This window comes from Strix uralensis, chromosome 1 (assembly GCF_047716275.1).
Source record: "Strix uralensis isolate ZFMK-TIS-50842 chromosome 1, bStrUra1, whole genome shotgun sequence".
Taxonomy (NCBI): Eukaryota; Metazoa; Chordata; class Aves; order Strigiformes; family Strigidae; genus Strix; species Strix uralensis.
Window position 1 is genome coordinate 74,865,968 of NC_133972.1, and position 288,358 is coordinate 75,154,325.

The window sequence follows — 288,358 nt, forward strand, 5'->3', positions numbered from 1 at the left end:
ATCTCCTCAAACCTTCATGTGCACCAGGAGCTTGGTTTTGCTACTGAGCTCGTGGATGGGCAAATTTCCTAGCACCTACTGCCATGCAGGCAACTTTCCAGTAGCTGAAATGCTGATTTTTAAATATTTGACTCATGCTGTTTTAAAATCTACAAAAACTCCCATCGTTGCCCATTCTTCTCCTATCTCCTTTGGTATATGACTAGAAATCACTTGATGTTTGGGTTTATAAGCAAAATAAACCCTGTGCCTTTATTCTACCTAGTTTGCTGTATGCCACCTCCTGCGCCCTCTGCTTTACCTACCTACTGAAAGCAAATGTAGACTTTCTGTGAATGATGCAGCTGTGTTTTCCTTTTGCTGTAAAACTTGGTGCTTAGCATTGTACAACGCTGCATCAAAGAAACCAGTACATTCTGTGTTAATTTATTTGATGCAGGTGCCTAAATTGAGAAGCCATAAATAACTGTATATAACCATGTATTAAAAATTCTGTGTTCTTCAGCATGTAAGGGAAAATGCAGCAGTAAACCTGAAATCTTTCTTTTGTCACACATGAGAATTTCAGAGATAATGGAAAACAGAGATTCACCAACATGCTGATTACAAACTAAAAAGCCTTTGACATTTTTACTTGCTCTTTCTTCTTCCTTTGTGCATATATGCACATTTCCCCTATAGCTACTGTAGATATCTGTTGCCTTCAGGATGATACCTTAATGCCATCTGCTTTTCAAAGGCCCAGGGGATGTGTACTGCTCCTATCCATCTGCAAATCTATTGCAATTTAGTCACAGATTTCAACAGAACAAAAACTTGGGTTCTGAGGGAGGGATGGCAAAGGGTAGGAGGCACCTATATAACTAGGTAGGTGATGCTTTTGGGGTCTGACTGGATATGCTCAAAGCGGGGATAGCTAGGTGTGTGCTTACCCTTGGAAAAAAGCGCTGGCCATTTCATCTAGAATGTAACATGGCAACTGTGTCTAGTCACTTCAGTGATAATTACAGTTGCCTTTATTTAAAAAAAAAAAAAAGAACCTAAGCTAAACTTTGCATAACCACCTGCACCTTATGCTTTAACAATCTGGCTTAAAACGAAACATCTATAATGGACAGTATTCCCCTAATGTCATCTCTTCAGCCCCTACTATAGATTGGTATGTCTGAGCATGCACACACTGCAATTCCTATTTGGTTTATTTTTAAGCACTGATGTCAGGTTGCTGTCTTTGCATATAAATATACCAGGGTACATTTACAGTGTTTAGGAATAAAGGAGGCAGGGCAGTTTCAGAGATGTGTGTTGAAATTGTGTTCTGTAACATACATAATTTTTGTTTTGCTTGTGAACAAAATAATCTTAGATAATATAATCCATTTTTCAGATTGATGAATAAAAAAAGAAACAAAAAAAAAGGTAAAATTTACTTAATTTTGGCCATTGTCCGTTTGACCATCTGTCCATTCCCTCCAGCCACATTGCTGTGCACATCAGTTTGATGTTTATATTTTCACAAAGCGTGGACGTAACACCACCATAGCGTTTTTTTTTAAAACGCGTGGACAGATTTCAGGTGAAGAGGGAAGCTCTTGTAATGTTCAGCCCCCAAACCACCTAGATTTTATAGACCAGGGGCCATCAAAATGATGGCCTTGAATACAGGAGACCTTTCCTTTCTGGAAGGGTTGACAGAGGTAAAAAAGCAGCTTTGTCCCTGGGACCATGGGTTATGGTGCTGTTGCACCCTGCACGGGAGCAAATTGCCTTCATTTCTTTCTCTTCAACGTTTGGGGTTTTTTTCTGACTCTTCTCAGAGGCCAATCCTTATAATTTACTTGTCACCTGTGAGTCACAGCTTGTCTCCACAGGAGTATAGTATAACTACAGCAAAAATATACGGATTTTGCAAATGAGTTCTAAACCTCACACTTCATCTGGACATCTCCGAAGTGACAGATTGTTCAGAAAGCAGCAAGTGCCTGAGGCCTAGCCCCTGTGTAGACAGTTTAAATTTGCTGATAATAGGATTTTCTCCCCTCATTATCTTCAGTTCCCCTGTAAGTAAACCAGAAACCTCTATATAGAGTCCACTGTCCTACTCTAGAATAGAGTCTGGTGGGAAATGACTCATAGGAGATTGTCTTTTTTAACCTTCTTGTCAGGCCTGTCATGCAATTTCTTGATCAGCCCTGTCCAGCCTCAGCCCCAGCAATTGCTGTTTGAGTTGCCAGCTCATCTGATGCAGCAGGCTCTCTCGGTTTGTCCAGCTGTGTCCAAAAGTGCTTCCATCTGAACAGAGGATCTTCCAAGTGGAATGTATAACCCCCAGCAACAGAGGGGCTTTCTCCCGACCTTGCCTACTTGTTTTCATTTGATGTGAAGGCTGCAGAGCCAGCACAAAGGCACAGACGAGGCTCTGGGAACAAAGTAGAGATTACCATCTGAAATAGGTATGTACAGCATTTGAAACTGCTGAAATAATTCAAAATTTGTCATGTCACATATGCAGTCACTGACTGTAAAGAGGAACAGGCCAGGGAGACCTGAAATAAGGTACTGGTCTGCTTTGCCACGCAAGGCCCAGCCATCACTGGGCAGAAGGTTGGCTCAGCCCCACTAGAGATGAGCTGAGAACATGTACTGTCTACTTGATTTCTCTTCAGCAAACCCTTTATGCTACTGAATGCAATGGGGAGTTATTATCATTACCTGCATATAAAAATTCCAAATGTGCAAAACATGTAAATCTTTAACCCTGAAATACATTAAACTGAAGACCCACCCAGCATTTTTCGCTTTGCCATGTAGTGCTGTGGGTCATACATCCGACCAGGGGGAAGGTATACTTGCCAGTTCTGTGTTTCTCCATCGAAGCGGGCATTGACCATGCCTCCATTCCACATTACATTTTCAACTCCATTATCTCAACTAAATATGCTGATAATAACATGTTTATATTTGATACTGTTACATAAACATACAGGCTTTCTCTAGAGTGCTTCCTTAGTATAACCTGTCTGATTCTCCTCAACAGCTTCAAAGCTAACTAATACTGGAGAGGTTCTCAGTGAGCAGATGATGTGTTGCACTTATGCCTTTTTTTCACCACTGCTTTCCAAGAGATTTACAGATATTTTTGAACTTGGCACTCCAGCCTCTGTTTGAGGCAAACATGATATAAATGTCTTCGCCCTGCAGCTGCAGACAGGAGAGCTGAGAATCAAGGGAAGCCTTTGGCAGACCTGAGACTAGATCTCAGACTTCCCATTACAAGGTTGGTGCCTTAATAAACCAGGGAGAGTCTGTGTTTAATTATCCTCTTCTCGGGGAGTTGCCTTCCTGATTTTGGAAGAAGTTTTGACATTTTACTGATGATCTTCTTGTTACTAATTCCTTTGGTGTTTCCTACAAATCATGGAAGTGAATACTTTTCTAAACCACAATGTATGCCTAGATAATTGCTTCCAGTGTGCTCCACAAAGGTGTGTGGTTTCAGAGTTCTGAAATGCTCTGTAAGGAGGTGTACTGCTGTGAAGCCCCATTGCAGTGATCAAGTTACTTATTTCATATCGAGGATAGAAAGGAGGAGAGGAGATCGGCTCTGAAAAGAAGTGAAAATTAATGAAAGGTGTCTGTGGCTTAAGTAGAGGGTGAACTCCACCAAGTCAGAGCACAGAGCACACCCATCATTTCACTAAAGGGAATGCATTCTTAAGAGGTGAGGCATTTCAGCCGGGAAAATGGACAAGACAGTAAGGGCTGTTGTCTTTTGATTAGTATTGACCTCTGGCAGGGGAAGAACCTACATTTGAACAGATTTCCCAGCCACAGTTAGGCACTTTTCAGAGGGTAATCCTTAGGAGAACTATCTGTTCCTTTCAGCTCTGTATTTGTAGCAAAAATCTGTAGGAAATGAAAGTTTTGGAGCAAACTAAGCATTTTAGGGAAGCATGCTCCCCATAATTGAATAAACACATATCTAAAGATCCCTCTTAATGGAGGCAATTTTTGTCTTTAGTCACTGGTGAGAACTATATAGGCAGTGAGTTGAGGTAAGAACAAATTCTGCTTTCATGGAATATACTATTTTTTAAATCAGGAAAATATTGCTAGTCAGGAGATTCTGTAAACCATTTTAAATACTCTAAATATAGTTTATTGTCATGAATAAAGAGTAGGGAATTTTTGGCAGGATGTAGGAGTAGAGAGATAAAATTATATCTGGGAAAATAAAAGAATTTATTTGTAAAAACTGTGAAGATGTTAAAAAAAAATAAAGATAAGATGTCCTTTATCAAAGCTTGCTTTTAAAACTTCTAATACAAAGGAGATGATCTTGAAGGAACTACGACACCTACATAATCACAGGAGATAACTCCTTTACTGTTTTTTGTTCCAAATATAAATCGATAAAAGATAAAACCCATATGAAAGCATTAATGTTCGCCTAGCATGATTTCCTGAATAATACGGATTGTGGAATTTAACCAGTATTTACCACTATCTAGTAACTGCTGACCTGTATTGAAAGTAAGAAACAAAGAACCATTGTGTCTTTTACTATCACAGACTAAGGAGCTAACGTGAGAAGAAATATAATGTCATTAAAGATATGCTTTATAAGAAAGCTATCAGAAAGAGCCAGACAGATTAAGTATTAAAAATTTATAATCATCTTCATATGAAAAGGAAGTGCCTGGCTCCCTTATTTGTCATTGTCCTTAATTAGGTAGGAAATAGGGCTCTTCAGTGAGTTCTGCACCAACTTCCATTCAACTTACTTACTGCATGATATTATGGAGCCAGAAGTATTTTGAATATGTGTATTAGTCTTTTTCTATGCTTATTATTCCTTAAAGTGACTTGTTTGAGTTGAGGCTTGCTCTGTCATGAACAGTTTATCTGTGCAGTCATGAGTACTGCAAATGGAATTGTCCACTTAAATAAATGCCACAGGACTGAGCTTGAAGTCAGGGAGATTCAGGCTAGAGCAGAGGTTTGCCCCGGAGAAGTCTTTGCAGCAGACTTATTATGACAATTTCTGGGAATGCTGCTTTGGTTTTTTTTGTGTGCTGAAAGCCCTGTGCATGTTTAGAATATATTATAATTATTTATGACTTTCAACATCAGAAGTCTTTTGTGAAACAAATTTAACGTAATCATTTAGATTTTCTTATTTATTCCTTCATAACATACTGAACCCTTGCCTGGTTCCTCAGAGTCCATCAGACTAAGTGGATCAGTACCATACCTCCCTTTTGGGACGTGCGGTTGCTCAGTAACCAGCAATCTGGGGCAAGACTCACTCTGGACTGGTGTCAGTGGAGACTTGATACCTGAACTGCTCTTGCAGAGCCTGAAGAGGAGGTTATTGGTCTTAGCCAACAGGTTAGGAAAGTTACGGTGTTTTCACTGTGGTAGATATGACACAGACACCGTAGGTCCTAGATCCTGAGAAGACTATGTGAAAAGATTTCTAAGGTTGCAGAGTAGTTAGTCACTTTTTGTTTCATTTCAGATAGAGGAATGCTGGCTTTTAAAGACCAGGTAAAAAGTGCATTGTTTTTTCCCTAGTATGGCAAAGTGAAATTGAAGTTGCCCCAGGCCCAGTATTAGAGCTACAGGTCTATTTATCATTTATTTTGTGATGTTCTTAAAGCTGTTCACTATTTGGATGGTGTTATCATTAAAATGCAGCTGATATTGTTCTTCTTATATTTCCACTGTGTCAGTGTTACTGAGATGCCACTTAGGAAAAAAGTGTACCTTGAAGGCAGAAGTAAATCTTGCTTTCTTGTATCTCTTTTACTGGAGAAATAAAAGCCATGCAACTGAATTATTTTCAAACATCTGTATCAAGTGATGGACTTTCACCCTGTTGCTTGTGTTGAATATGAATCTCAAGTCTTTTTTCTTGATGATAAGCCTAAATTTTTGATTTCTGAAATTCAACCATGTCGTTCCAATTTGTGCCTTTTACACAGCCCTCACCCATTCTTCCCAGTTGGTTGGTTCGTCCTTTGAAGTGTCTTCCAGAACTATATTCCCATTGTTTAGTCACAATGTGTGGTGTGTATGTGTGTTGACTCCACTTTCGTTTCAGAAGAAGTATTAATTCCCCCAGAGGTTCTGTCCATGTTTTGGTTTTGCAGTGTTTCTATTCTAAAACAGCCTTTCATCTTTACTGTCGGATTAAAGGGAGGAAACCTCAGATCACAATATGAATGGTGGGAAAGGACTTAAGTCATTCAGGGAATGCATTTGGGAGACAGGCATGCAAGCTTTATTACAGGAGAGAAAAGGGTGAAGGACTGTACAATTTAAACTGTGTGTGGACTAACAGTTCAAGGAACCCTTCTACCCCGGCTCCCCCTGTGCGGCTCCATTTGTAATAGTGACTGTAGGAAAAACTAAACCAGAAGTCATTAACTTTCAAGTTACTGCCTTTTTTTTGTGGTTCCCTGCAATAGCAGCAGTGATCCAGAGGTCCTCCTGTACTGGGTTTTGTGGATGACTCCTATAACTGGTCTGAGTTTCCCTGTCAAATGCTGGTGTAGACAAACTACAAGAAGCTTGGAAGCCTGCATAGACCGTCTGTTCCTCTAATTTTAACCTGTAAAGAGCAAGTCTTTTTGCCATGAATCAGGATGAAATTTGAAGAGACATGACAACAAAGTACACCCTGTGGTTGCCCTGTTTGACAGTCTTCAATCTAAAAATGAGAATATGATCTGTTGCTGATAATTTTTTTGTTGTCGATTATGAGATGATTATAGTTGGTATGTTTTCTTCAAGCTGGGGAAAACGGATTGGGTGTTTTGTTTTCTAAATAAAACATCAAGAGTCTTGTTATGCAACTTAATGAGCACCTTCAGCACTTGTTTCCACCTTCTACAGGAACTGATGAAACCTGTTGAACTTAATGTGAATCTTCCTGTTGACTTCAATAAATAGCAGAACGATCCAAGATCTGTGCTGATCCAAGATCTGACTTCCGTATGTTTTAACAAATGCAATTCCACCTCCTCTCTCATGGCTTTGCCTTCCTCAGCTTCCTTACATGCTGACCTCCTGGTGCATACTGTTCTCCCTTCTAATCTGTTTCAAGCAAGAGCTTCTTTCCTTTGCCACACTTCAGAAAGATAACACACATTTGGCTAGAGCCCATATTTGCAGGCATCACTAAAAAAGTAATTGCGTAAGGATAAATTTTGGCTTGGCCAGCACAGTTGCTAGCTCAGCTTACTTAATAAGCAAGCTTGGTGGATGCACTCCTCCCTCCCCACCCTCCTCCTCCTCCTTCTCCCAGAGGCAGAGCCCAGGTTCCAAGTCTCATGCAAGATAGCCAGCAAAGTTCAGCTTGTCTCTGAAAGCAGAAAGTAAACCAACAAGGGGACTGTGAAGGAGTGCAGAAGGGTTAACAGGAATGCTGCACTTCTGTTCCAAGAGGCTGCTGCTGCCGCTATCAGACTGTTTATAGAATCATAGAATCATTCAGGTTGGAAAAGACCCTTGGGATCATCGAGTCCAACCATCAGCCCTACTCTACGAAGTTCTCCCCTACACCGTATCCCCCAACATCTCGTCTAAACGACCCTTAAACACATCCAGGGATGGTGACTCCACCACCTCCCTGGGTAGCCTATTCCACTGTCTGACCACTCTTTCTGTGAAAAATTTTTTCTTAATGTTCCGTCTAAACCTCCTCTGTTGCAGTTTAAAGCCATTCCCTCTTGTTCTGTCACTAATCACCTGTTAGAAAAGACCAGCACCAACCTCTCTACGATGTCCTTTCAGTAGCTGTAGAGAGTGATGAGGTCTCCCCTCAGCCTTCTCTTCTTCAAACTAAACAGTCCCAGCTCCCTCAATCTCTCCTCACAGGATCTGTTCTCCAGGCCCTTCACCAGCTTCATTGCCCTCTGCACTCGCTCCAGCACCTCGATATCTCTCTCGTATTGAGGTGCCCAAAACTGGACACAATACTCCAGGTGTGGCCTCACCAGTGCAGAGTACAGGGGGACTATCACCTCCCTATTTCTGCTGGTCACACTATTCCTAATACAAGTCAGGATGCCGTTGGCTTTCTTGGCCACCTGGGCACACTGCTGGCTCATGTTCAGCTGTTTGTCAATTAGAACCCCCAGATCCTTCTCTTCCTGACAGCTCTCCAGCCACACCTCCCCAAGCCTGTAGCGATGCATGGGGTTGTTGTGGCCCAAGTGCAGGACCTGGCACTTGGCCTTGTTGAAGCTCATCCTGTTAACATTGGCCCACTGATCCAATCTATCCAAGTCTCTCTGTAGAGCCTCCCTATCTTCATGCAGATCGACACTCCTGCTTAACTTGGTGTCATCTGCAAATTTACTGATGATACACTCCATGTCCTTATCAAGATCATCAATAAAGATGTTGAACAGAAATGGTCCCAACACCGAGCCCTGTGGATCACCACTTGTGAGCGGCCGCCAGCTGGATTTAGCTCCATTGACCACCACCCTCTGGGACCGTCCATCCAGCCAGTGCTTGACCCAGCAGACCGTTCGCTCACCCAGGCCATGGGCAGCCAGTTTTTCTATGAGAATCCTATGGGGAACTGTGTCGAATGCTTTTTGAAAATCCAGGTAGATAATATCCACAGCCTTTCCCTCGTCCAATAGTCGGGTCATTTTGTCATAGAGGAGATCAGGTTTGTCAGGCAGGACCTGCCTTTCATAAACCCATGCTGACTAGGCCTGATCCCCTGGTTGTCCATTATATGACTTTTAATGGCACTCGAGATGACCTGCTCCATGACCTTCCCTGGCACCGAGGTCAGTCTGACAGGTCTATAGTTTCCTGGATCCTCCTTTCTGCCTCTCTTGTAGATGGGTGTCACATGTGCTACCCTCCAGTCCTCATCCAATGGGACCTCCCCAGTTACCCATGATTTCAGGTAAATCATGGAAAGCAGCTTGGCGAGCACATCTGCCAATTCTTTCAGCACCCTTGGGTGTAACCCATCCGGTCCCACAGACTTGTGTGCATCCAAGTGGTGTAGCAGGTCTCTGACCACCTCCTCTTCAACTGTGCTGACCTCATTCTGCTTCCCCTCCCCATCTCCCAGCTCATGAAGCTGGGTGTCCAGGGAACAGCCAGTTCCACTGCTAAAGACTGAGGCAAAGTAGGCGTTGAGCACCTCAGCCTTTTCCTCATCCTTTGTTACCGTGTTTCCCTCTGCATCCAATAAAGGAGGGAGATTTTCCCTAATCCTCCTTTTGTTGTTAATGAATTTATAGAAACATTTTTTATTATCCTTAACAGCTGTAGCCAGGTTGATCTCTAGCTGCGCTTTGGCTCTCCTAATGTTCTCCCTGCATAACTTCACTACAACTTTATAGTCTTCATGAGAGACCTGTCCCCTCTTCCACAGGTCATAGATTCTCCTTTTGTTCTTGAGATCCAGCCAAAGGTCCCTGTTTAGCCAGGCTGGTCTCCTTCCCCATCTGCTTGTTTTTCGGCACGTGGGAACAGCCTGCTCCTGTGCCTTTAAGACTTCTCTCTTGAAGTATGTCCAGCCTTCCTGGACTCCCATATCTTTCAAGGCAGCCTCCCAAGGGATTTTGTTACTCAGTCTTTTGAACATGTCAAAGTCTGCCCTGCAGAAGTCTAAGGTGGCAGTTTTACTAACCCCTCTCTTTGTGTCTCCAAGGATTGAAAACTCAATCATCTCATGATCACTGCACCCTAGACAGCCTTCAACCTTTACTTCTCCCACAAGCTCTTCCCTGTTCACAAGAAGCAGGTCCAGGAGGGCACCTTCCCTGGTCAGCTCACTCACCAGCTGTGTGAGGAAGTTATCCTCCACACATTCCAGGAACCTCCTGGATTGTTCCCTCTCTGCTGTGTTGTGATCCCAGCAGGTACCCGGGAAGTTAAAGTCCCCCACAAGAACAGTGGCAAGTGACCACAAGATTTCTCCCAACTGTTTACAGAAAGCTTCATCCACCTCACTGCTTTGGTTGGGAGGTCTATAGCAGACTGCAATATCCGCTTTATTGGCCCTTAACCTAATCCAAACACTCTCAACCCCGTTATCACTATACTTGATTTCTGAGCTGTCATAGCATTCTCTTACATACAGGGCCACTCCACCACCTCTGCTTCCCTGTCTATGCCTCCTGAAGAGCTTGTAGCCATGGATTGCAGCACTCCAGTCGTGTGAGGCATCCCACCACGTTTCTGTTATAGCTACTATGTCATAGTTCTTGTGCTGCATCATGGCTTCAAGCTCCCCCTGTTTGTTGCTCATACTGCGTGCATTGGTATAGATGCAGTTGAGATGAGCTAATGAATCCAACACCTTTTTGTGAGTGTGGGCCCCATTCCCTACCAGACCCTTCTCAGGTGCTTCCACGGTTTCTAAACATCTATCCTTTCTTCTCTCAAATGAAGTGGCAGAGGGAGAGCCCTCACCAGTCCACCATCCTTCAAGCTTTGGCGTGCTTCCCTTGAGTTTATTCCTAACAGGCCCAGTTATCACCTCCTCCCCCCTCATATCTAGTTTAAAGCCCTGTCAATAAGCCCTGCTAACTCCTGCCCAGAACCCTTTTCCCCCTCTGGGACAGCTGCATCCCACCTGTCTCATTTGTCACCAGCAGACCAGGTGCCTTATATTTACAGCTTTCCCATTCATCCCTACTGAGCAAAGAGCATGCCTCTGAAAGCAGAGCCAGAGCATTGCTGGATGTTAGACTGACTGTGTGTAGTATCTGATTGTGAACTGAAGAGACTTGGAGACTGCAGACTCACTTTTTCTACCTGTGGTAAGGCACACACCTGCACTTACCAAACACAAAACAATCAGTGATGTGCCAGACAGTGTTTGTGAGCCAACTCCCTGCTCACGAGTGCCTTTAGTCTCGATTTGGGACTCCTAGTCACAAGAGAACTGCAGGGATGTGCTGGAGTGATGCTTGCATACCAGACATTCCTTATCATAAAGATGAAGATGGGCGAGAGCTTTCTGGGTAGGGGGAATAATGGGAGGGTTGTCAGTTTGCTGGAGCCTGCCTGCTGATTTAAATGGTAAATAATGTTACAAACCAGCTGTGGCAGTTTGTTGTTTCTTAGGAGAAGCATTTGATTTCTACTAATATATAGTAGAAAAGGGGGAAATAAAGTAAAAATTATAAATCTCTACTTATTTAACATCAATCCCCTTTCATAACTTAATAGTTTTATTAGCCACAGGTAGGTGATGTGAGTTCCTTTGGGACCCTGTGATCTTATTTTTTTAACAGTACAAAGCTGTTTTCTTTTCCTTCCCTTTCCACTACCATAAACTATTATCGTCACCATGATGTTTAAAGACTGTATAGTGGCATGTGTCTGGCAGGGTCAGCAGGACAGGTTCCCTGCTATCCTGGCATCTAGTACAATCAAGCTCACTCTAAAAATTAGCTAAGTTTAGCCCTCTGGTCTTCTGTGTAAGAGGCCATTCATTCCTCTGGGGGTAGAAGTGAATTCATTTCCAGCCTGAGTGTGTTCCAAGACAGAATCACTGACTCACAGAAGGGCTGAGGTTGGCAGGGGCCTCTGGAGTTCATCTGGTCCAACTCCCTGCTCAAGCAGGGCCACCTACAGCCAGCTGCCCTGGGCCATGTCCATGTGGCTTTTGAATGTCTCGAAGGAGGGAGCCTCAACCATCTCTCTGGGCAACCTGTGCCAGTGCTCAGTCACCCTCACAGTGAAAAAGTGATGTTCAGAGGGAACCTCCTGTGTGTCAGTCTGTGCCTGTTGCCTCTGATCCTGTCACTGGGCATCACTGAAAAGAGCCTGGCTCTGTCCTCTCTGCACCCTCCCTTCAGGGACTTCTACACATTGACAAGATCCCCCTGAGCCTTCTCTCCTCCAGGATGAACAGTCCCCCAGCTCTCTCAGCCTTTCCTCATAGGAGAGATGATCCAGTGCCATTATTATCTTCGTGGTCCTGCACTGGTCTCACTCCAGTAAGCCCATGTCTTTCTTCTACTGGGGAGCCCAGCACTGGACACAGCACTCCAGGTGGGGCCTCACCAGTGCTGAGCAGCGGGGAAGGATCACCTCCTGTGACCTGCTGGCAGCTCTCCTCCTAAGGCAGCCCAGAACAAAAGGGCTGCATGAAAGACAGTTTACACCCATTTGTTCTTGTGCTAGTGTTTTCCTTGAACTTGAGTAGCATCATGCTTTTAACTGGCCTGAAAAGAAGCATAAACAGCCATATCCCCTCTCTGTCTTCATTTTTCTAGACTAAACAAACGGAACTTTTCTAGTCTGCTCTTGTTTGCTAATATTCACCACTCCCCAGTCCTCCCAGTAACCCTTTTGTGGGTCTGTTCCAGTTTGAACTCCTCTTCCCTAAATGCTGTACTGAGTTTTCCAGGCGGAGTCTCAGCAATGCTTTTTACATTGTCATCTGTATGTCCTCTTTCACTGTAGGAAATAACTGAAGTGGTAACAGCCCCAACTATGTATGTTTTTGTTATGGTATCAGTTGTGAATCCAGGGTGAAGACCCACAGCCCTGCTCTCCCCACTATAAACAAATTTAGGAAGGTATTTGAGTCGGGGGTGGAGTGTTTCCTGAGGTGAAAAAGGGATGGCAGACACCTAAATAACATCAATAGCAACAAAAAATGTAAATAAACCATCAGTGTATTTCTTTTCCTAACAGCTAAGGAATGTGAGCTACATAGCACACAACTAGCTGTTGGAGGAGGACAGAACTATTGCCCATATCTGAGGTTAGGATTGCAGGGATGTTAAATTCCCTGCCAGAAACCAAATCCTGTCTGAGATGACAGAAGGGTTCACTTTGGATTCAGTAAAAACTTCAGTGAAACTTCCAGAGCATAGGGAAATGTGTCTGAGCAATATAAAGAATTAGTCTTGCTACTTTTTTCCCCTTTTTTTGCTTCCCATCAGTTTCTTGGCTATAGCTGCATTAGTCTGCTTCTAAGGTTATTTATTTCTATTAATATGACTTTTCATTGGTAGGTAGCAATGACCATTAAGAGTTCCCACAGTAATTTGAAACTATTTCTTCCTGCTAAGTGATAGGAGATGGGGAACAGAGCTCACTGGCCTGTTCTTCAGTGAGTGGAGCAAAGGGATTATCTGCAGAATGGTCATGGAGTTAAATGTAGCTAAAATCAAGCAGCTCCTCTCACAGATGGCTTAGTCTTATCCACTGTCCTGAATATTGGGCTGAGGTTTCTAAAAGACTATTGCAAAATTGTATCAGAGGCAGGGAGAAAATGTTGGATCTGATCAGTAACATTGCATTCCATATTTTTTTCTCCCCCCAGCAAGGAACGTTTCAGCTTGATGGGGACTGCACCTGCCTCAGGGACATTTGCTGTAATCGTTCACCCTGATCTGGGAGTGCGATCTACTCTCAGGCACCCCGAGTGGGTGTGGAGGCAGAGGTAGGGTCCTGGCAGAGGGTAGGACCCCATCCAGGTAAAGCCAAACAGGTCACTCAAAACATACATAAATTCACCTGTGAGAACAGATTTAGTCTATTCACCACTGAAAGAGCCTGTAAGCCAGCTCTGTTCAGGGAGGTTTAAACTGCAGTGCCTGTTAATATACTACCCAGAAATCTAAGTACATAGTTGTCAGCCACCTCGTGCATCTTTGAGCACCATCTCTCAGGCAGGGCAATGTTGAGGTGCATATATTCTGCTTTTATTCCTAACACTGGCAATTAAAACTACTTCTTTTATTTCTGCATGTCAGAGGAGCATTTGTCATCACAGCCCCTTCCTGGACCCAGAGTGTTGCCATAAATATGCTGGACACAGAGGACAATTTTCATGCCCTCAGCATGGCTTTAGAGACGGTCAAAACAGATCTCTGATAAGAGAGAGGTGACAAACATCCAGCCTGACTAAGGTCCAGCTTGAATTTGGAGCAAAAAGGAAATGGAAAAGCAGCCTGAAAAGTGCCCTCAGCAATGTCACCGGGTAAAATCTGCTCTCATGTGCTCTGTTGTAGGTTCAACATACCTGTCCAGTGGCATTACTCACCACACCTAGAGATGCGTGTGAGACAGAAATTTGGTTCCCAGCGTACAGTTGTGGGCAGGCACTTGCTCCCCTAGGTGCTCTCTAAAGGCATTTTATTCAACAAAAAATACAATTTTGTGTGAATAATAGGACACTCATTTGTGTCCTGTCACAAATATAAAATCATATTTTATCCCACCCCTCCAGTATGAAATATTTTTCCCTTCTGGAATGTCCAGGCCTCCTTCTTATATGCTAAATGCTATTTAAAAAACCTGCAAATTACCATCCATTCTTCTTTTTCACAAACATCAGTGGAAGATTTATCAATTATTTTGTTAGAGCTACGATTTCTTCTTATGCTTTTTTCTAATGTAAGTGTAATATATTGGATTATTAAACTTAAAAATATCCATTGGTTTCATTATACAGAATTTGTTCATTTTACCTCCTTCTCTCAGACTGGATGATGTCGTAATGTGTTTGGGTTGAAAATAAAATTTTGTTTTCTCTGTTAATGCTAACTTTAAAAAATGCTCAGTAAAAAATTGGAAACCCAAAGAAAACCTTAATTTTGGTCAATCTTATAAAATAGGTGCCTTGGGTTAAATTTAGTAGTAAAAACCTTCATTGTAAGCATCTTTTGGACTTCAGGTGCTGCAAAATGAGACACTTTTTCTTTCTTTTGACACTTTCAACACCAAAAGAAAAACACTGTTTTGCTTCCCATGCTCTCACTTGCCAGCTCCTCCTGTTCTCCTCCAGCTCCTGTGACACAAGATGAAATTAGATGTGCTGGTGACAGCGTGCCCCAGTCAGGCACAGCAAGATATGCACTGGGGACGCTGCTGACAAGATGGATATTCTTGGCAGGCTCCGTGACATTTCTCCCTGCCCTTCACCAAAGAAAGTAAGTCAGTGGAACACTCTGCCCTACCAGCGGGGCTTCAGGCATCAGCTCTGGGTGCACAGTGTTGCTCCCCCATTTCCGTGTCCTGAAGTAGAGCAATTGATCTTCCTGCTCAGAATATACGGGAAGACAGGGGCATGCCTTCATGTCAAGTCACATTATCTTCACATTATGCCTTGGGACGGTAAGTTGGAACTTCCCACCAGAGTAAGGAGTGATACTCTCTTTACGCTCTTCGCTGAACTGCGGATCGATGGACAAATGTATGGAAATGCTGAAAGGGAAGAAACAAAAATGAAACAGATGGAAAGCAAGAGACAGACAAAAATTCAATCCTGGCCCTAGTAAGCTACAAAATTCCTATTGACTGCAGTGGTGCAGAACCAGAACAAAACAGGGGGTGGAGGAAAGCACGGACAGGAAAAAGAAATCAGGGAAAGATGGCTTCAGATTATTTTGTCCCTGTGTTTCCATCCCTGTTCCCCTCACCCACCATCAGTCTCCACTTTCTCCAGCTCTCATCTTTTCTCAAGCAGTACGCTGTCATTTCTCATCTGGTATCTCCCATCCATCCATCAGCATGTCTGGGATAGCTGTCAGCTAATTCTGATGGGTGAACAACCCATCACATCCCTCGCCAGTTCCCACGGGGCACATAAACTGATCAAGTTAACAGATGCTGACAGGTGAGAAACATTCATCCACAGTTGCTACCTGTAGGAAAGACAGAGATGTAAAGGGTTCCATATGGTAGCTGTGTTCAGTGGGGAGATACAATGCCAGAAGAGGAGCGTTGGCCTGAATTGCACTTACTTCCCACAGTGCTTCACAGATTGCTCTTTGGGCTACCTAACGATCACATGGGGCCCTTATAACTTACCTCTCTTCCTATCCTGCTGTAATGCCAAAGGTTTAGGGGAGACCAGAAATATATTCTGCTACATGCATGCTGCCTAATAGATGTTGTCAGGTCATGGTACAGATGTTGCCAAAAGCCCTTCCTCAAGAGGGCAGAAAAACTTGGTGGAAGCAGCATCTCATTCTTGGCAGTTGTTTTTCAGGGCACGTTGATGTGAATGAAAGAGCAAAAATCCTTTTCCCAATTACCTAACGATAAAAAAACCCAAGATTTCACAAGAAGAGAACAGCTATAGTCGGTACTAGAACAACCGAGGTCACATCTCCCTTTTCAGACACTTTTGCATGGCTGGCTTTCTGTACCTGCAAATGGTGGATTCAAAATTCAAAAGCCTATTCCAGACATTAGTGAAAATTTCTTCCTAAGACTCTTCCCACAGCCAAAATCATAGTCAATCTCATAAAGACTCCCTTTAGTTTCTCCTCAGCTAATATCATTGTTTTTATTTAATCTTGCAGTGATGTAGTTTTTCCACTAAGAGGTGGAAAATTGAGACGGAAGGGAATATTTTCCCTTCTGTCTGTTGGCTGTCTTCTCTTTCCCAATAGTGTCCAAGTTTCACTGAACAACTCCCTTTCTGCACAGCCATTTCAGACTTCACGCCTTATCATGAGCCAGCGCTTACTTTGATCTGGGTTCTTACAGTCCACAGTCATAAGTAGGATGCCTCATTTCAACATCGTTCCTTTCCTTTACTCGTTGAGCCACATGCTTACAATGCATTTCATAACGAACTTCATTCCTTATGCCTACTTCCACAGGCAAAAAATTCATGCGTGCTAGCTTCTGCTGCTGACGTTCTCCAGATGCCCGGCTCTATTTGGTAACGTTTCTCTTTCTCCACACTAAACGCGTCTCTCATTTCCTTTCAGCATTCCTGCACGCCGTGGCCGTGGCCGTTCGGGGCAGCCGCGCCTCCTCCAGAGATGTTCCTCTCGGTCGCTTTGCAGGGCTCTTCTGGCTGGTGTGCTGGCAGCCAAGGGGGTCAATCTTCTCAACACCATCCGTTGTTTTCACCTCTGTTTGAAAGGTCTGCTCTTTCTCAGTGCAGCTATCTATTCATCATTTGTTGTTTAGCCCATTCTCCCTACAGTGGTTTAGTCCCAGAGCAGACAGAATAATCCCATTTGGGTTTGAGCCTGTCTTTTCAGTAAAGAAAATGTTACAGACATCACTATTTTGTGCTGGGATTCCTGCCAGTTAGCTGCATCGACGATAAGGACTGATTCTTTGGAAGATATTTTCCTGAAGCTAAGGAAACATTGTGAGGAGAAAACAAAGTTTTAACAGGCTGCTTCAAAAAGAATGTGATCATAAGCCTACTGCAGTTTTAAGTAAAAATCCTTCTTGGCTTGTCCACTGGAAGCTCAGCCATCCTTGGAGCTTGTGGTTGCAGAGGTGATGCACTGCTGTTTGTAATGCTTTTCCCTGACGCTGAACTCGCTGCTAGTAGGTGGACACCACTCTGCCCTGTGGGGTTTGGGCAGGTGCTTGTCAACGGTGGCCTGTTGCTGCCTGGAAAAACAGGACAACACGAGCAGCCTCAGCGCTTTGCAGGCAGCCCTTTCCCAAGGAGGCGAAGCGCAGGCTGGGCCAGGCAGGGTCCGTCGCTCCATCACCTCGAGGCGCAGCACCGCTTCCAGGCCTCTGTAACGCACAACACACACGTTTCACCCCGGTCATCCGTGCTAGCGCCTGGACTGCACCAGGCAGGTCGTTATTTTCTAGTTGAGCACTGCTCATCTTTTGTCCAAAAAAATCCCCTAGCGCCATGACATTTCCTTTGGGGCAATTTGGGGGCTTTTCTTTGTGGCCTTTCCTTGGCAGAAGGAAACCCGCTGTCCAGTCGGACAAGCCGGTGGCTTTCACATCTGCGCAACCCGTGGCGATGGCTGTGGGGAAGGGCCTGCGGGCACAGCCCCCCGCGGGCCCGGACAGCCGCCGGCGCTAGGGCCGGGCAGGCAGCGCGAGGGCAACGCGCGACGCCCGGCTTCGCCCGCCCGCTTTGCGCATGCGCGGCGGAGCGCCCCAGCGCCACCTCCCCGCCGTTTTCGCCACTGCAAGGAGCGGCCCGTCGCGCATGCTCACTCGGAGGAAGAGCCGAGCCCCCCCCCCCCCCCCCCCCCCCCCCCCCCCCCCCCCCCCCCCCCCTCCGAAGGCGTTCGGGCGGTTCCGTTCCTTTCTGGCGGCGCGGCCCTTCCCCGCCCCCTCGCCGCTTGCCTGGGCGCCGCAATCCCGGCGGCGCGGCGGGAGGAGGCGGAAGATGGCGGTTGGGATTGGCGGGGAGGCGGCGGCAGGCGCGGCGGCGGCAGCAGCAGCGGTTATGCAAACGAGGCCCTCGGCAGCCAGCGCCAGAGCCGGTGTGGACCGCGGCTGAGCAGGGAGGCGGCTGGGGCTGCGCCACCACCGCCCTCCCTGGCGCCGGACCCTCCTCCTCGCCCTCCCTCCCTCCTTCCCTCCCTCCCTCCCTCGCCGCCTCTCGCCTGCCCCGGACCCCCGCCCTCGCCCCGGCCCGGCATGGACGTTGGCGCTCCGCCGTGTCGCTGTGCGCGGCGCTGCGAGGCCGCGAGCCGCCGCTGCCGCTGAGCAGGGCCGCCCGCCGATCCCGGGAAGGGGGGGAAGATGTCGGACACCAAGGTGAAAGTTGCCGTCAGGGTCCGGCCGATGAACAGGAGAGGTAACTGGCGGGCGGCGCTGGGGAAGGGGGCGGCGGGGTCTGGGGGCGCGGAAGCGGCGGGGGTGTGGGGAGGGGGCGGCACCGGGGCGCGCCTAAGAAGCTCGGCTTCTGCCCCGGGCCGGCGGGGGGATAAACCCCCTCACACCCCCCCAGCCCCCCGGCCGCCGCCTGCCCCTCGCCCCCTGGCAGGGGCCCGCCTGCGAGCCTGCCCCCGCCGCGGGGGAGCCAGCGGGGGGCGAGTGGCCCTGGCGCGCAAGGAGAAGGGGGGTGCTCTCGCCCCGGGTACAGCCCCCCGCCGTGTCGCCTTGCAGAGCTGGACCTGAATACCAAGTGCATCGTGGAGATGGAAGGGAACCAGACTGTGCTTCACCCTCCGCCCTCCAACACCAAGCAGGGAGAAAGGTAAAAACGCCAAGTCGCCGTGCCCCAAATAAAAACCCAGCCCCGGTTCCCTTGCCCCCCGGCAGACGCTTCGCCCGGCTTTGTTAGGGGGGCGGCCGGGTCCTGAGGCTCTTGCTCGGTGCCTTTAGGGGGCTGCGGTGACGGGGAGCGGGCAGGGGGTAGCGGGCGAGGGCGAGCGGCAGCCGGGGATCGCGGTGTTGGGCTCGCATCCCTGGGAAGGACGGACCAGACCTTCCTCTCCCGGCTCCCTGAGTGGAGTCGGGGGTACCCACGGTGGGATGTGGAGAGAGGAGATCCCTATTGGCCTCTCAGGTTTAAAAGCTGATTCTTGATTAACTGCTCAAAAAATAAGCTGTCGATTAGGTAAGGACTTAAACTGACTGTGCCTGCTGTTTTCAGAGATTTCCCTTGAGTGCAGGCTGCTAATGACTTGTAACCTGTGGGGGAATGAGAAGCAGAATCTGAACTTTAAGCTAGCGATGGTATTTTATTTAAGTTTGTTTACTAGGTTTTAACGTATTTGCATTTGAAAAGGCTGTAATTGCCAGATCCTTTATTATTTCAGTGTTGTTCTGTGAAGTAGCCTATGAGAATATGCTAAAATAATTTTGAAATCTGGCATTTAGTTGTGATGCCCCAGTAAAGAATACCCTTGGAAATAATCCAAAATACCAATGCACTAGACTGTAAAAATAGATCAGAACAGGAAAAGATTTCTTTCCTTTGAGGGATTGTGGGGAAAGACAGGGAGGTGCAAGGGGAATAGTTATGTTGCATGCTTATCTGTTCAGTTACCTGTTCTCTCTCAACCCAAGCTGATCTGTTAAACGTATTTAATGCCGAGGAGTGTGAAATCATTTGCGTGGTTATAGAGATTTTAATCTGAACATGTTACTACTACTCAAGGTTTTATTAAGAATATTTTTGATCGAGTTTATAGTAGTTACAACGAAACTGTAGTGTGAGAATATGGGGTTTTTTCAAAGGCGGCGTGTCACACTTTTGTAGTTTTCCAGAAGGAAGGGTTGAGAGACCTTTTCTGGCTCTGCATGTCCAAGATGTGAAGGTGCTTCTCTCATTAATCCACATACTGGAATATAGCTGTAATCACGCCAGTTTAATTTAAATCCAGCTTGCATTGTTTTCACAACTATTGTTGTGGCTAATGTGCTGGCCTGGGTCTCGAAAGATCTGTGCTTGTTTCCTGCCACTTTCACAGATCTTTGTGTGATCTTCTACAAGTCATGCTGCCTCTGTGGGTCTTAGCATCCTATCTGTAAAATGGAAATCTTGTTTTTCTTGAGACTATTCTCTTTTAGAAAGTATGGGGTTTTTTCCTCCTATTTATTGAGGCATATATATGGCCTCCTTCAGAATACTGCTATGATAAGAATAACATTAACTCTTTAAAGTGAGTGGATTTGACAGGTATAAAACATGAAATACAAATAGAGTTTATAAAGCAAGAACAGAATTAAGATTTAAAAACCATTATTTCAATACACTAAAGAGCCCAAGGGCCAGATGGCTTAATAAAGAGCCTCTAACGTGAATTTTGCTTGTTCTGCACATTGGCCCGCAGGTATTCAATGAGTCTGTGCAGTGACTCTGTCTTTTGAGAGCTTGTGTGGCTTGTGTTTATCTGGCTTTTATACCTGTAATATGTATAAATTCTCTTACTTGGTTGGAATTGGCTTCTGGTTCTGTGCCAAGAGCCTCACGGGTGAGCTGTGATGCTTGTGTGCGACCTCACCGTCAACAGCTGTGTTGGCAAGGGATAGCTGTGCTGCTTGTAGCCCCATGTGAGGCTGGAATTTGGCTGGCTGTTACATGTGTAACTTGTGTGTTTGAAACAACTGCCTGATGTGTTACTGGAAGTAACAGTCAGAAATACTGATCAGAAGTAACTCACACTAGTGCAAACATATAGTTTGGGTACTTTCTTAATGGCAGATGTTGTACGTAACCTGTTGAGATGACTGATGGACTTTCTAGTTCCTTGTGAAGATCCTTACATTTTTTTCAGTGCTAAACTGTTGATTTCTATTTTTTACTCAAGATAAATGGCATAATTTCTCATGATGAAAACTGAATTCTGTTCTTCTCTGCGTACCCACCATAAAATGCCTGTATAAACTGGCTCTCAATTGCTGAGTAGTTGGTGCTTGTACTTGGATTCATGCCTTGGCAGGGTTAGAGATGTCAAATGGATTTTTGGTTTTCTTTGTGTAGCTTGTTTTTATATAGCTCAACTGGATTTTTCTTTCAGAGCAACCATGTCAACGCAAAAATGATTTCACTTGTTAGGGTGATTAATTGGTCTTTCTCTACTATATGCATCATTTTAATATTCTGTTTCGTCTTACCTTTCCCTTTTTATATTTTATCTTTTTATATGGAAATTTCCCTTTTCTAGCTGAATGGAAGTACAAGTTTGTACTGCACTGTAGAATAAGAATAAGTAGCCTTCTGAAGCAAATTTGGTTTCCAGGGCTGCTTGTCTTAATTCAGCTGAAGCCAAGAGACTATAGGGTGTGGGGAGTAGAATTCAGGACCATGGTCTTTATTTGCTGTGTTCTCTCAGTTATAATTTTAAAGGTACTGACTATTTTCCTAAAATAAAATAACTCTTTAATAATGATAACATTATAAAATTTGCTCTTGGGAGAATATCCAAGGTTAGAAAAATTTGACTAGCTTTACCAATGCTGTAAGGAGTTCTTGAATTAAATCTAAGTTCAGATGCATGCTGTTCATCAGTCTCTAGTTTTTTCTAAGGATAGTTCTGAAGGATTTTAGATGGGCAAGTAATGCTAGTTTTACAAGTGGTGAAAAAAGCCTAAAATCCCAGACAGTGCTGTCATATCTCCAACTTTCACTGTTGTATTCAATGTAAAGCAATAAGTTATAACCATAAATTAAAACAGGGTTCTGACTGCATCTTCTAACTGCTAGACCACACAGCATCCACACCTTACAAACACAGCTACAAAATAGTAATGGTTATTAAACACAAGTGTTCAGTCTTTTTATAAGCAGCAGGCCTGCCGTTCCCCACAGACACATGACTTCTAGCATTCTAAACTTATGAAGGAGGAAAGCCAGAACATAGTAAAACTGAACAATCTGAGTCTGAAAGGCACATGAAAATCTTTACCGACTGAAATAATAGGAGACAGAGTTCAGAAAGGAATGGTTTTCATTAGCTGGTATCAGGTATAATCTCCAGTGCCGGCAAAGTTTTTGTAAGTTGGCTGTAGGACTTCATACTTTTAACCCTTGTTTTACTGTTAGTAGTAGCAGTAGTTTCCTTTATATCTGCCTAAGTGTGCTTGTGTCGTGTTTTAGTTACCTGTCTCCCATCCATTTCCTCCCCCAAACCAATACAGATTTCCCTTTCTTCCCCAGAAGAACATCTTGTCTTTCTGGGAATCCTCTAATTTTCTTCTGTCTTCAGCTGGGAATCTGAATTTCTTTCTCAAAGTACACTCTTCCTAAAAAAAATTGTTCTTACAGTCTTTTAGAAATGGGCATTATGTTACAATATCAATTGTATGCATTCTGCTGTCTTGCTGTAAATGTTTGTATTTGGTGGTTGGCAGTAAGGTACAGTGTTAAAATGTAACTGAGATAATTAGAGTATGAAGTTACAGAGAGTCTTTCAAAGTATTTGAGTAATTTTTTACAGTTGAAATTTCACACCTCTATGTCTATGAAAGATTTGACTTTACGTTAGGGGTGTTATTTTTTTAGTAGGACAAATTAGGTTTTGCCAGGTTCCTCCTCTGATTTTGATTTGTTAAAATATGCCTTCCTCCAGCCTTTCCTTTCAGCTACACTTTTTAATGCATAGGATCTGAAAAGAAAAGTTTTATTTTAGTTCCCTGACAACAGTTCTTCATGACATGATTTTTCCTTTAGTAAGCAAAATATTTGTCTTGACAGAAATAAACAAGGAACTATGGAGACAGTAGAAGTGAAATACTATTTCAACAGTAATTTTCACTGAAACAAAAATTCATCTGTTGGGCAATTTATTCCGTTAGAGCACAGTAGCCTTGTGCAAACTTTGCCTTATTAAAAATCTCGGGGCAGAAAATAAGAAAGAAATCATCAGAGTGTAGAGCTGAACTTAAAATTGCCACTTTTCTCTAAAAGTACCTTTTCTTGCCTGGCTTAACTCTTTTTTTTAAAGAAACATTTTACACTTGCTTGCTCTTCTTCCATTCTCATTTTGATAACAGACAAATAGCATCAAGGCCCAGTTCTGCTTAGGTAAAACTCTTCTTATAGCTCTAAATTACTAAAAATTCCAGAATATATGGGGGCTTTTTTGAGTAAGTTTAAGCTCTGTAATAAAATAATAGCTAGGAACAGGTGTGTGTCTATCTAGTTTTTGTAGGTCATGATACTTTCAAAGATGAATGTCCGAAGCACAGATTTCATCCCTAGGCAGCTTGTCCTAAAATTCTTGTTTCCAGAAAACATCTGTTGCTCCCCCTGCCATGCAGAAGATGTGATTTTGGATGGTCTTTAGCACATAGTCCTTCATGTGGTGGTTGTGGCACTTTATCTTTTTTGATACGTTGCTTTGAATAGTATCAGAGATGGGAGAAGAGTGCTGTTGTTGTAGGGAGAAGATCTGCGTTTCTGGTAATGATCACTTTTTCAAACTGAAACTTGTGGAAGCTGGAATAGGACAGCTGCTAATTATTTTCGTATCTGAAGGAATGATCAACGAGATCATGTCTTTGATGCATTATACTTCAAATTATCACCTGTCTGAGGTAGATCATAAAATAACAGCAGGCAGCAACTTTTGTCTGCAGGAAATTGTAAAAGTAATCTGACTTTGACCTCTTCTGTTAACTTTCCTGTTAGACATCAGTGTTCAGGATGTGAACTTTTGCAGAAGAGGTGTATTTGAGTTATGAAATCTGTGGTTGGAAAAATGGCATTTCAGGAGCTAGTTTTTCATTGCTTTAATTCCTTCAACCCTCAGATGGGACACTAGATGCAGTTCCTTGAAATCGCCGTTCTTAAATTCCAGGTAATTTGAAACAAAATGAGACACAAATTTGTAATCCAGAATACTGTGTGGCATGGTTCTTGGTTCTTCGTAAGGTGGCCTGAACTGTTAGTAAATGCAATGTCGATTATTTTACCATGTTTATAAGATCCAGACAGCTGTTAGGACCTCGTGCTTTGGTCTTTAAATGGCATTGCTAGAGGAAACTACCATTGGAGGCTGTTGGGATTATGGGTGAGCAGCTAGTAGTACTTAGCTGGCAGTATTTCAGAACAAAAATAAAGTGTTTGAAGAGAAGGAAGACTGCTTGGTATGACCATGTTTAGGCAATCATTGCTTTGTAACCATTCTTTGCTTTTGGACTACTGCTATGTTCAAGTATTTCTGAGCAGAACACAGTGAAACAAGGTTCAGCTTTGAACCTGTCCAGTTTTTCTGTTTTATGATGTTACAAGTGCCTGCATTGTGGAACATGAAAAGATTTGTTGAACAGATTAGTAGGCCTTCAAACACTCTTAGCTTCTGTGTTTAGAAGGAGCAGGTATGCATGCACTTGCTTATTACTGCAGCCAGAGGTGTTGTAAGAGATCTGGATTACTAGTCAGTACACCTTGAATATGTTGTTTATTGAAATTAATTATAAATTTTAAAAATGTGCTGCTCCTTTATAAAATGGATATTTTTTTTTTTGGTCCTTTTCTTGCGGGAGATCAGGATTCAAGGAAGATTTCTATTTTCACCTCCTTTGCCCCCTTGGTATAAATAGTAGAGACAGCTTTCCTGTTTTAAAAGCAAGATTATCTTTGCTCTGTTGTGCATCTAGTAGTTTTATTAAATGTGTGTATGGTAAGGTTTCAGACTTCTTATAAGTTTAATTGTAATTTACTGGTTTAAAAATTTAAAGTTAAATTGATAGTTGTAAACACACTGTAGTGACCCAGGTGCAGGCTAGATTCAGAATACTTCAGGAAGTGCTTAAGAAGCCCCTGTTCTCCAGAACCTGAGCTCAGGGAGGAGCAGCACACACCAGCTGCCCTTCCATACTTGTCTGTGTACCACACAGTGCTGGGGTATGAATCTTGGTACAAAGTTTTGGGGACAAAGTGAATCCTTTTTTGGTCTCAGGCCTACAGTGCAGCATGCAGAGACAGGCATCTGTTGTTCAGGGACTTAACATGGTGGTACTTCTAGTAACAAGGTTAGAGCTAAATCTTCAAATCAGCCAACGTACTTGTTGCTGTTGTGTTTGAGACGTTATCAGATTTGAACTCCTTCATTCCTCTACAGTTAGGCGTAGATTGGGTAACAGAAGTGGTAGGTGCCTCTGGCTGTCTTGTGGGTGTCTCTTGCATGGACAGACTGTCCTTAATGGTGGGAAAGTAGTACAGTGTCTTTGCTTGTTTGGCCCGCCCTGGTCATGGTTTGAATCTATTAATGGAAAGAGTTACTGCCTACTATAGCGAAATGCCAGCTGCTGCAGCAGTACTGTGCAGATGCTGTTGCTTAACTGAATAACTTAGATTGCTCTGTTCCTTGTATTTTGTGAGGATGTCTGTTACTGAGGGCAGTGTGGGGAAGGCTCTTTAAGGAAGCGTGAAAGTATTGGCTGGAGACAGTGAATTTTATGTCTTCAGTACGTGCAGCCTACAAAGAAAAGGCCTTTGCTCTGCAATGATGTGTACCACAGGACTCAACTATCATGTTAACTTGTGACCCAAAGCACCAAGTTAACTAAAACAGTCATGCTGTTGCCTGGAAGTAATATGGCTGTGTGTCTTTTTACAAGGGACAGTAGAAGGCATATAAGCTTGTCCAGTCAGTATCTGAGTTCTTATGTTGAAATAAAATTGGTCATCAGAATCTGAGGTCTACTGGAGCTTGAGTTGATTGTGTGTGTCTTTATGATCCTTCTGTGACATGCAATGGGTGTTCACTGGGGGCTGAGGGAGGAGCTTGGTAAGTTAACAACAAGCAGATTGAAAATTTGCTGTATGAAGATCAATAAGAAAAATGCATTGCTGACGGGAGTTGAAAATCAATGACATGAGCTCAAGATACCCTTGTTGGTGAAGAGCAGGAGTTAGACAAGGTGTTTTCCATGCCATGGGAGGGTGTCCCTTTATGTAATTTCTTGTTTGGGGGAGAATAGGGAATCAATGGCTTCCTGGTGCTGTTGTGCTTGGTTAGTGTTAATTAACCTCTGCAGTTCTGGCCTTTATTTTTGATAGTTGCCTTTTAATCTAAAAATAGTCATTAAAAAGACCCTCACTCATCAAAGCATCTAATGAAATCATAACCTTATCCTGAACTAATATGTTCCTTAGTCATCAGCCACAATCTTTACTTGGCATTTTGTTACATCCTAAATAGAGATATCCTTAAGCATATACATGCTTACCAAATACACCTACATCTTCCTTGGATAATGTGAAGTTAGTGGCTTGTAAGATGTAACTTTTTCACTAGGAGGTAATCTGAATGTTCTGTCTCATTTCACATAGATCACCATAGGGAAATCTATATGATGAGAGCCCCCAGTGAAGTCCCTGTTGTCCTATAGTAACTTATTTGCTATTTAAATGTTATAACTCTGGACAAAGATTTATACCACAATTACTCTTTTGACAGATTAAGCCATGAATATATTTTGGTGCTTATTAATAGTACAGTACTTATTTTGAGGTACATCAATCAGCACAGCGGTAGAAAGGTGTGTCTGGAACATTGCGGTGTGCTTGTGTTAGTGCATGATAACTAGCGTGGTTATGGTTAATGAAGGTGCTGAAGATAGGGGCAAAGAGGCTCACTGTGCACTAGCAACAGGTTATGTACTTACGGTCTGTTTTCTAGATGCTAGCCCCACCAAGCCTGTGCTGCTGCCTCTTCATGTTTAGTAACAGCATAGGTAGTAGGCTAATGCTGGCTTGCTTTAAGATTTGTGGTGTCGTTGCATCTTCTTTTTGCAGTGTATGTATATTCCAAGAATTGTAAGCATTTCGTAAGCATGAATCAAAGCAGCTGCTGTGACTGGAATGGCATGCTTATCTCTGCATGTGTTTATGAAGATACTGTTCAATATGTATAAAAAAATAGCAGTATGCATTGTGAACTGTAAACTTCCTATAAAGTAATTTGATGATTTGTTTTAAAAACACATTGCTGAAAGCATCAGCACTTAAATATATTTTCCTGAAGATTTTTTGTATTAGAGAATATTATAGACTTGCAAATAAAATTAAAAAAATGTACGTGACATCCTATTTGTTGAGCTTACATTTTCTTAGTTCATTCCACAGTCTCTTTCCAAACATAAATGTCAATTCCAACTATGTAGTATAAAAGCCTCCAGGTGAGATTAAATTTTCTTCTAGTGTAAGGCTTCAAAATTCCAAATCTGTCTGTTGAGCTACTGGAATAATTTTTCTTGTATTAAATACAAGTATGTGGAGCTGTCTATTTTGCTTAATATTTCTTATATGACGACAAGGAACAGCAGGTCTTAGATACGAAATGGCAGTACTTGATACTTCTTCCCACGTGGCTTCCACTTTTTGTCTGACTGATTAAAGTCACGTGCAGTGTAGCTGAGAAGGCCTTTCACAAATCTGATTCCTTCAGACTTGAAGGAAAAAGGTTTGGGTGAGGTGGAAGGGAAAGTTTATCTCCAGCACGAATGGGTTTGTGCAGTGACTGGCACTGCCTGCAGTGTAATTCTTAATACTTCAGAGTTCTCATTTTTGTTGAAGATTTACTTCAAATTCAATTTTACTTTGTGATTCAAAAGTCAAGGCTTATTTTACAGTAGATGAGCTTTTGCTAAAGATAAGTCAACAGGGCATTCCAGTGGAGGCACAGAGCTGGCGGAAGTTTTCTACTGGCAAAGCTGCTTTATGGCCCTGAATGAGCAGCATCGTGGTCTGCTTTGGAAAGTTTCTTTGTCAGCATCTGTCAATGTGAGGTTTTTTTATGTATGCAATGTGATGTAACTCTGCAGTGCTCCAGTCTTCTTTTGGTTCAGTAGTGCCACCTCCCTGAATGATGCAAGTCCTAAGCATTTTGATGTTTTCTGATATTTTTTCCTTGCTGTCATACCATATTGTCATTCCCTATTTTGAGATATTTCTAAATTTCCTTTAGACTTCAAATATGTTTTCAGATAATTTTATCTAACTAAATAGGTAATTGAAATAGAAATCGGCCATTTGGTAAAATGAAATGCTCCTATATTCACTGTATGCAGCTGAAGACATTAATACATTACTTATGTATGCTTCCAATGCTCAGCAAGAATTAGTTGAGTTTGAGTATGTTTTTTAAAGAGAACTTTGCAGTTATGTAAGGAAGTAAGAGCAGAAGCCATTTGCAGTCTTCCTGTACTTTGCTGTTGTACTGTATTGGGATAAAAAGGTGGCTCTGAAGGCTTTGTTAGAAGTGCATCATGGAACATCATCCCACCACTCAGGTTTTGCTGTTTTGGAGCTTCTTACTGTGTCCACAGCAGATAAGCTATTGTGAAACAACTCTGTAGAAAACAATCTGGTATTTTCCATAGTGCCCATTACATTTAAAAAGAGGAAAGTTTTGAATAGTTTCCATTCTTCTGGTGTAAATCTAGTCCTTGCACCTGCATTCTTGATTGGAGTGCCCTTGAGAAATGCTGCTTAGGTGTCTACAGAGAAACTGACACATCAGGAAACACAAAAGATGGCTTGTTAATGGATTTGCTGCTGACGTGGTAGAATATAGAGGAAGGACACTTGGGGACCAGGACTGGAAGGATAATGAAAGGCAAAAGGGAGGTACAGAGACAGATGCCCAGCAACATGATGAAACTCCTCAAAGTCCATGTTGGAGGAAAACCAACCAACCAACAAAACCCAACATCATCCAGTAAGCTTTTTTCCATCCTCCTGAAAATGTGTATGAGAAACTGGCATTCTCTGGGGTGGTACTACAGTCTTCATGTGTGTTCTGGTTGAGATCCAAGTTGAAAACAAAAAGGAAAATCAGTTCTTGCAAACAGACCATTGAATGACAGCTTGCCATGTAGTTTCCTTGTCAAGAGCTTCCAAGTCCTTAGTATGTTTATTGTCTGAGGTGTTTATAACATTGTAGCTAAGTTCACATCATGTTCCTAATTTTCATTCCATAGCTGTAACTCATATTTTAACACTGAATTTTCACTGTTTATTACATTTAATGTCATGATTGAGAATCTGTGTAAATTCGCTTGAAATAATCTAATTGAAAACACTTGTGTGTCCATCAAAAGGATGATGAAAGTGTGTTTGACAATGCAGCATTTCAGTGTTTTCCTAAGGTCTCTTTCAATGGAACAGTATCTTGAGTTTCTTAATAGTCAGTAGATGTTCTGTCCTTCTCAGCATCCCAGTTCCATGGTTGGATTCCCCCTTACTGTCAGGAGTGCTGTGTACTGAAGGAGGGGGGGAGTCTGACTTCCCCATGGTGAAAGTTAGAAGTTAGCTCTTGCCAGTTCTGTTTTCAAGCGCTCAGCAGGGCATAGCAGATGAGTACGGAACCTAGATAGACATCAGTCTAATTTCTCCTCTCGTTTAATTATTCTTTGGGGCAGACTGCATCCTCTCAAGTAGTTTTGAAGTTTCAGTTTTGCAGATGTGAATGTGGCAATTGGAAACTTTTCTTCAAAAACACTAATAGTGTGCAAGCTTTGTGCCCTTAGTGTGATCTGTCCTTACTACCATCTAAACTCACAGATAGAAGCTTTGCATATGCTTCAAGGAATGTGGTGTTCCTTTATTTGAAATTTCAGAATGGCATCTTGCAACTTTGTGCTAGTTTAAACCCAGAAATGCAGATCCATGGTGTTGGGCTGGCTGAATGCCCTTGGTGTCTTGCAATGCTCATGTGTTTTCTGAGTTATGGTTCTTCTGGTTCATGGCCTGACCCATATTATTGGCTGCTATTTGAGAATTTCTTACCTGAACAAGGAAGAAATTCATGGCTTATGTGGAAGATAGAGCAAATAGACTTTGAAAATGATCTTGCACTCACATGACCAAGGTGTAAAATGAGTTTTATAAAAATCTCTCCAAGCCAACTTGATCTTAATCTGTCATCCTTTGTCAAGAAGGGTGTTGCAGGATGACTTATGGAGGATCTTGCAGTTTAAATGCGTATGTTTTTCTCAGGATATCTGCATCTTCATCATGGTTCAGAAAAGACGAAGGCAACTGAGTCACTCATGTAAGTGACCTCTTGCCTGCTTGCCTTTTGTTTTGATTAAAAAGGAAAGTAAATGCCAAGTCTTTGTGGACTTTGAAATGAGGTATTATAAAAGGGAATTGCAGAACTGAATTTTGAGGGAGGAGTTTTTCATTAGCAGTGTATATAAATGAGAGAAAATTGAAATATTAATGATGACATGCAGTTGTTATGTAGGAAAAGAAAAACTAAATTAGTTCCCTTTCTTATTTTTGAGAAACATTTAGGAGTGATAGGAGTCTGACAGTCTGTTGACTGGTAGCTGTAATGAGCAATGTCGGAGTTCAGCAAGCTCAAGGTGTTTGATTAGACTAGGAAACTTGCACGTTTTTTCCAAATAATGGTGGGAAAGCTTTGTACTTGAAATACTTTTATAATCATCATTCTATTTTGCATCCAAAATAGAAGGCAAGTTATAGGTTCCCTACAGAACTTTTGATCTAAATGGAAGGAGCAAAGGGTGCTATGTGGGGTTTTTTTGTTGTTGTTCTCTTAAAGATCTAGACTGGGTAATTCATGATTCTTTTAAAAATCATGTTACTTCCTCCCCCCCCCCGCCCCCCCTTGTTCTCTCCCTATAGCTGTTTCTGCATATGAGGCAGGTCACTTCTTTGCCCCAGTACTGTTAATCTAAGAGTGCTTGAAATGGGATGCTTGCCTTAGCTGCAGCTTCTCTTGTAGCAGATCTTTCTACTCATACTCTTTCACATTCATGTCTCAGTTTGCAGATATAGTAGATGAAAAGAAATTGAACTGGTTTGGAGTTACTAATCAAACAACGTGACTTCTAGCCATTTTTGGAGCAGAATGGCTATTTAAGCAAAAAGGAAAGAGCTGACTCCTTATTACATTGAAAATTGTTGAGAATTGAGTTCTGCTGCTGACTTTTATTTAAAATATTAGTGATGATGGTCAATGTGGGAAAACTACACTGAAAAATTAATGTCGTAAACTTTTTGAATAATTTTGAACTTAAATCTGTATTTGTCAAATCTAAATTCTGTTTGCAGTATTGCTGCTCACCTACTTTGCTCCTTCACATTCTTATCCTAATATCGCTAACCAAAACCTGCTGACCTCAGTAGTATTTGCCTTCTCTGATGACTAATTAATGTAATGCTCATCAGAGCTTGGAATCTGTGTACCCTTTCATATGACTTCTCATGGTGTTTCAGACTGATCTTCTTGTTCTGAGTCTTCTTTAATATATGACTTCTTATTCTCTTCTAAGGATTTTTGTCAACTTTTGTAGAGACCACATATAATTTGACTTTATTTCTTCTGGCTTGTTTTGTGTAACTCTATTCGCAATGCAGGCAGATCTCTAGATAGATCATTTAGGCTGTGGGTTATTTATGGCAGAGATAATTAGCTGAGTTGCAGCTCCTGAAACCGAAGAATTGCAGCTCGGTGTTGTGGAAGTTCAGCTGATAAGCTTTGCGGGGCTTCACCTCCTCCCGTGCAGAGTCAGATCAGAAAACTCAATGCTGGACTCCCACCGCCTGCTTGCGCAGTGCAAATACTGGATGTTTAGCAAGGCTTCGTTAGTCAGTGCTGTCCATGCTGTACCTGGTGTTTGTGGCTGTCCTTGTGAACTTGGAAATGGGAAGAGGTGGTAGTGATGATGAGCAATGTCAAGGATAGGAAAGGGCAAAAAGTAGGTGGGTGAGGGCTTCCGCTACTGTTTTGCTAGTTCAGATGCAGTGCAGGGTGAGTACGTGTTCAGGTAATGAGGCAAAGCTGATGGGGGTCTCCTAAAATTCAAGAGTGTGGGGACTGGCTTTACAGAGAGAACTAATTGACTCCACAGTGTTGTTTTGGTGTCTGGGAATGTCTGCAGCATGCTCCCAAGCATACGCTCTGTTATATGGGATTTTCTGTTGTCAAGAGTGTTTCAGCCTACGCTTATCGTGAGTAGTAGAGCTGCCTGCAGATCACAACACAGATGGAACTATAAAGCCGAGTATGAACATTATAAGTAGACTTTAAAGTACTTTATTAAATACTTGAAACAAAGTAATTGAAATACTTTTCTGAAAAATGGGGTAAACTCCCAGTTTGATTTAAATACACCTATTGACCTTACTGATTGAGCTGAATGTTAAATTTAAAGCATGGGTATTTGCAGGACCAGGAAAAGCATTCATCGGGAGAGAACAGATTTTTTTCACTGTTGTCTCTATGAAAGAGACATTCCATTGTGTAACTGCAGTACAGGATCACTTGTGCACACTTCATATCCCAGGACAGAAACTTAGCTCTCCCTTCTTAACTGCCTCTGAATAGATGCCAGCATGGGCCGCAGGCTGTACTGCAGTTTATGGGTTAGCATGCAGATGGCTGGGTCCAGTAGCCAAGGCTGACTTACCAGCATGCAGGCTCTTTAAACGTACACAGCTAATCTTTATACTAAACCTCTTCGTTTCTATGCAAGCATATCCATAGGTAAAATGTGTACGTTTCTCTGTTCTCCAGTTCAACTGTCTTTGTCCTCTACCTTTTATCCTCCTGACCTTCTACCTGCATTCTCCCATGCTCTTTAAGGATACTGTTTAAAGTGTTATCTCCAAAAAATGATGGTGTTTCAGAATAAAGAGTTTGAGTGTTGTTAGCAACTCCTGGCAGCTCTCTGCTGCTCATTCTAAATTGGAAGCTTTGATTACATTTGATCGTTTGCAGTTGGTGTGGTAGCATGTGTGTGTTGCTTGTGTCTCAGCTGCTTTGCTTTCTGTGCCTCGCTCCTCGGAGTAACTTACCTTGTAGTACTCTCTGACAGTGGTTGGGGTTTTTCTCCTATTATCAGCTGCTTTGTATTTATGTTTCTGTGTGCTAATTGCTAAATATCTCTCTCCTCTTCTGAAACTTGCCTGGGCTGGCAGCTTGATTTCATTGTAAGATGACCATGTTTTCTAATTTAGAGTTTGGTTGGATTTTTTTTTTCTGCTGCGTTAAGACAAATCTTTTAAGAGAATGATTTTTCTTTTTTCACGATCCAACTGTGCTTAGCATGCTGCTGCTGAATGGGAACTAAACCTCTGGCTAGACCCTAGTGAATTTCTGCAGGGTGATACAGACTCTCACGTTGTCAAACTTCCTTCCCTTGACTTGAAGTGCTCCTTTGCTCACTGTATCCAGGCTTGTATCCTTTGGTACCAAGTCAGGTGCTCTCCACCATGTGAAAGTGTCCGTGTACCTTCTGTATTTTTAGACATTGGCTTGTCTCTTTGCCACTCTTTTGCTTTGTTTTGTGCCTGAGCTAATAAAAGCCTGGCTGGACTCAGTGTCTCCTTTTTGTCTGCACAATAAACCTGCAACATGGATAAAATTCTCACAGGTAATGGCAGTGGAGAGATATTTCAAACAACTTTTACCTTTCAGTGTAATAATACAGTAGTGTTCCGCTCTCTGTAAACAAACATTCATAAAGTGAATTGTGTGTATAAACCTGGCTCTGCAGTCTGAGATCACAGCTCAAAAAACATTTTGAGGGGACAATACTGTTGGCTGCAAGGAATATCTTACACACTGGAATATCTTTCATATAACCTTGAAATATGAAACATAATTTTAAAGGGCTTAAAATAATTTGTTGAAATGACTATGAAATAACAATCCTTCATAATGCTACTCCTTTGAATGTGTTGCAAGCATACAAGGGAGAACATATTCCATCTATTTAATTCTTCTCCAGGAACCTGCAAAGATAAAATACTGTATTCTCTCAAGAATAAATGCAGTTTGCAAATTGCTTCAGGAGACTTGTCTGGTAGGCATGCATCAGCTATCCAATAAAGTTTTTTTTTCCTGACTTTCTTCTTACTGCAACATGTTAATAGTAATAAGTATAACATAACACCATTTTTGGGAATAGATAACAGTTAATTTTAATTATAAGGCTGTAGCTTTTTAATGTAACATGACTAAAAGGAAGCCTGGGCCTCCAAGACAAAAGTAGCAATTTCATGTGAGTAATGTGAGCTGTCTTAAGTGTCCATGGGCCAGGGAAACTTTATTACCTCGCAATTGCTGTTTTCAGCTACTGTGGTTCCGCTGATTCTTGGTAACCTCATTATGCCTGAGTTTATTCAAAGTATTGAGATACAGAGAATTAATGGCTGTTTACAACCATTAGCAGACAACATACAATAAATTATGCAGAGATAACATCTGTGAAGGACATATTCTTTGAAGGCAGTTAATGCACTGAGCACTAGGTTTGCATAGTGTTAAATCTTTTAAATTTGTCTAAAAGGGGGCCTTCCTCCTCACCCATTTCTATTGACTAGTTTTGGAGCTTCTTGTTTTAGTACGATGATCATGAGTGCTCCCCAGATCATGGTACAGTGATTTGATATTAGTCTCTATTGTATTGGAGTTCTCCATCGCTAAAATCCCAGCTTTGATCTTCTATTGACTGATCGCATTTTTGTTGATGTTTTATAAAAATCTGTTGTAGCTGACATAGTGACTTTAGATCAAAGTTTCTCTCTTTCTTTCTTGGAATGCTCAGGTTTCTTTATATCACTTTTGGGAGTGTGGTCATTTAAATTGAGCATTGAGAAATCTGTGAATGAAAGCTGGAAAGCTTGATTAGTCCTTGAGTGGTGTTGCCTTCCGTCAGTTTCCAGACCTACAAAATCAGGTACACTACTGGTTTTCGGACTGCAGTGCACCTGTGTTGGTAAGGCATGTAGAAAGAGCTATCAATCACGTATGTTTTAACTGACATTTGTTTGTAGTGTTAGTAGCAATATTTTGGAGGGGGCAGGGAAGATTCATTTTTAGAAGGCGTTGCAAAGGATCTCCATGTGAGAGGTCAGTCCTTAATTTCAGTGCAGATTTATCAGACAGCTTGATGCAGTAGGTTAGAAGTAAATGTTTGAGATAATTGGAAGGTATAAAATAAGATGAGGTGGCTCTTTAGTATATTTAGTAGATTCTTAAACCTGGCCACAAAAATACCCTGTATTTAACTGTACTGTCTTATAATTGTTAGTGTATTAAATGGTAAAACCATTCTGATTTCATAATAGGAAAAGTAAAACCTCTGAAAAAATGAAAATAGCGAAGAATGAACATTAGTTTAATTTTCATTTAATAAAAAGCACATGATCTGACCCTTGCTTGCAGTTCATGGCATATTTTCAAAGGTTGAAAGATCCTTACTGCTGGCAAACACATGATTAGTGTCTTTACCACTTTAGGAAAGTTTTCACTTTCCTAATATGTATTCCAGTTGCTCCTGTGCGGTGTTAACCTTACAGACTGGTTGTGAAGGGGAGCAAAATGTTGGCAAATTTATTGTGATGCATGAAATATGGGTTACTGAATAGAAATAAATGAAGAAAACTGAAAGACAACATTCATTTATTAGGAAAAGCTTTATCTGTTCCTTTGGAATTGTACCTTTTTCCACATAGTCAGTCCATGTGAGGTGCAGTGCTGACGAATTCCTGAGTTGATGAGAGGTCAGATTACTTTGGCGTAGTAGCTAAATGTCTCCCATGCACCTTCTTCTAGCTTCCTAAAATGAAATTCTGTGTAACTTCATGAGGACTGGAGGTTTCAGGCTTTTGCTGCAGAAAAGTGACCAAAACTGTAGACAACTACCATAGACTGGATTAACAGCTGACCTTGAACTCAAGAGTGTGATCAGGTAGTGCTCTGCACATCAGCTGAGGTGATGTCAGAATTTACTACCCTTCAGCTGTTTAATGCTGCGCTCCAAGAGTTAATTTAAGCGTTAAGTAGTTTGCTTGCAGGGGTGCTTTGTAGCATGTCAATTCTTTTTTTTTTTTTTAACTGTGATACTTATAAAATGTTGTAATTAAATAATATTTTAAAAAATAGGTATTTTAGTTTTGTTAGAGGTAAATGAATAACTTCACAGATATATCGGGAACAGAAGGTTTCTTATTGTACCAAAGACTAATAGCTAAAAGCTCAAGTCCAGTGAAGGGGGGGGGGCAGAAGTGCACAGTTACTTAATTATTGGCAGAAACTGCTCAAGGAAAGAAAGAATGTAGCTGCTAACTTGAGGAAACAAGATAGGTATTTTCTTTTGCCTTTGTCTGTCTTGTACTTCTCTTTCTGGACTGTATGGTGGGTGACACAAGTCAGCCTCCTTTCTGAAATATATAAGGCTTTGACCTCCTGCTGCCTCGGACAAAGCTGGGATGGTGGTTGCCATCTTCTGGGTTTCTGGTGTCGTGGAAAATGTCTTTTGTCTTCAAAGTCTGCTCTAAGAACTACACTTTCTTTAATACTGTGTCTCAGGGTGCTGGTGGGGTGGGTATTGGCAAATCAGGAGGAGTATAGCATGAAAATAAAAAAATGACCCGTTTTGTCTGAGTCACGGTATGGGGATTTCATAGGTTTCAGAGGAAGTATGTGATAACACATTTTAGTAACCATCAAATATAAGATGGTTAATTGACATTTTTCATTGTCCATGTCTATCAGCTAGGACCACCTTCTTTTAACAATAGCTTTTTGTTTGGTATATGTCTGCCCTGTGTATTTGGGCTCAATAGTTTACTGAAAGATAAGAATCAGAAATGACTTGGAAATACGAAAAACTGAAGCCTGGAGGTGTTTTAAGAGTAGGGTCAACATAGCGCTTAGGGATATGGTGTAGTTGGGAACTGTCAGTGCTAGGTTAACGGCTAGACTAGATGATCGTCAAGGTCCTTTCCAACCTAGATGATTCTGTGATTCTTGTGCAGGCAGAAGGTTGACTACTCTGCAACAAATACTGCTTTGGACAGAAGCTGCAGAAGGGCAAAAGTAGAAGAGCAATATGGATTTTGAGCTGTGTCAAGAGGGTTTCTTACAAAATGTATAGATGAGGAAGGAGAGTTGTTTAGTTTTGGGGGAGCGTGATGGTCAAGAACTGGTGAGAGTTCACAAGAGAATTTCTACTGCATGTGTGCATTTAATAAAGAAAATACCAAAATGTTGCACATACTCAAACTGCGCAAGCTGTGTTTCCTTGGGTTTAGTGTGTACTGATGCCTACAGTAACACTGTGACTTCAGGGAGAAGGGAGGATGGAAAGCCCACTAAAACTGTGGTTAAATTTCATTTTTAGTATCTCCCAGATCATAGTCCCAGAATTCTGCAATTGGCAAGCAGGGGAACATAAAATTCTCCAGTGTGTATTTAAGATGACAGATTGCTTGAGTGTTCTCCAAGAGACAAGCTAGTCTCTTGTCTGTTTAAAATATAGAAGGACATGTAAAATCTCAATCAGTATTCAATTAAGTATTGTTTGAGAGAGAGAAAAACTGTTTCCTGAACACTTGCTTGAGAGGTGCTTATTCTGCAACTGCCTCTTGAAGCATTAGGGATGTCTCTGATTTTTAGAAATTTATTTCAGTTTGTATAACAGGAAGCAGCATAGTGCCTTGATGTAGCAGCTTTTCATTTTTTTCAAGTAATTTTAGCCCAGTTGATAGATATGTCTGAAAAAAAGTAAATGTAATGCTTTTTGAGATTGTTAAAAACAGGTGCCAGGAGTTGTCTTTTTTAAATGGTGAAAAGGTTCATGGAGATGCTTAGTTGCTTGTCTAAGATAAGCAGAAACTTTGCTATGCAAGGCTGCTGTTAATGAGCTTGACTTTTATTATTGCCAGCTGAATAAGCAGCACAAAGCAGCTAACGGAATTTTATATTAGTCTTATACCAGCTGGAGTCAGCACAGATGGCAGTAATAGTTTCCATTACTGGGCAAAGATAAATGGCTGCCCTGTTGTGAACATGAAGGAGTGTTAAATAGAGATCACAAGTAAGTATTTGCTAGTATTTATTAAGATGCATTGAGTATCTATAAGACCAAGTCCTGAAGCAAAGTGTTAAATTTCCGTGGACTTCATTATTATAGACAACCTTGATGTTAAGAAAAGAAGCTTTTTAATAAATAATAAACTTACTTCAAGAAAACAGAGAAGTGTTTGTCAAAAGACGAGGTGTAATGGATAAGATGGTGTGTATGTGCAGTTACAGTATTTAGAATCATCCATGTCTTGGATTTGGAGGAAAAAATGGAGACTGAATTGTTTTCTTTTTGCTCAGTTTGTGGCAGAGGTGGTGAATAGAGGCTTCCATCTCACATAGGGACTACAGGAGGTTGCAAATAGAATGGTCAGTGTTTAGCACTGGAAGAAAAAAATCCTCTGATACAAACTGAAGCTTAGATGAGGTGATTTAGTTGGAATTGGGTCAGAAAGCAGTGGTTCCTATTGCGAAGGGAAAACTGCTGTAAATCCCTTATCACAATTTTCTGAGATTATGGAAGTAATTTGCAGTAATTTTGCTTCTAAAAGCTCTTCAGGAATTGGTTTAAAAAAAAAAATGTTAATGAAAGTAACTTGTCTGGTTTGGCTTTCCCTGAATGCAAAAACATTTGAAATGTGTTCTTTGAAGAAATGCATCTGCTTGTGTGTTGTTTTTTTTGAAGTTTATTCTGTTTCTTCCCCCCCCCCCAAGACAGGAGAAAGTAGGTCTTTTTAGTCATGCTTTATGCTCTTACTAAGTTTTGGGGTATTGTATTCTATATTTTGTATCTTTGTCCTATTTGTCACCTTAGTATTTTGTTCAACATTGGTTTAGATCCACAGATAATACCATCAATTCAAACAATTTTCTGTGCTTGGTGGCAAAGACAGCTGTGCACAAAAGACTGTTTTCTGTTATCTTTGAAAAGTGAGTAATGAAGTGAATGATAAAGATATACAAAATTAGCTAGCATAGGAACAGTAGTAACTCATTAAAAAGAACCCTCCAGATTTGCTATTTTTTGGTTATGGTGTGGAGGAGAAGAAATCAGTGGAGGTCTTTACAGGATGTAGGTAAAGAAAACAATTGAGCAAGACTTGGAGAACAAAGATGGACTTTTTCACTGTTCCCTGCCAAAGAGTCACTGAGCCTTCCCTTGCTGTAGAGCAGCATTCAAAAGCTCTAGCACCTCAAGCAGCCCTACAGGTAAAATAGAGTGAGCATATATATTTGGTATGGCTTTGAATTCCAGTTATTCATATAAGGTGTTAATGATTCAGATGACAGCTTGGAAGAATATTTCTAAGGTTGAGGTGGTTGAGAATTCTTAGCAATTCCTCTGTTAATCTAGTGTTGCTGTTGGCAATGAAAGAAGAGCGAAGGAGGCTGGGTGCAGGTGTGTCTGCTGCTGTTGGGTGACAGGGGCACTCAAGGCTCTGCCTAATGTTGCTGTGTTGTGCCTCCCTTCTGGAGGACAGTTAGTGTGAAGGGATTAAGTTCTAACTTTGGTTTTATGTTCCAGGCTGTGCCAGGTTTTGGTACCAAGGTGAGGTGTGTGAGAAAAGTAATCTTTCAGGGAAATCTGGGGTGTGTTTCACTGTGCCTTCCTGGGCGACAACTTGAATTTGACTGTGGAAGTAAAATGGGGACTCGCAGATTGCTAACGGATAGTCAGTGTAGAGAGTACACTTTTCTTTTTCTTCTCCCCTTTTTTTCATGTATGATATGTGTTTCTGGAAGAGAGTTGCTACTGGGTGATGAGGACACCTCTAAGAAAAACTGTTTGAGACAGCTCTTCAAATGGGCCATATAATTAGTTTTTTTGAAAATAAGCTTAGAGAGATTTTACATTTGTAAAAAAATCTACTTCTAAGCTGTTCAGTTAGTTCACCCATATCTTCCTGTATTCTTTTTCCCTGCTACTGCCTCCCCAAATTAAAACATATGTTTCCAAAAATTGCTCTTGCAGTTGTTTGTTTTTATGCCCCTCTGAAGGCTTAACTAGGAGGTAGCTACTTATATTGTAGTAACTATAGGTTTACTTCAGATACTCTAAACTACTCTCTAGGACTGGCATTGGATGTATTTTATTCATTCTTTAGAAAATTAGTGACCAAGATACCAAGTTCACCAAGACTGCTGTCATTTGCCTGTTGTAGTTAGTTATCCCAAAACATGAAATTGATAAAATGTGACTTTAAATTAAAATTCATACCGGTTTGGGACCTGATAGTTTATCCCTCTTTCCAGTCCTATGGTTTTGTAGATAGGGGTCTGTCTACATTGGAAGACTGCAGAATAGTGTCCAAGTACCATCAGAAGCAGAAATAATGCTGTTGTGTCCACTCTCATGGTACTATTCAGAACTTTTCTGAAGTTAGCTGTTGTTTGTTTCTCTACCTTTTAAACAGAGAAATGAACAATCTCTTTTTTTCTGTCTTTGATTAGCATAGTAAATAAACTTGAGTTCCATCACTTGTTTATACAGGTCTTAATCAGGACTTTTTTTCACAGCTTTGCTCCATTTCCACAGAGCTTCCCTTTTACTGTAATTCAGTGTTGTGTTTGACCTGAAGTATAAAGCTCTCATGGGAACAAAAGGTCTGGAGAATTGTTCAAGGACTGGTTTGCTTTTGAAGCAGGATTCCTGGTTAGCTTTCATGCCAATAATTAGACTATGCCAATAAGGAAACAATTGCTTTTGCTGATAATGGTTCCTTCAAATGCTTGTTTGGGGATATTCCTTCAGGAGAAGGGTACATGCTTTGATGGAGGTTATTACAGTATCTATCACTGTTTGAGGAAAATATTTTGGAAAAATATTAATAATCTGCAAGGTATTACTACAGTATAAGAAAGAAAAGCTCCTCTCCTGTGCTTCACATACTTAAACAGTGCTGACTGTGCAGTTTTTGTGTTGTTTGTGCTGTGGGTTAATCATTAATATGTAGCATATATATGTAACATGCCCCAGGACACAGACACATGAGTTGGTTAACCCATGGCATTTCAAGTTCTCTGTTTTGAAAGATTGCAGGCACCTTGTGAAACCCCTAAAGGTGATTTGTCTATAGATAATGGGACTAAGTATATCTCTGGCTGAATTCAGGCTGCATTTGTCATGGTTAAGTTCCTGCCTTTGAAGGCACAGTCCTCTCTTTCTCATATTTCTGACAGTGTCTCATTTGTATGTACACCTGACTTGATCTAGGGTTATCAGTTAGACCTTACCCTTTCTGCTCTGAATTCATAATGCATTACGTCGTTAAGTTCTTGGGAAATCTGGTAGCCAAATACTGAAGGACGATGAGTCTAGCCAGCCATTGGATTATCATTCATGTTATTGCAACTGTAAGTGCTGTCTTACAGTAGCTTTACCTGCTTTGTTTTTACACATTATGTATTTTTCCTGCAGAACAGACCAGATGATTTATACATCCTTTTCAGATATTTTGGGAAAAAACACTCTCTCACCTTGTATATCTTCAATGCTGACCTAAAGTCTGATCCCATTATATGAAATTTCCTATCCTTGCATGTAGAAGAGGTCAGATCTAGTTGCTTCTTTGGCCTAAAAAGATTTATGCTGAATTTCCCATCGACATCACCGGTGGGTTAGAGAGCTCTCCTGCGCACACCCTTATCTTCTGTTCATCACATCTGACTGGACTGTTGCTCTGGAAACTGTTGTAATGTCACAACTGACTTCATTATGATTAAATGAGGGGAAAAAAAAATAGAACAAAAGACCACATTCCTGTTTCAACATGCAACTTGGAAACTGAAACTGTCTCACATACATTCTCTGTGTTTCAGAGCACTTTTTGGTAACAGGACACAGATCTGTTCTGCTAGTCAGGAATAAATATCTGTAATTTGAAATTGCTGTTATATATTTCCTTTAAATAAAATCTGTAATCAACTGATGTACTTACAGGGATAGCTGTTTTAGACTTTATTAAAAGCTATGCATGCATCTGTCAAAAAAGAAACAATTAGTATTTACATTTATATCTTTGTCCCTCAGAGTCTTAATTAGTTGTTTTAAACACTGAGAATGCTTTAGTTTCCAATTATATCTGGGATTATTTTATATTTATTTCTAGTATTTATATAATAATGGAGTTTCTGAAGCAGATCTGTAACTGCAACTAAACAGAAGATTATAAAAATGCACCTGGATACTGCAGAATTATTTGGCACTGGCTCAGCATTGTTAACTGATCTAAACGGATTTCTGTCTTCCGTGTTTGCTTATATATTTTTTTCTCAGTTCACACTTAATAACTTATATGTAAGTTTAAATCTTTAATGCTGTATGGTAAATAAATCTTATTAATGATGAAAAAAGTAGAATATAGAGTTATGGTTTCCTAGACCTGCCACCTGTCTTTTTTTTCCCCTTAACCATCTAGGAGCTGCTTGCTGAAGTCTCTAGTTTTCTGAACATCAGGTTCTTCGACCTTTACATCTTGCATTCAGAAATACGTAATGGTTGGGAGTCAGTCAGATCAGTGATTCTTGATTGGAGGTCAGTAGCTCTGCAGACTCCCTGGCACAATGGTGTACGTGCAGTGCTGGTTGGATGTCCAGCTAATTAACCCTGACCATCCCACTGGTCCTTGGCTGCAGGTCTGGGTTACTCACTGGTTTCTGTAGTAGCACAGTGTGCTGCTGGGTATGTGTTGGTGCTTTGCTGGGAATCTCTCCAGAACCAGTTCCTGAGCTATGGCAGCTTGTACTTGTTCTGGGCCTTACAATAAAGGGGGCTGCTCGCTGAGGGATGCACATTCATCTGCGTCATCATTCAGAGCACTCTTTGATACTCCCGCTTCTGTGCGGAGGTGAAATCAGTAAGATGTCTGCAGAAGTTTAAAAAGGCTAGGCATACACATTTCCATTAAGACTTTAAAGCTAATGACAAAGCTGAGGGATATGCATACAAGGAGAACTGATTTCAGCCATGTTGCTCCCAGATGCAGCTTGATAGGTGCCGCTACAAGTTAAGATAATGAGTTTGGGACACATGTTTAAATCCATCTTTTTTTTTCTCCATTCAACTTCCTTTTTTATTGTTACTGGTTTGTTACAGTGAATGAAGTAGTTGACTTGTGAGACGATGAGACAGAAGTGGCTGAAGTATAGAAAGTAAGTGGGGTGAGGTATGCTGTAGAGACACAAGAGTAGTTTTTTCTTTGGCTATATCCATATGAATTGCTAAAATTGACATTTGCAGCCATTTATAAACTTTAAAGTCATTAATACTTTCAAGTAAATTGTTGTTTTCTTCCCTAACATGTCTAACGCCTTCCTTTTTTGGCAAAGCAAAATGAGTAAGCCTATCTTGAGTAATACATGAATTATCTTTTCCATTATCTCTCAGGAAGTTCTGATTGTTTCTGAAACCTTGCGTAGTCCTGATCTGCTACCTGCGGAATGTGTCCACTCCCTCTATTGTATAAATATGTGGTGTAACCATTAATATGAATCTGTTGTTCAGTTGTTCTTTCTGGAAAAATAATTATTGGTATCAAACCAGTGTATTTTCTTGTACAAAGCCATCATTTTGTCTGAAAGTATGTTTTTATAATCTGTGTAGGTAGATGTAGATGAGCATCTTCTCTCCAAGAATCTTTGCATCATATGATGTGTCCTTTTGCTTTTGCTGGAATCCTGATTTAATTTCTGAATCAAATTTTGATGACAATATGAAGATAGCCACTTAGTCATGCTATTTCTGAAGAAGCTCTGAAGTAGGACTTCATTATCAAGGAAAAAATTGCAAATACGCATATTCCTGGATAAATCAAATACCAGTAACACTCACGTGCAAAGTGTATGTTTGTTCAATTGGAAGTCCATCACAGTAGTCCTGTGAATTATCATCAGTTTAATAAATGAGACGGGGTGTGTGAATAGCTATTTAATTCACAAAATTCAGACAGACCTATTTTCATTGCATGTTGTTACTGAACATATTTAAGTTGATATTTTTAGCAGATACACATTGTACTGAGGCACTGTAGTTGAGAGGCCAGTTCTTTCTGAACTGCTATTTATAGGCTGGCCTGGAATGCTCACATGATTATATTGTTTGTAATCTTGGGTATTTATATTGCCAGTGATGCTATGGCAAAGAGCTTCTCAGTATTTCCATTATACAATTGTATTTCCAAGCCGTATACCTAGTGCCTAACATAAAGCTTGGCTTGGATATTGAGGATGTACCTCCTCTGCAAGTGGAATAAATGCTGTCTTCATATTTTTGAAAGAGCTATGTGATTGTAATGACTTGTATATTTCATTATCATGTTGCTACAACAAATATTAAAACACATGGAAGTTAAAACAGGATCTGAAAAGTATCCATGGAAAAATAGTCAAAGAATACACAGAAAACCGAAACTTAAGCGATGCAGTTTGTATGTGTACAGTGGATTTCAGTCCAGAATGTCCAAGACATGGTTTCTTGCTGGGTTAGTGAGACCCTGTTTAAAATACAGGCCAAAATTAGTGTTGGCAATATGTCAGCATTTTGTTTCAAAGTGTTCTTTAGTTTTATTAGCTTAGGTTCACTCCAGTTCTTTAGGACAGTGATTTTAAAAAAACCCCAAACCACCACCAACTTCATTTGAGGAGAGTAGAAAAGGAGGAGCAGAAAATAATCAAGCTGGCAGGAAAAGAGTGCTACTTATGTGTAGTTGTAATAAAATATGTCAAGGCAAAAAGGTGAAAACCAAATTTTGTTTTGTCAGCTGCGTAATGGAATTTTTCTGTCTCTCTTCTACCTATGCTGTTGGTTTTTTTTTTTTGCCCTCCTTTCTAAAATGGTTTGAATTGCTTACTTTTCATTTAAGGATATTGATCTTTAGTTGGTTAAGTGAGGTAAGGCTTCCCTGTGTTTGTCTTGTAAAGTATTTAGGGCTGAATTCTGTATCTTCTGTATTTGCTAACCATCAGTTTTATTCTCCAATACCATTTCACCGGCTTAATTTACAACTCAGCGATGGGTGAAGAAGCAGCTATGTACAGCAAAGGGTACTCTTGTGTACTGGGCTTTACAAGCAAATGAACCTGGTTCTTCTTTAGTTTAAATTCTGAGGAATCTTACCAGCTAGCTTTTGCATCTTGAACACTTTGTTTCTGTTTTAAAGAATTTGTCTTTATTGCCAAGTTAATCTCAGTAACAAACAATGGGGGGAAGGAGTTGAACGTTCTTGTGGAATCTCCTGTAGTAATGGAGATGGAAGGCTGTGTCTGTATTTGAAGGAAGCTTTTGTGTTACATTTATCTTGATCCTCAGTATTTAGAAAGTGAGGGACAGAAAAAGCAAAGATTCCTGTAAAATTTTTCATTGCAACCTACTGAGAAGACAACTGTGAATAAAGCAAATCTTTTTAGTCCATTAGATTATAAAACAAAACTGCTGTCTATAGCTTTGTTTTTTTCCTGGAATTTTATTTCTTGGGTGCAGTTTTGAATTGGAAGATGCCACAAATATGTTTTTAATGTATTTAATTAAAAAAAAAAGTACTGAATATTGCTTCATGTCCCAAATATTAGATTTGATTGTGCAGACAGGTCCTAAGGTGAAAGGATATTTTTCCTGTATTTCACAACTCAGTACTGTCATTTTGGTTTTGGACTTTTGTATTGCCTTTTTTCAAATGGCTGCATTTTTTTAATCTGCAACTTTTCCTTCTGAAACAATGGTAAATGGTGTATTAGTAATGGTATCATCATTTCAGGTAACTAGAGAAAGCTGATCAAGGGGTTCTGCAGTTAACTAATCAACATTGTTAATTTAGTTTAAAAAATTAGTGTCTAGCAAAAGCATTTTTAAGAGTCAGACTTAATTATTTTCTACAATGCTTTTCAGCAATTCTCATGTGAATGGTATTGGGTGGATAGCTTAGCTAAAGTCTTGCACATGATTTTGTTCCCTTTGGAAGGGACATATTCTTTCTGCAAGTTTCCTTAGCTTCTTTGTAAAAAGACGTCTGGAAGATTCAAGACTCGACAGTTTTACAGATTCCAGTGAGTTATTTTAAGATAACAAGGCACTGGTATTTGTGCTTCAAGAGTTTTGGAGGAAAAGAAGCCAGTCACAACCCACAGACTGTGATTTTTGATTTCTCTTGATTAATAAAAATCACAGACTCAGTAGGGATGAGCTATGTGTCCAGTTAAAATCTTCTCCCTCACCTCTGCACATCTCATGTGGGATCCTGAAGAGGTCTCTGTTTGATCTGCTGTTTCTTCTTTTATAAATGAACTGGAAGAGGAGTGAATACTGGTATGAAAGAATATATTGGCAGCACTATGCTGCTGCCACTGCTGTTAGAGCATGGCAGCCACAGGAAGTTGTGGGAAGACCTTCAGGTGGGTTGTGGCTGGCTGATAAAAGGGTACATGAAATTTGCTGTGAAACCCAAAGGTCTTCTGACCTTATGTACCCAGCTGTGGTTTCTGGACTCCCTGTTCTCAGGTGAATCATCTTGGAGTTATGCTTATTCAAGGGAAACATCAGCTTAGCGCTCAGCAAATGGATGAAAAATGGCAAGGGACTGTTATGACCTACTGGGGTAGCATGTTGGGAAAGAGCAGGGAACAAGAGAGGAAGCTTTGTGTCTCTGTACAGCTGCAAAGTGATCTTGACTGCTGTGTTTTATTCTGGCCCTTCTGTCTCAAAAAAGTGTGCTGGAGCTAGGAAGAAGTAGAGGATGGCAGTAAGGGTGGTGAGCTTACAGACCACTTTTGTATGAGGAACCAATAAAGAAGTGAGAAGTCTTTGGTCTAGAAGACGACAGCTGGAGGGGGGAAAGGGATATGGTTAGAGATCTGTACAACCATAAACAGTGGGAGGAATGATATACTGCCTGTTATCTTGCAGGAACTGTGGGACTTTACCTGAAATTATCAGGAGGTGGGTTCAGAACAAAGATACACTCATAATTAAACTGCGGACTTTGTCAGAGGATGGTGTCACTTTTAAAAGTCCAAGTGATTAAAAAATGGTTAGGTAAATTAGTATGGATGAAAAACCATCGAAGGCCATTAAGCTCAAACATACCCATTAATTGTCTGAAGTTTCTCATTGCCCGTGGCTGGTGAGAGCACCTGTGTTCTGCAGCTGCACTAGGCTGCTGCTGCGTTTTCTGCTGTGTTTGCCAGGTGGCTTGATTAAAGGCTCTGATGACTGTCAGAGGCAGGATCTGCCCCTTTTGTGATATGCCGGTGGCCTAGCAGTCAGTACAGCTTCACCTCTCTCCCCCCGGGTTCATGTTCCCAGTTGCACATTGACGTTTATTGTGCTCATTCCCTGCATTGGTACAGCTGGTTTCTGGTTCTGTAAACTAAATCAGTGAAGATATTTTTTAAAATAAAGAATGGCAAAGCAAACTAATGCTCCCCCTGACACTCCAAACACCCCTTGCCCTGCATTTATCTGGCAGAGGCACAGCTTAATGTGACGGCCTGTGGCATGGAGCTGGAAACATGAAGCTGGAGAAGATCAGAAACTTCTTAAACTGGCTTTGCCTCTTGAACAATTACAATGAGGTATTTGTAGGGCAACTGTTGCCAATGTCTGTTAGTCTGAAGGTTATTCATTCTGCCTCAGACCTGAAAGAGTGTACACACTTGAAACCCTACCTGTTTTTCCTCCTCCCCCATTCCCTGCAGAGATAAAACTATTTCACAGGCAGCCTAATTAAAGATACAATCTCTGCTTTCAAAGTTTTCCTTTCTCTGTTTCTGAGATGTTCTCAGAAAGAATTTGCTAGCTATGGTAGTTCTTCAGCTTTCAAAAATTAAGCAATTTCTATGGTTCTTGTCTCCTTTCTTTCTGATCTCTAATGCAAACCGAAATTTGTCATAATTTATCTCTTTGCACCCATAAAAGACCTAGGCAATGGTTCTTTAAGAGTACTGTAGGAATATAGCAATGGCTAATTGTGCTTTCTATACAAAAATATTTTTGTTTCCACAGATGTACGTATTTTCCAAACTGTTTAAATGTGAATGTTATTTCATAAGCAATGCAATATGAATGCAACATAGGAACTATACCATTCTCAAAGACACTTGGTAGAGCCTCTTTTGGAATATTCTCTACATTTCAGATTCACTATGATTAAGAAATACGAATTCAAACTGATTTGAAGTTAAGATGGCTAGAGGACTGCAGAACCTGTGTAAAAGTACTTCAAGCTAGGAGGGAAGTGTAACACAAGAGCATGTGTAGAAAGCTGAGTTGGATTAAAGTGTTAAATTACAGGACAATGTTGGTACAAGAACAAATAAATGAGATTTAAATATCTTCAGTATAAGAAATTGGGAAAGCTTTCTGGACAGCAGGAGAATGAATAGCCTTCCATGAGGCAGAACAACATAACTGACTTTGAATTGTTTGGATTCCATCTCAAAAAACTTTATGGCATTGTTGCCTGTGACAGCTGTGGACTATATGACCTGGAGATCCTTGCTCTATGTTTTATTGCTTTATTCAGCCAGTTAATGTATATTGGCAGATGAGACCTCACTTTTTAGCTGGAAGAGTATACATAACTAATTTTTTGTTTGTCTTTTCACGAAATACTGAAAATCAATTTCAGTTCTTGGGTAATCCTTTGATCACATTAATGGCTTGTGCACCCATAATATTGTGACCTCTTTCTAGACTTTCTTAAAAGCCATCAATGTCTATGAAGTCTGAGCTGACTTATGTTTCTCTTACACTGTCTTGTAATGCTCACTAAAACTGCATTCTGGCTATGCTTGTGATTCTGTTATTCATGTGTTCACATTTACTCTTTGAAATCAACATTTCTTATATTGAGAAATGTTTGTAGTACTTTATCTGGAATTTTACTTTCAACCTACACTGTAGCTTTGCTGTTTGTTTTCAAACAAATTGCAGGTTTTTATGGGACGGAGGCCAACTGTTTTGTGTGTATTGTAAAAATGAAGTCTATTGTAACAAAACAAATAATTATAAATTATGCCCCTCTTAAGTTTGAATGATACACTACAACTGCTTGCATTTAGCTGTGGACTCATTCTCCACCGAGGCACTTTAAAGCTCTGTCTTCCCTTAACTTCATAGACAGAGTCTGTAAAGTCAGCAGTAAATTGCCTTTGTTTTAGCTATTTATTATGTTTCTGACTTGCATATGCAAATCTTTTTTTTTTTTAAAGAATTACTCGAATTTATACCTTATCTTTTCTGGCTCTTACTGAGTTTTCTTTCAGGGTTTGTCTTTAAGCATTTCATTTGCACTGGAGCTGGACAGAGCCATCACTTAGTAATGACTGTGACCATCTGCTTAGAACCAAAGAAAATAGATTAAATTAAACCCCCTTCATCTGCCAGAGCAAACTAAAAATTGCTGTTGTGATGTTAAAGTAGTACTGTCCAAGCTCATTCACTGAAAATTAATAGGTGAAATCTAGATGCCAGTCCTTGCCAGATAACAGCACTTGATGGGCACAATGAATAACTCTTCACAGCAGACTGACTGTCTTTTTGGAGACATGAAGAAATTTCAGGCATAAAAACCAGGTGTGAAACCCCACTGAAGCCTGCTGGGCTGCCACAAATTTTATATTTCATATTCAAAATTTCTTTCTGTGAAACTGATATATATGGGTTTGTGTGGGGATCACATCATGTAAGGATTTTTAGAGGTGTTTTTAATGCACTTTTTTTAATTGACACAAGTCTGGGATGATAGTTGATTACAAATTCCTGAATCACAAACCTTGTAGATCATCTTTTACACTAATGTTCATGCTACAACTCTGTGCCACAATATCTTTTAAAAATTGATTTTAGCATTTTTCACAGAAGGGCTGAGGTTGCCAGGGGCCTCTGGTGTTCATTTGGTCCAACCCCCTGCTCAAGCAGGGCCACCTGGAGCTAGTTGCCCTGGGCCATGTCCATGTGGCTTTTGAATGTCTCAGAGAAGAGAGCCTCCACAACCTCCCTGGCAATCTGTGCCAGTGCTCAGTCACCCTCACAGTGAAAAAGTGTTTCCTGATGTTGGGAGGGAACCTCTCCTGTATTTCAGTTTGTGCCCACTGCCTCTGGTCCTGTCATTGGGCACCCCTAAGGAGAGCCTGGCTCTGTCCTCTTTGTGCTCTCCCTTCAGGTATTTATATACATTGATGTGACCCCCTGGCCCAAGCCTTCTCCAGGCTGAACAGCCCCAGCTCTCTTAGCCTCTCCTCATAGGAAAAATGTTCCAGTTCCTAATTTTTAACTTAATTTTTAAACTTTTTTTCCTGATTCTATTATTCTTCAACATATAAAGCCAGGCTTCCTTAAGAACATGAATTCAACCATTTAGGATTCAATTAGATCTAGAAAAAGAATTTGCTCAATACTGGATTCGAATATCATTTGGGTCTTTAAATCTGTGATCTGATGAGGTCATATATTCCAGATATAAGATGATCCTTATTTTTTTTAGCCCTGCAAAGGTGCTACTCTTACTGTTGCTACAGGTCTAAATATGTCCTATTTCTTTGTATGTAAGCAGTATGTACTTCATTTTTCAGTCCAGGAAAATTTTGGGATTGTGTTTATTTTTCCACAGTGCTAGTTGTAGTGGTTGCATTGAAGTCTTGAGTGTTGCTTCTCTCATTTATCTCTTACCTTATGGCACATGGTGAGGAGGTGGTTGTCATTACTACCAAGTGCATGTTATTACGTATATAACATAATGCCTGCTAGAGACGTCTTGCCTGCAAGCTTTGCTGTAAAAAAAGGAAATGTTTGTGGCTTAAAGTAACATAATGTTGATTCAAATTGTCACAAATTCATGTCTCACTTGGGAAGGGGGAGCCTGTTAAATTTTGTTGGTCCCACCTCCCCTGTTGTATAGGATGTGTTCTCTGACAAGGTGTTCAGCCCAGTAACTCGTTTACCTCTGGTGTCTACCAGAAAGGGATCTAACCTCTGGCTGAAGCCCTCAGATGGAAAATCTGTGAGTGCCATTGCAGTTGCCACTCTGCTGGAAGTTACCTATTCTCAGATCCTAGAAACGAGTTCAGGTTTTGTCTTTCCCTGCTAGGTTCAGTAACTTAGTGCTTGATGTCCTCTCTTTGTGAAGATTGTTAGCTGCCTTGGCAGTTGTTCTTTTTGTTAACTGATAAACTTGGAGCACATACTGTGAAGACGCTTTCCAGCCTTCAGATAACTTTTGTGGTTCATTTCATGGCACACTAGGTTATTAGAGCTCACTAGGTTACTGCCTAAGCTTTATAGAGATCAGTGAAGAGAGTTCTCTAGAGATCTCACTTGTATGAGTGCCACACAAGAATAAAGTCTCCTCAGTACTCTTAGGTGTTGATCCTGCAACAACTCAGGAGACCTTATTCACTCTATTTATGTAGAGTTGATTTGAGTTTACATTCTTGATATATTGTTCCATGCAATAAACTTTTTTTATCCCATGAATCATCATCTTTCTCTGCATAGTGTCCGCTTTCTGGCAAATGGTAGCAGTTGTTAATGCCATCTGTTAAAGCAAATAATGTAATCTCAAAGTCACCAAAACAGCTGGTGTTGTAGCCAGCTGAGATAGACTTTCTTCTGCAGAATCTTTTTAGTGTAGTGATGGAAATTGCTATGCTAATGTGTGTTGTCATCAAACCTGGGGAGAGTTTTAATAAACAGTATTTTCTTTCTGATAAGTTCATTTAATATTAAATTAAATTAAAAACACATGCTAGGATGAAATGAAAATAACCATTTATGAATTTTGCTGAGTCTCAGACAACTTTTTCATACTACAGTACATTTAAAAAATGCTAACATACATCTGCAGAGCTGTGTGAAAGGATCAAGAGTCAAGCCCAGTTAGCACCTCTCTTGAAATCTTATTAGTAACATAAAGAAGATGAAATTTGAATGGTAATTTTCCCTGTTGTAGTAAAGGAATGTGACAGTGAGACTTCAGGGTTCTTATCTGTTGTCCAGCCTGAACACATGGTCAGGAACTGTTGCACACATATCTTCAGAAACTTCTCAATTACATCCTTGTCCTGATTGAATAAGAAAGAATATGCTTACCTCCCAGGAAAAAGAGTGATTTTTTTAATTTTTTTTTTTTCCATTTACTAAGGAAAGTAAGGTGTTAAAACCAAGGTTCAGATCCAGTTACTCAGTTAACACCTGTGGTTTAGTTCTTTCCAGTACATAATCTTTCCACTGACTAGAGATCTGTCTTGATCCTCATCAATGAAGCTGCTAATCACTGTTTATATCTTTGTAGCAAATTGTGATGCATGAGTTCTGAACAGGCAAACTAACAAAGTCAAACTTAATTTATGAAATGCAATGTTGCTTATCAAATTTCCTTCACGTTTCTGAAGGTGATCTGTTTTGCAATAAATACCATATGTAGTGATAAAATAGCAGTATATTTTTTCAAATAGCTTTGAGCAGTACCTGCACAGGGGATGTATCGTCATGGCAGTGTAGTGTTTTGATGGTTCTTACAGGCAGCATTTCTGAAGGAATTTCTAAGGAGCAGGGGTGTTGAAAGGGAACACTTTCCATTGATGTTGGAGACGTATGAGGTAGTTAATAGCTGGGAGTAGCTAACCCAAGTGGCTGGTTGGTTGGGTGTGAGAGTCTCAGTAGAGTTTGTGCACAGAGTTGAAATGCCAGTTAATGCTTGGGGTATTTTTCTCCTCAAGAGAACTAGGAATAAATGCAACAGAATAAGAATAATGGGTGCCTAATAAATACCACAGTAATTTTATTAACACATCTAGAATGTGTTTCCATGTACCTTTCAGAAATATAGTATGTTTGCCCTGACAGCAGTTTCATTGCATTCAGGCTAAGAATCACTCATTTGAGACTAGTCTTAAGAGCCAATACATCTTGGGTTCTGAGACAGGATTCTTTTTCCCCTCCCTCTTTTCCTCATCCTGATTAGTTAGTTAAAACCTGATTAGTTAGTAAAAATCTCCTCGTTTAGATTCTTCTGCATTCAGTTTTATTGAAAAGGAGGGAAAAAGAATCAGTTTTAAAAGGATCAGGACTACTTGGTAGCGTAACTACTGTTAGTAGGAATCATTAGGTGGACTTGCATTCCTTTGCCTTTTTGTTATGAGGCTAGCTGGATGTTAATATAAGAACAAGCTTAATATACTTGTGATTGTGGTTATGCTGTAATTCTCATAGGTCTAGCAGGTTTTCATTACAATAACTAGAGTCTTGGATAAGTATGCATAAAAACTGTGGGAAAATAGATTATTTAATGTGGTGGGTTCTGGACAGGGTCTCCGTGGTCAGTATTGAGTTAGAGCTTTTTTATCACAGACCAGAATGACAATTTTAGTGAGTTTTTGTCTTTTCAGTAAAACTGAGCAAATTAATGAAAATGGGATTTTTTTTTTTTTTTTTTTTTTTTTGCAAAAAGCATTCTATGTGGGAAGCTAGACAGAATTTTTTTTTTAGTGAACTTGCTAGCAAAGTGATAGGTGACTCTTCCTGCTTATGGGTGGTGACTGTTCTCCTAAGCTGATCACTGTTTGCAGAGTGGCGTGCTGTTGCATGTAGGACAGGTATCAGCCCTTTTTTAGGCTGTCAGTAGAAGTTTTCACATGAACACCAAGGCTTCTGTTTAAAGATTAAAACCACTTGAACTCACATCACCAGATTGCTGGTATTGGAATAATAATGCCTTGGGCATTAAAAATAGTCATAATTTGGGAGTGAAGGTAAGTTAGGGACTAATGATGTTCCAGGGCAGTTGTCACTTTATTTTCCATCCTGTACATGTCAGAATATAATGCCTTTCACATATTTTAATGAGGTTAATAAGTTCTTGGAGTGCAACCCTGTTATGGTGAAATATCCAGGCATTTTCTAGGTTTCTTTTGTGTCACGGAAGTCACTCTACATCTGTAATGTCTGTTTTGTTTAACTTGCACTGCAGTATTTGTCATTCTGATTTCAGTGTCTGACTTTTCATTCTTTGCATGTAGTAAGTTTGCAGTAACACAGCTTCTTGATACCTATAAAGGGTGAGAGCAATGTATTTTTAGAGTATGCATCTGTTTCTGGTAGTGTTTCTGATTATGATCAGCTTTATAACTTATTATGCAGGCACTTGCTCAAATAGCTTTACTTGTTAAAATGTTTTTCTTTTGCTGTTCTTCAAAGGATTATTTTGTCTTTTTTGACTTTTGCTGGGTAGGAGGATTAAACTGATACAGAACATGTGCTGCCCACTTTATGCAGGAATATAAAATAACTAATTATATTTGATTATGTATATGTGTTCATACATTATATGTAAAGTAACTCTTCCAGGAATCCTAGTATCGAATTGTGATGCCAACTTCATTAGTCAGCTCTACAGGAGGTGCTCCAGCCAAGTACAAAGGTGGGACGATGTTCCCTTTAAGGGCACTGCCCCTGCCATTTCCTTTGATCTTCTGCATTTAGAAAACAGAAGTGGAAAATGGGCAAATAAATGTCCTTTTTCTGTGTTCTTTGTAGAGAAAATGGTGTACTGCCAGTAGCTTGCAGTACATGATCATCTGAAACTGTTACTGTGGCAGATTGCGATCTTTTTCTAGATAGGTGCTTCTGTTTAGTACAGTATCCATTAATAATATATAGGCATGCTTTTTAAGATGCTTGGTATCAAGCCTGCAAGTAACAGCTTACAGTGATAAACCATGAGACAACGAAGGATCCTAGAGCTGCGTGATCTTACTGTGAAAGATAGGAGAAACATCATCTCTTTGCTTCTACATAATTTACGTTCTTTGCAGTTAAGAGTGCTGAATGTCTGCTATCTCTGCTGCAGCCACTCTGAAAGCCTTATATACATGGATAAACAAACAATGCAGTTACTTGGATCCAGTAAAGCAAGGTGCACTCATTACGATGTTCCTACCACTAGTTTGTTCACTTGCACTCTGCCTTTGACTGAGGCAAACACACACTGCTGGTCATATTCTCAGCCTGAGTTGTAAGGCAGCCTGATTTAAAAAACAAAGCAAAATTAAAAAACACTCAAAAATACTGTAATACTTGTTTTGAACAGCTGTTTTTTAAATTCCAGAGATTACTGGAGCAGTGGAATGTAAAAAAACCTATTTTTATCTGTCAGGATGATCTTTTGAGGTTGTGCATCTTTATGCTTACAGAGGAAGGAAGACTGTTTTTTCAACTCATCATATAAAAACCTGAAGACTTCTCTCCCTTTTATACCTATTAGTAGTTGCTTGTAATAATTCTTTTGACCAGTGATCCTGAGGAGTACATCAATGACTATGTAGACAGAACATGTAAACACTTAACTATGTATTTGGGAAAACAGTGAGTACCATGAATTTGCTGTGGTTGCACGTGTGATGAGAGCAAAAAGATATTTCAGACTCAGTGTCTTAGATGACGATTTCTGGTGTAGTCAGCTTAGAAGAGCAAGCTGCAAAACCCTGTGGTTCATTCATCATCTGCTATAGATACTATGTGTGGTTACTTAATGTAGCTGGTTATGATTGCTTTGTATTTATTAACTAATTGTGAGAAGGGAAAAGAATCCACGGAATGCTTTCCAAAATTTGAAACAATTATAGTAAATTGTGACCTACGTGGCTTCTTAGCACAGCTGAATTGGAGATGAATTGGGCTGTGTGGATGATGTTCCAAAGAATCTAAGACCTGTTTTTCAAAGATGTCTTGTTCCTCTGTCTACTTTGATGGGGAGTACCTGGTTTTACACCTACATTCTTGTTTTTAAACATACCTTGTCCCTACTGAAAGTGACATTCTTGACTGGGGATGGGTGGGCTGACGAACCCCCATTATATGGAATGGGGAGAAACCCCCATTCTTTCAAGTTTTTTGATATATAAAATGTTTTTGCTTCTGGTAGAAGTGACATTTGGTTGGGAATGCTGACAACACTTGGTAAGGGACAGAAAACCCCAGGTATAGTTCTAAAAATTATGAAGTATTTAAGATGTTGGTGTCATGGTGGTATTGTGTACTTCTGGATGCTTATAGTGCAAGAGAGTCTTCTGTTGCTTCGTATTGCAATGGACTAGTTTTCTGGTCAGAATATGCAATACCAGGTTATATCAGCTTGTTACATGAAAAAGGGAGACTCCTGTGAAATGTAGGTAGTTAAAAAAAGAAGAAACAACCTTTGCTGTTGTTAAAGCAAAGGTCACTCCTCTCATTGTGTGCTGTCACAGGCAGTGGTTAGATGGTAGAGAGAAAATGTGGATGCAGTCAGGAAGATGACTTATTTGGCATAGAATGTGAGAACTGACATTTTGTGAATCAATTCTCTTAGCAAATGTGAGAAGCATTATGAGTTTAGTTCTAGCAAGAGACAAGGGGGGGAAAAAAAAGTTTGCATTGGCACAAAGCTTTCTAGAATTGGTTTTCTCCATTCGGATAAAAATTTGAGGTAGCTATGCACTCTGGGATCTTGATGTGTGTTAGCCAAGCAGGACAGGAGAGGCTTAGTACTGTTGTGAAAGATTAAAGTCTGAGTAGTTACCCTCAGCAGACATACGGGCTTAAGGCAGGAGGAAGTTCAGAAGCTCAGTGGGCTTTGTGGTTATTGAAATTCATACTTTTCCTCTGACCTGTGAGAATATTTTTCTCACAGCTATTAGTAGTATTTACTTCGGTTTTGAGTTCTAGGCATGTGAGAAGAGTCAGTCTTCTGTCTGAGTGTGCAGGTGGAAGATGCCCTTCGTCAGGTTACACCAAAATCTTCTGTTGTGCAGATGCATTAGAGGGTTAGGTAACTGATAATATCCTGAAGCATACTAGCTGTCCGCTTTAGAGGAGGTTTTGTTGTCATTCAGTAGGTATACCTGCACACTGTCATTGGCACCATGAATGATTAGACATGGAATTAAAAATTATGGGAAATAAAAATGCTAATTGTTGTATCTCTGTGATTTGTTGTCCATCCCTTCCCCCCAGTCCCAGCTGTGACGCTGAGTCACCACATTTGCATGGTCAGTGTTTGGTAAAAATTGAGACAAATTCAATTACTTATGAAGCTGAAAGCTGTTGGTTTCTGGGAAAAGAAAGAAACCATCAAGCACATTTTAAAAAAAAAAGTCTAAAAAACTTACGTGAAAAATTGATAGAGGGTAATGGAGGTTTTATAGCACATCTTTAAGCTGCTATAGATGTGATTTCTGGTAAACTGTAAGCAGTTCTTTATTAGCCCCAGTCCTTTGATTGAAGAAAGTATTTCAGAGTGTCTCCATCTGAATCACTGCCAGGATAATGGTTACAGTGAGTTGGTTATTTGGAAATTCCAGCTAGCTTAAAAAAATCTAACCTGTGAGCCAATATAGCTGACTTATTCGAGAGGCCCTTGATCATATTGCTGTTGATGATGCTAGCAGGTGACTTGTGGAGTTGCTAGTTTGGTCTTAATAGCCAAAGAGTTTGGAGCAGTAGGATGTGACATATGGTATGAAGCTGCAGCTCCTTGTGCTTTGAAATCCAGGGAATGAGTGATGAACATCTTGCTTCCAACTGGGAAGCTCTGCTGTCCACCAGTGGTTTAAAAAGTCACTACTATGTTTTTCTTAAAATGGGCATTGGAGGAAAATAAGAGGAAACTTCCTAAAAGGTAGTAGCTGATATTGCTTGAGTAAGTATCTTAAGAAATGTGTCAAACCATTTGTTTACTTTAGTGATGTTATGTACCTTTTCCAATTGAGGTTTATAAGAATGATCTCAGAAAAAAACAAGTTTATAAACTTTCTATTGTTTTTTACTTCAATTAAACTGTTTAGGGTTGCTGCTGAACCTGCATAGCACTCTATCAGGAATTTCCTAGTAAAGCTAATGTATTCTGGAATTATTTTTCAAGATATGAGTGTATTTAAAAGCTTTCCAAAAAACCTTGCATGACTTTCTTCAGTAGGAACTTCTCTTCCAAGTAGGAATTGGAAGTTTAGAGCTGGTGTTGGAACTCTGGCTAGACAAGCTGATAACGTTGGACTTTGATCACATCTCAAAATTGATTAAAGTGAAAAATATTCAGCTACAAGATATTTTTCAGTTAGATAAGAGGGCATTCTGCACAAGTTCTGAGCCACCTGGACATGAGCTAGCTATGAACTGAACCTGTGTGGCCACCGTTAATGAAAGGGTAAAGCTGTGCAATGACTGGTTTGGCTCAGAGGCAATGTGTTTGCATTATACCAGTACTGTGTACCAGCTATGTAATTTCTGGTTTAGGCAGGCATGTCATCTAAGGTACGAGCTGAGAGTAGGCAGGAAAGATTGTGTAAGATGTGTTTGTGGATTTGTGCCTCTTCAGCTTTTTTTGCTGAGCCGTTGTATTGTGGGTTGCTAAGAGAACTGCTCAGTGTTATCCTCTGCCCCCCACCTTGCAACTTGGTGGAGTTAGCATGTGTAGTCCAGTGGATGAAAGCATGGCTTGGTCCCGCGTGTTTCTGCACTGAGACTGCAGCCTCTTGATATCTTTGAATTTTGTGTAGTGTGTCTGTTGCTGGAGAGACCTTTCATCCATATCCGTGTTTTATAAACCTTACTACGTTCTATGCTTGTGCTGTTTTGTATCTAGACTATTCTGGTTGTGTTTTTCCTCTTCATCCACATTTTTGTATGCTGCTTTTCCTGATATGAAGAGCAAGTGGAAATTTCTTCTGTATATCACTTCAGGCTTATTTCAGTACATAATTTAAACATATGCCTAAGGCTGTAGTTTTCATGAATGTCCTAAGTCAGTCTAGTTCTGCACCATATTTTCACCTCCTCTCTTGCATTTGCATTAGTGAGCACAGGGCTGCACAGTGAGACAGGGCAGAGATCTCACTTGGAACCAATCCCACCAAAAAACTCCAAACTGATTTAATTTACTATGTGGCCATATGGCTGCCAGCATAAGCATAAGAGCATTTAAGGACAAGTTGAAGTACTCTGAGCTGGTGTCTTTAGTTTGGGGGTTTGTCATCTCTGTTCTATTTCTGACAGCACTGGTTGGAGTTGTGTGTGAAAGGTAATGGTGTTTTTGTGTTGGCTTCCTATGCTCTGTGTAGGCTTTCAGTACCTAGGAGAAACACAGGTTTGTTTTTCTTCACACTTCTGTAATGTCTCCAAGAAACATTTGTTTGAGTCTTACCTTGGTCTTGCATGTGTAGCACTGCTGAAGTCAGTAGGGCTTCATCCTGGCACCTTGGTCTGCCAGTTTGCAGGCTCAGTCTGTTTGCCACAAAAGACGGGCTGTGTTTTGACTTCCATGACAAAATGGATGCTTCTCTTCCTTCTGGAACTCAGTGCTGTTAGATTTTTATACCTATAAAGAATCTGACATTTTCCTTTCTTTTTAATATGGGGCTGTATTAGCAATTAAGTAATTACTGGTTAAAAATCTGTGGTGTATCATATAAATATCTTCTGATCTTATTATTCTTAAGTACATTGTGGATTACAAAAAAAATTCAGGTTATAGTAATGATGTACACTGACTTTGTTTCTTTTCTTTTTCTTTGCTCCCTTCCCTGTATGTGAATGGTGTATTCGTACTGCTCATCATCGTTGCTGATTTTTTTTTTTTTTGCCAATCATCTAGAAAACCACCTAAGGTAAGTCTTTTGTCTCTCTTTGCATTTGTACCCGCTTGAAAATGTTGAGCAATGCAGAAGTGTTGGGCATGTTGCTGTAGTATGTGATCAATACAGCTTTGATAAAGGAAAACACATTTGTAGAAAAATCTATTCCTCATACTTATAAGTTAAAGACTTCATAATTCCAAAAGAATATATTTCAATCCAACTGACATGCAGGCAAGGCACATGACTTCTTAAAGCTGTGACCAGGACAAGCCATAATTTTAATGCATTCATAAAAACATTTGAAAGAATAAATAAGTATTGTGTATAAAACATTTAATTGCACATAATTCTGCATAAAAGTTAAAGTACTGTTTTTAAAAGGTGGCAAAATACATTTACTGAGGAAAAAAACCTGTTCTTGTTTGTAAGTTATGGTATTCAGGAATTAATAATTTGGGTATAATTGGCCAAAGTGCACTGGACTTTGCCTAGAAAAGATTCTCTGTGGTGTTTGTAATGCACAGGAAAGGAGGGAGAATAGTGTTATGTACTTACTGGGATAGAGAAGGAGCCTTACTGGGATAACATATACAGTATTGGTACAGGGCTGGAAGCAACAATAGGGTAAAAGGACTGTGTGAACTACATCTTGTCAGCACATGAAAAACACTATTGGTATTTTGCTTCAGCAATTTAATGATAATTCTTTCTGTTGGATGGTACTTTTTACAGCAGAAAGCTGTAGTTAGCTCTGAATGAGGTTCTATTTTACATTCTCTTCAATATGCAGATCTTCAAGAAACACTATGCAAGTCTGATGTGACTTCTGCAGGTGTAGCAGAGCATTCTGTAGGCCTTCTGGGAATAGAAGTTGGAATGGATATTGATCTGTATCTGTTTTATATGGATATCAGTGCACTTTATGGTTCAGACATCTATATTATAAGTGTGTGCATATATATAAAACTTAAACATCTATTGTTTTGATTAATATAAGTGTCAGAAGAAAACAACTTCTCAGTATTATTCCCAATAGGCAGGAAAGAATTGAACAAACTATTTTAACATGAATTTAAATAATCGTATTTGAAAAAACAAACAAAAATATGTAATTTAATGTCACAGCAGGTGAAAATGAATAACACAGATACTAGTTTAAAATGGTATGCTATACTGATTTATTTTTCCCCCCGAATGATAGAATTTCTTAAAATGGACCCAATTTTTTGAAAACATTTAATAAAGTTGTTATTTGAATCCCATTTAATATATCTAATACAAAAGAGTTTGATCATTGTTAAAAAATTTTTAAAAAGCCAAAAGCTGCCTCCTTTCTGTTGGTGAAATTTCACAAAAGCTTTTTTAGAAGAGCCTTCATTTTCTGTAGTACATAATTCATATTCCATTACAGGCAGATAAAGTTATTCTTAACATTATGCAAGAACTTAGTTATGGCCTTGCATTTCTTTGACAAAAACATAACAGCTGCACGCTTGTGCATATATGCCACATTATTGTTAGGTATAGTTAGATGGTCATTAATATCCTTAAATTATAGTGCCAAAACTTATGATGTTGTGTGAAATGTTTATCAGTTTGAGTCAGAAGGGTTTTACAACGCCTGTTTCCACTGATGGTGAGTTTGTAAAGATGTGATATGAAATTTGGATCTTTCGTGATCTGTACAGTTTTTCGGGTGCTGCATGTAGTTGATCTTTAAATGAGGATTTTTTTTTAAGTTAAATTTCATAAATATTGGAAGCTTCTTGATGTTTAATGAGCTAGTTTATTGTCAGCCGTGGATGAACTGTGATCCCAGTTCAACTTGGTAGCTCAGAAGCTGTGGTAGGAAAAGTTATATAAGGATATTAGGGTGTTTTCCTATTTCTACAAACATCTACTACATTAAGCATATTACTAATCTTGGGCTTCTGGTGTAATTTTGTGACAAAGGTAAAACAGCTGTTCTGAGCTGAGATTTGTGAGCTGTGCCCTAGCCCACCTTCAGATTTTCTGTCTCTACTTATTTAGGCCTGTAGTAGGTCTTGTGTTTGTCATACAGTGACCAACTTCTTTTTGTTGTCAGTTCTTTAATGGCTGCCATTTACATTAAACTTACTGGTGTAGGCTTTGTTTGCCATTTTCTAATGTATCTCCTTTATCACTTATCTGCATCAGCAGTTGTAATAGGATGTAGGAACAGCTGCCTTGTGAATGAAAATTTCCCTTCCTCAGTTCTCCCTTGCTTTTCTTTTTAGCAACCAGGCAGCCCTGTAAGTTACCCTACGTATGTCAGACTGACTGCTTCATTGAGATTGATGTGAGTGATATCTGCACCTGTCCAGCGTAGCTTTTTTCTGTAAAAACAAAACGATTAATTTCCCATCTATTGGTCAGATGGAAATGGCTATTAAATGTTAGCTATGCGTTTACTATATTCTATAGCTACATAGACAGTATGTTAGTGATTATGGTCACTTTGGATAATGCATTGCTAAATGCTGGAAGCCCCAGACTCTGTCTAGTCTATACCAAGGATTAGGCTTCAAAACAGCTAATAATGAATGTGAAATTAGACTCCTTTCTAAACTAATTATGTCATTTGGCATAATCTGGCAAGCAGTTAATATTGGATATGGTACTTATTACCTGTAAGTAGTTCACATAAGTATACTCATATGCATAAACCCTTAAAATTATTAATTCTTCAAGCCATTGATTAGGGGCTTTAATAAAAACGAGTTCTGCAGAATACTGTTTTGGTTATTTAAAATATGAATACCCCTTGGCTGTCTTTTCTGATTCTGTGAGAAGTTACTGCTGTGTAGCAGTCAGGCACAATGGCTCTTCTATTTTAAAATCTGCAATCTCATTTTAAACCACGGGTACAGGTGAAATTCAGACAAAACTCCAGATTTTTCACTGATGTGGTGGATGCATGGACCTGCTGTGGAAGCCATAACTTCTAGTTGCCTCCTTAGCAAAACAATAATCAACAGCTGTCTTAAACTGCTGTAGGTGTTTGCTGAAGAAAACTGAATCAAAGCCCCATATGTTTTCTTTACTTAAACTTTGTGGTTACCAGAACAAGTCTTTTGTTTAATTTCTAATAGTTATTAACACTCCGAGTATCATTCTCTCTAACCTAGAAATGGCCTATGTAGCTATTACCTAGGGTAACATGCACACTTATGATGACTCTGGATACAGTAGAACCAGGATCTAGTGCTTCCTGGCTAATTCCTTCTGATAACTTTCCATTTTTATGTTTGTGCTGTAATGTTTGTGAGTTAAAATTCTTACAATTAATAAACAAAGAATACGTACTCAAGCTCATATACTTATTTTTACTATGGACTTCTGATTGTGCAAGATCTGTCCTGGTGAGTCATGTTCCATTACTTGTAGTTCTGTCTGTTACTTGACTGTTTCTAGATGTCCAAAATGTGATGTCCGAGCTTTTTTACAACTGTCATACCACTCAGGCTGAAAATACTGTGCAGTGTCAAACACTGGAATAATAGAGCTGGGAAAAAGCCACCCTTTTGGTCCCTTATTTCCACTCAAAGTGTTTGGTTTAGAAGCTACTACCCTAGTGTGGCAGGTTCTTGGCAGCTTCCTTTTATCTAGCTATCTCTTTTCGATCCTAGGATGAAGTATGACGTATAGAATCTTGCAAAAATAAGAAAATTTTGAGGCTTGTTTGTTAATTTAAAAGCCTGGAGTAATTCTGGTCTGGTTGTGAGAACTGGCCAACACCTGTATGAACTTACGGTCTGCTTGTGGTTGTATGCCAGCATGTGCAGACACTTGAAGTAGGTGTATACCTGTCTTTCATGGTTTTCCCATTTTGCTTACCTTCTGAAAATACGTTAAGCTTCCTGTTACAGTGGCTATGGAATTGACATCAGAGCAGTAGAAAAGCAGAAATACTTGTCCAAATGCTTAGAAGAATAACTGAAAGTTAAGGAAATCCTTAGTGGAGATACAGGTAGCAATTTTAAACTTTGAGTTTCAAAAGAAAAAAAGGCAAATATTTTCTGTTTAATGTTAAAACACCTAAATGGAATAGATTTTTCCAAAAATGTAGTTAAAAACTAATTCACAGAGGGTGCTTGAAGTTTAAAAAGTTCTGTTTGTGTCACAGATACCTCTGTTCAAATGTTTCAATAGTAGTTTTGATACAGTTGGTTGATAGAGTTTTGTTATAAGTTGGTAAAGATTTTTCTTTTCTTCAGAAAGCTAAAAACTCATTTTCAGTGTCCAGTAATGCCCAGTTTGAGTACTGGCTATTGAGTTGGAGAGTTTAGCATTAACAGAACTTTCTGATAGCTTTGATAGTCATATTGACAGGGGCTTTAATACCTTCTTCAGGGAAATGGATCTTGGGGAGAAAAAATGAAAGTTATTATTCTGCATACTTCTATCAAAAGAAAAACTGATACCCACCGTTTTTGTTTTCAAGTAATAATCAGTGAAGATGGGAGAAGGAAGGGAGCACCTTAGATGAGACTTCTAAGGGGTTTTTTCTTCATCATAGCATAGGTTCTGTATCTTGACCCCAAGTATGCTTGCATACTGCTCTTGGACTGCATGTCCCGCTGTTCCTGCACTGGAGGTCAGGAAAATATAAAACTAGCAAATCATCTTCATACAGAAAAGATGATCAAAAGGATCACTCTTCAGATGGGATGCTGTCCTACAGGCATTTCCCATATAATGCCTTCATTATGTATGTGCAAAAGAGCCTCGCTGATTGGGACCAAGTTTCTTGCTCTTGTACGCCTCGTTTCTTATGTTGTTAATTCTTGCATTTGGAATCTGTTTTCCCAAAGGTCTGAGTTGTCCTGAAAATTGCTTTGGGTGCTTCCTTAAATTATTGTTGCTGGGAATGTTCAAGGTTGCTGTTTTGTCATCACCAGTCAAAGTAATTAATTTTTAAATGTTTGCCTGCCTGTTTTAATGAAGAAGGGTGTTTTATGCAGCTGCTCTACATGTTTTGCAGATAGTGCAGGCCCCAGCAATTTCCACTTTTTTGTCTGACACTTTTTTGAGTAATCTTGTTAGTTCTGTTAGAAGAATCTGGCAATTTTCCAGAACAGATTTTATAAGTAGACTTAAGTCAATGTCCTGGCTTTTTATGTTTAGTATGAAAACATACTAAATTGCTATATTTATATTTGTTTTATCTTGAGACAGAATTTTTCTCTTCCTATTGCGTAATAATTTTTTAACTTTTAAAAATCAGTCTGACCAATTTTTACTTTAAAAAAAAAATCCAAATAAAAACTGCTTTTCTACTAGAAACACTTGACTGCAGGTACATGTTCCAGTTTTTAAAGTCTCTTTGCAAGATCAGTGTTTAAATTAGGAGTCACTGAATAATCTTGTCACAATTTTCCATGTTAACCAAGGGGAAAATGTGTAGGACAATAGATTAAATTGGCCTGTGGTACTGCTGTATGGACATTTGAGTCATTACATGTGAGCGTGTGTAGCTGGGTAACCTTTCTCCTGGGCTATGTGATCCACTGCAGATAACAATTTCAAGGGGGAAGAATGGGCGTCTGGTAGATTTGGATCCTTACAATCGTTTGTTTTTTTTTTTTTGTAATTGAACTGTTTACCTAATCTCTTGATGATCAAACAGCATTGTTATCAAGTCCCATGAGGACAATTTCTGTAGAAGTGGAATATGAGAAGAGAAACAGTAGTTCTTGTACTGTAAAAATTAGGAGAAGGGTTAGAGCATTCTTAATGATGACAGAGAGTTCTTTATGCTTAGATTTGAAGACAATAAACAAATGCACAAAAATAATTTTAAATGCCCCTTACTTATGTGGAGGTCTGAAGATAAGGTGGAGTAACTGCTGCGTTTTGCTTGCAATTCAGTGGCAAAACTACATCTTTGACTCAGTCACATCAGAGAACGTCCTGACTCATGAAGTTGTCTCTTTCTATTTGTGCTGCAGTAAGTGACTCAGACCTCCCTGTTATATTATTATTATTATGGGGTTTATTTGTTTGCTTTCTCTTCAGAAGGGAATTCCAGTCTTCTCTCAGGCCATTTGATGTGTTTGCATAAAGTTGGAGGAAAGGGAAGGCAGTGAGGTTACTGTGCTACCTGGTTTTATCCTTCTGAAATATTTGCAGCACCAGACATTTTGGGAAGAGTTAGGTTACAATGTATTGGTAGATTGGCTTGCATGCTAATTCTGCAATAGCAGGGGATCCAAGATGTTCTACATCCCCAAAAGCCAAACCAAAATGTTCCGTCATCTTCCTCACTTCAGGGTTTGTCTCATAGGGAGTTCAGCATTTCTGCTAATAGAGCCTGTGGATCTTGCTCTACATTGACCTGCATGGTTTGTCTCACTAAGGAGATCAGGTGTTGGAAGACTAGGCAAAGAAAATCTTGGCCGAGGCAAAGGTTTAATAAAGAAGGTTGTTTGGCTTTTTCCCCCCACCTCTTGGGACCCCAAAAGAAAAAAATAAATAGAATCTATGTAATTAACTCATCCATGGTCAGTTTACCATGGTAAAATGTTGACAACTTTATATTACCACAAACAGACCTTAACCTGCAGTCTCTCTTGCACAGTGTTAAATGTCTATACCATGATGTTCTCAGATGTGCAGAAAAAGTAACTTGACTCAAATCCCAGTGTGTTAAGTGCTTTTGCAGAACGCTGTTCCAGGTCTACAAGCCCACTGAGCACAATATTGAATCTCATTCAATTTCTACCCAGTTGGAACTCTTGACTGAGGTGATAATTATTAAGTCTTTTTATTAGAGCAGGCTCTGATAGCTTGTTTGTCTAGTAGAGCTACATTTTCTGTTTGTAGTTTTTGAGCTTCCTCTACAGAGATCCAGTTCTGTACTCTTAGTTTAGGCAGGTAATCTGATACTACTTACTTGCTCCTTAAGGCTTGTAAGTAGTAATGCTCTTCTTTGAGCATTAGAAGTCCAACCCATGGTAAAACTTTTGTGCGTCTTGTATTGATGTCTGCTAAATAATCATCTTGCCAAGTTCGGTATGTTGAGTCCCTTTGGTGCTATTTCATTACTGTTGGCAGAAACTTTTGTCAGCATTAGTGCCTGGAGAAGAGTGGAGCTAATTACTAGGTTTTGTCTGTGTTTTGAAGTCTGTGTTAAGGGATACAGTAAGCAGTATTTTGTATTGTGTATAATACAGATAGAAAAGTATTGCAGTTCTGTAACTCTCAAGATTTCCCAAAAGTGTTCCTGCTGATGAAGCCTTTTTACAGTTCTGATTTAGGATCCATAGAAACAGGGGAGCCTAACTGCAATTGAAGTCATGGATTTGTACTGCTTTAAGAGTAGCCAGAGTTCCTAATTTGTCTTTTTATGTGCTTCTACAGGTGTTTGCCTTTGATCACTGCTTCTGGTCCATGGATGAATCAAACACCACAAAATATGCAGGTAAACTATTTTCTATGCATTTAACAGTGTAAATAATTTGAGAACACATGAAAGCTTGGGCTTTTTTGGAGGTGGTTTTTGCATTTTGTACTGTGATGCTCGAGTGACTTCACAGAAGCAGACCTCATTTTTACCGGGATTGAGTCATGTGAGTGCTAGCGCATCAGTTTAGAAAGAATGCAAACTTTAGGGTGCCCGGTACACTGTTCAGGAGGGGTGCTTTTACACTGAAGCTGTAGTGGTCTTCTTTTAACCCCTGGAAGAACCTTTTGTGAGGATTGTTTCTGTCATGTAAAATAAACTTTCAGTTTTGCATCAGAAATTATTTCTGACTAATGCTGGTGATGATTACGTGCATTTTCAATGCTTTGTGTTCCTGTGCACAGTAGAAGAATAAAGCATGTTCTCCTCAGATAGTGTGATTATTTCAAATCTTTCAAGTAATTCCTAGTCTGATTGTTCAGATCCTTAATGTTTCTGAGCAATCAGCTTTCTGACTCTTTCCTCCCAAAAACTAGATAATCCAGGCAAGATTGGAAACCCAGCTGGATTTGTGTATTAGCATATTTGTACTTTACAAAAGGACTTGTTTTGATAGACTTCTGAACACTGGAATTTCAAGGCTGTGATCCATGGAAAGGAGAAAAAAAAAAAATTCAGTTTTAGATACTCATATTATGAAGTTTTGTGGCCCATAAGAAATCTTTAAGGTTGATAAGGTTAGTTAGCTCAAAGTTTGAGATCAGTGGTCTAATAAATGAACTATCATATACTTGTGTTACTTGCTACTGCCATAGCCCCTAGTATCAAATCCCAGATCTTAGGGGTTGCACTTGATCATAGATTCTGCTGTATTTTTTACTTGCCTGAGCAAAGATAGGTTTCTTCAGGAAAAAAGTTCTGTGTGCGTTCATCTTTAGTAACTGTTTGCACTGACCAGGTACACTGCACAGTATTCATAGTTCAGGCTGGTAGAGCCATTGGAGCATGCAGCACCTCTTTTTGTGCCTGAATGCCTCCTTTTTCTTTTAAATGAAGGAGGTGATGGTGCACACCCAGATCTTGGCCCCATGTGCCTCCAGTGTGCAGGTGGGAGCTGCATCTATTGGGTGCACCATGGTACTAACTTACGTGTAGAGAAGACATGGTCTGCTGGATCAAGCACTGGCTGGGTGGACGGTCCCAGAGATTGGTGGTCAATGGAGCTAAATCCAGCTGGCGGCCGCTCACAAGTGGTGATCCTCAGGGCTCCGTGTTGGGACCATTTCTGTTCAACATCTTTATTGATGATCTTGATAAGGACATGGAGTGTATCATCAGTAAATTTGCAGATGACACCAAGTTAAGCGGGAGTGTCGATCTGCATGAAGATAGGGAGGCTCTACAGAGAGACTTGGATAGATTGGATCAGTGGGCCAATGTTAACAGGATGAGCTTCAACAAGGCCAAGTGCCAGGTCCTGCACTTGGGCCACAACAACCCCATGCATCGCTACAGGCTTGGGGAGGTGTGGCTGGAGAGCTGTCAGGAAGAGAAGGATCTGGGGGTTCTAATTGACAAACAGCTGAACATGAGCCAGCAGTGTGCCCAGGTGGCCAAGAAAGCCAACGGCATCCTGGCTTGTATTAGGAATAGTGTGACCAGCAGAAGTAGGGAGGTGATAGTCCCCCTGTACTCTGCACTGGTGAGGCCACACCTGGAGTATTGTGTCCAGTTTTGGGCACCTCAATACGAGAGAGATATCGAGGTGCTGGAGCGAGTGCAGAGGAGGGCAACAAAGCTGGTGAAGGGCCTGGAGAACAGATCCTATGAGGCGTGATTGAAGGAGCTGGGACTGTTTAGTTTGAAGAAGAGAAGGCTGAGGGGAGATCTCATCACTCTCTACAGCTACTGAAAGGACATCGTAGAGAGGTCTCTTCTCACAGGTAATTAGCGATGGAACAAGAGGGAATGGTTTTAAACTCCAACAGGGGAGGTTCAGACCGGACATTAGGAAAAAATTTTTCACAGAAAGAGTGGTCAGACAGTGGAACAGGCTGCCCAGGGAGGTGGTGGAGTCACCATCCCTGGATGTGTTTAAGGGTCGTTTAGACGAGGTGTTGGGGGATATGGTGTAGGGGAGAACTTCGTAGAGTAGGGCTGATGGTTGGACTCGATGATCCCAAGGGTCTTTTCCAACCTGAATGATTCTATGATTCTAAGAGATAGACCAAAGAAACACCCCTAACCAGTTAAACTTGTTTCTGTCTCGGTTTAAGCCATCTCCAGGTGAATTTGGTTGGGTTCTAGATCTATTTATTTCTAATTTGGGTCAAAACTAGATTTTTACAGCTTATTTCAACAGCTACTCTATCAGTCGTTGCTCTCTGCATTACGTTGAATAGATCTATTGTGTATATCATATTATATTAAAGATTTTGTCAACTGATATTGGAAAACCCACAGAATGGTGTGTACCGCAGACAACATCCGTCTGAACTCTGCGTTGACTTATGTGGATAAGTCTTCCCTGTTAGTTTTCGTGTTTTTTAATGTCAACATAATTTGTCTTATCTGAGAACTGAAGTTTTATTACCTGTATGCAGGTGAACTTCTTGTTGGGCTGGACTCTAGAAAGCTGTTACCTGCATCTCTTGAGTTTTCTTACTGGCTGGAAACCTATAAGGTGGTTTTTTTCCCCATTCCAGATAATGTTCCTGCTGGGGAAAAAGAAAATCCCAAAACTGTTTTCCTTGGGTTTTGGTGTTTTGTGTTTTTGTTGGGGTTTGGTTTTTTTTTTTTTTCCAGAAATATGATAAGAATGTGACTTGCATATAAATCAAGACTTGCATATAAAAAAACATTGCTTTCACTGTTTGGTTTTTTTTTTTTTTTTGTATGGTCTTGAAGTTAACTTGTGACTTACAGCCTTCATGTCCTAGGACATAATGAATTTGGCAGAATATCAAAAGAAAAGTTTAAAAAAAAAAGAAGAGAAACAAAACTGTTTCAGGGGAAAATTACTGGGTTATTGGCTTGTTCACTTGCCTGTGCGTGAACTGATCCTGTCCTATACTACAGTAGCATTTCTTGTTTTAGAGCCAACAAACCCAATGCCGAAATGGCAAGATTTCAGTTTTTATATATTTGTAGTATTAAGGTGCCCTAAATATTTTTCACAGCTTGGCCTAAATTACTGTACTAAACAAAAATTACGATAACTGGTTTGAGTTGGGGTTTTTCATAATTCCTTCGCGTTGTGGAACCCCCATTGTCCTAGATGCCTTGCAGATACACATGTTGTCTATGTCCAGAGATCATACCAGAGACTGTTACAGAATTAACAAGCTTAAAGAGTCTGAACAAAGCACCTGACAGCCTGTTTCTGAGCTAAACTGTAATTTCTTGGTGGGATGCTGGGCTACAGAATGGGTGCTGATCCGGAAGCTAGACAGATTCATTAAATACTCCCTGCCCAAAGTAGCTCCATGTGGATGTGCAAGTTTAATGTCATTGGCAAGAACAATGATTAGTTGCACAATTAAAAGGAAACATATATAAAGCTCGAAAGCTAAGTTCAGCATGCTTGTAAATGTAATATATATATATGAGCTTCAAGCCTAAGTAAAATTCTTGAAAGAAAAAAGTTATGTGAGACAGATTTAATTGCTTGAAAACCCTCTTTGTCTGCATCACAGAAATATAGTGGAAGACGTGACAATGCAAGGTTTAACAAGAAATTCTCAAGTACTAGGCTACTCTATCAGTCGTTGCTCTCTGCAAAACCAGAACATGCTTATCTTGCATTACGTTGAATAGATCTATTGTGTATATCATATTATATTAAAGATTTTGTCAACTGATGGCTGGGACACTGGAAAACCCACAGAATGGTGTGCACTACAGACAACATCCGTCTGAACTCTGCGTTGACTTATGTGGATAAGTCTTCCCTGTTAGTCTTTGTGTTTTTTAATGTCAACAAAACCAAAGTTTGTGCTGTCCTTGAAATACTTATTTGTTACAGGATTCTTAAAGCTATCATGCATGGGCTGGTTTTGTTTTTCACTTTGCTAATTGATCTACACCACTACTGGCACTTATTAATATTGTTTGCACAAGAGTGAGATTCTTGTTTGGATAAACTTAATCACATGGGTAACTAGTAACAATTCTCAGCCTGTGGGAGAGCGGGGCTGACCCTGAAATGGGATTAGCTATCTCTTTCTCTTACACTAAACATACTCAGTGAGATATCTTCAGCTTTTTTGGCTGAACATAAGGCTTATTTTCTACATACTAATTTTCTTTCTGAACAACTATTCAGGTAGTATAAGGGATCATACTCCAGTTTGAAAGTTACATTCTCTTTCCAGAAAACACTGGGATTGTTGCTGTTGGTAGCAGAATTGCTTTTTTAGCATTTTTTTTCTCACTGAAGTGCAAATTGGGCTGTAAAATTCTAGAATGATCCAGGACTATCACTAACAGAAATAGTTAAGGTAACCTTCATGTGATGAAAAACATCTAGAGGGCACCTTTGCAGGTGTCCTTTCAGGACTGTATCTCTCATAAAGACAGCAGGGAGTCTGGAGCACAGAAGAGAAGTAAGCTCCTTACAAGACCTTTGTGAAAGTGGTGCTTTGGTTTCAGATACTGCAAGAGGTGGAGGCTCTTTAACAACTTGATATCCCATCTTAGAGAATGCAAGATGCAGAACCCCCTCTGAATTGCTCTTAAGACTGAAAATGAAGTGTTTCTAATCTATGTTAAAAGTGAGTGGATTTTTTGGTTGGTGTTTTTTGGGGGGTTGGTTTTGGGGGTTTTTTTGTAAATCCAACCAGTTAGCAGGTAGAGGGAGGATTACTCTGAATATTGATGCTGTGTGTTTCCAAACATTTTTGGCTGTGTCGTTCCAAGCAAGGAACTGGTTACAAATCTCTGGGTTTCTGCTGATCATCACACGCTATCTCCTGCACCTTTTTTCTGATGATTTAATTCTGAAACACATAGTTGGGTATTTGGTGAGAATATGAACCTCTAGTCGGAAAGAAAAAAAAACCCAAACAATAAAATGAAACCCAAAGATAGGTCAATGAAATAGATTTTTTTTTTTTTTTTTTTTTGAGGAGGGAGAGGAATTTGGTTATAGGACAGAATGACTGTGCCTTGATCTGGAAAAGGGATGAGCTTTGCCTTACAGGCTATGGGAGAGGTGTTTTGAGAGTAAGCAGAATAGCTTATTACCATTTGTTTCTCGATTTGAATGGGTCAAGAGTCAGTTCATGTATAAGGACATACCTGCTTGCCCTGAACAGCTCACAGAGACAAATAACAGCTTGGAATTTTGGTGAAGAGGAGGACATTGAGAAATTCTCAGAGACGAGAACAAAGAATTCTTTTTACAAGCCTAGACAACAGTAAGAGCCTATTGAGGTCTGCCATGAAGTGGATTTTTAAAAGGAAGGAAAGAAACCCTTCAGTTTGGGAAGGATTGAAGAGATGGTATAAATAATTACCTTAGCACTTAGGCAGGTCCATTCTAAGGACCCCATGCTGTATCGACTTGTCTGTGATTTTTTTTGTTTTTCTTAAACACCCTAAGCTGCATCTCATTTGGCCTGAAATCTCAGCTCTGTGTTTCTGCAGGCTGCACTGTCCTGAAAGCCTAACCACCTGACTTTGGGCTAAGCTTTAATTTTATAGGATGTATGCTTGACTACTCATCTTTCACTGACTTTTAAAAGGAAACAAACCAGGCAATTGGCTTAAAGAACTGTATGCTTCTACCCTCATGAGAGATCATAAGTTGTGGATTTTGATCAGACACGAGTGTCTGTTTGTAGTTCTGACTAACATTTAAGCTGTTACATGGGAGAAACCTATTCCTTTCTTACTGTTCCCTTGATGACTTCATTTTTTTTAGAGGAGATTCTAATAGAATGTAGGACTTAATTTTGTGTCACACAGCTGACACCTGACATGCACATTTTGGGGGAAACTTAGTTGTTCAGTATGGTTTTAGCACTTTATGGGTCAGGCACTTAAAATGTAGATGTTGCAGCACCTAATTTGAAGCACTGGAGATGTTTTAGTGAATTAAGGCTTTGAACATTAAAGACTGCAGTACTTTGTCACTATGTAGTGTTAGGCTGCACTAGTTAGATGATGCTAGCTCTTGTGCTTTTAGGTTCTTGTTAAGGTGAACCATAGGCATCTCTCTTCCCATTTTTGAGATATTCTTTTAAAACTATAGGAGAACATTTAATAATTCTGATCTCCACAGAACAAGTTTTATTTTAACTATTAGATCATGGAACCAACTGCAATTTATTGTTGTCAAGATTTGCTTATTAAAAAGTTCTGTGTTAGAGATTAAGCCATAAAGAGACTTGATTTTTCAGTGTTGCACATAGCTAGAACCAAGTAATAACTTGTTATTTTTGCTGTGTAAGGTAGGGGGTTTTAGGAATGGCCCCAATGTGTCATAATGTTGGAGTCGTGACCTGGCTGAATGAATCTGTGCTAATACGAGACAGTTATCCCTGTTTAAGACCGACAAGTTGTGAGCTAGAAATACTAGACACCTAAAAACTAGACACTGAAATTAATTTTTGTTACAGTACATCTTGAATGTGTTTTGTCACTAAATGAGCAGATCTTAGGAAAGGCAGTAACTGTTAACTACCTTTTTAAAAGGGAGTCTTGTAAAGGGGGTGGCCCTTTTTCCTTCCCTCCCTTTTCTTCCCTCTCTTCTCTTTTGTCAGCTGTCACCAGTCTAGCAAGCTTGTGAATGTTTAAACTTTATTTGTAAATAGTTTCATTTTGCAGATTGTGAGAACAGATCCCAGGGTTCCTCTGGAACCCTAGGAACACTGTCAAATCAGTTCTCCCAATTGGAGCTTCAGAAACTGTAAGGGGCTGGTTTGGAGGAAGAGAAGGGGAAAGAACATAGAGATAAAAATATCTCATTCTGAAAATGTGTGTTGTATTCTTGCATGTCAGGGTATGTATTTATCTTCAGATTTTCAGGGACTTTTTATTATCTTACATATTTTCCAAATTTAAATGTTCTATTAATTTAGGTTGGCTCAGAGATCCCAACTTAGATTTTCACATGCAGCTCTGTGGGTAGATAATGTGCAGGTTTTATTTTAGAATTATTAATAATTTAATAGCCACTATTAACATGTACACTGCCATACTTTGCTACCTTTACTTTGTTTTTTATCTTTGCCATTGAAATACATAGCCATTTCAGTGGGTAGAGAACATGTGAAAAAACATTTTAGCTTCAAAGTGCCATACTAAATGCCCTTGATGCGTGGTAATAACACAAGTGTGGCATTTGAAAGTTCCAGGAATATATGTAGGTTAAAAATGTAAACCTGAGAGGAGGATGCGTTTCCTTTTAGCTTTCATGTATGTCACAGGTACCATTTCAGATGCCGAAATCTTCAATATCTTTAGTGAGTTATTGCTAAAACACAAATGTTTATTATCTTGGTTTATGTTTATGGAAGAATGTCAAGAGCATGTCAGAGTGATGGAAAGATTATAGGGTCAGTTTCCTGCTCAAAGTGGCTTTCTGAGAGATTGAGAGTGTTTCATTTGATCTTAGATTATTTTTTTTCCCTCCCTACTGTTGGCATCAAGCTTGTGGTTGCACTTGTCAAAATGCACAGATAGTGTCTGGAAGATATGAAGAGTTACAGATGTCCAGTGAAAGTGGAAAAGGTTTCCATATTGTCTTGAGGTTGCTTTCCAGTATGTCATCAGAACTGGGTGGGCATCCACCAGTGTTTCTCAGGTTTCGATTAACAGAGCATCCCCAACAGTGTGTTAGTAGAGTTTCACACCTTGCAGCGTTAGGGGCACTGCCACATGGGATGTAACTAGAGTTATAGAGCATACCGCAACATTGTCTGATAATCTTTTTCACTGCATGATACCAGGTTAACAGTCTTGTTCCTTGAAGTAAAGGAAACAAGGTTATTTAGACTGTGGTCTGCAAGAAAAATTCACCAGACTTTGCTCCCGTTTCCTCGAAGGGGTAAGCAGACAGGAGATCCTGGCCTGTGAGAACTGGCAGCTTGTATGCTTACCCTGGGCTCCCTGATGGCCTTGGGTATCCTTTCCCCAGCTTGACTGACTGCATATGTGTCAGTCACCTAAGGCTTTCCCATGTTCTGAGCAGAAGATGAGAGAGGGGCTGGGTGTTTCAGTGGCCAGGCTTTAGTTGCCTCTGTAAGAGACTCTGTGGTCTTAGCCAGCTGGAAGATTTGGAATCCCTGTCTTAAAGACAATAAAGGCTGGTGTAGGGGAAGTATTTCTGTTAACTAAATAAATTTAATAATTTTTTTCTGTATTTCTCTCTTTTCTGTAAATGAAGTTAGAATCAAGTTAAAACCCCTCCTTACCTCTTTAAACACTAGGTATCTGTGGAGGAAAAGTCCTATAAATAGTCAAAAGTATTAATTGCAGGAGGTATAGGTTTTAGCAAGCCAAAAATGCAGTAGTGTAGACAATGGAACTGCATTATTTCTTTTGACCGTAAGTGCATGTAGACATAATTCTGTATAATACAGATTTTTGTAATCCATTTGTGAAGACACTAACAAAATTCATGGGGGAAACACTGAGGTTTTGTAATGAAAAATATCAAAATATCATGGATGATATGCTGTTACCTTCAACAGTGCACTGCATCAGCACATAAAGAAAATATCCATAATTAAGGTTTAAGGTCTTGTGTTCTTTTCTCTGAGTGTTCTTAAAAACAAATCTCATTTTATCCCATGATAATTTGACTGGTTACTGTAAACATCACTCTTTAATGACCCATTTGTCTATGTTGGTATTGCTGAGCTCTTAAAAACTGTAATAAAAATACCAGTTTAGAACTAAGCATTAGTGTCTGATTGACTTTCAGTTTATGTTGCATGTTTGAAAATTAAATTTCTTCTGAAAAAAACCCCAAACAGCTTTGCCTCTGAGATTCAGACTGGGTTCTTTCCCTGGTATTTAGCAGTAAGGGATCCTGTAGGTCATCCTATGGTTATCATGACCGTGCACAGTTTTATAACATTTTGGTATCTGCTTTGTTTTATTTCTTGGGAGACATGGAGAAGGTTACTGAGTTATTGCTGGTTAGTACTGGGTAATAAAAGTTTTTTCCTCTTCTGACAAATGGTTTTATTCTTCATTCACAATCATTGCAGAATATATGTGCTTTCCCCCCCCTTAATTATACTCAGATTCAATCTTTGCTTGATTTTGTGTTCTTCCTCATAGTAAGTGGCTCCCTGCCTCTTTGATATTTAGTAACTTCAAAATGGGCCCTCAGGATTTGGTTGGAAAGCAAATTTTTGTGTACTGTACATTCTTATTAAAATCTTCCACTAATACATTTTCTTCATGCATTCTTCAGTAGTTCAGCATTCTCTATAGCTATTTCCAGGTTGTTGAAAAGTGCTCTTTTGACATAGATATTACAAAATGATGAAATGATCCTAAGTTGAATGAGAAGTGAATGAATGTACATGGGGAAGGAGATGGAGTTTTTCCAGAGTACAGCAGATTCTTCTCTGGTTCCAATTCCTGTATTCAGCATATCTGAACTGTGTTAATCCAAGGACCAGTGACACTTTGGAATTTTAGAAATTCCAACTGGAAGGATACACAAAGACCATTTGATAGGGCATCACCGCACTAGTTTTTCCTTTACAGAAGAGAAATTAGGTTAAAGTTAAAAGAAAATAAAAGTAATGTGGTGGTACTTAGTCCTATTTACATACCTGTAAATCATTCCACAATCATTCCGCAGGTTCTTCTGCAGGAATTTTGTGGGCTACCGGTTACTCAAGGACCATGGAGTGTAAATATTCTCATGCAATGTATAAATATATAGCTAGATTTTTTTTATGCCAGTATGTTCCATTTTGAGAACTATGGAAGTCACTATTGCATCCACTGTACAAAATAATTTCTTGTAACTGATAACTTCTGACACTAACTTACCAAAATGATGCAGCTGATCACAGCTGTTCAGAAAGCCAGCAGGTAGTGAATGTAAATTTTAAACTAAACACCATAAGGTGTATAAATACTGTCCTTAGCTTGGCTCTGCTTGTTTTGAGTCTATACACAGCTGGTGTAATTATCTACTCAGAACTCAGCAGAGAGCCCACTGATCCTCTTTGTAGTGTACAAATTCTGGGCTTTCCTATCAAAAAAACCCAAACCCCAACCACTATTCCTGTTTTCATCTTCTACGTGTAAAACATTGAAGCACATCTAAAAATCTGCCTAGCACAGGGAGACACTTTTCAGACTATGAAATTCCACAGCTGATGTTTCAAACTATGGATTTGGCAGAATATATCCTCAAACAGCTCTGTGGAAGTCTTGCAGCCTCCTTATATGCATTTCCTCCTTGAATGTCATCGGAATGCTTTTATCTTGGTTCCAGCATCACCTTGCCACAGGGTGAATCATAATAGCTTATGGTGAAACTTGAGGCCAGTTCCCAAGAGAACTACTACTAACTAATTCTAGCATGGTATTTGTTGTACCTCTAATATCCTAGTTCACTGGTGGGTTTCATTGCAATTCTGTTACAGAACTCTTTTGGGTATAGTTTGTGATTAAAGAATGTATATTAATTGCAAAATTTACGCTTCAATAATACAAAATGTAGACTTCTGCGTTATTTTTTAGCCATTCAACTTATATGACACTGTTAGAAGAACTGCTCCCTTCACAGGAAAATCAGCACTATATTTAAACACAGAGGTAGCTCTTACACTAGTTTCAGGCAGCAGTTTTGAACTTGTCACTCAGTTGTATGTGAAATCTTTTGTTTGTTCACCAGTGTGCTCAATAGTAAAAAATCAATTTGAGAACTTTTTTTTTCTTGTTCTCAGTAAATTTTGCTCTGCTATTCAACTTACAAGAAACTTAAAAATAATTATTTTCTAGGTCAAGAAGTGGTGTTCAAGTGCCTTGGAGAAGGAATTCTTGAAAAGGCCTTTCAGGGATATAATGCTTGTATTTTTGCCTATGGACAGACAGGTGAGTCTCCTGTGCTAAAGGGGAAGAACAAAACATAAATATTAAGCTAGATAATATTTTAAAATTGTAATTTGAAATATCATAATGTTAAATGTCAAACATTTAGCACAGCCACTAACAATGTAAAGTTCTTAAAAGCAGATCTGTAAATATGTTCTTAGTTACTACCTGTTGGGGCCACTTTCAAAGCATGAAAGGAGTAGTTCATACGGGAGGCTCATTCAGTCTTTCGTGTTTGAGTGTGTTCAGAGGGTTCCCAAGTAATGGCCCTGCTGAAGGAAGCCTATAAGATCATTTCTTTTTTTGTTTACCTGTACCTTGTAGTCCAAAGAGCAAGCTATTTGTCTGGAATAGCATGTCATATTGTTCTGATATATGCTTCTGGGGGAGTAAAAAGAGAATTAAAACATGTGCTTCATGAACAAATGACTAGCTCAGAAACTACATTCTAAAGCATTTTCTTCTCCTTTTTTCCTTTAGGTTCAGGAAAATCGTTTTCAATGATGGGCAATGCAGAGCAGCTGGGTCTGATCCCACGGCTCTGTTGTGCTTTATTTCAGAGAATCTCTGTGGAAGAAAATGAATCTCATACTTTTAAAGTGGAAGTGTCCTATATGGAAATCTACAATGAGAAAGTCAGAGATCTGCTTGACCCGAAAGGGTGAGTAGCTTGACTCTCCCCTACAGCCTTCCTTATTTTTGTCTGAAACTGTAAAAGTAGATATCACTTTTGGAAGTCTCTGAGAAGGTTTTTTCAGAATGTGTGTTTATATGACTTCTTTAGAAAGGATTAGGTACCAAACACCAGAAAGAAGAGAATATCCACGTAAAGCTCGTATGTAAAGTAGTAACTGGTGTGGATCAATTTAAATATTAGGATACTGTCATAACAATGCAAACAAACACTGTATGAAGTAGTTTAGCACCAGAAAGTAAGACTATGCACAAATAAGTTCTGGGGTATTTTTGCCATATGATCCAGACTGTATTCAGGTAACAATTTATGTCAGATAGGAGTTTGAAGCATATTTACAACTTGGTTCTTGAACTTTTTGAATGTGGAAGAGTAACACCTCAGAATATAGTCATGGCACTCTTCTGTTTTGTCTACATGAAAATACTTGTTAGGCTCTCTGGCTTGGAGATGTCTAGACAAGGTAGTTTGATAGGGTTTTTTCCACCCAGCATTGATATGTGGTATTTATTTTGATTCTTGAACGTAATTGGACTGTATGAACAAGTATGCAAGTTAAAAAGGTAGATTTGAGACTTACTTGACACATGACAATAAGGTGTGGAAAATGCAAGAATTGAAGCTTTAACAAACTGCTGGGGGGAAGGGGGAGAACTTTTGTCTTCCTTTTTTGTCAGCATTCTTCCTGCCAAATAAGGCATTTCAGGTTTTGTTCCAGCTGCAAATACTGGGGTGGGAGGATGCATTAAAATAATTCATGTATATAGATTAAAACCAGTTAGATTAATTTGAATCTTTATTATTAATTTTAGTTAAAAACAATTCTGGAAGACTTTTTTCCTCCTGTTACAATTGAAAGACATAAATTGACTATATAGAAGTTTCTTATTTCATACTATAATTTTTGATTTCCAATAAAGTTCACACTAGTGGGTTGTGCATAAAGTCTGCTTTATTCCGTAGGAGTCGACAGTCCCTTAAGGTTCGAGAGCACAAAGTGTTGGGACCATATGTAGATGGCCTGTCTCAGCTGGCTGTTACAAACTTTGAGGTAAATGTAAACCATAACAAGTTTATAAATATCACCGATGTACATAAGCAGTAGGAATCTTCTATGAGATAAACTAATCCAGACATTTTGGTTTGTGAATGTTTATGATATCTGGCAATCGCAAAGATCTTCTCTATTGCTCCAGGAGTATTTATGTCATGTAAAAGCATTGGATTTGCCTTTATGTTGGTTAAAAATATAATGGTGGTATCTATTTTGCAGTTTTCAATGCATATAGTATACACCAAGAACACAGTGTTTCCTTGACATGGGAAATAATGAGGCTTCCAAAATAAGAATATTAGTCTTCCAGCATGAATTCCTTTGATTTTGTTGTTGAATATGACCTCTTATTTTATACAGGTGTATTGCATGACGAGCTACAATGTGGCTTATATAATTCATAATTTAAATCATGACAGCATCTGAGCCTACTTGAGTTACCAAAACACATCGAAATAAATCCGTATTGTAGAAGCTAATGAACTACTTATAGCTACAATGGAAATAATTAAACCGGTGCAGTTGTATGAATTGCGTAGGCCTTTCTTTTTATGAGGAAGCTGATTTGGAAATGTTTTTTTAAAAAATGTTCGTTCTTTTTGTAGTATTGTGTGGGAACCATTTTGCTTTTTTATGGGGATTTTTGTATTTCCAAAGCATCTGTACATATTATAGAGTTAGAAAAACTGCTTTTGCGGCTTTTGCAGTGAATTGTGTACTTTGAAAACATACCTTTGTTCAAATTCTAGGAAATTTTGTTCATGCTTAGTTTTTGGCTGATGGCTTTCATTAAACTGTCTTGGAAGACTCAGCAACCACATATATTGGACTTGACATAGTTGTCTTTGTTTTTACATATGTGGGAAGGTACAGGCTCCAAGTGAGGTAACCCTTTGAGCCAATTAAATGAAGACAGTACCTAGTCCAGTTCAGTAAAGAGTTGCATTGTGTTCACTTATGTAAGTAGATCTCTGTTGGCCTGATTGCTGGCATTAAACAGTATGATTTGTAATGTGGACGTTGCCAACATGTTTCACCAGCAAATAAGGAGGAAGCGCATTGACTAGTTGCTGGGCTTCTAAGCGCACCACTTAAAACAGAGATGTGATTTGACGTTGTCCTGCGGAATTACCCTCTGTACCAATACATCTCACAATGTGTAAAGAATTTTTTTCAGTACTTCTACCTTTCCTTCTTCCTCTCTCCCACACGTACACACCCTTCCATCTAGATGGGGATTTTGTTCAGCAAGCACAATGCTTGCTTTTATCCTAGCATCACTTCTTACTCTTTTTGCTCTAGGATATTGAGTCACTCATGTCGGAGGGGAACAAATCACGAACAGTTGCTGCAACGAACATGAATGAAGAAAGCAGCCGCTCTCATGCTGTATTCAATATTATAGTGACTCAGACACTTTATGACCTGCATTCTGGTGTATGTATTTCTGTTGATTAATTTATGAAGTTATGGTGAATTCTTCTTCCTTCCTCTTCCACATACATTACCTGTTTAGCTGTGCTTCTACCTTTAATGCCATGGGGTCCAGTAATCAAAGTAATATTGGCAAGACCATAAGATTGAGAGAACCGTGGAAAAGTGAGGAAGCACACCAGATAAAGCAAACATTTGGATCACTTTTTAAGATATATTGCCACCATGAAACCTGTCTTAAGTCTTAACTTTTGCTGAAGTTGATATGTTTTAATGGTCTTCTATATGAGTAAGGTTATTGATGCTACTACACAGCTGATTCTGGTTCCTTAGTGCTTCAGCCCTTGACTATAAGATACATGAATGACTCTTAAAGAGCTGTAAAAACTCTGGCAATTCCTTCTTCTCTCAAACCTTGAATTTGATACTTTAATCCACGTTATTATGAAGAACAGTGTTTCATGGTGCCAGTGTCAGACGTGTTAGCACGTTGTGCTGGTGTTTCTTAGCTGTTGTTCTCCCATGTCCCATCTGTGCAGAATTCTGGGGAGAAGGTCAGCAAGGTCAGCCTGGTGGATTTGGCTGGGAGTGAGAGAGTGTCCAAAACGGGAGCTGCAGGAGAACGTCTGAAGGAAGGCAGCAACATAAACAAGTAAGACATTGGCATACGCGGGTTGCAAAGCTTAATGTTGTCAGAACCACTGTTGTTTCCTTGACCACCTCTTGGTGTGCTTGTCACAAGTCAGTTCAAATGGTAGACCTCGTCAGAAGCAGTTCAGTATGGTTCTTTCAGCTGCTCTGTGCTAAACACCATGTGTTTCCTTCAGTTGGCACAGGGACCCTGATTCATACTTGACTCAGATGAGGGCTATATGAATTTTATCTGGAAAAAGTGACAGCAGCGCTCTTTAATTAAGCATATACCTTTTGTGATTCATTTATACACCCTGTCCCCAGGCTTATGTGTTTGTCTCCTCATCTAGTCAAGGAAGAATGCAAAGTTGCAGAGTTGAATGGCTTTGTTCCAGCATGTATTAAAATATGTAAGAGTATAACTCACAGTTTAAAAACAGGAGATCAGAATGAAGCTGTGTTAGTTTAGCGTTGCCTTGGGCATTTGTACTCAAGCAATGACAAGTTTCAAGGCACTTTTTTACTGTAATTACTGCGTTATTGCCCAAAAGCAAGAATTTAGCACACTATTACTGCTGTCTTAAATGTACTAATTTTCCTGGGAAAGAAAGAGTTTAACTGTTACATTAAAAGCTACTGCTTTTTCAATTTAATTTTAAAATGTTACAAAATGCTTTGGTATTTTAAGTTAACAATGGCAGCACAAAGTGTGTTTGAACAGCATTCATACTTAAAATTATTTTAAATTATCTCTTTTTATAGTTTGAACATCTTTGCTCTTTCTAGCTTAATTTCTAATCTACTTTGTGTTTAATGCATTGTATTGGTAGCCATGCTGGCGTAGTCCTTGTGAAACAAAATGATGTGGCTCTGTTTGCCTAATGGCAGGTATTGTACCTTTGCCCCACAGGTTACTAGTTAAATTCAGATTGGTTTTATTAGAAAATGTATTTGTATTTTGCATAAACAAAGGTGAAATTAAATGTTCCTTTCTAATTCTTGGGGAAGAATTCAAATGCCAGCTCTCCATCAGCTATCGACAAATTGCAAGTGTAACTATAGATACAGAAAGACAGCCTTTCTTGTTCTGTCAGGATGTTTACTCAGTGTTAAACTTTTATGGTAGTAAAAGTTTTACTGCATGTAGAGGAAGGTTGTTTTGCCCATGCTGAACCTCTTTGATAATATAGGACTTCAGATGCAAGTACCAAACTTTTCTGTAAAAGATATTTTTTAAAAGAAAAAGTGAACAGCTCTGCATTTTCCTATCAGCTGAATTCTTATATGGTATAAATCTGTATTGGTCCATTTATTAAGCATTCTCTATGTGAAATCTCTTTTGGAACTGGTAGGCAAAAGAGAATTCTTAGTGCTGTGCTTGGTGTCTTCTGTAGATTTTTTTGCTGCTACTTGGAGCTTTTATGAAGTCTGACTTTTACTGGAAGCCTCAAAATTGGTATACATGTTTTACCAGACTAGTTCTTCAGAGAACATTGTGCATGGTCGTCTTTTGGGTGTGATGTACCTTACTTATTAGGGAAAGGCAATAATCTTTTCTGGAGTGATACAGTATATTTAAACCATATACTTTGCTATGTCAGCTCGTTTTTAAAATATTTTTTATTCTTTTATGAAAAAGCAGTAACATTTGTTGGTAGCATGTGTTATGTTTAATGAGATCAAAAATGGAGCTGCTGGCAAATAAACTTGCTGCTTGTGCTATGTTTTATTGCCATGAAAAAGAATGTGAAAATAATGTACCTGTTTATGTACTTACAAGGCAGGGAAAATGTACACTCAGCTGTGCATATCAAAACTGCATAGTGTGACATTCAGCCAGTCTCTGCAGGTGTCTGTGCCATTTGTTTCTGATGAAACATGGCTATAGCTCTGGTAGCTGCCACCCTGGTCCCACAACTCATTCTGTTGTAAACACTCTTTCCTGTCTTGGGACAGCATGTTGTGGAGGAGAAGTCATGGATTGCTCTCCCACTTACTGAAACAACAGAGAGTGTCATTTTGTTAACAACTTCATAAAGATATAATAAAGATCACTTCTGTTTTTTCTCAGAGCTGATGTAGAGTTGCCTTGGTGAAGGTGCTGGGTATCTGCTCTTTATTATCTAGGTTTTGGGGGGACTTGCCATACCTCATAGAAAAGCTGGATATGCTTGTTCTTCCCCAGGATGTGCTAGTTCCCATACCTAGTGTAGAAACACAGGCACTTAACTTTGTGGTGTAGTCAAAGAATTTCTAGAATATAATAGTAGGAGGAAGCAGAATAAACAAGCTGTCAATTAGTGGCTAAGAAAAATACTTTCTGTGAGCAGTCTGCAGTTTTAACTCTGATTAGTAGAATCATAGTTGTTGTCATTTTAACTTGAGAATGCATAAAGAAGCCTTTAAAATGTAGGCGGGGGAAGGAATGGGTTGGGACAGGTCTGGCTCCAAGCTGATTTTAGGGAGGTTTTTTGTATTCAGAGTTAACTAATAGAAAGATGGATTCTGCTCATTGAAGAATTTGGTTGTAAATTGCACAGAAGTAGCTTGAATGGGTGTCATTTAGGGACAGAGTTGCTTCTTGAGGTGAGGAAGCACCACTTCCCTTCAAACGCCAAGGACTCAGGCCTGTGGTGGGAGTGTGCAAGCTTCCCATCGCCTGCTAGCAAGGGCAACCTGGTCATGCTTGAGGAATAGGGACAAGGAGAACAGACAGTGTGCAGAAATGGCACTTTCTCATGCTCTTGCACCACATAAGTTCACCCCGCTGCTTCTGAACTGCCTCGGTCTGCTGTGTGCTACGGGCTTAGGCCTTCTGGTTGATTCATTATGTAAGTAGTGTGAGATAGGATCAAAGTAATGACAGATCTCTGATGCATCATTTAGCATGAAGGAAAGCAACTGATGAGTCCTGTAATTATTTTGCTGGGCAACCATTTCTTTTACTGCTTTCCTTCAAGTCTTTAAACAGCTTTGTATTATGAAATCTCAAGTAGAATACATAAATGACTCCAGTTTGGCTTTTATGGCAGATGCTAACAGTCTTAAAATAAAATCAGTATTTATAAGAAGCAGAAATATTATCACATCTTTTAATCCTCTGTTAATAAACTGTATGTTATAATTTCCTGTTCATTAAAATACAGTGCCCATAACTCAAATTGGTATTGCAGCCCTGTTGTGAAATATTTTCAGTGATAGGCCTTTTTGAATCCCTGTTTTTCCCGTCTCCCTTCCGAGTGTCCTTTTCTTCCCTCTTCCTCAGTTTTTGGCTTTGGTTTTCATATTTCCCCTCATTTAAAGAGGGAAAGAGGAATTGGAGGAAAGTAAACCAGGATGACTTTTTAACTATATGCTTGTTGAAGGTGGACTCCACTGGAAGTGTGCTGGTGGTGCTTTTCAGTTGTGCTGTAGGAGGTTGCTACGAAGCAGCATACAGCATCCTACTGTTTGCTCTTGTGTATTTAGCACGCTGTCATCTCTGTCTGTGGAGACCAGAGACTAGAGGCAAGAATCTCCCCATCCTCCCCCAAGTTTTCAGAGGTTGTTAGGCTTTTGTTTAGGTCACAAACTAAAACTAACTGTCCATTTTGCTGTGAAATTTTCAGAGGTGAATTGGAAAGTTATCCTACAGACAAATTACAAAAGATTGTGATCTCTTGGGAGATCAAATTGCCTACCCTCTCCTTAAATTCATTTTTCTTTTAGTTTTGTTTTCAAGTCTATGCTATCTTCATACCACTTTTGATATATGCAGTATGGGACATCTTTTGTGATACATGTTATGATTCTTGTTACCTTACCTTCAGATATCTTCCTTGAAATATTCTTCTGCAACATTTTTGTCACTTCCTAAATGTTATTTCTGAACCACTGTTAATTTCAAGCAGCACTAAGGCCCTGATACAAATACTGTGCAAAAACTGCCTATCAACTAAAATAGTACTACTTTGAAAAGAAAACTCGAAAGGATGGAGTGGAACAGTACAATTAGAAATTTATTTGACTATCTAATTGTGATGCTGCTGAAGTTTTCTTTGGTGGTTATAAAAAGTAGCTGGGTAATTGGACATGAGCATGATGGACCAGTATGCTCTTGGGCTTTAGTGCTGTCTCTGTTTCAAAACCCTTTAGGCATCTGTTTAATGTTCTCAGGCTCCTGAACCAGCTCATTATCTTAAGCATACTCACCCCAAGAGCCCTGATGTCACTTAAAATTTACACAGGATTGTATAACAATTGGATAATATAATGCACATATGCTTTGCACAGATTGCTAATACAGTTACCCCTGTTGGTACAAGTGATCTATGTACCAAAATGGATGAGTTATCTGCATTTTCTTCACAATTCTGGAGTGGTGTTTGGGATGTGGCTGTCTGCTAAGCAATTTGGAGCCTTTTCTTTTTCATGCTTGTGCAACATTTTTGTAACTGGGAGATTGTTTGGTCTATTGCCCCCACAAGAAGCTAGTGAGGCTCCACCTCAATTATAAGTCAATCCATTTGTCAAGGGACTTCCTAATCAGCCTCTTCTGATGACCAGTCTTCCCTTGTTGTGTGGTGACTGATTGGTTACTGGTTCACCAGGCAGACTAGTTCTCTTGGGCCATAGCTGGCTTTGTCTTGAGGATGCCTCCTTATGGCTAGAGAATTGTTTGGTTTTAGTCTGTTGTTGAGCCAGTGCTCTTAAAACATTGTTCCTAGAGACGGGGGATCCTTGCCGTGCTGCCAACGCTGTTAACAGTGTCATGAGGCAGTGTCCAAGATAGAAAGATTTTTAGTCTCTGGGAAAATGTAGATGTCTAATCAAAGGCAGTTATTCTCCATGTACTGAAGCAGTCTGCTTTGCACTCTTCAAGCTTTATTAAATACTGGAATATTAGTCTTTCTGGTACTTGGTCTTAGTACCAGATGAGATGAAACACCATAGATAACCCATTTTTTTCTTCCAAATATGTAACTTTATAATAAATACATTGCCCTCTTTGGAGCAGGGTGATGGGCTAGCTGATCTCCTGTGGTCATTTCCAACTTAAAATATTGTGATATTTTAAAAATTGGATCTTAAGTTTTGCAGAGAATAAATTAAACTTTAGAAAATCCCCTTTCCTGTTTTATTAAATCTACATTTGGAATATATGTTAAATCTGTTCTACTGTGTTGCATTTCTAGATCACTTTCAACGCTGGGCTTGGTTATATCATCACTTGCTGACCAAGCAGCAGGGAAGGGGAAAAACAAGTTTGTGCCTTACAGAGACTCTGTACTCACTTGGCTTCTCAAGGTAATTAATATTTTCTGTTTACCCTGTTCACAAGATGTCAGCTTAATAGTTTGTAGGATCATTGTAGCATACCTCTGTGTATGTGGACTTTTTTTTTTTAAAAAAAAAAAAAAGAGATAAGGAGCTCTCATAGCTCTAAGCTGTTCCAAGTAATGTGGACAGCTAAGTGTATCTTGTGTTAATTCTATGTAAAGTCCTGTTGGGCTATTTTCCGTCATAGTGGAATCAAAGCTGATGGAAGTGGCTGGAAATGTTTATGGATCGTAGAGGCTAGCTTATATCCAGAGTACCTTTCAGTGTCTAAATAGCAAGTTTTGTATTTAAAGTATCTTTCTAAAGACATTTTATAGTCTCAGAACAACTTTTAACCCTCAAACTCTCTATGGATGCACTCTACAGGACAACTTGGGAGGAAACAGCCAAACTGCCATGATAGCCACAATTAGTCCAGCAGCAGACAACTATGAAGAAACGCTCTCTACTCTGAGATATGCAGACAGAGCCAAAAGGATAGTTAATCATGCTGTGGTGAATGAAGATCCAAATGCTAGGGTCATCAGAGAATTACGTGAAGAAGTTGAAAAACTGAAAGAACAGCTCTCACAAGCTGAGGTAACGTTACTCACAGTACAACATAAACTGAATTTCCCAGGGAAATGTCAAACTCTGGCTGGAAGACTAGCTTTCTTTTTAAGCCTTATAAAATGAGGAAAGGAGGAGTCTTGCACTTTTTAATAATTAACTTTCTTTCCTGAAATAAATCCAACTTAATTTTTGCTTATTTTTAATAACTCTTAAATGGGGACAGCATTGTACTGATGGTGACCCTTGTCAGAATAGACTGTTCTTGAAGAACTTCATGTCAAGCAATAATCGATGCAGCACAGATAAGAGGTAGAGTACAATTTCATTGTGTAGACTTACTAGCAGAAATTTTTTTTGCATTGGTGGACTATATAATTTTATGATGTCAAATGAAAAGTGTGAAAAGCTGTAAATCTGCTGTTGGACCACAAAATATGTGGGACATTTGTCTCCTTAACATTTGCAAAAATCTATAAAAAATTGTCAAAACTGCAACACTGAAACCATCAGCGTTTTGCTTTACTGCCTTAACAGTTAACTCTGTGTGATTGCTGCTTATCTTGGATTTGTACTTCTAATTGGAGAGTAAAGTATCAGGGTAGGATAGTTTACTTGGTGATATCTGGAGAAATTAGGCACTGGAGTGTAAGAAAATATATTTGCTCTTTTCAGGCAAGACACAAAATACTGATGGAAAAAGAACAGAAGTGTGTCTGAGGATAAATTTGTGTGGTGTTTAAACTTGACATTCATTTAAGGAATACTGTTCCTCGTATGACCAGTTCCTTATAGGCTGAAATGGGAAAATCTGCTTTAAGAAAAAAGAGCCATTCACTTTTTTGTAAATAAAAATCTGTTCTAATCCTGTACTTTAAATTGGAAAATACTATTGTAGCATGTGGTTAATTATGTTGGCAGACTGTGGCTGAACACAATCAATAAGAAGGTGTCCAGAGTCTTACTAGTTTTTTGAAAAAGCTTTTTCTCTTATACCTTCTGTTAAAAACAGTTTATATAGAGTTATAGGCCAGCCTGTTGAATTGTTACTTGGCACTGGACATATTTGAGCTTTTTGCTTTTGTTTCCTTTTGTGAAATGAGAAGTCTGTCTTAGCTCCAGAGCATGCCTTCCTTTGAAGGTGATCAACAGGGTCAGTCTGAAAGCTTTAATGCAACTCTAGAAACACTTGCGCAACCAAGATAGAATGGAAGGCTAAATATTGAGAGGAATTTATATTTGAAACTATTTTTGGAAAAAAGACTTTGCAGTTGAACTTCAGACAGCTAAGATTTAAAGTCTTTAAATACTCAGATATTTTTATACAGATAGTGAAGCTTGAGTGGCCAGGCCCAGAGATTTTGTTGGTTCCATTAGCCTCTGGAGCTGTGTCGATCTTAGCTGTTTCAGACCTGGATTCAGATCATTATAGGTTGATTCTGTCCTCTTCCTTTGCAAGTGACCTGTTTCTTCATCTTCTGCCACAAAAAACCTGGAGATATAGTCAATCTATACTTGTTGCATTTCATGTTATGTTGCTGTGTTCACTTTCCCTGTGCAAGCAGATGTTGCTGTGGGAAGAGTAGCTGAAGGTTTTTGCTAATTTCTATCTTTTAGGCCATGAAGGCACCAGAACTGAAGGAAAAATTGGAAGAATCCGAAAAGCTAATAAAAGAGCTAACAGTCACCTGGGAAGAAAAGCTAAGGAAAACAGAAGAAATTGCACAGGTATTTCAGAAATTTTGAGGAGGAAAGGCCAGATACTCATATAGTTGAATTTCATGAGCTTTAGTGGACTTTGCTGTCTTCCCCACCAGCTATCTAAAATGCCTCTGGATTTTTGTCCTTTCCCCTAGTTTATGGGGGGGGTGATGGTGTTTTTTTAAAAAGTCTAAGTGTCATTAGAATAAATGTAGGTGTGTCATGATATTCATAAAAGCTAATATTTGATTTTAAAATAAAACATCAAAATATGTTTGGGCAGCTCATTTATTTATAAGACCACAGTGAGATCTTGGATGTGTTTCCCTTGAAATGACTAAGAAAATGAAGAATTACAAAAAAATCAGAGTTTTGCATAGTATTTGTACCTTTTGCTTTTTAGTGACTTAACCAGAGAAGGAAAATGTATACATGTATTTGCTAAAGTTCATTTATTATTATTGTACTTAAAGTAAGACTTCTGGCTTCCAGTGTAGTTTTCCACCATTTCCACCATCTGTAGCTTGGAGAACAAGTATTGTTGGTCTCCCTTTCTAGTCTTAATGTTCTAGAGCAGCCTTTGGTGCAACCACTGTTTAAAAAAAAAAAAAAAGGCAGTGGGAAAAACCAAACTAAACCCAACCAGCCAAATAAAAAAAACCTCAACCTCCAAACTGTAGCAAAAGACATGAGTGATCAAGTAGATGCTTTAGCTGAATTTCCATAATAATACTGCATAAGAATAAACCTAAAGTGTGACATGCTATTTTCTAAATTATCTATGACTATCATTATCCTTGAAGTAATTGCAACTGAGACTAGTTTTTAACTTGACATAGAAGTTCAAAGCCACACTGTGTTACTTATGAGTAGCTCTAATAAAATCAGTAGGGCTGCTTAGGTAAGTAAGTGCCACTTTGGGGAAGCAGGTGTTTGAGGATTAGATCTAACTTTCTGGTGGTGGTTTGTAAAAATAAATTCTATTAAACATACTGTATGTGACCGATGTCTTAAGTTCTGTTTCTGGTAGTGATATACAGTAGGCATGTTTGGCATGTGCATCTTCAGCTTTAGTGGCTCTGCTTTCATTTACTTTCTGTATTTGTCTCTACGTATTGCAGCAGGCGCAAGATTAACCTGTTTTTGTTCTTGCAGGAGAGACAAAGACAGCTAGAGAGCATGGGAATTTCCCTTGAGTCTTCAGGTATCAAAGTTGGGGATGACAAGTGTTACCTGGTGAACCTGAATGCAGACCCTGCGCTCAATGAGCTTTTGGTTTACTATTTAAAGGTAAGAATGTGAACAGGATGTTTACAGAGAATGAAAAGACACTTTTTTTATTGTTTTGAATTTCTAGCTCAATTTGTTATTCAGAGCGTATTTAGATTTTTTAAGACTAGTTGCAGCAAAATAGGATAGGGCTCCTTCTACTGTTTAGGTTTTTGTTCTCCCTTTGCAGTTCTGCTTCATTGTTTTCCTGATTGATCTCCTGATTGCCAACAGTGGGAGAACTTCTCAGTGTGTGCCAGTGTTGAGATAAATTCTAGCTTTTCCAGACAGGTTGTGAATGAGCCAGCAGTGTGCCCAGGTGGCCAAGAAGGCCAATGGCATCCTGGCTTGCATCAGAAATAGTGTGGCCAGCAGGGACAGGGAAGTGATCTTACCCCTGTACTCGGCACTGGTGAGGCCGCACCTCGATTCCTGTGTTCAGTTTTGGGCCCCTCACTACAAAAAGGACATTGAATTACTCGAGCATGTCCAGAGAAGGGCAACGAAGCTGGTGAAGGGTCTGGAGCACATGTCGTAGGAGGAGCGGCTGAGGGAACTGGGGTTGTTTAGTCTGGAGAAGAGGAGGCTGAGGGGAGACCTCATCACCCTCTACAGCTACCTGAAAGGAGGGTGCAGAGAGCTGGGGATGAGTCTCTTTAACCAAGTAAAAAGTGATAGGACAAGAGGTAATGGCCTCATATTGCACCAGGGAAGGTTTAGACTTGATATTAGGAAGCATTTCTTTACAGAACGGGCTGTTAGGTGTTGGAATGGGCTGCCCAGGGAGGTGGTGGAGTCCCCATCCCTGGAGGTGTTTAAGAGTAAAGTTGACTTAGTGCTTAGGGTTATGGTGTAGTTGGGAACTGTCAGTGTTAGGTCAATGGTTGTCTGGATGATCTTCAAGGTCTTTTCCAACCTAGACGATTCTGTGATTCTGTGAATAGAATTGCCTTTTGGGCTGAACTTGAAGTGAGAGCCTTGTATTAGATGTTTCTTTTTGTTAGTGAACTGAGGCTTGCTTTAAATATTCAAGGAGTTATTCATAAAGAGGTGATGTTAGTAGTAATAAGTAAGCATAAACATAGTTTCTGATGACAGAAAAGCTTAAGAAAAAGGGGGGGGGGGGGGGAAAAACCAACACTTAAAAAATTTACAGAAATGTATTTTCCTAGTGCCACTAGCTATCATTCTGTTTAGCATAGTCTCATGTCAGAGTGAAATAGTGTCAAATACAAACCTAATAAGTTTGTAAGGAAATGTGAGCTCCTTGTCAATAAGATATGAAAGACTATCCTGTCTATTTTTATAGTCACTTTTCTGCTTTAGTGGCTGAGATAGAACTTTTGTATTTGAACAGTAGCAAATAAAGCACAACTCCTCTAACGACAACGAAGTAAAATATTTACAGAATTAACAATACGACTTGAAATTATGTAGAGATCAGTATGTTTAGTTGAGTTGCTATATAGCTGTTTCTGAAAAGCAGCCAACTCTGTGCACCTTATTTTACTATCCATGTTGTCCTCTGCTATTATGCCTATATGACATGGCTGGTTTTCTTCACTGTTTGCATTTATTGCTTGTATGCAAGCATAATCTGAGAATATTTTAAAATCAGAATTTGTGTCAACTGCTGTATTTTGCTTTATGTAAAACCGTATGAAGATAAAGCATAGAGCAGAAGAACAGTTTATGTGTGACCTTTACAGTCTTCAAATCTGCTGTGGCACCATTTCTGCTCTACAGAAGTGCTTAGCAAAGGAGAGCACGTAGATTGTGCAGTCTCAGTGCTTTAGCTAATATTTTCTTAGTTATATAAACAGTGATAGTTTGCTTGTCTCTTAGTAACAGCTTATTTTCTAGGATCACACAAGAGTTGGTGCAGATACCTCTCAGGATATACAGCTCTTTGGTATAGGAATTCAACCAGAACACTGTGAGATTGATATTGCTTTAGATGGAGAAGTTACACTCACACCAAGAGAAAATGCAAGGTAAGAAGGATCAGCAGCACTTTCCAGTGAAGTATTTGCTTTTCTTTACCAGAAGATAACTTGCATGCATTTTTATTTCACCTAGTCAGAAGTCTTAACATTCTGATCAATGAGTATCTTCTATATAGATGACAGATGCTTAGAAGTGAAATTCAGTGATAAAACTGAGATTTCCCCACATGTGTACACACCCACCCACCCACTCTGCAGCATAACAGTGGTCAGTGGTTTGGCTCAGAATAAACCATCACAAGAAAGTATTCAGTAGGAATGAGGGACCTTTGTTTGTCTGTATCTTGGGTGGTAAGAGGATCACTGAGACGCTGCTGGCTATCGCGACCCATGCGATAGGTTAGTAGGATGTGTCTTGATGGGGGAGGATAAATTGTGCATCATGAGTAGTTCCTGTTGTAAAGCTCAGTATTTTAAAAATCATCAGATCTTTAAATACTTTTTAAAATCTTTAATTACTGTTGTGTCTAGCAAATACACAGTGTGAAGTCATGTTTCTCCTTTTGTTTCTATTTCTGTATTTTAATTATTTTTCATTTTGGGGGCACTGTGGCTTCTTGGGTGGAATTGTAAATAAATGTCTTTGTCACTTCATCTCCAATGGTGTGTGATAAGCTGTACCTTTGTCCTATTTAATAGTCATGCCGGTTGACTGAAATCTAAATATCTAAATAATGTATAGATTAGTACTAGAGTGAGAAACAGAAGTTTGAGACACCTTTTAAAGAATCCAATCTACTTTCAATAAAATACCTCAACATTTGCATTTTTTTTGTGCAGCCTACAATACAAAATTTCAAATAGATGTGATTCAGACTTATGGTGATAGAGTTACTGACTAGAAATCAGTCATTTTAAAGGCACATGTCAGTGGAAAAAACATATATTTTGTTTTACTTGTGCCTGATCTGCAGTGTAGCTGTTCTTAAGATGCTAGTGTCAACAGAAATTTAGTTACCACAATGTTGTTGGGGGGGGGGGGGGGAAATCTGGTTCTAAATCAAATGCTACATGTTTGTGTTGACTTGAGAGAGACAGCTGAATTCAGAACACTGCATCTGAAAAGGCTTTTTTTATTTTACCTAAGTTTTTTTCACTTTCAAATAAATTCTGCTTTCTGACTCACATATGCAAAAGTTCAACAGCTCAATTTTTCCCATTTTGTGATTGAAACTTAAATACAAAGAAACCTAAATGCAAATATAGCAGTATACCAGATGTTCACAAAAATAGACCCTTGTTAATAATAGAGACTCCAGTTGTTGAAAGAATGAAACTTGGATCTCTAAGGGTCTTTTCTTACGCTTGAATGCCGAATATGTTAACAGTATGTTTTACAACTGTGTGTTGACTAACATATCTTGGAGAGCTTTGTAAGTAGGATTTGCATGCATCCAGGTTTACAGACTGTTCATAAGAAACAGGCAGTGATCCAATTTGAGAAATGGGCTTTTAAAGAAAATTGTGCAACTGAAGCAACCTTGTCTATACGTTCACTGAAGAGTTGTACCAGCCAAAGCTGGAGGGGAAAGGTACTTTGTGTTTAATTCTGACAGTGGAAATCAGACCAGTAACTTTCCCGTTGATTCTTTAATAACCTAGCAGATTTATGCATTGTATGATACAAATCACTGTCTGTAGATGGGAGAAACAGTAGATCTTGTAGTTACTTTTCAGCCTTTTATTTTTAGGGTTTTGCTGAAGTTGATTTTTTTCTTTCAGATCCTGTGTAAATGGTGCCCTGGTATGTTCTGTCACTCAGTTATGGCATGGAGATAGAATATTATGGGGAAACAACCACTTTTTTAGGTAATAGGTGATATTTGCATTCCAGCCTCTTACATTCAGCCTGTCTTTTTTTTTTTCCTTCTACTGTTCTGCATAAACTTCTTAGAAACTGAATTTCAATTTTTACACAGAATCAATTTACCAAAGAGGAAAAGACGAGATTGGCTGAAAGACCTTGAGAAGGAAACTTCGTTAGGAGAGCATGATGTGGATGCTGCTAGTGAAGCCTCTTCAGAACCAGACTACAACTATGAGTTTGCACAAATGGAAGTTATTATGAAGACACTGAATAGTAATGGTAAGGCAACTGCCAGATAAAAATGTTCTTTTGAATTGTCTAACAAATGCAACACAGACCTTAATTTCTGGGTAAAAAGGCAAGTGGTACACTTGCTCCAGGGGCCTTTGGAGCATTTTCAGAACAAGATATTTTATGGAAACAATGTTAGGCATTTATGTATATATAAAAAAATATATGCACCTAGGGATAAACACAGACACACACACAAATTAGTAGTTGGTTTGTGCCCTGACACACAATTTTATCTGTACATCTGTGCTCCTTTATACTGCAGCAGAGTTGTAATCATATGCCTGTCAAATCATCATCTAAGTCATACTAACCTCTTGCTTTTGCAAGTTAGTGCAGACAAAAGGGTGCTTCAGATATGGCTCAGTTAATTTCATCCTTCCTTTTGTGTCAAATATTGCTGACACCATTTTAACCTGAGTAGAAAAACACTGAAATGATAACAAACTTGTAGTCAGATGTCAGCTAGCATAGTTTTTAATGCTTGATCACTCTCAATATGCTTGATCACTCTCAATATTTTATTTAATCTTTATTAAAACGTATTTGATGCCTTTTTTGGACAGTATAATAAAAATACAGCATATATAAAGTAGTGGCATGGTAAACAATATGGTGTTTTCATGGTTTCCAGAAGGCAAGTCATAGTTCATGTGATATAATATGGTATGAAGAAATGCTGGAAAACTTGGCAAACTACCGGGAAAAAAACCCACTTTGTACAGGTTTTTTAAATACGCAAAATTTGAGAGGCAAATACCTTAGTTCTTGGTCACTGACCAGGAAGACACGGTAGATGGTGTTTGATTGCTTTCTCTTCTTCTTTCTTCATATCTCTGCACTGTTTGTTGTGGTTTATTTGTTGAAAGGCAGTATTTTTTTCTTGGTGTCGTCTTACTCTTTATGTGTTTTGCCATTGAGTACATCATGTTGGTTTCATATGCTTGATGCTCCAGCCATAGTTTGCAGGTTCTTTTACAGTTTTATTTTAATGGAATTGCTTGTGTGAGTGAGTTACAGGGTCAGGTCATTTAAGTTGATGTGAAATTACTATTTGATAACAGAAGTATTCTCATTATGGTTCACTCAAACCAGGAGACGAATTTCAGATGAATCTGCCATCTTGGTGGTCTTCAGTGTTGTCATCCCTTGTGAAGATTCTGTTGCCTGTTTTAAGGCCTCAAACCATCCTGTATCTGTGCCAAAACTGGGACAAAGGTTTTGAACTTGATTGGCTCATGCATGAGACTGCTGGAGAAATTTGAAGGCATTAATTGATGCTTGATCTGCTTGTTACTAACCAGGGATTTGACTAAACTGTAGCAGTCTACAATGAGTCAGTGTTCTTTGAACAGGGCGGGGGGTGTGTGTGTGTCATATTTTTTGGTTTTCATGTGGTGTTATCTAGCTGATTGAAATGATTTTTCACAATATTTCAAGTGTCTTTATATTTTAGTTTAATAGGCTTTTTTAATTGTGGTCCAGGGCAGCTTTTTTGTCTTGGTTGGTTGTTTTCTGTGTCTTTGCTCAAGAACAGTACAGACATTGCTGTTTCATTAGAGCTCTTTCCTCCCTAATACACAGCAAATGTTAGCAGTCGTACATGTCGCACAGTTTCAGAGGTGTCATAACCCAATTATTCTGCTGTTTGTCTCTTCTGCTCCCTCCCACATAGGTGTTGCTTAATTAAATTGGAGTAGTAAGTGATAATAAACAAGTGACTGTGAGGATCATAGGCTGGTCTTTGATTCGAAGCTAGATAGCGCTTCCAAGTTCTGTTCTTCTCAATGGTATAGCTAAAATACAATTTTTCTGACAGGCTTTCAGTTTGTTGGGTAAGAACTAAAGCAGCTTTGTTACAATACCATTTATTTGTTCTTCCTTAAAATGAAAAATAAATATGGGTAAGGAAGAAGAAATAACTAAGTGACTGAAGGCAGTTAATTCTATTATCCATATTCTCTGGAGAAACTCTATGGGGGCAATAAAGGGTTATTTAAAAAATTTGATTAGGTAATTATTTTATAGGCATGTATTGATATAGCCCAAAGCCAGAGGGTTTGTTTTTCCTTTGTTTTGGGTTTTGAGGTGTGTGTGTGTGTGTGTGTCCCCTGATCTATTTGAGAACAGTAACCCTTTTTACATAAATAGCCTAGCTTCTCCAGGGCACAAACACATTTGTTTTTATGGCATGTAACCAATACAACAGTGTCACATACTGCGTCTGGCTCCAAAGAAGCTCTGAGGAAAATGTGTAACTTTGAAAACAGCTGTAAAGAAAACATCCAGATTCTTTCCTCCCTTCAGCATGTTAACTTTCTTTTGTGGGTTTCTGTCAGATCAGCTTTATACTGCTAATTTGTGATGCTGATCAAACACAAAATGCACCAAAGAAGTTTACTTTATTCTTGTATAGTGTGCAGTGGTTAAGTAAACAATGTGATTAGGTTATGCAGCTTCCCATTTAAGCAAACAAAACTGTTACAGCTCAGGGTGGGGATTTTGATGAAACTTAACAAAGCGGCCTGTGTCATAACCTTCTTCTAGCTTGCTTAGAAAAACACACTTACATGAAATCTTAAGGAATTTATTCAGCATTGTTGTTACTGGATTAACAGATTCCAGATGTGAATTAACATTGCAGCAAGGTGATAAATGCTGTCTATCCTATGGAGAAAGTACATTATTCTGGTTCAATGTTAATATTCTAACATTTTGCAGAGGATTAACTGCACATGAATGGTCTTTTTAGGGCTGTTGAACTCGTCACATAAATATGTAGAGGACTGGGACTTAGGACTTTTGACACGGTATGGAATTTGCTGTGCATTTGGCAGGCACTGGGTAGAATATTCCCTAATTTATTTGCCTTTGCATGAGAAGTACAAAATTGTGGAACATGGTGTTTATATCTAACTTAAACACTGTTGTAGTTCTTTTGAATTGTGAAAAACTTGACTGTGGTTTTTTAAGTCTTCTAACTAGATGTTTTATAATTCACACCATTTTTTGCTTTTTCACTGTGAAAGGTCTGGGGTTTTCTGTGTAAATGCTTTCAAAAGTTAAATTGAAGACTTCTGTAAAAGTGTAAATTTAGCTTTTGCTTTTCAATACAAGCATAACCTGCTCCCCCCCCCCCCCCCCCCCCCCCAACAGTAGTGGATTTTGTTGAAATTGGGAAGTTTTAAACTAGGTTCTTGCATCTTGTTCCAAATATTTTCGATGGTATAATGTGATCCTGTGTTGGTTGTGATCCTGTAAATCTAGGTGGCTGAAAAGATCACTTTTATTAAGGAAATCTGCTCCCTGAACTTTGAGCAGTTTAGGAAAATCTTGTCTTAATGAGTCAGCCTTAGATTCATTTCCTGTGTTTGCAAACAACAGAGGGCTTTAAATTTCTTCCATGCCTCTTCTCTATCTTCTGCATAACACCTGTTTTCTCAACCATTCTTACAAAAAATTAAAACTGTTTCAGGGATTATGCAATAAAACCTATGCATGTGAAGGTAATTCTGGTGTTAACTGGAGGACTTAGGGGAATAATGATGATGCAGATGAACATTAATAACTTGTAGTCTAGAATATTAGAACTTGGTTCAGTCAATTGTTTTTGTTGTACTGTCTGTTTAAATGCTAAAAATAACTAACTGAGAGTGTCATGTGCTAAAAAGTAATATTTCTGGTTATTTTAAGACTCTTCTGTGCATCACTGTTTTGCTATTTGGTTGCTATATATACTGACTGATTTTTAACTTTGTGCTTTATAATTAGCATTGTAGTGGTATTTTATGATGCCTTTGTGTGAAGCCAGTGATTTCTTCCATGGATAAGGCTAGGGCCACTGTAGGAACTTGCAGAAGTGTTTGTTTTCATCCGTAAAAATAAGAATGTGCTTTATATCAATCTTAATATTTCAAAAAAGGATGCTGAGAGACAAATACAAACCTGCTGTAACAACAGAACCCTGGAGATCCTGTTTGGTTCTCTGACATTTATAATAGGAAGGATTTGTTTCATGAAGTGACTTGCCTCGATGGCCATGTATGTTAAAGTCGCAGAAAGTGAGTTACTTTAACAAAATTGGTCTCCGTAGTTTTAGTACTAAGTAAGTTGTTACAGATTACTAAACAGGGTAATGAATGCTACATTGGTTTGTGAAGATGCAGGGGATGTGATTTTTGGCAGAGTGTATGTACATGTTAAGGTGGCCAACATACAAGGATGAAAACTCTGCAGAACCTTTCATGCGAATCCTCTATTGCATGCTATAGTAACCCAATTTTGTTTCATGTAGCATTGTAGTGTCAGGAAAACTTGCCCAAAATCTTACGAGGACTGGGTTTGGGGAGTGGTTCATAACTGAATCACACTGATGTGTTTTCAGGTTTGGGTTTTCTTTTCTTTTTTTTTTTTTTTTTTTTGATAAGCACAACTCTATTTCCAAAGTGTGACAGCAAAATTGAATCTAGATTTCTTTTTGTCCCTCCTTTGTGACCAACTGGCATCCTTAAAAGTCACAACAGCTCTCTTTTTTTTTTTTAAATATTTGCAGAATAGAAGAGGTATCACAAACCATTATTTTAAAGTTGAAGTTTTTTGCATTTGAAAATCCTGGCATGTCGCTTCCCCTAATAATCCACCACTCCAACTATGGAGCTCCTCTCCCTTCTGCTTCTGATTTACCGAATCAGCAATCTGTTAGGTGATGTGCTGTGACTCAGATCTTCATCTAGATTGTTCCTCTTGCAAACAACTTTTTTGCTGTATTTAAGCTTTCATATATATATATATATGAAGCAGATACATACTAGTAGTATATAGAAGGAGCTTATTCCATTGAATTGCTCTTTCAGAGGCACAGTCTGGCACTGGACCTTAAACCAGGAATAGACAGAGTAATGTTTCCTTAATCTGAATGCAGTTTAGATTTTACCATAGCTGATTGACACAAACAGTTGTTTCAGGAAAGAGTATCCAAATGGATATTTGTTCTGGGTTGATACTGAGATGAAATGTGGTTTGTAAAGCTAAATGCAGAAGTCCCCTTCAGAACGTACTTTGTCTGCTTCAGCACTGTAAAGCACGCTGGTTCAATGTGATGTGTGGCTAGTCAGACAATTTCTTTGTTGGGATTTTCATCTGTAGCCCTCCAACATGCTTAATTCTCTGCCAAAATGGAGAAAGTAAATTGCTTTTTACTTCCTTAAGTCATTTCCTTCTCTGGTTAACATCATCTTCCATTGTATTTTACTTTGTTTTCTTCTTATTAATTTGTTCCCTTTTCCATCTATTCTTTTTTCCTGCTGGGATTCTGGAACATATATAACTCTACAGTACTGAAATATGCAATGGATGAGGGTCCTAACCATTGTTCTAGCCTCTTTGCATGCTGCATTTTTTCTTATTGTTTGGCTTTATTTAATGCAATATCTATTGTTTTGGCGTTTGTTTTGGGGCCATCTTGGTTTGCAGAGTCTCTAGGATATCTTGATTGCTGTTACCAAATAAATAATGAGTGTTCTGTAATGCTGAAATGTCATTTTCTCACTCTTCTGTTTTTGGGGGGTTTTTTTGGTTTTTCTTTTTAGACCCAGTACAAAATGTGGTCCAGATCTTGGAGAAGCAGTACTTGGAAGAGAAGCGGAGTGCTCTGGAGGAGCAGCGGCTGATGTATGAACGTGAGTTAGAGCTGCTGCGGCAGCAGCTCTCTCCAGAAAGGCAGCATCAGCATGGCAGCGACAGACTCTCCTACACTGCTCAGACTGCACAGCAGAAAGTAAATCTCTGGACAGAAGAGAGGTGAGAATACTGGAGTTAAAACAAAGGAATTAATAAGAACTACAAAGGGTGAAAGATGGGGCTTGAACCATCTGTCAGAAACTGATAATGTGTTTTATGGAGTTGACATGCAGTACAAGATCTGCCTCCACCAAGGTGTTAGCATTTCATTTAGGACTAGGTTCTGATGTGTAACATGTGTACAAGAACTTCCTGTTTAACACACAAATGAAATAAGAATTTAGCTTCTATTGATCAACATTGTAGCACTTTTTTTTAAACTAGAAAATTGCTTCTGAAATACATGGTTTAGCAATTATTAAGTTAGTTCTGGAAAGAAAGGAGGGGATAGCAGAGAGATAAATTTGTCGACTAAGAGTAAGGAATCCACTGAGGATTGTGTGAGAGTATACAACAGCACGGTATTTTGCAATCTAAAAACCATTAAAAAAATACAGAAAATGAGAGTCCTTATATATTGTATGTATGTGCTTCTGAAAGTAAGCTCAGCTTTAAAAGAGAGTTGCTGTGTATTTGAAGAACTGCAGAATAATCATAGAGTATGTTTGAGCTGTTCAGGAAGTGAAAGGCTTACCATGAGGTGAACAGGCCTCTTTGCAAAGGAATAGCATGGCAACTGCATGCAGCATTGGTGAAAGATGGCGATATTTGCAGGGAGAGTTAAAAAAGCAGACTAGGAAGATGCGAGCAGAGTTTAAGCAGCATGTGTTTGTTTGCATCTTGACAACGAGAGAAGCTTGTGCTTGGTATCATTGGGGAGAGAAGGATGCCAGCTCTGTGGAGAGAAGTTCTAGGGGCAACAACTGACATGATTTAAGTTTTCTGCGTGCAAATGAGTATTCTCTCATTGGGTTAATTCAGCAGAAAGAATAACTAGATGTACTAACAGGTTTCTTATAAGTTTCTTTTAAATCTGTTTTCTTTTAAAACAGAAGCTTCATTATTCACTCAGCATTTTTTCTATATGTAGTAAGTTTGAGTGCTCTTTCCTATTTTGATTATTTTTGCTTTATTTTCCACAATTTAAAAAAAATTCCATGTACAAGAGGTGTCTAAAGAAAGATAGCCAAGATTGTGTTTCAGCTTTCAAATTCAGCATGTTAGAAATAGAACAGGACAGATCTTGCTTTAGTTTTTGTGCAAGGTTTTGTTTTGTAATTTCTGCCCAGTTTGGCCTGGGAAAAAAACTAAACAAATGACAAACTGTTGACCAGCAATGACTAGAATGTTTTCCATGGCAAGTATAGGGAGAAGTAATGCTGTGTTTCAACTTCAATTAAAATAATTGTTTGCCCCTGTAAGAGCTAAAAATGGAATCATTGGGAACTGAATGTAAAGCATTGCAGAGTCATGGTTGGGATTTGCAGGCTGTTTTAGGGCCTCAGGAGGAGTGCAAAATGAGAAACACACTAGTTGGGATCATTGGTATTCAGAACTGCTTTGAGCACAGCAAGGCCATCAAGAAATCATTGATAACCCACTTCAGTAGCAGACATGAGAACTGGGCTTACTCTCAAGGGAAGAGAGTTACCTCTGAAACGATGCAACAGAAGGGAAAAGGAAGTAGCAAAAAAAATGCCTGTCCTTGAGAGCTGAGAAGAAAAAAATGTAATTGTTCAACTTCAAATTAACCAGTCACCATAACCATGTAATGATATAAAAAATGAGAATCTAGAGTGATATTGAGACTAAGTGTTCAGCTAGTCTTCTCAGTAGTTGTTAGATATTTCTTAGGAGGAGTTGTGCTTTGAACAAGCATTTTTGCCTCTGTATTTCATGGGTGAGTGCTTTATATAACTGTTGAACTGCTTGAAGACTGTACTTTGCGTTGTAAAAAAGAGGAAAATGAGTGCTCTTTGTAGCAATCAGTAAGGAGGCTGATAAATGTTTTGGTGGCACTGCTATTGAATAAGCAGTTTTTTGGAAGAATTCTCAGTTTCCTGTCCTCCAGAAGATCCTCTTATGTATACTTTTATTTATAGTTCTAGAATAGGTTTGGACTTCTGAAAAAAAGGCAGAAAAACCTAAATCTTCTTAAATAAGAAACCAAAAACCATGTATTTTTGAGGTATTCTGCTGTAAAAGCATGGCAACATGATGTTGAGAGGGTGTTTACTAGCCTACTGGCCAGAGGGCAAGAAATGCAGGAGAAAACGGGAAGACTGGATGTGAAGAATGGGCGAAAGAGCTAAGTGTCTGGATTGCATGGGATTTGATTAGTGCAGCTCTTAGCTGTCGCTCTGTTGCCGTTGCAAATGAAGCTGAGTTCTGCTGGATCAGCCAGCAAAATGAATTTGATAGGTATCAGATGTAGACTCGTGGTTGTATCTGTCAGATCAGCTAGAACACATTGCACGGAGTTTTTCGGCTTTACACTGACTGTGGAAGGACAGGTGATACCTGACCTGGCATTAAAATGTGTTGGCATAAAGTTAACCCATTGTAACTTTGAACACATTTAATTTGTTGGGGTGAGGGGGGGTGGTGGTGTACTGCACCAGAGGTTTAATTCAGCATATTCTGTATCTGGGGTTAGGAATCCCAGAGAGTTGCAATGACACCTTGTGAGCAATTGTTTCAAGATATCATGTTCAGTGGGTGTTTGCTTTGGTTAATATCCTAGTGGAGCTTGTCATATGTTTTGTGTAGTAAGAATTAAAAAATCTTATCTGAAACATATTTTTTTTGCTTAAGTTTCTGGAAGGGTACTGGCACAGCTGTATACAGGAAAACACAACTGTAATGAGAACTACCCATAATAATTGGTTGAGTTGCTCATAAGTCCTCCTTATAGTCTTAAACCATTCCATTCTCAGGAATCTAGCTAAGAAAAGATTGGTGTGGGAGCCTCCCCAAAAAGCTCACCAGATGCTGGTTTCTCAGATCAAGGAAGGGACTGGCTGTAGCTGAATCCTATGGCTCTTGAAGCACAGATCAAAGCTGCCTTGTTTCTCAAGCGAGCCAGCTGTCTCACAGTGGTTGCAGGTGTAATGCACTCTCAGTATTAAGTACTGTTTAGTGAGTAATTCTTGACTCTACCTTCATTTTCTGGATGAACCCAAAATTATAGCTGTTTGTGGAATATGTCACTCCCATGATCTGGAATTGCTCATTTAGTCTTGGTAGCCTGGATAACAGAAGCAAGAGGCAGAAAGGAAGGAGTTTTCCATATAATGGAAAGCATTATACAGAACAGATATGGAGGAAGCGGACTAAAAATCTCCTGATAGCAGCTGTTTAAGATCCAACAAAACCCACCACTGTTGCAAACCTAGGCCAGGTAGGGGAGAGAGACAGAGCTGCATGTTTTAGCATGTTGAAGGCACTAAAATTCAGGGCTGTTTGCTAACACAGCTAGTCGTTTACTGCTTCGGTATGGTATCAGGGAAGCAGCAGAGTGCAATTGGAGTTACCCAGGCTGCTCTTTGGGATATTTCAAAAAAAGGTAGCCACTCAAGAAGAATTCTGTTGGGGACTGAAAGACATATTAACAGTTGTTTGTTGTTTGTACTATAAAGACATACAAAACATCTAAGCTTATCTGAATAAAGGCAAAGTAGGCAAATGTTGCCTGTATTCGCAGCAAGGCCCATGAGTTTACTTGTTACTCCTACGCTTGTCCGTAATGTAGTTTGTAGAAATGAGAAGTGTATGTGCACAACATGTACTGTATTTCAGTAGTGCTTTGCATAGGAAAGAAAAAAAAGTCATCCAGGGGAGTGCTGGTCACTGAAATATCTGAAGTTTGATCACGAGTTTTATGCAGATGATGACACACAGTAAGTGCTGTTGGGATTACAAAGAAGGGCAGAAAGGGGGAATTCACATTTGTTCAGAGAATAACCGTGACACTTTTAAAAGCCAAATTAAAGATGAGAATCCCAGGTGAGAGTGTATCTTAGCATCACAGGTGGAGGTATAGTATGTGTCATAGCAAGTTTGCCAGGTGTTACGTTAGAATAGATTTGTTCAGACAGACCTTAGAAACCTTTTTGGAATTTGTCCAGAGACTGTTAACTGTACAGAGTGCACAAGCTTTAACCTGTGCTCATTCATCTGTTACTTAAAAGGTACTTTGGGTATATAGGACTTTAGATTATTATTTTTTTAATGTGTACACTTGAGATGGCTTAAGTATATGGAGGGAGGTCTGGGGGTCTGTAGCACTGCAAAGCCCTAGCTGTGATGTAAAGCTGTGGCCTGCAGTGATTGCAGGTTCCAACATCATGATCTGAGGAAAAGCAGGTTTTATCAAGATGAAGTCTCACATGTTGGGACTGGTACTTTCTGAGGAACAGGACTCCAGATTAAAGACAAAGACAGCTGCAATTATTTCATTTCTTGAAAATTAGGAATGTCCCTAGGGCTTTTAACAAATCATCACTGTAACAGCTCCCATAGTACTGTGCCCTTTTATTTGTGCATTATTGTGCGAGACTTACCTCAACAGTAATATGTTTGTTTAATGTGTGATCACTGCTTTTCCTCAATAAAATTGTCTGACACTGTTTCATGTTTGCTGACATAGTGCTATACAGCATTTCATCTTAAATTTGCTCGAGAAGAGTCTTTGTTAGCACCTCTATTTGCAACTTTCCAATAATAGAAATAGGTTTCTGTGTATTTTTCATGTTACCTACTGCACCACAGGGATGAATTGTTTCGACAGAGCCTGGCTAAACTTCGAGAGCAGATAGTAAAGGCAAATACACTGGTGAGAGAAGCAAACTTCTTAGCAGAAGAAATGAGTAAGCTAACAGATTATCAAGTAACACTTCAGATCCCTGCTGAAAACCTCAGTGCCAACAAAAAGGTAATGACAACAAAGAATGCTGGAAAATATAGTTTTAGGGCTAACCTAAAATATGTAGACATATATAACATTCCTCTAACCTGAGGCCATACAATATTACTTTTGTTAGATTATGCGAAGGCAAAATATGGGTGCTACCTGACTTTAATATATTGAAAGCAAGTAATTATAAGTAAAACTGGGAATGTAGCATTGTTTGGCTCTTGCTGTTCTTTCAAGTGTATGATCACCATATGCGCATGCAGTTTGTGAACAGACATTTGTGTTCTGCTGCTGTAAAATCTGCATTTTGTTATGTCTGCAAAAATTGCCATTGTTGTTACAGATGCATACAATTTTTTTGTCTTAAGGGTTTTCTAGTTGTAGTGCTGCTGTTAATATAATGATAGCAATTAGGATAATATGCTTGTCATAAGTGATTTGATTGAGAGTGTTAATGTTCCTGTGTGAATGGTAGTTCTCTGAGAAGGAGAAAGAGGTCTAGATCCTCAGAGATGTATAGGGTGTGCTGTGTTTGAGGTCATGGCTGTATGTTTGAGTACGTTTGAGTATGGCTGGCATGCAGAGAGAAGCTGTATGTTCTGTATTTTATTCCTTTTTAGGGATGCAGTTTAAGTGAGGAGGTAAACTACTTACATGCACCTTTCCTGCAGTGATTTTTTTTTTCCTCTGATTTAGAGGGGTGCAATAGTAAGTGAGCCTGCTATTCAAGTGAGAAGAAAAGGAAAAGGTACTCAAGTGTGGACTATTGAGAAACTAGAGAACAAATTGATTGACATGAGAGACCTCTATCAAGAGTGGAAGGAGAAGATTCCTGAGGTATTGTATATATTTTCTGAAAAGGATCAGAGATTGAGTTTGTTTTCTTTTAACCCCTTTTAATATGTTGTACAGATCAAGTGCAATGACTTTGTATGTGAAAGGGTACAGTATTGTGTTTTTTTAAAAAACAAACAAAACAACTAACTATGAATAATTCTAAATTCCCAAAATGCCCATGCATGATAAAACACAGCTATGTCCTATCCTCACTTGCGTTCTCAGATATAAGTGTGCTGAGGTCAGATATAATTGTGCTGCGGTAGTGACTCATGATACTACTAAGGGCATACATTTACTGGGCGTAATATAGGTGCCATGCAGATAAGCACCAGCTCTGAATGGAAGCAGCAAGCTGCATTAGAAATAAAATTATTAAATTGCAATCAGTATCAAAGCTAGCAAGGATGCTTCTTAGATACACTCAAGGTGCAGAACTTATTAGTGGGGTAGAACTTGATCTTAAAATGTGGAATATTCTGTAATGACATTTGTATATCCATGAACCTTAAAGCAATGAAGAAATCAATTGAAGACTTAGTCTACATCAGTATCTCTGTCAGAACTAAGTGGCGTTTCCTCAGAATTTTAGAAGTACTTTTAGCCTTGGCAAATAAGCGTGAGACTTGTCAAAAGCTTGCTGGTTTACTGGCAAGAGATAGACAAGAGATTTGGTGTTCCAGAAGACGTCCTCTAAGTATCCAGGTAGAAGTGCATAGGAAGTATATCTTGCTGTCTTGTGGCTGATAGGGAGCACCTAAATTCCTCGTATCAAGAATCATTCTCAAATATGTTTGAACAGCTGTTGTGCCTTTGTTACATGCCTTGGACGGGACAATGGGAATCTCTAAAATCATAACACAGGGGAGGTCAAGCACTTCATCTGTGCCCATTGAAGACAACGATGATTTTGCTGCTGACTTTAGTAAGAACTGATAGCACATCCTTTTGAATATATTATGTCTGCCTGAGCCAGGATCGTCCTTGCCATGACCTATGTTGTTCATAATGCATGTGTTCTATGTGCTACATAGAAACACGTAGGTCAAATGCATGTGTTGAAAATGAAGGAAAAGGAGAAGGAAAGGAGCTAACAAGTCCACTGAGGAGTGCGTATCGTGCTAGGAATCTGCATGAATTCTTTGTGCCTGTGTAGGGGGTACTTGTGTAGAAAATGCTGCAGATGTGATCTCAGCTCTATGGAAGTCCTAAGAATGCTTGTGGGTTTAAGTGGGAGTCATCCTGTACCTTCCCTTTTGCCCTTGTTGTGGTACCCAGCAGCCAGAGCAGCTGTTCAACCTAGGGATGATTTGTCCTCTCATTTTAAAAGTGTAAACAGCAGAAAAGTAAGGTGAAACTTCTTGAAATCAATGGCTACTGTGCTTGCTCATGGTAAAATCTACTTTGTCTTGACATCGCTAAAAAAATGCAGGTCATCATATTACTGTATCCCACAGTAAAGAAAGGATTGTATGTCTTATCTCAAAGATTTCATTTCAGATTTCTGATATGCTTCTAGTCTCTTTCTACCTGTGTAACAGGAAGGAACAGAAAAGATTGGTAGCAACTTAATTTTTGTGCCATGATCTCATACTATGTGGTTATTTGATTTTGTGTTCCCGTGCTTACAGCTTTTGACACAACTTTTATGATCTTTAAAACAGATAAGGAAGCTGATTGGCAAAAGAGGTGATCCTTTTTATGAAGCGCAAGAGAATCACAACTTAATTGGCGTCGCCAATGTGTTTTTGGAGTGCCTTTTCTATGACGTGAAGCTGCAGTACGCTGTGCCCATCATCAGCCAGCAGGGGGAGGTAAAGCCCTAAAGTGCTCTTAATGTATAGCGGGCTGGGCATAGTACCTGTGCACTCGTACCTGCGGGGGGAACATGGCGTTTTGCTGGGAGACTTAATCTACACCGATTTTTTGAACAAGCAAATGATGCTTATTGTCTTGTTTGCCAGAGAATAAGTTTTTTCCAATTTTCTATGTATGTTTTCTGTTTAATTGTTTACAATTGTCCAGCTGCTAAAGTAGTAGAATAAAATTCCTGGTATCAATGTAGGTAACTGAGCAAACCCCAGCATATTAAGGTTCTGATGTACAGTCATGACACTGTATACCTTTTCTGTTTTATGTGAACTAAAAAGGTCAGTAATTCTGCATGCAAATAATTTTCTTTTCTATTCCTTTCTCCTCTTTTTTAACATTGTTGCTTTTCATTTGGTGGTTGAGAGCTGTTCAGTTCTGTTTCTGCACACCTCCGGGAGTTAGATATCTACCATCTTAATGTCTTTAAGTCCCTTGTGCACAGGTTCTTAGTATTTGTGTTGCCTTAGGTTGCAGGACGGTTGCATGTTGAAGTAATGCGAGTCACTGGGTCTGTCCCAGAACGTGTGGTAGAAGGAGATGACTCATCTGAGAACTCCAGTGAGAGTGGGAGTCTGGAAGTCATGGACAACAATGGTGAAATTATTCATAGAGCGAAAAAGCTCTCCTGCAGGGTAAGTGAGAACACATGATGAAGGTAACAGTTTCAGGCGTTTGTAACTAGGTAGTCAGTCTGATGTAAAGTACTTAAGCTATGTAGGCAATTGCTTGCTTAAAATTCTTTGAAGAGGGAGACTTCTCTTGGTCCAGTTCAGTGTAGGTCAGTCTGTGGTTGTCAGTGGCTGAATTAATTCACATTAGTTTCTAGTATATGCAGGTCTACATCATAAATACTGATGTTACAAGGACTGTCCTTGGCAGACCCAGAAGGGGAAACAGTTTTTCTGTACATCCATCTCCTACAGTTTGTTTGATCATCTAATGTAGTATGGATGGGTGGTGTCTGGATTTCATTTCTTCTGTGATGAAGTGCTTCATTCGTTACTTGAGCTTATCGGCTTCCTCAAGCTAGTTAGATGCATGTAACCGCTTTCCTTGGATTTGCATTTCTGTGTAAGCAAAATATAGATTTCCTAAATAGGGACACCCTTACAAAGCAATTGGAGGTGTCCTTTAAAAATTCTTCTTGGCTGTTGGTACTTTTGGATTAAATACTTAGTTTCTGAACAATTTATAATTGTAGAAGAAACAATCATATTTATGACATCTGTTTTGTCTCCTCAGGTAAAAATAAAAGAAGCAACTGGACTGCCACCTAATCTCTCCAACTTTGTCTTTTGTCAATACACATTTTGGGATCAGTGTGAGTCAACAGTAGCGGCACCAGTGGTAGATCCAGATGTGCCTTCACCTCAGAGCAAAGATGCTCATTTTACAGTGACCTTCTCTCACTGTAAGGTAACTATTTTTATTATGAAACAGTGTTACTGGGAGGACAGTATGTTTGAGATAAGCTATTCAGAATTTGAGCCTTGTTTTTCTGGGGAAAGGAGGAGGGAATCAAGTCATATAACTAATGACTTCTGTATTTTCGAATGCCATATTTCACTTAATCACTTCAAAATGCAGCAAAATTAAAAACTTTTAATTACTAGTCTTTTAAATTCAGACATCATCTTTAGTGCATGGGGGAAACTATAGTTTACATAATGATACCTTATTATATACTTGTTTGGTAAGCTCAGTAACCTAAAAAAGATCACTGGAGCTGTGGCATCGTTTTTATGGAAATTTTCAAAGCATGAAATGCAGTATGCAGAAGCAGGAGATGATACATTTCACAACTTTCTTGACCAGAGTTGAGCTTTATGATCCAAACTGTAGGTTTGTGTCCTTGGTGTGTCCTTACAAACTAGTTGAGGAGATAATATTATTTCATTTAATTGAATGTGACTTGTTTTTCTCATTGCCAGGACTATGTGGTGAATGTCACAGAGGAGTTTTTGGAGTTCATTTCAGAAGGAGCTCTTGCTATTGAGGTGTGGGGTCACAGATGTACTGGCAATGGCAGCTCTGTTTGGGAAGTTGATTCTCTTCATGCTAAAACTAGGACACTGAGAGACAGGTACAAATAAATTACACATGAATGCTTCCATCAGCTTTCCAAAGGCTTTCTAATACTTGTGGTGCACAAAATGTACTTTGGTGAGGCAACCATTAGTTTTTGTGGGAATGTCTTTTTAGGTGGAATGAAGTAACTCGAAGAATAGAAATGTGGATTTCCATACAGGAATTGAATGAGATGGGAGAATATACTGCAGTTGAACTCCATCAGGCAAAAGATGTAAACACCGGGGGAATTTTCCAGCTTAGGCAGGTATGTATCTTTTCCCTGTCTTCTTATTCATGCTTAAATTGATTCTTAATTTTATTCTTAGTTTCTCCCTGTTTTTCTCTCTCTCTTTCTTCCTATCTCTCAATTACCTGTTCAGGGTCATTCTCGCAGAGTTCAGGTGACAGTGAAACCCGTACAACATTCGGGAACGTTGCCTCTCATGGTAGAAGCAATTCTTTCAGTCTCTATAGGTGGTGTGACTGCCAGATCAACCAAACTGCAAAGGGGCTTGGACAGCTACCAGGTAAGACAGTTAATTTTTCATGCATTGGTTTGGTTTGGTTTGCTGTTCTAGAGCCAGTCCAACATAATTCCAAAAGGGACCTTAGCACACTGGTACATGATACGTTAGTTTGCAGTTTTACACATTTGAGGTTAATACATATACTGTGAGTGTATGGTGTTAAATCCGCTTCTTTTTTTGCTTATAACTCAGTGTATAACTGATAAAGTACCAAGTCTGGTATTTGAATATACACAAGACAGCAGGAATATGGAAATTGTTTTTACCTTTGTGTGTAGAGGTGATTAATGGCACTAGGAATCTAGTATTAGTTCACCTCCCTTACAGGGATGGTGAAAGTTGAGGAGGGGAAAAGCAGAAAAAAAAAGAAAATTAGTAGAGAAAATGTCTTACAGTGAGATACTCTAACCTTTTCAAAAAAGACTGAGTTCTTATTTAATCAGAATCAAAAATAGCCATCACTGAACGTGAAAGGGCTATTTCATGTAGTGGAAAAAGTCCTTAGAAATTATAAATGACTTTAAGCTGACACTGGACAAATTAATGTTGTAAATAAAGCATTATTTTAACAGCGATGTCAACAAACAAGTGGAATGGGCCACCCAGGGAAGCAAGGTGCCTTTTGTCAAAAGGGTCACGTTTAGAACCACAAGTAATTATAACCTTAAATAGAGATGAAACTGTAAAACTTGAAGATTGGTGATATGTTTGCTCAGTCCTTTTACTGGCACTGTATTCTGGGAATTTTGGTGGTTTTTGGTTTTTTTTTTTTTAATAAATATATTCACTAATACTCAAATCATGGCTGAGCTGCTATAGTCTGTAATGAAAAAAAAGTCATTTTCTACCTGTTAATAAGACTTGGTTATTTGAATGTTGAAATTTTAACATTTTATAAGTTTGTGGCAGAAATGTTTATATTCATGTTTTGGGGTATTTCTGTGAGTTTCTATTGAGAGAAATGCATGTGTTTTTGTGTTTTACAAAATCTATTTTCTCCTACCAGAAAGAGGAGGATGATGGTGGTGATATGGATAGTTACCAGGTATTGCTGCTGTTGCTGTCAATCCTGTGGCATGGGGCACAGCTAATGCTAATAGCCAGCAACTTTCAAATGAACAAGCGTACTCGAGCAAGCAAAAGCGGCTCTGAAATATATGTGCTGTGCATTTAAGAGGCTACCTGGGCTATGAAACACTGCTGTTTCAGTTTATCTTGTGACTTTATACTCTTGCAGTGTGCTCTCTTCTCTAGTACGCAGCAGTCAGCTCTCCTAACTGGCTACATGAATTGCTATGTGAATAAAAGCTTAGAAACTTTAGAATGAAAACAGTTTCCAGTGAATATCATAGGGAAAAGCACAAACACCTGCATCTGCAGGCATCTTTCCCAACCAAATTATATGGCATAGGATTTTTTCTTTGTTTTCTAAAGAAAACATCATAACCTTTTAAGTTGTGTAGTTTTCTGAAATGCTTGTGAGGGAGAGGGGAGGATGTGAGTGGGGACAATACAGAAGCTTCAGTGAAGCAATTTTTTTTATCTACACAAAACCAAACCTTGAGCCTGTTTTTTCTGTGTGATAAGTAAATATGACAGTCACAGTTTAGGCAGTATAACAGAAGATTCATTTAAGAGGCAATAAAGGGCAGAAGAGGAAATGCCTAAAAAAAAGTAAAACACATTTCAGACTTCTACATGGAAGACTTATTTCTAATAGTCACCCTTAGAGAAGTAAAACCAGTTAGGTGAGAATGCTGACATCCCTCAAGATAATGTATTAGGTCTTACAGCAATTTCAAAAATATCAGTTAAGGTACTAACTTCTTGCGGGCTGTTTATGCGCTTTCTGACATATCACAGAGAAGAACAAAGCAGATTTTCTGTGATACCACAAAGCATGATTGCATGATGGGTTTTGTTTGCATGAGAAATCTTTTAATTGCACTGATAGCAGCTGCTAGCAATGGAATTTTGTGCAGGTTTGAGGACGTACTGACCTGTCTAATCTTCAGGAGAACTTATGATCACTGATGATACCTGTTTTTCCTATTCCATATGCTGTTAAAAGGTTTGATTGCCACTTCTGTGAGTAATTAGCCTACGGTATATAATTCTGTTCAGCAACTGAGGCAATCACATTTTCTTTTCCTCCTGTTGGAATTTGAGACTTGAAAACAAATAAGCTTCCATTCAGGGGTGATGAGGTACTTAATCAGTGTGCATGTCATTTGGGGAAAAAAGTTTTCTGCATCATGCAAGCTGTTTAGCATCAATTCCAATGAAATCATCACAAAACTCACTGCCCTTTAATCTTAACCACATAGCCTAATAACTTTCTTTTCTCTTTCCATGTTAGGAAGAAGATTTAAACTGTGTACGAGAAAGGTGGTCTGACGCATTGATAAAACGCAGAGAATACTTAGATGAGCAGATTCAGAAGATCAGCAATAAACAAGGTTTGAAGCTTAAAGTCCCTATTGTAAGTACTTATCCTCTATACTACAAAAAATATACCTCATACATAATCTAATCTTTTTCACTGTAGAAAAATCTGAGGATGATATAGAACGAGAAGCCCGGCTGGTTGAACAATGGGTAGGGTTGACGGAAGAGAGGAATGCAGTGTTTGTTCCAGCACCAGGCAGTGGAATTCCCGGTGCCCCTGCAAACTGGTAGGTTCAGAAAAAACACTGGAGTGGTTAGCTTTTCCTATGTGAACATTGCACACTACAAGGTAAAAAAATCTGAGGATGTTTTAGAGCTTTCTACATTTTCCTGTAATACTACAAATTACACTCAGCTGGCAGAAAGGCTAGAAGGTCAGGCGCTGGTTTGAATGTAAGAAAAGTTTGCTTAGTTAGCATATTACATAAAGTAGCATTGAGATAGCTTTCAAGGTTTGAAAATCACTTTTGAATTTAACATAGTATTTCACAATTTTACAAAATTCTGAAAAAATTATCCTGTAGTTTGACTACTTTCAGAAAAGGAGTGGTTCAAAAACGAGTGGTAGAACATGTGATAATTTCATTGATAAGGGGTGGGGAGGGAAGACATTCTATTTCAAAGGATGTATTCTCTTCTGTTTCATCTGAATTTCTAAAATATTTCTCTTAATTTCATTTAAATTTGTGTTTTAACAAAGATCATTGGAACTAACATGCAAAAGTGAGGAATGCAACATCTTAGATTCGGAAAAGTGTGGACAAGAAATATGGCTCTAATCAAGTGTACACTGGTGTGTCTGATAATAATGCCTAATATCTCTTCTTCACTGGGTGAATGATGTAGTGATACTCTTTCCTCGAAATTTTTTTCCCCTTATCTCCCTGAAGTGTGCCGTGATCATATAGCTAAAGGTGTATGTGTTGATAGAAAGACTGTGCCTGGCCAGTAGTTACATGTCCAGTTGTTTGAAAGGTTGACCTTTATGTGTGAGATGACTACAACCAGTTAACTTTGTAAGAAACAGGGCAGGATGTTTAAAACTGTTATCTTCACAGCAGCTGAAATGTGCTATGTGGTGTGAATTAAGTTTTGGCAAAGCACTACATTTTGCTGCATGTGTAGATAAACAAAGTATTGTCTGTGCAACATAAGCATTCAGATTAGCCATCAAAATGTTGACAGCTTTAGTCATTGGTTACAATTAATGGAGATCTGTTTGACCAAATCAGCTGAGGTGTGAATTTGCCCTCCTTGTTGATAGCAGTTTGTTTTGTTTCAGGATTCCACCTGCAGGAATGGAAACGCATATACCTGTCCTCTTCCTTGATTTGAATGGTATGTTCTAACAGCAGATTTAAGAAATCTATGGTGAGGGGGATTAGTTTGGATCAATAACTGATATATGGAAGAATGAATCTGAAATGTCTAAGAAATCAAACAAGTCTTGGCAATGGCACTGTCTGATATGGCTTGTAAAATGTTTTTTCTTCTGATTCTGTATGTTGGAATAATTAAGCCCAACTATTTTAAAATAAAGATAAAAATTGGGGAACATATGAATACAGGGATAGGCTGTACAACAGAAAATAGTGTAAGAGAGCAAGCTTAGTTTAAATCAAACAGCAGATAAGAAAATCCTGTAGATGTTTTGATGTGCAAATCCACTTGTCCTTAAAGTACTGACGGAGAACGTCCCAACGCTTTCAGACCTCCTTCCATTGAGCTATCTGTAGAACCTTAAACAGCTGGTTTAATGAAGAGTGTGTTAGGACTATAATGAGCATTTTGTTAGAGAATCTAAATGTTCTCCCTTTGAAGGTATTTAGTTTTACATGTGAGAAGACTATTTATTAATATATATTCTTAAGATGCAGATACACACTGTAAGCAACAAAAGACTAGTTAGCACTGCATTTAAGGACTATTTAGGAAGCAAGTCTGTAAGTATAAACTTGGACATAAAGTAGAGGAGGATCACACAGGCCTCGTCACACCCACCACCTGTAGTCTACTAGACACGGGCAACACATTAATACCTGCATTAGAAGCTGCTTTTCAAAAATTATATACACTCTTTCCTTCATCTGTGCTCACAAGGAATGATTTTATTTTCTTTTTTGCTATCAGCAGAGATTAGCAGATAGAAGGTCAAGTAGGATATTTAAACAGATTGATGGATGATTGCACAAGGTGGGGTTTTTATTTAGCTAAAAGCCTAATATAGCCAGAACTGCTATTCTCAATTTAAAGATTCCCTGATACATCAGAAGTGATTTAATTAAGAGATGAGCTGGTTAGGCTGACAGGTAGATAAATCAGAAATTTCTGGCTGGGTAAGTTAATATTATGAATACCTAGAAATAGTTTTGAATTCCATTTAGGTTACGTGAGAATGTGTTCAGGCTGAGTCTTGGCCTGGTTTTATTTCCCTTCTTTTGTATGGTGAAATAGTCTTCAAAATATTGCATAATAATAAGAGTAATTAGGATTAAATGTATTATGAAATATGGGTAGGACTGTATTACGACTTTGCCTCTATATATTAATATCCTTTGGTATAAAACTCTTTCATTCTTTGCACGTTTGTTTCATTAGCTGATGACCTCAGTGCCAATGAACAACTTATAGGTCCCCATGCATCAGGAGTTAACTCAATACTACCAAAGGAGCATGGGAGTCCATTCTTTTATCTGCCGATCATAAAACACAGTGATGATGAGGTAAATTGTTAGCAAGCCTCCTTCTTGACAACTGCAGCTTATGTTAACATTTTCTTCTTACGTTTTATTTTCTACTTGTATGTATTTAATCATTATTATTATCTTTTTGTCTTAGAAGTACCATCTGTATCTAGTGCTGCCTTCGTTTTCTGGCCTATTTATTTAGAATTCAAGATGATATGACTTGTTAGCTCTTCTGCCTTAATTCAGAGGTGACGAGTCTTAGCTCTTCTTGGCAGAACAATAATTCAGCTGCCTGACTCAAAATCCCTTTTTCTTCTTTCCTCACCCCTTCGTTGTTCCTCTTGCAGGCTCTTGACTCTTCAGTGAAAACTACTTCATTTATTGTGCACACTAGGCAAAGCTCAGTATTTAAATAAAGCTTTTTCCTTTGTAGTACACAGTTTTTTAAATATAAAATTTGGGAATTGTTGGAAATGAATGGTTCTGCATCGATTTTTGGAATTTCTTAACTCATTTCTTCCACGTTCTGTGCCAACTCAGGCCATTGCTTAAGAGACCATTTCCAGAATAAATGGGACACTGAAGCTGGGGAGGAGGCAGGGGAAGGGAAAAAGATGTTCTTCAGAATGGGAACATGTTTATTCTGTATGGGCCATTATAACCTAATCCAACACAGATGGAAGATTTGACATTGAATTTAATAAACTTTTAATAGAGTTGCAGTAGGATTTGTATTCCTTCCTCCAGTCTTGTTTCTGCTTTCCTTTCTGTCTCCAGCTGTGTGAAGACTTCCTTTTGCTGCAGGGTTTGCACAGTGCAGGGATTGTGCTCACAATTGTTTTCCCCCAATATCTTAACACCTCTTCTGTGCTGCTTCTGATAAATTCCTTACTATGAAAAGGAGATTTGACTCCACTTTGTTCAGTGAAGCTTGTTTTTCTCTCATTAAAGAATTGTTTTACTTCATGTTAAATCATTGCAAATTATATCTGTTGTTAAAGTAATTGAATCTTTGATTTTCTTTTCCTTCCTCCACTTTATTTGTCTGCATAGGTTTCAGCCACTGCTGCTTGGGACTCTTCTGTCCATGATTCAGTGCATCTGAATAGGGTAACTCCTCAAAATGAGAGAATTTACTTGATAGTGAAGACTACTGTGCAGCTCAGCCATCCTGCTGCAATGGAACTGGTATTACGCAAAAGGATCGCAGCCAATATTTATAACAAGCAGGTAAGAAGTTATATATTATTATTATTGATTTTGTTTGATATCCTTGATTTTATGAATGTGATTTCTTAGCTCCTTGCTTCGTTTTATGTAAGTTTGGTCCCTCCAATACTTATGAAAGACAAATGAAAAACACATTATTATAGCTTGTAGTGAAGCTGTACACTTCTGGTACATCCTTTTGAACTGTCCTTTTTTCTACCTGATTTGGTTCAGAGTGTAACAGGTGCTACTTTCGTACCAAAAAAGGAGTTTACCTTCTTGCCTATACAACTTGAAATGTTCTTTGATGAAATGTTCTTTGATTCAGAGAAGTCTGCAGTAGCATATCTAATACAGGGTCACTGTGGCCACTCTATTCCTGAAAGCATCTTCGGCGTCTTCAAATGTCCAGTGTAAACTCAGCATAGCTTTTTTTCTTTCTCTTTGCTACTTCCTCTGTTAACTACAAACTAGGCTTTTTTCACACCACTACCCAAATGTGTACATTCTCTACCCACTTTTACATGATGATCTCAGATGGGGCATTTACTTTGGCCGCAAGAGTGGTTGCTGTTCCCCTTGCTTTGCTGCTTCATGGGTTTAGACAATGAGAGTCTCTGAAATCATGTTCCTTTCTGTTTCCCAGATGATTGAGATTAAGAGCACATTTTAGAATTGCTTCAGATTTTTCAGTGCAATGAGGGGAGGAGCACAAAACAGCTGTTGTACTACTAAGCAACTTACTAAGCAGCTGAATTCCATGTCTTTTTGTATTTGTTGTATTGTCCTTTGTTAGTTTTGTTTGTCTAAAATGCCTTATTGGATGAAAGTTAAGTTTACAGTTAGTAATGTAAGGGCTAGCTAACCTGACAATGAAGCATGCTAAGCTTGTGATTACAACAGTGAAAACTCTGGTTACTATTTCAGTTAGGGCTAGACAGCAGAGTTATGCTTTGCTGTTGCAAAGGGAATTTTGTACCTGTTGTACAGGTGGCTGACAAAATGATCTGTACATCTGTATCTGTACATCAGAGACTTCTTACAGCCACAGTTTCTCAGTTACAAGTTACTATGTGAGGGTAGAGTGTCAGTGCACAATGAGAGGAAGATGTTACTGGTTGAACTTAGTAGCATTGTATACTGAGCACAGCTTTTAATGCTAAAAAGGAACTTACAGTCCTGGAAAATGTGCTTTTGTGGTAAAACAAATTTTTGCATTCTGACCTTTTATTTCTTAGAATGTCATAAATAACCATTGTCCAAACAATAACTGAAAATTACTTTGTTTCTAGAGTTTTACCCAGAGCCTGAAAAGGAGAATATCCTTGAAAAATATATATTACACCTGTGGAGTGACCTATGAAATAGTATCCAATATACCAAAGGTAAATTACACCATATTTCTGTGATAAATTCACTGAAAGGAACAGAAGAATGACCTACTGCAGTGGGTGATACTGATTGGGAAGTAAATGTCCTGCTTTGCTAAGAGGAGGCAGCTTGCCAAAGTGTATATCCTGAAGTTCACTGGTGAGATCATGTTTATCTTTAAACAGTTGAAAACTGTAGGGATTTTATTTTTTCTTCTACTGTGTTTAACTGAGTTCTTGTAGAGGAGCTACTTTTGAAATCATATTGGTGTCTACAGAGAGAATATAGAGCGTACTTAGAGGGGTGTTCAGGTCAGTGAAAACAATAGCTGGGAAAATGAGTTTGCAGGAATATAAATTGCTTTCTTATAGAAAAAGCTTGTACAAGTTGTAAATCTACTATAAAATTTATTGTAAAGGTAAACAGACTGGACAAATTAAAATGTAATTAGTCTTGTTGCCATGTTATTGTCACTTTTGCACAGTAGTACTTAAAATTTAAACTCTAGGGAAACACACAGAATATTTAAGATTTGAGAAGGAAGTTGTATTTACTTGCTTAAGAAGTTGTCAGTAGTTAATCCCTAACAAATGCGATTTCAGGTTATATATGCCTTATTTCTAGAAGTACATTGACGACAGCAAATGTGCAAAACTTCTCTCAGGCATGACCTCTTCTTAGTTCAGCATCATTTACATCTGTATTGAAAAGTCTCAGATCACTGATTAAAATAAGGATTACCAGTTAAGGATTATCGATTCAAATTGATTGCTGGATTGACATGTCTGAAGAAGTGGATTAATGCTTTTTAAAAAGACTTTAATTTTTAAAAACTTCAATAGTGTAACTTGCAATTCAGGCTACAGAAGAAATCGAGGACCGCGAGACCTTAGCGCTGATGGCCGCAAGGAGTGAGAATGAGGGCACATCTGATGGTGAAACGTACATTGAAAAATACACACGTGGTGTGCTGCAAGTGGAGAACATTTTGAGCCTTGAACGACTGAGACAGGCAAGGAAAAGGCACTTCTTGTCCCTTTTGAACTGGATTATGAGAATTCAAGTAGAGATGATTGATCTTTTAAAATATTAAGTGTTGGTTGTTTTTTAGTTTGGGTTTTTTTTAGAGAACGTGGGACAGATAACTGTAAGACTAAGTTACTTCTGTGAAACACAGAATTCCAGTAGTGGTGGGTCTAGTAACTATAGCCGGCAGTGGTGTAGTACACAGAACCTGAAGAGGCAAAGGCCAAAGAATGAATTTCAGATACAAATTTTGGTAGTAGTGTGTGCAAATGAAGATTGGCCAATGCAAGCCATGTTTGCTCTTGTTAGCCACACTGAAAATTTCTATCCTGCTGGATCATTTCTCATGAGGGGACCATGGCATTGTTTTTAATGTGTTCTCTTCTTTACGCAGGCAGTCACAGTCAAAGAGGCACTCTCCACCAAAGCGAGAAACATCCGCAGAAGCATCAGCACTCCAAATGTCCATAATGTAAGGACCCTTTATCCTCTGGTAAATTAGTACTAATGGGGCTGGGGAGTGCTGTTTGTATGTTGATGTAACGCTTGCACAATGTGGTATGGTAATGATTATTCTGAGCTAGGACTAACCAACATGGAGGAAAGTTGTCATGAAATGAAAATGAGTTGCTCGAAACCCCTCCCCACAGCTGTCCATCCTAAGAGATAACAAAGTTGAAAGGGAAGTGGGAGGCTTGGTCAAAACTCTTCTCCTTTTGTAAGGATATTTGTTTTGGAAGTAGTTTAAGATGACAGCTGCCCTGATTCAGATGACTTTTACTTCAAAGTCCGTTTAACTTCTTTCATAGTGTAAGGGATAGTTTCCATTTTGTGTGCATTTTATGTGTTCTATCACCCACTTGCACAGCACAAACATAGCTGTCCTTATAAATAATCTTATCTGAAAAGAGATAACAGAAAAGTTGTTAGGACTAAATGATCACAGTATTTCTTCAAGGCATTATATTTTATAAATAAAAGGTAGGCATTTCATCATTCTGCCTGTTGATGTTCTATAGGTATCCTGTAGCCGACTAGATCTTTCTGCCTGTGACGAAGATGATAAGGTATGTAAATGTGACAAAAAATGGAGCACTTTCTCAGATTTTTTTACTCCTCTTTTCAAGATGTATTTGAGAATTGAAAAAAATAGGAAAACAGTCTTTTAAATGGTGTGCTTACATAATATATCTTCAAAATGCTGCACTAATTATGCATTTTTTTTTGAATTAAACCTTCTTGTCCTTCTCTGCTCTTCATATTAGAATTGTAGAAACAGATATTTAAGAAGGGGGAGGTTATAGCAAAACAATATACCTCACTGAAAAGCTAATAAGCTTCTAAACAATCCATTTGTGTGAGACAGAAAATTGTTTTAGGTCAGTGACTTGCCATTCCTTCGTGGGTTTTTTAATAACCTATATTTGAGTTTACCTATTATTTTTTCATGTTTGCCTGTATCAGCATGCATATTTATGTATTTTTATTTCTTAGGGTTGGTCTGAGAGTCACCTAGATATATCTGACTGTTCTTCCAGTTACCAAGATGTATCATGCTATGGTACTTTACCCAGGGAGTCACCTCGCAAGAGCAAAGATGGCAGTGGTGAGACTTTGAAGTATATACATAATGACAGTGTTTGTGTTTTTTTAATTACTGCATTAAACCAAAAATTAAATTCTCAGTGCTCTTTTCTTATTAAATGCATTATCCAGCTTCTTGCTTTGGCAGCTAAACATAATCTGGAAGTAGGAGAGAAATGCATGAAGACATCCAGGAAATGATTGGAAGCTGGGAGTGTCCAAAAAACCAAAAAGACCTGCTGTTATTTTATAAATTTGAAAATGAAGATGCTTTTGTTAAAGTGGGAAGGGTCCTTTTGCAGGTTCTTTACACTATTTGGATATTTGCTTTGCTGTGCCAGTGTGTCACAGGTGCCTACTTTTTTTCAGGTCAAATTGTAACATGCTGTTCTTGACCAGGCAATAGAGGTGGAGGTACTGCTGCAATAAAGTGGGACTGAGACTTTATTCATTGCTTCCTTGCCTGTAATTTCTTTTTTGATCATCCTGGTCTTGGTTCCAGGGCAGAATTGCAGTGTTGTGGGTAGAGGTCAGGTGAGGCACAGGAAACGAAGAGCTGTCAGTTCCAGTTTCAAGGACATTTCCCACTGTTTCTGTGCCTGAGATGAAAAGGAGAAATATTGGAGCCTTGGAATGGAGGGGGCAAATACTGCTATTGTCTGCTTTCCTTCTGTTTCAAGGCTTCTCAGAGGGCATAATCTCCCCTTGTTGAGCTCTGCATTATCTTGTGCTTGGGCCAGTGGTTGAATACTAAAATACTGACATTTTTCTGTAGCCAGCAGCTTGCCAAATGCATGGCTTAACCTCCAGTTATTTTGAATTATGCTCTTACTTTGAAGAATTTCAGTTCTTCATATCTCTTGACCACATTTCTGCTTTTTTACCTAGGTGTTGTAGCAGAGAATTCCCATGCTTTAATGGCCAGCCCTTTTAAAGCATTTTCTCCTCAGCCACCAAAGTTTTTCAAGCCCTTAATGCCAGTGAAAGAGGAACATAAAAGGAAGACCCCGCTTGAAAGCCGACCTCTGCTTAGTCAAGAGGTAATCTTTGAAAACCACCTGTTTTTTTTAAAGAAGATTGAGTGATTTTTTGTACACTTGGCAAATCATTTGCACCATGCATCTGTTTCAATAGAATTTTGTAGTTCTCTGGTAAAATTAATCAGGATGTTCTTTACATGTGGTGGAGTTTTGGTGTGTTTTTTACCTGAAACACTGGAGAGTTTTTTTCAATTCTTGGTAAGTATTCTTCTTTACAGGATACTTCTATTTTAAAGTAACAGAAACCTGCTTTTTTTTTTTCCCAGCAAGATGTTCATGTGTTTTTTCATAGATAAAGCGTAATTCTGTGAATAAGTGTTCTAGAGTGGTTATAATTCTGACCTTTATTCCTCAGCCTAAAACTCTGTTGGGAGGAGCGCATGAGTTTACCTATTAACTTGAATTTTGATGTATGTATGGGCAGCACAGTTCACTTCCATCACGTCTTAATGCCTTTCTAACTTGCACGCATTTAGTGCTGTGGTCAGAGTTGTGGTTTGTGTGATGTGTTGTGTGTCTTAACCTTTGCAGAGCATGCCTTCATCTCGGGTGCATTGCGCTATCTGTGTTGTGCCTTCAGGAAGTAATGCCAGCAGCATGCCTGTAGAAAGCAATAGCATACGTGAGGAAAAGATTGTAAGTTTTGTACCAGTTTCTGTTACAAGGCCTGGTGGTGGACTTAGGGCCGTTTGGTGGTGGGCTTAAGGCACTTACGCTACTGCAGCAGGAAAAAGGTGTAATGTGGATATAACAACTTGTGATTGATTGTAACTAATGGTTATAATGAATAATTGCTTGCCTGGCTTGCAAATGCAATCTGTTATTGAAACTAACTCAGTTGGGTTTTAGTGTTCTGGGTTTTTTTGTTTGGTTTGGGGTTTTTGTTTGTTGGTTTTTTTTTTTTTTTAAATATTCATATGTGATTTGTCTTGTAGGGTGGGTGGGAGAGGGGAGGCTTTAGTTTTTACAGGGCACAAATGATCAAGTAAAGGGTGGTTTAGTGAACCATGTTGTTGTCACTCTAATATACCTTGTATGTTACCCAGATTTTGTGACTATACCCCAGAGTAAATGGAATGATCCCATTTGGTGTAAGTAACCGTGCATTTAGGTGTGGGTACACTATAAAAAGCTTCTCATTGCCTGATGTGGAAGTAGTATGACTAAAATAAGATTGCCGCTCTTAATTAACCTGCAGCCTGTCTTCATAATTCAGGCAGTGAATTGAGGTGGAGGGCTTTTATTTTAACCTTTACCTGCCAAATCCTTTTCTCACTGCTGCTTCAACAGAAGGTGTATCAATGATTCTGCTGTATGATGGACTCGGGTTTTGGGCTGTGAAATATGGCTGTAAATACTTGCTTTAATCAGAGCTTTAGATTTAAAATTCAGAACCTTCAAATTATTTCCCATAAGTGTTATAGGCCTCTCTTACCACAAAGTGCCTAGTGATAGATTCTTCCTAGTCAACAGTTACTTTCATTTCTACCATATAGCTAAGCCATTAAAAAATGTGGTCTGGATTTCTAATACTGTTTTGTAGGTTGTTATACCAAAGTATCCTGAGTCTTCTGGTGTGTATATTGGAAGCTTGGCTGCTGGTTTTGTGCAGCAGCTGTTTTATTCTCAATCATGTTAATTTTCCATAAGGTAGCTGACATGCTGATTCACACAGAGTCACTGATAGAAATAGCATGAAGATGTTTGGAAGACAAAGTCTTCTAGTGGGTTGAAAAACATCCTTGGAAACTAAATTGTTACAAAATTTGCCATAGCAACTTTTAATCCCTTGAGTAAAAACAGGGTCCCACCCCATGCATGCCTTGAATTAACCCAGGCATTTGCTTGTGCTGCTTTCCAAACACAAGTAGAAGCTTTCAGAGCTGGAAAAGGGCAACATCCTGTACCAGGCTTTTCCAATTAGAATGGAACTAATTAATTGAACACTGTAAACCTGCTGTAGCCAACAGGGCTCTGGAAAGAGCTGTTCTTTCAAGTCTCAGCTGCTTGCTGCTACCCTTGCACTGACTCCTCCCTTTTGCATCAACAAGCTTTTTTGTTCGGTTTTGCTTTAGGTTCGGTTGCGTAGTAAGTCAGATCAAGGGAACTGATCCATCCACCTGATGCCTAGACTACTGTGGAGTTCTGTTTCATGTGGATCTACTGCCCTGTCTGATCACCTTATAGACACTTGAGTGGGTACCGGGGAGGCAGGCAAGAACTAGCAGGCACTAGTGGGGAGGAGGTTGAGACGGCTGCTTTGCATACCCCTGCCAGCTTATGGCATTGGGTTTATCAAATGATGGCTTCTGGGGTTTTTTATCTCTTTAAGGAAAGAAGCCTTTGTAAGATGTAGGCTTCCCTGGCTAACCTGCATTTTTCAGAGCTGGAGCAAGTCTATGTTTTAACTAGGCTGGAGTATATATTTCACACTTTTAGATGAGTAGTGCTCTCAGAATAAATTCAGAGATTACACTAGGGTAGCGTCACAGGTCCACATGCATCTTTAGCTGTCTGCTCCTCTCTGTCTGATTCGAAGTAAAGTTTTCACATTATTAATCAATACTGTAAATGATCGCTCCAAGGTACAGAGCCTCATACTCCTACTTAATCACTGGATGATTGATGTTGCTTCAGGTGTCATGCTCACTTGCATCTTACAGCATGTAAAAAAATGCCATAAAAGTAAAGCAACTAAACATACAGGAAGCTAGTAATATTAACTAGATTAATGTTCTGCATCTGAGTAGGCCTAAGAATGATGGTTGGCCTTTTTCTCATGTTTCTCTGGGATCTGTTCTTTTCTTGAATATTCAAAACACGTCTGTCAAAGGAAGGAAAAATTAAAAAGCAGTTAACAAAAAATATTTTTATTCAGTTGGCCTGAAGTAGAGCATTCAACCTAAAATTTTAGACAGTAACTTGCAATATTAAACGCATATGGAACTATTTCAAAACAGCATGGCAGAAGGGAATGTTCTATATCTTATGCGAGCACACTGGAATATGTTAAGGTCAGATGACATTTTCATATTGAGTGTATTTGAATACTGCCTGTAATTAACACGTCAAAGGAGGGTGTCCTGGTTTTGGCTGGGACAGAGTTAATTTTCTTCCTAGTAGCTGGTACAGTGCCGTGTTTTGGATTTAGTGTGAGAATGATGTTGATAGCACACTGATGTTTTATTTGTTGCTAAGTAGCGCTTATCCTAAGTTTAGGATTTTTCAGTTTCCCATGCTCTGCCAGCCAGCAGGTGCACAAGAAGCTGGGAGGGAGCATGGCCAGGACAGCTGACCTGAACTAGCCAGAGGGGTATTTCATACCGTATAGTGTTTCCCCCTGGCTAAGAGAAAATCCTCCTAGTGGGCGATGAAAACTGAAGCACCAGTGGTGCAACCACTAAATAAGTATTACTGATGTTTAAATTAGTAAAATAAGAACTAGCATGTTTGAGGTCACTTGAGAAGTATAATTTAGGGATTTGAAAACTCAGGTACTTTAACATTTAACTACGCAGTATGTTTGTTATAAAGCAGGTGTAGGGAAGCTTCTCTGTGTTCCTGCTTGCTTTGCTTCTGTTATTGCAACATCTGGATGTATAATCTTGTCGTCTTAGTTCTTGCTGGCACATTCTTCCTGTTACCAGTTCTTAAATCTGTTTTTTCTTTATAGTCTTTATATTATTTCCAGGGAAGTGGCTGCAGTTTTTTTTACCAATTTTTCAAGGATTTTATCTTTATTTCTACCAATAGCCTGAGCAGTATAAAGTAGTTTCCTTCTTTTTTGCCCACATCTTACATCCACAATAATTTGAAGACCCCTGAAATGGTTTTGTTTCTGGAATTTCCCAATCGGGAAGCTAGAGAGGAGCTTTGAAAGGGGCATCTTTTGTTTGACACAAGATGATGTCTCGTCACCTGTTTGCAGCATTCTTCACAACCCATGTCCTAGTAATAAGGCTGCTTCTCTGCACCTTAACTTTTGTATTTACAATGATAAATAACTGACATGACGCACAGCTGGCAATGTGGTTACTTGTTTGACTTTTCCTGATCAAGTCATCAATGTCTGTGTGTCTGTAGAGCCATTTCTGAGTTACAGTGCCTCTTATCCAGTCTGATTCTGAACAGGGACCCTGTGTGTACTAGGATTTTTTTCAGTCAAATGAGGACTCTTGCAGGATTTGAAGGAGAAACAAAGAACTCTGTTATAAAAATGCCTTTTGATTTCAAGTGGATGTTTAGTTATTATTGACTAGAAATCCTTCATGAAATTCTAAGCCATTTGGAGTTCATATAATATCTTAACCCACTGTATTTGATAAACACCGGAGTTTGTAATATTTTAAAAACAAACTACAAGTTTCTGCATAGAGCAACACTTTTGCATAAGTAATAAGGGTGAAAGGAAAAGATTAAGTAGAATAATTGAGAAAAGGTCCCTCAGAGACGCGCAACAAGTATACTCCAATGTGCAAAAAAGGTGCTTTGCATAATGCTTTAGTGCTTGGAAGGGTATTCATAGTCTCAATGAAGTGGATATGAGTTTTGTCCTTTACTTTTAAAGGTACTACCTGTAGATTTCAGATGCAAGGAAGTAATATAAATAATTTTCAGTAGCCTTATGTGGCATTTCATAACACTATTGCTCCTCTGCAGAGAAATAAATAATTGCAAAATAAAGTCCTCATCCAAATTCCCTGTGAGAAATAACTCTGAAGCAGAGCTTTAAAAACTAGTAAGCAAAGGATGCCAAGCCATTATTTGAGCAAATATTAATAATCTGAAATCCGATTGGATTTGTCAGATATACTTAAACAAGTAGAGGCATTTTTTTCTTCAGATACTGATTGCTCTACCAACAAACATTTAATATCAGTGGAAATCTTGATTAGTTTGAGGCCATTCTGCATGAATAATATGACTAAATTATATCTGCTATGAGCTTGAACATGGTAGAAAGGAAAATGAGACCTTGTTATAGACAAGGGTCATGGTGAGTAGTGATAACTTCAAAAAATTGCAGGATAAAAGAAAAGTGAAATAATTTAGAACACTGTTACAGTTCTTTTTAGAAAAAAAAAAATCAAAAGCTAGAGAAAAAAGAAACCACCTCCAGGTTAGATGAAAGACCTTGTCACATAAGCATGTGCTTCCTAATATATACCTATGAGGATGTTTTAGTTAATTGCACTGCCAAAGGGGCAGGGAAACTGGTCACAAATGACTTGGAGAAGGCCAATGTACTCAATGCCTTCTTTACTTCAATCTTGATCTGTAGAACTAGCCTTCGGGAATCCCAAGCCCCTAAGACCCAAGGGAAAGTGTGGACTAAAGAAAACTTACCCTCGATAAAGGATCACCAAGTTGGGGAGCACTGAAACAAACTGCATGTTTGTTGAAGTAAACATACCCACGAGTGCTGAGGGAGCTGGCTGATGTTATTGTAAGGCCACTCTCAATTATCTTTGAATGTCATAGCAATTGGGAGAGGTACCTGAAGACTGGAAGAGAGCAAATATCACTCATGTCTTCAAGAAGAACAAAGAAGAAAGATTCAGCTAACTACAAACTGATCAGCCTCACCTCTGTCTCTGGGAAGGTGATGGCAAAAATCCTCCTAGAAAGCATTTCCAAACCCATGAGGAATAAGAGGGTGACTGGGAGTAGACAGCATGAATTTACAAAGGAGAGATCATGCTTGACCAGCCTCAGTTGCCTTCTACAATAAGGTGACTAGCTTGGTGGATGAGGAGAGAGCAGAGGATGTTGATTACCTTGACTTCAGTAAAGCCTTTGACACTATCTCCTATAACATCATCATAGATGGGCTGACAAAGTACAGGTTAGATAGATGGACAGTGAAGTGGATTAAAAACAGGTTGAACGACTGGGCACAGAGGGCTGTGATTGGAGGTGCAAAGTCCTGTTGGAGGCTGGTAACAAGCAGTGTACTCCAGGGCTCAATACTGGGGCCAGTACAGCTCAACACCTTCATTGATGGCGTGGATGACTGGACAGAGCACACCCTCAGCAAGTTTGCAGATGATATCAGCCACTTCTCCCAGTCTCATACACCAGAGGGTTGTGCTACTATTCAGAGGAACCCCAAGAAGTTGGAGAACTGTCCAGAGAGGAATTTCATGAAGTTCAACAAGGGGAAATGCCAAGTCTTGCATCTGGGGAGGAATAACGCCAGGCACCAATGTATGTTGGGGGCTGATGGGCTGGAGAGCAGCTTTCCCTAGAAGTAGTTGGGGTCCTCGTGGACAAGAAGCTAGCCATGAGCCAGCAGTGTGTCCTTGCAGCAGAGAAGCCCAGCAATACATTGGACATCACCAGCAGGTTGAAGGAGGTGATCCTTGCTCTCTACTCAGCACTAGTGAGGCCGTATCTGGAGTACTGGGTCTGGTTCTGGGCTGCCCAGTACAAGAAAGGTCCCTACCTTACTGAAGTGAGTCTGGTGCAGGGTTGCAAAAGGGATTAATGGCTTGGAGCATCTGACACATAAGAAGAGGCTGGGAGAGCTGGGACTGTTCAGCGTGAAGGAGACCAAGCTTGGGGGTGTCTTATCAATGCATGACAACACCTGATGGGAGGGAATGCAAACAAGGCAGACCCTTCTCGGTAGTGCCTAGTGACAGGACGTGAGGCAGTGGACACAAGTTAAAGCACACAAGATTCCATCTGCACACAAGAAAACACTTCCTTTTTTTACTGTGAGGGTGGTCAAACATGGGAATGGGTTGTGCAGAGAGGTTATAGAGTCTCCATCCTTGGAGATCTCAAAACCCACCCAACTGAACACAGTCCTGGACAGTCTGCTCTGGCTGACCCTGCTTGAGCAGGGGGGTTCTGGTTTTGGCTGGGATAGAGTTAATTTTTCTTCTTAGTAGCTCCTGGGAGGGGGAGGGTGATCGAGGGGCTCTGTGGTGTTTGGCTGCCAGCCAGGTTTAAACCCAGACAGGGGGTTTTGGGCTAAATGACCCCAAGAGGTACCTTCCAACCTAAACAATTCTTTGATTATTCTGACACGTGCAAACTGAACAAACCTGTTTGCTGTCTGTGTATTTGAAGCTGTGTTGTAGGAAGTTATTTGAGCAGTCTTGGTTGTTACAAAGTATAGGAGAACATTTTAAAGAGGATGTTTATCTTAAACTTGATGTATTGTTTCTCAGTGCATTGGTCATCTGATTAAGTATTGTGCTGTTCTTTTTCCATGGGTGATTTCGTGGCAGGTGTCTGAAAGTATTGAACTACTTTAGATACCACACAGGGTCTGCCTTGATCAGTAGTTGAAATCCATGATGCCGACAAAGGAATAGAGAAATAATAGATGCTTGAGTTCCTCTAAACTTTAAGTACTTTAGCAGTTTTCATTTTCCTGAAAATATTATTCTTTCTAGTAGGAATTTGCTGTAAACTAGCCATTTTTAATATATGTGTGTACACATAGATATATGTATGTATACATACATATGTTTATATGTGTATAAAGAAAGACATATATTTATATGAAAAATGAAGTATTTAAAAAGCATCCATGTGGAGTCTTGCCTGCAGTATTTTATAGTGGGGGAGGAGCACAACTGTGTTGCTGGGGTTTTTCTCAGATGCGTCTTGACAGACTGAAGTCCTCAGCTTCAGCTGGGCTCTGTGAAAGCCACGTTTGTGGGGTGTTCACTGTGCATCACCACTCGTTATCAAAGGGACATTCAGTGAGCTGCCTCCAAAGTCTGCCAGGTTGATTAGTGTCACTTATTTCCCTCCAGACACGTACATGTATGCACACAAATGCTTCCTTGAAGGTTCTGTATAATATTTGATCCTTTTGCCTTTTATTTTCAAACATTGAGAATGTGTTCAGGTGTGATAGCCGAATGTAAGCAAAATTATTTAGCCTCACTGGTATCAGATTAATAGAAAATCCCATTGTGCAGTAGTTTTTAATAATCAGTATTTTAAAAATCAGTATTGCAGTGGAGACCTTCCAGTCCATATTTATCTTGTTAGGTGGCCAACTAACTCTATAGAATACCTTCAGTAGGTTTAATTAGTCTAAATCATGGGAAAATAAAAGTTTATAACACATGGCTTTTAAAAAAATGAGTATGATGAAAATACGTAAACATATAACTTTCTCATGCTGTGAGCTTTTCTTATGCCAAACTTAATTTCTTCATATTTTCTGAAATGTTTAGAATTTATCTTTTATTTTCTAAAAACTGAATAGCTTAATATAGACAGGACATGTTCCCAACAGCTCTTTTCAGAGTTGTCTTCCATTCTTCAATTAAAGAATATTAAAGGTATACATTTCTCCACATTCAGAAAGGAAAAAATCAAGGAAGATTTTTTTATTTTGAAAACTTTACTGTTGTAGCTTCCAAATCCCATGCAACTTTTTCTTCTTTTGCAGGACTCCGAGGAGGAAGACAGTGAGTTGGAGGCCATTAATAAGAAGCTGATAAGTCCACAAAGTTTTCGAAATTTCCGCCCTTACGTACCAGAGGAGTTTGCTGACTTCAGTGTTTACAATGCTAGCCTGGAGAACAGGGAATGGTTTTCTTCTAAATCAGACTTCATGAGTTCACGTGTTCTTGAGAAAGAGGTATCCCGCAGCCCCACCACTAGCAGTATTACTAGTGGCTACTTTTCCCACAGTGCCTCTAACGCTACCCTGTCTGACATGCTTGTTCCCTGTAGTGATAGCACAGACCAGCTAGCCAGTCACACGAAGGAGCTGGACTCTAATGATCCCTCAGGATCTGCTCTTGCACATGATGCAAGATCTTCGAACAAGGAATGTCGAGAGTCAGAAAAGGAGTTAGCGAGAGAAAAGTTACCTGTGTTACCACTGAAAGAAAACAGTGCCTTAACGGAACAAGTACCACTGGCACTTGATGCCACTGACACACTGTCTCAGCAGTTACCCAGAGCTGGATCACTTTCAGCTTCAAGTTCCTCGGATGTCAAAAATACCTGTCACACAATTGAATTTTCAGCGCGTGAAGCAACAGTTGAGCACACGACGGACATTCTGGAAGATCACTCCTTTACAGAGTTCATGGGTGTCGAAGATGGAAAGGACTTTGACCATTCGACAGCTCCGCAGTCGTGTTCCCTCGTGTCCTCTAATGGAGTGAGTTTCTCAGAGCTACCCCGAGGCACTGACAAGGAGCAAAGCACGTGCATGGGCGAGGTGGGCTCTGCAGCAGCAGCAGCTGGCGACCGGCTTGCAGACGCTGGGGAAAGCCCTTTGTGTCCTGTTCTGGTAAAAGAGACTTCAGACCGTGAGACTTACCCTGATACTTCAATAGACGATTTTATTGGGAAGGACCACTTGGATGGTTCCGAGGGTGAAGAAGGTGCTTCTGCAGATCAAGCCCATGTCTTGCCTAGCTGGGTGGCAGTGGGTGAACAAGTCTGTGTTGGAAGTAATAAGATGGGCATAGTGAGATACGTTGGAACGGTGGATTTTTCTGCTGGAATCTGGGTTGGAGTTGAACTAAATGTTCAGCTGGGTAAGACTAAATATGGTCTGGGTTATCTGTGTAGTTAGTGTGATCTATTTTTTAAAGTTAAACTACAATCATATGCTGTTCAGTCTTGGGAAATACCTCTAATTTCATATAGACTTGAAATCTGATACACCCAGTTCTAGGCTTTCTGGTTATAGGAATACTTTGCTAAGGGTTAATTTTTAACTGTCTTAAAGCCCTGTTCTTCTCGCTTTATGCAGAATAATGCTTTTGCACATTGTGGTAGTTCTGATTGGTACCCATCTATTTTTATAGATCAGAAAAACAAGCAAAGCCTAAAATTGGCAGATTTTTTTTTTAAAAAATGCACATGCATGTTTGTGGGCAATACTAACAATGGACATCATTTATCAAATAGGTTTGCTGTCTGTAGCTTTCAGATACTTCCCCCCTCACCCCAGGGGGAAAGGTTAATTACAGAGCACAGGTTTTCTTTAACTTCAATCCAGTGGGGTCAGAAAGTCAATGCTCTGCAAGTCTACAGAAATGCTTCAGGTCTTTTAAAAATATGATGGTTTTAGGAGCTTAATAGATGGTACCACTGATACTAGAAGTTTCTCTGGCAGCTAAATTTTAAGCTTTGTAAGCAATTGAGGATAGTTTATTTTGTAAAATGAAGAAATGTTTCACTTTTTAAAATGTTATTTAACAAAGTAATATTTTAGGAAATCATCTTTTTGGTCACAATTCAAGCCATCCTTTCCAGGCTTTGTTCTCCCTAGTGTATGGTATGATCTGGCTTCATCACTCAGCATTAAAAATCTTGACTGACAGATAACCAAAGGCATCAAACACTTCAGTGCTACAGTTGTATGTGCTAATGGAAGTACCAACAACTAATTCTGTGCATTTATTTTTATTGAAGGGAAGCACGATGGAACTGTAAAAGGCAGAGAGTACTTCCACTGCAAACCACGACATGGCGTCTTTGTTCGTCCTGGGCGCCTCAGCAAAGCACCAGCTTCTGCAAGGAAATGGAGTAGCACTTCACGGTCTCAGGCATCTTCTGCTTCAGAGAAACGGAAAAATTCCGTGCTTCAAAGCTCATCATCCACTCCTAAAACAGGAGGAGAAGTCCTCTGCCATTCAGGAGATGCAGCGGCTTCTGCTTTTTCTAGGAAACAGGAAAACAGGAAATCTTGGATTAACTAAACTGCAGTATTTTTGCACTTACTACACGCATCACTGTGTAGAAAACTTTATGGATTTTTGAAGCTATTGTACATTTTAATCTGTCCATATGGAATGTGTATTCCCTAGAGTCCTTGACTTAATTCTCTAATTTTTTATAAATAATATATATATTATATATATATATGAATGTGTATCTATAGTTTGTCTGCCAGTGGGCAGATACGGCTGCACACTAAAATACAGTTAAAGCTGATCTGTAGATAACTGAGGTACTGGACTATTTGTTACACAACAACTTGGGAGATATATTTTAAACAACAAAAATATTTTATTGAGGAAAATCCAGGATATAAATCCGTATTTGGGAAAAAAAGCTACGGTTTGCTGTTCTTAATTACCAAAGAACTTGTTTTAGACTGATGCATTTGCTGTTTATATCTTTCTATTGTAAATGTTTTAACTGATAACTTGGTGCCATGGTTCTTTTAGTCACTGGGCACCGTGCAGCCTTATGTTCTGTGTTTAAGCACACTGAAATATCCAACTGCTTCGTATTTTTTGTCTTCCTAGAGGCCTGCCACTGTGCTGACTTGGCATTGGATTGAAATGACTAACAATGCCTGAAGCTATATGTCTGGCATTTCATATGTTAGCATAAGCCAGCCGGGCAGTTTGACTGCAGAAACAGTATTACTGCAAGGGCATGAGAGGACAACAAGTGGGGTGGGGGGTTTGCTTTTGGGGGGGGGAGGGGAATGGGGAAACAAAGAAGCAGTAAATGGATCATGACTGCAAACTTTGCACTTGTTACTTGCTGGTTATTATCAAGATGAAATAGAACCTGCTAAAGTAATTTTAACCTGTAAAGTTTATTTTAATAATAGGAATGATGGAGGGATTTATGTCTGGTGCTCATGAATTCCTAAGAAGGTTGTTCCACCTGTAGATACTGTAGATGCCTGTACAAGCATTCTGGATACTTGTAAAGTAACATGGTAAAAAATGAGTGAAGTGAATGGCCTGCTGTATCTGTTCTTCTTTGTTCCTTAGCAAGTGAATGATTGAGATACCTGGGACCTTACTGAAAAGCTGCTGTTCTTTCTTTGATTGTTGTGTACAGTAAGCGGACTCTTGTATTTTACTATTTACTGTAAAGAACTGTAATTTATATACTGCCATACTGTATTTAATTGGTACAGACCTATTGTGTGTTAGAATACAGACTGTTTACTTGGGATTTAAAAAAAAAAATGTTTTGCTTGTATTTGGTACAATTAGGTTTCATGGTAAAATAGTAAGCTGTTTCTAGCTGACGGTGCTCAGATGCAAAGTACTTTTGTAAAAATGCTGAAGGACAATACGATTGCAGTGGAAGACTGAATGGTATTAACCTATTTTAACACTGACCGGTTCATGCAGCGTTAAGAGAACAGCAGCCCCTGTGGATACGTGTTCCTCACCTGCTGCCTTCCCCATCCTTTATAGGAGGGGGAGCAGAGCTGGGGCCCTCCTGCCAGAGAATGGCATTATGTGGGTCAAGGGCAGACGGGACAAGTTCCTGGAAGACGGACAAGACAGACTCATTGCTAAATATGTCAGTGCCTCAGCTGAGTGCAATGCAGTTGGCTGCTGGGTGGGGGGTGGTGAAATCTGGGGCTGCGAAGTTTGGTGCACTAGCCCTTGACATAGCTTTTGGCTCCTCTGAGACTGGATTCTTATGTGTTACTTGATTTTGGTGAAATGAATATCTTTGCAGAACACTTCATACTTCTGGTGCCCACCTAGAGTTGCTCTCACTGCATTAATGATACTGCTGCTGGAAGAAATTACCATAATAGAAAAAAACGCTTTAGGCGGAGGTATTTTATCAGGCACAGATGATCCTAGAGCATGGCCAGGTACCTACACCCAACACTGGAGGCTTCAAGTTCATTTTAGATGTCACTTTAATCTGTTTATAATGCTTTTTAGAAAATACACGTGTGTGTGTGTGCGCGCACACATTTGCATAAACATATTTGTCGAAGGCCACTATAAACAATTTTGAAAGCTGATGTGGCCATTTTCTTAGGGTAAAGATGCAGTATTTATACCAGGTTAGCATCAGCTGAAGTAGGCTGTTCCTGGTTTCAGACCTTTGAGAGCACACAAGGCGTGATTGCTTAAGAAACACCGGCATAACTTTGCTGCTTTGGGTGTACAATCTATACATGCCAGAGAAACCTAAACAAGCCAACCTAGTTTTGTGCTGTACATATTTCGCATAACCTGTGCTGTCATGACTTCTGTTATTACTGAAAGACCTGTACTTTTGCAAACCTCACATGTTAACGTGCCCTGGGTTAATTTAAAGTCAGAAGGAGTGTATCTAAGACGTGCAATGAGATAATGTGGAAATGCAAGCATTGTAGTTTGTGCCCCTCAAGCTCTGGTACATAAACCCAGAAGCAGGTTTTCTAGTAGTAATGTTAGACTAGTAGTTTGCTGTCTTAAACTTTATAGTCAGTGGAATAATGCTGTGGTGATAGTCCAACTGCAGATTGCTTTTTTTAAAAATACTACAGTTGCCACCATCTAAAATATACTGCCTAACAAGATGTACAATCCATACTAAGACCTTGATTTAAAAAAACCAAACCAACTCCAGTCATAATACTGATTAACATAGGGCCTAGCCAACCCCTCATTTGTCTGAGCTGCCAAAACAAACTTATTATCATGGTGGTTTCCATGGTCCTGATTTTGACCATCAGGATAGTTACAATGTTAAATGAGTTCATGCTGGCCTTTATCTTCTTTTCTGAATTTAGTCGATGGTGTTCTTCCAGGCGTACAAGCCTTTATGGACATTCAGCTGGTACAGTCTAGCAAGCAAAAGCATGGTGTTTAATCAGTGTTGCTGGCTGTCTCCAGTGTTCCCCCACAAAAAGCATCCTTCGTGTTTGCAGCTGGAGGCAGAATATTGTATGCTGTTATGATGTAAGTAATTAAGAAGTGCCATGAAGTAGTCTAACGAAGTAGTCTAATGAAGTAGTAGGCTGCCAGCCCCTGGGAGCAACGTCTGGCTGTTCCCTTCCCCTGCCCTCAGGTAACTGGTGCCCTGAGGGGCCTGGTCGGAGGCCGGAGCAGCTCCCTGGGCTGGTGAGGAGGTGGTGGACATAAAAGAGCACTTCTGTGGCACAGTGGGACTGGGCTTTCAGCGTTTCTCATGTTAGTGTACACGTTTTGGGGATCCCTTCATCATTTTAGCTGGTAATTTACAGAATTCAAAGGAAAAAAGGTAACGTTAAAAAGGACGGGATTTAAAGCTGTTGGGGAAGGGATGAGTCTCTTTAACCAAGCAATAAGTGATAGGATGAGAGGGAATAGCCTCAAGTTGTGCCAGGGAAGGTTTAGACTGGATATTAGGAAGCATTTCTTTACAGAACGGGTTGTTAGGCGTTGGAATGGGCTGCCCAGGGAGGTGGTGGAGTCCCCATCCCTGGAGGTGTTTAAGAGTAGGGTCGACATAGTGCTTAGGGATCTGGTGTAGTTGGGAACTGTCAATGTTAGGTTAATGGTTGGACTGGATGATCTTCAAGGTCTTTTCCAACCTAGACGATTCTGTGAAAGCAGTTGCTGCCTTGTTTCTGCTGAAAAGCTCAAGCCAGCTTTCCTCATAAAAACTGGAAACCGTGAATTGGGTTGGCACAGCGGCATCCAGGAGTTTCACCGGTGCCTGTCTGAGGGTGGACCTCAGAGGTCTGACACTGGCAAAGCCTCCAAGCCTTTCAGACCTACTCGGGGTGTAATTTAACCTAATTAACCGCAGCGGGCGGGAGCTCTACGAGCTCTTATCGGCGAAAGGCGAGGCCGGGGCGGAGCGAAGCCGGGGCCGGCCCCCCCGCAAGGCCCGGGGCGGGACGTGCGGCGCCTCACGCCTCGGCCTCAGCGCCGCGACCGCCGCTGAGGTAAGTACCCCCCGGCGGGGCGCGAACCCGGGGACCCCGGGGCTTCCGTGGGGACGGCGCGGGCGGACGGAGCCCCGCCGAGGGGGAGGCGGCGGCGGCGCCGCCGCCGCCGCCTCCCCCTCGGCGGGGCTCCGTCCACCGGCGCGGTTCCTCCTTCGCCCTTTTGCAGGCGGGCAGCTGCACGTAGCCGCAGCTTCACTCCCGGGGGGTGAACCCTGCCCATGGAAGCGGCCGTCGGGTTGTTTTTTTCCTCCTGAAAAATTTGACAGTCGTATCCTGAGGGTTGCTGCTTTCTGTTGTTTTTTTTTTTTTTTTTTTTTTTTTAGGCGTGAGGTAGCGACATTGAAAAGCGTCGCGTGGGTTAAATATTAGACTAAATCCGCGTTTTCCTTGCGTGAGTGAACGCATTTAAGGGCCGGGCAGTCTTTGAGAAGAATTAATCAATTCTTCACTAGAAGCAAACCCAGACAAAAGCGGTTCTTCAGTTTTAGGGGGCTTAGATTTGAGGTATCTGTGTTTTGCAGCGCAAGGGGGGAAATTGAAGGTGCAGGAGAAAACCATGAATAACGTTTGTGCTTGGTTCTTAATCGAAGAGTTGCATACAGGGAGCTTGCAGGAATACGCTCCCTAAATTTTCTCGCGTTTCATTTATCTTTTCTCAGGTGAAGTACTTCCGAGGGATGCTGATGAGTCTCTTTCAATTTACCGCTAGAAGGTTGGTTTCCCAAGCATATTGTGGACTTAAGGCTGCTTCTTCTTCAAAGACACAGAAGTTTCGCTTGGAAATGGCTCGTCCTAGTTCAAGTAAGATATCTGTTTTTTCCTTTACTACCCCGCATAGGTTTTTAAGCTAGATTTGAAATTCGAGAAGGTTTTGTGTAATAGGTAAAATCTGTAGTTTAATTCAAAAGGTTTAGAAGACTGTGAAGTTGATTTTTTTTCTTTTTTCCTAGCTGCTAAAATTTATCTTCTGTGTCTGTATTCTGTATAGTTCCAAAAAGCCTCGCATAGTTGCAGTCAGTGTCATTGCCTGGTGACATGTTTTTAGCATTTATAATTTATGCACATAAGCGTATGCTAGTTAATTGCATTTCCTTTTCATAATCCCAATGGGTAATAAAACTCACTCCTCGTTTCTTTGTACAAGAATTATGGAGGGCCTCCAGCATTGATAACAAATCAGGAGCAGGGTATTGGGTAACCTCAGGAGCCCTGTTCGGTGGTAAATATCCTCTTTTTGTTTGTTTGGGGGTTTTTTTGTTTTTTTAATTTGAGGATGTGCCTTAACTTTAAAACTGTGCACAGAACTTCATGGGTACAACAGTAAAACCCCAAACAGTTGGGTAGCCAAGGTGCGCTTGCTTTTTCTTGAGCATCAGTGTTTGGCTGCTGTCTGAGTCTGGAGACCAGACGAGGAGGACTTTTGGCCTGAGCTTTACACATTCAAGGGCTTGTAAGGTTTGGTTTACAACAGCAGACGGGCATCAGAATCATAGTGTTCCCTGCCCAGTTCTACAGCTCTTGTGCTGTGGGTCTTGGGACTTCTTCAGTGATCTCTCTCCTTATAAGAACTTAACCTGCCTTTGGTTTAAAAAAAAACCCCAACAAACCACATAGTGAATTGTGAAGGTTAGGGTTGTGATTAGCAGCTTAAGAGTTCGGCTGGAGGCCAGTCACTAGTACAGTACCGTAGGAGTCAGTACTGGGGCCAATATTGTTTAATACCTTCATTAATGATCTGGATGATGGGGCAGAGTGTACCCTCAGCAAGTCTGCAGATGACGCAAAGCTGGGAGCAGTGGCTGATACGCTAGAGGGTCCTACTGCCATCCAGAGGGACCTCGACAGGCTGGAGAAAGGGGCTGACAGGAACCTCATGATGTTCAGCAAATGGACATGCCAAGTGCTGCCCCTGGGGAGGAACAACCCCAGGCACCAGGACAGGTTGGGGGTGACCAGCTGGAAAGCAGCTTTGCAGAAGAGGCCCTGAGGGTCCAGGTGGACACCAGGCTGACCATGAGCCAGCGATGAGCCCTTGTGGCAACGAAGTCTAATGGGTGTCCTGAGCTGCACTCAGCAGGGCGTCTCCAGCTGATGGAGGGAGGTGATCCTTCCCCTCTGCTCAGCCCCTGTGAGACACACCCAGAGTGCTGGGTCCAGCGCTGGCCTCCCAGCACAAGAGAGAGAGGGACATACTGGAGACAGTCCAGCAAAGGGCCACAAAGATGATTAAAGATTTGGAGCATCTGACATATGAGGAGAGACTGGGAGAGCTGGGACTGTTCAGCCTGGAGGAGACCAGGCTCGGGGGTGTCTTATCAATGCATGACAACACCTGATGGGAGGGAATGCAGACAAGGCAGACACTTCTCGGTAGTGCCTAGTGACAGGACGTGAGGCAGTGGACACAAAGCACACAGGATTCCATCTGCACACAAGAAAACACTTCCTTTTTTTACTGTGAGGGTGGTCAAACATGGGAATGGGTTGTGCAGAGAGGTTATAGAGTCTCCATCCTTGAAGATCTCAAAAGCCATGTGACTGAACACAGTCCTGAACAATCTGCTCTGGCTGACCCTGCTTGAGTGGGGGTGGGGGGTGGACTAGACAATCTCCAGAGGTCCCTTCCCAGTTCAGCCATTCTGTGATTCTAAAATATGTTGCTTTAAAATTAATATCTGAGGTAAACGGGAAGAGGGGGTTTTTTTGTGTCTCTGTAACTAACCTGTTACTTTTTAATCTTGGTCTGGTTCTCAGAAAAATGTAAAGGAAATTTCCTATCTTTTTTCCAAGTTACTTTACCATGTAGGGAAGAATGGAGGGAATATACATTCAAAAATAGAAAATACAATTGCAAACCTAGAAAATGGGTGAGATGCCTCAGAAGAAAATGTTTTCCCAAATTACCTTAATTTTGAAGGTGATACTTTGTAATTAAACTTTTTTTTTTTTCCATCTTAGGGTCTTACATTACAATTAGGCAGCAAACTGTTACTGGGTGGTGGTGGCAACAGTTGTTATTGAGGTAGCATCTAGTGTGGGTTTTTAGTTGAAGGCTGTGTCTTTCAAATACTGAGTATACTCATAGTTTAATGCATGTTGCCCTACTGAGCTTTTCATACGCATTTTTGAGGATCTCCAGGAATTGCCCTTCAAATTCCAATATACAGAAACTCAGAAACAAATCAGTATTCTGAAATCAAAGCCATGGGAGGTGTAGGTGGAAGCTGTCTCTGGATGCATAAGTTTGCCAGCACTGCCTGTATTATGGCCTCTTACATAAAAGTCCAAGTGTTTGAACAGCTGTTCGTTCTTCCTCCCCATGCACAGATATGGCTGATTTTCGAGAAGTGTTTGCCAAAGCGAAGCATATCGCCATTATCACGGGAGCCGGCGTTAGTGCGGAGAGTGGAGTTCCCACCTTCAGAGGGGCAGGAGGTTTCTGGAGAAAGTGGCAAGCCCAGGTACGTACTGGCGGCAGGTGTCTGCGCAGCTGCGCTGCTCTGCCCCATAGGTGGGTGGGCGTGAAGGCACAGAAGCAGCTGGGGACCGTAGAGGGTGGACGTGCTCCTGTGGTGGTACGGTGGGGATGGAGCTATCCCTCCAGCCGTGTCTGCAGCTCTTCCCCGTGCCCTGGGTGTCTGCTTTATGCAGCTGCAACTTCTTTTCTGTCATTCAGTTTATCGGTTGTTTGGGAAGACAGCAGTGGGTCTTTCTACCATCCTTGTTTTCTCATGGCCTTGCAGCTTTGCTGTTTGCTCATCTTGTGACACTGTCACCGTTTCCCTACTTCATGGAGCCTTTCCTGTTTTAAACTCTGAAGAACCTTTTGTCAAAATAACAAAGGACAGAACCAATGATAACAACTAGTTGTTTTCTTTTAATCTTGGTTTCTCATAATACACTTTAAAAATGGTTTAGGAAATTTTTTTTTGTGTTTGGGGGCAGGGCTCCTCACAGTCTTTAACTCTCACACAAGCTCTGTCTCTCTTGCTGGTGTGATCTTGGCCGCGTTGGGAGCCACTGGGGTGGGAGAGGAGGTGGAAGCAGACACTGGGGGGTGGAGTGGTGCAGCAGCGAGGAGCAAAACGCACAAGTCGTACAGGTGCCTCACGAGTCTGATCCTGCGTGGTGCTGCAGACGTTTCAACTAACTGTTACACTGTCAGTAACTGCTACCCCAAACACTGCAATCATGTTTGCTTTCTTTATGGGTTTCAATGACAGCATTCATGAAAGATCTTGTGAAGTTAAAAAGCGGTCAGAGAGATGAGTGTTTCAGGATGGTTTAAATCTAAAGAGGTGTTTTTTCTTTCAGTGACTATCAATTGAAATAAAGCATGTGTGCGTATAAATGCCTGGTCCTTCTGCCTCAGAAAACTTGCATTCAGATTTTTGTATGAGTAGAATTGTGCACTGAAGCATTAGACTGAGCTACTCCTTGTTGTAAAAAAAGATATGGCAAAAGTAAAGTTAGCATGAAAAGTATAGTTTAGATTTTACCAGCACATACAAGACAAGACATTAGACTTTGGTTTTGGCAATGGTTGTAATGTGGCTTGTATTATACTTAAATTAAGGCAGAAAAGAAATTGTTAGCAGTGGAAATATATCCACACAATACTGAGTTTTATGGCTTCTGTGGAAGAGAGAGTTTTGAATGCCAAAAATAACGTGCATTGAAATATCTCATCTTCCTTTGTGCTGCACTAAACTCCTAATAGTTTGGTAGGGCAGCACAGAATAAGGTCCAAATGTACTATGTAAAACCACGTACCCCACGCTGTTGATACCAGTTATTTCCTTATTTGATAAGATACATTGACTTGTCATCCTTGTAAGGGCTATTGAACTGCATCTGGTTATAAATAATCTGCTTTTGATTATTTTGTGATGCTGGTTGCAGTGTAAATGGCAGTAATCTAGCAGGCTTCATCTGGGGAGGGGATTTTCTTGCCCTTTCATTGGTAGAATGAATTGTTATGTCTTTTTCAGGAGCTGGCTACTCCAGAGGCTTTTGCGCGAAACCCTTCTCGTGTGTGGGAATTTTACCATTACCGCCGGGAAGTGATGCTGAGCAAACATCCCAATCCCGCACATGTTGCCATTGCAGAGTGCGAAAGGCGACTGAGCAAGCAAGGAAGGAGCGTTGTGGTCATTACACAAAATATTGATGAACTACACAGAAAGGCAGGGACAAAGCACCTCTTAGAAATTCATGGTAAGAGTCAGATTACCTCTCTGCTACAGGCCAGCTAACCTGGGGGGGGAGAAGAGAGAGCAGGATAAGTAATGAGAGAAAAGAAATTTGTCTTTAAAATGATAATAACTTGCATGAAGTTATTTACAATGTCACCCTGTTCTCTTTTGGAAGTTGTTTCGGGTACTTCATAGCCTCTATTTCTCATCTTTCTTTTTTAATGGATTCTGACAGTACACAGGAACTGGTTCTCCTTTTCTCGCCTGCTCAGTTTTGCCTCGGATCCACTTGAATACATGTGGATACTGACACTTGGCTGTGATTTCGCTTAGAAAAGGGAAAAAGAATCCATGAGGACTTCCACCGCAAGGTAGTGGTGGTGCCACACCAGTATTGCCACCAGTAAAAGGTGTATTGGCAAGACTGGTCTCACCTGCCTTTGGTGCTTTCACTCTGTCCTGGCCTGTCCTTCAAAGACAAAAGGAAGAAGGGGCTGGAGACGGATGAGATTCCCCTACCCTTCTCCCCTGCACCCAGAGATACTCCCTCTCTCTCCCCCGTCTCAGTGGCATTCCTCGCTCCCACCCTCTCTCCTGCAAAGTGCCAGAGGAGCACAGTGCAGGTGCAGCACGCGGGGGTCAGCGGGGCTTTTGGATCTGAGGAAAGACACAGGTGCGGAGAGAGCGAGGGTGGGGAAGCCCTTCTCCATCGTTGGAGGTGCCTCCGTGCCCCCTTTCTCCGCTCAGCAGGCCCTGCCACAGAGTGAGGCTCCCAGGACAAAGGCCCATCCTGGTCCTCCAGCACTATGATGCTTTTTAACTTAAGTATCACAACAGGTTTAAATGGGATTTCCCACTGCTGCTTCGTGATCTGGACACAGGAAACCTGCACAAATTTTTCTGCAGTTGTGGATCCAAGGATAAAGCCTTGGGTATAGTTTAATTTTTATTATCTTTATTCTTTACACAACAGAAACAATTTTAAACTCTTGGTAATGTTGCACATCTCTGCAACATGTTACTAATGCTACAAAAGTCTTGGGGTTGGGGAGTTTTGCATAAAACAAAGCAGTGTGGAACCAGCATTTTTTTTTTTTTTTAAGAAAATGTTCTTGATTTAAGAGGAAAAGCAATAAGCAGAAATAATCTCTCAGTGATATTTTAAATAATGATTTTCCTCAGAAATGTTGTTAGGAGGCTGTGTGTTACTCATGTCGTGAGGTCGAACAAGGTGATAAATCGTAGCTTAGAGGGACTGTTGCTGCTGTTTGCTGCAACCTTTCAGCTGATATGGCCATGTCTGTCTTTCTTTGCTGGGCCCGATCAGTGCTGAACTATGACACTGGTCACCTCGGGTTGCCGAGCAAAAGCGTGTGTAGGCGCTGTGTAAGTAGCCTCTCGTTCATAATGCTGCCAGGTTTCCACACTTGGCTGTTACGTTGACGTAGTAAGTTACCCACAAGGTATAGTCTTCAAGGTCAAATAAAGGCTGTCTGGGATAAACACAGCCACTTGCTTGTACAGCCATGCCCCAGAGCAATCGCTTGATCCCCGATGTTTTCTCTTTCCTTGTTTCAGGTAGTTTATTTAAGACTCGATGCACCAACTGTGGGAACATAGCTGCGAATTACAAGAGTCCAATATGCCCCGCGTTGGCTGGGAAAGGGTAATATGTCTGCCTTGTAAACTCTCTGTATTTTCTACTTTGTCTGCTGTTTAATAGAAAAGGAGCCATTTTAGGTGTGTACAGGAGTTTCAGCCAACCACCCCATTTTTCTTTAGTGTAGTATCAATGCTTAAATTTTACACAGCTGTTTTGGAACATGAGTATACTGTTTGGTAACTGCAGTGAGAGCCCATGATACCGTAAGTCCTGTGAATGAATAACCTCTGAGTTAGCACAATATTAGACATATTTTAATTAGAACAATTTCAGATGGTCTGAAACTCTCATCTTGGACCACAACTAATTGTACTCTGTGAGAATGTGTATTTACACCTATTCTCTTCACCTTCCAGGTTTTTTATTAAATCAGATGCTTATTCCTTAAATTGGGCGTTTGATACGTGGAATTGTCCTCTTCTGCATCTCTTGAGCCCTTATAGCAGTTTTTGTCCTTCAGCTCATCAATAAGATTCTCATGATTACAGGTCTCAAAATACAGAGGTGTCAATCAGGAAGGAAGCATCAGTTCCCAGGATTTCTGCAACTTAAAAAGTTGCAGAAGAATCCTTCACTCTCCTTTTTCTAGCCATCCTCTTTCTTTCACCGTTAATAAAAGGGGGAGGGGGGACAGGATGGATATATGCTCATGAATTTTTAGGGTTTTTTCCCTTTGCATTTCATCAGACCTTTAGATGGCTACATAAATATTTGTTGTGCCTTTGACAGACTTTGACCAGCTTATTACAGCTGCTTAGCTCTGGGATAATTCTGGACAAATGCCTGCCTGCCCTGTATGTGGTATTTTAGGGTTGTGGTAGGTGATGAAGTTGGATGAAGTTGCAAAGATTCCTTGACTGGAGAGCGTGCTTTAGAGGATACTAAGTTTTTATTAATATATAAAGTGCACTTTGTACAACTGAGTACATATTTCAATTTTGTCGCTTCAGGGCTCCAGATCCTGAAACAGAAGATGCCACGATTCCAGTTGAAGACCTTCCTCAGTACGTTCCTCAGTACTTCCTCAGGAACGCTTTGTTTTTTGCTGTTACCTCTTGTGCTTTGCACATCTCAAAGGCTCGTATTACTGTTTGCGTAGTTTTGGAAGGACACAGAGACATTCTACTGGAGAAAAAGGCATGAGACTTTGCCCCAGAGAATGGAGCCTGAAGTTATGGGGTACAGCAGACAACAGGAGTGTGTACTAGAAGTTTACCGTGATGCTAAAAGGATTGCATGGTTGCGTCCTTGAGCGTCAAGCTGAAACATGCCTAAATCTATGGGGTTTGTACCAAGGGGAGTAGTAGGAGGATTGCTGTGAGAAACAAAGTGCCACACAGTATACGTTTGCAGGCACTACCCACCGTTAGTCAGCCTGGAACACTGTGCTGGTGCACAGCCACTGCACAGTCCCTTCCTTGCAGGCATTAAATGTGCCACAGTGCTTTTTTGTAATGGCAGAAGCTTTGCCTTAGTAGATGCCACCATATATTTTTCATCTGATCCCTAAGGAAAAGAGGGTAACACGAGGCTTCTGTCTTCCAGTTCACTTCCTCCTTAAAAACCTGTTGGCCAGTTTGGTAAAGCTGATGGAGGCCGAGGTCTGTAGCACACACACTATGTTTTAAGTTTCATGCATTTCAGGAGCTGAGTAAGGGAAGGACAACGATTAAGTATCCGAGTTGAACTGCCGTTCAGCAACCCATTCTGTGTGACTGGGCGGGCTGTGTGTACTTCCAACAAGCGCGTAGCACGGTGTCAGCTGCCTTCTGTCCAGCGCATGGCAGAGGGGGGTGTGGGGAGGGCGGGGAAAGAGCGACGAGGGCAGGTAAGACAGACGTGCCCAAATGCGAATGAAAACTGCTTTGCAGCTTGAAACGTCCGCGTCAGCAGCATTAACGCCGTCCCTTTGTGATGGTTAAACAGGTGCGAGGAGGATGGCTGCAACGGGCTCCTCCGTCCCCACGTTGTGTGGTTTGGCGAGACCCTGGATCCTGACATTCTCACAGAGGTCGAGAAGGAGCTTGATATCTGCGACCTCTGCTTGGTAGTGAGTGACGGTTTGGTTACCTGGGCCCTTACCGGCAGGGAGGCCATGCGAAAGGGGTGCACCTCCTGGAGGAGGGAGAAGGGTATCTACTTCCCCGAGGGAACTGAAAGCCCCTGAGGGACTTTTAGCGTCAAGTGGAAAACATGAAAAAGACCATCAAGTTTGAAAATGTCCATACGCCACCGGGAAGCGAACAGGTTCAGCGTGTGTGCACCCTGCTCAGCTGGCACCTGCAGTTGGCATTTGGTGTACCCCGGAGTTGGAGGTGCAAGTGTTAGAGGTCAGCTGATAGCATTTAGTTGCTGAATTCCTCAAACAGTGCAAAATAGGATTATTTTGATGCTCGGTTTAAAAAAAGGTGACAAAATGTTGTAAGAAGGTAGCTAGCCGTTATCCTGCGCTGCTTTTTATGTGAGGTTGGTTACATGCCATGTAGGTGCCAGATTGCTGACCAAAAAACCACCGGCTTAGAATATCACGTACCCTTCACACAATAATCTCAGTTAACAGAAGGAATGTTGTGTTTTCATTTCCTGAAGGCAAAGTCTGCCATTTTGTGTTTCTGGGATTTGTTTTTTTTTTTTCATCTAGTTATAAACAAACTTCTTGGGGTTGCATCAGAGAGACAATTCCCGATTCTGATGCTATGTTAAATAGCTATGTATGCAGTGACACTAAATAGATGCTGATTTGGTTTCATTTCTGTAGGGATCTTCCACGATTTAGTGGTTTTGCACATCCAGTGTTCTGAGAAGGGCTCTTACCTTGGGGTTGGGTTAGTTTTGTCTAACTACTGGCCTGCTCCACTCGTGACTTTTTTTGCCCTGTCCCTGCAGGTGGGGACCTCCTCTGTGGTGTATCCCGCTGCTATGTTTGCCCCTCAGGTATCTGCCAGAGGAGTTCCAGTAGCAGAATTTAACATGGAAGCTACTCCTGCTACAAACAGATTCAGGTAAAGCTGCCGAGTGTTAAACTAGCAACCTTTAGTCCCCTCCATCTTCCTTATCTTTTGCATTATGCTGTTACAGTGCTTAGAACATTTTTAAACAAACCTGATCTATTTTTTTCCCCCAATGCTTAAGAAATATTATTCTAATAAGCAGGAAAAGATGATTGTTCGTTCTCGGCGGAATGAACTTAAGCTGAAGCCACCACTGTGTTCCTCAGTGTGAGGCTGAAGTCTGGCCCCAGGCGGCCTCGCCCCCGGCCGCAGGACGAACCAGCCCCCTGCCCGTCTCCAGCGCCCTCGGGCCCTGCCGGAGCGGGCGCCGTGCGCCGGCCCTCGCCCGCCCCTTCACCCGGCTGCTTCCTTCCAGGTTTCACTTCCCGGGCCCCTGCGGGACCACCCTGCCGCCGGCGCTGGCCCGCCACCAGACGGAGATCATCTCCTGAGCGCCTCGGAGCGGCCGGCGGGGAAGCGCCGCACCCGGCCGCCGCGGCCCGGCCCGGCGGGGGCACAGGGGGCTGGAGGGGGGTGTGGGGTGGGAGAGGAGGCGGCGGGTCTCGTCGGACCGTCCCTCCCTGCTCCCCACGGCAATAAACGGGCGGCGGGGCGCGGGCGGGCGGCTCGGGCCCCGCCGCCGACACCTCGGGCCGCCGCTCTCCAGGCCTCGTCTGTCTGCGCGCGCGCGCGGCGAGGGGGGGGTGTGTGCGGCTGCCGGCCGTTGGGCGCCTCGGGGCGGGGCCTCCCCCGGGGGCGGGGCCTCCCCCGGGGGCGGGGCCTCCCCCGGGGGCGGGGCCTCCCCCGGGGGCGGGGCCTCCCCCGGGGGCGGGGAGCGCTTCCGGGGGCGGGGAGCGCTTCCGGGGCGGGGGTCAGGCGGGGGTGGCGATGGCGCGGCGGCAGAAGGCGGCGGCCGCGGGCAAGCGCGCGCCAGCCGCCGCGCTCCTCAGCCCGCCCTCCTCGGAGGACGAGGCGGACGGTGCCCCGGAGGAGGTGCCCTTCGGTGCGGCGAGGGAGGCGGCCGAGACCGAACGGAAGCTCGTGGGGGAGGCGGCCCGGAGGTACGGACCCCCCCCCCCCCCCCCCCCCCCCCCCCCCCGGTCACCCGCGCGCGAGCCCTTCCCCTCCGCCCCGGGGCCTCGCGGCCGCGCTGACGGCACCTCCCGCCCCCCCGCAGGCACCGGGAGCTGCTGAAGGAGAAGCGGCGGCGGCGCCAGGAGCTGTTCACGGAGCAGAAGGTATGGCGGCCCCCTCCCCCGCCCGCCCGTACCCCGCGTTCCCCGCCCCGCTGACTCCGCTCTCCCCCGCAGAAACGGAAGCTGCTCCCCGAGGCCGTGCTGCAGGAGCTGGCCGCCGCGCCGCCCGCAGGGTGAGGAGGGTCGGGGCGCCTCGGGGAGCGGTGCCTGGCGGCTCCCGCCCGCCGTGCGGCCCCTCGGGGCCCGGGCCTTGGGAGGGCGGGGTGGGAGCTTCAGCGGCTCGGAGTAAACGAAGTGGGTGGGAATTGGAAGAGTAACCGGTTGCCTTCTCCTTCCTCCCCAGACGCGAAGAGCAGGCTGCGGCAGGTAACCGAGGTAGGCTGCTGCTCCTCTTGCCAGCGCGGTGCTCTCCCCGGTACCTCAGGATGTCGGTTCTGTGCTAAAGCTGCAGTCGGGGAGCGCTCGGGTACAGAGAAACTTGAACAGACCAGACAGATTGTCTCTCGCCAAGGAAAATTATCTGAGGAAAAAATCAAAAGTCACATTTAATCCCATTCCTGTGCCTTTGACTAAAGTTGTTTGCTGTACAATGATTTCAGTTAAAATAGCCCGAGGTGTTTAAGGAAATAATGGGCAGGGGTTATAATAGAAAAAGCAAGGATTACCAGAGGGAGATTAATATTTAGCATTTGTTTAAATTATAAAGGCTATTCCTGGATGGAGTTGCTAATTGGCTTGATACTTTATATATCATACTATGGTTTAATAGCATCTGAAAAAAAATAGGTAACTTTTTTCAAATTCTGAACTAGAAAATCAAGAGTCTGGAGTGTTTGTGAGTTCTGTTTCCTGGCCCTCTTCAGCTGTTCTTCAGTACTTCAAAGTACTTTACCAAAACGTGTTTGTTTGGTTTATTTTTAAACAATTCTCATCTATACCTCACATAATTATAGAGCTGGATGGTGTAACTGCTACTTTTTCTTCCTTCTATTATTGTTTTAAAAAAATCTGTTGGCATAAACCAGAGATGAGCTCAGGGTGATGCTTTGAATACTCAGTCTCCATAGTATGTATTTAATGGTGAGAATGAGGCTCCCCTTTGCGTGTTACTCACAGCTTGTTGTGTCACATTGATTTTTTTTGTCTGTTGATGAACCCTGTTTTGTGCTGTTGATGGCAAGGAAGGGGGAAGCTGGCAAGAGGCGCTTCGGGTGGCTGCCCTAAGACCTGCTTCTTCCCCTCCCTCTCACAGCCCTTCTGTGAGGGCAACGCTTTCTAGCTCTTCTTAGTCGGAGCTTCTGAAAAATGCCTGTTGGACTTAACTAAAGACATTTTTCCCCGCCAAAGTGTTGTTTCATTCCCATTCATCTTTCACTTACAGCTCTTGATTCATAACGTTTGGGAAATTTTTTCTGCTTTCCATTAAATTTACTTTAGGTAAACGCCGGGGAGGTGGGGCTGCGAAGCTGCGACAAGGCCAAGGCCAAAGGCAGGTGAAGAAGAACAAGCAGAGCAAGGCAGCCAGGTACGCTGGGAGCAGAGGGGCTGCAGAGGGGCCATGGTGTCTGTCCCCTTGGCAGTGGTGCTGCTGAGGAAGGGGCATCCCTGCAACTGTTCTGTCCCTGTATGGCCCCATGCTCTTCTTCCCTTCGTGTTCCCCTTGCCCTTCCTCTGACTGGAAGTGTATTTTTGTGGTAAAAGCACCTTTAACATGCTTCTGATATGCTTCTTGTCAAATATATATACACACACATATATATAAAAAAATTACAATACAAATGCTGTTTATATATTATGTACATATAACTGGGCAGGCGTGAGCACAGCAGCAGACATTCTGACGTGCTGCTACAGGTCTGGTTGTTTAGCACCAAATTCCTGCATTTCAGTCATCTTTTCTTTTTTCTCCTGTGTTTCATCACTGATGTCCCCATAGGGGAATTGCAGTAGCTCCTGGTAGGACTAGTTCAAGACTCCCAGGGAGCTACTCAGGGCACATAAAGGCATGTGATGACTGGTTGAGAGTCTTGGTCCTTTTTTTTTTTTTTTTTTAAAATACTTGTAGAAAGCTTGCTGAGCATCAGAAACCAGCACTGGCTGCTGTTGTGCTCAAGTAGCAGAGCACTGACTAGTGTGTCTTGTTCTGGATGTAACCATGCTGCAGGGATTTACATCTTTATTTAACTAGGACAAAAGGAAACTATATGGCAGTGTGCTTAAAAGATCAGAGTTTAACAGGCCTTCACCAGCAGCTTGCCAAAGACTTTCTAAATGCTCATCTCTACGGACCAGACGCCAACCGGGCACAGGGTAAGCCATTTTCCTCAGCTGGATCTACATCTACATTTGTCTGGGTTAAACTTAGTAACTCATACTCACTCATCTCCATTTCAGCAAATGATTTTTTTTCCCTTGAAAACAAGAAAAACCCAGTTAAAAAAGCTGCAGTTCAGTTTGTGGACAAGTCTTGGGGTGAGTATGAAAAGTCAGAGTAGGTACTGCTATCTGCGTATGTGGTTTAAAGCACACTTGGAAAAAAAAAGGCTTTCCCATGTTAGAGGGGTGTTAGTTGCTACGTTCCAACTCAGAGAACCAGATAGGAAGGGAGGGGCAGTGGGGAGCTACAGCCTGAGGGGGTGTAGTGCACGGTGCACCGGGGAGGGGGTGTGAGCCAGAACTTGAAAAAAAATCATTTTTGGTAAAGAGCGAGCATGTTTACTTGTTCAAATAAATACTTTGTTTCAGCTTAAACCTCTGAGCTGTTGGCAGTTATTTCACATGTGTAAAACGTGAAGTGGGGATGCCAAGATCCCAGAATGTGTGTGTGAGCACAGGGAAATGGTGCCTGTTTCTCAGAAAAACTGACATTACAGAAATGAATGGGGACAGACTCATACCCACATCAGTTCCAGCCACACAAGCACAGTCTGGGGGGCTGGAGAGGCAAAAGTTCTTGGTCCTTACCAGGCAAAGTCAGCTTTTCAGTTGTGTGTGACCAGTGGGGGCAGGGCTGTACCCCCACCCTCCCTCTGAAGGAGGTGGGTGCAAGTTGGTATGGCCAGCCCGTGGAAGCCCAGGTTGTAGGTAAGATAGGAAGTTTATCAGCTTTCCAGTCAGTTCTGTTCTGAAATGCTGTAGTAAGCAGTGGATTGCTGCTTAGCCAGTACATGGGCTAAGAAAGTGGTAACTAACAGCTGCTTTTTTTTTTTCTAAGGGCAAGAAAAAAAGGAGAAAGCAGCAAGATTTAAGAAACGTTGGCTCTCAACACAGATTAAAAATTGAGTATGGAGACAGCTTTTTCAGAAGATGCTATTAAGGACTCTTTTACTGCACGTTAAGTCTCTGAAGACAACGAAAGTGTTCTTTCTGCACTTCCCCAGCATGGCTCTGCTTTCAGCTCTAGCCAGCAGCAGGCACTGACCTTCACCCAGCTGGGCCTGAACTGACATCCCTGTTCTCTTCCCTCCCCCCTTTGGAAGTGGCTGGGGAAGCGAAGCTGCAGCTGGGCCAGGGCAGTGCCTGCCCATCCCTGATGCTGATGTAGAGCAGCTGGTGTTAGGGCCAGGCTTGTGGAAGCATGCTCCTTTGCAGGCTCAGGGAGGCAGCTCCTTTGCAGACAATAAAGAAAATCGATGTTGTACTTACAGATGGTGCGTTTCTTACAGCGATGCTCCTGCTTTTTCAGTTACTTGTATCTCTGAAGAAAGGCTGTGTCTTGGTGTCAGAATCATTAAGGCAGCTCAGCCCGCAGGGCCCTTCTGTCCAGCGTGATGATTACTTTCCCCCACCTCCAGGGAGCCCTGAACAAGCTTCTATCAGACTTGCCTGGTAGTGAGGAGCCAGGGTGCCACCGGCAGGTGCTGACACAGGGCAGGGGCAGCCCCAGCGAGCCACCGCTCCCACAGCAGGGGGCTGCGTGAGAAGCAGTTCGAGGGCTGAGCTAACTCTCGAACCAAGAGAACGTAGCATACGAGTCCATGCTACCATGTATGTAGAAGTAAGTTTTTAATGGCTGGTTAATTATGATATCACTACATTTTATTGCAATATAGTACTATTTAAGCACTTTTAAAAATGCAAGGTGTACAAAGATTAAATTAAGACTGTAAATTGACTAAATATTTGGTTTTTATATAAATAGGTCATAACCACACTGTGTTGACATGTAATACTGTTATAATACAACAGTTAAACTGGTGAGTCTACACAACAGAAGCTGTCTGTAGTTAAACAAGGAAACAAAGTTGAAAAGACCATGTTAAAACAAAAAACTACTAAGATCAACAGGTTGGGATTGTAAGTAGCAACAAACATATTCACTCAGCTCCTGAGTAATTCAAGTTTTACAGTACACATTAAAAAATATCATTTCTTCCCATCAACACTATATATCCAAACCATCGGGTGTTTGTGCATTTTGCAAATTACACTGATTGAACTATGTAACAATGGGGGTGGAGGTTGGCAAGTCATCCTGCTGGACGTTTACATCACCCACCTGCTAATACATCCACGTTTTCTCTTCTTCCGCCCCACCAGAAGGTAGCAGGATTTTTGGTTTGTTTTGGACAATCGTTTAAAGGATTGGTACTTGTCAATTTGGATGTCTGACATTATCAGTGATACTTTCAACTCTTAGTGGTCTAAGAGGTTTAAAGATGGAAATTTTCTCCTAACACTAAGTTAGAAATCATTTGCATCATGCTGTAAACTAGGAAGCAACATAAAGCGACAGACTTGTCCTTAGTACATAATTAAAATTCCAAATTCCAGTCAGCAGAGCTGGTCTACTTTCCACGTTGAGTATGCCACACCACCTTTGAGACCCCCGAATGCATAGCTAGTGTAGGTAGTCTTCCACTGTGGCGAAGGCGCAGGAGCCAATTCCCGACCGAGCCATCAATCCTAGACACTGCGACGCTTGTCCCATGGCCAGGGCAAGCGGCGGTTGCTTTGGCAGATTGTGAGTCTCTGAAAAAGAATCACAGTGGCAGTTAAAACACCTGACTAATTTCATAGTATTGCACTGAAAACTTTAAGGTTAACCCTGCTTACATCATTCATTTCAAAATTCCTCTTTCCTTGCAAAGTTTGCTCTTACAGCATTACAGAGCGGGAGCAACTAAGTGACATTTTCCAATTCCCTGCACAGCACCGTTATTGAATGGGCCCATTTTCACTTTGAACGATGACGTCTGTCACATTACTGCCCCCCTAAAACTGCCCCTCTTTTAGTAAGCGTGCACACCGGCATGCTGCTGCACTTGGCCAGGGAAGCCCGCGCGCAAGGCACGGCCGGGGCCTTACCTACCGAGTATTGCACTATTGAGTACAGAGCAGACGGGTTCTCTTTGTATCGGGTCGAGCTGATTCCCAACAGGGCTGCTCCAGGGATCTGAATAGGCAAGTAAACTGAATGCATCCTGTGGAAAGAGGGGGTTTGTTACATCTCACAGCTACCTTCTGCTACTGAAAACGAGGAGTATTTTCTTCACCCGTTTTGATTCAGAATCACAGAGGTGATTGTCAGTGTCCTTCAACAATACAAAAGTGTAAAAAGAAATTGTAACAGGACTTGTTCCATTTTGAGCAAGCAGTGTTTTTCCCAGCAGAAAGACAAAAGTTAGCAGTGTTTTAGAAAGTGATGGGGAAAGAGAAAACAGACTGAAAATTGCATGCAGTCAGTCTTTGGCAGGGGAATTCTTTTCCAGAGCAGTCACAAATCAAGGTAAAACTAGTTAAACACAGCGAGTACTAAAGAGAGTACACTTTAGGCAGCTGTATCAATCCTCTTTCTTGCAGTTCATTTATCATTAGAGCTGAAAATGGCACTTTGGTTCAAGAGGCCAAGCTATGCAGTCAGAAACGAGATAGAGGGAAGTGCTAAATTCATCTCTGGTTTTAACTGTATTATGGTATGAGATAAATTATCTTCCCTGTGAATGTGCTGCACAGACAAGACAGGAGACAGTGTGACACCACAGCTGGCTAGAATACTGCTCTTGGACAAAAAAAAAAAAAAAAAAAAAATCACAGAAGTTAAAGCAGCACAGTATGGCAGTGCCACGTGCTCTGGAAAGCTTCTGCTGGGTAGCACGGTTATTCACCTTAACACCACAATTTCAAGATTAAACATACCTTGAGCATTTTCTTATTCGCTGTGTTTTTGCCACATTCTCTTCTTAGTTGCTCACTCATTGCTTGCAATTCTCTTCCAAAATGGATCATCCTCTCAATAGCCGCTTGGCTGCCGCCACATAGTTGACGTCTTAACTGACTTGAATCTACTTCTGCAAAAATGGTATCGTCATCATCACCACTAATAGAGCTGACAGTAACCATCTATGGATCTAGAGAATTTGCACTGATTTCACTCAAAAGACAACTGCCTTCTCTGAGAGAAAGCACGTCAGGCCAGAGACCTTGGCATAACATACTCCTATAGCAAGCACGGTTGAATTGCTCCTTTATAAACATTAAGAGACTTAATTAGCTAACAGCAAAGGCTGTCTATACATGCTGTTTGTTTTGCAATGGTTAATTTTACTAACTAGACTATAAAACCAAATTTTACCCTAAAATTTTATGGGAGTTTAAAATTAATAACGACAGCAATAGAAGTCCACACAGTTGTACCTTTTTAATTCTTTGGCATTGCAGTTCTAAAGATGCGCCAAATCCAGAACCACTAATAGAGGGTAAAAAAACCCCTGAAATTCCCAAACAACCACAATGGATGTTGCTACAAGATGATCATTTAGACTGTTCATACATACACCTTGTAGAATATATTAGCTTAATAATTTGGATATTTCAGGCTTCTTTTGTAATCAAACAAAACACTACAATCACTTTCTTTACTGTTTGCTACAATATTCCCCAATACCAGTGATTTTAAAAGGTATTAATGTATTTATGAACAGTAAATCAACCCGTGGCTTCTCTGAAAGCTGCTTTTTAAATTTACAACTAAAGCAACCTGTAAAAAAAAAGGCATTTATCCATTTCTTGCCTTTTTTCCTCAACAGAATCAAGTTTTGAATCAGAATTCTGACGTACGCTTTGATTACAAAACTATTCTTTCTGGTTTTAACATTGCCACCTAGTGATGTGTTTTGACCACTATTTCAAACTAGGATCCACAAGTGGACACTTCCCCACTCGCACCCCCCCCCCCCCCCACCTTAGATGCAAGCATATCACCTGTGGAAAAAAATCTGCCTACTTAAGATCACATACACAGCACTAAGGAGAATACATAAATATTTCAAAAAGCAAAAAACCACCAAAGAAACCACCAAGCTCAAACTGTGGGGAGTAAACAATGTAGGCTGAGGAGCCACATTTCTTTTTTACGAAGGTGAAGCACCCACAAGTCTTCAAGCAGTGGCGTTTGTTGCTAGCTGCAGCTCAATCTAGGCCATCACTTTCCAAAGGCAGAAAAGAACTACATTAAAAAAACCACAAACAACTCTGCGCCCTGTGCAGCTGCTTCATGTCTGTCACAGTAAGCCTCTGTGGAAAAGGCTGCAAGAGAGTAAAGAAGTGTTTTGTTTTTTCTGTCACAGAAACGAGGCCTTGATATTATCCAGTTTCAGAGCGTAATGCAGGGAAAACAGTCTTGGCAATTTGCATCTCCCCCTCCAGGGCTGTAACAGAGCTATATTTGCTTTTCGACAGTTACCTAGTATTTGCCAGCAAAGCTGCATGACCAGCAGCAGCCGCCGCAGCACGCCCCCTCAGAACTGTGAGGCGTTCCTAGGTATCTCCAAGTACCACTGCGTTCTGAAAGGTTACCACCGATGATGTCCCAAGCTTCACATTTCATTTAAACTACCTATTAATCAATGTCTGCCTAAATCAATTCTTTGGAAAGATCGTTCCGCAACTGCAGAAATAGCTGGGCTGGATTCCTCCACTTCTTCAGACAGGGCCAGCAAAGCCACCACTGTCTAAGCTCCAGCCTGCGTGCACTGAGGTGATCTGGCTGCCTTTACTCGATAGGGACAGTCAGCACCGTAACTGACAGAGTTAACAGCATCTTTTTATGGTGTGCTGGCAATCGGAGGGTATTTAAATACTCATTTACCCCTAATGGCAGCAGGTATGACTGAGTATAAAGCAAGTTAAATAAAATAAAGTTGTTTTTCAGACCACAACTATGTAAATCAGGGTATTTTTTTGGTGGAAAGCACTATTTAACATCTCAGTTCCCAAATATAGTTATTTTCGTGAGCATTTAATGCTAGCACTTTGCATTCTTTAATATAAGTGATTTGGAATTTCTACTCTTACTATCGAGCACAAAGATGCCATGAGAACCATGAATGGTAAGAGGACTAGGGGAAGGAGGAGAGGCAATCTGCCAGCCCTAACCCAGGCGTGCTACACAACAGGATGTTTCTTCTCCAAGGTACTTCCTTCGAAACCGATGCTAGTTTCAACATCCATGAGTTACCAGTTTCCCCTGTTCTCACACTGACACTGGACCACCTGAATCAGAAGTTATAAGATTTACATCTAATCACAGCAAAAACAACAAACAAGAAAAATTAAGATTTGAGCTAATATCCCTAATTTTCAAGTTGGGAAGCATTGCAAGTAAAAACATAACCTTGTTGCCATCACTTAATAAAAATGTAAGAAATATCACTGCAGACCCATTTCTGTGTCACATTCTTCCATTTCGTGATCATGTTTAGAACTACCATTTAGGAAGCCATTGGATGAAGTCTCAGCAACCCCATTGGAGTAGTGATCTGTTTCCATGTCTACATCATTGCTGAAAAGAGAGTAATAAATAAAAGTTTTACTCATATTTAAGTACTTAGGATTATCTTCTTCACAACTTCAGCACAGTACTTCCTCATCTCCGCTACTGAAAAGCTGTTTTTAAATACTGTTGGCCAAGTTAGACCACAGCTTTTTTTCCACAGCAAATGGTGATACCAGAGCACCAGGGAAATCTTAAGGCTCTCTCAGCTAACATTAGCATTCAGTAAAATAACATTTGCAGATGCTGAAAAATTAAACATGTCCACCATTATTCAAGAGTAAGCAGTATAACACTTTCTACATACACACTAAAAAGTTCTTACCTTGTTTATGTATCTGTACATACATAGAGCTGGAGAAAATACACTACTCCCACTTTTTTTTTTTTTTTTTTAAACACAGTGAACTCAATATACAGCCTACTTTGAGAATATCATATTTAGGTAAGTAGTTCTTTCAAAAAAGTCTTGATCTCTCATTTACTCTCAGTAGAGTTACAGGGAAAAAGAATAAAAACCCAAAGCAAATACTGAGTAAACCAAGACACTGAAGAGATGCTCTGAGGCAAATTCAGAGCATACAACTCCTCACCACACTTTGCTCACAGCATGTCACAGAAGGACTTTTAGAAAATGCCAGCACAGCTTCAGGGACCAAGCTTTGCACTCAAGTTACATCCCAGCCTGTTCTATTTCATCATGGAGAACGACAACCTAAAACCTCTCTCAAGACCAAAAAGATTCGGTTTTTAAGTTTAGTAGCTTGCTTCTAAGCAACCAGAAGTACTCAGCTTCCTTTGAGGAAGGAAACCAAAAGGCCTCTCTGACTGGGCAACGCTGCAGCCAAGGGACTGTCTTCCTCCTGTGAAAAATCTCAAAGTTGCCTGGACACTGCCAGGCTTTTTGGCAGAGGCAATTGCTGATGTAAACTCAAATCACGAAGTTAAAAAATAAATTGTTACTCTTACTTTTTTTCCCCAATCATCACTATCCAACTGAAATACTTTTAGTTATCACTACCACATCATCACATCCTAGTTGGTAGTTTTGGGAACACATCTTGGACAACGCAGCCGAGTACTGTTGTATTTCACGTCAAATTAGGTTCTGCTGCATCTGTGCAATGCAGAGCTTAATATTTACTGGTTATGAATAACCATATTAACCCTGGTTAATACAGCTATTTTCATTCTCTGAATTGAATGTGTTTGCACAAGCGACAGTGATGGGAGTAGGCAAACAATTCTTGTGTGTGCAATGGAAGGGAGTCCACATTTCCTATGCATCTCAATTGTGTTTACTTTGCAGATACTGCCACAAATGGAGAGTATCTGAAAAACTTTTCATTACCTACATGCAATGTGCTTAAATCAACAACAGTGGCTTAAATTAAAATCCCAAGTGCCAGAAAGCTAGTTAATCTTCACGATATAACTTCAAAACCGACCATAAATAGCTATAAGCAAGGTAATTTATTTTTGTCCATTGCATTTCTTTAACCAAACAGGAGAAAACAGTCTATTGAGCTTGAGAAGTTAAAATAAAACCAAAGCACACTAGAGTGACCACAAGCTGCTGGCTTCTTACACTAAATGTTTTAATTGTCTTTGAAAAAAAAAAAAATTCACATCAAATCCCACTGAAAACTCTTCTCTGCAATACAAGCACATGGACAACACAAGCCTTAATGTAAGTTAGAAGCATCTGAAGTTTATTCACCTGGAATAGCTGTTAACCTGCTGTGATCTTGATACATTTATGTTGTTGAGCTCTGGTACATTCAAGCTGGTGGTCGTGTGTTTACTGTGACAGTAAGATTGATGCGCTTTATTTGATATTACTCCATTACTGCAACTACTTTCAAACCCTGAAAGAAAGTTTAAGTAATTGTAATCATCTACAAACTCATTTCTAAATACCTATTTATAGCATTGAAATAAGTATATCTTAATTGTTCCTGGTCAGTAAACACTAGATTTGCCAAACCAACCCAAACACCTAGCATTCGTGTTTCAGGTATTTGAACCTTCAAGGCTTCTACAGTGCAGAAGTTAAGCATTATTTAACAAATACTAGCATGCTCATGAGAAGGTTTGTCAGTTGTACATACAGCAGTAAAACAGAAAACTGCATCAATGTAGAATAATTTTTTAGAACTGATACATTGTTTCTGAAAGATCTGAAAATCTTTTCTAGGCCACTGTAATCATTATGAATGGAAGCAGACATGCATCTTACTAATTCTTAATCACATAATTCTCTTGATAAATATGCAGTAAAATTCAGTGCTGAAAATATTTTTACTCATTGCTACACTGAAATACAACCTCCCTCCTTCCCCATGTAGTTCTTCTGTTAATATTGTCCTTTGCTAAATAAAATTACACCAATCTGTGAAATTATGATGTCTGGCTAAAATCTCTTCTGACTATTCTAGAATATAATCAAGAAACTACTATTTGAAGCAAACATGTAATTGCCAGTTCTATCAAGCCCAAAAGCAGGAGCTCCCTAGTATCTTCTAATATAGAAACGGGTCACTGCAAGAGCTTCCTATACACAAAAGCTGCTGCCATTCAGGAAATCCCAAACCTCAATTCTAATAATACATTCATCAACTCACTTAGTAAGTGGTGCTCCTATTTCCAAACTTAGGAAGTTAGAGGTACTTTCTACCATACATCCCAATAACCACCTGAAGAACAAACAAAAACCTGAGTGGACCTCCACTCAGTCTTGACAGAGAGGGTAAGGAAAGCGAAGCTGCTGCCTTTCCAAGGGCAGCAGGTATTCTGGTGGCCAGGCTACACTGGCTTCCCACTCAATCCCACCGAAAGAAAAAAATAAAGAAGCCCCCAGTCAGCTCCAGTTTGAATTTAAGAATGAAACAGAAGTGAAAGTTGATGGCCTCTGCTACTCTAAGAGTCTTGGCTTCAAAGATGACACATTCAAGTACCATTTTAACATGCTCAACTACTTCTCTGCAGGGGTGCTTTGGAAGGCGGAGGATCTCCCCACCAGCATGGGGCACCTCTGAGCATTCAGGGCCTCCCACGGAAGCTTCACCATCACCTAGATGCTCTCAGATCGGTTTCAACTCTGCAGACTGAAATTCAGCTGCCAGCAGAAAGCCTTTCACCTAACTCCACCACCTAGCTTCTGGTGTTTCCTACACAAGAGCAGCTGTTCCTGCTGTTCCATAAACACCACAGGAAATGGATCGTATACACCACTTACTGGATTTAAACCACTTTGCCCAAGCCATAAATTATCACTGAAAGGACCGCAGAAATTTGTGTCAGAACCTTCCATCTCCTGGAAGCAAGCATTTCTCTGAAACTGGCAACTTAGAAGTGTCAACCTACTATGCAAACCCTTAGTAAAACCAAGAGCACATGCAAAAAAGATTTGAATCTATTTATACACTTTCCATTTCCCCAGTGACTGAGAATCACATATTTTAATCATTAAAACTGTACTTTTATACAAAGCATTCAGTATCATCTCTTAAGTAAACCAAATTGTCAGTCTGTATTAGTAACTTCTCCCAATACTTAATTGTAAAAAAAAAAAAAAAAAAATAAATAAAATCTACGTGGTGTAGTCTATCCAAATCTATGTGGTATATCCTCCACATCAACTTACCAGCAAAGTGTGTGCTGCTCCCTTTGCCTGTTGCCAGATTGTGAATATTCATTCCGTGGCTGGGACTCATGCTAGGACTACTGAACGATCGTGGACTAACAGGGTAACTATCTTGAGATTTTGGACTGTGGCCTCCCAAGCAACGCACTTCGCTGTCTGTACCATTCACCATCTCTATAAACTGGCGCACCCTAAACAAAAGGCAAAAAGGTTTAGCTAATAAAACAATTCACACATTTTAATTTACCAACGATAGCAATGATTAAATTTTAGTGTTAAGTATACAAAAAGTCTGACTCAACAAAATGCTGGATGTCAGTACCATTCATCAATAAGCTCTGCAGTATTCAGCCAAAAATACACAATTACAAAATTTGTGAGGGAGGAGAACAGGAATATTATCCTTCAAGGGCAGACTTTGTCAATAAGTCCTCAAAGTTTAGACAACTAAACTATATTTTCTTGTTTTAACTGTTTTGTTTTATTGGCAGGGGCAAGGTTATTTCTTGAGAAGTCTATGTCATTACGTTGTCATGTCTGTCATTTCTCTCAAAGTAAATGAGAACATAGTTTGACTGTCTGGAACAGTAAGCATTAAATGGTGACTCTTAACATTAAACATTTGCACTAGAAAACAGTTTGAAAAGCAAGCTCATATACAAACCTTCCCTTTAGAGGCTGTTGCTCTTTGTCAATTTTAGGTTAGATAAGGAGGTTTTACTATGGACTTTAAGGAAGCTCAGAACTACTGCTTTATGTTTTAGGCTTGGATAGCCTCAACAGAACAGGCAAAATTTAGAAAGACAGATTGAGAAAAAGATAACATACAGTTGACGTTATCGAGTGAAGTCTTTCATCAAAATGTTCGCATTTTGTGAATTCTGTGATAAAGCTGCAGTACTATCTTGAATTCTGTTCCACACTTGAGCGTGACAGACTTCAAATACATTCCAAGTTACTTAACTGAACATAAAAATTAAAGTGCTTTGTTCTCATAGGAGGTAACAGATTTTTTCCGCATTCAAACACTACAACATGATACAAAATTCTGGAGGATCAGCGCAGCTGGCAGGTGGAAATGCCAGAATGAAGGTGACTATTGTGTGCCTGGGAAGCCAAGAGAACTCTTTGGGATTATGGAATTTCCACAGTCTTAGCCAGAGGTTTCTAGTAAAGTGACATGGAGTGAAACTGCTTATTTAAACTGGTCTTTAAAGTCAGTCACCCATTTGGAGGAACAGACCAACTTATGCCAACAGAACTCTTAACCTTCTTGAATACGATAGTGTATCAGTTTACATTAAGTTTTACTCGATACCCAAACTGATCAAAATTGATTTTGAAAAAATTACGAAACTTAGTTCTAGAGAACAAGTCTACAGTGAGATGTGAATTATGCTGCAAAACAGGACCTTGATGACAAAACCTAGTTAAACAAGTAGCAAGTAATATAGCATAAAAAGAGTGAACTATACACATTTTCTAAAAAACGCTGCTTAACTTTGTTTAAATTTCCGTGAAAGCTTTAAATGAGTAACTGTCTTGTCTGAGAAGGTACTGTGCCATCTATAAACACACATCTGTATAATTTGAAGACTCACTTTAATGCAAATAAGAGATTAGGATTTCTTTCTAGTAAACTTGGATACAACTGTTGTGTTGTTTCAATGGCTTCTCCCATTCTTCCTGCTAAAACCAATTTCTGAATTCCTGTTCACCAAAAAACAAATAAGAGATTAGGATTTTTTTCTAGTAAACTTGGATACAGCTGTTATGTTGTTTCAATGGGTTCTCCATTCATCCTGCCAAAACCAATTTCTGAATTTCTGTTCACCAAAACCAACATCAGTTAAATGGACAGCTTACGGATTAATACATGTAAATTAACGATTACAAGACACTGCAACCATCAGTCAACAAGATTTTTTTCCTCTTAGAAAGAAATAGTGTAAAGAAAGATCATGCTTCCTTAAACTGTTCAGTAGGAAAATTTAAGAACTGCACTCCACCTACATATATCTAAGTACTCAATATTTTTATTTATTGCCAGCATACAACCACTTTGTACTCAAATTGCACATTCAGAGCTAGACTAACATTGCAGATGCTCTTCTGTGATTTATTTCTCATTTTCACACCTTTATAAATAAGCATGTACCAAACTACTGTCACCCAAGAACATCCAAATTGCATCCCACTCCCACAGGTTCAATTTTGACTAAGAAAAAATGTAGTCTCTCTCACCTACAACACATACTTTCAGTCAGGTTACAGTTGACTAAACCTTTCCACAACAGTCCCTGCTTTAGTTGATGCTTCTGTTGCTGTAACCTGGCACAAGTCGCAAACAGCCTCACAGCTCTATCCACCAACAGAGAAATTGATCCAAATGAAAAACAGCCCAACTTAACGGGTTATTTTTCAACCAGAGCAGTTTCCCCACGTGGTACGTCATAGTGTCACACAAACGCTTGTGTTCGTACATCAGGGATTTAAAGGAACGGGGAAGGCGCTGTTTAATCAGGCTGCCAAACAGCACTGCCACAGCAAGTTAGAACTGAACTGCTGTTAGTTCTCCTTGTCCTCTTCCCCCTCACATCTGTAAGCAGGAAAACTCAAATTTGATTTAACTTATAAAGCATTCCCTAAACTCTACCCCTTTTCACAGTTAAAAGTCTAAATGTTTGTCAAGGCTAAGTTTTATATTCCTGTTTGTGACTGACCATTAGTTCTCACAAACGCTCGTTCAGAGACATTACACACATTTGTTTAAGACAGATCACAATTTTCCATTCAAGAGAAAGACAACAGGTAATTTACCACAAGTAATTACCATCAAACAAGTTCCAAAGCCCTAGTGTGGAAGTTCATCTTAACCTGCTGTTCATACGTGTGTAACTTTACATGACAGCAAAGAACTATACTATGGAGTAGTGCTGAAAGGAAATTCTACAATGATGCTTAAAAACAAGTTTTATGTAATATTTGTTTAAGAGAAGAAAAAAAGGATGTAACATGCTTTCCAGCCTTACTTTGTCTATTTTTAATGGAAGCTAATTCTTCTAGCACAGTCTGGTCTGTGGATCTGGCGAATGCCTCTGCTGTTGCACAGTATCCATGGTGAACTAAGTAAGATGATACCATTCTAAAAATAAACAAAAACAAAACCCAGAAACACTCATTAAATACAGGCAAGAAACCAAGAACTTCTTGAATGTAAAAACCCTTTTCTGAAAAAAGTGACTGAAGAATTCTACTTGAAATTCAGAAATTTCTGTACAAGTCAGACAAAAGTAATTCAATTAAGAGCCAGTTTCCTCTTCAAAACACTATACAGAAAAACAATTAAAAAAATCAGTGTATCATTTTATTATGATGAATTTCAATAGGAAAGATTCATCACCCAAAGGTAGGCTCAATTAAAATATTACCTGATAATTAAGGCTTTTTTGCTCATTATGTACACTGAAGTGAAATTTCTGTGCACTCATCTTTTGTTTTCACTGAAGAAATAAAAAAAGCAAAGCCACAACCACCATTTTTCCAAGTGAGATACTAATGAGCCACAAGTTAACCTGGCATGCTGAAGACTGAGAACATGAAGGGAAATTTCCAGAGCCCGAACTATTAAAACTGCCCATTACAACCATGGCAATTTTTCTAAACTCCATCAAATCAGAATGGAAGGGCTTACATTCATCATCATAAACTCCTATTTATTAATGATGTAGATAACTCTTCCTCAAACATCTTCATGCACAATTTTATACATGTTTATCGAAACAGTTAACAAAACTATTTGAACTCGTTTTCAATACCATCTGTAATTTTCTGCACAAGAGAATCTGAAATCATGCAACTATTGACTTTTTTTTCTTTGAATGAACAATATTCAAAGTCTTACTTCTGAATCATTGTTTGCCACTCTCCTTCCCGATCTCCTATCGGAAATCTGTCAATCTGTGCTTGAATTTTGGTTCTCCATTCTCGCATATAGTCTTCAATATCAAATACAAATGGGTGTTGTCCAAAATTAGCGTCCACCACCTCTCCTGGTGTTTGAAGCCCTACTGTAGGGTACAAGTTTGGCTGCAAGAAATTTTTTAGTTAGTTTTTTCCTCTTATTCTAAATCTCTCACTTTTTTTTTTAATCTCTGTAATAATATCCCCACTGCTACTAGTAGTGTGAAGCAGCAAATACCTCTGGATCATCTGTCCAGCAGTTAAAGCAACTTCTACCAATCCAGTAATACAATGACTGATTAATTTTATTCCCAGTGGTCATAATCTTTTTATTTTGAAGTAAGAAAGCCTTACTGATCATTCTCTTTCTAGTCAGAAAATGCACTTTTTAAATTGTGCTACAATTTACAACTTTTGGTTTCAATTTTACAAAATATTAAATACCATTTTTTTAATGATTTTTAAAGACCAGGATTAAAGTTTCTTTTAAAAAGAGAACAAAAATTAAACTTACAAAGTGGACCATTTTCCTTTTGGGGTGAAATAGTTAAAACATCGCTGAATTTTAGTGGTAAGAACTGACAGGATAGAGAACTCATTAGCCTCAAAGTCCAAGTGTAGCGCCTAAAAAGAACTGTAACAGTGCATTGAAGTTCTCGTGAATTCCTGGACTTGTATCTAGAAAAAGACTTTAAAGCATTTATTGTTGTCTCAGTTTATTTTCTGCTTAGAGATTAGGTCTCCATGCAAATTTGAAATATGCCAAATATGAGAAGAGGTAAAATCTGCCTGTTGGGATTAAAGTAACTTTCTTAAATGCAACTAGCATCTCAGCAATGGCAATGCAATTAGTTGGGGTTTTTGGTGGGTGGGGTTTTGTTGCTGTTTTTTAAAATTTATAAATATACCTACATCATATTTACACTGCAGTCAATGGTGGTATACTCTCCACAGTATGGTATAATGGTATGCTGATCTACAGAACTATATGCTAAATACATTAAAGCTATCAGTAAGAAGTTATCAACATGCAGGTCAGTAGGAACACTGACACCCGGTGAACCCAATGACACTGAAGAAAAATACTCTGGTTGTTAAAACCATGCCCAGGCCGATCTTGCCCCCATTTCCACCCATCCCACCTTATTTTTTTTTAAGTAAACCTTGCTCATAGTGTTACCTAGTCTAAACTAATCAACAAAGCACAAGTCTCAAATCTTTTAATGAGATGAAAACAATTGATTCTAATGAGGAGGGGGTCCAGCTTCAAACTTCACATTACAGCATCAGTTTTCCTGTGCTGGTACTGCGTGCCAGCAGGGAGCCCTGCTGGCATCCCACAGACTGGGGACAGTGGCAGTGTTTCCTACACAAAGCACCCAAACTTGGGGCGGGGCTGAGAGGTGCCCTGGGTTATCAACTTCATGTTTCCTTAATATCTGTCCTTGCCTCCTAAGGCCATAGCAAAAAGAGTAGGTGGCCAGACAGAAGTGCATCACACACTGCACCCTAACCAGATTAAATCAGAAATGAAGTGGATGAGAAAAAACCAAAGTAAGTGCAGTATCATGTCTGCACCAGTAGCACAGGGAGCACATTTATAATGATTTTAAGGAGAGTTCAATTTAATTGACTGAAAAGCTAGAAGACTTCAGATATCTGCAGCTTTAATACTTCAGTATGCTTGATCTCATGGAGTGAACAGTAGAGAGAAAGATTTTGAAAATCAGGCATCAAGCATGAGTTACAGTGACCATGTCTTAAGCAGCCAGCCTTTCTGCAAATGATACACAGCTGTACACATATGCACCGTGTTGGTGTTTAATACAGCTTTGACTTTGTACGTAAGGCTTGCACGTGTCAAAGTACGTAGTAACTCCTTGTATGTGTGATTTTCTGCTAAACTTCTATTAGAACTGACTGTTAAAAACCTGAAAAGGAAAACCCTTGTGAGGATCAGTGTAAAAACAAAAAACGTTTTCCTCCAATTAACAAATCACCACTGAAACGATGAGGAGAAATATCTGATAGCAAATTGGTTAAGGAAATAATAATTGTATTTCCAAGAAGCATAATGTAAATGTAAGTTACATCTGAAACATCTGTTTATAAATACAAAGGAAAGCTGTTTGAAAATTCACTTATCTTACCGGTAAATCTGTGAAAGCGATGCCTGTAATGAAAAGAAAATTAAGATTACTTTTCATATGCCTGGATTCTAGGTTCATTTTCTTAAGTGTATCATTGTATGTTCAGAAAACTCACGCAAACCACCTCAGAAATAAGTATGGTGACATTCATGACACTCAGACACAACTGATGTGCTTCAGTAATAAAGGGTAGTATTTGGCAAAAAGTTAATTGTCATTTGAAAGTACTCAATTTGCATCCAAATTCTCAAAACAGGGCATAAGATTCAGCAAACATCATACAGATAGATATGTAGACTAGAAAGTATGAAGATTCTGGCTAGAGATTAGAATTAAGAGGAAAAAAAATATATCTGAAGATAATTTTGCACTTGCATGTCTCAATGCTGCAACACCAAGATTTAACGGTATCCTTTCTTGTTTGCTATTACTTTTCTCTGTAAGTACACATTATCTTTAATTGAGCAGCACATGCCTACGATAGTCCAAACCAGCCTAGTAAATGCTTCACTCTAATCCACACCAGGGTGTTTTGGTTTTCAAACAGAATAGCTTAATATCTCGTTATATAATTACAAGCATCCATCTACCCATAAGACCAAGGCAGTGATTTTACTGTCTCCAGGATTAGAGAAAAATCTGACCTCTATACACTTCAGGAACTTCACGCAATTGGCAGGAGGGGGAGGGGAAGAGAAGCTTTCAGTTAAAAAATAACTATCAGGAAATCTCCTGACAGCCAATTGATAAGAGTATTTCATTATTTCCTTTTTTTGTTGCAGGTGTTACTTGATTTTTTTTTTTTAACAAGTGCATAATGATTCAAATCCACTTACCCCTTCAAACTTCAAATTTATTTTGTATCACTGCCTTTTCAAATTTAAGATTAAAACACAAGCTTTAAACCTTTTGTCCTAAATTCTACCCCTGCTTTCCATCTCCATTCTTCACCAAGATTTCAAATCTCAAGAACATCTGGATTCTTTACTCACATCTTTGATACAAACAAGTAACATACAGAGCGAATGTGTTTCCTCCCATCATATCTCAAAGCTATCAATTTATTTTTTACCTGTCCACCCCCTAACTTTTTCTAAGCTATTACCACTTTCTCTGTTTGGCACATTTTGACATCCAACTCACCCTTTTCCAAAATAACCATGGCAGTAGGCAAGATAGACAAATGATAAATGATGATGGAGTAACATGTAGGTATTGAGGTTTGGGGGGGGGGGGGGGGGGGGGGTGGGTTTGTTTTTTTTCAACGCAGGATTTCACACTTGCATAAATAATCACTTTGCCCTTTTTGTAGCATCAAATCCCTGGCTGAGCCAGAGATTTCCAATATGCTAGACTGCATCTGTGGCCCAGAGAAGAAACACAAATGTCCTCCAAGCCACAATCGCAAAGGAATTCTGGACAACTGGCAACTACAACTCAGCAAGACAGCCAAAATTTCTAATTTCTTTTTCCCCTAAACACAGAATCAATTTTCCTCTGTTAGAAATTCAAGCTAGCAAAGCCCATGACAGCAGAACAGCTGTCAGGTTTCTTTCTGAAATCCATAAAGTGTTTGTCAGGCTCTGTCTATGACAGATGACATTCTACTAGCCTCTCCTCACCTGTGCCATTCTGTTCTTCTCTTTAAACAGATTTTAATCACTTGGAGTGTTGTTTCACAGTTGGCCTAATCCAGTCTGCTTTAAGACTTCACTGAAAGAAAAGGTTCTGCTCCTCCCTTCTTAGCTCTTCTATGCATGTGACTGTAAGGGCAGTCAGAAAACCAGTGTCTCCTTCGTTGAACAACAATCTGATCCAACTTACCTGCAGGCACACTGTTGCTAGTTCCAAAAAGAGAATATGGTTAAGACTACCCTTCTCAGTTTTAACTCAGTTAAATATTAGGGTAAACATAACATGAGCCTGTTATCTCCCATTTTACATATACCCTAAAACAGGGCCAAAAGAAACAACTACACAGCGCATGGTTCAAGTGTCCCTCTGCCATAGGTGTCGAGGTATATAGACTCATTCAATTTAGAAGAAATATTAAATCATGACAGAACAGAATCACAGAAGTGATTATTTGGAATTGACCTCTGGAGGCATCTAAGCCCTGCTCTGAGCAGGGGCAGGAAAACTCGTTAGATCTGTTTGCTCAGGGCCTGAGCAAACAAACAGGCAGTCTTGTGTTGAGAGACAAGGAGAAGAATTTAAACCATGTCCTTCCCCTTACTACTTTCCAAACTTTCCACATGTTTGGCAATGTGAGAAAACTAGAACAGGCACTTCAAGAGTCCCTATCTCAATAACCTCTTACTTCATTTCAAGCTAGCCTCTCTTTTCCTTATCACATTTCTACCCATGACACAAACCTTATTTCTTCTTTCTGAGCTTTATCCTTTGAAACCTCCTACTCCCCTCAGCACAATTCCAAGATCTCTTCCCAAGCCCTTGCCCTCTCAATGCAGGAAGCAGATCTTTTTTTCTTCTTTCTTTACACTCTGTGTATTTGCTCATTAAATTGCATTAAGTAACGGAATTATTATGCATATTGCATGAAAAATTTTAACTCTACCCCCTCCTGACATCTTCAAACTCAGAAATTGTCTCACAGTGTTGCATAATACTAAAATTTACCACAAGGATTTAATGGACTTAATTTTAGCATAACTTGTATAATTCATGGCTTTAGCCCAACTATGCATGACTCCAGACTGGGAATCTAAAAGACACTGTTCTCCAACATATGTTCAAAATAACACCCATCCAACGACAGGTTTTAGCGAAGGCTAGGTGTCCCCCATACAGCAGCAACGAATTTTAGCTATATCCATTCTCCATTTCTCCAATTCTCTTATTACATACTACCTTACAAACATCAAGTATTATTTGTGGCTTTAGTAGTGGAGTTCATAAATGCAGGTCCTGTGGAATGAGATGCTGTGACAAATCCTTCCAAATTCACAAGGAATGTCAGTGCAAGCGGCACACAAGAAATTATTCTTCCCAATTCTTCAATTAATTCATAGATTATGAGACTATTCAAACACTTTGCTCCTGACATGAAGAGCGTTTCAGATTTACAACAGACTTACAGACATAATGTTATCATTAAAGATAACGTTTCTCCATACCCAAGCTGTGTCCATTCTTTGTGTAGAAGCAGGTATTATTGATAAGGTTGACACAACAACCGATGACATCACCCGTAGTAAACGTTGGGCCATAGGGTTGTCCGGTTCCAGAGGAACAGAATGAATGTCCATCATCTCCATGGTAACCATATGAATGTTTATCCCAACCTACAGAACAAAAGCATTTGCAATTTATTCGTTTCCTTTATTATGAAATAATGGAAACGCTATGCAAAGTCAGTATATTCTAAACACGTTAATATGGTTAATTACTATGTTCAGCTTTCTGGTTTCTAAGATTTTGTATCTAACTAACAAATCTGTTTCATTTTAAATAATGACAACTTCTTTTATTAAAATGGCTGAACAGGTAATTCCATTCATAGTACATAACAGGTTATACAAATTCAGGTAACACATTTTTCTCTTTAAGTGAACACACAAAATTATAACTCCAAAAATATAATCAGCTACAATGTTAAAATTTGAAAAGCTATATGCAGATCTGACATGTCCCAGTAAAGCAGTGAAGATTCTCCTGTTCTCCCTTTCATCTTGCAAAACTATTGCTACCATATGTCATAATCAAATTCTTCCTGGCTAAAACCCAAACATGCATCTCTGGGGAAACACATTTCTACTCCTGATTATTCTCAATGACTATTCAGCAGCAAGCAGTCTCTGCATAATAGCAGAATCTCCAAACTACCGTATCACTAGCATTTCTCCCTCTAAAAATTAAAAAAGAAGAAAAAAATTAAATACAGGTGAAAGTCACAGCCAGCAGGCAAATTGTTATGTATGCAAATATGTGCTAATTTTGCAGGTGAAGAAGCTGCAGAACCAGTTAAGAAGCTTCATATTGTTACACTACTCAATGAAATTCACAGCAAGCAATTTTAGTCCGAGCTCATTTAAAAATACCTGTCTCTGCAATTCAATATTAAACAAAAACACATAGAAAAGAAGTAAACTTTCAGGCACCACAAAATACTCCTAATGGATCTGTTAAATGCCTATTCAAAATAATATATAGCATGATCTTAAACACAAATCACCAAATTTCATATTTCTCATACATATATATACACACACATTCTGACTGTAAGAATTTACACTGACAACTCAAATTATTTTTAAACAGTAAAAGGTTGTGGGTTTATTCTTCTTCTGTCAAGCTGCTGTCTAACAGGTTAATTTGAAAGTATTTTCCATATTTAGGCCTTTAATCCATATGATCGGTAGCTTCAGCTGGCACCACATTAAGCATCTCTTGGCAAATTAAATACCCCAAATGACTGCAGTTACATTGATTAGTACTATCTTTGATAATTATTTGCAATGCATCCTAAATCATACTCAAAATGAACTTAATGCCACCCACTAATAATTCATCACCCTTAGCTGGGCTCCCAGTGTAACTGGGACTTGCTGTGACCATAAGGACCTCTACGAGAGCATATGGGTGAGAAAGTAACAATGCAAAAGAAAGAAAATACAGATACTCTAAGGTCAATTCAACGTGATTTTATACTTGGCTAATGGTAATAATTTCAAAAAAAACGTTGGGTTTTTTGGTGGGTTTTTTATGGTGTTTTAGTTTTTTTATTTTTTTTTTTTTTTACACATTTAAACAGCTATTAACCGCCCCCCCCAACTTTAAATATCATACAGAGATACTGCAGACAATGTTAACAAGATTGTCTCTGACCGTGCATGTCAATAACAGTCAAAACTTAAAACTATGCTACACACCCTTACTATTAAGGTTGGAAAGGTAATAGTACGTAAACTGACAGTAGGAGAGCTCACTCTGTATTTGACAGAAAGCTTTTACCATAGTAGCTCATCTTTATTGCTAGAAATTCAGTTTACAAAGCAAGGAAATCTATAGCTTCATTTTTATCATGAAACATGATGAAAATTTTAAAATATATTTGTTTGCTAAGAAGTATTTGCATAACGTTATAAATAACACTGAGTTGAGGGAAGTAGTACAGGAGCAAGCATACAGTAAAAGCTAAACTTTTTAGCTGCAAGCTTTATAGAATTCAGATAACAGATACAACACAGACATGTCATGCTACACTGCCTGTTGCTTACCAGAAGCTTCCCTTCAAGGTCAAGCATATTTTAAAAAATATAATTAACCAAGGTAAGTAACTTATCAAATGTAGTAAATACTGAAACATACCTGGTAGTCTGTTCATGTTCACACCCTGTGCTGAAAGCCCAATTCCCATGTAACTGTAAAAATGAAAGAACAAAAGAAATTTATCTGTCTCTTATAAAAATACATATATGTGGGATATTGCCAAGAAACACTGTGCTGATTAATAAGATACCAATTAAGCTGCTGAGAGGTCATTTAATAGTTGCACAACAGCAAGGGAGCTGAAAAGTAATTCCTAGCATATATAGTTTGATACAGACAGATTCTGTCTCTGCAGGAGGTAAGGACAACTTTACTCTTTTAGGCATCCTGGCTTATTGACGGAGAATAAACCATGAAGTTTGAAGCATGAATGAAGAAAGTCAAAGGTCACGCCTTATTTTGAAATTAGGGGTAAAGCTATACACAGACCAATTTCATAATCTTCAACATACCTCATCATGTTTTTCAGACAATCTGAAATGAATAAATTTACAAAACACATGCAAAACTCTGCAGTCTTTCACCAGTAAAATGCCTTCTTGCACAGCACTTACAGAAAGATCCCACTGAAACATTAAAGGCCTGGATCACAGAGCAGAATGCTATCTTGAGAAATTTACCAGCAGTGTGACTTAGCTGTGGGCAATCTGTTGGCAAACTAGAGGAAGAATATTTTTACTATACTAACCAGTAATCTTACATCTAAACAACTTACAGCTAGGTCAATAAAGTCCAGAAATCAGCTTTACAAAAGGTGGTTTTAATGAAGTCAGTGTCCAGTACAATTGTTAATAATTTAATAGCAAGTACTAGAAAGTTGAAATGAAAAATCTCCCCACCCCCGAATTACAGTATTATTCTGTTTCTTAAGCAAAAGTCATTTCATGACCAAGATGTCAGGAACCCAAAAGAAAAACAGCATAATAAAAAGCTAAGCTTTCACCAATTCCGCTCTGCCCAAAATAAACCACCCCCCCATCAACTAAAGAAAGCATCCAAAAATCACCTGACATTTCCTAGTTTATCAAAACATTCAGATCATTTTGACACTAGTTCAAATTCGTTATCATAGATTTGTCATGAAATAATAAAAAAACTGTTTGAAAAAAATAATATTCACCCATGCCAATTTGAAAATAGTTTAAGTCAACAAACATGACCTTTGTATTCCCATCTCTACAATGCAATTTTTAAGCCACTATTCTACTAGGAAGTACAGTTTAATCTGCTATTTTAAATACATCTCACATAGAACGAAACTGAGCAGCAAATCTCAGAAGTCACATACTTCATTGTGTGCTGGGCTTTCTGCTTTTTCTATCGATCACTTCCAACAGTTACCTTACCTGCTTCTACATTTGATATTTACAAAGCCCTCCTCTGATAATCTCAAGTATGATACCATCTTCCTCCCCCTCCAACATACCAGCATGAAATGGAACCTCGGAACCATATAGCAGATATTACATTTAGAGATACTGAAGAGCTGAAGCAAAGGGCAACAAACAAAATGATTAGTCTTTGCTACATTGCTAATTACGTTACTGAGGCACCACTGCAGCAGCAGAGTCAACAAAACAATTATAAGTGAAAGCAACAAGTGGAAAAGCCTTGATTTTGTCTTAAATAATAAAGGCAGAATTGTTATTAGCATAGTCTGGAGTTTGATGCATGAAGGATTCTCACATAAAGACTGAACATCTATTATTTAAAGTCTCCTGTTAAGAAGAATTTGTTAGAGAAAGGATATTTCTATTAAAAAGTAAATTTAGATAACTCAAAGTTAACTCCATCAACTGCAAAAAGCCCTTCAATGTCATATGAAAAAACCTTAATCCCTATCAAAGTTTCATTTCAGTATTCTTACAGAAACAAGATTAAAGTTACAGAAAAATGTGAAATACTAGATAGAAAATCATCATCTTGGTAACATTTTGGTACCACCTGTTTTTTCTTCCTCACACATCATATCTTCTGAGCCTCCTCTAACTTAGTAACAATTGTAAACAGAGACCCACTGTATTTAATACAGCTGGGAACGAGGATTTGTTACCCACTGGCAACAACTAGAAGGCACTAGGCACTGACACCATCTCAGTAAAACAGATGTTAAACAGTATGTATTTTTCCCTGGGATTCACTTACAACTACTTGGAATGTTAACACCATTTCATCAAGGAGACTTGGTATTAATAGAAACTCAAGCAAAATCAGATTAAAACATTTTAAATAATTAACACATCTACTACAGACATCTTTCAAAAGGAAAACAGAATGTCTACAATTCATGGTTTAGAAGTGAGTGAAATTAAAGGCTCATCGATTAAGGGAATTTATTATTTGTTATAGTTGATGGATAGCTAATCTCATGTTCAACTAGATACAGTACACTATAAACTGAGGGGGAAGACAGCGTCATGACAGATAGGCTTTAGATGTTCTAAAATTCATCAAGAGGAGTTGTATTTATGCCAAACCATTACATGTAACTTTTTTTTCTTCTCCTGGCACCTGTAAGATTCATTGGCTTAAAGAGACCTTTTTGTTTGTTTTTTAAAGAAGCTTAGCCCACATTTAGATCCAGAGTCATTGTTTACAAAAAGATTTGCTTCAGTGGGAGGAATTAGGTAAACTGTCCTCCTGTTTGCTTCTTTAAGGTTCACATATCATGCATCTCAGAATCAGGAGAAGAACAGAGGGGCAAGGGAAAGAGACTCATAGGTTGAGATAAAAACAACTTAATAATTGAAAAAAATAAAGTAATAATAGTAATAATAGAAAATACAAATGAGTAATGCACAATGTGATTGCTCACCACCCACTGACCAATGCCCAGACCATTCCCAGCTAGTGATCCCAGAGAAGAGAGAATCCTGAAACCACAATCCCGGAAGCGAGAGCCACTTCCCAGTAAACCCTCATCTATACACTGAGCACGATGTTGTATGATATGGAATATTCCATTGGCCAGTTTGGGTCTGTTGCTCTGGCTGTGCTCCCCCCCAGCCTCTTGTGTCCCTGCACACTAGGAAGACATACGAAGTTGAAAAGTCCTTGATTTCTTAGCAACAAATAAAAACATCAGTGCATTATCAGCATTCTTCTCATATCAAATCCCCTACTGAATCCAAAACACAGCACTATTGTAGCTACTAAGAAGGAAAAAAAAGTAATTAGCTCTATCCCAGCCGAAACCAGGGCAGTTCAAGATGAAAACGCAGGGCAGCACAACAAATAGACATACTAGCACCCAGGTGCAGTGCAGGCCCAGACTGTTCAGTCAGTTCATGAGCCATTTCCTGCTGTCCTGTCACAGGAGTATGTTTGGCCTAGGAGACAGCCACAAACGGGAAGAACAGGTCCACTTAGACTATGTCACCGCACCTCAGCAGCCCTGGGGAAACAGAGGTGTCAACAACACCAGGAAGCAGCACGCTCACTCGTGACATGTAGCACCTTCCAAAAACGGACATGACACTCCATGATTTGAGAGACCGGAGAGGGCGAATAATGGTTTGGTTCTGATGCCACCTCCCTCATCACTTGCCTCTGTACCTGCAGACGGTGCCTCCACCTCAGCTCCCCACCCGTAAATATCCTTGGCTGCTGCAGTGGGAGGATCACTTACCTAGGCAAACAGAAGGAAGTAGCCTGGGACCCTTTTTATTAAGAAGCCCCTCTCTCGGAGCATTTCAGTCCCACTGGTTGCTACTCATCACCTCATTAAAGTGCTCAATTCTTACAGGAGCTCATAAAATTACAAACAACATTTAAAACCACTCATGGAATATATGAAATCAACCCCTGAGAGATTGAAAGAAGATACTGTGGCTGAAAACCGATTTCCAGTGCAGCCAAATTGGTATTAAGGACCATTTCAAATTGTGTTTATTCTTGTTCAGTTCATTAAAGATATAGATTACCATTTTAGTGTCTCAGCACATCTTCTAGTTTACATTTCACAACTGCAAGTCATATAGAAATTCTTAGTAATACTATAAAACTACAGAGTTTAAAATTTGCTGAAGATTCAACTTTTTGCCACAAAGCAAAAGAAAAGTCAATGTCAAAAATACAGGCACTACAATACCTTTTTTTTTCCCCACTAACAGACCAAAAAGCCTAAGCTTCTCTGCAGCGAAATGTATAAGCAGCAGCCAATTCACAATAACTATTTTCTGCTCAAGCATCTTTCCAGTCAAAGAGCTAAATTCACATTTTTGCTGGAGCCTAAAGTTTCTAACTTGGATGCCTGAATAGACTAAGTGTGAGAAATAAAAAAACCAGAACCAAATAGAAAGAAAAAATAGCAACAAGAGACGGTACAGAACTGAAGACTGCTAAAACATAAGGAAAAAGAAAAAAACCCCCAGAAGTTCATATAAAAGATGCACAATTCTGATTTTTATTTGAAACTGTTCTGTTAGATCTTTTAGCCACTGTATTGAAGGTGTATGGAAGAGCTTTCAACAGGGAAGCTGATAATAATCAGAATTCAGGTTAATTATATTCTATCCTGCCCGTTCCATAAAGATTGTATTCCTCTTTATGGAACGGGCAGAATAGAATATAATTAACTTGAATTCTGATTATTATCAGATTATTATAATAATCTCAAAAACTATACCAAATTGCAGGTGCCTCAGAAATCTTACTAGTGGCTAAAGATAAATTTAAGTACAAAGTAACCACTTCTCTAGTTAAAAGAAAAAAACAACAAATATTCCATACTGTATTTGTAAAGACAAGTAAAGTAATTTAGCATATCTTAAAGTAATAGCCTCCCTACAATAGTGCACTACCAACCTGCTATCTGCAAAGAGTGAAACTCCTTTGGACTTTCACTGTTCCCACCTGTTCTATTAAAGACAGTATAACCTGGGGGACTGCTACATAATGCTTTGAAATCCAAGCTCTTTTGGTGATGATGAAAGTAAATAATCAACCTGGTATCTCACTACCTACATGCTATACATTTAAAGAAAGAATCTTCAACCATATGGTGTTAAAACCTAAGTTACCATAATATCTGTAAGGAACCTGAGTCCAAGTGCTCACAGATGTTTATACCCATAGAAGAGGCAACTGAAAACATCCTAATGTTTCAAATGCACTGACTACTAAGAAAAGTAGAATTAACACTCTGAAAAAAAAGTAGGCTATACAACAGGTACAGTTAGTTTTACTATCAAGTTTGTGTCTTAGAAAAGGCTACAAGTAGAAAAAAACTGCAACATCTTTAAGAACTTTAAGACTAAATGCTCTTCTAAAGGGCTTTCACAACTGACTTGCAAGGACATAAAAAGTTTGAATAATGTTCTGTAGTTTTCTACACTGTCTTCACTGACACTGTACTGTAAGGTCAGAAATACAGCACACTAAAAATGTATGTAAAGTTCATCTTTAATATGGTTACTCCATATGAAAATTTTGTAGGAATATGCTAATCCAACATTCTTATTGTCTGTACAATCACAATAAGAAATGAGCTGTTAAATTTTTCTCTATTTAAATGTTTCAAAATATGCCATAGACAGTTTAAGTCTTTCATTTCAAATTGAAAACAAGTTTAATTTTATGGAATGTTTCCAAGGAAACAGTATTTTGAACATGATAAACCCAGGTTTCAGATTAATCCAGTTCTACATAGAGAGGAAAAAACAAAAAAAAAAAGGCAGTCATCTTGTATAGAGGTTGAAACTGTTATTCCTGAAACATTTTGCTTATGATTCCTATAATGTTCCTAGAAAGATTCTCACTTACTGACATCCTTCTCACTTTCTGAGGTTGCACATCTTCATCTTGTGACACTTCTCCCTAAGCACTAAAGCCTTTTTGGGGACCATACTGTCAGAAAAGAATAGCTGCACAGACAATAACATAATGTAAGTCTGGGCTACAGTAAGATTATCATCTATACACTATATTTATGCGACTGGACCTCATAAGAAAGAAGTAACTTAAAAGATATTGCAAGAAGCAGGGACCAAGAAATTAAATACATTCTTGACTTTCTTTTTAAATGAGAAATCTTCATTTCTAGAAAACATCAACAAAAAATAAAACTCTCTTGTTGCAGTTCCACATATTTCTGAGCAGTTAAACACAAACCTCAAATAATCCTCTTACACATTTAGTTGCTGTTCATTTCTGCCAAATGTCTGGTCTCATACACTCAGGTAAAAAATGAATTACTGCTACAGTTTAAGAAAAGATACACTTGTTGATTCATGATCCAATCTCTTCTTGCAGCTGCTGCAATTCAAATGAAGACACTAATGCAAGAAAGCTACTTCAGACTTTGATCACATTCTACTCTATACACAAGTACTCTGTCAATAATGCTGCAAGACATATATAAAAGTGAAGTTTGCATGTTGTAACAAATGCCTGTTATTGTGACAAAACTGCTGAGGACATATCAAAACTTTAAAAATAGGTCTTAAGACTGCACAAAGTTTTTGCACTAATTAGTAGGGTACAAAAACACAAACAAACCAGCAACTGGTGATGTTCTATATTTTGTTTATTGTTTTACATTTTTGTTGTGAACAAGAAAATGGGTATACTGGATGCTAAAGGAAAAGTCAACTTACTGCAACAGAAACGATTTGTAATAAGAAAAAAACCAAAGCATTTATATTTCAAACATCACTCAAACACGCTAAAACAGCTCAGGCTAAACCACAGGCATGGGTGTCATGAAAACTCAAACAATTCTCATGGTATTTTTGTTTCGGACAGTTTTTCTATTTCTTCACCTACTTCATGTACACCACACATACTACAAGATACTGCCAAAACAACAAAAGACTGACTGTATGGCCAGTGTTAAAAAACAGCCATAATCCAACAGGTGTCTAAAGCCTTATTAACACAGCTTTACCAAAAAGCATACTGATTACTTGTGTGAGTTGCCGTAGTAACATTTTATTTTAGTACAGAACATGTAGCAGAACTCACACATGCAATATAAAGCATGCCCGTGAAGATCTGCATCAGCGCAACCACACCACAGACTAAACAACCATGCTCACAGAAGTGTAAGCTAAGTGCTATCTACTAAAAGACTAAGGCCTTTCTAAACTTAGTTTTCCATTTTTTCTTCCAGGTGGTTTACCACTTCTAATTCTTGTTTTCATTCTTCTTAAAAAAAAAACCCAAACAAAAAGGCAAGCACATCTACCTAGAGGATTTTGCATTTTAAGCCTGCATCTTTCTCAGCTGTTCTAAAAGCACTAAAGACTGTTTAGAAGTAAATGGCATTACTATCATTTGCCCATTGCTAGTAATTGTATTTCCATATCAGTGATTAAGATACAGAATGGACAGAAATTCAAGACACTGAGGATTAAAGGCATTTTCCCCAGAAGTTCATCTTCCCTAGGAAAGAAACAGACAAAAAGTGTCTCCTGGTGAAAGATTAAAAAAACCCTAAAAAGCTGTATTTAAACTAAAAATAAGTGGGCATAAGTTGGTACCATGACCGAAAGTAGCATTCCCACCCTCCTGGGCCCAGACACTCATTTCTGCTGCAAGTTCCCCGCTTTTGCTGCCATAGCTACTCGTGAAGTGATACAAACAGCCATGCTGGGGAACAAACCCAGCTGAAAACTCACTCACTCTTGAGGTCAGCTTTTGGAGAATAAGCTACCCAGTCAGGTGTACTGTGAAGCTGACACAAACAATCACAAACTGGGGCAAGGGAAATGAACTCAATGCATGTTCAGAGACTGCTGCTTCTCATAGCCAAATCACCACAAAGTCTTCTAACTACGGTTTAGTGTAAGAATTGCAAACATTCAAAAACCATTGCCCCTACTGGAAATTAAGAAATTCATTACAAGAATCAACAAGCCTAAAACTGAAATTCATGTAGAAATGGATGATCACTCAGTAAATCATACACACAAAAGCTGTTCATAACATAATGGAAGGTAGTTTGCTTCTGAAAGCCAGGTAGCCAGTGGATACCCTTGAGACAGCCCCTTGGAAAGTGGAACCGGAGTATGCTTATGCTCAGTGTGAAATGCCACAGAGTGCAACCTAAGGTTACAGCAAAGCTCACGGACTTTCAACTAAGAGAGATTACAGACGACTCTTCACCATTAAAGAAGGAAGCTTTGTGCTGTTGCTGTGGGCAATCAGACTTGTAGTTTACATAAACGATGACAGTATCATGCAAATATCTTTAGTTGTGCAAGAGGGAAATGTTAACTGGTATCTGAAATAAAATATTAATTGTGGGGCTGTAAGGGAGATGCATTACCACTTTACCAAAGCCAGAGGACCTAAATATGTAAAAGACTAGCACAAGTGAACTCAATAAAAAGCAGCATAAGAAAACTGAAATCAAGATTTGAGAGAGACTGGAAAAAGTGTCATTTAGATATACTTACCTAGCTAAGAGAATGGCCACCATCGTGGTCATTTTTGGAAAGTGAAGGGACAGTATAGTATTATAAGAGATTTACAGAGTAAGGCTTACATCTCTAAATCACAAGAACAGGTCCACAGGACTTAACACACCCTCGTTCATTCCCATTCCTCAACTGGCAATGTAGTTTGCGTTAAGCTCCTATTCTAGAAATTTAGACTAGAGTTGTATGCAAAAGGCAACATCATGCCTATCTCAATCCCTTGAGTACTGTATTAAGAAATGACAGAACAAAAACTATGTATGTTACTTCTGGTTCTCCGAGAGATCAACTACAAATGAGAGCTGCATTGAGAGCTTACAGAGGTTTAAAGTTAAAACTGTGTTTAGCTTCCCCAACTACCTGAGAATTTTTGACAATAACTGCTGCAATACTTTGTGTTAACTGACATATATTTATTTTTAAATTAACTGGAGATTTCAATACAGATGCAGGTATAATTTATTGCAGTTAATACTCTTCTTCCTACCATGCTTTCTAATCATCACCTTGGTACTGTTTCCCATACTTACACCCATTGCTCATCTACTGTTATCATCTCCAATCATGCACATCACTGTCCACAACATTCCACATAAAGCCAAACAAAACAAAGCAAAAGAGAGTATAAAAATAGAATGTAAATAAATTAGAGGTCCTCAGACTGCAAAAGTAGACATGAAATTAAGGAAGAAAACTGAAGAAATAAAGAACAGAAAATATTTACAGAACAACATGACAGCCACTTTAGCACTTTTAACAGGAATTTTAAAATACTTAATTATAATTATTAAGTAATATATAATTAATAATAATTATTTCACATATCTGTACTGTAGCAGCACATAAAAGACCTTAGGCCTCTTCGTGCCAAACACTGTACAAATACCAAGACAGTTTTTGTTTGAATGATATTTCAACCTTATTACTTTTATTAGCCTTAATTCTCACTTCCCTTTTTCTCATGTTACCATCAGTTGCTGCACGGCTCTATCACCCCTCACTGAGGTACCAAAACGCAACTTCACCCTTCATCTGCTCTGCAACACCAACCTCCATACCCTTCTCTTACCTCCTAGGAATCCTGCTTTCATGCTTTCTTCAATGTGTCCATAATGCCTAGAAATCGATCATCATGAACATCTGCAAAATTAACATATCATGCACCTTCAAATTCCTACTCAAGATTGTTACCTCCCCCGCAATACATGAAGAATTTGATGACCTAGGTCATTAGTGTGACCAAACCAATGCTGTTCTCGCACAGACAGCTACAACAAACCACACTGGAAGCCAGGCCATATCCATGCCCTATACTAGAAAGAGCTGTGCTCCTTCAGAGGAGGAGAATAATCTTTGTGACTGCCCGGCAACTTTGAGATATGCAAGATCATATTCCAGGAGCAGTGTCATCAAGTGCTACCATAGCACAAAAAATAAATCTTCTAGACTAGGTTTTTAATAAAGGTTTCTGATTATTTGAGGCAAGTCATGCTAAGTAGAGCACACAAGGAAGAATGCTGTTAGACTTGCCCATATAACATAGCACACAGACTAAATACTTTAAGCTGAGTTTATTAAAAAAAAAGATAGTAAAGGCCACTACCAAAGGGAACTCCAAAGAAACACCACTAAATTATCCACTGACATTTATAAAAGTTGAAAGCTGTACTTCAGCTTGCAGACAGATTATCTGAATTGCCTCGAGTAGTCTAGGATTTATTTTAAACAGTACTATAAAATACAGCTGTAGTGCTTCCACAGCTAGGCTCAGGCCTTAAGAATAGATGCTTTTGCAACAGTAAGGCATTTTAACTAATTGACCCTATTAGTTACATGCTGGTCCTCTATGGATCTGGTCTTCCTGAACTCAGTTCCCATTACCAGACAAGTAAAGAAGAAAAAAACTGGTAAAAACGTAGCTGGAGCAAGCTAGGTGAAACGCAACAGGCAGTGAGAAAGAACTAATAAACCCTATCGGACACAAACTAGTTTCTACAGAGCTACTTATTTATCTCTGCATTAAACCGTAAAAGACTCACACTGCATCTAGTCAAAGAACTTTTGGACCTGAAAACAGGGTCTAGAGATACACACATTACATCCAGTGAGGCTCCACATGTTGACTCCTGCTCTTTATCAGCTAAGCTAGATTTGGCTTTGACTCTGTGCACAGTATTCCCCAGCATCCATAATAGCTTATACAATGAAAAAAATTAACACCTCAGCTCATTATGCAGCTAATGTTTCATAAAGTGACACCAAAAAAAGGTCACAAGGCTGAAGCAAGGATAAGGCAGTATGTATTATCATTAACTGAAAAAAGTACCCCTCCCATTTTTTTTAAGCAATCTCAGCAGGCAACTTCACAAGTCTTAGCCACCTACACCTCACAGATAACCATTTAAATGACAAAACCTTGAAACATTTTACTCAAAGGTGTTTTCTACCTTTGCAGGATTGCACTGAGTGGCCTACTGAATTAGAAATTACTGAAGCGCAATAAAAGAGGTCTAAAGTAAAGTGTCAGAGAAGCTACGTAAAATGACATCCCCCCACACGGACACTTTTTGAAACCAATCACTTCAAAAAAGCTACCTTCCAAACTAAGCAGGCAGAAACACATTTCAGGAAGAGACATGTGCATCACTAGCAAATCACAGTAAGAATCTCTCCTTAATTGAGAGCAGCAGGGCAATTTTTAAAAAATGTTTAAGGAACAAAAAACCCACAAAAGGTGTTCCTAAAATTGACAGCAAAACACTACTTGAAACACTAATTTCTATCATCTTGATTTAAAAATAATTAGGTTTTCATAGTGTGACAAAGCAACTACAGACGAAAGTTTTTCTCAGCAAAGTTATCTGCCAGAGATAACTTTTGGGAACAGAACCAATAACAAACTCATAAATGCCCCTACAAGGCAGCAGCAGTACTGAGAGCCATTCTTTCAAAATCTCTCTATACAATACTATGAGCAAAACAAAAAAGTTTGAAGACTGTTCCTGACTTACAGAAGGCTTACAGAACACTGGGAAAATGAAAGAAAGAAGTAGCATCAAGACAGACAGAAAAAAGACAAAGGTAATAAATCTCATCCAAAGAGCTATGACATAGTTCTTTTCCCTCAAGATTTATTTTCACAGCAGGACATAAGCACCCACAACATGCCTGTACAGTACTCAAGGACATTCAATCCTGACTACAACCTTGAAGTAGAACCACAGTATATGCTACGGCATATTAGAAAGAAGTATTGCTTATATAGTCCTACATAGGCAACGTAATCAATGTCTCGGGATTAAAACACACCCTCTACCAAAAGCAGTGAAAGATGAAAAGGAATTAAAGTGGTCTAGCAGAGATTTCATTAGCACTTCAGAACTTTCCCAGGTGAGATCCTATCTGCCTCAGTAGACTTAAAAGCATGGTATCACCTGTGCTTCAACAGATTCATCATTCAGATGGATTCTGGGAAGCAGCAGTTGCACTCACTCATCAACTCTTGTGCTTCCCGTAGGATGACAAATTACCAGGCACCTATTCAGAACATCCCCCTTTATTATTACAGTTCACCAACAAGTAGCCTTAAGAATAACTTTCCATTTTAAAATTGATACAACATCCATGAAAAGACTGCACTGAGGAAGTCAGTTGGTCTGCTGCACACCCTAAACATTTCCTAAAAATTACGTGAAAAGTCTGTAAAGCCTAAAGACGTGAAAGTCAAAAACCAACACCTTTAAAAGTAAGAGCAGGGTCAAACTATGGTCATTCAAACCCTAACTTCTCCATCAGGAGAAAATGAGAAGATGCTGTTATGGTATTTATTATGTACAGTGATTTGCGGGCACTAAATACCACAATCAACTCCCTTAAAATAACCAAATATCAGAGTGCAACTTCTCATGAATAAGAAATTAAGCTATAGAAAAAGTGGCAAAATATAAAAATAAATCATGTTGACTGAAAACAGATGATGTGAGAGAGTATTTCAAGTAATAATTAATTAATAATGCACTCAATGCTTACCCATCTCTTCCCTTACTGACAATTTTAACTTCGAAGTAGTATATGCCACAGGCTGCAGGTATAGGATGTGTAGCTCGAACAGAAGCAGCATCTTTTGGAGTTTTTCCATGACCTGAAAAACAATTGCATTCAAAACACAACAAAAACGAGTTTTAGATAATTGCAGAAGATGACACAAAGGTATACATACCAACTACTCAAAACAGAAGGCTTATGTAACAAGCATACAATACACAGTGTTCTAATCAGCCTCATTTTTATGCTACAATATTTTCTTCCAACATTAAGTTTTCGTTGTAGGCACCTACATTGCAACTAAGCACGCTATGAGAAATTCTCTAGAAGATTCTACAATTATTTGAAGGGCAACTAGAAAAAAGTTTCACTGCAGTAAGTAACAAAACTGACAGAAGCCCACCTGGGTTTGAAAGAACTGTATGATTTCTCAAACCCACAGGGCTTACTCATTTTTATAGACTGAAACATGATATAGAGTTTAATCTAACGCTTAGTGCTTTTGAATCTTCAGGTTACTTAAGATACTTTAATTCTAATGTCCTTCAAAATAAACATCAGTCATTATATAGAACATATGGCTCAATTAATTTCCATGTTCTGAATGTTATTTCAGGACAGCATTAAGTGTTACAGCCTGCAACTGAGCTAATGCAGCTCCTACTTCTTTTTCTTATAAGGATCACTATGTACCAGCTCTGCCACAAGAAGAATTCCCAATGCCAGCTCTTGTCTACTCTAGGGATTTTCAACCTAAACCCAAGAGCCACTTGCACTCCACTAAGACTAACTCTTCTGAATGTGTCACCCTCTTCACAGGCCTTTGTTCCAAAGGCAACTTGGAAGCAGTCTTTTGGCCACATGACTTGTTTTAGCAGCAACCTGTTCAAGAAAGCTCAGTCTCTCTCAGGCACACCGAAATCCCTTCAATTATTATGTGAAAGTCACGCATGAGGTGACAGGACCTGGTTTAAAAAAACTTTTACACTGTTTAAAAAAAAAAAGAGAGCAAGGTGGGAAGTATACTGAATACTGGCAAGAGGTATTTCAATAAAATGGCAACCAGAAACAGGGCGTCATTGTCGTAATTCACGTAAATCCCATGCCCACTCTCCGTGTGGATCTGAGGCATGACAAAAAGAGATGACCGTTTTGAGTGTGTTGCACAGATCACTGGGGCTGCAGCACTCCAGCTGTCATCTCCAGCTCAGACAGGGAAGCCTACTGCACCTGCACAGCAACTGATCTGCACATGCCCCCTCCCCAATACACTCCTTCCAGTGGCATTAACACTGGAATTATCACTCAGGCACAGCTTAACCATGTCTCATGTGCAGCAAGTTGGGTCATACAGCAACGGAGAAACTGCAGGAAAATGACAGCACAGCCAGCCAGAAAGATCAGGCATAGCTGACCTACACTACAGAACCTCTAACTACAGAGCCCTCTAGCGTAAATGCTGATAAAACAGTAGATGCTTAACTGACTGCTGAGCCAGCACCAACCATCTCCTACCAAATGGCATGTATGCAGGCAAGAACTCTCCATTTCACCACAGCTGCACTTGCAGCCCAAACTTTGGTAGCACAGCCCGAGTTCTTCACTCATTGAGATTAGATTTAACCTACAAAGTTTTTCTGATGTAACTAGTTCACCTCAGTGTGTTATTACCTTAAGGCAACTAGCCTACCTTTCTGTGTGCAAATGCATTGCTCACTTCCAATATGTCATTACTAAACATTTTATATAAAGATCCTTCGATCACCTCACAGGTTTTACAACATTAAGCTTATTACCTACCTTCTGCATGTTGTTTTCATTAAGTCTCACATGAGGAAAAAACAGTAATTTACTCCTCCATATAGAAGACGGCATGCATGCTTTACTGTTCACCACTTTCAAGTTCTTTCCTCAGGCCGTGTCAACCAAGGTAATAACCAAGTACATAACCTCAGAGCTTCCATAGGTTTGCTTAGTTTTCAAGTGCTGGCAGCTCACTATTCAGCTGCTATAAATTAGATTATCATTCCTGAGTGTGCAGAAATCCTCCAGCTAAAAGGCACCCAAAACTTTATGGGCAGAACACTAAACTCCTGAGAGATCCCTTAAATTCAGATAGCTCTGATTAAATGATGCACTCGTCTGGGGAGGGGGGAGGAGGAGAAAGATACTTTCTTTTTAAATGTCCTTAGGTTTTTACTTTAAAATAGACTGCAAAGAAGTTCCCTTGGTTACTCTATGCACTTGACAATCTGTGTAGTTTCAGTCTGAGTCAGTCTCCTTATTTGGGCAAGTCTTCCACATAGAAGACTGAAGTAGGAGGAACTAGCCAAACATTATTGAAAATGTACATCTATTACCCAGCAGACGGGTTTTGTGAAGTCACAATCTATGCATTTGGAAACAATACCAATTTAAGGTATTCTTAGCACCTCTCCCTGAAACCAGTCCCCTTCTCCCACCCCCCTCCCCAACCCAGGCAGCCATCTGCAAGGACATACCATGAACCAGATTGATTAGCTGATTGGGCTTTAAGAAACCTACCAGATTTTTTTAAGCAGCAGATCAGTTCCCTGATCCAGTTCACAACACAGCCACACACAGCTGTCACACTGCAAATAAGAGGTCAACACAGGGGCAGAAGTAACAGGATACCTTACCAGTATTGCCAAACACTTCATGTGGTGAAGCAACAGGCTTGGGGAAGTCAGTGCCCAAAACTACTTTCACCCCATTAAAACAGAAGACACCCTAAATTTAGAACCACTGTCCTTTTAATATAATCTCCTATGAATCCCATTTTACTACTCGAGCACACTGCTTTTATTTGTAGTTACATACAGTTATTATTTCTAACAGCAAATTCAACAGCATCAAGCAGTTAGCTACTTTTGAATACTCAAAATACCTCTACCTTGTCTCAACATGCTAGTTGAGATTTTCAGTACTACCAAGCTACACTGGATTACATGAGGAGTCAAGAGATACTAGTTATCAGCCAGCTTTAAAACAAGAAAGAGGCTTTTTACAGAGCAGGTAGTTGAACTGCAGAATTTCTTACCAAAGGGTATTATAGATGCTAGTGTTTAAGTGGACGCTGGGCAAGCTTCTAGAACAAAAATTAACTGAGAAGCTGCCTTCAGCTCAGGATGTCCTTCAGTTTAAAACAGCTGGAAACTGAGAGGGGGAAAACACAGATACACCATATATACCCAACATGTTTCTAGATTTTTCCGTAGGCACTCACGTATGGCCACTGTGACTGATGGGACACTGAGCTGAGCAGCCCATTAGCTTGACATTATATACTGCTGCCACGTTCTTTGGTAACCTGAATCCCCACTTCCTTGCTTGTGAATAAAAAGCAACTTTGACGCTCAACTCTGACTTCTGAATCAGAGGTTCTGAATGCCTGAAGTATGAACACTGCCCTGTGTTCCCTAAAACAGACCACTTTCACAGTTGCAAGCGATAGTTAATGTATTATTTAACACTAAAAATTAATCACTTTCAGCATTAAAAAAAGAATTCTGCAAATATTCACTGGGGTAGAGAAAGGAAAACAGGTGTACAAAGCTTGAACTTTACACTGTAAACCAGATCACAAGTAAGTTCAATTACCAGAATTGTTTTCGACTGGGCTTTCATTAAAAGTGTTTAACAACCATGAGTCAACAACCATGCTTAAGGAGTAAAGCTTTATTTTATATTTTAAGCAGTCATTCACAGTGATGATTTTTACTAAAAGTAGTATCAACAGTCCTTTAGCAAAACCAAATTGAAATTAATCTAAATTTAAATTCCATCTACTTGAAAAAAGCCAATTCAGATAAAACCATATTTGGAGAAGACATTTCAGCTTTCAAAAATATAATTTTTGAACCTAAATCTAAGTGTGCAATGCATATGCATCAAATCATCCACAATAAGTCTATGGGAGTGTCTGCTTAGACAACAGTAAGCGTGTTTATACAGTATAAATCCTTAAATGAAGTTTACATAAGCTGAACTGCAGTTATTTCCAACAGGTGGTTCAATGACTTGCTCACACTGCCAAAAATAAAATAATCAAGCCCTAATCTTCTGTTGAATTCATTAGGGAAGTTTCACTGAGACAAGAAAAAAAGACGTGTGTAAATTACTGATTTTACTTCAACTTTTTCCCCAGTTTAAAAAAGAAAGAACTCAGAGCTACAAAGGTGTGCAAAACAGGCATACTGTACTGTAGTGAATATGCTTCAAGTGTTTTCTACCAGAAAAATTGACACCATCCTTGTATCACTGAATGACAACACAGAATTATTACTATAGAATCCTCTTCTGTTTGTTATAGAAATTGGGATGCATAGTTTCCACTGAAAAATAAAATAGATTTTTGCACTAGATAGCTTGGCACTATAGACAGTTCAAAGGCAACTGCACCGTAAATAAATGTTTGGCTAAGATCTCCTGGCCTGTGATACATCAGAAAAAGTTCATGCAATGGCAGCTTACCCAAAATTGCATAACTTTCCTCAGCTTTTTTTGGACAGTTGTCACAAGACTAACTTAAGTGAAGTTACTATAGGACTTTCCATGATTTTAGCACTAATGCTTTAATCTGTTTACCTAATTCTGTATATAGTTTCTTTCACGGTTACAATCTGCATTGAGTCTGTATTTTTATCTCCTTATACTACATAGCATAGATCATGATCTGCTGGAAACTAAACTTGTCTGTCTAGTGGAACGTTCATATTACACATAGCATAGATAAAATCCCTGGTTTTCCACAAGATCCATATTTTAATTCTGAAAATTTTAGAAATATGTAGGAATATTTGTAAAGATGTCTTAATAGCTATGTACTTTGTGCAGTTAACTGCTTTACATATAGCATACACTTGTCTGAACCCTTATGCTTTCTTTACCACCGACCCATAGCTCAGAGCTGTTAATATTGCAATTAAGTGAAATGACACATTTTTTTCTGATACTGTTTTTCATGTCTCTCTTACATAGATATACCACAAAAGTCACAAGGACAGCGTTTGCTTTCTATCAGCTTGCATGGCTAACTGGCAGCAACAGAGATGTACGTCTGTCCATCCAAAAAACCAAAAATACCCTTGGGTATAGTCTTTAAGATATTACAGATGCCAACGTGTATGTATTTCATATCCAGATTTTGACAAAGCTTCCTAATCAAGAGTCAGAATTTGTAGAAGTATAACGGAATATCTCACTGTGGAAATTAGCCTGTTCTGGTAAACAACATGGCAGGCAAAGCATCTTCCCTTCAACCACCTCCGTTGCTACAATTGTAACACTATGATTCTGAGAGATAACACAAAAGAGCACTTGGTTTTGTTGACCCCCAACAAAATTTGGAGAGCTGTTATCCTGATGCTAGACTGTACTCCTTTCTTTAAACCTCCACCGCTTGATCAATGATGGGTTTTGTGGCAGTTTTGATTTTTAAGCACTCTCTAGGATGCTTGCAAAAAGCTTCAGGTCCAGAAAATCAGTACACAAAGCATCACAGCTGCAGAGGATAGAAAGAGACATCTACTGTAGCTCATGTTTCCATAGAAGTTGTCCACTGGTATGCAAGAAAATGAAAGGAATCTTCAAAATTACATAGAGAGGACCATCATTCCTCTCACAAACCAATGAAACAAAAATATCACTGCTCACAATACATCAGCACATTAAAATTACGAAGCTAGCTATATGAAAAAATGACTTTGAAGTTCCCCCACACTCATTTTTTCAGAGGCAAATATCCCCAACACATCCAGGGTGGAAGGAAGGCATTGATGTTACCACCTTCTGCCTCCTATCAGTCACAGACAGGAGGAAATTACTTCAGAAAAACAGTTCTATAGTCAGAAATCTACAGTCAGCAGAGAAAGCTTAAGTGTACAAGGTACCTATACTGCAGTAATAGAAAACAGTAAGAATTGCTTTTGATTACTGGCTTCCTTGGACAGAGCTGTCCTCTCCCTTCCCCGAGTATTTTGGTCAAGAATACAACAGATCTTTATCCCTGCTCAATGTGCAATTCAGATTTCCTTAACAAAAACATATACCGTTCTTCCACAACTACTTAGATAACTTCAGAAGCACTGAAAGTGCCAATATTCCACAAGAAGATACTCTGAATGCTTTGAGACCTCTATTTGCAACTGATCTGTAGAAACAACATTTCATAGTGCTAAGCACCTTCTTACTTGCTATCTTCCCTTAATCTCCTCACTGAACCTCCTCCTCTTCTTCCTCTTTATTGCAATCTTAGGGCTGAAGGATCCAGGAGGGAGAAAAGGCAGATGTTTCAGTGGGTTTTTTTTCCCAGTTCTCCAGAAGGAATGCCCTGATACCATTCACTGCTTAGCCCAGTTAGCAACTCCAGGTGCCAGGCTGGTAACATATACATGGGGCTGCCCTAACAGCCACCGTCATTAAATTACCAGGAAGAAGTGATGGGCCACTTAAGAGGCCATTCACTCCCATTTGCAGTTAGGAGAAAGAAAAGTGTATACACTTTATATTGGCACCTCTCCTTTTCACAGTCCTCTGGGTTAATCTAGGAACTCTTCAACCTTCATCACTTACTATTATTTAAGAGCTAGAGCAAAGGTATTTTATTATTATAGCCTACTAACTGTGCTTTATGACTTTTGGTAGTGTATCCACAGTATTTCCTATGTTACCTATACTTCAGAAACATGCTGAGCCTCTTGTAACTTCTTTGAGGTAATGAATTTCTTTTTTTAACACTAAGGCAAAGGAGAGATGTGAGGAAAAACAGGGACAGCACAAAGAAACCTTGAAAATATACTTCTACAATTACACTGACAGGCCAGAGAGGTTCCATCTCCAAATTCCAGTTCATGAGCAAAAAGAGTTGGTAAAAGCAAAACAAACCAGCAGAAGGCCTTGATGGCCATAAAGCTATCATCTTAGGAAAAAAACCAAACCAAACACAAAAACCAAAAAAAACCAACCCGCCACCACTAAACACCAGAAAATACAAAATGCTTCTAAAAATACAAGGTCATAAAACACTGAACAAAAGCCAGGAAATTCAGAGTTGAGTATGAAATAACATGTCCTTAAATCACTCAGTGCCTCCCAGAAATCTGCCCTGTAGTTATCAACCTCCTTTATTATCTTCATATGGTGCATAAAACTTAGCACTTTTAACAGAGTATTTTGTATGTAATAATAAAGCCTCATTATTAAAAAAGTCTCAGAGAGTACATATAATCCTTTCATGGCAGCCAAATCCTGCCATGTGTCTGTGTTGCCGTTTTCCTCCTCCAATTAAACAGTAACATGTTTATCGAGATTTCACTTGAATTTCTCCACTGTAAACTCTGAGAAAGGGTAATTACAAGGTTGTTTTTTTCCCCTCCCATTACGTTCATTTGACTACAGACTGACAAAAGATCCAGTTCTTCACAGCCAACTCAGAAGTGGTTTTGAATCCACAACACTTCTACTTTAGGACTTGGGCCTAGAACACCAGATGTGTCTGTGTTTTTTCAGGTCAGAGTGTACACTTATGTTTCCAGGTTTTATGACATTTAACAATCAACACAGGTTTTTCTTCTATTGCCTCTTGCTAATTTATACAAACGTATAGTCTGATTTTTATCTTTGAACATCAGTAACTTTAACTATGAAACGTCTAGGCAGAAAGTTATAAAGTCACCTTTATTAATGTAAGTCCTATTGTCATTCTTTCCCTCAAATCACTCTGTAGTCTGTACAATAGTTAGGCAAGACTACTACCGGTGACTTTTAATTCCATTTTTCACAGTTTAAAAATAAACCGTGTTTTTCTCTGTGCTTTCCCCTCCCGTCATTTCCGTGTTTAAGAGCAGCAAGCGTTAAGCTATTAACTCCGTTTAACCCTTGCTCTTCTCGAGAGAAAAGAAAAAGCCACTTCTTTTCGCGCTCATTACCATAAACGGGACACGTCATGCCGATTCTCCTTTATTCTCCTGCCTCAGACCCAAACCTTCTGGTGATACCTGAATCCACGGAGGAAGTCTCAGAGTTTACATAATGCCCACTCCAGAAGCATAAGGAGGCGGGGGCGGCCCCTTGCTCCCCCCCGCACCGCGACAGAAACGGGGGGAGGGGAAAGGAGAGAAAATAAAGCTGAAATAAGGAAAACCAAGACCCTTCTCTCCACGCTGCGGGCAATTCAGGGCATCAGAAAACAGAGAAGGAGAAGAAAGGGGAGAGGAGCGTGTGTTATTTCCTGTTATTGTTACTCCTGTGCCCCCTGCCCGACGGAGGGGTCGGGCCCGCTGCTCCCCGGCCCGCCGCCCCCGGCCCACGGAGGGCCCCCGCGCCCCGCCGGGGCAGGGGGGATCCCGGCGGCCCGGGCCGGCCCTCACCTTTGTAGTGTACCCGCAGGTTGTTCTGGGAGAGGCCGATGTAACTGAATTTGTCCTTCGGGCTCCAGGAGCGGGGCAACGGCGTCTCCTGCTCGTCCACGGCCGGGTAGAGCCTCTTCAGCCGCCGCTTCAGCTCCTTCTCCTGCTCGTTCAGGGCCGGGTCGCCGTGCGGGAACGGCGCCGGGGCGCTGGTGCCGCTGCTGCTGCTGCTCCCCGCCGAGAGGCCCAACGCCGCGCCGGTACCGCCGCCCCCCGTCGCCGCGGGCCCGCTGCCGGCGGCGGGTGGCGGCGGCGCAGCGGTGGCCGGCGGCGGCGGCGGCGGGTGGAGCAGGAGCGCAGCGGCCGGTGCGGGGCCGGGGTTGGCGGCGGCAGAGGGGATCCCCGGCGCCGGCGGGGGAGCGGCGGCCGCCAAGGGGAGCTGCGGCGGCGGCGGCGGCTGTTGTTGCTGTTGCCCGGACATCCCGGCTCCGGCCTCCTCCTCCGCCGCCACCTCCCGCGGTCGCGACTGTCACCGGACGGGCCCGGGGCGGAGCGACGGGCAGGCCCGGGCGCTGCGGAGCGAGGCGGCCGCCGGCGGCTCTGGCCGGCGGGTCACCCCCAACCGGAGCGTCTCGGAAGGGGGCGGGGTGGGGGGGCGATGACGACGGCGGCGGCGGCCCGTGGAGCTGCCCGATGGGAGCGGGGGACGTCGCGGGGTGCGGCGGAGCCGGGCCGGGCCGAGGGAGCCGCGGGCGGAGGGAGCGAGTGAGGCGGGGAGAGGAGCGGCGCCGCGCGCCGGGCGGAAGCGAGGCGGGCAGAGAGCGCGCGCCAGGCGCCGCGGCAGGGCTGGCTGGCTCCGGCTCCCGCTCCCCCCCACCCCCCTTCTCCCGTCTCGCGCGCGCGCGCGCTCTGTCCAGCCCCGGCGCGAGGCGCCGCCGCCGTGCGTCCCCCCGTCAGCTGAGCGCGGGCCCCTGCCCCGCCCGCCCCCGCGCGCGACGGCGCGAGGGCGGGGAGAAGGGGCGGAGCCTCCGCCCCTCGGCGGGCGCGAGGCTGGGCGGTGGGGCGGGCGGCGCGCGCCGAGGCGCGAGGGCGGTGGCGGGGGGGCGGTGGCGAAGCGCGGAGGGGCGGGGGGAGGCGGCGCGGCGGCGGGTGGCGCCGCCATCGGAGACGACGAGTGGAGAAAAGGGATGGCGACGGGCCGGTGTGGCGCCTGGGGTGGCTGGGAGGCTGCCGCCTCCTGTCAGGCCCGGCTCCTCTCAGCTGGCCGGCCCCGCGGGCCGCGCTAGGGCACGGGGGCAAGGGGAGGTGCTACCGAGAGCAGGGCAGACCGGCCCGCCGAAGAGGGGAAAGCCTGGGAGTGTCCCGGGTGATGAGGACGGGAGGTCCTGGGGGGTTTTGTTCGGGACCTTCTTTCCTCATTTGGTTTGTGCTTTGAGGAGTATTTTTGCCTGTACTTAATGTCATTGATTAATCAGTGGTTGCCTGCACTGATACTTTAACACAGCAGCAATGAAAGAGAAACGCCTACAGACAGGCAAGCATGACTTTGAAAACAACAGAAGATGAAGGGAGTTTTTCTGGCAGGTCTAGAACCTGAAACGTTGGGCACGTCACAAACCATTTCCAGCTGCCAGCGTGTTGGACAACCGGTACAGAAGCAGGAAATAGAGGAGGTTAATTATGCTTCACCTGTGTGAAATGGCTGGTGAGGTAATGCAGGTGTGACACTCGCAAAGGCTTGCAGGAAGCTAAACATTTCTCTCCTGTAGTCACCAAAATACCCTGTCACATGAGACTCCACGATGTAGCATCTATGTCTGGACAAAATGCGAGTGTCTAAAAATACTTGTCAGAAGGAGCTGCAAACTACACGAGAGTAGAAATGCTCAGGATGGATGTTGAAGCACACTCTGAATCGTGCCCAAGGGTCAATTACCTGGCACCCGTAGGCTATCTCCCACTAGATCTCAGTTTGCTTTCTGGTATCTAGAGGTTGTTGTAAACCATGAAGCTTAGTAGTTTAAGGTTAAATTTAATAAAATACAGTACTTGGCTAACATAAACTTTGGGGATATATTTGTTATGTTCATAAGTGTAGATGTCTTAACTCTTTTTTGAATTTCAATAAATTTTCTGCCATAGCTGCTTCCTGAGTTGTGGCTTGCTTAGCATTCGTGCAAAAATATTTCACGTCACCCATTTTGAGATTGCCACCATCAAGTTCCTGTTTCTTGTACAATAAGACAGAGGGCAGGTGTTTCCGTGCTTAATTTTTGATGTTATTTGCTACTCTGATTGCTTTTATCCCATCATTTACCACCTTCCTAGGATAAATAATCCAAATCTGTCAAAACACTGGTTTTTATAAAAGCCTTTTCCCCCAAACATTCCCCCACACAGACTCGTCCACATCACTTTTTCTGAGGTAGGATATACTGCAGACTGTGCCAGTGGAGAAAATAAATTCCTTTATGTAGAGGCATTCTAATACTTGGTATTAACCACTATGTTATTTATTCCTCCTGTGTTCTATTAGCTTATTTGTTTGCTGACTACAGCTTTGTGAGGATTAGAGAGAGCACATAGATATTTACATAAATGCCCAGTTTCTACTTTTTGGTTGACGTAAATGAATTGGAACTTGTCAGATTTAGAAGCAGTACTCATGTTCCTCTCTTAACATGCATTATTTTGCATTTTCAATATTGAACTTAATTCACCATTACATGATCCATTCTATTTCGTTAGGACTTCCTCATCATCACAGTCCCCTCTTGTCTTGCTTAACTGAAATAATTATGACAGCTGCAAATTTTACTATCTCACCATTCAGCCCTCTTCTAGATCAATGGCAAATAGAGCAACAATACGAGACTTGCTACAGAGCCCTGAAGCAGGCTGTCGTTAACCTTCCGCCATCGCAGAAACTCGCTGTTCAATTCTGCTCTTTGTTTTCTATCTCCAGTTTTTGAGCCATGATAGTACTTTCTTCTTGCCCAGTGATTACTTAGCTGCTTGAGTCGTCTTTGGCTTACAGATTTAATCAAAAGCCTTTTGAAACACTGTGAAATGTTAACTAGTCCACCAAAATCTCTTTGGTTTTCTGGTGGGGGTTTTTTTGACACTTTCAAAGAATTTCAGTAGATGGATCATCTAGAAATTATTTTGCTTTGCAGAAAAGCCTTGTTAGGCCTAATTTCATATGCAGAGATTTTCTTCCGTATGCTTGTTTTTTATGTATGTTTACTTTTAGTGATGGTTTCAACCAAAGAAAATGCAATCCAAGCATTCCAGCAACTGAGGGTATTTGTTTGGCCTATTTGCTGAACATATCAACAGAGCGTCAGGATGTTGGAGATCGGTTTCGAAGTGAGTGCAGGTGATCAGTTCCCTCCATCGCTCCAGGACCCGGGTCCTCCAGGCAGACGTGCTGCATGGGCATCAGCTCAGGGTCGGTGTGCCCCTCGGCTCTCCTCGGGGAACCCAGCGCCAGAGGAGAGGGGAGGCCAGCCCCTGACTGACATCCTCCAGGGAACACCCACATCTCCCCATTGCACAAGCACATCCTCTTCTTCCAGCAGAACGTTCTGCACGGCCTCGATCTTCCTGAGGCTGATTTAACTCCTAGATCCTGTGTTGGCTGCTCTCCATGTTTTCATTAAGAGGGAGCAAGTGGGGTATGGCCATCGGTGCCAGTGATGCCAACAGCATTCTGGCTGTCATCAGGAAACAGAGGCAGGATTCTCCCTGGGAGTCTTATTTCTGCACATGTCCTTTGTCTACCCTGTAGGACCAAGCCTCCTAGTTAACGCATGAATTTATTGCGTGTGCTACGGCTGCCAGCCTGACAAATTTCCAGCCACTTTCTCTCTGAAATCTACTATCTCCCCTTTGTAGTGATGGCAGCTGTTTGCTGTTCTTTGTTTAGTATTTCTCCTGGTTAAGTTTTTCCAATGCATAGTTTCTTTGTAACTGTTTTGGAATTAATTCCCTGCTTCAAGAAGCTGCTTGGAAATCAGCAGTGTGTTACTTATTGTTGTACCTACCATGCAGAATTACTGGTCCTAATAAGAAAAGAAAACCACTGAGAAGTAGGCTATGATATTTCAACAGTGTTAAGGGTAGATCTCTCCAAACTACCTGGAGGATTTTTTTGCTGAGCTATTTGGACTATTTTTTTTCTGCTAGTTTAATTGCTCATATATAGGATAGGCTTGATGAGCTGACAAATGAAAGACTTGCCAAAATGAATCATGTTTGAATTATAGGCCATCATCAGCTATTAACTTGGTTGAATCAAATGGTAATCAAGTTGCAATTTACAGTATTACTATATTGCTGCTCACACATAACATGGCGCTTCTGCTTTTATAAAACTGAGCAATCCACTAATAGAAATAATTTTGTTGTATGTGTCAACTATACCTGTGCATGTCTTTGACCAAGAGTGATTAGAAATCTCTGCCAGTGCTTCAGTTGTGGTATTTATATATATATATATATAACCCAATATATAGTGAGAGATGCAGATACATATCTATTTAGTTTTGGTACTTGAACACCAGCATGTATACACAGTGGGAGCAGGCTTGTTCTCTGTGTTCTGTTTCTTACCTTTCTGGTATGTACATGGGCACTATGATCTATGGGGACCCCAAGTTTTATAGAAGTATGATCCATTCGTTGTACAAAATCTCACCAAATTTAATCTCTATAATCCAATTTCTTTGAATTTCTTTGCATTTTGTTAATGAGTTCAAAGTTTACTCATAGTTAACTTCATGCTTTTCTTCCAAAGTTGTTATTCATAGCTCTTTACCATATCCTCTTTCCACACTGAAGAACAATTATTGTTGATCATTTTCTGGTGCATAGGGCGAGGGTTTTTGCCCAGTATTGAAAGGCAGTTTAAGGAGAACTGAAAATCTGTTCATTGGGATAGATCATAAATAGAAGATCTTCTAGTCTGTGCTGGCTGGGCTACTGTACAAGCATCGTATTCTAACTAAAATGTCAAAATGAGCACAGAAATAAAATGCCCTCTGAACTGAATAGAATGTGTTTTATTCAAAAGGCAAATTTATGCGGGGGCAGAATAGAAAATGTGATGAGACACATTGGTTTATTCCTTTTGTGAAAACAGATATCAAACGATAACACTATTAGAGAAGTGATTCTCAGCTAGCGGGTCAAGATCCATTTCTGAGTCATCATGAATTTCTGCCGAGGGTGGAAGCAAGTTGGCATGATTTAAATGTTGAAATATAAGAAAAACCATTGAAGACTGACTGAAAAAAAACCACAGTGGCCGGAATTTCTATAGCAAAAGAGTTTGTTTGGCCAGATCAGCCTGGACTAAAAAATCCCTTTGTGGTGTGTAACCAAGTGAAGTGAGGTTGAAGGACAGGAAAGACGAAATGAAGGAAGAAAAGAGCTAATCATCCAGTCTCCTTGGACTAACGGACTGGAGTGTGCTGTACTCCTTTTCCCCTTGCCCTGGCTGGGTGCATCGCAGCCTGACTTCTGCAAGTGGCTGGAAGAGTTCCAGTACCCTTCTAACTAACGAGGGGCGGGTGGGTCACAAAACCACCATAGGGCACGGTATGACATCCTCTATATGATGTTTAGGATGGAAATTTACGAGTTACGTGCTTTCGGTAAACATTTTAAAGTTCCGCTGGCAAACCAGGCAGTGTTTTGTTTCCAGTCCGTGCACTGGTAGGGTGCCCATTACCATAGATGAGCAAGCTCAAAGACTGCAGGCTTTCAGAAACACATGGGATGTGTCAAGCTGACCCACTTCCTGAAAGCCAGGCTAGGCCTTTGTGAAATGTCCTGTACTTGTTAGATGTTAGGATGTCAAGAATGTTTAAGTCTCCACTGACAGGATAATTATTGTTATGGTGTTTATAGAGGTGGGAGGGCCCTAAGGGAAAGGAGGCCAAAAAGGAGAATCAGGAAGTGAGATGAGTAAGACTCCAGGAATTGCACGCAGATGGAGTTTTGTCGTGCTTTTTTCTTTAGCTCACTTGGCTCTTCAGTAAAATAGATGTTTACATATGAGAAACTATTTTTTTCCTCTCTGCATCTCTCACACCTACAAATTCAAATGTTCCACATGCTAATCTTAGTGGCAGAAGTTGATTTTAAGTGGACTTTAGGAATCTGAAACTGTCAGGTGAAAACACTGAGTTTTAATAATTTTTAGTTATTGTAGCTGCTCCCAGTCCTACTGCCAATCTGTAGTTTGCCTCTTTCAAATCTGTTCCAGGGAAGCAAGTTAGCATGACATCCTGAATATCTGCTGAAATCTGAAATCCTGAAAATCTGCTGCCCTTGTTAGATAGTAGTATTTTACTGTACAGGACTGATCATTATGTTATGATTTATGGAACATATTAAATATATCACGAGCCTGTAGGATGTACAGACAGTTCCCTCCTTTTATTTTAAGAGTACAAAAACATGCATCTACGAAACACATCATCTGACAAAATGCAAGATATTTTTCTAACTTTGTTCAGTCATAGTAACCTTGGAGAATACTTGCATGACAGAACGATTAAAATACTTCAAACAAGGTCATGATTTTGCAGGTGACTGTTTTTAAGATTAACTTGCCATTATATATGCTGTCATGATTGCAAGGTATATGCTCAGAAGCTTGGAGGAAGAGTAGCTTCCTGTTCTAGTACATATTATTATTATTATGATCAGCAATTATTGTTGTTTGCCAAGCCACGCCTATGCTAACCTCTGTCATCAACAATATTGTTTAATCAACTTAAAAATGACTGAATCTTATCTACTGGACAACTTCTTTTAATTTACCTTATGAACTTTGTGAGGATGCTATAGAGTATGATAAGAAAATCTTTACTATATAAAAGCTGCAGTATTGTTACTGATTTGTTACAGCTGCATGGTACTGCCCCCCTTAGAAGTGTCTTAATAATAAAGACAGTTTTCCTTTCTAGGAATCAAAATGCTGAGAAAGACTGAGAGGTTATCTGACCTTCTCTCCCCTCCATGGCTGGACCAGCTATCCCATGAGCATTCCTGACAGGCACTTGCTTAAACTCTTCTTAAAACCTCCTGCAACTGATACGCTAACAGGTTTCTCTTGTGTTTTGACTAGTAATAATGTAAGGGAGTGCTTAAGTGGATTAAAAATACATATTTAATTTGGATAGTCTGAAAACTAAATGGAATAGAAGCATTTCTGTTGCTTTACAAAAATTTTCAGTAGTGCTTTTGGAAACATAAAATTTAAGTTTTGATCCAGATTTGCATTACCACAGTAAGTGTTCAAAACTCATGAGTCAATACCCACCCACAAATGGAGTTGGCTTAAAAGCCCATTTTCTTAAAAATAAGACATTTAGAGAGGATGGGTAGGTGGTTGGTTATTTGCCATCTGTTTTCTGAGCTTTTAGGAGACCTTCCTTTCATATTTACAAGCTTTTGCCATACAGAATTAAAAACTTGCTTTAAAAAAAAAAAAAAAAGCTGGGATTCTTACTGCAGTCCCTTGACTTTGACAGCTGAAAAAGGTATTGAAGGATTTGCAACGAAATAATGAAAATCAGAAACACCTCATTGGACCTGACAGCATTCTTCTCCATGTTAGAGCTTTATAGAGGAACAAACAGTAATCTGTGCGTACGAATCCCCTTATATTTAACATATTTGGTGTATTTTGAGAAAGGTTGAAGAAGAGTGTGGAGTGCAAATATTTTTCATCTCAAAAAGCTCTCCGTTGTATATTGCTAACTTCACTTTTCTGCTTCTTAAGGTGATTAATATATAATAATGCTTGTTAATAGACAAATGCTGTCTCTACTCCCAGGCCCTAGTAGGTTAAGTCTCATGGTAGAGAGGATTTTATTTTTAAACATAAAAATTGCAGGAAACTAACAATTCAGTGTTGTCATGGATTTGTCACACTTGGCTAGTTCTTGGTAATTAAAGGAAGGTTTTGATAAACAAGCAGTTTGCTTAATTTTAATGGTCTGTGGTTAGGAGTTCTAGCATAAACTTGCTTGTTAGACACTCCCTGTTTCTTCTAGAGAATATGTTATGTCGTTGTGTTAGAGACTCCTTATTTCTTCTAGTGAATGTTATGTTGTTGACATGCCAAGCAACTTTTGACTAAACTCTGTGAATGCAAACACCTCCTTTTATATAGTGTCTTGCAGTTAGCTGCTGGACTTGTTGATAGTGCAGTTGTAGCAACTTTCAAGTTTACTGAAGTGACATATTAAATTCATACGGCAGGTAGCATTTGTCCCCAGCTCCACACTAACCCTTACAAAAGTGCAGTCTATAGGAGGCCATATGTTTTAGAGAAGGTCATTCTCTCTAACAGTAACCAATAGCATGATGTTGTGTTGGAGAACCAGCTCATTAGTGAGAGCAATACAAATCACATAGGAAAATCCTATCTAATCTAATTAAGTTAGATTTTTCTTGTTTGCTGCACCAACCAGACTGGATTTTCAGATGAAGGTCCATCCTAAAAAAAGTTTGTTTGAGACTCTGAAGAACCTGAAAATGTGTTTCTAAAAGTTGTTGCCAGACTGCAGAAAGGTATGAACTGGTGCATAGTGAGACGTGTTTCAGTTCTGATTGACGCGGTGTTCCTGGGCCACACAGGCCTGGGCCTCTTAGCCTGTGGAAGCGTACCAGAAGCCATCGACCACTATGATTTTTCTTTGCAGAAGGTATGGAGTGGTCATGGATCAGCTGGTGGTGAGCTTTAGTGAGAATAAATCTAGTACACCCAGTACTAGAAGCAGGAATCACTTCACTGACCAGCGTGTTAAGTATCTCACCTAAGTTCTCACCTCAGTTCTGTCAGCAGTTAATGGAGAGAGACAGGTACCTGGAGGATGTCCCTCCCATTCTCTCACATTTGACAAAAACAGATAAACCAGTTCCTGCTTAATCAAGCATTCTGCATTCTGGAAAAAGTTGTATGTGATCATACAAATGAAGACTACCAGGATGCAAGTGCATTCAGAGGCAGAGAACTGAAGCTGCAAAGCTTAACCCAAATTAATGAGTTTCTTATTATTATGGGTGCTTGACTTTGAAACCTTTATAATGTCTTACAATATTTTTACAGGCATGAGATATTTATTTTAAACTCATTGTATGGGAAATTTAAAGCTATGCCATTTTAGATAGTATAATTTGTGGGGGTTTTGTTTGCTTTTAGTGATTTCTTTTAGTATGTATTTGTCTTCTAGAGACAACGTATTGTTCAAAGCATGGTTTTGCTCTCCAAAGCCTCTGCCTGCAGCATGAATTCCTTTATTTGATGCAATTCAGCACAAGGGTCTTTACCTGGCCCCTGTGGGTCCATATGAGCTGTTAGGTGCCACCAAGCAGCTTCCTGACACGCCTGATCAGCACAAAGCCAGGCTGTGTGTGCAGCCCAACCTGGCACAGAGGTGGCCCAGCAGAAAGAGCAGCAGTGGGCATGGGCTGGCTCGCTGTCCCACTTCCCTGCCTGAGCTTTGTGACTGAGCATGGAGAACAGGAGGAGGTAGCACTGGCAAAATGCTGAAGAGGTGGGACCAAAATCTGCTGAAGATGTGGTGCAGCTGAAGTGAGATGTGACTCAGTGACATGTCATCCCCGGCTCATAGGAAAAGGTGAGACACAGCTTGGGCAAGAGGAAATACACTTGCAAAATTAAACACTTCATAGGAGAAATAGCCTCTTCACCTCAGTTAACGACAGCTCAATTTTCACTGCTAATCCAGGAACTGCTGTATGTAGTATGAGACATTAATGCTGGCCCTAATTCTGTTGACTGCCCCTCATCTCTAGGATGAGATTTGACCTTTTGCAGACTTGCTACTTCTTTGAAGAATTTTCTCTCCACCCGCTGAACGTCAGTCAGTTTTCTGCACTGAACTTTCCTGGTCTGTATTCTTTCATCCTTTTTTATGCAGAAGTAAAAGTTCCTTGTGGGCAGAGATGCTTATTTATCTGTTATAATTTATCCACTGTATGGGAATCATGTAGTTATATAAAGCAGTAATACTATAAATAGGAGAGAAGGCAGCAACTTCTCTTTCAAACTTTTTATACAAATTCTCTATCAATTTAAATGGAAGCATGATCCATAATTAAAGTGGCACAGTCCTATGTACAGAAGGAATATTGAATCACAGTGAAAAATGCAGGAAAAGGAAGTATTATAACCATGTCTACCCACAGAGACTATAAATGCAGCCATACATATCTTTTAAATGTTCCTTGGCCAGGTGTGCACTTACAGCTTGGTATTGGCTCAAGCAGGATTGATGTGAACTGGAAGACAAAACCAGCAAACGTTGCTGGGGCAACAGTGCAGGAAAAGTTTAGGACACCCCCCTGCTGTAACAAGGAACTAATCATTCCTTGTTAATGAATGGTTAGTAACAAATGTGTGTGAAAGCAGTAGTTAAAAATTGGCCAGCAAGTTATCTGAGCTTATGTTTTCTGGCTCTGGCAACCAAGCATTCTCTAGGCTTCTGAAGAAATGAATGCTAATGATGACATATCCAGCAACATCCTTTCAAGAGGTCTACTGAATGTGGACATCAACACTGCCTGAAAGACAACTCTTCTTCCTTTTAATATGGGTCCTAAAAGCACGGGAAGGTAGAAAGAGGAGGAAAGGCTTTATACAACTAGAGTTAGCCCTGTATTTTACCAACCCCCTGTATAGTTTCTGAGCCTGTTCAAGAATGACCTGTGTCTTCAATTTTTAACTGAGAAGAAAGGACATACTATACAGGTATAATATCTAGCCTCCAAAGCTTAGTGCAGAACCTTAAAAGCATGGTAGGAAGGGGCCAGATATCTGTATTGAATTTAAAGGCGTTATCAAATTAACAAGGCCTGAATTGTTATTCTATTTATTTACTTATCATTAAGTGATATAACATGCTCTTCCACATCCCGAAGGTCATTACCACAGTATATTTATTTTGGCTCCTCAGTGATGTCGAACATCCAGTACCGTGCCTTTTACAAATGCATACATGAAAAAAAAAATATCACTAATTCATGCTCCTTCAGTGCTGCCAAGAACGCAGCAAAGTGTAACCAAGCTGCATATGGTTTGTCTGTACTAAAATGTCTGCACCCTGCCTACATACGGGTGTAGCTCTACTGGAAGAAATACCCCAACTAGGTTTCAAGGGTTGGATAAAATCCTCCTAGGGGAACTTGAGTGCCTGGTTGAAGAGCTATCCTCAGCTGGCTCCTGTTTGATGCCTCTATCTCATATCCTGTGCCTTAAAGGAGAGTTACATTCATTGTTGTGGTGCACAATTCCGATCCACTTACATGTTTTCCTCCCACAATTACGAAGCAGTAAGGAAAACAATTTGACCAACAGTGCTTTAGTTACAAAATCAACAGATGCATGAGACAAATTCTTGAATTTGGCATTGCAAGATGATACTCTTAAAATAAACATGAAAATATTAGGCACCACACAGTTTTGCCTTTGTTTACTAGGGCTCAGATGATGGACGAAGCATTGACTCTAATACTGCAAAAATCTCTGACTAGCGGCTCCAAAACAAAAGTCCTAGGCCTGGTCCATCAATACCACTTGTGCCAGTAGGATTTCTGAACTCCCTTGGATTCTCACTGGTAAATCAAGCTTCACATTGGTGCACAGCATATCACGTATCAAAGCCAGGGCCCCGTATCTGAACAGGAATGGAGATGTTCACTGCTAAGGGGCACGCAATGTTTGAACTATGCAGTGTGTAACTGAGGAAATAAACATGAGGTAATAAAGACAAGCCAGTAGTAATCTGACTAACCCCCCTTTCAGGGGAGGTTTTTTGATACATAGTTGAACTCCAAATGTGAACTTCGGAGATAAGATACACTGATTACTGTACAAGATTACTACAGTATCATGATTATGTATGTTATGGAGCTGAAACAACCTTTCCCATGGTTGATGCTATTTAAGAAAATGTATTTAGTACTAATTTGAATTTACTTTTTTTAAGAGAAGATGATGCATAAGGGTGAAACAGGAAACATCTTTTAAAATAAACTCATGGATCTCTAGCACAATTACTTGGCTGTTGCTCTTGCATCTCTTTAGAGACTCCTCTATCTGATGACATGAAAGTCACTGCAAGACAGATTTAATCTGGCTGTTGGGTAATTTTTGGAGAGGCAGAGACTACAGGAAACTTTTCTAATTTGACAGACCTTCTGTGTGGAGTTCAGTGAACTCTCAGGCAGGACCAAAAAGCAAGTGTCACAGCGAGGCTTTCCTCTCAAATTCAGGCAGTTCTTTCCTACCATGTCCTGGGGCTGCTGCAATTCAAGCAGCACCCCTACCTCACTGAGCCAAGGGTGCACAGTCACAGGTATGAAAAATGTTGCCTTTGTTCCCTCAGAGGCCACTTTAAGAAAACAAAAATCAGAACCAGTGAGCAAAGTCTGCACTGATTTTATATGTTCCAAATAGGTCACAAACATCTAGTTTAAAAGCTTGCCTCTGTTATTGTTGTGCCTGTTTTAAACAGGCTGAGGAAAGGAAACATTCAGTGATCATCTATTTTCACCAGTTCTATTATAGGTTAATAAGCACTTTGACAGTTGCTGGTCTTCAGGTTTTCATCTGTAAAAAGGAGAATTCAGTGTGTAAGTCTACTACATCAATGAAAATGATGCTGTAAACAGAGACTATAAATTAGGTAGCACTTCATCTGCAGATCTCCATGTGATTTCAAAAAGGGTTATTACCCCACTCTTACTGCTGGGAAAATGGTGGTGAAGAGGTGCGGTGACTTGGCCAGAAGTCACCCAGCTGGCCAGTGTCAAAACTGTGGATAAATACCAGGACTAATTCTTTATCCCAGAAGCTGCCTCAAAATAAATAATACAGGGAATTGTGCAATGGAGTGTACTCTCGGGAACAGTGGCAGAACATGAGATGAAAATAGCTATAATAAACTGGAATACTGGGAAGTAATTAGATTTAAGACAAGAAAATAACCATAGAAGTCTATGTGAGATTAAACAGCACGTAGTAAAGAACCTTTGCTTTGGCAAGGCAAAATTTTTATTATTAAAACATGCTACATTTTCTAGATTATGTCTCTATGTCATGTCTTTTTTTTTTTTTTTAAATGATTGAGGGTAGCAACAATGACAACAGCCCTGAAAAGCCAATTTCCTGAAACACAGCTTCTGTGTAGATATACATTTGCAGACTGTGGATGTAACTGATGGTTTTGATTGTGTGTGCTAGTTAATGAGTTCTGAATCTTGTTTCGTCAAGTTATTCCATGCTCTCACCAATAGAGCATTCAGGTGGAAGTTAACTAGTGCAGCAAGCATTATGACATACAGCCCTCTTGATCTACACGTGTCTTGGGGCATCCGCAATCCAGCTGGACATCCCTAGGCCCTTGTGTTTGGGCACTACTGTGTACGCATGTTTTTCAGCTCTTTGCTCTGCCTAGACTGCGTGGCTGACCACACAGTCCCAGAACTAACGGTTGATAGATTTCCCTCAAGCTTATTTTGCAGCTCTGGTATTTTGACTACTCTGAACTTCATTCATCTCTTCAGAAAAACAGTGGAAGCAGTCAATCCTGAAGGAGTCAGCTCCTTCAGCCCTGGGCAGTAGAAGAAATGCCTGGATGGAGATAAAGTAATTAACATCTACTTTCATTTGTCTATGTAATTTTTTCCTCACTACTTGTCACCATTCTTTTCCATAAGATTCCCTTGCAAACTCCTCTGAGTTTAGGCTACTGCACACAACTGCAAATCACAGATAGCCTCTGATATTCATCCTGTTCTGTTTTTCTTTTAAACAGCCCACAAGACTTTCTACTTGTCTCTTCAGGCCAGTCATACCTTTAAAGTAACCTCATCAGGTGACTGAAATCCCTTAGCATGGAACATGTTGCTTAGCTACCTCCAAGCTGAAGGTCAGGCTTAAAAACTACTTTGCCCTGGGTTGCAGCCGCCTACCTTTTGGGTTCTCTGTGAACAGATCATTAAGGTTTAACAACACCTAGCCAGCCCTTCACCAGGAGCCCTTAGAAACACAGCCTAGTAGGAGGTCGTACGCCAAGAGCAGAGTCACTCAAAGTGGAGTTTACGTCACACACACACAGGTATGAAGATGCAAATATTGAACGGGCTGGGATGGATTCCTCAAATCATTGTACGTGTTATCCCAGGCTATGGGGCCAGCTCCCTCACTGACCCTTCCCCTCAGCAGCATCGTCATGAAGTGCAAGTCATGAAGTCTCCCAGGGCTACTCTCCCCTGCTCTGTGCTGCAGCAGGGAGACCAGTCCCACTCAGAGGCAGTGGGGCAGCCCCACAGCAAGCCTGGGGGCTGCAAGGTTATCTGGGTGGAAGAGGGCTGGTTGCTGCCCACGTTTTGCTGGGGCAGCAGGCCTCTCCCTTGTGGGAGTGCCAGGGATCCTGCTCCAGTGCGCACATTCCCTGGGACGCCAGATGAATTATGGATGAGTCAGCCAGAATTTTTCCACGCGCTTCCACTGCTGCACAGTGCTCATCGCCAACTAAGCTGTGGTTTTCAACCTCTGTCTGGGCCTAATGCTTCTAACATTAAAAAAAAAAAAAAAAAAAAAAAAGAAAATTGCTCTCGGTTTTCTGACAGAGTACTCCATGGCAGAGCACGGGGAATCCCGACGCTTGTGCAGTGTCAGGCTCCTGTGTCCATAACGTTTCACTGAATAGCCTAGCATGTGTTAGAAATCATTTTGTCCTTTCTGCTGCTTTGCTCCTCTGTCCCTCCCACTAGCTGAGTGTATTGACAGAGTCAATTAGAAAAGACAGCAGCAATGCTGAAACTGATTTGAATTTCAACCAGGATCTGCTATGTGCAGAGAGCTGAGGGCAGGCACCTAAGGACCTAGTGGCTGCCCATGGATGCTACAAGTTTGGGGTTTTTTTTTTCATTATTTCAGTCCTTAGCTGGATTCAGATTAATTTCTGTCTAGCAAATGTTCATTTCTTTTGCTCTTCTTTGAGCACAAGAAATGTGTGTGGTCTTAATTTGTGATGATCATGAAAAAGAAACAGTCCAGTTCTGAAATATTTGCTATGAGACAAAGCACAAAATCCGACAACTGCATTTGATGAGTCCTCTCAGAAAGACTGTAGCCTTTGTAAATGCTCGCAGTGATGGAGCAGCACTGATGTCAAACTCTACAGCATGGGAGACTAAGCATTAATTCAAGCCTTATTATAAATTTCAATTATCTGCATTCAAGTTGCATCTAGAACTCCCAATCAAGACAGGCTTCAGCTGTGCTAAACACTACATACATAGAAATGACAATTTGTACTTTAAAGCACTTACCATCTAAATACGTAACATGAAATAAACTGGTATGAAGTCAAAGAAATGAAAGATCCTTACTGGCTCTTTACCTAGACCCAATCAGTAGGCTGCTTGGCTACATTCAGAGAAGACTGACTGAACTCTATGTTTATCTTCAGACAGCCTGAAAACTCATTGATTTTAGTGGGAGAGAAGCATAGGAGTGTTCTTCCCTGAATACACGTATGACCCCTGAATCCAGCCCCGAGGAGGAATTTGAAGATGAATGACATTGTTTTACAGGCTAACAAGGCAGAGATGGCACAGGAAGGAATACAGGACAATCATGCTTTTGGAAGGCCACAACCAGCGTCTCCTCCAATTTCCCACAGCAGCAAAAGAGTCCTCGATTTGCACCATCATCCCTTAAGAGCTATTCAAATGCAGATGTCCCAGTCAGCCCTTTTGAGTTCTCTGAGTTTGGCCCCATTTACACAGCATATCATGTCAATTATTCATGTACACATTTCATGATACCTTTGCCATAGTAATTAAAAGGGCTCCTGTGGCTGTTAAGCCAGAATATGATCCAAACTGTACTGTGATGAAATTAATTTCTCTTTACCCTGAACTACTCTATCCACGTTATTTCTAGCTTTCACCTCCTGCCATGGGATGTGGCTATGCCTTTGATCGCAGGATGACAGAGCCCCTTGCAGTTAAGAACCTGCACAGCCTACTGTTCATCATTAGGTTCCCCCCCAGTCTTCTCTTCAATAAACTAAAGAGACTGATTGTAAGTCTCTTACCATAAATCAGCTTTGCTTAGATATCATGTAACTCTTATTGCTCCTTTGTGAAGCCTAAATTGTCAACATCATTTTTCTCAAGCGTGGGCACCAGAACAAGACACACTATAATGTTACTGTAACATCACCTCTTTACTCCTACGGAAGGTACTCTACATCCAGGGATCACATCAGCCTCCTTAGTCACCGCATTGTTCTGGTGGCTCCTGTGCTGCGGGTTGCCCACGTGAAGAGGCTTGTCGCTAATTCTTGGAATCCTGTGATTCATTCAAAGCTGTCTGTGCTGCTGCAGTGAGTGTAGGCTCTCCTACAAGCAAGAGAGTAGAAGTCACTTTAAGTCACCTTTCATTTTTTGCCTCTTGACCACATCAGCATAGCACCCGCTGAGGTGGCCACAGGCAGTGGGGTGTGCAGCAATTCCTCTGCAGACCACTATTTAAACATTCCTGTCATCCTATGAAAAAAAACCAAACCACATTTAGTCATGTACAATTAGTCACTGTTCAGTTGTCTGTATTGGTCTGAATTATGTCCGCTTTGCCATGCTGCAAAGGGTCTGTAGCCCAAGGTTTCCTGTGGGACACTGTGATGGCATAACTTCCTTGAAGAGGAGGAGGCTCCTTTCCTTAGAGATATGAGTATCGCTCTAAGTAAACGGACCTAAAAGGTGGTAATTAAAGAATAGTTGTCTATTTTCCTTTCAAAATGAATGTAAAGCGCTATGTTTAGAAACCTATGTAACAATGCAAAGTTTCTATATGCACATTTATTTACCCAGAATATTTTATTGTACTATTTAAAGTTTAGACAAAACCAAATCAAAAGGTTACAGAAATAGTTGTGTTATGTGTTACAGGTATTATAGCACTATGATGTCAGCCAACACAACAGAATTTGTGTTTGACAAATTCTTTAGTTTGACAAAATAGTTTTAATTACCAGATTTGAAGACAAAATAGTTGTTCTGATTTCTCAAATATTCTATCAGGATTTCTTAGATATATGTTGGATCTAAATAAAATGATTATGTTCATGCAAGATATATATTGCAAAAGGCTAGAGTGTGCAATGATGCCCTGCTTTTAACTTTTCTCATCTGAGAGCCAGGATCCACAAAATTAAAAAATAACAGTTAAGCCCTGGGAACTGGTTGCTGAACACGAACACACACACACACACAAAAATCAATGTAAGGTCACTGCAAACTGGAGTAGAGAATGCCAAAAGTCTTCTGAGGGAACTTTGTTCAAAGGATAAAAAAAACCTCACTTCATTTACACCAATAAATGAGAACACAAAATGTGGCATAGCTTACATATTTGCATTTTAATAATAGTGCTGGAAACTGAAACATATGTCAGTCTCAATACAAAATAGACATAAATTCATCTCAATTCAGCACCTGCTTATCCCAGTCTTGTGGTTCTGCTACCAGAGCAAATATAATCAGGAAAAAAGTAACACGTGCTCTGGGTCAATGTGTAGGTGCTTCATCATGCCTAACTGACAATTTGGGGACCGTCCCAGTATGTAAATTTAGTATTCCGATTTAAGGTAAAAAATTGCTGAATTACTGAATGTCTCGGTGGATGCAGAGCTGAACTGTCAGGCCCATGTCACACACCTTCCAGAGATGACAAAGCAGAGAGCTACTAAAACTCAATTGCTCCCATTCAAAATGGGAGCATCTTTGGAAAGTCAGATAGCTGGAGGCTGAATCAGTCCTGCTGAGTTTGCCTGACATCCAGGGGTGAGGAATTGAAGAATTTTCTGAGATGTGGAGCACACACCAGCACTGAGCATGGATTCTTCAATGCTGTGGGGTATTGCGTGATGATGCAGCCAAGCCTCTCTAACAGCTCTCTGACACCAAATGGGTCAGTCCTGCCTACCCCAGGCTGTGCTTGTGTGATCCTGTGGTGGGATGGCTCACCTAGCTAATCCAGCAAAAATACTGCTCACCACCTTTGGCAGAGTTAGTTTTCTACTTCTTTAGGTCCCTTGAAATCCTTACTGTGAGACAAGATGAGCTCCAGTGCCACAGGAGGGGAAGCTGCTGCGATGCACAGCTAGGGAGGAGGTGGAGTGGGATCACCCCTTTTGGCAGTGAGTAATTATTGGATCAGGTGAGATGATCTGTCTAATCCCACCATGGGCCTGACAGTCTGGGGGTGCACTCAGAGGCACAGAAGGCTTGAACGGAGGAACAGAAAAGACAATCCTTCTTTCATAGCACGCTGGTTTAGCTGTGAGATCCAACTCATAACTAAAGAAGTTTCCTATGACTTGAGAAGAGCAGAAGACTCAGGAAAGGAAAAACACACAGATACTGATTATTTTTCACAGATCTGTATATTCCTTGAGCTGCCTCAGCATGGCATAACCAGTGCTAGCACTCCTCAAACAACATGTGCCCAATTGCTTCCACAACCATACCCCCATGAAGAGATACTCTGTAACTCAGTGTTACTTTATAGGAAGGGAGGGACAAAACCTTTGCTTGAGCTAATGGGGAGTGTGGGGTAAAGGGAGGAACAATTATGTTTTGTGAGATTATAGGAGCCAAGCTGTAAAAGGTCTTGTTTCCACAGAGGGCTAACAGAAGGTTTCTGTGCAAGAAACCAGGGATAGAGCCAGCTCTGTGAGATGCTCAGATGAAACACAGTAGGAGAACATGTGGACCCAATACAGCAGGAGCTAACCATCACCACCTAGGAGCAGGACTGTATGATAACCGCAGGGCATAGCTTCTCCTCTTTTTCATCATAATTTTTCCTTGGTGAAATATTCAGAGCCCTTTTGGTCCAGCCTACATCTGTATTTCCTGACTGAAATGAAATATGACACCCCCCCAAGTCCCCCCGCCAACAGTGCCTCATTTACTCTAGAGGGAAAAATGATTTGCAGTCAACTGACCCTATTTTTCCCATTATGAAATCATTTATTAGTATGCTAGACTTCGCCTGCTGAGCTAACCCACATTAATAAAGCAAAATGCAAATGATGTGCTTGTCTCTACTGACCCTGACTTTGAAAACTGGTTTTTCTTTCCCTGCTTCTCATCTTTGACAAAAGACACACAGCCATAAGCTTAGAAGTCAGCAGGTACATTTGTCTGTCTGTCAAGTGACCTGAATCCCACTTTTCAATGCAGAGACTTTCAGTACAGTGGATACTGAGAACTGGTGATGCTGTAGGAAATGACAGATGACACTAGTTAGGCTGATTAGATAGTTCCATATTCCTCTAGCAAACTCTTCCCCTCCTTTTCCTTAATTTTCTTTCCTTATAGTTGATTCTTCCCTTCACCTTGCTGGTTTGTTGGAAAACCAGTTTTGATGCTAGAGGGTGTATGTCCATCCATCAGATTCCAGATAGTGAAAGAAAAGTCTCTGAAAACATCTTCCCCACCCATGCTGGCAAGCTTTCTCCTATGACTTCTCCCTTTTACAGTGCAAGACTGCATAGACCAGTTCCTAAACATATTAAGACTCATACCACTTCTCTTTCACATGCTCTTAACACTCATCTCTTGTTCCCTCTGTTCTTCAGAGCCTCCACTAACTTTCCTGTAGCATGCACATTGTTATTCTCAATATTCACAACGTTTCCTCATTTCCTTGGCTCACGTCTCACCAAGACTAAATACCACAGCTCATGTACAGCAAGTACTTCCAAGCCTCTTTTCCACTCTGTCTTGCATTTCTGACATTCTGCTATCTACTCTCATTGCACCACTGAAATTGCTCTCGTGACTTCTGCTTCCTCAAATGATGTTGTCTTTATTTATATCTTCACTGATCCCTGTCTCTTACTTTTGTCATCTCTCTGCCAACTTTATCTTTCCTCTCAACACTTTCTCTCCTTGGCTTTCACAACTCCATCCTCACTTCTCCCTTTCGACAGCTGAGGCTTCCTTTTCCATTCCCATTCGCCATGGAAATCTCAGCAGGCTTTCTCTCTTCTGCCTCTCCCCATGGATCAGTACCCAGTCACGTTGGCAGCATTCTGCATCAGTGATGTGTGCATTTATCTTGGTCTTTTCATCCATCTAGTCCTACATTTTAGCCACTATGTCTTCTTGGGGAAGTGTTTTTGCCAATTCAACTTTCACATGAACTTCTGAGAAGCCCCCTGAAGTGCTACTCCAATCCCTCTACTCTGTTTATAAGTATTGTCCTTCCTTTTGTCCTACTCTGTTGCTAGGACTAATCAAAGCCAGTCCCACCCCAAGGCACCCAGATCATGTCTCCTCTCAAAGTCACAGCACTCTTGAAGGTCCCTCCCTTTTCACCTCCCCTATATCCATATGGGAGATATGTGTAATTGTCCTTTCCCCCCCATTACAAACCAAAAACCCATACAATTATTCTTGCCCGTTGTCTCACCTGTTTAAATCCCTTCCCTGACTCCCTTTTTTACCATCATTCAGCTTTTAATTGTCTTCCTCCTTCACAGTCACACCCTCTTCTGATCACTTTTACTTCTTATCATGCCATGCACTTTCTTCTTTTTAACCGTGCTGCAAACATTAATCCTTGTGAAATTTGTTGACACTCCTTGTTTCATGCTTCTTTTCTTTCTGCCTGAATAACTATAATACAAGTCATAAAACTTGGGCAAGCCATCTTCCCACCCCACCCTACCCCTTTTCAGGCAAATGAAGAAACTAGCTAGGAAACTAGAGTTAACTCCTAATTTAGTGGCTTGAAAGAAAGAAAAAGTGCCCAACAGTGATTAAAGAACAATTTGATAAAATGGAAAAAAAATGGGTTTAGTGGTTGCTTTTTTCCCCCACTAAGGGATTGAAAAGTACAATGAACAAATAAACAGAAGTTGATGCAAGTCAAGCAATCATGAATATAGGAAAGAACCAATTAACTGCCCAGAACACACTGAAATAAATATTAAAATATTTTTAAGGACAATATGTGGAATAGAAATTGTGGCTGCACTGCACTGAGAAAGGAAGAAAATGAATGAGACAGACTTACCAGGCTAACAGCTTTTTTGCCCAGTCCAGCAATTCCATAGTCTGTTTGAATTTCTGCCTAGTGCTTTCTAATTTAGGGCTTCATCCTCTGCAGTGCTGTTGTATGTAGCTCTGTTAATGCCAATCTAAACAAAGTAATTTTGAAAGTTTGGAGCCCTAGAGCCTGATACTCTGTAGATATAGCTCTGCCACCTCTATTATAAGCCATATGAATGCTCGTATTCATGGGGGATATCCAGTCCCATAAAAACTCTAGTGACACTTCTGCCTAACACTCAAAGTAAAGAGTACGGTTGAATAGAAGTTTGGGTACACTTGAAGATGAGTTTTCTCTCCTTCCAATTTTTAAATCAGTATCACCTCTGAATTCTGAGCAGAACAAGTGAGCTGTAAAATGTATCAATACAGAACATATCTGCGCCCAAACGCCACCTTGGGCACTGTGCTTTGTGCTAGCGGAGCACATACTCCGAATGATGGACGTGACAGACAGGAGAGAATAAAACAAACCTACACAAGAATAGGGGCGCAGCAGAGAAGGCTTGAGTTACAGTAATATGTAGTTACTCAGTTTAGTCATGCATGGAGCTAGATAGGTTGCTTTATGAGTAAACATGCTTACTTGTCAAATGACTAATCAGCCCATTATAAACAAGAGCTTCTCTCGTGTACAGAGAGTAGCAGGACACCTGAAACAAAAGTTATGCGTGTGAAGGTTTTTCTAAAACTGGCCAGCAAAATTTCTCTTACCTAGGGGATTTTTCTCATCCTATTTTTACACAGAGAACTATGTATTGCTGCAACTACATCAATATAATTAAAACACCATGAATTCCCTATTAGGGAGGCTGATAAGCTGTATACAAGGGACTTAACACCAGCCTATTCCCATTGTATGTTATATCACTGTAACAGGATATACAACATACACATTTTTATAGATATGAAATGCTCTATTTGGTGCTTGAAGATAAAGCAGGGAAATCAAACACTGCCTCAGCAGGGGCTGATAGCATTGCAATGCCTGCAGGGAGAAGAAAGCCGCGCTCCCTGGAGAAGGGGGCTCCAGGCAGCGCAGAGAGGTTTCCCTGTACCAGGGGGTTCTGGGGGGGCCCAGCTGTGGGGAGGGGAGCCCCAGCCCAGAGAAAGTGGGATGGGAGGCAGGGGGTTCCCTGCTGTCAGCGACTTCCCAGGCTGGACCCCGGGGGGAAAGTGATCTCGCAGAACATCAGTGGAGAAGCTAAAAAGCCTGGAGGGTGTGCAGGGCACTGCCTGGACATAAGGGAGGTCTGGAGAGGTTTGGCTGGGGAACAGTGGCTGGTGGCATAGAGGAGGCTAAGACAGAAAGTTCCCTGTAACTCTCCTGGATAGCTGGGGGGAAGCAGTGAATCAAGGCACTCCCTTCTGGCAGCTGTACAGATAATTTGGTCATTAAAAATAAATCCTAGCCTCCCCCTCCCCATGACATAGGCCAAGACAATGTGACTCAGTCTCTCTCTACAGGAGCAGATCTCAAAGCAAAACATAATCTCATTAGCACAATAACCTAGGTTACTCATCCACAGTTTCTGCAGGCTCCTTCCAGATCTCCTTCTCTCTCTGGTGTGCCATTTATTTAGTCCCAGAATGCTTTACTCTAAATTAGGACTGCTGTCACAGCTATTCAAGAGACTTCGTCTCCCCAGAGTTTCCATTCCTGGATTAAAAATTGCTGCAAGGCAGCCTTTCTCCCCTTGTGAGCAAGGGGAAAAGTTTCAGCTCGTGCCATTCAAAAACCACTTTCTGATTTCTCACTAGGCACATGCCATGACAGAAAAACGTAGTTACTTGAACCGCCTGGGGAAGGGCTGGGATGACTCCAAAGCACTGCGCTACACTCAGGCGTATGTATTACTTGCTTAAACAAACATATACCAAAAGCAAGTGATGTCAAGCAGTTCAATCTGAACTCCGGACAAGGCCTCTGAAGCCCACTATTTTTTCCACCTCGATACTTTCTAATAACAATTCTAACACAACTGTGAGTATCAGCAAGTTTAAAAAAAAAAAAAAAAAAAGAAAAGAGAAAGGATTACTTACAAATGATGAGGCAGGAGACAACGTAAACCAGTTTGACTAGGTGCGACTGAACAAACAGTCAATAGACTATAGCAAGTTTCTGCAAAAATTGAGACAAATCCCATCCCCTTTGCCACCACAGTGGGTGAAGTGTTGCTTTTAGCAGGATCCCCTTGCCTCAGCCTAGGACTCACATGGCCACGTTATTGGGATGAAGGCCTTGCCAGCGGGTGTATTTTAGCCTTTTAATGACACATTTGAGGTGTTTGTTTTGAAAGTAGATCTGAGCTACTAGATTGTAAGTGTATTAATGCATTACATTTGACCCAGTGTAAAATTTCTTAGCAATTAAGCTGATGACTGGAGCTAATTCGTTAGCTTTATTTTAGCCTCAGAACACATAAATGCAACATGAACAAAGTCAGAAAGTCTTAAAATTAGACTCCTGTGTTCGTCCACCAGACACACCCAACTAAATTAAACCAACAACGTACCAGGAACAAAAGACTATTTTTCATCTCCTTTTTTGTCCAAGATACCTTGGAGTATTAATCCATATCATGTACAAAGAGCCTGTAAAAACTTCCTTCTAAAATTGTAACAACAGAAGAAATTAGGTCAGCTACTAAAGAGTACCTTGGATATAATCAAGTTATAGCACCCCTGGGACACAAAAGGTAGTGCTTTTTGCATTTGCATTTTGTCAACTTACACAGCTTATTGCTGTGGGAGGAATTCAGGGCAAATAACACTAAGACAGGCTTTGCCAAAATGTTGGAAAACTGTTTGATCATTAATCGCATTTGCTAAGACTGTGATTAGGGTAATTGCTCTGTATTTCTTTTCACAAACCCGTTGTCCGTGGGGGGATCAGGAAGGAATATCCCCTACCCCCATGAAGTTCAGTGCAGCTTAGTTGGCTCTTTGTGCTATTTTTTTCCCCTGAAGCGTCAAACACCAGCCCCTGAAAAGGCACAATATTAATGGCAGGACACTGAGTAGCCCAGTGGTAGAATCTAATAAAGTAATATCTGTTTCTTTGTAATTGTATCTCATTTTCTAAGTGACTAGTTATTCTTTGGAGTGAATTTTCAAAGTGGTTAGCAGTGGGAATGTTCAGCTGGGGTTTGGATGGACTTCCATAGAAGCTGAGCTTCTGAAATGCTACCTAGTATTTGAAAACACTTTTCTTCGGCGTGGCTAGCAGCAACAATAGTGCACAAGGTCTCATGTTGTGTCAGTGGCTGTGTCGTGTACTAATGCTGCCCCCCCAGTTTGGCTCTAGCTTCCCTTTTTTTATTACACAACTGCATAAAAAGGTTCTTGTCTGAATCTGAAGCAATATTTGAAAACTCTTTTTTAATTACTAGCACATGCATTTCTGACACACATCCCCTGTGGAATCTGGGCATTGCTACTTTAATTTAGAAGCACTGATATCATTATAATGAGCATAATACAGACCCTAGACTATGTAAGACAATGAAGAGCACAGATCCTGTTCTCTCTCCCTGTAGATTAAAAACTCCCTTGGATACTGCAGCATTCTTTTGAACAGTGGCTGTAAAAGTTTTCTTGTGGTTGTTTTTTTTTTTTCCCCCCATGCTTATTATTTCAACAAGTACATATAAAATGTGCTCAGTTTACAAGAAAACAAAAAAATCCTGTTCTTCCTGTCAGTGCTACAGGCTCATCCTATGCTTCAGAAATCCAATGGATTCTTTCCCTCTCAGATCATCGGCTACAAGGGTTCTGTAGGATAAATTTATGCCTTGTTTACATTGCACAACAATACTGTCTTCAGGTTCTGCTCTCAGTGTGTGTGCACAACATGGAATTGCATCCAGCTCATTTGCTCTCTCTCTGTTATGTTGTTTCTGAAGAGCCAAGAGGATTAAAAAAAGCAGCAAACATTTGATGTTGTTATTAAACCCAGTTCATCTGACTAAGTAAACAAAGTAATAAATCTATTAAGAAATAAGATGTAACTTTTACAGTTACTCTTCAGGAGAGACCCATGCCTTCATGAAGAAAGAGAAATTGAGGAGTTTTATGCCGAAGGCATTCCTGAGAAAGGTAAGGAGCTATGCAAATAGAAATCTAATCTGGTTCTGACGTATGTGCTCGGGCAGAAAGCTATTGTTAGACAAACATGTTGTTCCTGAGCAGCAGAACTAACGAAGCCTGATTTCCTATGGATTTGTGTCCTTTGTCCCACATCTCTTTCTCCTTCACCACAATAATCCCAGCTCTCCTCATGCCTCCGATGACACTGTCACTACCAAGAGACAACAAACTCTGGGACTAGTCTGGAGCTATAAAAATACTCACTGTCGGCACGTGTGTGCTGACTGGTCAGCTGGCTGGCAAGCAACATATAATGGCTGAGATCCTCTTGCCTTTTCTTCAGTCAAGGCAATAACCTGACTCTCTGTCCCTTATCCTGCTGCCAGATTTCATGAAATGTTTTTAAAAAAATAATTATGCCTAACACTATCACTCTGTCAACTTTAGTCAAAATCTGATTTGCCAGAGGGTTACAAAAATTACTAGGTACAGGACAAACACTGATTGTGTAACCTTTGTTTCCACAGGAAACTAGATTCAGAAGTTCAGCTACTTTTCTCAAAAAACAAAAAAACCCCAGGGCTAATTAGGAAGTTTTCCCATAGTCATTTTCAGCTGCAGTAGTTTGTGTAAGGAATGGTGACTGACCTGCTATTTCACACTAAAAGTTAATGTCTGATTTATTTTTTTAATAAAGAATGTGTGAAAGCTTCTATTGCTGCTGCTAACACTGAGACCTTTTATATGGCTAAATATTTCCAGTCTACTGCACAATCATTATTGCCCCTTTCCAAAGGAAAACATGCTGCCTCCTCTATGGTCTGCTCTCTGTGCACCTCTCCATTCCCAGCTTTCAGAGAGCTCCGTTGGGCTGCAACTGCACACTGCCTGGACTTTAGACTACATTGAGCAATAAACATAGTCTGCTCCAAGTGCTCCCTCTGGCATATTTGCTTGAATCATGACCTTATGTTTTGGTTTTGTTGTTTATTCCAGTTTCTTCAATACGCACTCCCACTGCTGCTTTACTAAACTGTCAATTAAGAACCTTCTTTAAAGGGCCTTATCTATTTGTCCCCAGGAGACCTAAACAAAGAAGTAAATAACTGAGGACAGGCAAGCTGAAAGCTTGCACCTCCCAAATCACTTGATTTTCTCTCCCCATCACACCTTAACATCTCAGTTATGGCAATTCTTCTACTGGCTGAGGAGGGCAGGAGAACAGCAGATGTGTGTCATTTCACTAAAGGCAAAACATGGTGTTCCCAGCACCGCGGGGCTACACAACAAAGCATGAGAAAACAGAGGCTTGCAGTTCAGCGTTGCAACGCCGGAGGACTGAATGATGACCAGCAGTTGGAGTTGGTGAATGGAAAAGGAGCAGCAGCTACTTGTGCCGTTAAGATACCAGGAAAGGCTTCCATTTTATCTGCTTCCCCTCAAAATGGCTACGACTTCCTATCAGCCTCAGTTGGGCAGAGGCCAGCTGTTGAAATACTGCTTCAGATCTCCAGCAAGAGGTCTTGCAGGACCAGGACAGCAAGGAGCAGAGAGGTACCCCTGGGAGGTGCCTAGACTGAAGGGGAACAAGGCGCTAAGGCTGTGGTAAAATGGGTTGGCTTTTGCAACAGGGGGCTGTGTAGGGAAGGTACAGACCGTAGAGGGAGGTTGAGAAGACTGTAAAACAACCAAATTGCTTGTGGGCCTAGGATTTTGGCACTCTAAGAAATGGCTTTCATAGCAGTGTGAGAAACTCCTTTGTTCATACCAGGACTGTGTGTACAGACATAACTCTGCGCATAAACACTAGGGCTGGGCACAGTGAATGTAAAACAGGGCAGATGAGTCTTTCCTTGCCCTCCCTGCATGTATACACACACTTACCACTTTTCACCTTTGGACTTCTGGGAGCAGGACACAAGATTTGTCAAGGTGTAGAGAGCACACAGGCTAAAAACTCTTCCTGGGATTGTTCATCTGCTGAGGACCTAGCAGGAAAGGAGGATAATTGAAGTGCAAATTTTCTTTAGCTATAATTAGATGTTCACATATATTAAAAATATCTTTAAAAAAAACTTAAAAGATGATTTCAAGATGAAAATAAGGCTTAGTGCACTTCAGAATCTAGATGTTTCCCCTTTCAAACTCATGCTATATTGAGGGGAGTAACCCATTAGTGCTGTCTTGAGTTTTACAGTAAATTATCTCAGATGCATTGGCAGAAGATTAGAAGAGTAAAAAAACCCCAAACCTTTAAAAATCACATTTTTCATACTCACTGAACACTAGGGCATAACATGTGTTTTTTTGATTTACTGAAATTACTGTTAAAAAATGCTGACATAGTCCTGACAGCTGAACCAATGTATATAATGTTGTAGTTACAACTCTGGTAAAAGTTTCCAGCTAGCCAAAAAATAAAAAGCATTTCCCTTTGGTGTTTATATAAACCTACAGAGGTAAGTTCCCTATGGAGTTCTTTGCTAACATAAGCACCACACAGCATGTGACCATGTTGGTTCATGCTAGTCTTCCAATCAGATTTCTTCTTGCTACTTCTACTGGACCACTGTTCCAAATCCTTAATTCTCCGGTGGTTCAGGAACATCTTTATAATTGCCATCCTAAATGTACTTATAGCAAGTCTGTGTCCTTCACTTTCAATATTTTTTTCCTTTTTGTTGCGTTTGCTACTAACATAGTACCCTTGAGAGCATGCCCAGTGTCATGTTTGCTTCAGTTTCCATTTGTTAGGCTAAATAAATCATGTTTCTGAACACCCTAGTAGCCTTTCTCCAGAACACTTACAGTTTGAATTGGTCTTTCTTGAACATCAGCTAACAGAACTTTTTTTGTCTTGCCATCATGAGGTTACTTCATAACAGCATTATTTTTGTATCTTCAAGTTAAGAATACGTGGAACCTGAAGTCAAGGTCTATTAGATCTATTGCATTTCTTCTGCCTACAAAGTTAAGAATATGTGGAACCTGAAGTCAAGATCTATTAGATCTATTGCATTTCTTCTGCCTACAAAATCTGTTATACAGTTATTACCAAAGAAAGCTGCCAAATTAGTCTGGCACAATCTGCCCTTGGTAAAATTATACTTTTCATGCAATTTTCCTTTTACTTCTCCAAGTATTCTTTCCTTTATATTATTTGAAAAGCCCCCTATACTACTGGAGGTAGCAATCGATGGTAAATTAAATTGGATGTACTAGGGAAAGAGCTCAGAGAATCGTAGTTGTCATACAGATCAAATGTGGCTTCTGAAGTCTGACTAGTTGACTAACATTGATCACATACCAAAAAGAATGAAATCAAGATTCTGGCAACAGCCTATGTCAGTCCACTGCATCAGTGCAAGAAACAGTCTGTGTAATACCTAGCTGTGCTTAGCCGTATTTATCAGTCTCTGTCACAAATGCTAGTTACATATTTGATGAGCAGTTTCATCGATCTGAGCTCTATGGTAGCAGAGACCACAAATAAAAAAAAGCAACCCGCATACAGGTCTCTTGGGACAAGGTTTAAATAGAGTGAATCTATTATGCTGGCTAGCTAGGGACTCATTACTGAATTCACCATTCTTTGTCTTGGGAAAGGCTAGAATCCATTCTGGGAGAAAAGCCCTTCAGCCCTTGGGATCCCAGCAAAAGATTAGAGTCTCTTTTTATCATTCAACAGTCCTATTCCATCCCCACTGCAGAAGAGATTATGCCAAGGGCCATTGTTTCCTATCCTCAGGCAGGCTGGGATCTGTTCTGAGAGGGCCGAATTTTTCGGTGCTTGCAGCCCTGGTAGGAAGTGCTATGAAAAATAGGCAGGAACTACCTCTCTGCTCTTAAAAGCTGGATTTCCTTGTTCAATTATCCCAGTAGGAGCTGGAATTTGGAGGACTCATCTGAGTGTGGGACAGAGTGAGGCACAAAGGCTGGAGCTCCCCCCCTCCCCCAGCCCTACGTGGAGCAGAAAGCAAGGCAGCTCCTTTCTCTGGCAGCGCAGATATCTTTCCCAGCAACAGAATCGCTGTACTCTGTGTGCGATGATTTGACACTGACATAATGCCTCCATATAATCTCTGAACATGGGAACTTCGGCACAGACCCGTTAAACCATCCTTGCCTACATAGCTGCTGTCCAAAATTGCCTTGTAACTTAGCAACTAACTTGCTACCTGCTATCACTCATGGGCCTTCTTTAATAATTACCATTTCTTGAGTTTCTCCCTTTCATTATGAGTACATATTTCAGATATTTTCCCCCTTGTTTGCAGTGCTTCAAGAAGCAACTCACTTTTCTGGTTTTTGGCCTTTTATGGCTCTCTCTCTACAGTAATTCTGTCTCACGAACATCACTACAGCTCATTCTGACTTAGAGTTATCACCATATCACCTAGCCCACCTGTTATTTCAGTAAGGGTAATTAGCAAGGAATAATCTCCCTGTGGTAGTTTGCAAACAGGACTCGCTCGAACAGTACATTAGAGCAACATAGATAAAAGATCTAAAAAACAACCAACCCCCACCACACGTGTTTAAGTTACAATTTTCACACCAAGCCTGATGCAGCTTATATAAGACTTCACGTATTTGCAATAAAGTGTTTCATTCCAGGACAACAGAAAAGCACATGAAGTAAACCTCCATTTTCTGGATTAACACACCGCTACCACCAGTTAGAGGAACAGGCAGCTACACATACTGCAAAGGCAGTTGTTAAACAGCCGTCTGTCTGTATTGCTGGGTTTTGTCCAAGAGTGAAGGGGAACTGCATGCCTTAACCTTCACTTACGGACTGAAGTAACTGGCTTTGCTTATGTTTTCCTTCACTGTTGCTACAGTCTTATCTATTTGGTATCCTAGATATTTATACAGTACACAGTCTTCTAGCACCTTGCAATTTTTTCCCCCTGTATTTGTATCTGTTTATACATGATCCTGTGGCTTGTTTTATTCAGAGATATTTGAGTACCTCAGGGTCTTGTGGTTTTGCTGCATGTGGTGATGTACTAACAGAGTACAGAAATATTTAAATTGCTACTTGAAATACAATTTGTACAAAAACTTAAACAAGCATCAATCAGAAGACTGATCATGAAACCTTCATATAAACAAACCTTTAACTTCAGTGAACAAGTAAAGGCTTGCAAGAGAGCCTTTGGTCATATTTTAATGCATGAAACAGTTTCATTAAGAAGTACATTAAATCTCTCATTAAGAACAAACTGAAAACCAGCCCCTCCCTCCTTCAAATCTCTCTACAACCTTAGGGGGGAAAAAAAAAAGGAAAGCAAAAAAGAAAGCTTGAGAACAATGCTGAAACTACAAATGGCATGTAAAAAAAATCCAAAATTCATTTATTAAATTACATATTGAATATTTGAAGTTAGGAACTGCAAAGGAAAATGAGCTAGGAGTGCCCAAGTACAGAACTATGCTTTTTTTTTTTTTCTTCCTGTTAGATAACAGCAGAAAAAGAAAATACCTTTCAAAACACTGGTATTCATGTAAATGGAGATGAGGTTTCTGTTAAACATTTACCTTTCACAGTGAGCATATTTTTGCTTTGTTAGCTGATGACTACCACTGTTTTCTCTATCAAACAGGATTAGCTTCTTTAGACATTTGCCACCCCCCCCCCCCCCCCCCCCCCAGTTAACTGCACTGTATGAATCATCAGATTTATAACTTGGCGTGGTCCTGACAAGTACCTTAGGGCAAACTGGGACCCTGTTTCTAACAAGACAAGTTAACTGCTTAACAGCTTAGCGGAAAATATGCTGTTAAATTTTCTGAAGTCTTGGATGCATTTCTACTGAATAGCAAAAAGAGACACTAATATCTTAGCATAGCTTTTTTAAGATCTGTGGTCACAGGTATCCTCAAATCAAATTATTAAAAATAAAACAATTCACACAGAGGAGCACACTGCAATGCATAGACTGGAAGGTAGCTAGGAGGATAAAACAAAAAAATCAACTCAGAAGCTTCTAAAAAAAGCTTAAGTCTTAAACAAGGCTCCTTTTTAGAGGAAACAAAAATGCTAAGATCTCTACAAGAATTTTCTTATGGACTTTTGAAAGTCTGAACCTTATTTTGCACTTTCCCCCCCCTCACCTTTCACAGAATTTCAACTTAAAAGCTTCCCAGACTCCAGTACTTCTGAATGGTACTGCAATGTAACTAACATGTGAGACAAGGTAACTAACTACATCAAAGAAAAACACTGAAAAAAACCATAGAACCCCCATGCAGCATCCACACTAGACATGCCGTCTCATCTGTGCATCATCAGTGGTTAATTTTTTTAGTATAGGTTCATGCCTGTAGCTTTATTTTGTCTTAAAAGTTCAGTGAAGAGTTCAGTAGCTCAGACAAGAAGGCTGTTAGTGTCTCGGCCTAGCTGGCGTCTAGGGAACACAAGGGAACTCTGGATGTAAATCACGAGGCATTAGAATTGACTTCTTTGAAAGCACTGTTATAAAAGATTATCAAGATCTCCAACCACTATCTGGATCTGGTTGTGCCAAGTAGTCTTTAAAGGGAGCTTCTGAAGTGGCCTTTGTATTTATTAATTTCTTGCATCACTGGGAGAACTTTGTGAATATATAATGTTTAGTACACCCTTGCCAGAAGAAAATAGATCCTGGGTAAAGACAGGAGAATGATTTGGAGTGACACAAATTATTCTGGACAAAAATCACAGTCAAGAGTAATGTATTTACTAGCTGCCTATTCATGGAGTAACATGCATTGCTGACAGTCCTACATAAGAGGACTACAAGATTTCTAACAATGGAGAAAGACCAAAGCATGCTGGAGATTAAAGTATACACAGTATAAACTCTCAGTTTTCCCTTCATGCTGAAAAATCTGCCCTGCTTCCCTTCCCACCCCTTACCAAGGTAACTATTACTCACCTTACCAGTTCTGAAGCAAACCCTGGAGCCCTGTATACAAGCTTGATTTGACCAAATTCAATTGCCTGCTAGAAGTATGCCATTATTATATTCACATACCATACAGTTCTGTTTAAAGTTCTCACAAAACGTGTGCCACTTACCCACAGGAAAAACAAAAACAAACAAAAATCCCCCACAACACACCACCTTTTTTCTCCTCACTACATTTTTACTCATGCAACAAGAAAAGACTGTTCACGAGTAGTATTAGTCATGACTCGAATCAAGCCGATATAATTTTAGAATAAAATGGGGAACCTAATGAACTTCTGAAGAGTTTGATAGGGTGCATGTCAGAACAGCAAAGGGAGGTAGGGTATTTGAAATATTACAACACATTGACTACGGGGATAAACATTGGCCCAAGATAGTTATTTGCTGCAATACTTTGTTATTCATTTCCAGTATTTTGTTGATACCAGCTAGGCATCCTCCCAAGAAAACAGGAATCTTCTTTCTCAGAATAGAGATATTTCAAAAGGAACACTATGCAAATACTGCTATATTCCCTCTATGATCTTTATCTAATTAAAAACTGCATGTTAAGGATAAGAGGCAATTGCTCTGATGTAGAATTCAAGTGTAAAATAAATAATCAACACTAGTACTATAAAATATTTGGCAACAGGGTAAAAAAAAAAGTGTATTAAGACAAAGGAAGCTTTCCTAACAAAGACACAGCAGGCCCTCTATTTCCAAGAGTATATGCATTTGTTTCTGATTAAAGCAAACCCCAATATTCCAGGCATGTATTTGATTGTAAATGCACTATTTAGGGGCTAAAGAAAATATATTGCTTAACCAGGAGGCTTTACTCTAAAAAAAACCCCCCACAAAAATCAAAAAAACCCAACACCACAAAAAAACCCACCAACCCACCCCACAAAAAGCCTTATAAATTCAAGGTACATATAATGAAAGGAAAAATACTTAAAAACACCATTGTCAAACTAATAATATTTGGAAAAGTATTCAGAAATATTAAAACATTTAAAAAAAATCATTAATTTTACTGTGTACTTATTCCTTGAAAAGAGATTTTACATCGCAGTTTTGTTAAATATTGAATTGTCTTGAAGAGTTTTGATCGTTTTAGAAACCAGTAAAGGCAGTTTACTTCATTCCTGAAAACTCAGTGGGAGATACAAAACTAAGTCTTGCTCTCACCTTGCAACCAGTAGTGCAAAGGAATTAGCCACAGGAATTTAGCTAACTTTGCTGATTAAAAGACACGCAAAAAAACCTCACCGGGTTTCCAGTGCAAGGTCTACAGATGGTAGCAAGCATAATAAGAGAAAAGTCCAGTGAAGCGGTAGGACTCAATATCTAGAAGTTAAAAGCACACCTTCTCCAAAGTCAATAGCAACTGTTAATAGTGGCACAGAGCTAGGATTCCACCATTTATGAAAAGGTCAGTTAAGTGAATATTCACAACTAGAACAAGGCTTATTCTAGTAAACCAAAACATTTGTGGTTAGAAAAACTGAAGCAGATTACATACCTACATTAAAAATATGTTTCCATTTGTCATCTCATGGTTTTAAGTACAACTCGACAACATTCTGGGAAATTATGTGATCAACACTTCCAATAGAGAAAGGGCTAGACAGCATGTGATTTAACAGTAATAAAATACTTGACGCAAACAATTTGGCTAATACATACCAGTGAGAAGGAGACAGCTCCCTCACGGATTTTACTGAGGACAAAAGGGAAAGCAAGATAGACAAGCAGTTAAATTCAGTATACTCCCACTAACATTTTACAAGTAAATACAGTTTTGTAAGAACTCTGCATCTCGATTTATTCTGCAAAACCCAAAGAAACTTTTGGAGCAATTTAGGTTTTCCAGCAAATGGAATGATTCTCAATCTCCTTCCCCAAAAGGAAACAGATTCCCATCTTTGCCGTGTGAACATGGAAGTTCACAGGGTAAGTGCACAACTAGTTTTAGCATAGGCAGACTGCTACTCTTACATGCTCTCCAATAGAGATGGGCTGTTTCTGAAAGCAAAGCAGAACTGGAGCTCAGTTTTAGCTGCATCCTCTATTCCTGCAAACTAACGTAGAGAGCCTGAGAGATCTAACATTTCTACATCAAATTTTTCTTATACTTTTTTCCTGCCAGGCAGGAAATGAACAGATGCATTTCTGAATCAAAGGGGAGCTACTGCAGATTTTCACAGCTGAAGTGGTTTTATGGTAAAACAGTCCCATTTATTTTTCACTTGCATCTTTTGGAAGAGCTCTGCAAATTAAAAGCAAAATATGAAGTCAGAGAACTGAAAAGTATTTCTGCACATTTAGAATTGCCTCTAATTTGAGTCAGTAGCAATATACAGTATAATAGAGTTTTACAGAAAAAAAAATGGAGAATTGCCAACTTATGTCTCCTATTCTATGAATTTAGTGATTATTTGACACTCTTGCTTTTCAAGAGATGTTTAGTAGTATGTCCTGATGTATTTGCTTCTCACCTGTACCAAAAGGCTAATTCCTTGAGTTTAAATCTCTCTTTCAAAGAATTTGTGTTTGGAAATATATGGAAGGATTTTCTACCTTTTTGGAATGCCCATTAATACATGTAGTACACATGATGAGGCTGTTAGAAAGATTGCTAGTCTGATCTTTAAAATCAGAGGAAATTAGAGATTATGCATCTATGCACATAGAATAGGAATAACAAGCTTTTACAACACACTTGAAGACTTTATGGGAGAGGAAATAATAATTATATTCTATTTATAGTGTCCTTTTCCTGAATGACGTATTAACTTTATTCCTTGTTTAGAACACTCACCAAGAGGTGCTGGTTTGCCTGACACTGTGCTAATTCCAGGACAATGCTGCTCTATAATCTTTTCACCTCCTCCTTCTACCTACCCTGAAATTTATTTGCATAGTATCTATTTTTAGCAGGATAGACCCTATGTTTAAAATTAGTTCTATATAGTTATTTTAGCAACTATTTTTCAGATGCTCAGGCATACAGGCAAAGATGTACTGATTACATAGACATATACAGAATCATCTGTCCTGGGAAGATAAGAACCAACACTGAAAGTCATTCCAAACAAATTATTGCTTGTCTAATTTGAAGAAGTGTCAAGTCCTATAAAATATTTTTTAAATAAAAAAGGTGAAGATCTTAAATATAGATTCATTCATTTTAGAGGAGCTGTTATTCTGCAATAATAGCTTTACTTACATTATTGACTGTTCTTTCCTCTTCAGTGTGTTAGAGCGGCTGTCGACTTTGCTAATTCTTACCTTAAAAGAAGTCCTAGTAGCAGTGACTTATCTTTAAACAAAGATTAAATTCAAATTTAAAAGTTCCATTTATAATAAAAACTCAGCATATTCTATGAAATATTCAAAATTCTTTATTTCGGCCAGTAAAATATCATTACAGGCATTCATCTCTTGCTCTGCATTTGCACATGATCAAAGTTGGCCCTCCCAACCACCAAAAATATTTAAATGGTTATTACAGTACAGGCACAAAGTTGCCAAACAGCTTTACTTTTATTAAGCAAAGCTGTGATTGTGCTCTAACAGCATTTATTACCAGTGCATAGATTGTTCTGCCCTCCTAAGAGCAAGCAAGAGCAGGAAATTTCCCTTAACTGAAGGAAGACAGATGGCAGCTCTGCTAATGAAGCAGTCATTTCATCAGTGGAAGAATGGCAGATATCTTGGATACACTGGACGCCTTTCTTCATTGCTTTCAGTTGCACTTACTGGTTCACATGGGCTTGCTCACAACTGGATTGAACATCCTTGCAGGTCTCCATTACTGCTTCACTATCAAAGTTCCACATCTGAAGAGCGAACAGGGTTGGTGTTTTTTTAACAACAAAAAACCCAGAAGACCGTTCGTATTGTAATTCCCTCGCCTAAGACTCTGCTTTATAACCACATTTAAAATCTCTTTCCTTTTTAGAAGCATCAATTCCCTTCCATCAAGAAGGCAGCACCAGAGACACTTCATATCACTTAACTATAAATTAACACAACTAGTGTATTTTACTGCATTTCAAACTTCCAGTTACAGTGGTAAAGTTAACGATTAGCATATGGAATGAGGATCAAATACTTGTATGTACCAAAGGCAAGTCAGTCACAAAAACCTCTACAAATCCATTACAAACAAAACTAGCAGCAAACACTGCTATCACTACATGGTACTCTTTCATGAAACATAACTGATTGAACAGCCATCTGCAAAATGAGCTGATAACTCTGTTATAAAAATAGCAAAACAAATATTTGATGACAGTAACTATATGAACAAGTGTTAGAAGGAGGGAAGTAAGCATGATTCAGTCAACACAAGCTCTACTTATACGAGAGTGCCTCCAAGCCACAAAACGTGTAGTTTCAGTTTTACATTAATAGCCAAGACTTCAGTCTGATACATGCAACTGACTCCAGCAAGCGTGTCTGAGTAGGCAACGGAACATAATCCCATAGATTCTTCTCTACGGCACGCAGTCCCACACGATTGTTATAAATGCCAGTCTTCCCTTGTATGACACTTTGTAGCAGCAAGGTGTACTGCAGTTCAGAACGGAGGGAAACGGCAGAAATGCACATACCACGCTTTCATCAGAGGTAAAATTCAAAATACACACAATATGTGTACAGTTTGTTTCTAGGCACATATTTGGCTACATTCTCAATACAGTCTGCTTTACAAAAAAAAAAAATATAAATAAACCAGTCAAGACTTGGTTAAAGTCCAGGCAAAGATAAAACTTTTTTGTAGAAACAAGACAGTAGAAGTCCCTTTAAATTGATGTTTTAATTATATCCATAAACGATAAAATCCCAGTGCTACAGTAAGGCATGTAAATACTGAACCTGAAAGAAAAGAAAAATGGGGAGGAAAATGGAGACATTTAATCATTAGCTCTCAGAACATTTCTTCAGAAAGCTATGTACACTTACTACAGTACTAAAAGTGTACCCACCACCCCTTCCCTATGTAAGAAAATAAGGTTTTTGATTTACAACAAACAATTTCAAGGTGAAGTGGCACAAAAGTGACAAATAAGGAAGGAGAAAAAGAATGCAGAAAAACTGGGCTGGAAAACTATCAAAAGGCTGAAACAAACCCTTAGTTGCTTACCATTCCAAAAAAGATCAATATGGCAAGTTACAGTTGTAAAGTGAGGAAATGAATAACAGGATTATTAAATCACAGTCAAGTAAGCATTCAGAAAAAAATAAATGAAAGCTATCTTTAATGAGGCTTATCAGTTTGCAATTCTAAAAATTTCTATTTAAAATGAAGTCAACTTTTGATTTTTAGATATACACACAGAAGATTTTGCCATTGTTTGCAACAGAAGCACTTCAAACACAATTCTTTATTTTTTTTTTTCCCCATGCAGAGTTCAACGTGTTTTTGAGTAGGGATGATGGGGAAAAGAATTTCCTCTCATTTTAGTAAAGTGCCTTTTATTTTCAAGTAATGGTTCTCTCTAAAGGATATGCCTGAAGTACAGTACTATGAATAGACATAACTGTACTTGTGACAAAACCCATTGTGAAAGAATAATCAGAAAATCTAAATCAGAGTAATTGTCTATTGCAAACCTGCTCACATTTAATGGCACTGCATACTCAGTAGCAAAATGTCAAAATATTAAAGTTACTTAGGGCAATAATGTAGGCACACACACACACATAGTATTTTTCTAAATGCACATGCCTGAAAAATGAAGGTTTAAAGAATATGTAGTGCTGAACAGTCAGAAAAGCTGAAACGTTCCATTTGGCATATAGATCTCCATGAGACAGATGAAGAAATACTGGAAATGCATGCAGCAGGCTGCTTTTATAAATTAAGTCAGGCACAGAAGAAATTTTTGGCCCTTGTCAACATGCAGTCTTTTAGATTTCTCCTACACATTATTATTACAGTATAAAGCAGAGGGAAAAAAGTCATACAGCCATAGCCCATGCAAAATAAAGTTGCGAATCACAGGAAATTTTGTCTGGGTTAAGCACACAAACAAGGCTGCTAATCTTGACTGAGACTATTTCAAGTATTTTTTTTTTTTTTTAATCAGGGCCTTTATGAATACAGGCAATTGAGAGTTTGTCAAACATTTAACAATCTTTAACAGTTTGACCAGAGACAACTATCACATTCCTTACCTGCTAAGTATTTAATATTATCAAGTTTGTGCGATTCAAGCATTGTTTTCAGATCTGCAACTTCTGTGTCTATTTTTCTGTCTGTTTGGGTCAGAGCTCGATCTTGTTGTGCATGCTAAAAAGAAGACAACAAAATGATGCAGTTTGAAGAGTTTCTAGTTTATTTAGAAGTTTAACCTATTCCTTCAAGTTGTATTTTTGATTCCTCATTAAATATATGTTAATTTGGATTCAGAGAGAACAAGTTCCTTCCTAGCTGATTATATCCAAGGAATTGAATACTTTGGTGAACTCAGGAATTTTATACGATTACATGTTCCTTAACACGTAATCTAGAAAGTGGCAGAACTGGATGCCTTATCTCAATCTAGCAGCATAAACATTAACTTCAATCTGTCCTTTGGCCCACTGATATTAAAGTCACTGCTCAGTTATAAGAGCTATTGAGAAGTCCAAAAGCCTCTTGTGACAAAAATAAACCAAAGCATAAAGATTTATGGATCATTAGTAACACTGAGAATTGGTCTTCTGATTTAAAAAAGCATGTCTTCATCTTGTAATGATTTCCACCACAAAACCAGCTACAGACAAATTCAGAATCTGACTATGACAGAAGGCAGGACTTCTGTAAAAAAATGGGATAGAATTATTACTCAGAAAAAGACTGAAAGATCAAATTCGTAAACAGAGAACAACAGCTGCTGAGTTACTGATATGTTCAAATCAGCACTACTGAAACATTGTGAATCAGTTAATGATTTACTGCTAGACGTCTTCCTAGGGGTAATTCCCTATACTACAGAAAGGTAACAAAAGAAAGAGGAAGTGCTTGGTAAAAACCTCCTCTAAAATGAAGCCAAATCAATCAAGCAATGTGTTTCAGTCTCTTAACATGGGGGGAAAAAAAAATTAATTTCATTAAGAGTAGAATTCCATCTGAAGAAAATACTACATGCATGAAGTTTCAAAACAAAGCGACTACTGAACAGTAGTTCAGTATACATGCAGAGAATCTAATCATATATATATGAAAGCCTTTTTATTCTGTAGACACTTTAGTTACCTGTACCAATATGAAAATACACAGGGAAATAATAAAATACAATGACATTTTGTACATTAAAATGCCTAAAGACATGGAACAATTCCAAAAAGAGTACCAGGTCTATAACCCAAGTACAAAAAGATTTGTTGTGTAATAATCTGCTACTAAGTTCTTACCAATTCCACTACTTCTGTCCTCATTTCAAGTAGTTTTCTTTCATTAAGTGAGTACTAGAGGGGAAGGAAAAAAAAAAAGATAAACATACTATCATTGAACTTTTTCCCCCCATACTCAAAAGCATATTTCTTTGTTTCCAAATTCTGTACAATGCTGGATCTGGACAAGATTATTGTCTGACAACACTTGGGAGGCAGTAGGATAATTGCTGTCCTTCAGAAAAGCACAATTTAGGCAGGTGTTGGTCCACACCTCTGAACTGAAAAGCACAAATTCATCAGACACCTGTGTTTTGCAAAAACTGTATATATTAATAAGCAGCTGGAAGAAAGGTTGGCAGATTTGCATTTCTGAGAAACAAAGACCTATGATTCTAAACAGTAACTCTGGAACAGTTAACTAATCCATTGAGCATACAAACGCAATTAAGGCTGAACCATCTACTTCAGGAATGGGAGGTACAGTTTTAAAACATTATATCAAACTCAGCTATCAAAGAAATGTTTAGCCAGCACTGCCTGTGCTCACCATTTGTATTGTTCTGACTATCATTTAATGATATATTTGTTAAATATAGAACACTTGTATCTCATATTAAGCCATTCATTTGTGGAACATCAGAAGTTGTGGCTTATTTTTAAGTTACAGCTATTTGGGTTCAAGAAAAGTTAAATCCAAATTAAAGAAGCATACCTTTAAGGCAGTTTACCTTTCTGACTCATGAACAAGCATGATTTACCTTGACATCTATAATGGTTCTTGTCCCACTACTGGAGCAATTCAATTATTCATAGACAGCTGCTAAACCACCAGTCTATAGTGTAGAGTATTAAGGTCATCAGGCACCCATCTCAATCCTCATACACAGCAATAACCTCATCTGTTGATATTCCCATATGGAAAGTCGCTTTGTTTTTCTTCACTCCGGAAGCTTATTCCACTTTAATACTAACTCTGATTACTCTACATAAATGCCTCAGTATTGAAAAACCCTCCTTAAAGATCTAGAGCTCTGTTTGGACTTTTGACTGATCTAAAGATGAAATTAAAGAGATAGGAAGCTGCTACAAATGTAGAAAATGACATAACACAGACAAATAACAGCATGCCTAAAATTAATGAAATAGTCACTAGATTCTGCAAAATGAAGAGGGATAAAAAAAGAAATACAGACATTTCATATAAATATGCATTTTTGAAAGTGGTAAGACAGCAGAATATTTATAAAAGAATCTAATTAAAATTACATTTGAGGTGAAATGTCACATAAGAATTGAACCTCATATTAATAAATTGATCATCACTATCAAAAGAACCATGACATCTAAAAAAGACAATTTTATGGATTGAAATAGTTAATCTGTTTTACTTTAAACAGATGCTGTTAGCCAAATACACATTTTTCTGAATAATTTGTATTCTACAAGCTTCTGTCTTCTTTGTCTTCGTTCTAGCGACAAAACAAAACTTTAACAAAGTTTTGTTTTGTCGCTAGAACTCTCCAGGTCAGATCCAAGGATTTTAAACTTAGGTTTTAAGATAGTGAAATATACCCTTTTACTGCAGGGCATCAGCACACATCTGTAACACCACCAGTGCATAAAAAAAACAAGGAGGAAAGACAAGGTTAAACTTCCCCCCGAAATTCAACAGGGAGATTTCCTCTTAAGTCCACTTTTTTCACAGTGTAGAGAAAATTCAGTTTTGTCAGATACATCTTGGGATTTTTAACAGCAAGCATAGAGGCACTGTGCTGCATGAACACATCAATATATATGGAATTTTGTACTGTACTTTGAGTTTTCAAATCCGTATCACTGCAGATACAAATCACAGCATAAACAGATGTTCATTAAGCAATGCAGGATTCTCCAAGAAATGTAAAGTGGAATGAACTAATTAAAAGATAAAGCATTTCAAGTTTGAAACATTAAAAACTGCATCAGTGTTGACAAATTAAGAAATTCTCCTTCAGTACTTATGCCAAGCAAAACTGGGGAGGAAAAAAGAGCAGTTTCCATTGAAACTATGAATTCATAGTTGCACAACAGACTACAAAGTTGGTCAACTTTCCTAAGACGAAGTTGACATGCAGTTTGCTCTTCCTAGGAGGCAAAATAACATAGTGTTCTGCACAACAGTCAGAGTCCAGATTCCAGGATCCTATAGAAATATACAAGAAAACACTTGTGCCTAATTATCACTGGTGAAGTGGTTTTTACATAAGTTTTGTAAGCCCAGAGTACTGCAAAGCTTACGATCTACACAGTTAATACATTTCATATGATGCTTTTTTAAAACATTATCATGAAGTATTAACCTTTAAACAAGAATTCTAGCTGCTCAAATTGTACTTTATTCAAGCATCTACCATGGGATAGCAGACTGTTAGTCATTATACTAAATCACTGACACAGCCGTTACCTGAACTAATCATTGCAAAAAACTTCAAGGGGCACACACAGAAGATAAATGATATCTACTTGAACAGTTCTTATTGCCTAGATTGGAGGTAAGTATTACGTACTCATTATTCACCTGTGAAAAAGGCCTGAATAAAAAATAATATTAATAGAAAAGTGTCATTAAAAGACCTTTCAATTTAGAAGATTCAATTTCTCTGAGATCCTAAAAGCTATTAAAAGCTATCTATGGGAACAGAACGCTAAATAGAGTGCTACATATAATGCAAAAACTTGTTAATCTTCCAATTCTTCATCTACATTATTCTAATTTAAGATCACATCAGTTCAGTTCTACCAGATATTTCAAAGTTCAAAACAATCTGAACCAGTATCAGTTACAATCAAAAAAATTAAAATAAATTGCAACTGTTTTCACAATACGTATTTCCTGACAAACTAGCTACACTATAAGTTCTCTAGCTATAAGGAAATTAAACGTCTTCAGTGATGATAATGAAATGTGTACACTTGTGAAAAAAGAAAAAGAGATATACTAGTAACATAGAAAACCTGTAGGAGCTAATCAGCATATTTAGATTAAATATTTAATGTATTTAAGTGTAATGTGTTAATCATGATATTAAAACAATATAAAAATAGATAAGATACAAAACCAAACACTGTACACTACAGAACACCTTGTACTATAGAAGCATAAAGATGAGTAACTTGGATTAATACCATCTTGAAGCTGAATGATACTATAGATTAGTATGAAAGTGCTCTTTGGGTAAGATGCTCTTACCCAAATGTGGAGATTACTCAGTGTTGAGATGTTTCTAGAAGAAAGTAACCAAAACTTACCAATTCTTTTACTCTGCTCTTTTCTAGGTTTAGGTTTAACTTGTTATCTGCACGAACTTTGGTAATTTCATCCTAAGGGGAAAAAATTGACAAAGCAGCAAGCAAGATTTTCCATTTAATCATAAGCAGAAAAAATGAGACAAATACATTGTGCCTTTCTTTACATATCTCTGGAATCAAGCTTCTCTCTAATTAATGTACATAATTTTCAAAATTAGAAGTATTATTATTCTTCCCTTGGGAAATACTCATATTCTATAGTATGAACTGGATCTCAGAATCAAAACCTAACAATTATTTTTAAAACGAGAACACTGAGAACAGCACTAATTGAAAGCACATCCTTCTATAAAAGCTGTGATTGTTCCATATAGCCCATAACTCACTCTGATTTCTAGAAATCCATGTACACCTGTAAGTTGGACTTTCTCCATGAAGCAACCTTGATGCTCAAATGACTTTAAAAGCAGTTTCTAACCTTCCAATGTAAAAGAAAGTATGTTTCTAAAGACTACATCTAGGGCTTTCAGAAAAAGCTACAGATATTTTAGAAGTCATTAAATGTTTATTAAATTTTTAAACATCTAACTCTGAAAAACTACCATAAGCTGTACACTTGCATTTTACTTCATCAATAGCTGTAAGTGATTCCTGCTTTTCTCAGTGACAGCTGCCATTTTAATGCAACCTCCTGGCAGGAATTCCAGCCAGCTGACAGTTTGTCATGAGGCAAACTGCTGATCAGATGAATGTGTGAGAGAAGCAAAAGATTGCTGATGTTCTGGGAGATTCTGCTATAAAACCAAGTAAGCATCTCTCAAGTACGCCAACGTCAACTAGTCAAGAGTTCATTAAGTTAGTATGAAAAATAATGAGACTCAATTTTTATGTTTGAATTTTTGAACGTTGGTTTATAATCAGATGTCATTACAACACAATACATTACAGTCTGATGAATCAAAAATTAGCAATAAGTTTTTCTTAAACTTTTACAACATTGTGCCTCTGTCTTTTAAGGAACAAGTACGAGCAAGCATACTTGTGAGAACTACATTTACAGTTAAACGTAAGAAAGACATCCAGCTTTTAAGAAAAGATAACTCTGATTCTTGACACTCTACCAGTGGATTACACTAAGTCATTTATACGCAACTAAAACAATAAAATAAGTTACAATTCAAAAATTAGATGCCAAATGTATTTTAAAATGGCATTCTGAAAACCCAGATGTATTATGCACTTCATAACACAGTATAAAACATGTAGGATTAGCCTTGAGAAATTTACGTTCTCCTTTTGGAGATGACAGTGCAAAAAGAAACTGAAGAGAATAGGAAAGAAATGGTAAGGAGGCACTAGGCTGAGTTTGACCACACTGTCAGCTAGCTTGACAAGCCCAATAGTCTGACAACTTCATGGACAAATCCTAAGGAAGGAAGAGGGCTCCATCCTTCCAACTAAGAAGGATGTCTCAGCAAGAAATAGCAGTCCTCCAGTCATATGTCCATACTCCCTAAAAACAGTTAATGTTTCCCAGTTTCCAATCTTAATGACTCTTACAAGAATGTTTGTTTCTGTATAAAGGCTGCTTATGACTCCACATCCATTGAAATAATAGATTTTTAAGACAATCTTGATTTTGATGATAGAAAGGTGTTTGGACTGATATTCAAGAAACACAGCACTGATGCTTACACCTGGTAAGAATAAGAATCTGTACGAAAATTAACGGAGTAAGTTTTCGACAGAGAGTCTGTTTTCTTGCAATGATCATTTGCTCCCAAACAAATGGGACAAAACATAATGGTCCCAAACTTAGTGGCCTAAAAAAGCCATTTAAAAGCTATTTTAAATTCTGGACAACTAACAAGTCTTCACAGAAAAAAACAAAAAAAACCCCAAACCAAAACCCAAACCAATTGGTAAGTGCTGTAATTTTCAAAGTATGTTGCATCTTTAAATGTAACAGGCAGCCCTAAATGCAGAACTTGACTCAACTTTAACCATGACATGGCAGCCACTTTCTGAATCAGAAATCAAAATTAAAAAAAATCTTCAGTTAAATTTTTTTTTTATGTCTTGTACAATTCACAGTTCTCTGTAATGACAAATGAAGTATGCATGAAATTGTCTTGGCTGCAGCCCACAGTGTACTGTGGCTGCAATTTCAGTATCCTATATATCACAACAATTAAGCACAGCTTTTGAAATAAAATCTTGAAAGCAATTTTTTTTTTTTTAAAGCAAATTAGACAGGCTTTAATTCTTAATTATATTGGTATCATATCTTACCATGACTTGCTTCTTTATCTGCTGGAGTTCAAGTTTTATTTTCTGGGAGAGTAGAAAAAAATGGTACACTTTATTACTGTATAAAAAACCCACATAATCTAGAAATACTAATAAATTTGTATGATCAGTAACAATGACTATAACCCATAACGTGAAAAGGAAAGCAAACTAAGCATGGTGTACCTCTATGTCCTCAGCATGTGTATAAATATGTGTGTGTGTATACACATGCCTGTTTAGTTAGTACTATGCATTTCCAAACAACAGCACAAGACAGAAGCTAGCCGTGTCCCACAGCGCTAAAGGTGGCCAAATGCATAGGATGGTATTAACAAGAGTAAACCCAGCGGGCCAGGGGAAGTGATTATTTCCCCATATTCAGCACTTGCGAGCCTGCGCTGGAAGTGCTGTGTCCAGCTTTAGGCTCCCTGGTAAAAGACAGGTGTTGACATACTGGAGCAAGTCTGGTGGAGGGCCATAAAGATGATGGGGGACTGTTGGGGGTGGGGGGTGAGGAGGAAAGAACAAGCTGGGTTTGTTCAACTTTAAGAGATGGCTCAGTGGCAATCATACTGCAGCCTGCAACTACCTAACATTCTCCAGAGGTCATTTTATGCTATTATTCTATTACTTTATCTCTTTCAAAAGATACATGAAATAGGTATAGATGTAGCATCTTCTATTAACTCTCTCTGAAGACCACCCCAGTCCAATCCCCTGCTCAAAGCAGGGGCAACTAGAACAGGTTGCTCAGGGCCATGTCCAGTTGGGTTTTGAATATCTCTAGGATAGGAACTCCACAGCCTCTCTGGGCATCCCATTCCAGTGTTCTACCACCCTTACAGTAAAAAAGGGTTTTTCTCGTGTTTAAATAGACTTTCCCGCATTTTGATCTCTGCCAATTACCTACTGTTCTGTCACTGGACAACACCAGAAAGAGCCTGTCCCTGTCTTCTTTACACCCTCCCTTCAAATATTTGTATACAGTGATATCCCCTCTAAGCCTTCTCTTCTCCAGGCTAAAGTCCTAGCTCTCACAGTCCCTTACTGATTTTTCTGGCTGTTTGTTGGCCTGTTCAGCATGCTCATGTCTCCCTTGTTATTGGAGAGCCCAGAACTGGACCCAGCACTCCAGATGAAGTCTCACCAGTGCCAGCCAGAGAGGCAGGACCACCTCCCTTGACCCACTGGCAGCCCTCCCAACACAGCCCAGGAGGCTGTTGGCTGCCTTTCCACAAGGGCTTATCGCTGGCTCATGGTCAGCCTGGTGTCCACCTGGACCCTCAGGGCCTCTTCTGCAAAGCTGCTTTCCAGCTGGTCACCCCCAGCCTGTCCTGGTGCCTGGGGTTGTTCCTCCTCAGGGGCAGCACTTGGCATTTCCATTTGTTCAACTTCATGACATTCCTGTCATCCCATTTCCCCAGCCTGTTGATGTCCCTTCTGAATGGCAGCACAACTTCCTGGTGTATCAGTCACTGCTCTCAGCTTTCTATCATCTGCAGGCTTGCCAAGGGGGCACTCTGCCCCATCAACAAGGTCATTAATGAAGGTGTTAAACCATCCCAGCCCCAGAGCCAACCCCTTGGGTACAAGATGCTTTTTTACATCATTAGAAAGAAGTAAGGAAGTGCTAGAATAGCACATTCCAAAACAGTGATTTTTACCTCGTTTTCGGAACGAAGTGCTGAAAACTCACTTTTTTCCAAAATAATCATGTCCTTTTTCACGCCACCAATATGGGACATTACTTGCTGAAGTGCAATTTCCTTTTAAAGAGGAAAGAAAAACCTCAGAACATATCATAGCTATAATGCTTTTTCTCATCTGTCCCTACAAATATGATATGCTATTTTGGTATCCTGAAATTTTTAATTCAGCTATTTCAGATTATCCAAGTTTCAGAAAGCAAGATAAATTACGTGAAGTGACAAAATAAGCAAGTTAAGCTCAAACACTGGTAATGTTTGACAAAATTAATAGTGCTAACACAGGCCAGAATAATTCAATTAATAGCCTAGGAAAGCTTCTTCCAAGTCTTCAAATTCTTAAGATATCAAAGGGATTAGGGAGAGAAGAGGTGTCTCTGAGGTAAATGTGGAAAGCTGGCTTTCAGACCAAAACTCCTCAGTGCAACTGTACTCTTTTGTAATTACCTCCTTTTTTACCTCCTGCTGCACGGGGGCTCACTCTGCTTTGCTACTCACACTCATGCACTATACTTATGAGTGCTCTTCTCAGTCTGCTATACGGAGCAGACAGAAGACAAACAAGAATCCTCTGCAACTTTCAAGGATGGAAGAGCCTGTAAACACTGTTCTAGATCCTATACTATCCACACATGCAAACAGGGACTGCCTTCTCTACTCTGAAGATCTCCCTCTAATAAATACTCCCTTGCTTTTGATTCTGGACTAAGAACCCTACAAAATCTGACACAGCACACTAACTTCACTGTTGTCAGAAAATGCTATTCGAACTTGCCATGTTATATTTCTAAGTGGCATCTGGAGATGCCTCACCAGGCTACATGACCATCAGACTGAAAAAAAAATGGGTCATTGTACTGGACACATTACAAAAAGTCTACAGAAAGAATACTGCCATGGACACCTCTTCTCTTATTCCCTGATGTCTCCAGCTTGGTTTTGTTCTCTCCCATCTTTGGTGAACTCAGAAAACAGAGAACAGAATCTTCCATATTCTTTCTCTTCCTCATCTCTATACATATACATATTTCTTTTTCCCTAAGGTTTTGTCTAACCAGTGTAACACTTCATCTTTTACATACCCAGCTATGGCCTAATGGTAATAGCTACATCCATAACGTTCCAAACCTTCTCCCAATTCTTCACTCTCCGTATAAGCCCTTGTGCATTCAAAGACTATAAGGAAGTACAGGTTTACCATGTTGCCCAGAGTTCATGGCGCACTCACCTTCTGAACTGCTTCTAGTTTAGCATGCTGTACAAACCTGCACATTTGAATTTTAATGGCAGAAAGTCACTTCAGGGTCAAATCTAACAGTCTCAGAAAACATCTACCATCAGTAGCAACATTTAATTTGGCAGAAAACAAATGAAAACGTGTTTACTTTCATTCAAAAAAGCTGGGCTTAGGAGGTTGAGACTGCTTATTGTAGACTGCTTACTGTAAAATACAACCAACCATGGGAGAAAAGGTCCCTTTAAACCCTGCATCCCTGACTGACTGTGAAACAAATTCAGCACAGGAGGAGGAAGCACTCCCATGTCTGCTTTGCCTGGAGTCTAAAAGCTAGGAAGGATGGGCTGAAACCTCCCTAGATGGAAGGTGGTGCAAAATCCAGGTATTCCACTTCTTAGTGAGATGGCCTACCGCCAAGACTATTATACTACAAAGATATCAGCTGCTGTTTTCTCATGTTTTAAGACAGCAGCCTAGTTACCATGAGTAAGTTAAAGCTTGTGTTCAGAAGGTGACTTGGGGCTGTGAACCCCAGCCACTCAAGAGGCTGTACTTCTGCTATGCTTCTTGTCAGCGGTGTCTATGTGACCAGCTTGCATGTCAGGGAATTCCAGCATACCAGATATTGTACATCCCATTCAAAGATGCTTAAGTTCCACATGCAGTGAGTAAATCATGTCTTACGCTGACTTTCAGTTTCATTTCTGGAGCCCGATGCCCAAGAGCTCAATGTGGCAACATCCAACACTGTCATGTCCAATTCCTTACATGGATCTACCTTTGTACAACCTGACAAAGGGCCCCCCAAAAAGTCACAGCCAGTATTAGAACAAACCTTGCCTCTAGACACAATTATTCATTAAAACAATCATTCCCTCACAAGTCAAAGTTAACAATTCAGTTCAGTTGTACATGATTTCCTGGGAGCCAGGAAAGATCTTTGTAGATACTCAGCACTATCAGTCCATTTTCAAGCAAGTTTTCTTCACTTCCTCTGAAGATGTATATGCTGGGTAGGTTTAGGGGATATCATGAACAATGTATGCATCAGAGGAAAAGCAGATAGATTTCAATATCAGCATCCAAACTACATATGTTCCTATATCTTATCAGTGTATACAACTACACCAATCATGCCCTAAAAAAATCATATAAAAAAAATTCAGCTCAATTTTAATACAATATAAAGGTCATTGTGACATAAAGATAAATAAAAAGGCATCACATAACAGGGTGGTAAATAACTGAGGGAATCTGTACTTCCTTGTTACAAGTCTACAAAAGAATGTATGTAGGAGCTATAACTATTCAAATCCATGCACTGAATACCTCTCCTATGCCTGCCTAAAAACCTTCTCAGTAATTCTACTTCATGCTACAATAAGGTTGAAACGACAAAACTACCTGTCATTTGCATACCAACTCAGAGTACCTAAATCTCAAGGTCCACCACAACACTTTGGTAAGTATTTGAGAAACTCAAGACAAAATTCACTAGCCAATAAATACACAGGGATGTCTGTTCTTCACCTTCAAACTTTTAAAATACAGTGTCTAATAGTAATAACTAGCAACATATATTTCATTAGCAGGCATACTAGGTTTTAATTTACTTTAACCCCACCATTGTATCTGATCTAACCTGCTGTACTTTGGTGACCATGTCCTTGTAAATCATATCCAGGTTGGTGTTCATAATTTTCACTAATGCAGATACAATGACCTCCGACTGCTGAGTAGTGAACCCTAAGCAAAACAAAAGCAACAACATTCAGAGAGCGACCTAAATCTGGACAGTTTACAGAAATGCCACTTGCTAATACTCAGCACCAAGTTAAAACAAGTATCAGTTATAAAAGGTAAAAAAACATACTCCTCTTGATTCAGCACCAACAAAAGAACACAGCCAGTCAGTACATCCAAGTTCCCTCACCCTAAAATTGTCTGTGACATAGTACAGCTGCTTCTGTAGTACAGCACTATTACAGTATCAGCAGAATAAACACTAGAAAATTTCTAGAAGTACTATGGAATGTCATCTCTCACATGCAGTTACTTCTAGAAACAAAAATTCTGACCCTGAAAAGCAGGTACTTACTTTCAGTGCACCATAAATCTTCAGTACCACTGAAGATGTGCAAAACTCAACAACTGAAAACAGCACTAACTGCTCTGATTTTAGGCTTACCAGCCTCTGAGTCCCTATTAGAAACCTTTTAAACTGAACATATTGGGAGCTATTGTAAAACATTGTCCCTGGAAATACTCTCGACTTTTCCACATTCAAAATGAAGGAGTAAAAACGTCATGAACAAGATTTAATCATTATTAAAAGAAACATTCTCTCTCTCCCTCTCCCACTTTGTATGTGTCCTAGTGCTCAAGCAACTGCTCTTGAGCTCATTAAACTAGTGTCCCCAAATACCAACCAAGCAAAAGAGCTGGAGAGTTTTCCGAGAATTAGGTTGGCACATAGAAAAAGAAGAAACCCCATGGCAGGGGAAAGGCAGTGGGACCTCTTCTTTTCAGGGATGGAGAGCTGCTGAAAGTCAATGCAGCTGGACTGAACTTCACCTTAAGGTACCTTCCCCACATCAGCAAAATTAGCATGAATCTATAAGAGCAGCCATATTTTATGTAGTATCCTACATTCCATCCTAAAAGCTTCATAGTAGTCCATATTCAACCCTATTATAATACACTGTTGTATATTCAAGCTACTATATAGTAAATATGCAGGAATCCAATTAATACATTTTAAACCACTACCTTGAAAACTGTTTTTCACTCCCATTTCTTAAATTTTAATTTCTCTTTAGCATCTTTAATTACCAGTTGGACAATAAATTATTCCAATCAAAGTTATATAAGCTCACTGTTTCCTTTTGGAAGTAGAAAAAGCCTACATGTTATTACCTAGTATATAAAAAAAAAAATAAAATCCATAAACTGAAGCTGTAACATCACATGTCAAGGAGAAGCAAGTAACAAACTTTGTAAACTAAAAAAAAAACCCTCATGAAATGACATTAAAAATAGCTACCCATCTCTAGCAAATTACCGTTTTCTTCCAAGAGGCACACCAGCGCATGAGTGTCAAAAAAAAGCTTCCTATTTCCCAATAAGGAAATATTCCCTTTGCTTTGTAAAGACGATGATGCAGAGATGCTTATATCTGAAAAAAAGGCAAACAAAATGTAAGTTATTTCTAAGAAAGAATATTTAATCAACATGTTTGCTTTCCAGGAGTCTCCTTACTATCCAAAATATTTTTCATTTATGACAGAATATTAGATTGTGCATGATTATCACAGCTTGAAACTGAAAAGGTATCTAACTAACAACCTCTATGCACAAGAGATAAAAAATAGAATATAACATTACTGCTACACTTTTGAAATGCTCTCCAATATAACATCCTAGAAAAATCCCAAGCATCAGGTGGGATGAAAAGTTGTTGCTTTACCATTATCAGCGTAACTGGTGGAAGCTGTGAGCACTTCAAAGCTCCCGACTAAAACAACAGACTCTTTCCATTCTTTGTTAAAGAAGCCAACATTCACTGGTTGCCCTTCAGACAAAAAGTAATCGCTCACAATTTGCCATTTGTACAGAAAATACTGTCAACATCGAATGCAAATCTGTGACAGTGTAGCTTCCACTTGGACATTTGCATAGACCAGCTGACAAAAAAAAATGCGAGATAGAATACGAGGCGAGTTGTCTGGAGGCAGAACTCTCTGTCCTCAAAGACATTATATTTTAAAACACTTGGATAGAAAATCCGGCTGTGCCTTAGCTGTCTCAAAGTTCAATAAGGGATAACCAATATAGACTTCGGGGGAGAAAAACCCAGTCCTAGTAACGACCCCTGCGGACAGTTCCCAAAGCTGCTGCGGACAGCAGCACCCGCCTCGCAGGCCCCTGGCTCCCCGGGGGGGCGGCGGACCCCGTGCCACTGGACTCCCGGGGTCAGGCGAGGCGGCACCCGCCCGCCTCCCAGCTCTCACCCCTCTCCCCGCAGCGGCGGCTCTCCCTGCCGGTCCCGCCGACGCGCCTTCCCCACCCCGCGCTGCCGTTAACGGCCGTCACGGCCGCCCCGGCGCGGGGCAGCACGGCCGGGCGCTGCCAGTCGCCAAGGCAGCGGCGCGCGGGGGAGTGGGGCGCGCGGCGGTCACGCGAGGCAGCGGCGGAGACGAGCGGGAGGGCGCCGTCCGCGCCGCGCGGCCCCGGCAGCAGCAACAGCAGCAGCGCCCGCCTCCCGCCGCTCACAGCCGTGGCCGCCCGGCCCCCGGCCATGGCCGGGCCCGACGACGGAAGAGGGGGGGAAGGGGGAAACCGCCGCCGCTGCCGCCGCTACTGCAGTGCCATCGCCGAGCACGCGCCGCCCCGGCCTCCCGCTTCCGCTACAGGCGGCGCCTCACATCCGCCTCCGGCACGTGGCAAAACACGCGGGTGACGCTGCGGGGGGCGGCGGTTGATTTTATGTCTCAGGCGGCGGGCCTGAGAAGAGCGGCGCGGGCGGGCCGGCTGCGAGGCTGTGCCTGCGAGGGCGGGGCGGGCCTCGGCGGAGACTTCCTCGCTCCCCGGGCCGCGGTCTGGGATGCGGGGAGGCAGCTGCTACAGGCTCTGCCAGGCGTCGTGCAGCGGCGAGACTGCCTCTTCCGTGCTTTATTTAAGCGGAAAAAGAGTGTGTTAGGAGGGAGGTTTGTCCTGGTGCTGCAGTACCGGCTCGATCCGGTGCTTCCTGTCTGACCGCTGCCCCCTTCCCGAATAACGTCTTTATTCGTTCTGGGTTCAAATAGATGTCCAGTAGAGAAGCACAGTTCAGACAAACCTTGTCAGTCTGTGATGAGGCTGAGATTTTGGGTTTCAAAGTTATTAATCGAGTAATTTGCAGAATTAGGCAACTCAGTGGATGGAAGAGTCTGGAGCCTTAATCATTAAACTGTTGCCATAACTATTACAGTGCTGTCTTTTCAGTTCTGCTGAAAATACGGGTGTACTTTTTCCTTATGTGCTGTTAAAACAATATTTGTAGGGAATTAATACAAGAAGAAATTGGTATGGCCCACTGCCATTTTCTCCAGGCAGCACTTATTTCAGAGCAAGTCTATTTTTTCTGTTGTATACATCATCACAAAAAGCATGCGGCACCTTTTCTTCTTCTTACTCAAATTGATAATTACGGTAAATCAGTCTGAAGAGGGAATCATTCAGGTGTATCTATATAAATGCAAAGGTAGGTGAACCGCCACGGCGTATAGCAGTGCCACAGCAGCACAGCTTGTCACTGCAGCTGAGACAATGCGTGTGTACAAGGCCAGCATTTCTAGCAGGAATTCCCTCCAGCTGCAGTGGTGATAAAGCAGAATGGTAGAAACCATCACTGTTATTACAAAATAAACTATAACTGTTGCTTCAGTATATCAGAAAGGTTCTGCACATGGGTTGGGGCAATCCCATGCACAAATACAGGCTGGGTGATGAGTGGATTGAGAGCAGCCCTGAGAAGGACTTGGAGGTAGTAATGGATGGAAAACTGAGTATGAACCAGCAATGTGCGCTCACAGCCCAGAAAGCCAACTGTACCCTGGGCTGCATCAAGAGAAGTGTGGCCAGCAGGTCGAGGGAGGTGATTCTCTCCCTCTGCTCTGCTCTTGTGAGACCCCACCTGGAGTGCTGTGTCCAGCTCTGGGGGCCCCAACATAAGAAGGACACAGACCTGCTTGAGCAGGTCCAGAGGAGGCCACGGAGATGATCAGAGGACTGGAGCACCTTCCTTATGAGGACAGGCTGAGAGAGTTGGGTGTTCAGCTTGGAGAAGGGAAGGCTCAGGGGAGACCTTATAGTGGCCTTCCAGTGCTTAAAGGGGGCCTACAAGAAAGGTGGGGAGGGACCCTTTGTCAGGGAGTGTAGGGATAGGATAAGGGGTAATGGTTTTAAACTGAAAGAGGGTAGATTTAGATTAGATATAAGGAAGAAATTCTTTACATGGAGGGTAGTGAGGCACTGGAACAGGTTGCCCAGAGAAGTTGCGGCTGTCCCCTGCCTGGAAGTGTTCAAGGCCAGGTTGGACGGGGCTTTGAGCAACCTGGTCTAGTGGAAGGGGGTTGGAACTACATGATCTCTAAGGTCACCTTCAACCCAAACCATTTTATGATTCTATAATATGACTGTACTCACAGACTAATCCTACCTGAATAGCTGTTTCTCAAACCACTTGCGCTGTGCAAGTTTATGGACATTGGTGGGCTCACCCATACTGCTGTATCTGTTTTCATTGTAAGTAAAAGCAGAAACTTGCCTAATATGCATTGCACCTGCTTGGCTGTTGTATGAACATTGCCTGGCATTAGCACAGCAGTAATTCCTGACATTTGTGAGTCTGCAGACAGTTGTCTTTTCATCTACGGATGATTCAGAAATTGGTGCAGTGTATTTTCTTTGATACTTGTTCTTCAATGATCCCTTTCAAAGCCCTGTGCTTGCTACGGCAATTGAAAGGCAAAATTGTGACTACTGAAGCATCTCCTTTTATATCATCTGCCGGTTTTCATTTTGCAGTTGATTTCTGCACTTGGATATGATGGCAGATAATGTATGCAAGAAGTGCTGTACAGATGGAGGCTGTGATTGCAACTGGAGTCAGCCCACTCAGGGTCAAATGCACCTGCACATGCTGGCTATCAGTGCCCATTTTCATCTTCTCTAAGGGAAGAAAAGTCACTACCGCTAGCTACAGAGATCTGGCGTAACTGACTTCCTTTGTGTCAGAGATCAACTCATTCATTTTTTTGCCTTTCCAGTGTCATCTTCCAGATCCCCTGTTTCAACCTTCTCCAAGTTGAAAATTGTTATATACTAACCAGCAGGGAGATTCACTGAGCTCTGGAGGCAGCTTCAGTAGCTTCAGAGATACCCATTTTGCTAATTGGATGTCGGGGACTAATTCCTGCACAAAGAGGCATAAGCAATGTAGTTGCAAGCGAGGAGTGGACAGGACAAACAACTTTCTGCTATCTCATGAGTCTAGGTTGCTTAATGCTTGGCTTTAATCTATCCATTGCCCCATGGAAGTCATTAGGTCCTACTTAGAGACTATAAATGAAACCAGTGCTGAAGGTTACATGCTTAATGTCCTGAAAACTTTGTCCCTGCAGGCACACAGCATTCACTGTTCTGCAGAGTTATAGCCCCTTGGTTGTAACAGTGAAAGCTGCAGAGAAGGATTAAGTGGTGGATGACCTTAAAAACTGGGTAACAGAAATAGTGAAGTAATGCAAAGTGCAAAGTAAGGACTAATAACCATATCTGCTGTACTTTTAGCTGAAAACTAAAGGGGAGAGTAAAATGAACTCTGAGAGGTATCGCTGACCCACCAATATGCTATGGCTGCCAGGAAAGCAAATGTAACCCTAAAGTGTATCCAGTAGGATATTTTCAGTGGTTCACATGGAAAGTTTCATTGACGAGTATAATGTCATTTCAAATACACACTACAGTTCTGGTCACTCCAATACAGGAAAGATGAATTCATATTCAAACTGGCAACTTAGTCAACAGGATAATTAAGGGGAGTGGAGAGTCTTTTCAGTCTCAGGTGATTAAAAAGAGATTGTCTTGTTTAGCTTAGTAAAACAAAGCTTGAGAGGGGAACTTGTTTCCATCTGTAAACAAAACAAGAGTGTAAAAATAGGCAGAGAAAGAAAAAAGAACCACTGTTTATGTGAAAGAACATTACTGATAAAGGAACATTTGGTGTAAAGTGGCCATAAATAAATGTAGATTGGAAATTAAAAGGTTTTGACTCAACAGAACAGTCCTTATGAAAAGCTTCCCAACAGGAATCAGGAGGGATCAAAAACTGAAATCAGTTTTTAGATGGATGTGGTTGGCTTGTGAAAGGAATTTTACGATGCCGTTACCTGTAATAGCAATGGACTTGTTCCTGTGCCCTTGCATTAATTTTCCACTATGGAGGTTTTTCACTTTCTCTCTCAAGCATCTGGGACTAGCCACTGTCAGAGAAAGACTAGCGAGCTAAAAGGACCACAGGTGCAATCCAAAATAGCATTGAATAGTCCTGTTACTTACTTAAAATGTTTTAACACGGTGGCTGTATAGAGTTGAGGGGGATTAACAGCTGTCAGGGGTGATGAATACCCCAAGCTGCTCTTAATTCTAAATGGGAAAAGCTAAAAACCTCCCAGGCTGGAAAAGAATGAGAGTCACCAGTGCATGGATGCTTTCCCACTTTGAAGGGATTTTTAAAAAAGGCTATAATACCATTCAAATAAATATGTGAATGATAAGGTGCATTTGGAGGCATTTCAGTGCTGTTACATCAAGGATGAGTGTGCCCCAGTGGTTTTAAAGCGAAGACAGCACCCAACATACTGAAGATGGAAAATAAAGCGGTGTCGTTGTTTTCCTTGTCTATGGCAGATAGTTTTAAGTGTTCAAAATCTCCTCTCATTCTTCTCAGGTGGATGTGTAGGTGAAGTTCTTTGTTATTTTGTTTTCTTTTTAGTGGAGAAATCAATGATGACTGTGCAATTTCTTCCAGTATATTTGTTTATGTATGAGAACAGGTGTATTATTTGTAATGAAGAAACAATCACTGAGGAATAAAGCTAAAATGATCCTACCCATAGATGGCAGTAACTGCTAATAGTGCTGGCTGTCAGTGCCACTCCAATTCAAAGTCTTAGGACACAGACAAGGTTTAAACCAATTGACCTGATCCCCTAAGTTGCTAAACAGCCATTTCAAGGATCTTAAAATGGGGTCATGCTCCAAGCTCCTTGCAAAAATGACCAGCAGAACACGTCTCCCTGGAAGCTGGTTCAATTGCCAGAAATAACCCCACTGTGATTTCTTGAAGGAAGGAGGTATAATATTTATTCAAGGGCTATGGTTGACAGCAATAAGAAATGGCATTTATATTAGGATATTAGATCTTGCTGTGTTTTCATCAGACATGTTTTACATGTAGAATGAACAGATAAACACCATCTGTGTTTAAAACTATCAAAACTGAGTGCCTTACAATGTAGAACAATTTGGGCTGATATCCCTTCCCACCAACCCAAGAACTACCTTGTATACAAAATAGTGATGTATTCACCACCTTTGATGAATTCACCATTCTCATGGCATGGAAGGGCAGCAGCACCAGCTCCTGATTGCTGTATGCAGGAAGACAGAAGTAAGGGAGGAGATTGTTCATAGGAGTTACTTATTTTCTCTTTATCTTTACACATAGGGAATCATGTAAGTTGCAAATAAGAATTTAATGTCTCCACAACCCTGGTCATCTTTCTTAGAGTCCTGCAGTGGGATTGTAAGGCAGGATTTTCCTTGCTGCTTTTTAATTTCTTCTTGGAGATCTGGCTCATACTGATGGAAGATTCGGAACAAAATATAATTTCCAAGCAAGCGAATAGGGGAGGAGTACGTTGGAGTTTTGGGGTCAACTCTACAGGAAGGAAAGAAGCTAAGGATGGTTGTGCATTGGCTTTTTAACTTTCTGGAAATGCATTTATTATTTACATTTTTTCCCAGATATCTCAGACAGGGCAGTGCAAATATATAAGACAAAGTCGCCAGCCTACGTGTGCTTTTTAACAAGGACTTAATGTGTTGTGAAGAGAATTAAGATCAGGAGCAGTGTGATGATATGTGTGAGGATGCATAAGAAAGATCATGGAGCAGATCCTCCTGGAAACTATGCTAGGGCACATGGAAAATAAGGTGGTGATTGATGACAGCCAAGATGGCTTCACTAAAGGAAAATCATGCCTGACAAATTTGGTGGCCTCCTACAACAGAGTTACAGTGTTGGTGAATAAGGAAAGAGTGAGTGATGTCATCTGCTTGGACTTGTGCAAAGCATTTGACACTGTCCCACATGACATCCTTGTCTCTAAATTGGAGAGACATGGATTTGATGGATAGACCACTCAGTGGATAAGGAATTGGCTGGATGGTTGCACTCAAAAAGTTGCAGTCAACGGCTTGATGTCCGAGTGGAGAGCAGTGATGAGTAGCATTCCTCAGGGGTCAGTGTTGGGACCAGTGCTGTTTAACATCTTTGTCAGCGACATGGACAGTGGGATTGAGGGCACCCTCAGCAAGTTTGCTGATGACTCCAAGCTCTGTGGTGCAGTCGACACTCTGGAGGGAAGGGATGCCATCCAGAGGGACCTGGACAGGCTGGAGAGGTGGGCCCATGCAAACCTCATGAAGTTCAACAAGGCCAAGTGCAAGGTCCTGCACATGGCTTGGAGCAATCCCAAGCACAGATACAGTCTGGGCGATGAGTGGATTGAGAGCAGCCCTGCAGAGAGGGACCTGGGGGTAGTAGTGGATGGAGAACTGAGTATGAGCCAGCAATGTGTGCTCGCAGACCAGAAAGCCAACTGTACCCTGGGCTGCACCAAGAGAAGTATGGCCAGCAGGTTGAGGGAGGGGATTCCCCCACTGTACTCCACTCTTGTGAGACCCCACCTGGAGTCCTGTGTCCAGCTCTGGAGTCCCCAACATAAGAAGGACATGGACCTGCTCAAGCGGGTCCAGAGGAGGGCCACAGAGATGATTGGAGGGCTGGAGCCCCTCCCTTATGAGGACAGGGTGAGAGAGTTGGAGTTGTTCAGCCTGGAGAAGAAGAGACTAAGGGGAGACCTTGTAGCGGCCTTCCAGTACTTAAAGGGGGCTATAGGAAAGATGGGGGAGGGGCCCTTTATCAGGAGGTGTAGTGGTAAGACAAGGGGTAATGGTTTTAAACTGAAAGAGGGTAGATTTAGATTAGATATAAGGAAGAAATTCTCTACTGTGAGAGTGCTGAAGCACTGGAACAGGTTGCCCAGAGAAGCTGTGGCTGCCCCCTCCCTGGAAGTGTTCAAGACCAGGTTGGACGGGGCTTTAAGCAACCTGGTCTAGTGGAAGGTGTCCCTGCCCATGGCAGGGGGGTTGGAACTAGATGATCTGTAAGGTCCCTTCCAACCCAAACCGTTCTATGATTCTATGGGTGTGTTGCCAGCAGTTTTAAAATTTTATCACTGTCATATGAGGGATTGTAATACTCTAGTGGCCTCTGGCGTAGCAGGTAGAAGGTGTGGGTTTGAGGGAAGATTTCAAGGAGGAGGCAGAGTAGAGGCTTTCTGGAGTAGTCCAGGGGTGTCTTCCAGGCATAAACGTATGAAAGAAAGATTACAAGAGTCAGTAGTCAAAAAAGTGAATGGAGGGGACAGACATGAACTTAAGTTGCAAAAGGAGGACAGAAGAGATGAACATAAAGGTTTAAAAAACAGGGTGAGACTGCATTGTGAATATACAAGATATGGAGCTAAAGATCTGCGGACTCTGTGATGCAGCTGGGAGAGGGACAGGGAAGGACACTAAAGGGGGCTGGAGGCATCAGAATAAGGGTCAGGGGACTGGTGATAGTAGTGACATTTTGAAATGGGCTGAGGGGGTAGAAGGGGTGTCAGGAAAGCTTCGGGTTGTCATGTAAAGAAAGGAAGAGGCTGATGTAGGGAAGGGAGGTGAAAAGTGGATGGCCGTTACTTGCTGTTCATTATCCTGTGAGACAGTTAAGCAGTGAATCAATTATGATACCAAGCAATTGTGTCGATAATGAGTTAAGCAATGAAGCAGTTATACAGCAAATCATTTCTGGTATTAAATAAAAATGGGGAGAATCAACAGCAATATGAATCAATTATGCAGAGAACTATTACCAAAGTCAGTCAGTTAAGTAGAGAAACAGTTATACAGCAAGAGAATGAGTAAATTAATTATGAAGTGGGACCATTATGTTGAGAATTAATTATGCAGAGTTTTCCTTGTGATAAGGGGCATGTCTGAGGGAGCTTCACGCACAGGAAAAAAAAATCCAAAACAAACCAATAAAAATAGATGCAAAACTAATGAAGATACAAGCCCTGCACCAGTTCTCCATCACTTTGTGACATCCTCTTCCATGTATCTTTGGGCTAGACTCATCCGTGTTGCATTAGATGCTGAAGCCATTGCAGAAGCAGAGGAGAGGAAGCCTGTTTCTCCATTGTGCATTCCTTCACTGGGTACGTGGAGGTGAGGTGAAGAAATGACTTTGTGGCTCTGACAAGTGGACTGAGAAGGAGCCCGTGGTCTTTGGAGCCATCTAACCTGCACAGAGAAGCTCAGGGCTCTTCATAGCCCCAGGATTACTTATGGTTGAAATTCTTGGCATGCTTTCTACCTAAGAGCCTGAAAGCTGGATCCTTCTTTGCCTTACATCTGTTTCCACCTCTACAAAATAGGTGTCAACCATCAATGCAAAGAAATGTTTCCATTTGTCAACTCTCTCTACTGTTATAGCTGGATGAAAATCAACCAGCCTTTTGGACATGACACTCTCTGATGGTGTCAAATGTAAGCATTCTGCTTCAAGAGAAGACTGCCTCACTTTAAACAGATAAAAGGTCAAGACAGACCACAAGGTGGTGGAAAACGAATTTCCAAGTTTTCATTCGTGCAGTAACAATGAAGTATACTGATTTATACAGTGGACACGGTATGCTGTATCATTTTTTTAGTTTCAGTGTTTTTCAGGCTCAGAAAAAAAAACAAAGCAAAAACCCTGCAAGAGAGAAAGAAATCTGTAACATCATTGAGAGAACAACACATCTTACCAGCTAAGTGCTCAAACCCCTTACCTCGACAACACTTCTGTCTAATTCTATGATAGATTGGCTTGACTGCTGGATCCAACGCAGAATAAATGGTGAACTAGATGACTTCCAACTACTACCTGTTCCAAGTCTGGACACTAGTTGGATTCTTGAGATGGCTGGTGAAATATCACTCCTGCAGCTCCCATTCCCCTGCCCCACCTAGGTTAAGATTGCTGTTTCCCACAACAGCTCAGAAGAGCAGTTGTGAAGAGATCTGTCTTATCTCAACAAAACCTATAGCTTCCCCTTTGGCCAATGCTGCAATGCAAGCAGAGAATATTTAGGTCTAAAACATTTGTTTCACACAAATGAGTCGAGATGTATGTTCAAATGCAGAAATTATTGTCTTATCCAACAAGGTTTTAACGTCATATTTGTTGGTTAGAGAGGAAAACAGTGATATGGTATGTTCTTAAGTTAGAGTGTTTGGATTACTAGGATTGGTTTTGGTTAGCAATGAAGTGCTAGGTTAAGATGTAGTAATAATAATAATATAAAGATGGTAATAACTATTCATATGTTTTTAGCAAAAGTAATTATGAAACTAGGACATGCAGTCGGTATTAATTGCACCAGATAATCACTAAGGCAATGTAGCAAAACCCTTATGTTGAGGTTCAGGGCTGCTGAAGTTAGCACTGCTTTTATGAGGACCTAGACATGCAATGGGGAATTTGCAGACATAGTATACACATAAGAATGTAAACATTTCTATATGGAAAATATCCAGAAATTATAAAGACAAGAGATACAGTTTCAGCTGCATTAGTCTGCAGCTTGTACTTTTATTTTGGAGGACTATGCTGGGGCAAATCTGTCAGTCATAACTAAACATTTCCTCTTTTTTTTCCTCTAAGATACACGATCTGGAAACAATATTATTCAGACATTCACACAGGCCCTTCATCCTGGTCATTGCACCCACATAGATAACTTTCATCGGGTTCATCAGGTCTCTGGGTTTTCTTAAAGGTTTCTGCAGCCTTTGAAGTCTTGTTTTTTGTTTTTTTGTTTTTTTTTTCAATTGCCTTCCAATTGAGAAGAAAGCTGTTGCACTAGCGAAGACTTGCTTCGAGAGGGCGCGCTTGGTGACTCGGTTGTATGTCGGTGCCTAGGTCTCCCTCAGATGGGCACGCTTAAGAGAAATATGTTGAGAGAGGTCCTCCTTTCTCAGCTAAGGCAGAGGGACATTTGGGCCCCATTGGGATGGCCAGAATCTCCTGACTTGCAGCCTTGCAGATTCTGCCTGAATTTGCAGAGGCCTGCATTTGCAGAGGTCAGTGATGCTCCTCTTTTCCTCTCCTAATGACTGCAAATGCTCTAGGCCTCAATACTTGAGATTTCTTCATGAGATGGGGAGATTTTTCAGTGCATGCTGACTTCATTATTCTGCACAAAATTCACATTTCCATTTCAGCCAGAAACTCAGTTTTGGGGAATAGGGTAAACCTGTGGCATGCTCTGTGCAAAATAGCTCAAACTGGCTGTTTGCTCTCAAAACAAGCTTTCAATACCATTAGTTTGTTTCTTTCACTGCTGCTTCTTTCCAGACATCTCCCTCCTAGAATTATCTTCTATTAGATCTTTGGAGTCTGTTTGACTGGATTTAATCTCATGTTATTGGTTTAATGCAATATTAATGTTAAACCTCCTTTGTTTCTTATCCCCCTCAATGTTTTAAGATGCTTAAAACTGAAAGTAATGCATATACCTCAAGACAAGGATGCTAAAGCTCTAACTGCCTGCCATCAGAGTCTGAGGTGTAGGGACATCTGACATTGTAGATAACACTGTTGTTCTCTGGCAACATTGGTCAGTGTTCAAAGACTTCTAAGGCTGTAGTGAGAGGGCGAAAAATTTGCCAACATGAATCAGGAGAAAAACTCATGTTACAATCCTGTTTACAAAAATGTAGACAAGGGAGGATAAAGAACCATGTTTCCTTTCCCATAACTCCTGTGTGTTGTTTTTTTTTTCCTCTTGCCATTAACCAATATCTTTGACTGTAGTTGCAGTTTAGGGAATTGCTTACCTTAGCTTTAATCTGCCTCCTAGCAGCCTCCAGTAGTTGCAGATGTCTTTAATACATCTAGACTAGAGTCTGGCTCTGGACCCAAGTCTCATGGTTGATAATTATTAGTATCTTGCAGGATACTGTTAAATGTAACCTCTTGTTTGATCCAAATGATTCTTTCTCCCTCCATGGAAAAATGCGGACTCTGTAGCCTGGAAGTGAAGAGTTTCTCTTTTGTGTAATACTATAGGAACTGTAGATTGACCAAGCTGTTTATGGAGATATTTTCTGTACAACTGCCATGTTTCAATTCAGTAAACTTTAGCTTATAGGCAGCTGCCTGTTAACTGGCACTGAAGAGCCATAAAGACACGGCCAATCCAATGGCCTTCAGGACATGCAATCAAACTCCTGCTGAGCCTGAAGGCATTATTTGTCTAGGAATGACCAATGACTCTACAAACTCTGAAAAACTCTGATGAGGTCTGTGATGTACTTTTTGAAATATCAGTTACCTGTGAAGAAGTCACACAGACCTAATGAGGGCTCAGAGAAGACAGTCTTTCTAAGGGGTGGTGCATAGGCAAGACAGACAGAAGCGTAAGCTGCTTAAAAAATCCTCTATGTTATGTAATGCTTTGTTTCTTCTAATCATCACTTAAATATGAGACCTGGTCATAGACTCCCCAGGGAGGTGATGCAAATTCCAGAAACTGACCGAGCGTCTAGGCTGAGACTGGTTGCTCTACAGAGCACTGTAAACTCATTTAAAAATAGGGGACTTTCACCTCTACATCTGACAAGAAGAGTGATCCCTGCTGGGGTGCACTTAGAGTGACTCATAGGAGGACTGAGATACAATTAACTTTATAACCATGAAAATGACATAAAAGCAATGCCCATTTAATTGGAAAAGCATTAACATGTCAACATCACCTAAAGCTTTCAAAAAATAAATATTGTGTGGCCAAAAGACCTGGAAGAAAGCATCTTTAAATTGTGGTAGATAACTGCTTAACTATTCAGAAAGAGAAAGGAAATTACCAACTAACAGCTAACCTCCACTTCTTTAGGATTTCACTAGACGACAATTCCTTTTTAAATAAAATGCATATCTCCCAGAGAATACAACTTCTCCCCCTACCCTCAAGTTATTATAAATGAATAACGTGGCTGGAAGAAGAAAGTAACAGGTTTCCTTTTGTTAATGAACAATAATCTAGATTATAGCATTTTGTAAGGTTTCCAGATAGAAGAAAGCAGCCCAACAAAAGATTTTGCATCAGTAAGGTCCTTTGGGGACATAATTATCTGTGAAAGACATAGCATTTTTTTTCAATATATGAGAAGAGATTACAGTTCTGGGTGCCTAGCTTTTTGTGGGGTTTTTGAGGTAGGTCCTGCTTGTGTAGAAACCTTTCTCCTCCACACTGTTCTTCAAGTGTCAAATTTTGTTGCATTTAAGAAAAGTACATATTGTAACAGATGGCAAAAATGCCATTGAATAATTTTAATAATAGCAGAAAGCTAATTGCTTGTCAGCAGAAAATTCCTTTTCTAGAACTGGCAGAAACCATACAGAATACCCATGTTGTTGCTGAAAGGCTCAAGCTAGTTGATTTTGTAAAAATCTGACAGTATTCTGTACATTCATATAAATATATTTAGGTAAGGTACAGCTGCTGAAATGAGCACCTAATTGATGTGAAATGCTGCTAGTGTGCCCAAATGAAATAACAAAATTTAAGAAGATGAAATTACTTCAGTTGTGACTTGGACATCAGATGAGTAGAGGTGCTCTGGCTTTTGGAAGAGTTTTGTACTAGTTTATACACAATGAAGACTTTAATTTTACATCTTTTCATTGAGAGTATTATGTAGAGATGTACTCTGCCTGCTAAACATTAATGAATGCTCTTTTTGACATCACTGCAAGAAATGACAATATTGTTATAATTCCTGTATTACAGATGTAAAGCCCCTAAATTATAGTCAGTGACTGTTTTTTGGATATGTTTTTGTTAACAAGGACAAGTCCCTACAATTCAGTAGGGCAAGTAAAAACTCATTATATGTTTAAGTTATCTCACTTTTGTTAAGATTACTGTGAATGGCTGAAGAAATTTGAAATTTTTTGCTTTATATGCTTTTCTTCTGAAGGAATGGCAAACCCAGCCATTAAATCTCATAAACCTCAGTTCAGTTCCTTAAACTTTGGACTTGCCCATCTTACTATTGAAATGGGACTTAATGCCATTTCTGGGCACTGATTCAGTACTGGAGCAGGTCCCAAGTGTGGGAGTTTCACTCCTGTGAAGTGGTCCCAGCTCCTGTTACCTTACCTCCCATACCATACCTGCTGGTGGTACCCACAACTGTCCAGATGCTCAAAAGGACAACCCAGGCAGAGCCATTGCTGATGCCAGAGACCCCACTGCATCCCCTCTGAAATCCAGGCTCAGCACATCCTTATGTAGCTCATGACATCTTATGAATCACACCAGTGAGTGAGACAGATGTGAATCTTACCCAACAAGATAAATTACCCAACAAGGTAAAAAGGTACTTTATACTTAAAACAAAACAAAAAAACCCCTAAGTACTACTCCTAAGGAAGATCACTCAATTTGCAATGTCTGACAAAACTAATCAGCCTGAATGACTAAGCCATTACATCTTTCCAGAGTACAATGCTATGTTCATAAAGAAGATCACCCAGAAGATGATTTTAAAATTTTCAGCAGAACTAGTTCCATAAAGTATTTAGATTTTTCATATAACTGCCATCCAAAGAAACACTTTGAAATGCAACAAGAGCAGATAACAATCATTTCTATCTTAGGGGAGACCCTAACCTAGTAATGACCCAATAATTTTCGCTGTATCTTTACTTTTATACACAGCTGTTAATGGGAAAATGATCTCAGTATTTCATATCCAGTGTGAGTCTAGTCCTTTTATTTTGCTATAATATTGGAGACACAAAGAGCTGGAAGAATACATATAATGTATTGATTGATAGGAACACAGAAGAGCAATATAGGGAATCTCTCACACACCGATTAACAACCCTCTTTGCTGTGCCAAGAAAGACACTTGAAATTCCAAGTTCTTCCACGGAGTTTACATCTGGCCTTCAGGCTCTGGAACTCATCAAGTTCTCACAGTCTGAAAGAGCTCATGTCTGTTGACTCTATGGGTTCAGTATAAAGACCCTCATTTTTCCCTGAAAGTGACTGTGATGGCGGCAGAATCTCACTGGTATAGAAACGTGATTCCAGCTTTTCATTTGCTGAGTGTATTTTTAACTACTTATTTGGAGTGGTTGCTCTGCACTTTGGTTTAATGTTATTTTTATAAAGATAATTTGTAGCTGTGTAAAAGGTGCTGAGGGTGCACTTCCAGAATCCTTTTGTACATAGGCAAAAATAATGAATAAATAAATAAACGCTCCTTTCACATGACCTCATTAATAGCAAAGCCAAATTCCTGCAAGAGAAAGCCAGCTGAGCAGAATTTTCCAAGTGCCTTTATTATGGCGTTATTTCTATTCCCATTGCATCTCAGGGTCCTAGCCACAGAGTGGGTCATTACAATGCTAAGTACCACACAAAAATAAAAAGGATGCCTTTGCTCCAAGGGGCTTTTATAACAGCAGTGGTCGAAAGAGAGCAATGTCTTCCAGTAGGACCCAGGAGCATTTTTCGGAGTGTGGAAGTGTGTATCAGCACTTTCTTTTTACACAGGCTCAAGGACAGATGGGATCAGTGCGATGACATCTGAAGTTCCATTCCAGCTACTGTGTATAAACTCATAAATGCTTCAGAAGAACCAAGCTGTACACTTGCTGTACTTTGAAGAGGTAAGTTAAAAATCAAATGTTAATCAGCCGACTATGCAGAGATGAAGCAGGGACAGTCAGCTCAGGTTTTCAAGTCAGCATTGCTGAGGGATTTTGCTTATGTAAACACTTGTGATCATGTTTTCTATGTCTACAACCATCTGAAATTTTGCATAGCTGCAGACTGAACATCTGCATAAATCTGAATGAAAGATTTAGAAAACAAATAAGAAGATTATGTAGCAAAACTGCATCTTTGTTGCAGCATTTCGGAGCTCAGACACAAAAAATCAGACACATTGTATGAAACTAACAATATGAAATTGTGTTTTCAATACATAACCATCTGGACGTTAACTTTTATCACCTATATCTTCAGGTTTGAGCTGAAGGTGACACACTGCTGAAATCAAGAAAATCATTATGGACTGTTAGGCTAGTATTGAAGACACTGCAGAGTTCCAATAAGTGGACTATACGGACACATATTTGTGGAGGTAAAGACAAATGGACTCATGTCTCAAGTCTCATAGTGGCTGTGATGCAGATGAGCAGTATTGCTGAAGCCCCAAGGTTTCACTAGCCCAAAAGTGACAGCTGTGCTTTCATTAAGGGAGAAGGATTTAGTTCTTGGATCCCTGTGGCAAGTGACACCTCTCAAATTTGCAGGAGTGCAGGAGACTTCATGGTCCTGCACGTTGAACCTTTATTCATGCATCCATGCCCTAGCCATGTCTGCACCTCAGGTCTTTTGTGATATCCTCCCAGGCTGTGATCGTGTGATCCTGCCACGTGCCCTTCCTCATGTACGCAACGTGAAGTCAGAGAAATGCATGTGAACTGAGGCTGCAAAGGAGGAAAACAAGCACTTCTGTATCAAAAGGAAAAAAAAAAGATCTCTATAAGGTGATTTTTCATATTGATTATCCCTTGGCAAGACACATGTGCTGTTAAAAAGACAAAATCACACATATCACTGGCTCCTACAGACACCCTGGTGGTACATACCTGCTGGAAATGGAAAACACCCCCCCCCCCCACTCCCCATGCCCTGCTTTCCTTAACTCTTGTGATTTTGGGGGAATCACATTATCAGAGGGGCAGAGACAGAAGTCTGGGAGCTGGGAGCCTGGAAAGCAGGGAAGGAACTAGAAAGGGAGTTGCAGCTTTAAATGCTGCTTCCTCTCTTTTCATTACTAGCACCTAAAGTCCTAAGGGGTATTGGGCCCCATTTCCAGAAAGTACAAGTAAATGCAAAGACACTTTCCACAAAATCTCATTTTTTACGCAATTGGATAAAATGGGAATATTTTTGGATTGACCAGAATCAAAATTTTTTTGTTCAACTGAATCAAATTTCATTCTAGATCAGAGCAAGACAAATCTGTGTTGTTAATACTGATGGTCTGCATCAGCCAGTTTATCTCTAGATCAGGATCTTTGCCTGGATTAAACCCCAGTACTATACTATATTTTGCCTGTGGGTTGCACCAGCCCTGACAAGTTCGTTAGCTGGAGCACATGCGGAGGGAGGGGAACGAGGGGAAGGAGGCCCTTGGGCAGAACAGCCATTCAGGTGGGTACTGTTTCGTTTTGGGAGTGTTAAAACTTTTCAGTGAAATTAAAATGCAGCTGAAATTGTTTTTTGAATGCTAAAAGTACAGCTTGGAAGGAACTGTTAGGTTAAAACTGCAGATGAAAAGCCGTGGGCATTTGCAGCAATAAACTGGCCTGGAGTCTTTCAGAGAATGAGCAAACCCCCCCGCATTTTAATTACACTGAAAATAACAGGCAAATATATCTATGTAGCTTTTTCCTGGTACTTTCTTTCATCAGCCAGCTAGTAATACTAGTGTTCATACCCTACATATAATTTTTTCCCAAGGATATTTCTTTAAAAAGAGGTTGTGTTTAAAAATATGGTTGAAATGAATGACTCATGAGCAAATATCAGCAGGCCCCTATTTCAGGTTGACAATTAGATGGCTACTTCAACTGCATATTGTCAACCACCCCAGCAGTACAGAAATCACTACTGGCCTCCTTTTTGCTTCTTCCTCCATTAGCTTCTATTGTCTTTAACGTAAGCCGTGGTAATTCTTCCACTGATTTGAATAAGTAATAATTACAGTTCAGTAATCCTTGTTATAGCATAGCCTAATTAGTCTCTGTAGCTGACTGAATCTTTTTAATCATGAAGATAGAAATGAATTAAATATAGGATAAACAAAAAAAACTCCCATGAAACAGCTTTCCCTCCAACATCATAAGAATGTTTCTCAAGAAACTATGGGAAAAAATTTACTATTTTAAAAAGCATTTTAACTTCCTTTCCTGGCTGACTGCCAATTCTTAATTTGTTGACATTTTCATTTTGCTCTCCTGGGTCTCAACTGGAAGATGGACCATGTCTTGAAATGTAGATAACATTTTTATCCTTAAGTAATCTTCTCCTAGGAATGATGCTGCATGCATAAAACATCTGACATACAATAGACCAAACTAATCTCTTGTACAATTCTATTAAAGTCAATGGAGTTACACTAAGAATGAATTTGGCCCAATGAAGTATTCTGGAGAATAATGTGAAGCCTATCAGATTACATACAAGAAAATAGAATACCAGAGCTGCACAGTTGGACAATTTAATCCTATTTTCATTTAGTCTCAAAAGCTTCTTGGTTGCTAGTTTCTATTCTGCATATCTTTTTATACTGCAGTCATCACCACAATATCCGAGCACCTTCCAATGATGCATTAAATAGTGTGACTAACATCTGGTACGTTTGTTTTCTCATCTTCTGCAATGGACTAGGAAGTTCATTTTATAATGAATAATTATCAGGAGGAAAAGGTATTTGTCCATTAAGACTATTAAAAAAAAGAACCAGCATTTTTTACACAGAGAATCAATTACTTAGGGGGAAAACATGATGCTTTTCTATACTTCAGAAATACAGCTTTAGTCTTACAATGTTTAAAAAGTACTTTCTGCAGATGTCTCAGAAAGAACACTTAGCAACACAGATACATTCATAATGCCTTTCTGTACCCAGAATTGTTTCAAGGCAAAATCTTGTGAGAAGAAGCTGAGTAGCCAAGCCAGTAAGAATCAAAGTGGCTCACCTCCTTGTGGAAGATGCTTGGCCATTTCTGAGACTGGCAAGTTGAGAGCAGAGCAGGAGGAGTTTAAGGCTTGGCTCATGGGATGCTCAAGTGCCAGCTGGAGTAGACAGCAGGAGTGTGAACACTGGCCCTCTTCATCCAGAATGGGAAGGAGTTGAGTAAACCATTCACACAATGAAATCAAAACTAAAGGAGAACTTGGGATGTGAGCAATACCCCTTATGAATGAGTAGCGTACATTGGTCAGGATACAAAAAGAAATCTTAAAAAATGAAAAAAAGATGAAAAAGTGATCAAAGAGAGCAGAAGTACCATGTTGCATTAAGTGGCTTAAAGTCATGTGTGCATTCAAGCCCCCAGGCTCAGTTCTTTCAATACATCTAACTGATAAATCATGCTGTTGTTTGATCAGCTACATTTGAATCTTATACTTCAAATTCAGATGAATCCTAGCAAGCACAGGAGTTGTTACTCCCTAATTTGAATTCAGATGAGTAGTGTCTGTGAAGAGGAGCTAATTGCACAGAATTTTTTGTGGTCTTTATATGAAACATTTCTTCTTTTCCATTTGAGAAATGAGGCTTTTGTTAGTTCTGCACATAACCACGGTTCAAATTCATGACTATCAGTAGCATCCTCTTTGTGTTTTTTTCTTCTCATCAGGTGTTTATGTGAGTTTGATTCCATTGTCTTACACAGGGCTGCAAGATAACTCCCCCAGTTTTTCCTAACAGTTGTTTCCTTGGGTAAGAGTTTCTGTTCCAGCTCTTTCACCACGCACTGCCTCTCCCTGCAGAGTTCAGGTGCTTTTGTAAGTACCATCTCTGTTACTGCAAAAGTTTCTGTTGGATTTGTGTTCTCTGTGAAATGATTTATTTCAGTAAGATTTTAAAAAGATAGTAATTTAAACAAAAAGAAAAGTAGAAGACCTGTGAATCTGAAATGTGAGATGAAGTTGCCTCCAAACTAATCCATCTTGGACGAGTGTCCAGGAATGGTTCAAACCACTCTGATGAGGTATCTTCTTGGAGGGTGCATCAATACAAGTTTTTTAATCTGGCAGTTTATATTGAGTAATTAACAGCCTTGAAAACCCACGTGTGTGTTCTGCTAGCAGGTCTAGCTCCTGAGAAGGTGGTCAGTGGGTGAGGAATATTGGCATCGCAAAGAAACTGAAGCTGATGAAGTAAACTGAAATTAGCAGCAGCAGCGGCTTTCTCACTAGTGCTGAAGAGAAACCACAACTTCATCTCAGTTACATTAGTGCAACTCCAAAGATGCCACAGAGCACAGAAACTTGCCTAGTGGCTGAAATCTTGCAGTCAGTACTTTCAAATGGCATATGGATGTACTTCAGACAAACTGTGACTTATTTCAATAGTACCTGTACCTTTGAATCCTGTATTTTGTCATTGAACCAATCTGCACGATCAGTGTTCATAAACGTTTGTGGTAACTGCTATAAATGTTGCGTTAAAAGGAGACCCGAATCTGCTGTTGGTAACATGAATCTCCTCTTCACTTCTGAGGGAGCTGCAAATGCAGAATACCTGGCTCACAGTGCTTTTCTCATTCACTTTTAAGCTTGATGTGGTTTTTCCGTTTATTATTCTCTCATTTGTGTTAGAAAGGAAAATACATTCTTCTCCTTGCTCTAAGAATTATATTGATTAGGTGTTCTAGATAGAAAGAGTCACTGTTGCCTTTTGCATTGTTTTTATCCCAGGACTTTGCTGGTGAAAGAACTAGACCAAATTCTTAAAAATAAGCTGAATTCAGAAGTATTGAGCTAAAGGCAGGGGCATTTCAAGAAACAGTTAGAACCCATTTTGAAAAAGCAAAGACATACAAATAAAGTAAAGCAGACAGACTAAATTGGCTTTTATCCCCTGTGCTCCAGCCCTTGCTTTTTGATCTGCGACTCTTCAGTGAGGTAAAAGAAAGTTTTAATCAAAAATATCCGTATCGTTTAGGCACTATAATAACCTGCAATCTTCAGGCTTTCAGGACTCAAAGGGGTTAGGCCTTTTGTTCAGCTCCTCATTCTCTGTGATGTTGATTCTAAGTACCTAAGCCAGAATGTCACAAAAATCTCTGGGCTGACTTCTATTTGAGCTGAATTAGACAGTGCTAAGTGCTGTAAACATGTCTATTACTATCTTTAAAGATCTCCATAATGAGCAGCAGTGTATCAGTGATTTACACTTCTTCAGTTACCATCATTCACATTAATAAAGGAGTCCCAGATCATCTCCATCTCTTGTCAAAAGCATTTTGTTTTTACACATTCCATATAAAATTTTAAAAGGCAAATGAACTGTGGCCAGGTGGATAGATTTATCTTATCATAATATTATGACAGTTTACTTAATCGTTCTATTGCTTGAACTGTGAAGATTGTATTGTGCTGCTGCAGAAACACAGCAGAAAGCTCTAAGAATGCATGATGGCACTTATCACCTGTGGAAGGTAAAGATGCTTTGTATTGTTGCTGTAGTCTTAAGGGGGGAAAAGGGATGATCTAAAAAATCCCCCAAAGACTCATTAGGAAGCATTCTATTTGCACATTAGTGTATTGTGCTAAATTTACTTGTTAATTTTGATGTCAACAGCAACTAGTACTAATGAAAAGCTTATCAACACCAGAGAGTTTAAAAAATTAAAAAAAATTAAAAATAAAAAATCAGTTTAAAGAGTTATATTACACAAAACTGTAATTACTAGTTCAAGATTACACAAGACTGTAATTAACAGTCCAGTGTTACAAACACTATCAAAAGGCAACAGAGGACACATTTACAGTATGTACAAACACCATTGTTAGTAAGGTTTTAATATCATGTGTTTTTTCCTTTCTACTAGCAGCTCAAGTGGCTTAGCTAAACTATATGCCAGTAGGGAAATCTGGCCAGATTAATGTTATCTACTGTGTCCCAGCTCAAGATGGGTCTTAAGCTGCTGCTTAAATTCACCTCTCTAAAAATAAATTTCCTAGACATATGCTTGACAGTAGCATGTGCTAAGACCACATTTCTTAGAGCAGCAGACACATGAGTATTTTCCTGACTTAGAGCCAGAAGGATATAATCTTCATTTTAAACCTTCCAATCAAGGCAAAAAAGAGTTTAGAGTCACCTTGCTAACAGGAATGTTATAACGTAAACCACACTTCTCTCCAAACAGATCCAATAAGAGGAAGACAATTCTTATTCATGTGTGGTCAGGCCCTATGGGGAGATTACTATGAAGATTCAGGGCTGATCTGGTGTCTACAAGATTGTGAATTTCGTGCCTTTTATGGAACTTTTAATTAATTGTGTTTTAAAAAGATGGCAAGGGACACCAGTCTTAACAGAGGGGCGCTGTGCTTATATAAGCTGGACAATAAATTTGAAGCCAGAGAGGAGCTCATCAGGCAAAGACAGCTAGAGGCCAACAACAGGCTTATCTAATGTAGACTGTGCAAAACCCAAATTCAAACAAATATTCTAGAGGAAAATGCTGACCCTGAGGAATTCTTCCTATCTAGGGTGATATTAATTTCCAACCCCTTCCTAGATGCCCCTATGGGCTCTCAATGCTGCTGACCAATGCATGCTACCATTTTGCCTGAGAGAAGTGGCAGGGTATGCAGATGTATTCAGTAAAGTAATTTAGAAAGATACAGTGTCCAACAAGGAGAAATGGTATCCCCACTGCTGGAGAACTCACCTGTGAAGAGTCTCAGGACCCAAATCTGTTTCCATGAAGATCTGTCTTCATCTCTTTTCCATTTCTCTTTGCAGTTTCAGGGTGAGCTGGCCAGACAGCACTGGCTGAAGTGCTGGCAGCAGAGGGAAAACCATTTACTGTACAGATGGATCCCCATTATCAGTAAGGTCCAGCTCTTGCGTGGGATTGGGTCATGGAATAGGAACACCTGAGTAAGACAGATCCCATGAGACTGGGCAGTGGGAAGCTTTCAGAGAGGATCATGCAGCTACAGTGCTGCCTTCACTGATTAACTACCTCAGCTTGTATGGTAAAGTGACTGATACTAAACTGCATCATTTTGCATCACAGCATTTGTGCGTTTGCACTGCTGCATCATGCTGCAGCTTTCATACTTACTGTTTTCTGTCACTGCTGGCTCAGAGGCTGCCCCATTTTGGTGCGCAGTGACCTGGCTTCAACTGATCATGCCTGTGTCATCTCTCCATTGAGCTTCAGCTGCCTGATGCAGGTGGGGACACAGCTGTTGGTGCTTGGGAAACCTCCTTAGGTTGTGATGGGTCTGAGTTAATACAACAGGTCGCCTCAGCAATTTAAATTTTACCTTCCTGCTACTCTCTGCTGCCTTCCCTAAAATACCATCATGAGTGTTGGATTTCCAGATTATGGTTTATGCTAACTGGAAGTTTACCCAAGACCAGTTTTTATAGGTCCCTTTTCCACTACCATGGAAGTTTTCCAGAGCAAGACTCACCTGGGTGGGAGGCAGAGCCTCCCTCACACCCTCCCCCTGGGGTCTAAGAAGCTTCTCTGGGAAGGCACCTTCCCATCCGTCGCCTTCATACTTCACCACTTGCTGCTGCAGCTGCAAGGTGTATTTCTTTGACTTTGTCATCTTTAACATTATCAGAATCTCATATGTTATGTTTATGTTTTAAGAGCATGCTGGTGGGTTTTTGTTTTCACCTGTTAGATGTAGCAGGCATCCGATACATTCATTCCTCCACCCAGAGAAAAGAAATGAGAGAAACCCATCAGCAACTTCAGTAACACCAGGCACTTCATGTACTACTGGAAGGCACAACTTGGCATGGTGTTGTGCCTGAGAGCAGAGGGACTGTATAGCTTTCCACACCCAAGGAAGCCGTGTGCCCCGCACTGGTCTAGGGAGTGTTTCTCCATCTGGGAGTCCTATAATGATGGGGACTGGACTGGTTTTTGTTTTAAGTTTTGCTCTCTCCATGTTACCCTGTAGCATTCCCTGCAAGACTTCACGCTGTAACACAGCTCAGACAGATCACTGGTCCTACCTGTATCTCTGCTCATTGAACATGAGCTATCATCTCTGGTTTGCAATTAAGGTACTGTAGTGGGACTAATCGCAGGAGCTTCTACCACACTGAACTACTGAAGCTTTCGTCTGCTTGGGGAATTCAAAGGCGAAGTTGTACAACAAAGCAACTAGAACAAAAAATCGTTGTACAACAAAGCAACTAGAAGAAAAAATACTCATGAAAGTCTCTTTCAACAGCCATATGTTAAAAGGGCTATGTCAAGTTGGAAGAAAAAAATTACATATCTGAATTATTTTTGACTTATTGTTTGCTACATACAGTAGATAAACTCGTAACCCAAAAGGATTTTAAATATACAAACAACGCTGCTTTGATCTGCAGTTTTTAATTTTCTTTATTCCTTTTGGTATTTGACGGTGGAAGTAGAGGAGTTAATTGTGACTTGCCTGCAGATAAGATATCTATTAATATTTTTTGCACATTACTGGTTGGGTTGTCCGTACTGAGGGCAGGGGGAAACACTTGTTGTCCATTGTAAAGACTGAGCTGTATTCCCCTTGCAAAAATTAATAGATCCATGGATCCAGAATAGTTTCACTCACATCAGGAACTTAAAAGAGGAGAATATATTGCCATCCTTATGAATATACTTTTTTCAAACCAATCACATCTGCCCTCACTCTGTCCTTTAATGTTTGAGACTCTGCATGGTGGCTTTAAATTACTTTTAAAATGTAATTTTCACATTCTTGTTTGTTTTGACTGATTTCTTAATACAATACAAAGTACTTGTCAGAAACAATCCTTCTCTGTCAGACCAAGGCACCAAAGTAAACATCCCTTGATTTGAGCTTGGCAGCAGTTGAAGAAAACCCTTGTCAATCGGAAATTTCTTTTACTGCTGAAACAATTGGTTATTAAATAAATTTTAGGTGATTTTTCAGGAGCATGCAACTCCTACAGTGCAGTTTTTCTAGTAGGTTTTTCCATTTATGCTTTTACATTCACCTTGGCTCTTTCCTTTACCATAAAGAATATGGAATTTTCCAGTAATTCAGAGAAAAAAATGTGGTGGGAGCACTGGGTAGCCCTGCATCCACCTTCAATATGTACATCCTGAATGCCAGGTTGATTAATGTAAATATTGGATCCAGACCTGGACCAGGATATTACTCTGGGTAGCCCTGCTCTGCAGCCATTCTAATCTCCATTTGGTTAGTCATCCTTTGAGGATCTTGGGTGTAAATGTCCAGCTTTGCTACCTTTCGGTAGTTTCCCACACTTGTCTTCTTTGTTTATGAGATTATATATGTGTATTTTTCATATGAGGTAGTACAAAAAACCATGCTAATATCCCAGATGTAGGACATCTATTGTTTCTCCCCCTAATGGCAAGGCCCGTCACTTTGCTGCAGAAGGAAATTAGCTTGCCAGGATTTGCTCTTGATAAAGCTGCTCCTTTACTCCTTGAGACCTTCAAGCATGCAGGTGGCTTGATCAGGGGAACTGCAGAGAGCTGCAGAGAGCTGACCAGTCAGTAATTCCCTACTCCTACCCACTCCACCTTTAAAAAAATAAGCATACATACCTCTTTTTTTCCTTCTTCCTGGTATTTCTCCCATCCTTCTTGAATTTTTAAAGAGGACCACTGATAGGTCTGAGACAGCTTTAGCAGGATCTTTAGCCTAGGAAATGCTCATTTGACACACCTGACTGGAAAGCCTCCAAGCCAACCAATGACCAGCTCATTTTTTCTTGCCCTATTTGACCTGTCACTGGTATTAATTTTACAAGCCATTTGCTCACAGCCAACCATTCCTTAAGGAAGACTAATGCAAAAAGAGTCTTTCCAGAAGACTTTCTAGTTCAAGATGGGTCTTGAGATTATATTAGCCTCCACCTTCCAGTTTCATCTCCCCACCATGCAGCCTTCCCTGCTCATTACACATCACTGTCCCCTCTGGGGATCCCCACTCCTGATTCCCCACTGCCCTTTGCTTCCCCTGCTGCCCTACTGTTCCCAAGTAGTGAAGTGCTGGAGCAACAACATCCATGTTATCCTGTTTGCTCTATCCTGGTTTAGAAACCACCACTGAGCAGCATGCAAGGAGGTTTGAGAGAGTTCATCATGTAGTCTGGACGTGAGCTCACAAGGAAGAGCAGTGCTTGTGGTACAGGCTGCTGGGACAACCAGCTGCAGAGATAGCAGGGGACGCATACCTTACTCCTCTCACTTTATGATGTCCAGGGGACTCCGCATGTGTCAAAATTGCATTTGTTTTCCTCTAAGAATAATCATGCACATTTCAGATTGATTTACCCCAATCCTTAAACAAATTTAAAATCTGTGCACAAACGTTCAGGCATTGTAAGCTCTTGTGCCACACACCACTGAAGATACACCACCCCAGTTTTTTTAACCAATTGCAATTCATGACACTGTTCAAACTGCAAGCATCTGTCATCATTCGACTAAGGAGAATCTTCAAAGAGATATCAATTTAAGGAAATAAACAAGCAACAAATTATTTTCAGGAAGCAGCGACCTCTGTGGCAGTGCTCTGCAAGCAGGGGAAGGCAAAGTCTAAATGAACTGTGTCAAGTGTTCTGTTTGAATTAGTCTACCAGGTCTAAGTATAGTATTTTGTCTCGTGATTCAGGGGTTGTGCCTTGTGCAGAACAGAAGAAAATATCGCACATAACCCTGTGACTGCAGGTTAGTGCTACACCACCAGCACACAGCACTGCAGCGGGGGAGAACACTTCATCCAACACGAACCACTAATACTGTGTAAACGCACGCAATGCTATGCTGGGAATGAAATGCTGCATTCCTCTTCATGTTAATGGGAACACAGGGCTGCTTCTCTCGCTGCTGTGTGAAAAGCACACCCCGTGATACCCACAAGGCTCTTCCTCCCCATTCTCTCTTTGAAGCCAGATTACTTCCATAGGATTTCCCAGAGGTGTCTGGCACCAAACGGTTCAGCTGTATCTCCTTGGTCAAGGAGACAGCCATGATTTATGTTTCAGACAAGCAGGCGCAGCTGGCAGGTAATATCTTTCAAGAAGCATCTCTAAATGTCATCATCGTTCAAGGCCTGGGAGACGCAGCCTTCCCCGTCCTCCCCACCTGGTTGCTATAGGGATGTATCACCAGGTGATGCTGAGGTATGTTTCCCTGCTCCTACCACAGGCTCAGTCCTAGCTCAAAACACCAATCAATGCCTCTAGCAAAACTAACAACTGAATAATTTGCCTTTTGAATAATGTGTCAATGGCAAGAGGAACAGTTTTGCATCCCTTTGCAATGCGTAATTATCTCCTGATATTTTCTGTATTTGAGGTAGGTGAAAGCTGGCTTTTAGTTCTAACATATCAAGAATCCAGGTCTAAGCTTTGTTTATTTTCTGCTTTGGAGGTTCCAGCGATGCTGGCTGAGTGCTCAAAGCTCAGCACCTTGGATACCTAACAAAGCTGCCTCTTCTCCCAAAGTGTTTTTTATGGTGCTTTTATCAGTACTGTTCAACAAAGAAACAAAGAACTTCTGAGCGAAGATCATGCTCTCTCTCATTTGCTTATGTACTGCACTCAATTTCCTTAACATATGCATCGAGCTGTGTCAGGAAAAAACAGGGGAAATATCTGGAATTCTGTGTGGTAAAAATGAAGCTGAAAAGAATCTTCATGTTTGAATTTCCTGTGGAAAAAACAAATGCCTAAATTTTAATTTGAGCTTTTATTTCTACACTAGAAAGAGGGAAAGATAGTACACCTCCACCTTTTTCCAAGGATGGTTTACTCTCAGCTAAGAGTGGGTTTAGCCCACAACTGAGGGTTCAGGTATCTACAAGCTTAGAGGCTCATGAGATCTGGAAATCAGAAAGCTTGCCAGTTCTGGGCCATCCCTCAGTTTAATAGAGGAAAAGGAAGAAAAGTGTGGCAGGTGACATTTTGCAATTTAAAAAATAAAGAAGCCACTGCATGAGTTTTACATCCACAGTGGGTTGACCCTGGCTGGAAGCCAGGTGCCTACCAAAGCTGCTCTATCACTCCCCCTCCTCAGATGGACAGGGGAGAGAAAATACAATGAAAGGCTCATGGGTCAAGACAGGGAAAGGGAGAGATCATTCAGCAATTACTTTCACTGGCAATTTCATGGGGAAATTAGTTTAATTTATTACCAATCAAATCAGAGTAGAGTAATGAGAAATAAAACCAAATCTTAGAAACACTTTCCCCCCACCCCTCCTCTCTTCCCGGGCTTAACTTTACTCACAATTTTCTCTACCTCCTCCCTTGCAGTGGTTCAGGGGGATGGGGAAGATGCCAGGAGCCTGCTCCAGTGTGGGCTTCAGGGTCATAGCCTCCTTCAGGCATCCACCTGCTCCACAGTGGGTCCTCCACAGGCTGCAGGTGGATCTCTGCTCCAGCGTGGACCTCCATGGGCTGCAGGGGCACAGCCTGCCTCACTGTGGTCTTCACCATGGGCTGCAGGGGAATCTGCTCCAGTGCCTGAAGCACCTCCTCCCCCTCCTTCTTCAATGACCTTGGGGTCTGCAGAGTTGTTTCTCTCATTCCTCTCTCCAGCTGCAGTTGCTGTTGGGCAGCAGCTTTTCCCCCTTCTTAAGTATGTTATCCCAGAGGTGCTACCACTGTTGCTGATGGGCTCAGCCTTGGCCAGTGGGGGGTCTGTCTTGGAGCCGGCTGGCATTGGCTCTATCAGACACAGGGGGAGCATCCAGCAGCTTCCCACAGAAGACACCCCTGTAGCCCTCCCCTGCCCACCCCCCCCCACCCCCCCCTTGCCATGCAAACCCAATACAGTATCTAACCATCACTCCACCAATGTCTTAGCAATTCAAAATGTAAATTACACCAGTAGCCACATACTGGCTCATGTGACAGATCTTCCTGTTCTACCCACTACTACAAGATTACATATCACAACCCTGTGAGTTGTGCAGTCCAGCTGTGCCTGAAGCCAGCAGTTATACAACACACTTGCTCCTTGTACTCCTGCTAAAAGAAGGAATAATTCATGTGGGGAAGCATGCATTTGCCAGTCAGCTGCACTTCCCTGTGCTCATGTGTGTGCAGATCATATCCATGTCCCCTGTGACCAGGCTCCACTGCTGCCTCTCTAATAACATGAGGGACAACCTGCGGCTTGCACCCTTCAGATGAGGCAAACACTGGTGGGCTCAGGTTTTAGAGATGCCTGTACTAAGGGTTTCCAGGCAAGAACATCATTCTCTAAACCAGCAATTAGCCCCGTGTTTTTAATAACAGTCAGTGGGCAAGGTCAAAAAATGTAGGACTCCAATGTAAAATGCATGCTCCAAAGTACCGTCTGGCTGCTACCTGGAATGCTCCCTCATACATGCTGTCATTTTATCTTAAAAATACGTGGTTGAGTGATCATCTAGAAATCTGCCTAGCTTTTGTTTAAGTTTTTGCAATCTTCCTTTACACAAAATACTTTACATTCTCATGCAGTAAACCGAAATATTTTGTCCTATTTGGTTAAAATACTGTGAAATACTACCACATACTCCCCTTCAGTCTATTTTTTAAACTGTTATTTTAAAATAACAGGAATGGAATCTGAAAGAAGTCCAAATCCAGGCATTAAGAAATATGCTTATCATGACAAATCTTTACTGAAAAATTAAATTTTTATTGAGTGAAACAATTGCTTTTACATTAGTACTTCATTATTTCAGATAAGAATAGTTATACTTTTGCCATTTGCTACCATGTTATAGTTTCCGTGTCTGCAAGATTACATTGTATTTCATCGTTCCACTCCTGAAATAAAAACAAACAAAAAGAAGTCCCCATATTATGACTTTTCTTCATAAAAATAAAAAAGACAACTATAGAAGGTAAAGTTACAGCAGTCAAACTCTTCTCATAAAACTTACAGTACATTTGGTAAGCTTCAAGCTGATGTGGAATTTAGACAGTGGATTTTAGTAGCCAAAGTATAAAGTAAAGCAATGTATTGTTAAACCTTTTTTTCAGTTTGTTGGATCAAGAATTATACACTACAATGTATCGATAATTCACTGGAGCTTGCACACATGTTTTTCACATTCTACCTGTCTTTGTGCATTATTTCTACAATCTCTTGTCAAGTTACATGCCACTGTTTGCCCTCTCCACCCAAGCCCTACTGTGTGACTAAGCCCCTTTTTTCTTAACTTATTTCCCCACTTTCAGAACCTAGTTGTGAAGTTTCATTAACTAACTGCATGATTTATACAGCCTCACTGGCCTGGTTTTATTTAGCTATTGGTGTTTCATTACCAAAAAAACCCAAAAAAAGTTATCAGAGGTTTGCAGCTGACCCTGGAAGTGCCACAAAATTGAGTTTTGGCCTTAGAATTTTAGTCGTTGCTGAGAGAAAATGGGCCCTATCTAGTTTTAATGGAATAACAATGTTTTTTACAGTCACTCAGTTTCCCTAAGTAAGAGCAGGAAAGAAGATGGAACATCGATGTAAAGAGCATCAATGTGAAGAAGTCCTCCAGAGGCTGCAAGGAGCCTTTCCCAGGGCCAGGATGGAAAGCTGCTGAGCCCCCTGCTTACATCCCTGGGAACTGAAAGCAGAGACCCCTAATTTTTGCCCTAACTGGTAATATGAAAGACTAAATATAAAGGACTTACCCTCTAAACAGCATATTAATTTTATCTGCTAGCATCTCCCCTTCTTGGAATGAATAAAGGAGAATGAAAAAGGCCACAAGCCTTTCCTATTAGAAGAAGTAGGGGACACGTAACTAGTATCTTAAGAATTTTTAAGACAAAGCAGACCTTTTCCACAAAGTATATAATTAAATTATTGAACAGATACAGACATAATCTCCATCTCAAGAGGTGTCCAAACTGCAGATTTGTTGTAAATGAGGAGGTATATTGAAGTTCACTGTCCACATCAGCTGTTCATATATTTTTTTACATGCATCGACCACCACTCACTTTTAGAGAGACCCTTCCTGAACCAGCAGACCATCTACCTGACCCAGGCTCAGCGTTCTCTTGCAAAGCATAGTACCACTTTTTAAAGTAATTATCTTTTAAATGTAAACCTATACAAAGTCCATCTGTCCACCTAGGGTTTCCTTAGTCACACTGCTCCTTCTTGTCATTTGAGGTAGGCAGAGGATTATGTAATATGTTGTAATTAAATCGGCAGTGTACTGTTTCTGTTGTCAAGACATGAGTCACTTTTTCGTGCACAGATCTGATTCCAGCGACACAGTTGCAAAGGCATCTTTTCAAACTCTTCTCCTTAACACTGGATTAAATTTTTCTTCTGAGCTAAGCTGTCAGCAAAAATTGCTCTGCAGTGAGTGGCAATCAATCCAGCCTTGTCTCTCAACAAGTTAAGAGTTTTGACATCGTGTGGTTCTCACATAGAGGTTTGCTTATGAAGAGGACATTTAAACGCCTTTTAAAAGCGTACTTTTATTAAAATCATCCACTTTTAGAAAGAAAAGCTCTATCTAAAGAAATAGGCTGTTTGCCTCAGCACCTCTTGAAATTTCAGTAATATTGCCACGTACGCACTTGGAAAGACGTATTTCTTCAGTTTCACTTGACATTTTTCACTCCCTAATGTAGAAAGAAGTGTCATCCAGGACTTGCCAGGAAATATGTCTACTAGTACATGGCATACCATCTCAGTGAAGTATTAGCTGTTCAGCAACTGGTTGCTTATCTCTTGCATTTCTTGAACAACAAGGATTATGAATTATTCAACTATAGTGTGAAAGGGAAAAATGAAACATTTCCCAGATTTCATAAAAGTTAAAACAGTGGGTACTGAATAAAGGGATTATGCAAAAGAAAAAATCGCGATCAGTATGAAAAAATATTTCTTAACAAAGACGCCTATTAAATGGTTGAAAAGTCCCTTACGGGAAGAGGTGGAGGCTTCATCACTTGAGATATTTAAAACCAGACTAGACAAAGCATTCATCTCTACAGCGGCAGAAGGAACAGATAAAACTACTTACTAGGCTTTTTTCTACCCATCTCTGATTTCTATGTTTTAATACATTTTTTAAAAATTCAAACCACTTTCTATAACACAAAAGGCAGAAATACAATAAAAGGATTTTTAGTTGTAGTGTTGCCCAACACAATGAAACTTGATTTAAAATTAAATTTATGCTAGCAATTCAGACTGCAAGATGACTTCTCTTTGTTTAAGGTCTAGCACTGAAAGCTTTGCTACTGCCACACACATCTCTAAAAAGATGATTTACCATCCCCAGACTGGGGGTTTATTCTCTGTGCCATAACTCTTTATAAACTGTGATGGTTCAACTTTTGACAAGGGGAGCTGATGCAAAAGGCAGAATGGTGCCTTGCAGAAAAGCAGTGAAGTACAGAGTTTGTGCCTAAGGTCTGGCAGACTTATAAACTCCCTGAGAAATCTCTAGCACTAAAATTTACTGATGTCACTCAAAGGATATCATCTAATCTGGTAGTATGAAAGTAAAGTAGACTCTCAGAACAGTCTCTTTCCATTGCTTTGACTATCTTAAAATGATTTCAAAATTCTCAGTTCTTCTTCTTCCCCGTTTTTGGTTTTTTTTGTTGTTTTTTTTTTTTTTTTATCCTTGGAGGCACTGTTCTATTTAAAATAAAGCACACTGTCTGGCTTTTGTAGAAATATGAAGAAATATAGAAAAAAAAAAAACCCTGAGGAACCTTAGGATAGGATAAAATGAGCCTGGTTAAGAGCAGAACACTGTGGGCCTTTCACTACACTCATCATCCATGCAGGAAGATGAAATCATGACATACAACTGCTGTACAAGAAATCAAGATGCACAACTGAAGGGAACTGTCACAGAGGTAAAGCAGGGGAGGGTGACGAGTCATGGTGGTCCTCAGGTCTGGGACAGCCTATCGCAAGTTTTGAACCAGTCAAGGCAAGACAGGATGTAGTCACATGTTTTCCTTGCTTTGACATCAAAACCGTTACAACAATCTGCTGCCATTTCTCCTCAGCACTCTGTTCACTCTCACATCCTGGCTGCAATTTGCCATCTTTTCAGTATTAAACTTGTTTTGCTGGACTGAGCTGTAAACTCAATATAGCAGAAAAGGTTGTTTCATTTCAAAATGCCATTTACCCACAGTTCCATAGAGCCTTGTCCCAGCAGAGAGGGCAGAAAAGTAATGGGGAGAAGTGACTTGAATCTAACCCTGGAAATGGTTAGATTTAGGAAAAACAATGGTTCTGAATCCTAATAACAAGGAACTCCCTCAAACATGATATCATCCACCTTCCTGTGAACCTCCTCAGTTCACCTTCCTCTGGTTGAAGTAATGTGTAGCCATTTAGCTGGAAAGCTGTGGTTTCCTGTACTGTACTTGTCTATTTGGCTGTGTGCTGCTGCATTTATCTGTATCTTTGTGTAATAAAGTCCATCGGGAAGAACGTCTATTGTTGGGTACATTGTAAAATGTTGGCAACCTCGAAGTTTGCCAACAGTGTTACATCAGGACAAGAGTTCACCTGTTTTAAGTGTTTTATATTAACATATACAGTTTTGCAGGCATATAATCAATATAGTAGGACAAAGCTCACAATGCAGCTAAACCAAAGACATCAGCCCTTATTTTGGTCAATCCTGTTTGAAAGATTGTAGCTTTAAATAGTTAACATAATAGAGGGCATATGTCCAAATCTAAAGATCTCTTTAAATTATAAAGTTCAATACTTTGCCATTTGGAAAGTAAAAATACTCAACTGTAGTAGCAGTAGCAAATGACTTTTAATTACCAAATGAATTTTAAAGCCCAGAAGGGTCAGTATGAAAAACATGAAACTGCAGTAGCTCTACCCCAAACTCATTTAAAACACAGCCCCTTTGTCCCAGGCATAGACCCCTCTCTGCTTTGCACAGCTTCTCAGCCAGCCGTGAGGCCCCATGTCCTGTTTATGAACCCACACGCCCTGCTTTCCACGCAACCCACTCTCTGCGAATTGCCCTTTAGGCTCTGGGCTCAGGCCATGCTTGCAGGAGAGCTTCATCTCTCAGCTGGCTCCTGCTCAGAGGATGGTCCAGCTCAGCACATCCTTCCTGATGTCGTGTCCAGCAACTACTACTGCATCATCCTGCCCCAGCCCTCAGGGAATGCTACTATAGTATACTGTAAACAAGCAGCTGGTAAGGATACAGTCCACATCCATAGGATAAGCAGGAATTAAAACAAAAAAAAAATCTCATTTGGACTAAATTAATCCTGTAGTAATGAATCTATAACACTTTGTACCCGTTTGAGTCACATGTCTGGGCAAAGCAGAAATAAAATCCTACTGAAAGGGAATTGTCTTGGCGTGCAGGCGGTATCTTACAGCCACAGGAGCTAACTCTCCAAGGAGAGAAAAAAGTCACAGAAAGAGAAATGCAGGCAGGCAGGCAGGCAGGTACGCAGGACTTGATTCTAGCTCCATTTACACTGACTTCAGCAGAGTTATTCTACTGCAGAGGACACAAAGAGTTTTCAGTTCTAAGTCTTAAGGATGGTGGAGAATAAAAATAATGAAAGAGTAATATCTGAAGTTCTTCTAGTCTCAGTCACACAGCGAATATCTTCTCCACAAATAATTGAGACTTGGACCGCCTAGCAATTCTCAATGGCCATATTATAAGTCATATAGGAATTTTATGAGACCAAAGCTGTAATAACGTGCTCTGGCAGAGCGGCAGAATAGCTATACAATCAATATGTTTTTGCACACTCGCATTTTTGAGTGGATTAGTATTGCAGCACATTCTAAAATAACAGCATAAATTTAACAGGCTGGGAGTCTTAAAAGTAGTGAAGTATAATAACAGGTGTATTTATTTGTGCTGTGGTGTGTAACTGATACCACTGTAATCCTGCAGAGATTAGGCTCTGTTTTAAAACAGTACAAAATACCTGGTGCTGGAGCTAAAATAATCTAATTCACTGAAAATCAAAAGGAAAAGGCAACAGGTAGCACTGTAGACATGTTGTACAGAGGTAATACATATATGTCACACATTTGCAAAACCTACTTCCTCTATTAGCCAGCCCTTTATTAGAGACACTATATTCGGACAAATTGAACAAATCCTAAAACATATAAATCCCTAACACTACAAATACATCTTTTCCCAAAGTTATGAAGTACTATAAAACCACATAGGTTTCTATTTTTCTTGCTTTTTGACATGATTGTTGTTGGATACTTAAAATTTATGAGTTCATAGATCAGTCAAACCTTGCAGTATACAGAACTGGAGATGATACCTCTTTTAACTAAATGTGCTTTACCACAAACATTAAAAACAATTACTTAGGAATAGTCATTTCTATGAATTCTGAAAATATTTTAGTTATCATTGTTATCAAGTCATTACAGAAAAGTCTGAAATATTTCCTTTAATCATTCGGTACATAGATCCATAACTCCATACACTTGAAAACTGTAATTTTGCTGTAAGTTTTCTTCTTACATATGTGTCTATATGTACATACACACACATATATATGCACTATTATAAAATAAGGGTCAAGAAAAGCAGGACCTTTACATTTCCACATTTTTCCCTATGTTTGCAATAGGAATGAAACTGTAGATACCACCTGTGCCATCTACAAAAATTGGATCAGCTTGATTTCAAATCCTCTTGAGACAGACAACAACCACTTACACTCTGCTTTTCCCATTGGCATTTTTCATTCTTGCCAAAGTCAGTTTGCTCTAAAAATATATTGTTAGGCCATACGTTTGGTCTTCATGCAACAAACTCTTCTCCCTCTTACACTACCTTGAAATTACTAAATCTTGTGCCTGACCCAAAAGCCATACATGCACTGCTCGACTCCTTCTCAGTTTTTACTCTGGTGTGCACAGGAAAACGAGTTTGCAGCTGTGGTGTTGACTAGACCTAGTTATACACATAAACATTAAATATTTATTATTTTTGTGCTCTTCCAGTAGTTCAAAAAGTAGCCTAAACCATGCAACACACAAGCAAGCCTTACAGGGCCTGATCCTATTTGTGGAATGGTAAATCATCAGTAATTCCTCTGAACTCAGCTAATCAAGACATGCTAATTGCCACATCTAGAGTGCCATCAACTCACAATGGTGACAGAGGGAGTTCAGGGTATTAAACATTTTGAAGGACTATGCCTTAAACAGCAACCTTCCCAAGGTCATAGTACCTCCTTACAATGCTCATTCTGTGAACTCAGAGAGAAAAAAAAAAAAAAAAAGTTAACTATTTCACATTTTTTCTGAAATTTGTATTAGTGATTGAAGGCCCATTTCCTAATGGTTGGGAATAAAAGTCTATCTTGATAGCTAACATCACATAAGCCAAATTCTCCAAGTGTAGCTACCACAAAGGAGATTATGCATGAAGTTGTGGTCAGGCAATTTGTAGGAGGACTAATGGGTTGGAAACATGGTGTGGTGGTGGAAATGCTGGGAGGGAGGGGAAGCATAACAGAACGTAGCTAGAGAAGTCTGCAGAGCTCTGAACCCTCAAAGGGACATCTAAGGCGTATGCACACTGAAATAAGTGCACCTAGAGAAGAGCAAATGTGTAGCTGTGTCCCTGGAAGTACTCATTAGCAGGAGTATCTCAGAGGGAGCTGCAACTACATGACAAGTAAAGTGGGCTTCTGTTTGGGGAAAGCATTCTGGAGACATGATTTTAGCATGGTGAAAAAAGATGCCTCATGTCACAGAATGCAAAAATTCTGTAACCATTGGCCTCCCACAAATATTTTTGCTATAACAAGAACCGACAAAAGCAATGGTAGTTTGTCTTATTCTTCTTACAATATTAACTAACAAAGTGGTTTCATTTGCTATAAATGATAATGAATGATAAATAACAGATATTCCAAAGCGTGAGATGCTTTGGATGAAAAGATGCTGTACTTTGACCTGGAAGGTACCTGTTTTACTAATTTCTTCTAGGGTGGATCCTGCAGCCTTGACTGACATGAACAAGTCAATAGAGCAAAGGGCTACTCATTTGAATAGTGTCAGCAGCAGCAGGCACCAAGTTTTGCAATTTTGCTCTAACCCTTTCTACAACTTGGCCTTTCAAAATCAACATGTAAATTTTATTTCCATTATTTAGCTTAAAAAAAGGAGGGGGGGAATCAAATCAAGTAGAAAAAAAGGACCATATAACTAGGGCCACTGCTTTCATTTAGTGGGATGAACAACAATACGAATAAATAAGAACACAAAGGCAGGATAAATCAACTATGCTACACATGTGGCCATACATCTTATTTTACTGTATTTGTTATCAAGATGACATGCAGTCTAGAACTTCATGGCAAACACACTGGCAAAAGCCATAAACCATGAGAATAACAAGGCTCGAAGGAACAAGGCTTACAAAGACAACCCCAAGGGTGACTTTCTTAGATACCAGTAAATAAATCCCTAAAGGCAAGGAACTAAAGTACAGCAACCCTAGCAACCACACTAGCACCCGAATTGAGGTCTGGAAGAGCAAAGATGTGCAGTTCCACACTGTCCAGTTGTGGGACACAGTTGCAACAGAGTCAAAGCTCGTAGGCCTGTAAAATTCCACCACGGGGGTTGAGTTCAGAGTCTGGGGACTTTCTCTTTGTACTTCCATGATTGTTATAACCAGGCAATTAGAAGAGGTGTGAGAAGGGCTAACCAGAGATGCCAACCTTTTGGGAGTCAGCAACAGTTCTGTTGGGTTGTCCGGTAGGCACTTCTTTCCCTTTCCGCCACAAGCTAAATTCAGAAGGATGTTGTTGTCATCAGGAAGACTACTAACCTCATCGTCTGGCAGGCACGTTTCAAACCTGCAAAACGGGCATACTATGACTCCTTGTGGGGAATCACCAAAGTCTATGATCTTGCAAAGGCATTTGGCACATACTCTGTGACAACACTCCAGCACTTTTGGTTTTCTCTGTCGCAGGTTATAGCGGTTGTAACAGATCTTGCACTCAAGCTCATCTGAGCTCTGGGTCTCCACAGACTCCTCTGGTAGTTGACTGGTCATTTCTTCTGATGGTTTTTAGACTTGTGGAAAGAGGAGTCAAAGGATGAAGAGGTCACCCAGGCTTATTTTAGAACTTTTTCCCGATGATCTCACCCATCTCAAACAGGAAAAGTGGAGATGACATTGTTGAAAAGCATCAGTAGGTGTCATCCATTTTCAACTTGTACTAGGGATTGTGCACTGCATGTCCTTTACTCTGAGCCAGGCATCCATCTGAAAAAGACACTGTGTAATTTTTGTGGAAAAAAATGAAAGGGGGGAAAAAAAGGGGAAAGGAGGGGGAAAGGAGGGGGAAAGGAGGGGGAAAGGAGGGGGAAAGGAGGGGGAAAGGAAGGGGAAAGGAAGGGGAAAGGAAGGGGAAAGGAAGGGGAAAGGAAGGGGAAAGGAAGGGGAAAGGAAGGGGAAAGGAAGGGGAAAGGAAGGGGAAAGGAAGGGGAAAGGAAGGGGAAAGGAAGGGGAAAGGAAGGGGAAAGGAAGGGGAAAGGAAGGGGAAAGGAAGAAAAAGCTGAAGCAGGTGAAATATGCAAGTTCCACTTTTTACAAGCTTAGGTTCCTTTGCTAAAAATACCTCTAAGGTAATTTTTTCTGTGGCATATGGGCCTATATAGCAGTCATGCTGATAAAACTTGGTATCACACTGCATGCATTTGTTTTAGACTTGTAACTTTGACTGGCTCAGCCCATGAAGTTCTCAGCAGAAGCTGTAATCTAATCACTGATGTGTGACCGTTTGTTTAAACCCTGGTTTCCTAAGGAAATGAGACCTGACCCCTGGAACTTTTTGTTTTTCTTGGTAAATTGTGAACCTGCTGTCCAATTTCAAACAAATCGGCAGAGGGGCAGCAGTACTGAAGATAACAATGTTTCTAAAAAAGTAGTGAACACTGGCATTTGGGTAGAGGAGAGGGAGAGGTATTGATAATAACTACCATTTATCCTGGAGGGCAGTGATCAGCCAACGCACACGCAGCCTCTGCTCTGAACAGGCAGTGTGCTGCCTTGTGGCTCAGCTAGAAGGGAGGGCAACACAGGGGGAAGTTGGTGATCTTCAGGGGAAACAGTTTTGGGGAGCAGAGCAGGTATGGAAGAGGGCTGGAGTTATTGTAAAGAGTTACGGGGGGACCTAGGTCAAATTTGGAAAAGATCAGGCTTTATTAATTTTGCTGCTTGTGGAACAGCTCATTTCTCTGTCTCCACCCAACTGCTGAACACAGATTATGAAAATGAGGGTTCTTTAGTTTGCAACAAATATCTCCTTTAATCTGTGGATGCTAGGGCGAAAGCTAAGGTGTCTCTCAAAGGCATTTACCAGATGCATGGGCTTTCAAGTGTTGCATGGCTGCGGCAGCTGTTTCACACCTCAGCTAAGGAGATGCCCGCAGCATGCTTGCGCTGCTGCACTTCCATTCTGCACAGCGTTTTTGCCACCAGACCCATCAGTCTCGCTTCAACAAATGTATTGTCATAGTTTGTAACCGTGCATTTTCACAACTTCAGGAAACAGTCCACGTATTATAAACAAAGCATTAACCAGCACTACGTACTCTGGAGACCAATAATTACCAGCATTTACAAAACCAGCTCTATCTGCCTGCCAGAAGATAAAAACTTCTCCCAGATTCAGGCATATACTTGCTCACAGAGATGGGTGCAGCATTGCATTTTTGAGGCTTTCAAACTCATTCCTGCACTGCTAGAGTAGCAAGGAACTTGCCACAGTCCCCAGATGGGGATCAGCACTTGTGTCTAGCTGCCTCTTGCATTATCAATAAATATCAGGCACACAGAATATAAAAAGGTGGCCTATTTCCATAAACTTGTCTCTTGACTATTAGTTTTAGTAAATGTTTGATTCCCTTCCCTTTTCCTTGGGAAGTTTTTACTCACTCCTAGCATTCAGATCTTTGCCCTTTTTTTGAGAAAAAGGCAGGAAGTTCTCTCTTTTAAGCAACGTGCTCCTTCTGGCAATACTTTTTACTTGCCAACCATCAGGTACAGTGAAGTCTCTTTCATAGGCCTCTTGTTCCCTACTGTGCTTTAAGAATTTTCCATTTTCTCTCTTAACCTTCTGCACAATATAGCTTCTGTAAGTAACATAATTTCTAAAACTCACCTCCTGGATTTTAAAACAAAGATGTTATACTTCAGACAATGCAGTAATGAAAAAAACATAACATAGTGAAGAAAAAAAATGTATTTTTCTAAGAATTTATACCAGACATGGCTCCCTCCCCATTCAATTTTCTTTTTTTCTGCCTCTTCCAATTTATTTCTTTAGTGCTTTAAAAGTTTTCATCTCTGCTTTACTGTTGTTTTTATTATTTGTACTGTGACTATATTTGTGGTATGTTCCATTAGGCAAGGCAAACACAAGAAGGTTGATCCATTACTTTCAGAGTGTACAAGCTAAACATCTTAAGAGAGAGAAAAAGTACATTTTTACAGATCTTATAACCTATCCTTTATCCTTTGTTACACTGTGTACTTCCTTATTAATTCCTACTACTCTTTCTATTTCATTCCAAATATCATCTGCTAGATGACTTTCAAGCATATATAAATGTCATGAGATGCTAACTTTCCAAAGGATGAAGAAACTACAAAATGGACATAAAAAAATGAAATGCCAGCCTACAGGAAGGCAAAACACCACTGAAAAGTTAAGAAGCCTACCAAAACAAGTGATGGTTTGGAACGTTTACATCTTGAGTATGATCCATTTTCTGTATTTGAGGTGAATTAGGATTACTAATCTGTTCATGATTTATAGCTAAGGCTGGCAAATGCTGTCCTATGACATAAAACTAGAGTTCTGATTAACCAAAAATCTTCCAGAAAATGTGTCTGCTTCTCATGGAAAATTGTGACCTTTCTCTGAAAACTCTGAACTAGAAAATACTTGTATTTTAGTGTTTATCTTTCTAATAAATATTTCCAGATTTTCACAAAAAAACAGCCCGCTTTACAACCAATTCTATTCAGACATGGATCACTTCTGTCTGCATCAGTTTTCAAACTGAAAGTATTTTCCTGGTTCTATCCCCTTTAAGTGGCCAAATCTAGCATTAATACAAGGAGTAACAAGTCCCTGGGACTAGCAATGTCCCAGTTGCTAAACTGGGACCATTAGCTTAATTTCCAGAAGACAGTGATCCTCCTATTGTAGTTTCTGTCATGACCTATTCTACCAATTATTTTCAAACTTTTATTTTAATGTACTGTATAACAAAGAGCTACTTTCATCATCTTTCTCTCTCCACAGAGTCTCTTTAAAATATATCCATCAGTAATAAATCATCATTGATCATTTTTACTTTGGCTAAGTTTAGATGCTGAATTTCTCCTTATGTGTTCTAGTGTGATTACTGCTTACTACTATTCTTCATTTATACATCTTTTCCTTTGAAAATTAAAATTTAATCACTAATTCCTATTAATGCTATTCATACATTTTTTACCTTCTCAGCTCTATGGTGGTTTTCGATGCTTTCTCTGTCTTTTCTGCTTTCCTGATTTCTTAGGGAATTTTCTATTTTTCCTTCTCAATACACACTTTCCTGCTCATTTTTTCTCTGCCAAGAACTGAAACTTTTTTGAGCTTAATTAATACTGCCCTGATATTATATACACCACACATACTAAAAAGTTCTCTGATCACAGACTTATTAAAAATACAAGAAAAGTGAGGATTTAAAAGAAATTTGACTTTAAATTAGCCCTATTTCTTGAGAAAATGAGACATATCTTGAGAAATATGGCCAGCTACTCCTTCAAGCAACTTCTATGCTATGTCAAAGATTTTCTAGCTTGTCTTTTTCATGTCTTCCAGGTGGGTATTTACTGGAAGTGGGCAGAATAAGGAATTAAAGTAGGGAATAGATTAACTGCTGCCCTCTGAATCCTGGTCTCTCATCAGAAAGGTGAGAACTGACATACTTCTGTTTGCTGCATGTTGAAAGCAAGAGAAATTGCAATGGTACACAGAAAAAAGGGATTGTCTGTGTGTCCTCTTCTCTCTGAGCCACTTTTTTATGATGCCCTGAGAAGGTATGTCCCTATTATATGCTCCAATACTCCATTAGTGTTTGGTCTTTTTAAAATATCAGGCTGCAATCTGCATGTTCTTTCTGACCTTAACATCCAGTGGGCAGTCAAGTAAAAATTCCCGAGTGCAAATCCTATGATGAGTCTAACCTCTTTCACTTCAAGTGCAAAACTGCTATTGACTTGAGATCAAAGTAAGGTCCTATGTCTATTTTTAAAGCACTGTGTTTATTTTTATTAATTATGATATTTTTAATGACTTCAAACTACTCCTTATGTCCAGTTTTCCATTTGAGCTTATTTATTTTTAAATAGAGGTGTCTCACCTGCTTGTTTGATACTAACAGACACAGGTTGTTACTGGGGAAATTTCAAACAGGTATCAGGAAAAAGAAATTCACAAGGTGTTCAAATACTGGAACAAGTGCAGAGAGAGGTGAAAATGAAACCTCCAACCTTATAGATACTGAAAACTGACTGGATACAACCCTGGTTAGGCCACTCTACCTTGGAATTTGTCCCTGCTTTAAGCAAAAGGGACTGAACCCTGGCTGGAGAGAACTTCCAACCCAAATTATTCTGTGATTCTATGCTTTGGTATCCTGAATTCATTTTATGTGGTCTGTTTGAGAAGCTTTGGTCTTTACTGAATAAGGAATCAAGCTGACAGTTGCTTATGTAGCTAAACATCTCTCCTAGATAATAATTCTTCCATTTAATATATTAATTCCTTTTTACAAGAAAGCCTAGACACTTTCTGCTTTTCTGTCTTCCACAGAACCTGTCTGATGGGATCAACACAATTCAGTTGCAGAGCTTTTCATTCCTGTGTCTATTATGTAGCACACAGCAGCTTCGAAACAAAATATAAACTACTAGATGTGTACAATGATAACAGCATCCATTGCAGTTTATCCAAGAACGAGCACATCTGTTATACTAGGACAAACATCTGTCTTTTGTAAGAGTTCTGTCTAAGCACTGCAAGAGTGAATCCATGATCCTGTTCATGTCCTGTTCCTGCTGCTGCTTGAGCTCTGAGTCCCTCTCTTCCCCTTCCCAGTAACACCCGTCCTGTACCCTGCAGATTTCTCTACCTGATCCTTTTATTAGAAAGGGAGACAAGCTGAAGACAGAGAGGCATCTTCTGGATGGCAGAAGATTGCCAGCAGTCCCCACCATGCTCCAGCTGACTGCTGGAGGGCAGTCCCAGAGGCAGGGGGAATATCCTCTCTTGAGAGCAAGAGGGGGCCACCCACAGAACCACATTGAATAAATAATAGCAAGCTCTTGCATGTGACCCCAGGCATGGCCAGACAGAGCGCAGTGGACTACACCAGCCTGAATAGGCCACTGTCTATCGATCAGTTTTCTACTAATCACTGCTGGGTTGCAGACTGGAGATTGCAGGCTTTCATTCCAGGCATGGAAAGGAAGGTGAATCTGTTGTGCAACATGTTATGGCCCCTCTTTGCACTCATCTATCAAACACTGCATAGACAAAGTGTTCTTATGAGAGGCCAGAAGCAATTAGTTGTAGATGAAACCCTCAATATTGGAGCTCAGTCATGCTGACAGGGCAAAGTAGATAGGAAATTTGCACTTCTTCTCCCCAACAAAAGATCATCCTCCCCCAGTTTATCAAACCAACCTTTTATCATTCATCTCTCACACTTCCTTTCTGTGAAGGGAATTTGCCAGTATTTCCTATATATACATATAACCTAAAACAAATACATGAGGTCAGTAATTAACTTCTGTAAGATCTATGGAGCTAGCCAACATGCGATGCTTTCAAAGGTTTTTAAAGTTTCCTCTAAATGCAAGCCAAGTGTCTTTAGTGACTAAGAGAAGGAAAAAAATATAGAGAGATAAATAAATACAGAGAAACTTACTTTCCAAGAAAAAGAACTTCTTGCAAAGGTTCACTTGCAGGGAACACAAGAAATGCCTATTCTTCTCCACGCGGGCAAAAACTGGTGGAAAGGAGGGAAACAAAATGAGTAGAGCAGGAATACAGCTGGGAGACTTTGCAGTCTGTTTTCTCTGAAAGGGAGGAAGTAGTCCAACTTCTCTTACCATACCCATATGTTAAGATTTCTGTTTAGAGAAATATATTGGGTAAATCCCATTTACTAAAATTATTTCTGTAAATTAATCCAGAGTTATCTTTACAGATCTGTTGTTGATTTTAAGCCTCTTTCAATATTATGCGCTAAACACTCCAAAGTGCTATCTCTTCTAGCAACCACATATTCATAACTGTTAGCAATTCACAAAAAAAAAACCCCAAACAAACCCAAAAGCTGAAGAGATAAACTGTGCTTTGAAAGGAGAGTTTTAAAAACATCAAAATACTTTCCTTCACAAATCTCATAGAAGCTCTTTGATCACTTCTACTTTTCCAAACAAAGTGCAGTCTCTTCTCCAGCACAGACCAGAAAGCAACCATCTCCTGTGGGCCACTGCATTCACATTCGAGCAGCTTTGCTGCATTCTGACTCAGCAGGAAATGACCATCGCACTAGAATTTTCCAGTTGTGCTAAGCACAATGCAAAAAAAACTCCAAACTGCTTTACTAATCTGACATTTGAATAGACTACGTTCAAAGTGCCAGCAGCTATCACATGTTCAACCTATTTCATGCCACATTTCTGCTAACATTGGATGGGTTTTAACAATGGGCATTTCCCTGTCAACTCTAATCAATGGGAGACTTTGCACAACAGTTACAGAATGTGGCGTACTGATCCATGCTCGGTTTATGGTCAGCTGTATAAACTGCAGTGAAAAATGACTCAATTCTTTTCACAAAAACATAGGTTTTAATAGGATAGGTAATGAGCTTATTTCTCAAATAACTATGCACAAAAGAGAAACCCTGCGACATATACAGGAAACATTTGTGTATTATTGACTGCTTCACAAGGAAATAATATCAAATAGAAGTATCTTTATCAGAAGTTATTGTTACAGTATTTAGAGT

At 40.1% G+C, this 288,358-nt stretch overlaps 6 protein-coding genes across 14 annotated transcripts; 3 read left to right on the plus strand and 3 right to left on the minus strand.

Moving 5' to 3' along the window:
- The first annotated feature begins 18,006 nt into the window (after positions 1-18,006).
- On the plus strand, positions 18,007-133,483 carry KIF13A (kinesin family member 13A). 5 transcript variants are annotated; one of them, XM_074871054.1, is made up of 40 exons: positions 18,007-18,535; positions 18,847-18,937; positions 59,597-59,609; positions 66,963-67,023; positions 77,983-78,075; positions 78,556-78,736; positions 79,733-79,820; positions 81,126-81,260; positions 81,797-81,909; positions 87,065-87,176; positions 87,576-87,788; positions 89,376-89,486; positions 90,615-90,749; positions 92,592-92,722; positions 94,457-94,543; positions 94,654-94,820; positions 100,421-100,631; positions 105,282-105,444; positions 106,123-106,263; positions 107,928-108,077; positions 108,603-108,767; positions 109,378-109,551; positions 110,067-110,218; positions 110,338-110,470; positions 110,586-110,732; positions 111,739-111,777; positions 113,092-113,191; positions 113,281-113,407; positions 114,463-114,518; positions 115,779-115,903; positions 116,921-117,097; positions 118,369-118,461; positions 119,307-119,459; positions 119,868-119,945; positions 120,493-120,540; positions 120,968-121,079; positions 121,946-122,097; positions 122,629-122,733; positions 130,517-131,621; positions 132,505-133,483. In XM_074871054.1, exons 1-40 carry the CDS (start codon positions 18,481-18,483, stop codon positions 132,789-132,791), a joined length of 5,979 nt encoding a protein of 1,992 aa, XP_074727155.1. In that variant the 5' UTR covers positions 18,007-18,480; the 3' UTR covers positions 132,792-133,483. The 5 variants fall into 5 exon arrangements, with proteins under 5 accessions (XP_074727155.1, XP_074727135.1, XP_074727119.1 ...); XM_074871034.1 differs by lacking the exon at positions 122,629-122,733 and having other exon boundaries at positions 130,517-131,465; XM_074871018.1 differs by lacking the exon at positions 122,629-122,733 and having other exon boundaries at positions 18,008-18,535.
- Positions 133,484-136,658: 3,175 nt separating this feature from the next.
- On the plus strand, positions 136,659-147,226 carry SIRT5 (sirtuin 5). 2 transcript variants are annotated; one of them, XM_074871080.1, is made up of 9 exons: positions 136,659-136,723; positions 137,386-137,527; positions 140,054-140,187; positions 141,718-141,943; positions 143,500-143,587; positions 144,535-144,588; positions 145,511-145,634; positions 146,471-146,586; positions 146,951-147,226. In XM_074871080.1, exons 2-9 carry the CDS (start codon positions 137,404-137,406, stop codon positions 147,024-147,026), a joined length of 942 nt encoding a protein of 313 aa, XP_074727181.1. In that variant the 5' UTR covers positions 136,659-136,723; positions 137,386-137,403; the 3' UTR covers positions 147,027-147,226. The 2 variants fall into 2 exon arrangements, with proteins under 2 accessions (XP_074727181.1, XP_074727193.1); XM_074871092.1 differs by lacking the exon at positions 136,659-136,723 and adding an exon at positions 137,059-137,117.
- Positions 147,227-147,444: 218 nt separating this feature from the next.
- Positions 147,445-151,416, plus strand: NOL7 (nucleolar protein 7). 2 transcript variants are annotated; one of them, XM_074871129.1, is made up of 8 exons: positions 147,445-147,635; positions 147,752-147,812; positions 147,885-147,943; positions 148,114-148,145; positions 149,208-149,295; positions 149,935-150,080; positions 150,165-150,242; positions 150,985-151,416. In XM_074871129.1, exons 1-8 carry the CDS (start codon positions 147,463-147,465, stop codon positions 151,050-151,052), a joined length of 705 nt encoding a protein of 234 aa, XP_074727230.1. In that variant the 5' UTR covers positions 147,445-147,462; the 3' UTR covers positions 151,053-151,416. The 2 variants fall into 2 exon arrangements, with proteins under 2 accessions (XP_074727230.1, XP_074727238.1); XM_074871137.1 differs by having other exon boundaries at positions 149,959-150,080.
- A 342-nt stretch (positions 151,417-151,758) lies between these two features.
- On the minus strand, positions 151,759-193,299 carry RANBP9 (RAN binding protein 9). 2 transcript variants are annotated; one of them, XM_074871115.1, is made up of 14 exons: positions 192,449-193,299; positions 184,044-184,155; positions 171,634-171,686; positions 169,440-169,607; positions 166,303-166,325; positions 164,094-164,278; positions 163,222-163,334; positions 161,791-161,899; positions 160,190-160,380; positions 158,264-158,411; positions 156,479-156,552; positions 153,909-154,060; positions 153,082-153,193; positions 151,759-152,741 (listed from the first exon to the last, which is right to left on the minus strand). In XM_074871115.1, the coding sequence occupies exons 1-14, from the start codon at positions 192,906-192,908 to the stop codon at positions 152,611-152,613; spliced, it is 2,031 nt and encodes a 676-aa protein (XP_074727216.1). In that variant the 5' UTR covers positions 192,909-193,299; the 3' UTR covers positions 151,759-152,610. The 2 variants fall into 2 exon arrangements, with proteins under 2 accessions (XP_074727216.1, XP_074727207.1); XM_074871106.1 differs by having other exon boundaries at positions 156,431-156,552.
- Positions 193,300-228,021: 34,722 nt separating this feature from the next.
- MCUR1 (mitochondrial calcium uniporter regulator 1) lies at positions 228,022-244,956 on the minus strand. Of its 2 annotated transcripts, none has more exons than XM_074871159.1 (9): positions 244,563-244,956; positions 243,614-243,727; positions 242,195-242,298; positions 239,274-239,375; positions 237,610-237,651; positions 235,318-235,389; positions 232,048-232,101; positions 230,827-230,941; positions 228,022-228,482 (listed from the first exon to the last, which is right to left on the minus strand). In XM_074871159.1, exons 1-9 carry the CDS (start codon positions 244,849-244,851, stop codon positions 228,469-228,471), a joined length of 906 nt encoding a protein of 301 aa, XP_074727260.1. In that variant the 5' UTR covers positions 244,852-244,956; the 3' UTR covers positions 228,022-228,468. The 2 variants fall into 2 exon arrangements, with proteins under 2 accessions (XP_074727260.1, XP_074727252.1); XM_074871151.1 differs by having other exon boundaries at positions 228,022-229,524.
- A 32,998-nt stretch (positions 244,957-277,954) lies between these two features.
- On the minus strand, positions 277,955-281,367 carry RNF182 (ring finger protein 182). Its single transcript, XM_074892769.1, has one exon. The coding sequence runs from the start codon at positions 281,325-281,327 to the stop codon at positions 280,590-280,592; it is 738 nt and encodes a 245-aa protein (XP_074748870.1). The 5' UTR covers positions 281,328-281,367; the 3' UTR covers positions 277,955-280,589.
- Positions 281,368-288,358: the final 6,991 nt, after the last annotated feature.

Bases quoted from the DNA above. Each gene is read 5' to 3' on its own strand.
- NOL7 (XM_074871129.1), top strand. From the start codon at position 147,463: ATGGCGCGGCGGCAGAAGGCGGCGGCCGCGGGCAAGCGCGCGCCAGCC. The intron at 147,813-147,884 runs GTATGGCGGCCC...TCTCCCCCGCAG, and splicing joins AGCTGTTCACGGAGCAGAAG to AAACGGAAGCTGCTCCCCGA. The intron at 149,296-149,934 runs GTACGCTGGGAG...ACCATGCTGCAG, and splicing joins AAGCAGAGCAAGGCAGCCAG to GGATTTACATCTTTATTTAA.
- MCUR1 (XM_074871151.1), bottom strand. From the start codon at position 244,851: ATGGCCGGGGGCCGGGCGGCCACGGCTGTGAGCGGCGGGAGGCGGGCG. The intron at 237,652-239,273 runs GTAAAAATCACT...CTACTCTCCCAG, and splicing joins CACTTCGTTCCGAAAACGAG to AAAATAAAACTTGAACTCCA. The intron at 232,102-235,317 runs GTAAGTTTTGGT...CTTCCCCTCTAG, and splicing joins AGAGCAGAGTAAAAGAATTG to TACTCACTTAATGAAAGAAA.
- KIF13A (XM_074871054.1), top strand. From the start codon at position 18,481: ATGTCGGACACCAAGGTGAAAGTTGCCGTCAGGGTCCGGCCGATGAAC. The intron at 90,750-92,591 runs GTAAGAATGTGA...CTTATTTTCTAG, and splicing joins TTTTGGTTTACTATTTAAAG to GATCACACAAGAGTTGGTGC. The intron at 113,408-114,462 runs GTAGGTTCAGAA...GTTTTGTTTCAG, and splicing joins CCCGGTGCCCCTGCAAACTG to GATTCCACCTGCAGGAATGG.
- RNF182 (XM_074892769.1), bottom strand. From the start codon at position 281,327: ATGACCAGTCAACTACCAGAGGAGTCTGTGGAGACCCAGAGCTCAGAT.
- SIRT5 (XM_074871080.1), top strand. From the start codon at position 137,404: ATGCTGATGAGTCTCTTTCAATTTACCGCTAGAAGGTTGGTTTCCCAA. The intron at 137,528-140,053 runs GTAAGATATCTG...CCCCATGCACAG, and splicing joins AATGGCTCGTCCTAGTTCAA to ATATGGCTGATTTTCGAGAA. The intron at 144,589-145,510 runs GTACGTTCCTCA...ATGGTTAAACAG, and splicing joins CCAGTTGAAGACCTTCCTCA to GTGCGAGGAGGATGGCTGCA.
- RANBP9 (XM_074871106.1), bottom strand. From the start codon at position 192,908: ATGTCCGGGCAACAGCAACAACAGCCGCCGCCGCCGCCGCAGCTCCCC. The intron at 171,687-184,043 runs GTAAGCATTGAG...TCATTTTTACAG, and splicing joins GTCAGTAAGGGAAGAGATGG to TTACATGGGAATTGGGCTTT. The intron at 154,061-156,430 runs GTCTGCAGTGAT...CCATTTTTGCAG, and splicing joins AGAATGTGACACAGAAATGG to AAGTAGATTCAAGTCAGTTA.